Here is a 285409-nt window from a genome sequence, read left to right as displayed (position 1 = left end):
ACGAAATTCCTCATGGACCTTCTTCTCCCAGTGGGCATGAAGGTGCCTCTCTGCTGACTAAGTCAAACCTAAATCATTTTCCTATGTTTGCAACATGATCTCAGTCTCTGCCATGATTATCTCCTCCCACAAAGGGAGCCTCCCTCAGACAAAACTCTTGACACATAATTAGTGAATTAGAATTTACACCATTGAATGCCTGATTCTAATTTTTATAGTTTAGCATAATCAACTGTATTAGGGAAAAAAAGCCAAAGTTTCCCCAGACTTACAAAAGGATAGAAGGCTATGGGAACACTATGTCTGTTCTTTGTCAAATGTATAGAAAAGTCTGGGGAAAAAATGTTCTCTTCTTAAAAGCTAAAATTTCCACCCTTTACATGAAGCAGTTGAGTCAATTCCAACTCATAGCGACCCAATAGGACAGAGTAGAACTGCCCCATAGGGTTACCAAGGAACAGCTGGTGGATGCCAACTGCCCACCTCGGGGTTAGCAGCCCAATGCTTAACTACTACAACACCAAGACTTCGCCTTTTACATGAGAGGAGGCAATTTCCAATGACAAATTAACACATAAATTATTGTCTCCCCTAGTAGATTGGGACCTTCACAATTGACGACCTGGACTGTTTGGCTTAGTGGTTTACATTCATCATCTCACTTTATAACTTGTTTCTAATAAATGTTCAAGGAATTTACATTAACTAAGAACGTACCATTGAATTATTTACTCTTTTAATTACTTTGGCAAAACTACCAGGACTCTATACCTGCTCATGCACTATCCCAGACAGGGCATTGGAATATCTTTAATTTGAAACTCAAATCTTAATGTAATAATTAGAATTAAGAATGATGCATTTTATCAGTCTTTAAAATGCTAAGGAATATTTACCTCAACACCAAGAGTCAAACTACTGTAGATTTTCACAAGTACTATTTCTCTGAGCATTGAAAAGAACTAAAATTAAAAAAAAGAAAAAAGACTAACCTGAAGCCCAGCTGTCTTTGGCTGTCTCTCAATGGATCCTCAATAAATGGTTACTGGGACGGCTCCGAGGTGCAGTTTCCAAGACTTCTGAGGAAAGGTCACCCTGAGGGTGTTTCAAAAACAGGGAGTAAGAGTCCTTCCCAAAGACTCTGGATGGCCTAGTTACCCAGGATACGAGGCCACAAACCTGGAGAGAAGACCAGACGCAACTGACCAAGAGTGACAGACTCTCAAGCTTTTAGGTTGTCTCAACGTCATGTGATTCGTAAGCTCTTTAATCCAATCAATCAAATCCAATCACATTCAATGAATCCAACATAACCCAAACTCACTTGATCTAATTAAATCTTGAGGTGGGATCCCTTGAAATGTAACTCACTCAATCTAATGCAATCAGTCAATAATTCAGTTTGACTTAATCCAATCACTTTTACCTGATCTACTTAACTCAATACAATTAATTACCATGACCTAATCATCTAATTTGTTATTTTGTTGTTTAAGATTTCCAGTGTAAAAAAAAAAAAACCAAAAACCTGGAAACCGAAGCAGCTACTAGCTAGAGAAGGAATCCAAAGGAAGAAGGGAGGGAAAGTGTGAAAGGAAGTGCCCAGATATTCATTTGGGACCAAGATGGTAGAGCTGGATGTTCATGGGGACAGTGTCAGGTCTTGGCCACCAAGGTCATAGGGTCCAGGCTTCTTCCCAGACAAGTAACACTGGGCACAAAAGTACTGACCATCTGCCCTCCTCAGACCTTCAAGGACACAAGTTCTCAAGGCACGTGACCCTACACAGTCCATTCAGACCTCATGGATAGGCACCTGGCCACAGCAGGATATGCACATGAGTTGATACATGATAAGTATTCAAAGAGGAGATGGATTCAGGCTGAGCTGGAAGGGCAGAGGCCTTTGAGAGGGGACAGTGGGGTAGGGTGGGCAGGTTCTTGGGCTTTGCCAGGCTGAAGAGACAAGAAGATGGAGTCCAAGTTCAAGAGAGTTCAAATCCACCAGCTGCTCTTTGGAAACCTATGAGGCAGTTATCCAATATCCTATAGGGTCACTATGAGTCGGAACTGACTCCACTCCAATGGCTTTGATTGTTTTCTTTACTTTTTTCATTTGGTTTGGTTTGGTTTGGTTTTTTAATCCAGAGGTAATGGCTGAGTTCCAGTCTCAAGGGATCTAAAAATATCTTTAGATCCAACCCCCCATGTAATGTAAACCATTCACTCTAAGGCAATCAATCCAATCAAATTCAGTTTAAATTAATCCCATGACATTTACCTAATCTTGTTAATCTAATTCGATCACGGTAATCTAAGCATTTAATTTGTCAATTTGTTCTTTAAGATTTCCAGCTTAATATTAGCAGTTGTAGTTTTTATTAATAATTTTAAAAAAATCTTCCAAGCCCTGAACTCATGAAACTTTTACTCTAAATTTTCTAAAGCATGTCTATATTTTTCCAATTCTATACATATCCCTTGATACATTTCAGGTATATGTTTACAAATTATGAAAGACAGGCATATGATTACATTTGTTCTTGTCCAAGATTAACAACCAAAAAAACCAAACCCGTTGCCACCCAGTCCATTCCTACTCATAGCCAAAGTATACAACAGAATAGAACTGCCCCATAGAGTTTCCAAGGAGTGGCCGGTAGATTCCAACTGCTGACACTTGGATAACAGCCGAGTTATTAAAACTGCACCACCAGAGCACCTATCCAGCATTAAAAAAAAGTAGTTATTCCCTTACTGATGTGCAAAACCAACTCTGACATTTCAGAATTTACTATACGTGAAGCGCTGTTTAGGGGCAATATATTCTATCCATTAGTCTCTGGTTTTCAAATGGACAAACACTCTATGATCTCACTTATGTGAAATAAGCAAATACATGTTCCCATTGTGGTTAGGTGCTGTCAAGTCAGTTCCAACTCATAGTCGCCCCATATACAACAGAGTGGAGAAGTGCCCCATCCTGCAACATGCTCACAATTCTTGCATACTTGAGTCCATTGTGGCAAGCACTGTATCAATCCATTTCCTTGAATGTCTTTTCCCTGACCCTCCACTTTATCAAGCATCATGTCTTTTCCAGGCACTACTCCCTCCTGATGGTATGTCCAAACTATGTGAGACAAAGTCTTGAAATTCTTGCTTCTGGCTGTGCTTCTTCCAAGACAAATTTCTCGCAATTCTGTCAGTTCATGGTATATTTGATATTCAACACCAATTCAAAGGCATCAATTCTCCTTCCATCTTTCTTATTCATTCTGCAGCTTTCCCATGCATTTGAGATGATTGAAGCACCATGGCTTGGGTCAGGTGCACCTTAGTCCTCAAAGGGACATCTTTGTTTTTTAACACTTTCAAGAGGTCATTTACAGCAGATTTGTCCAATACAATGTATCACTTGAGTTCTTGTCTGCTGTTTCCATGGGGTCTGTAGTGGATGGCTCCCGTCTGTCCAGGAGGGTAACTGAATCCAACTTGATTCTGGATCCAAGTTAAATGAAATGCTTAAAAACTTCAATATTTTCTCTGTTTATCAGGATGTTGCTTATTGGTCTAGTTGAGAGGATTTCTGTTTTCTTTATGGTGAGGCGTTGTCTTAGGCTGGATTCCCTAGAGACACAAAACCAGGAAAACATAAAAATAGAGAGAGAGAGAGATTTTTAACAAGGAAATGGCTCACACGGTTGTTAGAGATTGTAATATCCCAAGTCCGTGAGGCAGGAAAGAGATTTCCTCTGACTCATGTAACACAAGGGGCTTGAGAACCCAAGATCGGCAGGCTGGAAAGCAGGGCTACTGTAGGCTTCTCCCGACTAACATAGGCTAAATCACTCAGCAGGTAGATAACCATCCATGCCTTTGCCACCTGAATTAGGTAGAAGTCTTTTTTTTTTTTGTCTTTAGTAACATACAGTCGGGGGCACCATGGGGAAGTTAAATTTTATCCTCTTCTTATAGCAATACAGAACAAAATGGAACAAGTCAGAGCTAATAAAAGCACCAGGTTTCTCCCATCTGTCATCACTAAGGAACCCCAAGAATTTGAACCTCCACACCCATCCAGCAGCAATGAATTTGAACATGGCAGTGCAAAACAGTTCTACAATCTCATTTCTTCCATGAGTCAGAGAGGGTTGCTGGGCATTTGAGCATCCACCCCCACCTACCATCAACAAAGTAGATCACAATGGACCCAGGAAAGGTGATTTCTTCTGCTTTCCCCTTTCTTGGTATAGGGTGGCACAGTGAGAATGAAGCACCAACCCACCCTGCTATAACGAGGCAGTGTGAGTCAGACTTCCACTTCATCCCTCTCTGGCGGCAGGAGCACCCAGTAGGAAACTGACCTTGTACTCACACCTAGAGGCAACAAGATGGTATGACGCTGTGCCCCATTTTCACCAGTAATCCGCCAGTACTCCTTGCAACCTAAGGCTCCAAAGTACATCACAAACCTGCTTACTTTACCCATCTGCTCTGGACCCTTAATCCTCCCCTTCACTCCTTCAGAAGCATCATGAGCAGTCCTCTCTATTCACTGTTCTCATTCTATATTGGCCACAGGCGATTCCTTGGACATAAATTCTTTCTGCTTTGACGACTTGAGAACAAAATCAGCTTCCTCAAAGAATGATTTTTCCTCCACATGAAAAGAGTTCAATCACACACATCTTTGCGTAAAAAAATGCCTTATGTTAGATAGGCCATGTGTCTATCATTTTTACAGATCTCTCCTGGTAGTCACCATTACAACAGCTAGATTATTACTTATGTCACACATTTAAACAATCTGTAATAATTTATCCACTTTAACCTTTCAATATCAGACATTTTATTTTGCAATTTACTTTTTGCCTATACTAGAAGGTAAGTTCTCTGAAGATAGAGATATTGTATCATTTCTACTTAAGCACCACAAAAAAGTCGTGGTCTGAAACATCAAAGTCCTCGACAAATAGCTGCTAACAAATTGAACATTTGATGAGCAAGTTAATAAGATACTTTAGATAACATACAAAATAAAAATAAACTGCAAAATAAAATTTGTGGTATTCACTCATGATGCAGGATTGTAGGGAAATTTCCTCCCCAGTTTCCTACAATATTCTTGACCTCACACCTTGCTTGGCAGCAGCATCTGTAACACTTGCTGAAGAACCTCTCTTGCAACCTATGCTAGGCCCATGATGCTTCTCCTACATGAATCATTTATGCCAAGGATTCCTAAACATACCTGAGTCACAAGCCCCTTAGGATCACATGATGCTATAGATATACACACATCATATACTTTGCAGCCTACATGAAGTGCTTTGTTAGCCCTCGAAAGGCATATCTCAAACAATTTATTCCTTAATAGGTTTCAAGGTTATAACAAATCCTACAGCAAAGCAAGAAAAGGAATTATTCTGAGAGGGGCAAGAACTTATGATGCAGCTCCAACCCTCTCCCTGGCCAGTTTTCATGAAAGTTTCACTTACAAAATGGAATCTACCCTTTCAAATATTTATTTCCTCAGGATGTTCTTTTTCAGGTTCATTTCATCCAGTGCAAACAGTGGGTATATGTAGAAAATGTTTGCATAATAGATATCCAAGGAGCACAGCTGTGTGATTCAACACAGGTGAGTTACTGTATTCAGCCCCAGCAGTTCTGTGGCATTCAGAAAACGAGACGCTCTCCATGTCTGCAAAGGTCTCCCATGTATTCATTCTCTCAGATACCTCTGAGTTCTTCAGGGAGAAAATATTCCCTGGAAACCAAATCTGAATGTAGAAAATGACCCATTTTCTGACCCTGAATTCTGGTAATGTTTCCACCAAGGTGCTCAAAATCCATCAGGGCTGACAAATGTGTTTCCTCTTAAAGATGAAACTTTCATTCCCTTTTAAGTGACTAGGGCAATATCAGAGGACATTTCAAGCATAAGAAATAAATGCATCATGAGTATTTAGTCACAGAACACTTATTTTTCCACGTATCCATTCATCTTTCCCATGTATGTACACGTTTAAAATTAATAAAATAGTGGACATGCATCACATTTTGTTCTCAGCCTTTCACCTTGCATCTACAATTATTTTCTGACTAACCCCAATATTTGTAACTATGTTTAGATATGCATAAAAATAAAAAGTGTCCACGAGATCAACAATGACAGCAAGAACATTAAAAGAAAAATTGCCCATTATGACTCAACACAATGTTTCCTGTTTTTTAAGATATCTACCAACATAATCCATTTTTCAAAAACTGCTAGTGTCTACGTATCTGCAAGTAGTGATCTGTTGAAGTGGTTTGCTTTGTTTTTGTGTTTTTTTACCAAATACTATATTCATGATTTCTAAAAGCATTTTACCATTCTGTATCTTTATGGTATGTATTTACAATAAATAGGCATTGGACAGAGATCTGATTTTTTAGCTCAATTGCATGCTGAAAATTCTTGTTGCGGATTTTCCTAGTATGAGCTTTCTTTATATTGCCTCAATGTTGCTGCCTGCTGATCCCAGCCTGCAGGGTACCAGTTCAAGCCAGGTCAGGTCTGGCAAATCCTTACTGCTTCTGAACCCTCTCTCCCTCCTCCTGTCTCTCAGTCCAATTCCACAATGTTGCCTTTGATGTTCAGGTTTCCTAGATTGTCATATATAACCGATACACTTGTTTTTTTCAGATCTTTGTCGTAAGTGGGACCACGGGAAGCATCTGACTACTCCACCATCTTGGACCCGTCTCTCCCAGTATGAGTTTTCTAAGGTGAACTCCAGATGAAGTCTTTTTCACTTGGACTGTAGAATTAGGATCTCATCAATGTGACATCTTTAGTGCTGACTTAGGGATGAGTGATCACTGTAGACTTTCATTCATTCATTGCACTGACAGTGTTTTGTACATGTGGGAATCCTCTCATCTCCCAAAAGTGTTGTTCCATGAGTAATGAGATTTCCATGTTTATGTCATAGAATTTTCTTTGCCGTATGAATTATCTGGTGCTCCCCAAGCAGCTTGTTACTCCTGGCAAAGCCTTCCCTGCCTTCTTTATTTTTTCAAGATTTATTCCTTCTCTGAGTTTCTTGTGTATTCCAATGCTGGAACTCCAGATGAAGATTCTTCCACAATTATTACAGAAGTAAGGTTTATCTAAATGTGAATTCTCTGGGAGGTAAAATGGAAACTTTCTGGTAAAGGCTCAACTTCTTCTATTACAAAAATAGGATGTCTATATTGTACGAGTTTTCCAGTGTGTATAAAGGTGATAGACAATGATAGATCAACCCTGTGTGAGTTCTCTTTGTATATAAACTTGGGAGCCTTGTCTAAAGCCTTCTTCACATTCACTGTATTTATAGGTTCCTCTCCAGCGTGACTTCTCACACATTCTTGAAAGCTAGCACTTTCATGCTCTACCCCATGGATCACATTTATATGGTTTCTCCCAGTATAAATGAATTCATGTTGTTGAAGGATTGAATAGTAACTATACACCCTTCCACAATGATTACAAACGTAGAGCTTCTATCCTATATGAGTTCTTTCATGTTGTCCAAGATGAAAACTTGGAATAAGTGCTTTCCTACATGGCTGACATTTATGATTTCTCTCTATTGTGAAAGTGTTTGTATAGTCACTGAAGTCTCTTCCACGGTGATTACTGACATAAAGTTTCTGTCGAGTGTGAGTTCTTTCATGTTGTTTAAAGTCACAGTATTGTCTAATAACTCTCATACATGGTTCACTTTTATCTGATTTTATTCCCATGTGAGTAATTTCATATTCTCTAATGTGAGAGCGTTGTCTAAAGACTTTCCCATATTGATGACCTTTGTATTACTTCTGGTCAATATGAATTAGCATATGTTGGCTAAATGATGAATGAAAACTGAAGGCTCTTCAACAGTCATTGCAAGTATATGGTTTCTCTCCTATGTGAGTTAAACCCGTTGAATAGGAGGAGAACAACCTCAGGCTCAGTTAGTGGGCAGAGCCTGTTTGTGAGTTAGAAACCCTAGGATAGTGCAGGTGTGAAGAGGAAGTGTAGTTTGGCTGAAGACATGAGAGATGGAGACCTGAGTCAGAGGCTGAGATCAGGTGAGAGAGCTGGCAGGTAAGTGGAGAGTCTTAAAAACAATAGTTGGATTTGAATGGGCTTCTGGAAGGAAGGACCCAGCTGAAGAAACAGAAGTTGAATGGGTTCCCGTCTGCACTCAGGCGCTCTGGCCAGAAACAGACCCTGGGATCCTGGGCTTTCTTCCCAGCCTCTCAAGATCACTGGTGGAAACCCTGCACACATTGCAAAAGTGACCTTGAATAGACTCCCTTGCCTTCATCTGTTCTCCACCCCGGAGACCACCTAGTGTGATAACTAATAACCCATACCACATTGGACCTATCAGCCATAGACTTTCCACATTCTACCTCCCAATTGACTCTCCCCATCCACCTCTGATCTGTTCCCAGATGGGTAGAATTGGATGTATCCCAAAAAGGCCACACACATAGGAACAGCTGAATGACAAAGACTTGCATACCATCCTAATATCAGGTTGAAAGGAACTACAGAGCCTACCAAGACGACTCTGTGTCCCTACCAAGACTGTCATGACCTGGGCTCCAGACCTTTGATGCTAACCAAGAAGTGGACTCTCCTTAAGCCCTTCAGAACCTCAGAATGCTGGCAACATCTAGGAAAATAGAGAACTGACATACCTACTAGCAGAAAGAATCCAGTGGAATAAGGGAGATAAAGCATGAATGGAGGGACCCAAACATTCATGTGAGATCAAGATGATAGAGCCAGATGTGGGTGGGGAAGGTGCCAGGGCCTGGCCACAAAAATTGTGGGATCCATGCTTCTTCCAAGAGATGTAACACTGGACACAAGAGTACTGACAATCTGCCTTCCTCAGAATTTCTGGGACACAAGCTGCCAAGCCATCTGACCTTACACAGTCCACTCAGATCTCACAGCTGGGCACTGGGCCACAGGGAAGAATGTACGGGAGTTGTGTGCATGCTGAAGAGTCAAAGCGGAGATAAAATCAGGCCACCTTCCAACAGAATCCCGACCCTCTCTCCCACCTGTAATCTGTCTCCAGATGGGTACAATCAATACATGTCCTACAAAAGACAGACACAGGAGGAACTCAGTGACAAAGGCTGGTCCATCGTCATAATATCAGTTTCAAGGTAACTGTAGAACCTAGCAAGCTGGTTGAGTGACCCTACCACAACTGTCATGATCTGGGTTTCTGATCTGTCATGCTTTCTTCTCAAGTGTACTAAATTCCACAGTCCTCGATGAGAGGTGACTTCAGGCTTAAAATGCATGCAATAGGGCTCTTTAGAATTGCTGGGCTGTCTCCCAGTCCCAGATTCCCCCATCATTTGCCAGTGCCCCTTTCCAAGCTCTGCCAATGGTTTCTGGGGGGATTTCCATGTAGATGGTAAACAAGCTGAGACTGAGCCTTCCTGTATAGAGCAGTCAGTTCTTCACCACCCTCACCACATGTCCGGTGATCCAAAAAGGTATATACAGGTTCCTAGGTGTAATCAACTTGAACCTGGGGGAAAGAAGCCTGCCTGGCACCCCACCCCAGGCAATACGGGGCCTGCCCTTCTGCCCATAGACAACTGAGACTATGCTGGCAATGTCTAGGGAAATTAGGAACCCAAAGCAGCTACTAGGGAAGAAGAAATTCAATGAAAGAGGGAAGTAAAGTAAAATGAAAGGGCCAAAACATTCTTATGGGACCAAAGTGGTAGAGCTTGATGTGGGTACAGACAGTGCCAGGTACTAACCAACAAGGTCTTACAATCAAGGCTTCTTCCCAGACATGTAGCACTGGGTACAACAATGCTGTCATTTCTACCACTCTCAGACCATCAAGGCCACAAGTTCACAATGCATCTAACCATACACAGTCTACTGGGGTCTCACAGATAGTCACTGTGTAGTGGGGGGATGCGGATGCGAGTTGCGTGCATGAAGAGAAGTTAAAGGGAAAATGAACTCAGACTGAGTTAAATAGGCAGAGACCATACAGAAAGGACAACAGAGTAGGGTGGGAGGTCCTTGTGTGTTGTGAGACTGAAGAGATGAGAAGATGGAGCATGAGCCAAAGACACAGAGGAGGGCACTGGCAAGTAAGCTGGGATTCCTAAGTTGAGTTGGCTGAATGTGTTTTCTGAAGTAAGTATCCAACCTAAGGAACAGGAGCTGAAGGACCTCCTATCTTAGCTCAGGCTCTCTCTGGCCAGGATCAGAACATGGAGTCCTGGCCTTTCCTCCTGGACCCACAGGAGCCAGGATGGAGGCCCTGGATGGCTTGCAAAAGGACCTCCAAGCCACTTCCTTTACTCTCATTCTGAATCCACCCCTAGAAACCATCTCAAAAGGCATCCTCCTGGTTCCTCCTCATTTGGGACTTATTTAGACACAGCCCTTCCCTGTTCTGCCTTCAAATGCCACTGCCACCCACAAATTGTGACTCTTACTTCTTTTAGGTAGAAAGGGACAATGTCACAAACAAGACAGAATGACTGAAGCACTTCATTGAGAATTGCTTTCCCGCCACCCTAAAACCAAGCAGAAGGATTTGCAGAGTTTAGCAAGCTGACAGTGGGCCCTGGGATTCAAGTTGTGATCTAACTTTCCTTCTTCATTGCTTTGTCACTAAGTGTGCTGATTTCCAGAGATCTACGCAAGATTATATGATAGAATTTGGAAAGAGCAACAACTTCTTCATTGCAAATCCCTTTTTTCACCAACATCAATAGCTACTATATATGGGGACACCACCAGGTGGAGTAAAATGGGATCAAATCGACTACATCTATGGAAAGAAATGTTGGAAAAGTTTAGTACCATCAGTCAGAAGAAGGCCAGGGGCCAGCTGTGGAACACACCATCAATTGCTCAAACGCAAGGTCAAGTTGAAACTGAAGAAAATTAGAACAAGCCCACAAGAGCCAAAGTACAACCTTGAGTATATCCCACCTGAATTTACAGATCATTTCAACATTAGAGTTGATGCATGAACACTAATGATCGAAGACTAGACAAGTTGTGGAGGGACATCATATATAAACAAAATAAGAGGTCATTAAATAGACAGGAAGGAAAGAAACAACCAAAATGAATGTAAGAAGAGACTTGGATAGTTGCTCTTCACCATCGAGCAGCTAAAGCAAAAGGAAGAAATGATGAAGTAAAAGAACTGAACAGGAGATTTCAAAGGGCGGCTGGAGAAGACAAAGGAAAGTATTATAATGACATGTGCAAAGAGCTGGAGATACAAATCCAAAAGGCAAAAACACACTCGGCATTTCTGAAGCTGAAAGAACTGAAGAAAAAATTCAAGCCTCAATTTCCAACAGTGACGAATTCCATGGGGAATATATTAAACGACCCTGGAAGTATCAGAAGAAGATGGAAGGAATACACAGTCATTATACCAAAAAGAATTGGTCGACATTCAACCACTTCATGAGGTAGCATATGATAAGGAGCCAATAATACTGAAGGAAGAAGTCCAAGCTGCACTGAAGGGATTGGTGAAAAACAAGGCTCCAGGAGTTGATGGAATATCAGGTGAAATATTTCAGCATATGGATGCTGCACTCGAAGTGTTCTCTCCTCTATGGCAACAAATTTGGAAGACAGCTACTTGGCCAGCCGACTGGAAGAGATCCATATTTATGCCTACTCCCAAGAAAGGTGATCCAACAGAACGCACAAGTTAATGAAAACTATCATTAATATCACATGCAAGCAAAATTTTGCTGAAGATCATTCCAAAGCAGCTGTGGCAGTGTATCAGCAGAAAATTGCAAGAAACTCAGGCAGGATTCAGAAGAGGACATGGAACCAGGGGTATCATTGCCAATGTCAGATGGATCCTGGCTGAAAGCAGACAATACCAGAAGGATGTTTATCTGTGTTTTATTAACTATGTAAAGGTATTTGACTGTGTGAATCATAACAAATTATGAAAAACATTGCAAAGAATTGGAACTGCAGAGCACTTAACTGTGCTCATGAGGAACATGTCCATACACCAAGAGCCAGTTTTTTACACAGAAAAATGGTAAACCGCATGCTATAATGTCAGAAAAGGTGTGGGTCAGGGTTCCATCCTTTCACCTTACCTATTCAATCTGTATGCTGAGCACATAATCCGAGAAACTGGACTATATGCAGAAGAATGGGGCATCAGGATTGGAGCAAGACTCATTAACAACCTGGGCTCTGCAGATGACACACCCTTGCTTGCTGAAAGTGAAGAGGAGTTGAAACACTTATTGATGAAGACTGAAGACCAAAGCCTTCTGTGTGGATTACATCTCAACATCAAGAAAACAAAAGTCCTCACAACTGTACCAATAAGCCCCATCATAATAAATGGAGAAAAGATTGAAGTTGTCAAGAATTTCATTTTACAATCAAGAAATCAAAAGACCCATTGCACTGGGCAAATCTGATACAAAGCAACTCTTTGAAGCGTTGAAAACCAACGATGTCACCTTGAAGACTACACTGCACCTGACCCAAACCGTGGTATTCTCAATCGCATCATATGCATGTGACAGCTGGACAATGAATAAGGAACACCGAAGAATTAATCTTTTTAAACTGTTGTGTTGGTGAAGACTATTCAATATATCATGGACTGCCACAAGAACAAAGAAATCTGTCTTGGAACAAGGACAACCAGAATGCTCCTTAGAAGCCAAGATGGCGGGACTGCTTCTTACATACTATAGACATGATGTCAGGAGAGATCAGTCCCTGGAGAAGGACATCCTGCTTGGGAAAGCACAGGGTCAGTAGAAAAGAAGGAGACCCTCAATGAGATCAATTGACATGATGGCCGCAACGATGGGCTCAAGTAGAACAATACTTGTGGGGATGGTGCAAGACTGGGCAGTGCTTTGTTCTGTGGTACATAGGGTAGCTAGGAGTTAGAACTGACTCAAAGGCATCTAACAACAACATGCAAGAGGTGGAGACCTGGTGGGGCTTCCAGATTATCTGCTTCTTTACAAACACCCTGATCCCATTCTGGGCTTGTTTCCACGTCCACCTCCCAGTAATGGCTGCCAGAGGTGAACAGAGGGGAGCCAAAGACACACACGAAGTTAAATCTCTCAGCATGATCTTCCCAATGGTGGATGAAAACTCATTGTCGAACACAGGTTCTCAGAAATTATGAGGTTATTGTTGTCTGTGTCAACATCTAAGGTCATATCCACTTGACACTTCAGCATCCTTTCGTCCACAGAATAGGTGCCAGCTGGGGTTCCAGTTCCTTGATACTGGAAACCACCTCATGCAGCTGGAAATTCTATCTGATGTCTTTCTTCCTAGTAATCAGAGGGCAGAATGGACACAATAAAATTTCCCACAAGGCTCCATCTGCAGTGAATTGAAGCAGGAAAGCAGCAGGCATTGCCACATTTCAGGTACATGGGGTTTTCAAGATAACACCAGCATATAGCACATCTGCTTGCTTTTTCCATTGTTCAGCCATGGACTCTTTCTCTCTATCAGCAGGTTCTTCTCTGGCTTCCAGTGTCTTCTAGCAACAGTCAGTTCTGGAATGATGTCCACAGACTTAGAGCTTTTATAAAGAGCCCCTCCTCCTACCTACTGACATCCGGACTCTCTTTAATTCAATCAAACATTGATTATATTCTGACAACAAGGATATTTTTACTCATACAATAGAGAAGTTCCAACAACCTAAGTAGATAATTTTATCTTGAGAGTGATTTATTTTAAATATGAAACAATTGGGAGAGTATCATCTAGACAGGATCCTGTATATTAAGTCTGTTCATCTGGATTTAGAATTGAAACATTTAAAATGAAATATTTGGCATCAATTGTAATCCTTAAGAATGGAGCTAGCTTGAAATACTTCTTGCTCACAAAAGTAAAACCTCAGCTTTAGATAAAGGAATTCAAACCATATCAGAAGGCTTTTTAGGAATTGCATTCATCACACCACAGTAATTTCTGAAAGGAATTTTTCTGCAGAGTCCAAAGATCCTGTCTTCAAAGCATATTAAAAAAAAAAAAAAAAAAAACCCAAAACCGTTCCACAATACTCCAGGTCAAGCCAGTCAAGGTCCTAGTTTTTGGTTGACTCAGCAGGTACCACCACCAGATCAACAACCCGATGTTTGTTTGGAGGCCTGGTGGCAGAGGGGATGACAGCTCAGCTGCTGATGTTTAGACAGAGAGAGGTCAAACTCTGCCTAAGCAGGATTCAGCACTTGGCTGCTAACAGACATCAGAGGCCCAACTATGTGAAAATCAGCTTCCAAAAAGATGACAGCCTTGGAAAGCCTATGGGGCAGATCTGTAGAGTCGCATCTGAATCAAAATCAACACCTTAACAAGGGGTTTGGGTTCTTTCTTTTTGTATGTACGAAAGTATGGATGTATGCAAATATGCACATGCATACATGTATACATAATGTTTATTTATCTTACTATCTCAGTAAATTTTATTTATTCTACAACCAGTTTACAATGTTCTTCCATTTTGTGAGCTTTCTTGCTTCTTGTAGATTGCGTCTTGCCTCATCAATATAACTGCCTCAAACACTGCTTCATTAACTTCGTCGATTTACATCACACAGGAAAATCCCATCAGATGACACAATGGGGGAAAATCACACACTACTGGGAATCGGCCTAGCCAAATTTTAAGGGGACACAATTCAATCCATAACAAAGTCCTTTGCCCACTTTTTAAATTGGGTTATTTGTGCTTTGGTTGCAAAAGTTCTTCTCTTTGTTTTTTTGAATTTGGATATGAGACCCTTATTAGATAGGGTTCCTGATAACTTTCTCCTCATGTGTACATTGTGTCTTTACTTTCTTCATATCTCCACATCTTTCTTATGCACCTTATCGCACAACTAGCACGTAGCTATGCTAAAGGAATGAGGTCCCAGAGAAATAAAAAAGCACTCGAGCAACAGGTGCTGCATATGGAGGGAGAAGCAAGTTATTTGCGATTCCTAAGGAAATCAAACTCCCTAAAAAGCCAGCCCCTTTTTCTTGATCAGGTTAGCAAATGTAGATAGCAACACAGTAAATTTCTATTTCTGGGCTAAGCACCCATGTAAATTCAAGTTCACCAAGTGACTCATATGAGACAAGTCAGTCCCTAAGTAGTGCTTCTCACAACTTAATCTGCACATGAATCAATTGAGAATATTGCTATTTTGATGCAGTAGGGCTGGGTTGCACCTGAAAATGCGTATTTCAAGCAAATTCTAGGTCCAAGAATAAACTGTGTGTATGGAAGTTCTTTTTACTAGCCAGTTAATCAAACAAATACATATTTACATGGGCCTTTGGGGTTTAGAGTATGTGCAAATAAAAATACCCACACAAAATGTCGTACCTGTGAACATTTTATTAACATTGAAGAAAATTTACAATACAACTTTCCAGTAAATGTAAATAACAAAAAAGATCAATAGAATATTCCCAATGCTGGTTTCCACTGAAACGTTCCCACAGATTCAAAACCTTAGCCTCAGTACAGGGCACTGCTTAAATCAGACAGAACCCACTGATGGGTTCGTTAAGTCTTTCCAAAACCTACTCATTTTCACACCACATACAATTAATTACATAGCTTCCAGTGACAGTATACTTGAATATTTACTCCCATGTTGGCTTAGTTCCTATCAAAATAACTAAATTACAACAACTACTATAGGCCTGTTGCATAAGGTCCATACTATATTCAACTTAATATGCAAAATTAAAATAGGCAGTCTCAGCATGTCTGTCTTTTGACAATACCTGAGAGTCCACCATTGCACTCCCACCACATCTGAGGATGTGATTCAACAAATACACCCTGTTCCCTGCATCTTTCCCCTCTGTGCTCATTTAGTCACAATCCATTGATGTGAGGCTTGAGGCTGAGGGTCCCTACCATAGAGGTCTCACTCCCAGTCACTCCCCTTAAAAGGAGGCCAGAAGCCTCACTAGAATCCGGGAACTGTGTCTCTCACAATTCTCAAGAACCTAAGGGCTCCTTACAAGAGGTGTAGGCTACTCAGGAGGGAGAGAGGTGGGAGATGTTCTGAACCTGGAGCTCCACTGTCCATTGTCCAGTCTTGTGAAGACAATTCTGAGTGGCTGTCGTGCAACAGAGCTAGAAAGTGGGGGTGGAAGGATAGGGCTGGTTTCGACAGTATTCAGGTGACGTCTACTGTGTGGCGGCTGGAGGTCAGTCATCCTGGTGACTTGCGGTGGCCTGTTGGGTCCAAATTCAGTTGCATTGGAGAGAGGCTGGCCAGCTCCCACATCAGGTCTCTTTCTGCTCTGTTGCACAATCTCTAGGGTTGTGAGTTTTGCTTTCTTTGTAGGATTCAAGCAATTCTGTTCAGGGGTCTGGACAGATCTTTTTCCTGGTGCCTGAATGCTGAGTGGAGAGTCCTGGCCCCTTCTACCTCTGGCAGGCTGTGGACTGGATTTTGAGATCCTATCAGGACCCTGGGCTTGTGCCTTGGGGCTGAGGACATGACCCAGGGCAAGGGTTTTTGAGGCCGGTTGGGAAACATAATAAGCACAAGCATCACATCTGTTTTCTGTTGTGTTCGCCATGATGGTAGAGTCCTGGCCAAAGTGTTTGGTTGCTGGCTGAGAAGAGCTAGTGATATCCACTTCTTCTTTAGTTTGTCCATGAGATGAGAAGAAGCTTGGATCGTGATCTTGGACAGGAGACCTTTCAGGGAAGATGGATTTCTGGTCAGGTTTCCTTACAGGTGACCAGTTTCTGAGAGAAAGGTCCAGGACAGATTGCATCTTGGTAGTGTGAACGGGCATGGGCCTGCAAGGATGCTGTGGGAGAGGACACCACAGGACATATATTAGGATTTCCTCCAAGTCAAGTGGAAAAGAAAAATCAACCAACATAAAGCCATGGAAGTTACCGAATTTTCTCTAACACTGCAAGAAATACAGGCAGTCTCTTTGTATATGAAGAGCTACCCAACCTCAGTTAGGCTCAGGGAAAATAAGCTGCAATATCAGCTAGATACATTGTTCCCATCACACTGAAAACTGTCAACTCTTGTACTATCGTGTCTTGCTTAATGACGTTGAACAAGCCCTTTCCTACAGACTTCTATGGGGTGGACATGGCTAAAGGTTTTTTGAAGGCAGATGGATGCCTAATGTGTTTTCAAGAGGTATTTGGAAATATGTAACACAACTTAAAAGATGCATATTTTCCCATGTAGGCGTCGACCTCTTGGAAGGCATCTGACTAAATCACTTATACCTATGCAGGAAATGCTCCCACTAGCATGTTTTTGGTAGGCACACAAGAAATATTACAAAAACAAAGGGAAAATGACATCCAAAATGCATACAAAAATTTGAAATTCTATTGGCCAGAACGGAATTTTAAAACCTTTTGCCACAGAAGGGGCATGGGAGTGAAGAAAAACTCGCTTACACAGAAGAGAAATAGAGCAGGGAACCTGCTTGACTCACCCTTAAGTAGTCAAAAGATTCTGTCGATTCCTTCCAATTTTGCTGCTGCTTCCCTTCGGGTCTCTTGGGAAATTTCTGGAGTAGAGTTTTTCTGTCATACTCTCCTTGCCTGATGGGAAAAAGAAAAACGTGTTAAGAGGACACACCCCAGGTTACTCTCCCAACATGAGATAAGAATTCTGGGGTCCCAGTCCGATTGTTTTGGGATGAGGGAGGTATTGAATCACTGTGATCTTTTCCAAGGCTGCCCAGTCCCTCATCTCAGATTCATCCTACAACCCATTCAGCCCCCAGGTTTTGTCCATTCTCAACCTTAAGCGAGATTCTGTTGTATTGTCCCTGCCATGTTCAAAGCTCCAAAATTTACCCCCGCCCCTCCCCTTAGTGATTATCCGGGAGTAGAATCATCTCCTGAATGTGGACACCTTCAGCATATTGAGCCCTTGGCTATTTCTCTCCAGTTACCCTGTCCTATTTCTCTCCAGTTACCCTGATGGCAGAACACACGACATAGAGATGAAAACACATCATCTCTTCCAATACACAAGGACTTTCCATGTTCCTCACCTTTGTCTTTGTTCCTTCTCTCTTTCCAAGTTGTTAAAGGGCCAAAAAGGCTGAGCCTCCTGGGGTTTCTTTGGCTCCATGTTCTCCTTCATCTTTTTTGAGCCCAAGGCTTTGGGCACTACAACTCTACTCCAGCACTTTATGGGGCACCTCTTACTTCTTGCTGTGTGCCCAAAGGCTCCGCAGTTTTTGCACTTCCTCTGTGGGTGGAGAAAGGGGTGGTTGGTGACTCAGCAGAAATAACAGGCAGATTTCCAAGCTCAATATAAGATCAGATTTTCATAGTTAGGTCTTGCTTTGAGGAGGGAGCATCTGCACATGACCCAATATGTGTAAGGAATTTCAGGAGATTATGGCCCTGCCCATGCTAGAGCAGGAGACTGGGAGGAACAACTGGGAAGTCTAAGGATGAGGAATATGAGCCAGATTTCAAGACATTGACAAACACTAGGCTGGAAAGGACACTAACTAGGGAGTAAGACTCCTCCTCAAACACTATAAATGGGCTAATTAGCCCAGTGAGAAGGTCGCAAACAGGACCAGCCTTAAATGAGAAAGAACAATTGAGTTAAGGACACAAAAGTTTACATCTTCAAACCATGTCTCTGGAATCCATTCAGTCCTTCTGGTTCCTGAGAGGTCCAAGCCTCCACTTACCCTGGGATCTTCCTGCTCTGCTTGGGGAACATTTTCTGCCACAGGTCCTCTCCATTGCCTCTTCATGGTCTGGACTTTATGATGTCTGTCAGGCTGACCCTATGTGTAATCAACTGCCATCTGCCTCAGCTCCTTCAAACTTCAGGCCAGTCTTCCTCAGAAATTGACTTGGTTTCCTGAATCACAAGATAAGGAAAACATTGTATATAGACAGAGACAAAATTCCTCATACGCCTTCATCTCCCAATCGGTACGAAGGTGCCCACTAAGTCAAATCTAGATCATTTTCCTCTGCTCGCAAAGTCATCTCACCCTCTATCACGATTACCTCCTCGCACAAAGGGAGCTGCCCTCAGATCAAACTCTTGTCACATAGTTGGTGAATTAGAATTTGTACCATTGAATGCCTGGTTCTGATTTTGATAGTTTAGCATAATCGACTGTACTAGGAAAAAAAAGCCTAAGTTTCCCCAGACTTACAAAAAACTCAAAGTTTATGGGAATGGTATGTCTATTCTTTGTAAAATTTATATAAAAGTCTGGGGAAAAAAATATTTTCTTCTTAAAAGCTAAAACTTCCACCTTTTACATGTTTCAGTCAAGTCGATTCCGACTCATAGCAACCCTACATGACAGAGTAAAACTACCCTATAGGGCTTCCGAGGAGTGGCTGGTACACTCAAACTGCCAACCTTGTGGTGAGCAGCCCAGTGCTTAACCACTGCAACACCAGGGCTTCACCTTTTACATCAGAGGAGGCAATTTCCAATGACGAATGAACACCGAAAATCATTGTCTCCCTTAGTAGATTGGGACCTTCACAGTTGATGACCTGGACTGTTTTGTTTAGTGGTTTACCTTCATTGTCTCACGTTATAACTCATTTCTGATAAATGCACAATGAATCTACATGAAATAAGAATGCACAATTTAATTCTTTAGTCTTTTAATTACTTTAGCAAAACCACCAGGACTCTACAACTACTCATGCACTATCCCACACAAGGCAGGACACTGGACTATATTTACTTTGAAGCTCAAATCTTAATGCAATAATTGAATTCAGAATGATACATTTTATCAGCCTTTAAAATGCTAAACAATGCTTACCTCCATACAAAGTGCCAAAACACTGTAGATTTTCAAAAGTACCATATCTCTGAGCATTTAAAAGAAGTTAAAATTAAAAAAAAATAAAAGATTAACCTGAAGCCCAGCTGTCTGTGGCTGTGTCAACAGATCCTCCATGGATGGATACTGGGATGGCTCCGTGGTACAGGTTCCAGGGCATGAGATTCCAAAATAAGCAATAGGATTCCTTCTCAAAGCGTCTGAATAGGCTAAATAGCCGGGAGAGGAGCTCACAAACCTGAAGAGAAGACCGGACTGGACTAAGAACAATGGACTCACAAGCTTTTATGTTGTCTCAAAGTCACGTGATTTATGTGCTCTTTAATCCAATCAATCCAATCCATCACATTCAATTAATCTAATATAACCCAATCACAGTTGATCTAATTAAATCTTTAGATTGGATCCTTTGTAATGTAATTCATTCACTCTAATGCAATCAATCAATAATTCGATTTGCTTAATCTAATCATATTTACCAATTTTAGTTAATCTAATACCACCACAGTTATCTCACCAGGTAATTTGTTAATATGTTGCTTAATATTTCCAGTTTAAAAAAAAATAAATCTGGAACCTGAAGCAGTACTAGCTGAAGAAAGAATCCAATGGAAGACAGAAGGGAAAATGTGAAAAGAAGGGCCCAGACTTCCATGTAGGACCAAGTAGGTAGAGCTGGATGTTGGCAGGGACAGTCCCTGGTCCTGGCCACCAAGGTCGTAGGGTCCAGGCTTCTTCCCAGACAAATAACACTGGGCACAAGAGTACTGACAATCTGCTTCCTCAGACTTTGGAGGACACAAGTTCTCAAGGCACTTGGCCCTACACAGTCTATTTGGATTACAGATAGACACTTGGTTACAGTGGGATATGGACATGAGTTGGGAGCATGATAAGGAGTCAAAGAGGAAATGGATTCAGGCTGAATTGGAAGGGCAGAATCCCTTGAGAGGGGCCAGTGGGGTAGGGTTGCAGATGCTTGTGCTTTGCCGGGCTGAAGAGCTGAGAAGATGGAGTCTGAGTCCAAGAAAGTTTGAATCCACCAGCTGCTCTTTGGAAACCCTATGAGGCAGTTATCCTAAGTTCCATAGAGTCACCATGAATTGGAATCGACTCCACCCCAATGGCTTTGGTTGTTTTCTTTAGTCTTCTTTTTTTAATCCAGAGGTAGTTCCTGAGTTCCAGTCTCAGATGATCTAATCAAATCTTTAGATCCGCTCCCAAAGTAATGTAAACCATTCACTCTAAGACAATCAACCCAATCGATTTCAACTTGAGTTAATCCAATCACATTTACCTAATCTAGTTAATCTAATATAATTGCAGTGATCTCATCATCTAAATTGTCAATTTGTTTTTTAAGATTCCCAGGTTAATATTTGCAGTTGTAGTTTTCATAATTAAAAAAAAATCTTCCAAGCCTTAAATGCTAGCAAACAGCCATCTAAGATACATCAATGGGTCTCAACCAACCGGGAACAAAGGAAAATGAAGAACACCAAAGACACAAGGTAATTCTGAGCCCAAGACACAGAAAGGGCTGCATAAACAAGAGACTACATCAGCCTGAGACCAGAAGAACCACATGGTGCCCGGCTACAAACAATGACTGCCCTGACAGGGAACACAACAGAGAAGGCCTGATGGGAGAGGAGACCAGTGGGATGCAGAACTCAAAATCTCATAAAAACACCAGACTTAGTGATCTGACTGAGACTACAGGGACCCCAGAGGTCATGGTCCCCAGACCTTCTGTTGGCCCAAGACAGGAACCATTCCCAAAGCCAACTCTTCAGACAGGGATTGCACTGGACTATGGGACAGAAAATCATACAGGTGAAGAGTCAGCTTCTTGGATCAAGTAGACACATGAGACTATGTGGACAGCTCCTGTCTGGAGGGGAGATGAGAGGGGAGAGAGTGTCAGAAGCTGGCCAAATGGACACGAAAATAGAGAGTGGAGGGAAGGAGTGTGCTGTCTCCTAAGGGGGAGAGCAACTAGAAGTATATAACAAGTTGTATATAAATGTTTTGTATGAGAGACTGACTTGATTTGTAAACTTTCACTTAAAGCACAATAAAAATTGTTTTTAAAAATCTTCCAAGCCCTGAAATCATGAAATTTTACCCTACATTTTCTAATGTATCTCTATATTTTTCCAATTATGTACTTAGCCCTTGATACATTTCACATACATATTTAAAAATTTTGGGAGATAGGCATACGATTACATTTATTTTCATCCAAGATTACCTACCAAAAAACCCAAATCTATTGCCGTCCAGTCCTTTCCGACTCATAGCGGTCCTATAGGACAGAATAGAACTGCCCTATAGAGTTTCCAATGAGTGGCTGGTGGATTTCAACTGCTGACATTTGGACAGCATCTGAGCTCTTAACAACAGCACCACCAGAGGTCCCATACAATATTGTTGTTGTTGTTAGGTGCCGTCGAGTCAGTTCCGACTCATAGCGACCCTATGCACAACAGAACAAAACACTGCCCAGTCCTGAGCCATCCTTGCAATCGTTGTTAAGCTTGAGCTCATTGTTGCGGCCACTGTGTCAATCCACCTCGTTGAGGGTCTTCCACTTTTCCAACGTTACCAAAACTTAACCAAACCCTGTTACCGTCAAGTTGATTCTGAATTATAGCGACCCTATTTTTATAGGACACAGTAGAACACCCCCATAGAGTTTCCAAGGATTGTCTGGAGGGTTTGAGCTGCTGACCTTTAGGGTAGCAGCCATAGCACTTAACCACCACACCACCAGGGTTTCCTTTCCAACATGAGGGAGTAATTATTTCCTTACTCATGTGCAAAATCAACTCTGATATTTCAGAATTTATTACACATGAAGGTCTGTTTAGGGGCAAAATACTCTAACCATTAGTCTCTGGTTTTCAAATGGACAAATACTATATGATCTCACCTATGTGAAATAAGCAAATACACGTTGCCATTGTCATTAGGTGCTGTCAAGTTAGTTCCAACTCATAGCCACCCTACATACTACAGAATGAAAAAGTGCCCTATCCTGCACTATGCTCACAATTGTTGCATGCTTGAGCCCATTATGGCAGCCACCGTGTCAAACCATCTCCTTGAATGTCTTTTTCCCTGACCTTCCACTTTACCAAGCATGATGTCCTTCTCCAGGGACTGGTCCCTCCTGATAATATGTCCAAACTATGGGAGACAAAGTCTCACAATTCTTGCTCCTGGCTCTACTTCTTCCAAGACAAATTTGGTCAAAATTCTGTCTCTTCATGGTATATATTTGATACATTCAACACCATAATTCAAAGGCATCAATTCTCTTTCCGTCTTCGTTATTCATTGTGCAGCTTTCCCGTGCATGTGAGGTGACTGAAGCACCATGGCTTGGGTCAAGTGCACTTTAGTCCTCAAAGTGATATCTTTGCTTTTTAACACTTTCAAGAGGTCATTTGCAGCAGATATGTCCTATGTACTGTGTCATTTGATTTCTTGACTGCTGTTTCCATGGGCGTCGATTCTGAATCCAAGTTAAATGAAATAATTAACAGCTTCAATATTTTCTCTGTTTATCATGATGTTGCTCATTGGTCCAGTTGTGAGACTTTTTTTCTTTGCGTAGATGCATTGTTTTAGGCTGATTCTCTAGAGAAGCAGAACCAGTAAAGCATATAAATACATACAGAGAGAGAGAGATTTATACCAAGGAAATGGCTCAGGTGGTTTTTAGAGATTGTAAAGTCCCAAGTCCATGAGGCAGGAAAGAGGTTTCTCCTAACTCACACAACCGCAGGAGCTTGCAAATCCAAGATCGGCAAGATGGAAAGCAGGACTGCTATAGCATTCTCCTGACTCACATAGTCTAAATCACTTAGCAGGCAGCTAATATTCTGTGTTTTTCCACCGGATGCAGGTAGAAGTCTTTTTTTTTTTTTTTTCTTGTGGTAACATAAGGTCACGGTGCATGGATGGGGAGCTGAAATTTTATCCCCTTCTTATAGCAATACAGAACAGGATGGAATAAGTCAGGGCTTAAAAGCCCAGATAGCCCCCTCCCTGTTGTCGCTGAGGAACGCCATGAAGCTGAACCTCCACACCCAACCCGCAGCAGTGAATCTGAACATGCCAGTGCAAAACAGGTGTAATAGGAATTCATGTCCACAATCTCATTTCTTCTATATGTCACGGGTGGTTGCTGGGCATCTGAGCATCCACCCCCACTTAGCATCAACAAAGTGGAGCACAATGGAAGCAGGAAAGATGATTGCGTCTTCCTTCCCCTCCCTTGGTATCAGGGTGCCACAGTGAGATTGAAGCACCAACCCACCCTGCAATAAGGATGCAGTGTGACTCAGCCTTCTACTTCACCACTCCCTGGGGTCAGGGGAACCCAGTGGGAAACTGACCTTGCACTCACACTTGGAGGCAACAAGATGCTATGACACAGTGCCCCATTTTCAACAGCAATCCACCAGCATTCCTTGTCAGCTCAGGCTCCAAAGTATATCATAAACCTGCCCACTTTTCCCATCTCCACGGGACCCTTAATCTTCACCTTGACTCCTTCAGAAGCATCATCAGCTGTCCTCTCTATTCACCATTCTCACTCGATTCTGCCCACAGGCACTTCCTAGGACATAAATTCATTCTCTTTTGAAGACTTGAGAACAAAATCAACTTCTGCTCCGAATGCATTTTCCTCCCCTTGGAAAGAGCTCAATCACACACATCTCTGCATGAAGAGATGCCTTCCATTAGATAGAACCTCTGTTTATCATTTTTACAGATCTCTCCTGCATTGACGATTACAACAGCTGGATTATTACTTATGCCATGCAAATCATCTGTAAGAATTTATCCACTTTAGTCTTTCATTATCAGACATGGTATTCTGCAATTTGTTTTTATTGCCTACACTAGAATGTAAATTATCTGAAGAGAGAGATATTGCATCATTTCTACTTAAGCACCAGAAAAAAGTCATGGTCTGAAACATCAGAGACCCTCACCAAATACCTGTTAACTAATTGAACACTTGATGAGGAAGTTAATAACATACTTTAGATGAAATACAATATAAAAATAAACACCAAATTAAAATTGTGGTATCCACTCACGGCACAAGATTGTGGGGAATTTTTCACACCTTGCTTGGAAGCAGCATCTGTGACACTGGCTGAAGCATCTGTCTTCCAACCTACACTAGATACCTGATGATTCTCCTACATGAACCATTTATCCCAAGGATGCCTAAACATTTCTGAGGCACAATCCCCTTTAGGATCAGATGATGTTATAGATATACACACATCATATATTTTGCAAGCTACTTGAAGAGCTTTACTGGCCCTGGAAAGTCATACCTCAACCACCTTATTCTTTAATAGCTCTCAATGTTATCATACATACTATAGACAAGAAAGAAAAAGGAATTATTCTGAGAGGGGCTACAACTTATTATGCAGCTCTCCCTGGCCAGCTTTCATGAAAGTTTACCTCAGAAAATGGAATCTACCCTTGCAAATAGTTATTTCTTCAAGATTTTCTTTTTCAGGATCATTATCTCCAGAACAAATAACGCGAATTTGCAGAAAATGTTTGCATAATAGATATCAAATGTGCAGTGCTTTGTGACTCAATATGTGTGAGTTAGTGTATTCACCCCCAGCAGTCCTGCGGCCTTTAGAAAATGAGTCTCTCTTCCTGTTTGCAAAGATCTCCCACCTATTCATTCTCTCAGATACCTCTGTGTTCTTGAGGGGGAAAATATTCCCTGGAAAACAAATCTGAATGTAGAAAATGACCCATTTTCTGACCCTGAATTCTCGTGATGCTTCTGCCAAGGTGCTCAAAATCCTCCAGAGCTCACAAATGTGTTTCCTATGAAAGATGAAACTTTCATTACCTGTTATGTTATGAGAACAATAACAGATGACTTTTTAAGCATAAGAAACAAATGCATCATGAGTATTTAGTCACAAAATATTTATTTTTCCATGTTTCCATTCATCTTTCCCATGTATGTACACACTGAAAACTAATAAAATTGACAACATCCATCAAATTGTGTTCTAAGTCTTTCACCTACCATCTACATTTATTTTCTGATTGACCCTGATCTTTGGAATTATGTTTAGATATGCATAAAAATAGAAAGTATTCAAGTCATCAACAATAACAACAGGAACATTAAAAGAAAAATTGCCCATTATTACTCAACACAATGTTTCCTGTTGTTTAAGATATGTACCAACGTAAATACATTTTTCAAGAACTATCAGTGTCTACATATCTGCAGCTACTCATCTGTTGAAGTGGTTCGCTTTGTTTTTGCTATTTGTTATCAAATATTATATTCCTAATTTCTAAAAGCATTTTACCATTCCGTATGTTTATGGTATGTATTTGTACCAATTAGGCATTGGACAGAGATCTGATTTCTTACCTCAATTGCATGCTAAAAATTCTTTGTTGAGGATTTTCCTACTATGAGTTTTTTTTTATATTGCCTCAATGCTGGTGCCAGCTGATCCTGACCTCCAGAGTGCCAGTTCAAGGCAGGTCAGGTGTGGCAAATCCTCACTACTTCGGAACCCTTTCTCCCTGCCTGTGCTGCCCAGTCACATTCCTGAACATTGTCTTTAATGTTCAGAGTTCCTAGACTGTCATATATAATCAATACACCAGTTTTTTTGGATCTTTGTTGTAAGAGGGACCACAGGAAACATTGATTACTCAAACATCTTGGCCCCACCTCTCCCAGTATGAATTCTCTAAGGTGAACTCCAGGTGAAGGCTTTTTGACTTTAGCTTTAGAATTAGTATTTCATCAATGGGACATCTTTAATGCTGACTTAGGGATGAGTGATCACTGTAGACGTTCATTCATGCACTCCACTGAAAGTGTTTTGTACACTTTCAGACAGATGGGAATCTTCTCATGTCCCAAACGTGTTGGTCCATGAGTAATGAGATTTGCACGTTTATTTCACGGAATTTTCTCTGCATTATGAATTATCTGGTGCTCCCCAAGCAGCTTGCTACTCCTAGCAAAGCCTTTCCTGCCTTTTTGACTTTTTCAAGATTTATTCCTCCTCTGAGTTTTATTGAGTGTTCCAGTGCTCAAAATCCAGGTGAAGATTCTTCCACGGTTATTACAGCAGTAGAATTTATCTCCGTATGAACTCTCTGGTAGATTAAAATGGAAAATTTCTGGTAAAAGCTCACCCCCATGTATCACAAAAATAGGATATCTACATCGTATGGGTTCTCTGGTCTGTATAAAGTTGAGAGCTGATGACAGATATAGTGTAACACCCCTGTTTGGCTTCTGTGTGTATATAAACTTGGCAGCTAAGTCTAAAGGCTTCTACACATTCGTTGTATTTATAAGTTACTTTCCAGCATGACTTCTCACAAGTTCTTGAAGACTAGCACTTTTACTAAATGCTTTCCCACATGCCTGACATTTATATGGTTTCTCTCCAGTATAAATGAATTCATGTTGTTGAAGGATTGAATAGTATCTACACGCCCTTCCACAATGATTACAAACATAGAGTTTCTTTCCTATGTGAGTTCTTACATGTTGTCCGAGATGAGAACTTTGAATAAATGCTTTCCCACATTGTTGACATTTATGGTGTCTCTCTATTGTGAAAGTGTTCATGTTGTTGAAGATTTGTATACTTACTGAAGTATCTAACACAGTGATTATTGACATAGGGTTTCTCCCCAGTGTGAGGTCTTTCATGTTGTCTAAGGTCACAATATTGTCTAATAGCTTTCATACATGGCTCACCTTTATATGATTTTACTCCCCTGTGAGTAATTTCCTTTTCTGTAATGTTAGAGTATTGTCTAAATACTTTCCCATATTGATGACATTTTTATTGCTTCTGGGTCAGTATGAATTAGCATACGTCGACTAAATGATGAATGCAAACTGAAGGTATTTCAACATTCATTGCAAATATATGGTTTCTCTCCCATGTGAGTTAAACCTATTGGATAGGAGGGGAACAACCTCAGGCTGAGTTAATTGGGCAGATCCCAATTGTTAAGAAACCCTGGGGTAGTGCAGGTGAGATGTGGGAGTGCTGTTTGGCTAAAGAGATGAGAGATGGAGACCTGAATCAGGGGTTGAGATCAGATGAGACAACTAGCAGGTAGTGGAGATCCTTAAAAAAAAAAAAAAGTTGGATTTGGATGCGCTTCTGGAAGGAAGGCTCCAGCCGAAGAAACAGAAGTTGAAGGAGTTTCCATCTGCACTCAGGCTTTCTGGTCAGGAACAGGCCTTGGGGTCCTGGGCTTTCTTCCCAGCCTCTCAAGATAGGTGGTGGAGTCCCTGCACACGTTGCAAAGTGACCTTGAATACATTCCCTCATCTTCATCTGTTCTCCATTCTGGAGACCACCTCGTGAGATACACCATAACCCATACCACATTGGACCTATCAGCCACAGCCTTTCCACGTTCCACCTCCCGGTTGACTCCACCCCCCCCACCTGTGATGTGTTGCCAGATGGGAAGAATTGGATGTATCCAACAAAGGCCAGAGACACAGGAACAGCTGCGTGACAAAGCCTTCCCCACCATCCTAATATCAAGTTGAAAGGAAGTACAGATCCTAGACAGCCAACTCAGTGTCCATGCCACCACTGTCATAATCTGGGTTTCTGATCTTTGATGCCAGCCAAGAGGTGGACTCTCCTTTGGCCCACTGGGACCTCAGACTTCTTAGGAAAATCAAGAACTGACATAGCTATTAGCAGAACAAATCCAGTGGAAGAAAGGAGGTAAAGCGTGAATTGAGGGACCCAAACATTCATGTGAGATCAATGTGGTAGAGCCGGATGTGGGTGAGGAAGGTACAAGGTCCTCCCCACCAAAGTCATAGCATCCACACTTCTTCCCAGACATGTAACATTGGACACAAGAATACTGACAATCTGCCTTCCTCAGACTTTCTGAGATATAAGTTCCCAAGGTATCTGACTTTACACCATCTCCGCAGATCTCACAGTTAGGCACTGAGCCACAGGGGAAAATGTATGGGAGTTGTGTGCATGATGAAGAGTCAAAGGGGAGATAAACTCGGGCCACCTCGCAATTGAATCCGCACCCCCCTCCCACCTACGATCTCTCTCTGGATGCGTAGAATCAGGACATGTTCCAAAAAAGTCATAGACACAAGACCAGTTGAGTGACAAAGGCTTGTCCATCATCATAATGTCACTTCAAAGGGAACTGCAGAACCTAGCAAGCTGACTGAGTGACCCTGCCACAACTGTCATAATCTGGGTTTCTGATCTGCATTCCTTTCTTCTCACTTGTACTAATTCCAGAGGCCTCGGTGAGAGGTGACTCCAGAGCTCAAAATGCATTCAATACAGCATGTTGATGGTAAACAAGCCAAGACGGATCCTTCCTGGATAGAGCACTCTGTTCTTAGCCACCTTCACCACATGTCAGGTGATCCAAAAAAATGTATACAGGTTCCTAGGTGTCATCAACTTGAACCTGGTGGAAAGAAGCCTGCCTTGGCTCCCATGCCAGGCAACAGGTGGCCTGCCCTTCTGTCCATTGGGACTTGAGGCTACGCTCTCAATGTCTAGGAAAATTAGGAATCCAAATCAGCTATTACAGAAGAAGTAATTCAATGGAAGAAAGGAGGTAAAGCATGAATGAATGGGCCAAAACAATCATGTGTTACCAAGGTGGGAAAGCTTGATGTAGATAGGGACAGGGCCAGGTACTGACCAACAAGGTCTTAGGGTCTAGACTTCTTCCCAGACATGTAACACTGGGCACAAGAGTACTGATATTTCTACCACCCTCACACCATGAAGGACACAAGTTTTCAAGGCATCTGACAGTACAGAGTCTACTGGAATCTCACAGATAGTCACCATGTGATAGGGGGATGTGGATGGGACTTGGATGTATAAAGAAAAGTTAAAGAGAAAACGAACTAATACTCAGTTAAATATTCAGAGACCATTCAGGGAGGACAGCAGGGTAGGGTGGTGGGTGATTGTGTGTTGTGAGACTGAAGAAATGAGAAGATGGAGTCTGAGTAAAAGACACAGGGGAGGAAACTGGCAAGGAAATTCCGATTCCTATGTTGAGTTAGCTTGGATGTGTTTCCTGAAGTAAGTATCCAGTCCAAAGAACAGGGGCTGAAGAGCCTCCTGTCTTACTTAGTTCAGGCTCTCTCTGGCCAGGATCAGGACATGGAGTCTTGCCCTTTCCTCCTGGACACACAGGAACCACGGTGGAGACCCTGGACACTTCACAAAAGGAACTCCAAGCCACATCCTCTGCCTTCATTTTGAATCCACCCCCACAGACCGTTTAAAAAGGTGTCCTCCTTGTTCCTGCCCATTTGGGACTTATTTAGACACAGCCCTTCCCGGTTCCACCTCCAAACTCTGCAGCCACCCCCCAAATCGTGACTCTTACTTCTGATAGGTAAAAAAGGACAATGTCCCAGACAGGACAGAATGACTGAAGGGCTTGAGATCTACTTTCCTCCATGTTAATACCACGTGGAAGGAGGTACAGAGTTTAGCAAGCTGACAGCAGTCCCTGGGCTCCCAGTTGTAATCCAAGTTTCCTCCTTTATTGCTTTGGCACTGTGTGCTGAATTCCAGAGATCTTTGCGAGATACTATGATAGAATTTTAAAAGACCACCGACTTCCTCATTGCACATACCTTTTACACCAACATAAATGGCAACTATATATGGGTACCTCACCAGATGGAGTAAGAAGGAATGAAATCGACTACATCTGTGGAAAAAGATGATGGAAAAGTTCAGTATCATCAGTCATAAGAAGGCCAAGGGCCAACTGTGGAACAAATCATCAATTGCTCATATGGAAGTTCAAGTTAAAACGGAGAAAATTAGAACAAGCCCATAAGAGCGAAAATATACTATTCAGCATATCCCCCCTGAATTTAGAGATCATTTCAAGAATAGATTTGATGCATTGAAGACTAATGATCGAAGACCAGACAAGTTGCGGAATGACATGAAGGACATCCTAAATGAACACAGAAAGAGGCCGTGAAATAGACAAGAGAGAAAGAAAAGACCAAAATGGATGTTTGAAAAGACTCTGAAACTTGCTCTTCAACATCAAGCAGCTAAAGCAAAAGGAAGAAATGATGAAGAAAAAGAACTGAACAGAAGATTTCAAAGGGTGGCTGGAGAAAACAAAGTAAACTACTATACTGACATGTGCAAAGAGCTGGAGATATAGAACCAAAAGGGGAGAACACACTCGGCATTTCTGAAGCTCGAAGAACTGAAGAAAAAATTCAAGCCTCAAGTTCCAACAGTAAGGAATTCTAGGGGGAAAATATTAATCAAAACAGGAAAAATCAAAACAAGATGGAAGGAATACACGGAGTCATTATACCAGAAAGAATTGGTCTATGTTCAACCACTTCCAGAGTTATCATATGATCAGGAACCCATGATACAGAAGGAAGAAGTCCAAGCTGCACTGAAGGCATTGGTGAAAAACAAGGCCCCAGGAGCTGATAGAATATCAATTGAAATGTTTCAACAAATGGATGCAGCACTGGAAATGCTGGCTCCTCTACACCAAGAAATTTGGAGGACAGCTACCTGGTCAACTGGCTGGAAGAGATCCATATTTATGCCTATACCCAAGAAAAGTGATGCAGCAGAATGAGAAAATTCTTGAAAACTATCACGTTAATCATTAATATCACATGCAAGAAACATTTTGCTGAAAATCATTCCAAAGCAGCTGCAGCCAGGTATCAACAGACAACTGCAAGAAATTCGGGCCAGATTCAAAAAAAGACATGAACCCAGGGGTATCATTACTGGTGTCAGATGGATCCTGGCTGAAAGCAGACAATACCAGCAGGATGTTTACCTGTGTTTTATTGACTATGTAAAGGCATTTGACTGTGTGAATCATAACAAATAATGGAGAGCATTGCAAAGAATGGGAATTCCAGAACACTTAATTGGGCTCATGAGGAATGTCTACATACATCAAGAGGCAGTTGTTCTGAGAGAACAAGGGGATACTGCATGGTATACAGTCAGGAAAGGTGTGCATCAGGGGTGTATACTTTCACCTTACCTGTTCAATCTGTATGCTGAGCAGAAAATCCGAGAAACCCGACTATATGAAGAAAACAGGGGCATCAGAATTGGAGGAAAACTCATTACCAACCTGCGTTATGTGGATGACAAAACCTTGCCTGCTGAAAGTGAAAAGGAGCTGAAACACTTACGGATGAAGACTGAAGACCACAGCCTTCCGTATGGATTACACCTCAACTCAAGAAAACAAAAATCCTCACAACTGTATCAATAAGCCACATTATAATAAACGGAAGAAAGATTGAAGCTGTCAAGAATTTCATTATTCTTGGACCCACAGTCAACACCCATGGAAGCAGCAGTCAAGAAATCAAAAGATGCATTGCATTCAGCAAATCCGCTGAAAGAACCTTTTTAAAGTGTTGAAAACCAAAGATTTCACCCTGAAAACTAAGGTGCACCTGACCCAAGCCATGGTAGTGTCAATCGCACCATATGCATGTGAAAGCTGGACAATGAATATGGAAGGCCTAAAATTGACTCTTTTGAATGGTGGTATGGCGAAGACTATTGAATATACGATGGACTGCCAAAAGAACAAACAAATCTGTCTTGGAAGAAGTACAGACAGAATGCTCCTTAGAAGCAAGGATGGCAAGACTGCATCTTACATAATCTGGACATGTTGTCAGGAAGGATCAGTCCCTGGAGAAGGACATCATGCTTCATAAAGTACAGGGTCAGCAGAAAAGAGGAAGGCCCTCAACCAGATGGATTGACACAATGGCTGCAACAATGGGCTAAATCATAACAATGATTGTGATGATAGTGCAACACTGGGCATTGTTTTTTTCTGTGCTACATAGCGTCACTATGAATTGGAACTGACTCAAGGGCACCTAACAACAACAACATGCAAGAGATGGAGCCTTGGTGGGGCTTACACATTATCTGGTTCTTTGCAAACACCCTGATCCCATTCTGGGCTTCTTCCCACGTCCACCTCCCAGTAATGGCAGCCAGAGGTGGATGTAGGGGAGCCAAGGACACACATAAAGTTAAATCCCTCAGCACTATCTTCCCAATTGTGTATGAAATCTCAGTATCCAATGCTCTGCTGGTCCTCAGAAATTATGAGGTTACTGTTGTCTGTGTCAACATCTAAGCTCATATCCACTTGGTACTCTGGCATCCTTTTGTCCATACGTAGAATAGGGCCCAGCTGAGGCTCCAGTTCCTTGATACTAGAAATCACCTCATGCAGGTGGAAATCCTATCTGATGTCTTTCTTCTTACTAACCGCAGGGAAGAAAGGACACAATAAACCTTCCCACGAGGCTGCATCGCAGTGTATGAAAGGAGTAAAGCAGCAGGCATATCCACATTTCAGCTACATGGGGATTTGAAGATAACCCCAGCATATAGGACATCTGCTTGCTTTTTACATTGTTCAGCCATGGACACTTTCTATCAGCAGGTTCTTCTCTGGCCTCCGGTATCTTCTACCAACAGTCAGTTCTGGAATCATGTCCACAGAATTGGAGCTTTTATAAAGAGATTCCCTCCTCCCCCCTACCAATTTACTGACTCTTTAACTCAATCAGACTTTGATTAAGTTCTGGCATAAATGAGATTTTTATTGATGTAATAGAGAAGTTACCACAACCAAAGTAGATATTTTTATCTTGAGAGTGATTTGTTTTAAATATGAAAAAATTGCTATAGTATCAACTAGACAAGATCCTGAATATTAAGTCTGTTCACCTGGATTGAGAACCGAAACATTTAAAATAAAATATTTGGTATCAGTTGTAATCCTTAAGAATGGAGCTAGTTTGAAATACTTCTTCTTCACAAAAGTAAAACCTCAGCTCTGGGAAAAGGAATTAAAACCATATCAGAAGCTTTTTTAGAAATCACATTTATCACACCACAGTCGTTTCTGAAAGGACTTTTTCTCCAGATTGTAAAGATCCTCTCTTAAAAGCATAGTCAAAAACTCCAAAACCGTTCCCGAATATCCAGGTCAAGACAGTCAAGGTCCGGGATTTTTGTTGACTCAACGGGCACGACCACCAGATTAACAACAACGTATATATTTCGAGCCCTGGTGGTACAGTGGATGAGAGCTCAGCTGCCAATATTTCGACAGAGAGAGAGATCAAGCCCTGGTTAAGCAGGGTTCAGCACTTGGCTGCTAACAGAGATCGGAGGTCCAACCATGTGGAAATCAGTTTCCAAAAAGATTGCAGCCTTGGAAATCCTATGGGGCAGCTCTATTCTGTCCTATAGAGTCACATGGAAATCAAAACTAACTCTTCAGCAGCAGGTTTCGGTATTTTTGTTTACGTATGTATGAAAGTGTGCATGAATGCAAAAATGAATGTGCATACGTGTATACATAATGTTTATTTATCTTATTATCTCAGTAAATGTTATTTATTTTACAGCCAATTTACAAAGGTGTTCCATCACAAATTTACATCACACAGGAAAATCACATCGGATGACAAAATGGTAGACAATCACACAACACTGGAAATCACAGGCTAGCCATGTTGACACACTGTAGGGGGACACAAGTCAATCCATAACAAAGACCTTGGACTGTATTTTTTAATGGGGTTGTTTGCATATTTGTGGTTAAGTTGCAAAACTTGTTTTCTTTCTTTTTGAAATTTGGATTTTGAACCCTTATTAGATGTGGCTCCTGATTCTTTTCTCCCAATCTGTACATTGTCTCTTCACTTTCTTGATATCTCCACATCTTTCTTATGTGCCTTATCGCACAACTAGTAGGTAGCTATGCTAAAGGAATGAGCTCCCGGAGAAATAAAAAAGCATTTTAGAAACAGGTGCTATACATGGAGGGAGAAGCAAGTTATTTGCTATTCCTAAGGAAATCAAACTCCCTAAAAGGCCAGCCTCTTTCTCTTGATCAGGGTCGAAAATGTAGACAGCAAAACCTTGAAGAGATAGCTTTGCCCACCATGATCCAGTGCTTCTCACACTCTGGGGAACATTTGATTCGTCTGCAGAATCTTTAACAATCCCCTTGCCCAAACCTCACGCAACACACACTCAATTTATATTTCTTGGCTAAGCACCCATGGAAATTAAAGTTCACCAAGTGACTCATATGAGACAAATCAGTCCACAAGAAGTGCTTCTCACAACGTAATCTGCACATGAATCAATTGAGAACATTGCTATTCTGATGCAGTAGGGGTGGGTTGCACCTGAAAGTCTGCATTGCTGGCAAATTCTAGGTCCAAGAATAAACCGTGGGCATGGAAGTTTTGTTTACTCTCAAGTTAATCAAATGAATAAATATTATATGGATCTTTGGTGTTTAGATTATGTGCAAATAAAAATACAGACATAAAATGTCATATTTGTGAACATTTTATTAATATTGAAGAAAATGTACACTACAGCTTTACAGCAAACGTTAAGGACAGAAGATCAATAGACTGTTCCCAATAATGGTTTCCACTTAATAAATTCCCACAGACTCAGTACAGGGCACTGCTGAAATGAGACAGATCCCACTGATGGGTTCTTTAAGTCTTTCCAAAATCTAGTCACTTTCACAGCAAATACAGTTAATCGCATAGCTTCCAGTGACATTATACTGGAATATTTACTCCCATATCGACTTAGTTCCTTACAAAATCACTAAATTACAACAACTACTACAGGTCTGTTGCATAAGGTCCATATTATATACAACTTAATATGCAAAATAAAAATGGGCAGTCTCGGCATGTCTGTCTTTTGACAACACCTGAGATTCCACCATTGCACTCGCACCACATCTGAGGATGTGATTCAACAAACACAGCCTGCTCCCTGCATCTTTCCCCTCTGTGCTCATTTAGTTACAATCAATTCATGTGAGGCTCGAGGCTGAGGGTCCCTACCATAGAGGTCTCACTCCCAGTCATTCTCCTTAAAAGGAAGCCAGAAGCCTCACTAGAATCTGGGAACTGTATCTCTCCCACTTCTCAACAACACAAGGGCTCCCTACAAGAGGTGTAGACTACTCAGGAGGGAGAGAGGGGGGAGATGTTCTGAACCTGGAGCTCCACTGTCCATTGTTCAGTCTTGTGAAGACAATTCTGAGTGGCTGTCATGGAACATGGCTAGAAAGTGCGGGTGGAAGGTTAGGGCTGTCTTCGACAGTACTGAGTTGAGGTGTACTGTGTGGAGGCTGGAGGCCTGTCATCCTGGTGACTTGGGGTGGCCCTTTGGGTCCAAATTCAGTTGTATTGGAGAGAGGCTGGCCGCCTCGGGTATTATGTGCCTTACTGTTCTGCTGCAGGATCTGGAGGGTTGTGAGTTTCACTTTCTTTGCAGGATTCAAGAAATTCTGTATGGGGGTCTGTGAAGTTCTTTTTCCTGGTGCCTGGATGCTGAGTGGAGAGTCCTGGCCCCTTCTACCTCTGGCAGGCTGTGGACTGGATTTTGAGATCCTGTCAGGTCCCTCGACTTGTGCCTGGGGGCTGAGGACATGGCCCAGGGCAACTGTTTTTGAGGCCGGCTGGGAAACATAATAAGCACAAGCATCACATCTCTTGTCCGTTGTCTTGGCCGTGACGGTAGAGTCCTGTCCAAAGTGTTTGGTTGCTGGCTGAGAAGAGCCAGTGATATCCACTTCTTGTCTTTAGTTTGTGCATGAGGTGAGAAAAAACTCAGGTCATAATCTTGGATAGGAGACCATGCAGGGAAGATGGATTTCCCATCGGGTTTCCTTACAGGTGACCAGTTTCTGAGAGAAGGGTCCAGGACAGATCCCGTCTTGGTAGTGTGAATGGGCATGGGCCTGCAAGGATGCTGTGGGAGAAGACACCACAGGATATATATTAGGATTTCCTCCAAGTCAAGTGGAAAATAAAAATCAACCAAACATAAAGGCATGGCAGTTATCAACTTCTCTCCAACAGTAGAAGAAATACAGGCAGCCTCTTTGTATATGAAAAGGTACCCAACCTCAGTTGGGCACAGAGGAAATAAACTACACTATCAACTGGATATATTGTTCCCATCACAGTGAAAACTATAACTTTTTTATATTCTTTTGCTTAATTATGTGGAACAAGCTTTTTCCTACGGGCTCCTATGGAGTGGACATGGCTAAAGGTCTTTTGAAGGCAGATTGATGGCTAATGTGTTTTCAAGAGATATTGGGAAACATGTAACACAACTTAAAAGATGAGCATTTTCCCATGTAGGAGTCTACCTCTTGGAAGGCATCTGATTAACTCACTTACACCTATGCACGGAAATGCTCCCACCAGCATGTTTTTGGTAAGCATGCAAGAAATATTACAAAAACAAAGAAGCAAAAAGAAAATGGTGCCTGAAATTTATACAAAAAATTTGGAAACCTTTGGGCCAGAATAGAATTTTAAAAGCACTTGTCACAGAAGGGACATGGGAGTGAAGAAAATCAAGCTTACACAGAAGAGAAATAGAGTGGGGAACCCCGTTGACTCACCCTCAAGTAGTCACAAGATTCTGTCGATTCCTTCCAATTTTGCTGCTGTTTCTCCTTGGGTCTCTTGGGAAATTTCTGGAGTACAGCTTTCCTCTCATGCTCTTCTTCCCTGATTGGAAAACAGAAAAAAACCTGTTAAGTGGACATGCCCCAACTTATTGTCCCAACCTAGGATTCGTATTCCAGGGGCCCAGTCCTATTCATGGTTTTGGGATGAGGGAGGTATTGAATCACTGTGATCTTTTCCAAGGCTGCCTATTCCCTCATCTCAGTTTCATCCTCCCTTCCTCATTCAGCCCCCTAGATTTTGTTCATTCTGTACTTTAAGTTAGAGTCTGCTGTTTTGTCCCTACCATGCACAAAGATCCAAGATATGCCCCACCTCCTCCCCTTAGTGATTGTCTGGTACTAGAATTATCTCCTGAATGTGGACACCTGGAGCATACTGAGCTCTTGGCTATTTCTCCCCAGTTACCCTGTCCTTCTCTTGAGATGGCTGGACACACACCATAGAGATGAAAACACATCATCTTACTTCAATACCCAAGGACTTTCCATGTTTCTCACCTTTGTCTTTGTTCCTTCTCTCGTTCCAAGTTGTTAAAGGGCCAAAGGGTCTGAGGCTCCTGGGGCTTCTTTGGCTCCAGGTTCTCCTTCTTCATCTTTTCTGAGCCCAAGGCCTGGGGTACTGCGGCCCCACTCCAGCACTTTATGGGTCACCTCTTACTTCTTGTTGTGTGCCCAAAGGCTCCACAGTTCTTACACTTCTTCTGTGGGTAGAGAAGGAGGGTGGTTGGTGACTCAGCAGAAATAACAGGCAGCTTTCAAAGGTCAAGATAATATCATATTTTAATAGTTAGGTCTTGTTTTGCTGGAGGGAACATCTGCACATGGCCCGATAAGTGTAAGGAGTTTCAGGAGATTTTTGTCCTTCTCATGTCAGAGCAGGGAACTGGGAGGAACTACTGGAGAGTCTAAGGATGAGGAATCTGAGCCATATTTCAAGAAATTGACAAACACTAGGCTGGAAAGGACACTAAATAGGGAGAAAGATTCCCTGGCAAAAACCATGAATGGGCTAATTAGCCCGGTGAGAATGTCACAAACCAGACCAGCCTTGAATGAGAAAGAACAATTGAGTTAAGAACATAGAAGGTTATATGTTCAAACTATCTCTCTGGAATCCCTGTAGCCCTTCTGGTTCCTGGGAGGTCCAAGTCTCCACTTACCCTGGGATCCTCCTCCTCTGGTTGGGGAGCCCTCTGCGCCACCGGTCCTCTCCGTTGCCTCTTCATGATCTGGGCTTTAAGGGGTCTGTGGGGCTGACGCTATGTGTAATCAACTGCCATCTGCCTCAGCTCCTTGAAGCTTCAGGCCAGTCTTCCTCAAAAATTGATTTTTGGTTTCCTGAGTCACAAGATAAGGAAAATATTTTATATAAATGGAGAGGAAATTCCTCATGGACCTTCTTCTCCCAGTGGGTATGAGGGTGCCTCTCTGCTCACTAAGTCAAACCTAAATCATTTTCCTCTGCTTGCAACGTGATCTCATTCTCTGCCATGATTACCTCCTCCCACAAAGGGAGCCTCCCTCAGACAAAACTCTTGACACATAATTAGTGAATTAGGATTTGGACCATTGAATGCCTGATTCTGATTTTTATACTTTAGCATAATCAACTGTATTAGGGAAAAAAAAGCCAAAGTTCCCCCAGACTTACAAAAGAATAGAAGGATATAGGAATACTATGTCTATTCTTTGCCAAATGTATAGAAAAGTCTGGGGGAAAAAATGTTCTCTTCTTAAAAGCTAAAATTTCCACCTTTTACATGTTGCAGTTGAGTTGATTCCAACTCATAGCGACCCTATAGGACAGAGTAGAACTGCCGCATAGGGTTGCCAAGGAACAGCTGGTGGATGCCAACTGCCAGCCTTGGGGTTAGCAGCTCAGTGCTTAACTACTGCAATACCAAGACTTTGCATTTTACATGAGAGGAGGCAATTTCCAATGACGAATGAACACATAAATTATTGTCTCTCCTAGTACATTGGGACCTTCACAGTTGATGACCTGGACTCTTTTGTTTAGTGCTTTACCTTCATTTTCTCACTTTATAACTTATTTCTAATAAATGCACAATGAACCTACATGAACTAAGAATGCACAATTTAATTATTTAGTCTTTTAATTACTTTGGCAAAACCACCAGAAATCTACAACTACTCATGCACTATCCCACACAAGTCAGGGCACTGGGCTATATTTACTTTGAAACTCAAATATTAATGTAATAATTGAATTCAGAATGATGCATTTTATCAGTCTTTTTTTTATTAACTTTTATTGAGCTTCAAGTCAACGTTTACAAATCAAGTCAGAATGTCACATATAAGTTTATATACACCTTACTCCGTACTCCCACTTGCTCTCCCCCTAATGAGTCAGCCCTTCCAGTCTCTCCTTTAGTGACAATTTTGCCACCTTCCAACTCTCTCTATCCTCCCATCCCCCCTCCAGACAGAGATGCCAACACAGTCTCAAGTGTCCCCCTGATATAATTAGCTCACTCTTCATCAGCATCTCTCTCCTACCCACTGTCCAGTCCCTTTCGTGTCTGATGAGTTGTCTTCGGGAATGGTCCCTGTCCTGGGCCAACAGAAGGTTTGGGGACCAAGACTGCCGGGATTCCTCTGGTCTCAGTCAGACCATTAAGTATGGTCTTTTTATGAGAATTTGGGGTCTGCATCCCACTGATCTCCTGCTCCCTCAGGGGTTCTCTGTTGTGCTCCCTGTCAGGGCAGTCATCGATTGTGGCCGGGCACCAACTAGTTCTTCTGGTCTCAGGATGATGTAGGTCTCTGGTTCATGTGGCCCTTTCTGTCTCTTGGGCTCTTAGTTGTCGTGTGACCTTGGTGTTCTTCATTCTCCTTTGCTCCAGGTGGGTTGAGACCAATTGATGCATCTTAGATGGCCGCTTGTTAGCATTTAAGACCCCAGACGCCACATTTCAAAGTGGGATGCAGAATGTTTTCATAATAGAATTATTTTGCCAATTGATTTAGAAGTCCCCTTAAACCATGGTCGCCAAACCCCCACCCTTGCTCCGCTGACCTTTGAAGCATTCATTTTATCCCGGAAACTTCTTTGCTTTTGGTCCAGTCCAATTGAGCTGACCTTCCATGTATTGAGTGTTGTCCTTCCCTTCACCTAAAGCAGTTCTTATCTACTAATTAATCAGTAAAAAACCCTCTCCTTCCCTCCCTCCCCTCCTCGTTACCACAAAAGTATGTGTTCTTCTCAGTTTATACTATTTCTCAAGATCTTATAATAGTGGTCTTATACAATATTTGTCCTTTTGCCTCTGACTAATTTCGCTCAGCATAATGCCTTCCAGGTTCCTCCATGTTATGAAATGTTTCACAGATTCGTCACTGTTCTTTATCGATGCGTAGTATTCCATTGTGTGAATATACCACAATTTATTTACCCATTCATCCGTTGATGGACACCTTGGTTGCTTCCAGCTTTTTGCTATTGTAAACAGAGCTGCAATAAACATGGGTGTGCATATACCTGTTTGTGTGAAGGCTCTTATTTCTCTAGGGTATATTCCGAGGAGTGGGATTTCTGGGTTGTATGGTAGTTCTATTTCTAACTGTTTAAGATAACGCCAGATAGATTTCCAAAGTGGTTGTACCATTTTACATTCCCACCGGCAGTGTATAAGAGTTCCAATCTCTCTGCAGCCTCTCCAACATTTATTATTTTGTGTTTTTTGGATTAATGCCAGCCTTGTTGGAGTGAGATGGAATCTCATCATGGTTTTAATTTGCATTTCTCTAATGGCTAATGATCGAGAGCATTTTCTCATGTATCTGTTAGCTGCCTGAATATCTTCTTTAGTGAAGTGTGTGTTCATATCCTTTGCCCACTTCTTGATTGGGTTGTTTGTCTTTTTGTGGTTGAGTTTTGACAGAATCATATAGATTTTAGAGATCAGGCGCTAGTCGGAGATGTCATAGCTGAAAATTCTTTCCCAGTCTGTAGGTGGTCTTTTTACTCTTTTGGTGAAGTCTTTAGATGAACATAGGTGTTTGATTTTTAGGAGCTCCCAGTTATCTGGTTTCTCTTCATCATTTTTGGTAATGTTTTGTATTCTGTTTATGCCTTGTATTAAGGCTCCTAAGGTTGTCCCTATTTTTTCTTCCATGATCTTTATCGTTTTAGTCTTTATGTTTAGGTCTTTGATCCACTTGAAGTTAGTTTTTGTGCTTGGTGTGAGGTATGGGTCCTGTTTCATTCTTTTGCAAATGGATATCCAGTTATGCCAGCACCATTTGTTAAAAAGACTATCTTTTCCCCAATTAACTGACACTGGGCCTTTGTCAAATATCAGCTGCTCATATGTGGATGGATTTATATCTGGGTTCTCAATTCTGTTCCACTGGTCTGTGTGTCTGTTGTTGTACCAGTACCAGGCTGTTTTGACTACTGTGGCTGTATAGTAGGTTCTGAAATCAGGTAGAGTGAGGCCTCCCACTTTCTTCTTCTTTTTCAGTAATGCTTTGCTTATCCATGGCTTCTTTCCCTTCCATATGAGGTTGGTGATTTGTTTCTCTATCACCTTAAAAAATGACATCGGAATTTGGATCGGAAGTGCATTGTATGTATAGATGGCTTTTGGTAGAATAGACATTTTTACTATGTTAAGTCTTCCTATCCATGAGCAAGGTATGTTTTTCCACTTGAGCATGTCCTTTTTAATTTCTTGTAGTAGAGCTTCGTAGTTTTCTTTGTATAGGTCTTTTACATCCTTGGTAAGATTTATTCCTAAGTATTTTATCTTCTTGGGGGCTACTGTGAATGGTATTGATTGGGTTATTTCCTCTTCGATGTTCTTTTTGTTGATGTAGAGGAATCCAAGTGATTTTTGTGTGTTTATCTTATAACCTGAGACTCTGCCAAACTCTTCTATTAGTTTCAGTAGTTTTCTGGAGGATTCCTTAGGGTTTTCTGTGTATAAGATCACGTCATCTGCAAATAGAGATAATTTGACTTCCTCCTTGCCAATCCGGATGCCCTTCATTTCTTTGTCTAGCTTAATTGCTCTGGCTAGGACTTCTAGCACAATGTTGAATAAGAGCGGTGATAAAGGGCGTCCTTGTCTGGTTCCTGTTCTCAAGGGAAATGCTTTCAGGTTCTCTCCATTTAGAGTGATGTTAGCTGTTGGCTTTGCATAAAAAAAAAAAAAAAAAAAGGTGCCCTTTATTATGTTGAGGAATTTTCCTTCAATTCCTATTTTGGTGAGAGTTTTTATCATAAATGGGTGTTGGACTTTGTCAAATGCCTTTTCTGCATCAATTGATAAGATCATGTGGTTTTTGTCTTTTGTTTTATTTACGTGGTGGATTACATTAATGGTTTTTCTAATATTAAACCAGCCTTGCATACCTGGTATAAATCCCACTTGGTTGTGGTGAATTATTTTTTTGATATGTTGTTGAACTCTATTGGCTAGGATTTTGTCGAGGATTTTTGCGTCTATGTTCATGAGGGATATAGGTCTGTAATTTTCTTTTTTTGGTAATGTCTTTACCTGGTTTTGGTATCAGGGAGATGGTGGCTTCATAAAATGAGTTAGGTAGTATTCCGTCATTTTCTATGCTTTGAAATACCTTTAGTAGTAGTGGTGTTAACTCTTCTCTGAAAGTTTGGTAGAACTCTGCAGTGAAGCCGTCCGGGCCAGGGCTTTTTTTTTGTTGGGAGTTTTTTGATTACCGTTTCAATCTCTTTTTTTGTGTGTTATGGGTCTATTTAGTTGTTCTACTTCTGAATGTGTTAGTTTAGGTAGGTAGTGTTTTTCCAGGAATTCATCCATTTCTTCTAGGTTTGCAAATTTGTTAGAGTACAATTTTTCATAATAATCTGATATGATTCTTTTAATTTCAGTTGGGTCTGTTGTGATGTGGCCCTTCTTGTTTCTTATTCGGGTTATTTGTTTCCTTTCCTGTATTTCTTTAGTCAGTCTAGCCAATGGTTTATCAATTTTGTTAATTTTTTCAAAGACCCAGCTTTTGGCTTTGTTAATTCTTTCAGTTGTTTTTCTGTTCTCTAATTCATTTAGTTCAGCTCTAATTTTTATTATTTGTTTTCTTCTGGTGCCTGATGGATTCTTTTGTTGCTCACTTTCTATTTGTTCAAGCTGTAGGCACAGTTCTCTGATTTTGGCTCTTTCTTCTTTTTGTATGTGTGCATTTTTCGATATAAATTGGCCTCTGAGCACTGCTTTTGCTGTGTCCCAGAGGTTTTGATAGGAAGTATTTTCATTCTCGTTGCATTCTATGAATTTCCTTATTCCCTCCTTGATGTCTTCTATAACCCAGTCTTTTTTCAGGAGGGTATTGTTCAGTTTCCAAGTATTTGATTTCTTTTCCCTAGTTTTTCTGTTATTGATTTCTAGTTTTATTGCCTTGTGGTCTGAGAAGATGCTTTGTAATATTTCGATGTTTTGGATTCTGCAGAGGTTTGTTTTATCACGTAATATGTGGTCCATTCTAGGGAATGTTCCATGTGTGCTAGAAAAAAAAGTGTACATTGCAGCAGTTGGGTGGAGAGTTCTGTATAAGTCAGTGAGGTCAAGTTGGTTGATTGTTGTAATTAGGTCTTCTGTGTCTCTATTGAGCTTCTTACTGGATGTCCTGTCCTTCTCCGAAAGTGGTGTGTTGAAGTCTCCTACTATAATTGTGGAGGTGTCTATCTCACTTTTCAGTTCTGTTAAAATTTGATTTATGTATCTTGCAGCCCTGTCATTGGGTGCATAAATATTTAATATGGTTATGTCTTCCTGATCAATTGTCCCTTTTATCATTATGTAGTGTCCTTCTTTATCCTTCGTGGTGGATTTAAGTCTAAAGTCTATTTTGTCAGAAATTAATATTGCTACTCCTCTTCTTTTTTGCTTATTGTTTGCTTGATATATTTTTTTCCATCCTTTGAGTTTAGTTTGTTTGTGTCTCTAAGTCTAAGGTGTGTCTCTTGTAGACAGCACATAGACGGATCGTGTTTCTTTATCCAGTCCGAGATTCTCTGTCTCTTTATCGGTACATTTAGTCCATTCACATTCAGCCTAATTATAGATAAATAAGTGTTCAGCGTTGTCATTTTGATGCCTTTTTATGTGTGTTGTTGACAGTTTCATTTTTCCACTTACTTTTTTGTGCTGAGACGTTTTTCTTAGTAAATTGTGAGATCCTCATTTTCGTAGTGTTTGACTTTATGTTTGTTCAGTCGTTACGTTTTTCTTGGCTTTTATCTTGAGTTCTGGAGTTGTTATACCTCTTTGTGGTTACCTTAATATTTACCCCTATTTTTCTAAGTAAAAACCTAACTCGTATAGTTCTATATCGCCTTGTATCACTCTCCATATGGCAGTTCTATGCCACCTGTATTCAGTCCCTCTTTTTGATTATTGTGATCTTTTACATATTGACTTCAATGATTCCCTGTTATGAGCATTTTTTTTTAATTAATCTTAATTTGTTTTTGTGATTTCCCTATTTGAGTTGATATCAGGATGTTCTGTTCTGTGACCTTGTGTGGTGCTGGTATCTGATATTATTGGTTTCCTGACCAAATAATTTCCTTTAGTATTTCTTGTAGCTTTGGTTTGGTTTTTGCAAATTCTCTAAGCTTGTGTTTATCTGTAAATATCTTAATTTCACCTTCATATTTCAGAGAGAGTTTTGCTGGATATATGATCCTTAGCTGGCAGTTTTTCTCCTTCAGTGCTCTGTATATGTCATCCCATTGCCTTCTTGCCTGCATGGTTTCTGCTGAGTAAAAAAAAAAAAGAGTAGTCTGAACTTATTCTTATTGATTCTCCCTTGAAGGAGACCTTTCTTTTCTCCCTGGCTGCTTTTAAAATTTTCTCTTTATCTTTGGTTTTGGCAAGTTTGATGATAATATGTCTTGGTGTTTTTCTTTTTGGATCAATCTTAAATGGGGTTCGATGAGCATCTTGGATAGATATCCTTTCGTCTTTCATGATGTCAGGGAAGCTTTCTGTCAGCAGATCTTCAACTATTTTCTCTGTGTTTTCTGTCCTCCCTCCCTGTTCTGGGACTCCAATCACACGCAAGTTATCCTTCTTGATAGAATCCCACAGGATTCTTAGGGTTTCTTCATTTTTTTTAATTCTTTTATGTGATTTTTTTCAGCTATGTTGGTGTTAATTCCCTGGTCCTCCAGATTTCCCACTCTGCATTCTAATTGCTCAAGTCTGCTCCTCTGACTTCCTATTGCGTTATCTAATTCTGTAATTTTATTGTTAATCTTTTGGATTTCTGCATGCTGTCTCTCTATGGATTCTTGCAACTTATTAATTTTTCCACTATGTTCTTGAATAATCTTTTTGAGTTCTTCAACTGTTTTATCAGTGTGTTCCTTGGGTTTTTCTGCAGTTTGCCTTATTTTGTTTCTGATGTCTTGAAGCATTCTGTAAATTAGTTTTTTATATTCTGTATCTGATAATTCCAGGATTGTATCTTCATTTGGGAAAGATTTTGATTCTTTTGTTTGGGGGGTTGTAGAAGCTGTCATGATCTGCTTCTTTATGTGGTTTGATATCGACTGCCCTCTCCGAGCCATCACTAAGATATAAAAAAAAAGTAGTGGTTTATTCTCTATTTGCTCACTGAGTCTTATCTTGTTTTGTTTTCTTTCAATATACATGGATGGCCTACTAGATTGTGCTGTCTTGATTGTTGTAGCCCTTGACTTACTTATGACCTATTATCAGCTGGTTTGGGCTGTTGCCAGATATATATGCCTGAGTCTATTCACTATTCTTGAGTAGAATCGGATTTTGGGTCATCATGTGTGTGCTGCACCCTAACACCTATCCACCTTGAGAAGTAGTGGTGATAGTTGTGTGCACCAGATGCTATTAGCAGCTGGGGTTCACACTCCGGGAGGGGGGCAGGATGCTGACAGGCTTCCCCCAAGTGTCAGTGAGGTAGGTGTGTCTCTATTCCTAAGGCACCTTGGTGGGAGGGCACTGCAGCTGTACCTTAGGCCACCAATGCAAGTACCTCTACAGATTGGTAGGTGTCACCCTCCTTAGACCCCTAAGGCAAGAGGTTAGGTGGTCTGGGGGGAGCTTCAGCCCTCAGTTCCCTGTTGTGGGTCAGTTAGGGCTCTGTTGAATAAGCAGAGATATCAGACCTGGGAAACTTGTTTTTCCAGTAAATCCGCTAAAAAAAAAAATGCAATCAGGTCCCTATCAGAAATGCCTTTGCATTATAATAGCCACCTTGTTCCCTATAGGGATGAAAGCCTTTGATATGGATCATATATGCTTGGCTGTAGCTGGTTCTGTGTTTTTAGTCCAATTAGGGAAGGATTTTTGGTCCCTGGGTTTTTTGTGGTTGCTTCTCTCAGGCTGGAAGAATGGGTTAGGAAAAGACCAAAAAAAAAAAAGGAAAAGAAAAGCTGCGGAGCCGGAGCCGTTCTCCCTCCGGCTCAGGAAATTCCAAAGTTGATGAAGCCTCCTGGGAAGGGGAGGGGAGGGTTCAGAAAAACAGGAGAGAGTAGCACCCCGGAATATAACCAAAGTTGCTTATCTTGCTTGGGATGACTATTTCATCTGAGATTCCCGAGGGGCGTGTCGCCCATATGTGCTGGCTGTGTAGAGATTGCCCCCGAGGGTCTGGCCCGCAGAAGCCGCTGTAACTTCCTCCGCTGCCAGTCCAAAGCCCAGCGTCAAGGTTCCCCAGCTGGGACGCTGCACTCCCGGCTCCAAAACCAGTCTCTGCCTCCCGGGGACTTCTCCTCCCACCAGCTGCATGGCCGCGCCACCTGCGAGGACCGGTTGGGCCCCCTCCCGGGGTCAGTTCAGGGGAGTAGGGCTGCACCCTGTGTTTGAGCCATCACAGGATGTTGTGTTCAGCTCCCCTGCACCCAGTCCTAAGCCCAGCGCCAAGGTTACCTGACTGGGATGCTGGCTTCGGTCTCCGAAAACAGTCACTGCTTCCCCGTAGTTGTTCGTTCTCCGACTCTGTTGCTCGGGTCAACTCTTTAAATCTGTGTTTGTTATTCAGGGTTCTTAGATTGTCATGTATGTGATCGATTCACTTGTTTTTCCGAGTCTTTGTTGCAAGAGGGATCCAAGGTAGCATCTACCTAGTCAGCCATCTTGGCCCCCTTTTATCGGTCTTTCAAATGCCAAAGAATGCTTACCTCCATACCAAGAGCCAAACCACTGTAGATTTTCACAAGTACTATATCTCTGAAATTTTTTTTTTTTATCTCTGAGCATTGAAAAGTAAAATTAAAAAAAAAAGGAAGACTAACATGAAGCTCAGTTGTCTTTGACTGTCTGTCAACAGATCCTCAATAGATGGATACTGCGACAGCTCCCTGAGGCAGCTTCCAGGACATGTGAGAAAAGGTCACTCTGAGAGTGTTTCAAAAACAGGGAGTAAGGTTCCTTCCGAAAGACTCTGGATGGGCTAGTTAGCCAGGAGACGAGGCCACAAACCTGGAGAGAAGACCAGAGGCAACTGACCAAGAATGACAGACTCGCAAGCTTTTATGTTGTCTCAATATCATGTGATTTGTAAATTCTTTAATCCAATCAATCCAATCCAATCACATTCGATTAATCCAATATAACTCAGTCTCACTTGATCTAATTAAATCTTCAGATTGGATCCCTTGTAATGCAATTCATTCAATCTAATGCAATCAGTCAATAATTCAACTTGACTTAATCCAAGCACATTTACCTGATCTACTTAATCTACTACAATTCTAGTTATCTAATCGTCTAATATGTTAATTTTGTTGTTTAAGATTTCCAGTGTAAAAAAAAAATCTAGAACCCGAAGCAGCTACTAGCTGGAGAAGGAATCCAATGGAAGAAGGGAAGAAAGTGTGAAAAGAAGGGTCCAGACATTCATGTGGGACCAGGATGGTAGAGATGGATGTTCGTGGGGACAGTGCCAGGTCCTGGCCACCAAGGTCATAGGGTCCAGGCTTCTTCCCAGGCAAGAAACACTGGGTACAAGAGTACTGACAATCTGTCCTCCTCAGAACTTTGAGGACACAAGTTCTCAAGGCATCTGACCCTACATAGTCTATTCAGATCTCATAGATAGTCACCTGGCCACAGCAGGATATGGACATGAGTTTTGTCTATGATGGGGAATCAAAGAGCAGATGGATTCAGGCTGCACTGGAAGGGCAGAGCCCCTTGAGAGGGAACAGTGGGGAAGGGTGGGGGGATGCTTGTGCTTTGCCAGGCTGAAGAGATGAGAAGATGGAGTCTGAGTCAGGGAAAGTTCGAATCCACCAGCTGCTCTTTGGAAACCCCCTGGGGCAGTTCTCCTATGTCCTATAGAGGCACTATGAGTCGGAATTGACTCCACTCCAAAGGCTTTGATTGTTTTCTTTAGTTTTTTCGTTTGGTTTGGTTTTGTTTTTTAATCCAGAGGTAATTGCTGAGTTCCAGTCTCAGGTGATCTAATCAAATCTTTAGATTTGCTCCCACATAATGTAAACCATGTGCTTAAGGTAATCAATCCAATCAAATTCAATTTGAGTTAATCCAATCACATTTAATTAGTTAATCTAATACAACCACAATAATCTAATCATCTAATTTGTCAATTTGTTGTTTAAGATTTCCAGTTTAATATTTGCAGTTTTAGTTTTTATTGATAATTTTTAAAAAATCTTTCAAACCCTGAAATCATGAAATTTTTACTCCAAAATTTCTAATGCTTGTCTATATTTTTCCAATTCTCTCTATAACTCTTGATACATTCCACATATATATTTAAAAATTATGAAAGATGAGCATATGATTACATTTGTTTTCATCCAAGCTTAACAACCAAAAAAACCAAAACCCGTTGCTGTCCAGTCCATTCCTACTCACAAGGAACCTATAGGACAGAATAGAACTGCCCCATAGCATTTGCAAGGAATGGCTGGTGGATTCCAACTGCCGACATTTGGATAGCAGCCGAGCTCTTAACAACTGCACCACCAGAGCGCCGATCCAACATTAAAAAAAAAAAAATTAGGGAGTAGTTATTTCCTTACTGATGTGCAAAACCAACCCTGACATTTCAGAATTTATTACACGTGAAGGTATGTTTAGGGGCAATATATTCTATCCATTAGTCTCCAGTTCAAATGGACAAATACTGTATGATCTCACTTATGTGAAATAAGCAAATACATGCTGCCATTGTGGTTAGGTGCTGTCAAGTCAGATCCAACTCACAGCCACCGCATATACAACAGAATGGAAAAGTGCCCCATCCTGCACCATGCTCACAATTGTTGCATGCTTGAGCCCATTGTGGCAGCCACTATGTCAATCCATCTCCTTGAACGTCTTTTTCCCTGACGTTTCACTTTACCAAGCATGATGTCCTTCTCCAGGGACTAGTCCCTCCTGATGATAAGTCCAAACTATGTGAGACAAAGTCTTGAAATCCTTGCTTCTGGCTATACTTCTTCCAAGACAAGTTTGTTAGCAATTCTGTAAGTTCATGGTATATTTGATATTCAACGTCAATTCAAAGGCATCCATTCTCCTTCAGCTTTTCTTATTCATTCTGCAGCTTTCCCATTCATGTGAGATGATTGAAGCACCATGGCTTGGGTCAAGTGTACCTTAGTCCTCAAAGTGACATCTTTGTTTTTTTACACTTTCAAGAGGTCATTTGCAGCAAATTTGTCCAGTACAATGTGTCGTTTGATTTCTTGACTGCTGTTTCCACGGGTGTTGATTCCGGATCCAAGTTAAATGAAATGCTTACAAATTCAGTATTTTCTCTTTATCATGATGTTGCTTATTGGTCTAGCTGTGAGGGTTTTTGTTTTCTTTATGTTGAGGCATTGTGTTAGGCTGGATTTTCTAGAGAAGCAAAACCAGTAAAATGTATAAATATATAGAGAGAAAAAGAAAGAGATTTATTACAAGGAAATGGCTCATGCAGTTTTTAGAGGTTGTAAAGTACCAAGTCAGTGGGACAGGAAAGAGGTTTCTCCTGACTCACGTAACTGAACGGGTTTGGAACCCAAGATCAGCAGGCTGGAAAGCAGGGCTGCTGTAGGCTTCTCCTGACTCACATAGTCTAAATCACTTAGCAGGCAGCTAATTTTCCATGGCTTTGCCACCTGAACAGGTTTTTTTTTTTTTTTTTTTTAGTAACATAGGGTCGGGGGGCTAACATAGGGTCAGGGTAGCTGAAATTTTACCCCTTCTTATAGCAATACAGAACAAGATGGAATAAGTCAGGGTTAATAAAAGCACCAGATATCTCCCTCCCTGTTGTCACGGAGGAACTCCATGAAGTTGAACCTCCACACCCACCCAGCAGCAATGAATTTGAACATGGCAGTGCAACACAGGTCTAGTAGGAATTCATGTCCACAATCTCATTTCTTCTATGTGTCGGGGAGAGGGGGTTGCTGGGCATCTGAGCATCCACCCCCACCTAGCAGCAACAAAGTGGAGCACAATGGATCCAGGAAAGGTGATTTCTTCTGCTTTCCCCTCCCTCGGTATCACGGCGGCACAGTGAGAATGAAGCACAAACCCACCCTGTTATAGTGAGGCAGTATGAGTCAGACTTCCACTTCATCCCTCCCTGGGGGCAGGGACATCCAGTAGGAAACTGACCTTGCACTCACACCTAGAGGCAACAAGATGGTATGACGCTGTGCCCCATTTTCACCGGTAATCCACCAGCACTCCTTGTCAACTCAGGCTCCAAAGTATATCAAAAACCTATCCACTTTTCCCATCTACACTGAACCATTAATCCTCTCCTTGACTCCTTCAGAAGCATCATGAGCCTTCCTCTCTATTCACTGTTCTCATTCTATACAGGCACTTCCTAGGACATAAATTCATTCTCATCTGAAGACTTGAGAACAAAATCAACTTCTGCAAAGTGATTTTTCCTCCTCATGAAAAGACTTTAATCACCCACATCTTTGCATGAAGAAATACCTTACATTAGATAAAACCTGTATCTATCATTTTTACAGATCTCTCCTGGTAGTCATGATTACAACAGCTGGATTATTACTTATGCCACACAATTAAAAAATCTGTAATAATTTATCCACTTTAGCCTTTCAATAACGGACATTTTATTTGGCAATTTAGTTTTATTGCCTATACTAGAATGTAAGTTCTCTAAAGATTGAGACATTGTATCATTTCTACTTACTCACCACAAAAAAAGTCATGGTCAGAAACATCAAAGACCCTCAACAAATGTTGCTGTTATTGTTAGGTGCCGTCGAGTCTGCTCCGACTCATAGCGACCCTATGCACAACAGAACAAAACACTGCCAGGTCCTGCACCATCCTTAGTTATTGTTATGCTTGAGCCCATTGTTGCAGCCACTGTGTCAATCCACCTCGTTGAGGGTCTTCCTCTTTCCGCTGACCCTGTACTTTGCCAATCATGATGTCCTTCTCCAGAGACTGATCCCTCCTGACAACATGTCCAAAGTATGTAAGACGCAGTCTCGCCATCACAGCTTCTAAGGAGCGTTCTGGTTGTACTTCTTCCAAGACAGATTTGTTCGTTCTTTTGGCAGTCCATGGTACATTCAATATTCTTCAGCAACACCACAACTCAAAGGCATCAATCCTTCTTCGGTCTTCCTTATTCATTGCCCACCTTTCACATGCATATGATGTGATTGAAAATATCATTGCTTGGGTCAGGCCCGCCTTGGTCTTCAAGGTGACATCTTTGCTTTTCAACACTTCAAAGAGGTCCTTTGCAGGAGATTTACCCAATGCAATGCGTCTTTTGATTTCTTGACTGCTGCTTCCATGGCTGTTGATTGTGGATCCAAGTAAAATGAAATCCTTGATAACTTCAATCTTTTCTCCGTTTATCATGATGTTGCTCATTGGTCCAGTTGTGAGGATTTTTGTTCTCTTTATGTTGAGGTACAATCCATACTGAAGGCCGTGGTCTTTGATCTTCATTAGTAAGTACTTCAAGTCCTCTTCACTTTCAGCAAGCAAGGTTGTGTCATCTGCATAACGCGGGTTGTTAATAAGTCTTCCTCCAATCCTGATGCCCCGTTCTTCTTCATATAGTCCAGCTTCTCAGATTATTTGTTCAGCATACAGATTGAATAGGTCTGGTGAAAGAATACAACCCTGACACACACCTTTCCTGACTTTAAACCAATCAGTATCCCCTTGTTCTGTCGGAATAACTGTCTGTTAATCTATGTAAAGGTTCCTCATGAGCACAATTAAGTGATCTGGAATTCCCGTTCTTTGCAATGTTATCCATAATTTGTTATGAACCACACAGTTGAATCCCTTTGCATAGTAGATAAAACACAGTTAAACATCCTTCTGGTATTCTCTGCTTTCAGCCAGGATCCATCTGACATCAGCAATGATATCCCTGGTTCCACGTCCTCTTCTGAAACCGGCCTGAATTTCTGGCTGTTCCCTGTCAATATACTGCTGCAGCCATTTTTAAATGATCTTTAGCAAAATTTTGCTTGCGTGTGATATTAATGATATTGTTCTATAATTTCCACATTGGATTGGATCACCTTTCCTGGGACTAGGCATAAATATGGATCTATTCCAGTCAGTTGGCCAGGAAGCTGTCTTCCATATTTCTTGGCATAGATGGGTGAGCACCTCCAGCACTGCATCCTTTCACTGAAACATGTCAATTGATAGTCCATGAATTCCTGGAGCCTTGTTTTTCGCCAATGCCTTCAGAGCAGCTTGGACTTCTTCCTTCAGTACCATCGGTTCCTGATCATATGCTACCTCTCGAAATGGTTGAACATTGACTAATTCTTTTTGGTATAATGATTCTGTGTATTCCTTCCATCTGTTAACAAATTGAACATTTGATGAGTAAGTTAATAAGATACTTTAGATGAAATACAATATAAAAATAAACTGCGAAACAAAATTTGTGGTATTCAGTCATGACACAGGATTGTAGGGAGCTTTTCTCCCCAGTTTCTCACAATATTCATGACCTCACACCTTGCTTGGCAGCAGCATCTGTAACACTGGCTGAAGCACCTGTCTTCCAACCTACACTAGATGCCTGATGCTTCTCCTACATGAATCATTTATGCCAAGGATTCCTAAACATTTCTGAGTCGCAATTCCCTTTAGGATCAGATGATGCTATAGATATACACCCATCATATATGTTGCAACCTACTTGAAGTGCTTTATAAGCCCTCGAAAGTCATACCTCAAAAAATTTATGCCTTAGTAGGTCTCAAAGTTATACTAAATACTATAGACAAGCAAGAAAAAGGACTTATTCTGAGAGGGGCAGAAACTTATGCAGCTCCAACCCTCTCCCTGGCCAGCTTTCATGAAAGTTTAGCTTACAAAATGGAATCTACCCTTGCAAATATTTATCTCTTCAGGATTCTCTTTTTCTGGATCATTTCATCCAGAGCAAACAGTGGGTATTTGTATAAAATGTTTGCATAATAGATATCAAAGGAGCAGGGTTTCTGATTCAATATACTTGAGTTAGTGTATTCGCCCCCAGCACTTCTGTGGCATTCAGAAAACGAGACTCTCTCCCTGTCTGCAAAGATCTCCCACCTATTCGTTCTCTCAGATACCTCTGTGTTCTTGAGGGGAAAAAATTCTCTGGAAACCAAATCTGAATTTACAAAATTACCCATTTTCTGACCCCGAATTCTGGTGATTTTTCTGCCAAGGTACTCAAAATCCTCCAGGACTCACATATGTGTTTCCTCTTAAAGATGAAACTTTCATTCCTTTTTAAGCTACAAGAGCAATATCAGATGATATTTTAAGCATAAGAAATAAATGCAACATGAGTATTCAGCCACGAACATTTATTTTTCCATGTTTCCATTCACCTTTTCCATGAATGTGCACATTTAAAACTAGTAAAATAGAGGACATGTGTCACTTTGTGTTCTAAGTATTTCACCTAACATCTAGAGTTATTTTTTGATTGACCACAATCTTTGTCATTATGTTTAGATATGCATAAAAACTGAAACCTTCTTCCAGTAAAAGTTTTCTAAGGTGAACTCCAGATGAAGGCTTTTCCACTTGGACTTTAGAATTCATATCTCATCAATGTGACATCTTTAATGCTGACTTAGGAATGAGTGACCACTGTAGACTTCATTCAGTCATTGCACTGAGAGTGTTTTGTACATGTGGGAATCCTCTCATGTCCCAAAAGTGTTGCTCCATGAGTAATGGGATTACCACGTTTATTTCATGGAATTTCTTCTGCAGCCTGAATTATCTGGTCCTCCCCAAGCAGCTTGCTACTCCTAGCAAAGCCTTTCCTGCCTTGCTACTCCTAGCAACGCCTTTCCTGCCTTCTTTACCTTTTCAAGGTTTATTCCTACACTGAGTTTCTGGAGTATTCCATTGCTGGAACTCCAGATGAAGATTCTTCCACAGTTATTACAGAAGTAGAGTTTATCTCCATGTGAATTCTCTGGGAGGTTAAAATGGAAACTTTCTGGTAAAGGCTCAACCTCATGTATTAGAAAAACATGATATCTACAACGTATGAGTTCTCTGGTGTGTATAAAGGTGAGAGACGATGACAGATATAGTGTATCTCGCCTGTGTGAGTTCTCTGTGTATATAAACTTGGGAGCTTTGTCTAAAGGCTTCTTCACATTCATTGTATTTACAGGTTCCTTTCCAGCATGACTTCTCACATGTTCTTGAAGGCTAGCAATTTTATTAAATGCTTTCCCACATGGCTGATATGTGTATGGTTTCTATCCAGTATAAATGAATTCATGTTATTGAACGATTGAACAGTTACTATAGGCCCTTCCACAGTGATTACAAACATAGCGTTTCTCTCCTATGTGAGTTCTTTCATGTTGTCTAAGATGCGAACTTTAAATAAAGGCCACGTGGGAACATGGTTGACATTTATGGTTTCTCTCTATTGTGAAATTTTTATGTTGTTGACGATTGTGTAGTCACTGAAGTATCTTCCACAGTGATTACTGACATAGGGTTTCTCTCCAGTGTGAGTTCTTTCATGATGTCTAAGGTCAGAGTATTGTCTAATAGCTTTTATACATGGCTCACTTTTACATGATTTTATTCCCGTGTGAGTAATTTCCTATTCTCTAATGTGAGAGCATTCTCTAAAGACTTTTCCATATTGATGACATATTACTTCTGGTCAGTATGGATTACCATTTATCAACTAAATGATGAATGAAAAATGAAGGCTTTTCAACATTCACTGCAAATATATGGCTTCTCTCCCATAAGAGTTAAACCTGCTGAGTAGGAGGAGAACAAACCTCAGGCTGAGTTAGCTGGGCAGAACCCATTTGTTAGTAAGAAACTCAGGGATGGTATGGGTGGAATGTGAGAGTGCAGTTTGGCTGAAGAGATGAGAGATGGAGACCTGAGTCAGAGGTTGAGATCAGGTGAGAGAGCTGGTGGGTAAGTGGAGATTCCTCTAAAAAAAAAAAAGATTCGGAGGCGGGGCCAAGATGGCGGACTTGGTAGACGCTACCTCGGATCCCTCTTGCAACAAAGACTTGGAAAAACAAGTGAATCAATCACATACATAACAATCTACAAACCCTGAACAACAAACACAGATTTAGAGACGGAGAATGAACAAATACGGGGAGGCAGCGACTGTTTTCGGAGCCTGGAGCCAGCGTCCCAGCCAGGTAACCTTGGCGCCGGGCTTAGGTCTGGGCCCAGGGGAGCTTAACACAAAATCTTCTGACGGCGCAAACAAGGGGCACAGCCCTACGCCCCTGAATTGACCCCGAGAGGGGGCCCAGCCCGTCCGCGCGGGGGCCATGGCTATGCGACTGGTGGGAGAAGTCCCCGGGAGGCAGTGACTGGTTTTGGAGCTGGGAGTGCAGCGTCCCAGCCAGAGAACCTTGGCGCCGGGCTTTTGACTGAGCGCCCTCCCGGCGCAAGCAAGGGGCGCAGCCCTACTCCCCTGAACTAACCCCGGGAGGGGGCCCAGCCGGTCCGTGGGAGCGGCGTGGCAACGCCGCTGGTGGGACGAGAAGTCCCCGGGAGGCAGCGTCTGATTTTTGAGCCGGGAGTGCAGCGTCCCAGCAGGGGAACCTTGACGCTGGGCTTTAAACTGGCAGCGGAGGATCTGACCGTGGCTTCAGCCAGCCAGACCCTTGGGGGCAATCTCCACACAGCCAGCACACATAGGCGACACGCCCCTTGGGAATCACAGATAAAATAGTCATTCCAAGCAAGATAAGTAACTTTGGCTATATTCCGAGGTACTACTTTCCTATTCCTCTGAACCCTCCCCCACCCTTCCCAGGTGGCTTTATTAACATTGGAATTTCCTGAGCCAGAGGGAGAATGGCTCCGGCTCCGCGGCTTTTCTTTTCCTTTTTTTTTTTTTTGGTCTTTTCCTAACCCATTCTTCCGGCCTGAGAGAAGCAACCACAAAAAACCCAGGGACCAAAAATCCTTCCCTAATTGGACTAAAAACACAGAACCAGCTACAGCCAAGCATATATGATCCATATCAAAGGCTTTCATCCCTATAGGGAACAAGGTGGCTATTATAATGCAAAGGCATTTCTGATAGGGACCTGATTGCATTTTTTTTTTTAGCGGATTTACTGGAAAAACAAGTTTCCCAGGTCTGATATCTCTGCTTATTCAACAGAGCCCTAACTGACCCACAACAGGGAACTGAGGGCTGAAGCTCCCCCCAGACCACCTAACCTCTTGCCTTAGGGGTCTAAGGAGGGTGACACCTACCAATCTGTAGAGGTACTTGCATTGGTGGCCTAAGGTACAGCTGCAGTGCCCTCCCACCAAGGTGCCTTAGGAATAGAGACACACCTACCTCACTGACACTTGGGGGAAGCCTGTCAGCATCCTGCCCCCCTCCCGGAGTGTGAACCCCAGCTGCTAATAGCATCTGGTGCACACAACTATCACCACTACTTCTCAAGGTGGATAGGTGTTAGGGTGCAGCACACACATGATGACCCAAAATCCGATTCTACTCAAGAATAGTGAATAGACTCAGGCATATATATCTGGCAACAGCCCAAACCAGCTGATAATAGGTCATAAGTAAGTCAAGGGCTACAACAATCAAGACAGCACAATCTAGTAGGCCATCCATGTATATTGAAAGAAAACAAAACAAGATAAGACTCAGTGAGCAAATAGAGAATAAACCACTACTTTTTTTTTATATCTTAGTGATGGCTCGGAGAGGGCAGTCGATATCAAACCACATAAAGAAGCAGATCATGACAGCTTCTACAACCCCCCAAACAAAAGAATCAAAATCTTTCCCAAATGAAGATACAATCCTGGAATTATCAGATACAGAATATAAAAAACTAATTTACAGAATGCTTCAAGACATCAGAAACAAAATAAGGCAAACTGCAGAAAAACCCAAGGAACACACTGATAAAACAGTTGAAGAACTCAAAAAGATTATTCAAGAACATAGTGGAAAAATTAATAAGTTGCAAGAATCCATAGAGAGACAGCATGCAGAAATCCAAAAGATTAACAATAAAATTACAGAATTAGATAACGCAATAGGAAGTCAGAGGAGCAGACTTGAGCAATTAGAATGCAGAGTGGGAAATCTGGAGGACCAGGGAATTAACACCAACATAGCTGAAAAAAATCACATAAAAGAATTAAAAAAAATGAAGAAACCCTAAGAATCCTGTGGGATTCTATCAAGAAGGATAACTTGCGTGTGATTGGAGTCCCAGAACAGGGAGGGAGGACAGAAAACACAGAGAAAATAGTTGAAGATCTGCTGACAGAAAGCTTCCCTGACATCATGAAAGACGAAAGGATATCTATCCAAGATGCTCATCGAACCCCATTTAAGATTGATCCAAAAAGAAAAACACCAAGACATATTATCATCAAACTTGCCAAAACCAAAGATAAAGAGAAAATTTTAAAAGCAGCCAGGGAGAAAAGAAAGGTCTCCTTCAAGGGAGAATCAATAAGAATAAGTTCAGACTACTCTTTTTTTTTTTTACTCAGCAGAAACCATGCAGGCAAGAAGGCAATGGGATGACATATACAGAGCACTGAAGGAGAAAAACTGCCAGCTAAGGATCATATATCCAGCAAAACTCTCTCTGAAATATGAAGGTGAAATTAAGATATTTACAGATAAACACAAGCTTAGAGAATTTGCAAAAACCAAACCAAAGCTACAAGAAATACTAAAGGAAATTATTTGGTCAGGAAACCAATAATATCAGATACCAGCACCACACAAGGTCACAGAACAGAACATCCTGATATCAACTCAAATAGGGAAATCACAAAAACAAATTAAGATTAATTAAAAAAAAATGCTCATAACAGGGAATCATTGAAGTCAATATGTAAAAGATCACAATAATCAAAAAGAGGGACTGAATACAGGTGGCATAGAACTGCCATATGGAGAGTGATACAAGGCGATATAGAACTATACGAGTTAGGTTTTTACTTAGAAAAATAGGGGTAAATATTAAGGTAACCACAAAGAGGTATAACAACTCCAGAACTCAAGATAAAAGCCAAGAAAAACGTAACGACTGAACAAACATAAAGTCAAACACTACGAAAATGAGGATCTCACAATTTACTAAGAAAAACGTCTCAGCACAAAAAAGTAAGTGGAAAAATGAAACTGTCAACAACACACATAAAAAGGCATCAAAATGACAACGCTGAACACTTATTTATCTATAATTAGGCTGAATGTGAATGGACTAAATGTACCGATAAAGAGACAGAGAATCTCGGACTGGATAAAGAAACACGATCCGTCTATGTGCTGTCTACAAGAGACACACCTTAGACTTAGAGACACAAACAAACTAAACTCAAAGGATGGAAAAAAATATATCAAGCAAACAATAAGCAAAAAAGAAGAGGAGTAGCAATATTAATTTCTGACAAAATAGACTTTAGACTTAAATCCACCACGAAGGATAAAGAAGGACACTACATAATGATAAAAGGGACAATTGATCAGGAAGACATAACCATATTAAATATTTATGCACCCAATGACAGGGCTGCAAGATACATAAATCAAATTTTAACAGAACTGAAAAGTGAGATAGACACCTCCACAATTATAGTAGGAGACTTCAACACACCACTTTCGGAGAAGGACAGGACATCCAGTAAGAAGCTCAATAGAGACACAGAAGACCTAATTACAACAATCAACCAACTTGACCTCACTGACTTATACAGAACTCTCCACCCAACTGCTGCAATGTACACTTTTTTTTCTAGCACACATGGAACATTCCCTAGAATGGACCACATATTACGTGATAAAACAAACCTCTGCAGAATCCAAAACATCGAAATATTACAAAGCATCTTCTCAGACCACAAGGCAATAAAACTAGAAATCAATAACAGAAAAACTAGGGAAAAGAAATCAAATACTTGGAAACTGAACAATACCCTCCTGAAAAAAGACTGGGTTATAGAAGACATCAAGGAGGGAATAAGGAAATTCATAGAATGCAACGAGAATGAAAATACTTCCTATCAAAACCTCTGGGACACAGCAAAAGCAGTGCTCAGAGGCCAATTTATATCGAAAAATGCACACATACAAAAAGAAGAAAGAGCCAAAATCAGAGAACTGTGCCTACAGCTTGAACAAATAGAAAGTGAGCAACAAAAGAATCCATCAGGCACCAGAAGAAAACAAATAATAAAAATTAGAGCTGAACTAAATGAATTAGAGAACAGAAAAACAACTGAAAGAATTAACAAAGCCAAAAGCTGGGTCTTTGAAAAAATTAACAAAATTGATAAACCATTGGCTAGACTGACTAAAGAAATACAGGAAAGGAAACAAATAACCCGAATAAGAAACAAGAAGGGCCACATCACAACAGACCCAACTGAAATTAAAAGAATCATATCAGATTATTATGAAAAATTGTACTCTAACAAATTTGCAAACCTAGAAGAAATGGATGAATTCCTGGAAAAACACTACCTACCTAAACTAACACATTCAGAAGTAGAACAACTAAATAGACCCATAACACACAAAAAAAGAGATTGAAACGGTAATCAAAAAACTCCCAACAAAAAAAAAGCCCTGGCCCGGACGGCTTCACTGCAGAGTTCTACCAAACTTTCAGAGAAGAGTTAACACCACTACTACTAAAGGTATTTCAAAGCATAGAAAATGACGGAATACTACCTAACTCATTTTATGAAGCCACCATCTCCCTGATACCAAAACCAGGTAAAGACATTACCAAAAAAAGAAAATTACAGACCTATATCCCTCATGAACATAGACGCAAAAATCCTCGACAAAATCCTAGCCAATAGAGTTCAACAACATATCAAAAAAATAATTCACCACAACCAAGTGGGATTTATACCAGGTATGCAAGGCTGGTTTAATATTAGAAAAACCATTAATGTAATCCACCACGTAAATAAAACAAAAGACAAAAACCACATGATCTTATCAATTGATGCAGAAAAGGCATTTGACAAAGTCCAACACCCATTTATGATAAAAACTCTCACCAAAATAGGAATTGAAGGAAAATTCCTCAACATAATAAAGGGCACCTTTTTTTTTTTTTTTTTATGCAAAGCCAACAGCTAACATCACTCTAAATGGAGAGAACCTGAAAGCATTTCCCTTGAGAACAGGAACCAGACAAGGACGCCCTTTATCACCGCTCTTATTCAACATTGTGCTAGAAGTCCTAGCCAGAGCAATTAAGCTAGACAAAGAAATGAAGGGCATCCGGATTGGCAAGGAGGAAGTCAAATTATCTCTATTTGCAGATGACGTGATCTTATACACAGAAAACCCTAAGGAATCCTCCAGAAAACTACTGAAACTAATAGAAGAGTTTGGCAGAGTCTCAGGTTATAAGATAAACACACAAAAATCACTTGGATTCCTCTACATCAACAAAAAGAACATCGAAGAGGAAATAACCCAATCAATACCATTCACAGTAGCCCCCAAGAAGATAAAATACTTAGGAATAAATCTTACCAAGGATGTAAAAGACCTATACAAAGAAAACTACGAAGCTCTACTACAAGAAATTAAAAAGGACATGCTCAAGTGGAAAAACATACCTTGCTCATGGATAGGAAGACTTAACATAGTAAAAATGTCTATTCTACCAAAAGCCATCTATACATACAATGCACTTCCGATCCAAATTCCGATGTCATTTTTTAAGGTGATAGAGAAACAAATCACCAACCTCATATGGAAGGGAAAGAAGCCATGGATAAGCAAAGCATTACTGAAAAAGAAGAAGAAAGTGGGAGGCCTCACTCTACCTGATTTCAGAACCTACTATACAGCCACAGTAGTCAAAACAGCCTGGTACTGGTACAACAACAGACACACAGACCAGTGGAACAGAATTGAGAACCCAGATATAAATCCATCCACATATGAGCAGCTGATATTTGACAAAGGCCCAGTGTCAGTTAATTGGGGAAAAGATAGTCTTTTTAACAAATGGTGCTGGCATAACTGGATATCCATTTGCAAAAGAATGAAACAGGACCCATACCTCACACCAAGCACAAAAACTAACTTCAAGTGGATCAAAGACCTAAACATAAAGACTAAAACGATAAAGATCATGGAAGAAAAAATAGGGACAACCTTAGGAGCCTTAATACAAGGCATAAACAGAATACAAAACATTACCAAAAATGATGAAGAGAAACCAGATAACTGGGAGCTCCTAAAAATCAAACACCTATGTTCATCTAAAGACTTCACCAAAAGAGTAAAAAGACCACCTACAGACTGGGAAAGAATTTTCAGCTATGACATCTCCGACTAGCGCCTGATCTCTAAAATCTATATGATTCTGTCAAAACTCAACCACAAAAAGACAAACAACCCAATCAAGAAGTGGGCAAAGGATATGAACACACACTTCACTAAAGAAGATATTCAGGCAGCTAACAGATACATGAGAAAATGCTCTCGATCATTAGCCATTAGAGAAATGCAAATTAAAACCATGATGAGATTCCATCTCACTCCAACAAGGCTGGCATTAATCCAAAAAACACAAAATAATAAATGTTGGAGAGGCTGCAGAGAGATTGGAACTCTTATACACTGCCGGTGGGAATGTAAAATGGTACAACCACTTTGGAAATCTATCTGGCGTTATCTTAAACAGTTAGAAATAGAACTACCATACAACCCAGAAATCCCACTCCTCGGAATATACCCTAGAGAAATAAGAGCCTTCACACAAACAGGTATATGCACACCCATGTTTATTGCAGCTCTGTTTACAATAGCAAAAAGCTGGAAGCAACCAAGGTGTCCATCAACGGATGAATGGGTAAATAAATTGTGGTATATTCACACAATGGAATACTACACATCGATAAAGAACAGTGACGAATCTGTGAAACATTTCATAACATGGAGGAACCTGGAAGGCATTATGCTGAGCGAAATTAGTCAGAGGCAAAAGGACAAATATTGTATAAGACCACTATTATAAGATCTTGAGAAATAGTATAAACTGAGAAGAACACATACTTTTGTGGTAACGAGGAGGGGAGGGAGGGAAGGAGAGGGTTTTTTACTGATTAATTAGTAGATAAGAACTGCTTTAGGTGAAGGGAAGGACAACACTCAATACATGGAAGGTCAGCTCAATTGGACTGGACCAAAAGCAAAGAAGTTTCCGGGATAAAATGAATGCTTCAAAGGTCAGCGGAGCAAGGGTGGGGGTTTGGCGACCATGGTTTAAGGGGACTTCTAAATCAATTGGCAAAATAATTCTATTATGAAAACATTCTGCATCCCACTTTGAAATGTGGCGTCTGGGGTCTTAAATGCTAACAAGCGGCCATCTAAGATGCATCAATTGGTCTCAACCCACCTGGAGCAAAGGAGAATGAAGAACACCAAGGTCACACGACAACTAAGAGCCCAAGAGACAGAAAGGGCCACATGAACCAGAGACCTACATCATCCTGAGACCAGAAGAACTAGTTGGTGCCCGGCCACAATCGATGACTGCCCTGACAGGGAGCACAACAGAGAACCCCTGAGGGAGCAGGAGATCAGTGGGATGCAGACCCCAAATTCTCATAAAAAGACCATACTTAATGGTCTGACTGAGACTAGAGGAATCCCGGTGGTCATAGTCCCCAAACCTTCTGTTGGCCCAGGACAGGAACCATCCCTGAAGACAACTCATCAGACACGAAAGGGACTGGACAGTGGGTAGGAGAGAGATGCTGATGAAGAGTGAGCTAATTATATCAGGGGGACACTTGAGACTGTGTTGGCATCTCCTGTCTGGAGGGGGGATGGGAGGATAGAGAGAGTTGGAAGCTGGCAAAAGTGTCACGAAAGGAGAGACTGGAAGGGCTGACTCATTAGGGGGAGAACAAGTGGGAGTACGGAGTAAGAAGTATATAAACTTATATATGACAGTCTGACTTGATTTGTAAACGTTGACTTGAAGCTCAATAAAAGTTAATAAAAAATAAATAAATAAAAGATTCGGATTTGATTGGGCTTCTGAAAAGGAAGGGCCCAGCCAAAGAAAAAGAAGTTAAATGGCTTCCTGTCTGCACTCAGGCTCTCTCTGGCCAGGAACAGGCCCTGGGATCCTGGGCTTTCTTCCCAGCCGCTCAAGATTGGTGGTGGAGACCCTGAACACATTGCAAAGTGACCTTGAATACAGTCCATTGCCTCCATCTGTACTCCACCCTGGAGACCACCTAGTGAGGCACACCATAACCCATACCACATTGTACGTATCAGACACAGCCTTTCCACATTCCACTTCCCAACTGACTCTTCCCATCCACCTCTGATCTGTTCCCAGATGGGTAGAATTGGATGTATCCAACAAAGGCCATAAACACAGGAATAGCTGAGTAACAAAGGCTTGCCCATCAACCTAATATCAGGTTGAAAGGAAGTGCAGAGCCTAGCAAGCAAACTCTGTGTCCACACCACCACTGTCATAATCTGGGTTTCTGATCTTTTATGCCAACCAAGAGGTAGACTCTCCTTTGGCCCATCAGGACCTCAGACTGCTGACAACATCTAGGAAAATCAAGAACTGACATAGCTACTAGCAGGAAGAATCCAATGGAAGAAGGGAGGTAAAGCGTGAATGGAGGGACCCAAACATTCATGTGGGATTAAGGTGGGTGGGGAAGGTATCATGTTCTGGACAGCAAGGTCATAGGATCCAGGCCTCTTCCCAGACATATAACACTGGGCACAAGAGTACTGACAATCTGCCTTCCTCAGACTTTCTGAGACACAAGTTCCCGAGGCATCTGACCTTACACAGTCTACTCAGATCTCACAGATGGGCACTGGGCCACATGGAAAAATGTATGGGAGTTGTGTGCATGCCGAAGAGTCAAAGGAGAGATAGACTCAGGCCACCTCCCAATTGATTCCCCACTCCCTCTCCCACCTATGATCTGTCCCTGGATCGTAGAATCAGGACATGCACCACAAAGGACACAAACGCAGGAGCAGCTGAGTAACAAAGCCTTGCCCGTCATCATAATGTCAGTTTGAAGAGAACTGCAGAACCTAGCAAGCTGGCTGAGTGACCCTGGCACAACTGTCACATTCTGGGTTTCTGATCTGTCATGCTTTCTACCCTAGTGTGCTAAATTCCAGAGGCCTCAGTGAGAGGGGATTCCAGAGCTCAAAATGCATGCAATACAGCTCTTTAGAATTGCTGGGCCATCTCACAGTCCCAGATTGCCCCATCACTTGTCGGTGCCCCTTTCCAAGCTCTGCCAATTGTTTTTCAGGGGCTTTCCATGTTGATGGTAAACAAGACGAGACTGATCCTTCCTAGATACAGCGGTCAGCTCTTAGTCACCTTCCCCCCATGTTAGATGATCCAAAAAAATGTATACAGGTTCCTAGGTGTAATCAACTTGAACCTAGGGGAAAGAAGCCTACCTAGAAGTCCATCCCAGGCAAGAGTTGGCCTTCCCTTCTGCACACTGGGACCTGAGGCTACACTAGCAATGTCTAGGAAAATTAGGAACCCAAAGCAGCTACTAGAGAAGAAGGAATTCATTGGAAGAAGGGAGGTAAAGCATGAATGGAGGGGCTGAAATATTCATGTGGGACCAAGGTGGTAGAACTGGATGTAGGTAGGGACGGTGCCAGGTACTGACCAACAATGTAGTAGGGTCTAGACTTCTTCCCAGACATGTAACACTGGGCACAGGAGTACAGATATTTCTGCCACCCTCAGACCATCAAGGACACAATTTCTCAAGACATCTGACAGTACACAGTCTACTGAGATCTCACAGATAGTCACTGTGTGATGGGGGGATGTAGTGCATGAAGAGAAGTCAAACAGAAAAATGAACTCAGACTGATCTAGTTGGGCGTAGACCATTCAGAGAGGACAGCAGGGTAGGGTAGTGGGTGCTTGTGTGTTGTGAGGCTGAAAATATTAGAAGATGGGTCTGAGTCAAAGACACAGGGGAGAGTACTGGCAAGTAAGTAGAGATTCCTAGGTCAAGTTGGCTTGAATGTGTTTCCTGAAGTAAGTGTTCAACCTAAAGAACAGGAGCTGAAGAGCCTCTTCTTTTAGCTCAGGCTCTCTTTGGCAGAATCAGGACATGGAGTCCTGGCCTTTGTTCCTGGACCCACAGGAACCACGGTGGAGACCCTGGACACGTCACTAAAGGACCTCCAAGCCACATACTGTGCCTCCATTCTGAATCAACCCCAAGAGATCATCTAAAAACGGCCCTCCAGTTCCTGTCCATTTGGGACTTATTTAGACACAGCCCTCCCCAGTTCTACCTCCAAACTCCACTCCCATCCCAAAATCGTGACTCATCTGATAGGTAGAAAGGGACAATGTCCCAAACAGGACAGAGCAGCTGGAGCACTTGAGTGAGAATTGTTTTCCCACCATCCTAATACCCAGTAGAAGGAGGTGCAGAATTTAAGCAGATAGCTGGGCTTGGGACTGCTGTTGTAATCCGAGTTTCCTTCTGCATTGCTTTGGCACTAAGCGTGCTAAATTCGAGAGATCTATGCGAGATTGCGTGGTAGAATTTTGAAAGAGCAATGGCTTCTTCATTGCAAATACCTTTTTTCACCAACATAAATGGCCACTATACACAAGAACCTTGCCAGATGGAGTAAAACAGAATCAAATCGACTACGTCTATGGAAAGAGATGATGGAAAACCTCAATATTATCAGTCAGAAGAAGACCAGGCACCAATTGTGGAACTGACCATCAATCATTCATATGCAAGTTCAAGTTGAAGCTAAAGAAAATTAGAACAAGTCCACAAGAGACAAGTACAAACTTGAGTAAATCCCACCTGAATTTAGAGATCATTTCAAGAATAGATTTGACACTTTGAACACTGATGATGGAAGACCAGACGAGTTGTGGAATGACATCAAGACATCATACATGAACTTTCCAAGAGGTCATTAAAAAAGACAGGAGAGAAAGAAAAGTCCAAAATGGATGTCAGAAGAGACTCTGGAACTTGCTCTTGAACATCGAGCAGCCAAAGCAAAAGGAAGAAATGATGAAGTAAAAGAACTGAACAGAAGATTTCAAAGGGCAGCTGGAGAAGACAAAGTAAAGTATTATAATGACACGTGCAAAGAGCTGGAGATAGAAAACCAAGAGGGAAGAACACACTTGGCATTTCTGAAGCTGAAAGAACTGAAGAAAAAATTCAAGCCTCAAGTTGCAACACTGAAGGATTCTAAGGGAAAAAAAATTAAACGACTCAGGAAGCATCAGAAGATGGAAGGAATACACAGAGTCATTATAACAAAAGAATTAGTCTACATTCAACCACTTCAAGAGGTAGTATATGATCAGGAACCAATGATACTGAAGGAAGAAGTCCAAGCTGCACTGAAGGCATTGGCGAAAAACAAGGCTCCAGGAATTGATGGAATATCAACTGAAATGTTTCAACAAAGGGATGCAGCACTGGAAGTGCTTACTCCTCTATGCCAAGAAATTTGGGGGACAGCTACCTCATCAACCAATTGTAAGAGATCCATATTTATGCCTATTCCCAAGAAAAGTGATCCAACAGAATGAGGAAATTATTGAAAACAGCCATTAATAACACATGCAAGCAAAATTTTGCTGAAGATCATTCAAAAGCAGCTGCAGCAGTACATCAACAGATAACTGCAAGAAATTCAGGCCGGATTCAGAAGAGGACGTGGAAGCAGGGATATCATTGCTGATGTCAGATGGATACTGGGTAAAAGCAGAGAATACCAAGAGGATGTTTACCTGTGTTTTATTGGCTATGCAAAGGCATTCGACTGTGTGGATCATAGCAAATTATGGATGACATTGCAAAGACTGGGAATTGCAGAACACTTAATTGTGTCTCATGAAGAAGCGGTACATACATCAAGAGGTAGTTGTTCAGTCAGAAGAAGGGGATGCTGCATGGTTTAAAATCAGGAAAAGCTGTGCATCAAGGTTATATCCTTTCACCTTACCTATTCAATCTGTATGCTGAACAAATAATCTGAGAAACTGGACTATATGAAGAAGAATGGGTAATCAGGATTGGAGGAAGAGTTTTTAACAACCTGTGTTATGCAGATGACACAACCTTGCTGGCAGAAAGTGAAGAGGAGTTGAAACACTGATGAAAACCAAAGACCGCAGCCTTCAGTACGGATTACACCTCAACATAGAGGACACAGAAATCCTCACAACTGGACCAGTAAGCAACGTCATGATAAACAGAGAAAAGATTGAAGGTGTCAAGGATTTCATTTTACTGGGATCCACAATCAAAGCCCACGGAAGCAGGAGTCAAGAAATCAAAAGACACATTGTATTGGACAAATTTGCTGCAAAGGACCTCTTTAAAGTGTTGAAAAGCAAAGATGTCACCTTGAAGGCTAAGGTGTGCCTGACCCAAGCCACGGTATTCTCAATTGCATCATATGCATGTGGAAGCTAGACAATGAATAAGGAAGACTGAAGAACTGAGTCTTTTGAATTTGGTATTGGTGAAGAATATTGAATATACCATGGACTGCCAAAAGAATGAACAAATCTGTCTTGGAAGAAGTACAACCAGAATGCCCCTTAGGAGCAAGGATGGTGAAAATGCATCTTACGTACTTTAGACATGTTGTCAGGAGGGATCAGTTCCTGGAGAAGGAACTGATTGGTAAAGTACAGGTTCAGCGGAAAAGAGGAAGACCCTCAACAAGCTGGATTGACAAAATGGCTGTAACAATGGGCTCAAGCATAACAACAATTGTGAGGATGGTGCAAGACCTAGCAGTGTTTTTGTTCTATGGTAGATAGGGTCGCTATGAGTTGGAACCAACTCAAGGGCACCTAACAACAACAACATGAGAGAAGTGGAGCCCTGCTGGCTCAATGGTTAAGAGCTCAGATGCTAACCATAAGGTCTGCAGTACGAATCCACCAGCTGCTCCTTGAAAACCCTATGGAGCAGTTTTATTATGTTCTATAGGGTTGCTATGAGTCAGATTCGACTCCACAGCAATGGGTTTAGTTTTTTGTTGTTGTTTTTAATTTTTTTTTTTTTTATGTGAGAGGTGACTGCTGAGTACAGAAGCCAAGCAACAGTGCTGTTTGGAATCACTAGCTAGGCTCTCAGATTCCACTTTTCCTGTCACTTGCCATGCCCCTTCTAGTACAGGTATCTACGGTGACAGTAAAAAAGTCACAAGAGGTGCCACCCAAGCCACAGCAGTGAGGTCTTAACCACCCTCACTCCACAGGTCAGGTGACCCAGGGAGATGGCCTCAGGTGCCCAGGTGTAATCAAGTTGGACCTGGAGGAACCCAGACCACCTGGGGGCATGACCAGGCCAGGGGGTGGTCCATCTTTCAGCACATGAAGACCTAGGCTTCTACTAGTAATGTGTGGGAATATCAGGAAACGGCAATAGCAACCATCGCAAGTGAGAATCTGATGGAAGGTGGAATGAAAAGAGCAGATATAGGCCAGGACCTTCATGTTCGACCAAGGCAGTAGAGAGGGCATACAGGTGGGAAAGCTGCCAGGAGCCAGAGAGCTAGGGTTCTAGGCTTCTTCCAGACATTGCACCTGAGTATTGACAAGCTGCCCTCCTCATTGTAGACAAAATATCTTTAACAATGGTGAATGCAATGGGTCCTTTTTCAGATATTCAAAGATTTTCACATCTGAGTTTTTTTTTTTTTTTTTTTTTGGAGGGGTGTCTGAGTTATCTAGCACTGTGTCTTAGTCTTCCAGTGCTGCCATAACAGAAATACCACAAGTGGATGGCTTTAACAAACACAAATTTTCTCAGGGTCTAGTAGGCTAGAAGTCCAAACTCAGGGTGTCAGCTCCAGGGAAGGCTTTTTCTCTCTGTCGGCTCTGGAGGAAGGTCCTTGTCATCAATCTTCCCCTGGACTAGAAACTTCATTGCACATGAACCCCCGATCCAAAGGACACACTCTGCTCTCGGCACCACTTTCTTGGTGGTATGAGGTCCCCTCTTCACCGCTGGCTTCCCTTTCCTTTTATTTCTTATAAGATAAAAGGTAGTGCAGACCACACCCCACGGGAACTCCCCTTACATTGGATCAGGGATGTGACCTTAGTAAGGGTGTTACAATCCCACTCTAGTCCTCTTTAAAATAATATTACAATCCCAAAATGGAGGACAACCACACAATACTGGGAATCATGGCCTAATGAAGTTGACATATATTTTGGGGGGGGCTCAATTCAATCCATCACACACTGCTATAAAAGAAATACCACAAGTGGGTGGCTTTAACAAACAAATTTATTCTCTCACAGTCTAGGAAGCCAGAAGTCCAAATTCAGGGTAGCAGCTCTTGGGAAAGGCTTTCTGTACCTGTCAGTTTTGGGGGAATATCCTTGTCATCAATTTTCCCCTGGTCTAGGAGCTTCTCAGCACAGGGACCCCAGCACTTCTTTTTTGGTAGCTTGAGGTCCATCTCCTCTCTGCTCATTTTTCTCTTTTATATCTCAAAAGACATTGACTCAAGATACAACTTAATCCTGTAGTTTGAGTCCTACCTCATTGACAAAGCTGTCTGTAATCCTGCCTTATTAACAGCAGAGAGGTTAGGATTTACAACACACAGAATAATCACATCAGATCGCAAAATGGTGCACAACCAGGCTATACTGGGAATCATGGCCAGGCCAAGTTGAAACACATTTTGGGGGGCACAACTAAATCCATAGCAAGGGATAACAGCCAAACGTTTATTATAGATTCTAACCTCCATAATACAATAAACTGATATTACAGAAAATAAGAAGGAAAACATTGGTAAACTGATCTGGAATTTCAGCATATATTTATGGCAAAAAATATAAACATAAAGACCAAAGAATACAACCAAAATACTCAATATATTAAGTGATTTTTCCTAATTAATCTACTTAATTTATGTTCATGATTTATGAAATATTTCATATTTTTCTGCCACAAATTTGAACTATGTGTATATCAAACAGAAAGAATGCTCTTTAAGTGTTTTTGTGGGAAACAGTTAATTGCCTTGCTCAGAATAAGCTGGAGAACTTGCACTATCCGGCCGGATTCGTTACAGGGCAGATTCTCAGGAACGCTTGAGTGTCATCACTAACTGGATTTTCAGGAGCAAAAAATGGGCATAGTGGCTCCGCAGTTGGTATTTTGGTGAATTTAAAGATATGGGATCCATTGCTAAGGTCAAAAAAAGAAATGTTTCCCATATCCCTATCCAGGAAAATTCTCACTCCGTGTAACCCAGGGTTCACACAGAGGTTAGTCAAAGGCACAGTGCTGCCTGTGAACACCTCTCGATTTCTCACACCCACAGTCCAGAAGACATATTCTGAAGACAGTTCAATGTCCACTTGCCAGTTAACTGGTTCTTGGCAAATGCCCAGATCCCATTATGGGCTTGTTCTCACATCCACGTCCCAGTAATAGCAGCCACAGGTGAACTGAGGGGAGCCTAGGACACACATGCAGTTAAACCTCTCAGCACAACCTCCCAGTTGTGTATGAAATATCACCATCGAACACTCCTCAGGTCCTCAGAAATTAGGAGGTTATTGTTGGCTGTGTCAACATCTAAGGTCATATCCACTTGGAACTTCAGCAGCCTTTCAGCCCCACATAGAATAGCTCTCAGCTGGGGCTCCAGTTCCTTGACACTGGAAATCACCGCATGCAATTGAATATTCTGTCTGATGTCTTTCTTCTTAGTAAACACAGGGCAGAAAGGACACAATAAACCCTCTTTTTTTTTTTTATTTTTTTAATGAGGCTGAATCTGCAGTGAATTGAAGCAGGAAAACAGCAGGCATATCCACATTCCAGGTACATGGGTTTTTCAAAATAACCCCAGCATATAGGACATATGCTTACTTTTTTATATTGTTCAGCCATGGACATTTTCTTGCTTCCATCAGGTTCTTCTCTGGCCTTCAGTGTTTTCCACCAGCAATCAGTTCTGGAATGGGGTCCACAGACTTGGAGCTTTTATAAAGAGCCTCACCTCCTCCCACCTACTGACATCCTGACTCTCTTTAATTCAATCAGACTTTGATTAAATTCTGACATAAATGAGGTTTTTATTGATAAAATAGAGAATTTACAACAACCAAAGCAGATAATTTTATCTTGAGAGTAATTTATTTTAAATATGAAAAAATTGCTATAGTATCATCTAGACAAGATCCTGAATATTAAGCCTGTTCACCTGGATTGAGAACTGAAACATTTAAAATAAAATATTTGGCATCAATTGTAATTCTTAAGAATGAAGCTAGTCTGAAATACTTCTTGCTCACAAAAGTAAAACCTCAGCTTTGGATAAAGAAATTAAAACCATATCAGAAGTCTTTAGAAATCACATTCATCACAACACAGTAGTTTCTGAAAGGACTTTTCCTCCATATTGTAAAGATCCTATCTTAAAAGTATAGTAAAAAAAAAAAACCCAAAACTCTTCCCCAATTCTCCAGGTCAAGCTAGTCAAGGTCTCAGTTTTTTGTTGACTCAACAGCACACCACCACCAGATCAACAACAATATGTATATTTGGAGCCCTGGTGGCACAGCGGTTGTGGTTGAGAGCTCAGCTGCTAATATTTAGATAGAGCCAGAGAGAGCAAGCTGGGTTCAGCACTTGGCTGCTAACAGAGGTCAGAGATCCAACCCTGTGGAAATAAGCTTCCAAAAAGGTTACAGCCTTGGAAAGCCTATGTGGCAGCTCTATTCTGTCCCATAGAGTCGCATGTGAATCAAAATCAACTCTTCAGCAACAAGTTTGGGTTTTTTTGTTTATGTGTGTATGAAAGTATGTATTATGCAAATATGCATATGCGTATGTATAATGTTTCTTATTATCTCAGTAAATTTTATTTATTTTACAACCAGTTTACAATGTTCTTCCATTTTGTAAGTTTTCTTGCTTGTTGTAGATTGAGTCCTGCCTCAAATCCTGCTTCATTAACATTATAGAGGTAGGATTTACAATACATAGGAAAACCACATCAGATGACAAAATGGTGGGCAATCCCACAATACTGGGAATCATGACCTAGCCACGTTGACCCGCACTGTAGGGGGACACAATTCAATTCATAACAAAACCCTTTGCCCTTATTTTTTATTGGGTTGTTTGTATATTTGTGGTTAATTTGCATAAGTTGTTTTCTTTGTTTTTAAATTTTGCATGTTAGACCCTTATTAGACATGGTTCCTGATGACTTTCTCCCAATCTGTACATTGTCTCTTCACTTTCTTGGTATCTCAACATCTTTTTTATGCACCTTATGGCTCAACTAGTAGGTAGCTTGTGCTGCAGGAATGAGGTTCTGGAGAAATAAAAAAGCAGTCTAGAAACAGGTGCTGGACATTGAGGGAGAAGTAATTTATTTGCTATTACCAAGGAAATCAAACTTCCTAAAAAGCCAGCCCCTTTTTCTTGATCATATTTGAAAATGTGGATAACAAACGCATGAAGAATTAGCTTTGCCCCCCATCCCCAGTGCTTCTCAGGCTCTGCTGTACATTTGATTCATCTGAAGAGTGTTTAACAATCCCCATGCCCAAGCCTCACACAAGACACATTAAATTTATATTTCTGGGCTAAGCACCCGTGTAAATTAAAGTTCACTGGGTGACTCATATGAGACAAATCAGTCCACAAAAAGTGCTTCTTATAATATGTACGTGAATCAATTGAGGATATTGTTATTTTGATGCAGTAGAGCTGGATTGCTCCTGAAAGTCTGTATTTCTAGCAAATTCTAGGTCCAAGAATAAAACTGTGTATAGAAACTCTCTTTACTCTCAAGTTAATCAAATCTAATAACTAAACATTTATAAGGACCTTTGATGTTTAGATTACATGTAAATAAAAATACCTACATAAAATGTCATATTTGTGACCATTTGATTAACATTGAAGAAAAATTTACAATACAACTTTACAGTAAATGTTAATAACCAAAAAGATCAATAGAATATTCTCAATAATGCTTTCCACTTAAATATTCCCATGGACTCAAAACTTCATTCTCAATACAGGGCACTGCTGGGGCTTAAAAGCCTGTGAGCAGCCATCTAGGATAGTCCACTGGTTTCACCCCTTCGGGAGCATGGAAGAATGAAGAAAACTAAAGACACAAGGGTAAGATTAGTCCAAAGGACTAATGGACCATATCTACCATGGCCTCCATCAGACCGAGTCCAGTACAACTAGATGGTGCCCAGCTACCACTACTGACTGCTCTGACAGGGATCACAATACAGTGTCCTGGACACAGCTGGAGAAAAATATAGAACAAAATTCTAACTCAGAAAGAAAGACAAGACTTGTTGGCCTGACAGAGGCTGGAGAAACCCTGAGAGTATGGTCCCCGGACACCCTTTCAGCTCAGTAATGAGGCCACTCCTGAGGTTCACCCTTCAGTCAAAGATTGAACAGGCCCATGGAACAAAACAAGACTAAAGGGGCACACCAGCCCTGAGGCAGGGACTGGAAGGTAGGAGGAAACAGGAAAGCTGGTAATAGGGAACCCAGGGTTGAGAAGGCAGAGTGTTGACATGTCGTAGGATTGTTGACCAATGCCATACAACAATGTGTGTACTGTTTGATGAGAAACTACTTTGTCCTGTAAACCTGCATCTAAAGTTCAATTAAAAAAAAAAATACAGGGCACTGCTTAAAAGAGACATATCCCACTGATGGGTTTTTTACAGTCTTTCCAAAATCTAATCACTTCCAAACCAAATACAGATTAATTGCATAGCTTCCAGTGACATTATGCTTGAATATTTACTCCCATATTGACTTAGTTTCTTATAAAGTAATTAATTACAAAAACTTCTATAGGCCTGTTTGATAAGGTCCATTTTATAAACAACTTAAATTTACAAAATTAAAATACGCGGTCTAGGCGTGTCTGTCTTCCAGCATTATCTGAGTTTCCACCATTGAACTCACACCACATCCGAGGATGTGATTCAACAAATACAGCCTGCTCCCTGCATCTCTCCGCTCTGTGATCAGTTAGTCACAACCAATTCATGTGAGGCTGGAGGCTGAGTTTCCCTACCATGGAAGTCTCACTTTCAGTCACTCTCCTTAAAATGAGGCCAGAAGCCTCACTGGGATATGGGAACTGTGTCTCTCACACTTCTCAAGAACATGAGGGCTCTGAATAGGAGGCGTCAGGGTTGTAATCTTTCACCATACTTATTCAATTGCCTCATATGCATGTGAAAGCCAGACAATGAATAAGGAAGACCAAAGAAGAATTGATGCCTTAGAATTATGGTGTTGGCAAAGAATATTGAAGATAACGTGGACTGCCAGAACAGACAAGTCTGTCTTGGAAGAAGTACAACCAGAATGTTCCTTAGAAACAAGGATGACCAGACTGTGTCTTACATGCTTTGGACATGTTGTCAGGAGGGATCAGTCCCTGGAGAAGGACATCATGCTTGGTAAAGCACAGGGTCAGCAGAAAAGATGGATTGATACAGTGGCTGCAACAATAACAATGCTCAAGCATAATAATGATTGTGAGCATGGTGCAGAACTGGGCAGTATTTTGTTCTGCCTTTTTTTTTTTTTTTAGTACATAGGGTCATGTTACTTCAAAACAAGGGTTTGAGCCACCTGCTGCAGAAGCCAATACTGAGACAGGGGTGAGATAAGCAGCAAGAGGGCTTTATTGTGCACCGGTATCAAGAGACAGAGGGAAATGGGCTCCTCCAAAATCTGTCTACCTGCTAGAGGCTGACTGGAGGGTTTTATAGGGTTTGGGTTTGAAGAATATCAGTTCCCCTGTGAAGTGGGCATAATGGCCACACTCCAGACTTGTTGACCTTCTCCGGGTATTCTTAGAGATACTCTGACACCATCCTGGTTTCAGTCACCAGATAGGCTCTTTGTTCAGGCATCTCGCTCCCAGATCTTATCTTTTGTTGTTCTACCTACCAAAGAGGAATGTAGGTTAATTTTAAACTTTATAGAATCATGGAAAAATGAGAGGGGAAAAAGAAGGAAACCACAAAATCACTGGGGTATGTAAAAGTTAACTATGCAGACATGCAGAAACAATACCACAATACCCAAGATGTTAGGCCTATACAATCTCTTCCTCATGCTGTCCCTTTCAGTTGCTATGAGTCAGAAACAACTCAACAGCACCTAACAACAACCAGGTCAGAATGTCATCTAAAGGCTTTCCTACATAGCTGACATTTATATGGTTTTTCTCTCTTGTGAGTAATTTCATATTGTTTAAGGTTAGAGCATTGCCTAAAGGCTTTCCAACTTTGATGACATTTATATTGCTTCTGGTCAGTGTGAATTAGCATATGTCAATTAAATGATGAATGAAAACTGAAAGCATTTCCACATTCATTGCAAATATAGGGTTTCTCTCCTATCTGAGTTAAACCTGTTGAGTTGGAGGGGACCAAGCCTAAGGCTGAATTGGTAGGGCAGAGCCCATTTGTGAGTAACACTGCCTGGGATAGTGTGGGTGGGTATGTGGGAGTGCTGTTTGGCTGAAGAGTTAGAGATGGAGACCTGAGTCAGAGGTAGAGATCAAGAGAAAGTGTTGGTAGGTAAGTGGAGATTCCTAAGACAAGTTGTCCTTGAATGGGCTTCTGGAAGGAAGGGTCCAGCCAAAGAATCTGGAGTTGACAGGGTTCCTTTCTGTGCTCAAGCTCTCCCTGACCAGGATGAGGCCCTGGGATCCCAGGCTTTCTTCCCACCCTTTCAAAATCGGAATGGAGACCCTGAATACATTGCAAAGGGACCTTCAACATATGTCCCTCACCTCCATCTGTACTTCACCTTGGAGACCATCGAGGTAGATACCCCATAATCCTGACCACAATGGAACTATCAGCCACATACTTTCCACATTCCACCTTCCAAATGGGTCCCCATCACCTCTCTTATCTCTGATCTGTTCTCAGGTGGGTAGAATCAGGACATAACCAAAAAAAGTCACCGACACAGGAGCAGCTGAGTGACAAAGACTTGCCCACAATCATTATGTCAGGTTGAAGGGAGGTGCAGAACCTAGCAAGCTGGCTCTGTGCCCCGCCATCACTGATGTGGTCTGGCTTTCTGATCTTCGATGCCAGCCAAAAGCTGTCCTGTCCTTCAACACATCAGGACCTGATACTCTGCTGGCAATGTCTAGTAAAATCAGGAACCCAAAGCAGCTAGTAGCAAAAGAAGGAGTCCAGTGGAAGAAGGGAGGTAAAGTGGGAATTCAGGAGCCCAGACATTCATGTGAGACCAAGGTGGTAGAGCAGTATGTAGGTGGGCACAGTGCCAGGTCCTGACTATCATGATCATAGAGTCCAGGCTTCTCCCCAGACATGTAACACTGGGCACAAGAGTACTGACAATCTGCTCTCCTCAGACCTTCAGGGAAACAAGATCTCAAGACATCTGACCCTTTATTAAGTAGCATAGGGTCAAGGGGGCTGCATGGGGAGCAAAACTTTACCCCCTTCTTATATTAGTACAGAACAAGATGGGAAAAGTCAGTGCTAATAAACGCACCAGGTTTCTCCCACTCTGTTGTCACTGCAGAACTCTGTGAAGTTCAACCTCCACACCCATCCAGCAGCAATGAATTTGAACAAGGCAGTGCAGAACAGGTCCAGTTGGAAGTCATGTCACAATCTGTTTTCTTCTATGTGTCGGGGAGGGTTTCTGGGCATCTGAGCATCCACCCCCACATAACATTAACAAAGTGGGGTAAGATGGAGCCAGGAAACATGGTTTCTTCTGCTTTCCCTCCCCTGGTGCCAGGGTGGGGCAGTGCGGAGGTAAGTACTGACCTACCCTGCTGTAATGAGGTAGTGTGAGCCAGCCTTCCACTTCACCCCTCCCTGGGGGTGGGGTAACCAAGTGGGAAAATGATCTTGCACTCACACTTGGAGGCAACAAGATGGTATGATTCTGTGCCCCATTTTCACCAGCAATCTACCAGAACTCTTTATCAGGTCAGGATTCAATATACATCCGAAACCTGCTCACTTTTCCCATCTGCGCTGGACCATTAATCCTCACCTTGACTTTTGCTTGTTCTTTGACTTCTTCAGAAGCATCATGAGCAGTCCTCTCCATTCACTGTTCTCATTCTATACTGTCCAATTCCTAGGACATAAATTCTTTCTTGTTTAAATACTTGGGAACAAAATCAGTGTTCTGCAAGGAATGTTTTTCCTCATCATACAAAGAGTTTAATCACACACATGAACATTAAAATAATAAAAGAGAAATAGCCCATTATTTCTCAGCATACTGTTTTATGTTTTGTAAGACATACACCAATGTAATAGATTTTCCAATAACTATTAGCATCTATATGTCTGCAAGTACTGATCTACTGAAATGGTTTACTTCATTTTTGCTATTTGTTGCCAAATACTAATTCATAATTTCCAAAATCATTTTAACATTCTGTATCTTTATGGTATGTCTTTAAAATAATTAGGCATTGGGCAGAGGTCTGAATTCTTGTCTTAACTGCATGCTAAAAATTCTTTGTTGAGTATTTCCCCAGTATGAGTTTTCTGATGTGAACTCCAGGTGAAGGCTTTCCCATTTTGACTTTACAGTCAGTGTCTCATGAATGTCATATTGCTGACTTAGGAATGAGTGATCGCTGTAGACTTTCATTCGTTTATTGCACTGACAGTGTTTTGTATATGTGGGAATCCTCTCATATCCCAAAAGTATTGCTCCATGAGTAATGGCATTTCCAAGTTTATTTCATGCAATTTCTTCTGCAGCATGAATTATGTGGTGCTCCCCAAGCAGCCTACTACTCCTAGCAAAGCCTTCCCTGTCTGTTTTACTTTTTCAGGGTTTATTCCTACTCTGAGTTTTCTTGTGTATTTCATTGCAGGAGCTCCAGCTGAAGGTTCTTCCACAGTTATTACAGACATACGGTTTATCTCCATGTGAATTTTCTGGTAGCTTAAAATGGGAAATTTCTGGTGAAGGCTCTACCTCATGTGTTACAAAAATAGGGTATTTTCAATCACATCATATGCATGTGAAAGCTGGACAATGAATAAGGAAGACCGAAGAAGAGTTGACACCTTCGAATTGTGGTGTTGGTGAAGAATATTGAATATACCATGGAACCCTGTCAACTCCAGATTCTTTGGCTGGACCCTTCCTTCCAGAAGCCCATTCAAGGACAACTTGTCTTAGGAATCTCCACTTACCTACCAACCCTTTCTCTTGATCTCTACCTCTGCCAAAAGAACGAACAAATCTGTCTTAGAAGAAGTACAACCAGAATGCTCCTTAGAAGCAAGGATGGCAAGACTGCGTCTTACATACTTTGGACATGTTGTCAGGAGGGATCACTCCCTGGAGAAGGACATCATGCTTGGCAGCGTACAGGGCCAGCGGAAAAGAGGAAGACCCTCAACGAGGTGGATTGACACAGTGGCTGCAACAATGAGCTCAAGCATAACAACGATTGTAAGGATGGCGCAGGACCAGGCAGCGTTTCGTTCTGTTGTACATAGGGTCACTATGAGACGGAACCAACTCGATGGCACCTAACAACAACAACAATTCCCAAAACCATTTTAACATTCTGTATCTTTATGGTATGTATTTCTAATAATTAGGCATTTCACAGAGGTCTGAATTCTTTTTTTTTTTTACATGCTAAAAATTCTTTGTTCATAAGTTTTCTGGTGTGAACTTCAGGTGAAGGCTTTTCCACTTTGACTTCAGAGTTAGTATCTCATCTATGTGGTATCTTTAATGCTGACTTAGGAATGAGTGATCACTGATGGCTTTCATTCATTCATTGCACTGAGAGTGTTTTGCTTCAAGAGTAATGGGATTTCCACGTTTATTTCGTGGACTTTTTCTGCAGCATGAATTATCTGTGCTCCCCAAGCAGCTTGCTACTCCTAGCAAAGCTTTTCCTGCCTTCTTTTGCTTTTTCAGGGTTTATTCCTACTCTGAGTTTTCTTGTGTATTCCAATGCTGGAACTCCAGATGAAGGTTCTTCCACAGTTATTACAGAAGTAGGTTTATCTCCATGTGAATTCTCTGGTAGCTTAGGATGGGAGATTTCTGGTGAAGGCTCTGCCTCATGTATTACAGAAATAGGATATCCAGATCTTGTGAGTTTCTGTGTGTATAAAGCTGAGAGCTGATGGCATACATATTGAATCTCCCTTGTGTGAGTTCTCTTGTGTATATAATTTTGGGAGCTGTGTCTGAAGACTTCTCCACATTCATTGTATTTATAGGTTTCTCTCCAGTGTGACTACTCACATGTTCTTGAAGGCTACCACTTTTACTGAATGCTTTCCTACATGGCTGACATTTATATGGTTTCTCTCTGATACAAATGAATTCATGGGTTGTTGAAGGTTTGAGTAATCACTATAAGCCCTTCCACAGTGATGACAAACATAAGGTTTCTCTCCTGTGTGAGTTCTTTCATGTTGTGTAAGATGAAAACTTTGAATAAATGCTCTCCCATGTGGCTGTCATTTATGATTTCTCTCCAGTGTGAATGTGCTCACATTGTTGAACATTTGAATAGTCACTGAAGGTTCTTCCACAGTGATTACAGACATAGCGTTTCTCTACCGTGTGAGTTCTTTCATGTAATCTAAGGTCAGAATATCATCTAAAGGCTTTCCTACATGGCTGACCTTTATAAGGTTTTTCTCCCATGTGAGTAATTTCATGTTATCTAAGGTTAGAGCATTGTCTAGAGGCTTTCCCACATTGATGACATTTATATTGCTTGTATTAGCATGAATTAGCATATGTCAACTAAATGATGAATGAAAACTGAAGGCTTTTCTACATTCATTGCAAATATAGGGTACGTCTCCAATGTGAGTCAACACACCCGTTGAGTCAAAGCTGAACTCTGAGTGAAATGTTCCCCATAATCATTGCATCGAAGGGCTCCTCTTCAGTGTGAAATATCTGCTACTGAGAAAGAGATGAGAGGCTGTTAAAGGTTTGCCCACATTCACTCACTCATTCATTCATTTACTCAGCTTTCTACATATGGATTCTGAGCTGCTCCCTCCGTGATAATCTCCAGTTAAATTGTTTCCCTATCAGTTACGTTTACATGGAGTATTGCTTTCCTGCATTCTCAGGATTTGTTTTTTTTTTTTTTTACTTTGCAGACTTTCACTACATAGCTTTCTGATTATATATTGTCTTCTTATGTTTCAAACACTATATAAAAGAGCTATGTTAAAGCAACTGTCCTTTTTTAGAAACTCAGGTTACAATTCAATTTCAGGCCGATTCTATTCCCAAATTCAAAATATTAAAAACTTTCTGCTGGGACAACTCTTATACACAACTCTATATTAACTCAGGTGATTGTCTTCAATGCCTAATTATCCCATTCCCAGGTATCTAAAGTGGTGGAACAGAGTTCATCCCACCCCACTGATGGCATTCCAATAATGTGTAATTAGATGGATCCACTCTACAGGTTTCTTTTGCACATATCATTTTGTACTTTTTAAATTCAGCCTCATGCCTTAAAAACAACTGTAAAAAGAAGAAACTGTTAGAGTAGCATTAAAGGAAAAAAAGAATGCAAAACACATGTAAGTATTTTTATATAAAACTCTTAACAGAGAAATTATGTGAAATTGAGAAATATGCCAGCAATTAGAAAGCCATTATATGACATAGAAAATTACAAAATTTTGAAATAGTAAAACAAAAGGAAAAGAAAATGAAGAATGGATGAAGGGCAGATAAAGAGAGGAAAAATTATCAAAATAGAGAGACCAAGACAAAGCATATCCTTGGAAAGTTTAACTCCAGTAATAACAAAATGATTCCTTTATCTGAAGCCAAGGAAGTCACGGCTACATGAATAGAGATTTGTATGTTCTAAGAATTACGACACTGTCTAAAAGACATTGCCACAGTGCCCTCAACTTGGTGTCAGAAAAGAACATTCACTGACAAAAATCAGCTTTTGACATTATGACATTCCTACTCCCTCACTGACCAGGCTTCTCCTCATACTGATTAAATCAGTCTAAATCAGTCTTGGAGTAAATGCAGCCCAAAAGCTCTTTAGAAGTGAGGATGAGGAGAATTCATCTCACTTACTTGAAACACGTCATCAGGAGAGACCAATCACTAGACAAGAACATCATGCTTGGTAGAGAGGATCAGCAGAAAAAAAAAAAAAAAAAAAGACCCTCAATGAGATGGATTAACCCAATGCATACAACTTGGGCTCAAACACACCCAGAATTGTGAGGATGGCAAAACACGGGGCAACATTTTGTTCTGTTATACATAAGGTGCTGTGGCCATGTATATCTATTTTCTAGCTCCCTTATTACAGCTCTCTGTCTGCTAAGTCTAGGAGTTTCTTATCACAGGGGCACTGGGTCCAAAGGACGTGCTCCACTCCTGGTTGTTCTTCTTGGTGGTAGTGAGGTTGCCTCTTCTGGCTCTGAAATTGGCTCTTTTTAAGCCTAGGGGATAACAAGACCAACCAATTCCCTTTTCAGGGTTCCATATACCTTATTTCCATGGTCGCACTCCCACAAGTGTTCCTTACACCATATTTGCATTATGAGCAGACTGTCTAATCACCTTGGTAGGCCAAAATACCTTGTTTGCTTATCCAAACCCAAGTCATTGTGTGGTTGTTACAAGACCAAGCATTGCTAAATGGGCTGTATTAAGTAATTCATTGCATTGCACCCATCATGCGGGGTATTTCCCTGCTGGTAGCACTAGCAGGAACCAGCATAGGCAGTACTGTCCTTGCTCAAAAACAGCAGATTATCTCTGCCAATCAGTATCTTTCTGCCACACTGACCGTACATTTTCCACAACTGGATAAGACTGTTTCCCTAATGCCACAGCAACTTGAGCCTCTAGCCCAAATGGTGTTAGATGATTGTCTAGCTTTAAATATCTACTAGCCAAAGAAGGGGCCACCTGCATCTCCCAGAAGCATCTAGTTGTATGTACATTAATAATTATAAGTCCAGTCCAAACTAACTTATGAAAAAAGGCCCATGATGTTAAAGTCCTCCACAATATCACACAGCTTTCCAAACAAATTCCTATTTTCCCTGAAGTATCTGACTTGTTCTCTTGGTTGGATCCCTCCACCAGGGAACAATGGTAAGGACCAGATTTCAAACTATAATGTGCATTTTCATAATAGGGTTCATTATACTGGCTTTAGGTAGTGGCTCACTTTCCTGGCTACAGCAACCAGAAGAGTGGAGTGGCTTATGCAGGACAAAATTCTCCAAATCTAAAACATGGCTGTAGAGGTAATAGGCTGGAGAAAGGGAGTGAGAAGTCCATTTCTAGCCTCAGGCTGCCTGGAGGCTGAGCTGGGAAGGCTGAGGCCCAGCCAGGAGCATGAGTCACACTTGGGTATGTCGGCAGAGGTTCAGGAGGGCAGGGGGAGGGGCATCTCTCACCCTGAGGTGGAACTTCCTGCCTCAGACCCTCCCCTGGCGAGGCCTAGTTTCTCTACATTTTCTCATAAATCACATGCATAGTGGCCCCACAAAGATCTACACTCAGCCCCCTGACCAATCAGGATTTGAACACAGGCCCTGCCCAGTGCTTGGTTCCTAGAAGGCTGCTCTGGGTTACCAACTCCTTCTAAGCGAATTGGGGCCTGGGTGGGCACCAAAAGTATCAGGTAGGGTCTGTACATCGGTGAGGTTACTGTAGTCCAGGTCTGAGGACAAGAACTGTGTCTCAGCAACAGGTTCCCTCCACAGTCAGTTCCTCCTCCTACAGAATGGTCAGTATGGCTAACCCATAGCCCTTCCCTGTTCCAGGCCACACTGTGTACAGAGAACTCTGGGAGCAGCTGGCAGTGCCCATGGTCATGATCACGTCTCTCTTGGGGTCTGTGGGCTGATGACCTCCCTGTAAACTGCTGATTCTTCCCTGCACTCCCTGCAGGCAACACTCTCCTGGATTTGAGTATGGCCAACCCAGACTCTGTCAAGTCTGACCTGTGAGAGGCCTCCCAGCACCCCTCATCATACCTAAACTGGCCATTTCATTTCCTCTTGCACTGACTTGTTCTGGCATGCCCTGTGCCTCTTTTGAATTCAGTCCCTCTGTGAGCCTCAGCTTTCCCCATCCTGGGCAGGGAGGAACCAGCCTATGTCTCGCCGCAGACAAGCATGGTCCCTAAGGCCAAGAACAAAGACAGACCTTGGGATCAAGGAAACAAAGACTTAGTCTACCGCATACTTCAAGCTGGGTCAAAGGCAGTCTTCAAAAGCAATTTAGTTTATGTGAAAAGTTTCATAAACAGTGAACACTAAGCAATGCTGTTAAAGAAAAACAGAACACAAAACAGTGTTGTTAAAGTAAAACAACACGTGACCAAATTTGCTTTTAGAGTCTCTCTTTTTCAATTAGATGAAAATGCTTAAAGTTAACTTTAAAGTAGAATTTCCCCATTAAAAAGTAATAATTCTAATTATAAATATTGGGAAAAGAAAAAAGAAGACAAAAATGACCATGATTCACACACCCGTGTGCATTGCAGCATTATTCACAAGAGCAAAAAGATGGAAACAACCTAGATGCCCATCAACAGAAGAATGGGTAAACAAACTATGGTACATGCACACAATGGAATTCTATGTATCGATAAAGAACAATGATGAATCTGTGAAACATCTCACAACGTGGATGAATCTGAAGGGCATTATGCTGAGCGAAATAAGTCAATCACAAAAGGGCAAATACTGTATGAGAACATTATTATAAAAACACAGGAAAATGTTTCCACATAGAAAGAAACAATTTTTGATGATTATGAGGGAGGGGCGGGATTGGGAGAGGTGGGGAGGGAAAAACGCTAATTAGAAAATAGATAATGGTAACTTTGGTGAAGGGTAAGACAGTACACAATACTGGGGAAGTCAGAACAACTTGATCAGGGCAAATTCATAGAAGCTTCACAGACAAACCCAAACATCCTGAGGTACTGGGCTGAGGGCTGGGGAACCTGGTCTCAGGGGACATCTATCTCAATTGGCATAACATAATCAATAAAGAAATTGTTCTACATCCAACTGTGGTGAGTAGCATCTAGGATCTTAAAAGCCTGCCAGGGGCCACCTAAGATACATCGAAAGGTCCAATCCCAGCTGAAGCAAAGGAGAATGAAGAAGATCAAAGACGCAAGGGAAAGATTAGTACAAAGGACTAACCAACCACAACTACCATAACCTCTACCAGACTGAGCCCAGAACAACTTGATGGTGCCTGGTTACCACCACTGACTGCTCCAGCAAGGATCACAATAAAGGGTCCCAGGCAGGGCAGCAGAAATATGTAGAACAAAATACAAATTCTTAGAAAAAGGAAAAAAAAACAAGCTTGCTGGTCCGACAGAGACTGGAGAAACCCCAAGACTATGGCCTCTGGATACTCTTTTAACTCAAAACTGAAGTCACTTCTGAGGTTCACCCTTCAACCAGATTAGATAGGTCTAAAGCACCAACAATAACACACTTATAGAATGCCCTTTGTAGTTCAGTTCATGCATAGGAGACTAATGGGCACATCAGCCCAAAAGCAAAGACGAGAAGGCAGGAAGGAACAGGAAAACTGAATGAATGGAAACAGGGAAACTGGGGTGGAAAAAGATTGGCAACCAATGTCACAAAACGATTTGTGTATTAGCTGTTTAATAAGAAAATAATTTGCTCTGTAAATTTTCACTTAAAGCACACACACACAAAAAGCGAAGGCATGATTTAGAAATTTATTATTCACAGCCACTACTGTTAGTACTTTAATGTCTACTTTTACAGATTTACATCTTAATAAAATATGAATATACTGAAAAAAAAGTTCATACTTCAGTAATGTGGAAATAACCCCTGTTCATATATTTGTGTTCCTTTCTGTGTGTGTTTGTGTCTAAATTTACTTATTTAAACCACTGTATATAGGCAAAAAAAAAAAATTTTTTTTTTTTTTTATATAGGCTATCAATATGTCTTTTTTTTTGCAAAATCATCTTTGGTTTAATTTATTATTTCCTTTTATTTTTTATTTATTGTAATTTCGTGTTCTATTACTTCATTAAGTTTAATGAATTATTATATTTTTTAAATTTTGTTATAAATTATTGCACTTAATTAAATTTTATTTAACTAAATTTTATTTAAAATTTTACCATCTTTAATTTTATATTTTTTATTTTATTTTGCTTTATTACATTTAATTTAATTTTCATAGGATGTAACTTAATTTTTTGGTATATAATTTTATTACATATTTTGGTGTCTGTATTTGTTTTTTTTTTAAATTTGAACGGGCTTCTGGAAGGAAAGGTCCAGCCAAAGGAACAGGAGCTGAAGGGATTCCTCTCTGCACTCAGGCTCTCTCTGGCCAGAATCAGGCCTGGGGTTCCTTGGCTTTCTTCCCAGCCTTTCAGGATCGGCAGTAGAGACCCTGGACACATTACAAAGTGACATCAAACACATGTCCCTTGTTTCTATCTGTACTACACCCTAGAAATCACCTAGATAGACACTCTCATAATCCCTAACCACACTGGACCTACCAGCCGCAGCCTCCCAATTGAGTCACCACCCCCGTCCCACCTCTGATCTGTCCCCAGATGGATACAATCAAGACATATCCCACAACAGACAGAAAGACAGGAGCAGTTGAGTGAAAACCCTTGTCCACCATCCTAAGGCCAGGTTGAAGGAGATGTAGCACAAGCCAGCTGTGTTCCCCCACCCCACTGTCATTTAATCTGGGTTTCTGATCTGCACTGCTTTCACTCAGAGTGTGCTAAATTCAAGAGGCCTTGGTGAGAGGTGGCTCCTGAGTTCAGAATCAAAGTAATAGTGCTATTTAGAATTGCTGTGTGGTCTCTCAGGCCCAGACTGCTCCAATACTTGCCAGTGCCCCTTTCTAAGCTCAACATGGTATCCAGGGGTTTCCATGGTGAGATAAATATGCCTAGGCTGTGCTTGCCTGAACACAGCAGTCAGTTCTTAGTCCCCTTCACGTCACATTATGTGACCCAGGAAGAAGTCTTCAGGTTCCCAGGTGTATTCAACTGGTAGCTGGAGGAACAGAGCCCACCTGGAAGCCCATCCCAGCCAAGGAGGTGGCCTGTCCTACAGCACCTGAAGGCCCTGCTGACAACATCTGGAAAAAACAGGAATCCGAAGCAGTGACAAGAAGAAGAGGAAATGCAATGGAAGGAGGGAGGTGAAGTATGGAAGGAGGGACTTTGACATTCAAGTGGGATCAAGGTGGTAGAGCAATAATGTGAGCTGGGATGGTGCCATGAGGAAATGAGCCTCAGGCAACCAAGACCATAATAGGTTCCATGCTTCTTCCCAGACATGTGACATGAGGCACACTAGTACTAACAAGCTGCCCTCCTCAGACCTGCAGGGCAAAATTTCTTAAGGCATCTGACCCTGCTAAATCTCCTAGGGTCTCCCCAGCAGGCACTAGGCCACAGGAGGATGTGGCCTGGAGTTAGTGCAGGAGGACAAGCCAAGGAAGAGCTGGATGGCCGAGGCAACTTGAGAAGTGCTAGGCTGGATAGGGTGGATGTGTGAGCATATGGCAGGGCAGAAAAGATGCAAAGAAGGAGACCTGAATCTGAGGCAGACACTCAGGAGATGGCACTTGTGGGTAAACGGGGATTCCTAAAACAAGTTGGCTTTGAATGGGCTTCTGGAAGGAAAAGTCTAGAGAACAGGAGCCGAAGGGGCTCCTTTCTGCACTCAGGGGCTCTCTGGCCAGGATCAGATCTTCCGGTCCTGGGTTTTACTCCCTAACCCTTAATATTAGTGGTGGTGATCCTGGACACATCACAAAGGGACCTAAAACTCACCCCCCACCCACACATCTGGACTCCACCCCTGGAGACCATCTAGATAGGTGCCCTCCTAGATCCTGCCTTTTTGCAACCTATTCAACCACAGCCCTTCCTCAGCCCCTCTGTGCACCAACCCCCCCATCCTGTCTCTTACGTGTCTCCTGATGGGTAGAATCAGATGTCCCACACAGGACAGAGATGGGGCAGTTGAGTGACAATGGCTTGCCCACCATCCTAACCACAGGTGGAAAGGAGGTGTCTTAGTTATCTAGTGCTGTTATAACAGAAATACTACAAGTAGATAGCTTTAAAAAGCAAAAAATTATTCTCTCAGTCTAAAAAAAGTCTAGGAGGCTAGAATTCCTAATTCGGGGTCCCATCTCCAGGGAAAGGCTTTCTCTCTCTGTTGGCTGTGGTAGAAGTTCCTTGTCATCAATCATCCCCTGGTTTGGGAACTTAATGCAAGGACCCAGGCCCAAAGGATGTGCTCAAGCCTGGCTCTCCTCACTTGGTGGAATGAGGTCCCTCTCCTCTCTGCTTGCTCCTCTCTTTTATTTCTGAAAAGACATTGACTCAATACACAACCTAATCCTGTAGATTGTGTCCTGCCTTATTGTGTCCTGCCTTATTTGCATAAATGCCTGTAATGCTGCCTCATTAACATCACTACATAGGATAATTATATCAGATTACAAAATGGAGGGCAACCACACAATACACCTACTTTGCGGGACACAACTCAATCCATGACAGGAGGTGAGGAGCCTAGTGGCCTGGTGTGGTGCTTCCACCCTATTGAAGTAATACCAGTTTCTAATCTACATGGGCTTTTCCAAGGGTGTGCTGAATTTGAGAGGCCTACTTTTTTTTTACCTGACAGGTGGCTCCTGAGTTCAGAATCCAAGCAGTAGACCTAGTTGGAATCACTGGGAGGCCTCTCAGGTGGCCCTTCCCTGTCACTTTCCAGCACCACTTTTCAAGTCCTACCCATGGTTTCCAGCAGGGTTCTCCATAGAGATGGTACAACAAGCTTAGGCAGTGCCATCCTGGTGACAGCGATCAGTTTTTAGTCACCCTCACCCCCCAGGTCAAGTTACACAGGAGGATGTCTTCTGGTTCCCAGGTGTAATCACCTGGGACCTGGAGGAGCCTTGGAAGCCTGTCCCAGACAAGGCATGGCCTGTCCCTATGCACACCAGAACCTGAGCCTCTGCTGGCAATATGTAGGAAAATCAGGAACCTGCAGCAGTGACTAGCAGAAGAAGGAATCGAATTGAGCAGAGAGGTAAAGCGTGGTACGAGAGGCCCAGACATTCATGAAGGACCAAGGTGGTAGAGCAAGATGTGGGTGGGGTTGGCGCCAGGTCCTAGCCACCAAGGTTGTAGGTCCAGGCATCTTCCCAGACATGTGACACTGGGCACAAGAGTACTGACAATCTGCCCTCCTCAGACCTTCAAGGATACAAGTTCTGAAGGCATCTGATGCTACACAGTCTACTCGGATCTCATAGCTCTGGGGCACAGTAGGATATGGACAGGAGCCGTGTGCGTGATGAGGAGTCAAAGGGCAGATAGACTCAGGCTGAGTCGGATGGGTGAAACCCTTGAAAGGGAGCAGCAGGATAAGGTAGATGGGTGTGTGTACTGCCAGGCTGAAAAAATGAGAAGATGGAAACCTGAGTCTGAATCTAAGACACAGGGGCCAGGCTGAAAAAATGAGAAGATGGAAACCTGAGTCTGAATCTAAGACACAGGGGAGGGCACTGGTAAGTAAATTGGAATTCTAAATCGAGTTGGCTTGAGCTGTTTCCTGAAGTAAGGGTCCAACCTAAAGAACAGGAGCTGAAGGGCCTCCTCTCCTAGCTCAGGCTCTCTAGCCGGGATCAGGCCATGGAGACATGGCCTTTCCTCCCGACCCCCACAATCCAAGGTGGAGACCCTGGACACGTCACAAAAGGACCTCCAACCCGCATCCTCTGCCCCCATTCTGAATGCACCCCTGGAGACCATCTGGAAAGGCATCGGTCTAGTTCCTGCCCTTTTGGGGTTTATTCAGCCACAGCCCTTCCCAGTTCTACCTCTAGACGTCGCTCCCGCCCCCAAATAGCCACTGTTACCTTTCTCCTAGTAGGTAGAATCTGGTGATGTCCCACGCAGGACAGAAAGACAGGAGCAGTTGAGTGAGAATGGTTCACCCATCTTAATGTCAGGTGGAAGGGTGGTGGGGAGTTTAGCAAGCTGGCAGCAGACCCCCGTCTCGCTGTTGTAATCTGGGTTTCTTTCTGCATTGCTTTAGCACGGAGTGTGCTGAATTCGAAAGACCTATGTAAGAGGTGGCAATTGAGTTCAGAAGCCAAGCAACAGTGCTGTCCAGAATCGCTGGCTGGGCTTTCAGGCCCCTCCTACCCTGTGACTTGCCACGCCCCTTTGAAGATTCTGCCCTGGTTTCCAGAAGAGGTCTTCATTGTGACGGTAAACAAGCCAAGCAGAGAGGTCTTAACCACCCTCATCTCCACAGGTCAGGTGGTACAGGAGGATGGCCTCAGGTGCCCAGTTGTAATCAAGCGGGACTTGGAGGAACTCAGCCTATCTGCGAGCACGACCAGGCCAGGAGGCCGCCCATCTTCCAGCACACGGAAACCTCGGGCTCTGCTGGCAACGTGTGAGAACGTTAGGAAACAGCAACTGGCAAAGTGGGAATCCAATGGAAGGAGAAAGGAAAAAAGCAGATACAGGCCAGGACATTCACGTTGGACCAAGGCAGTAGAGGAGGTATGCAAGTGGAAAAGCTGCCAGGAGCCAGACAAGAAGCTAGGCTTCTTCCAGACATTGACGATGGGCACCGGAGAACTGACAAGTTGCCCTCTTCATTGTAGACAGAATACCTTTAACAATGATGAATAGGATGGGTCCTTTCTCCAATATTCAAATATTTTCACATCTGAGAATTCTTTTTTTTTCCTTGAGGGGTGTCTTAGTTATCTAGAACCTCTGTAACAGGAATACTGCAAGTGGATGGCTTTAACAGATTTATACTCTCACAGTCTGGGAGGCTAGAAGTCCAGATTTGGGGCTCCAGCTCCTAGGGAAGGCTTTCACTGTCAGTTCCGGGGGAAGGTCCTTGTCCTCGATCTTCCCCTGGTCTGGAAGCTCCTCGAGATCCAAAGGACAAGCTCCACTCCCAACTCTTCCCTCTTGGCAGCATGAGGCCCCTCTCCTCTTTGCTCAATTCTCTTTTACATCTCCAAAGAGATGACTGAAGGTACAGTCTAATCCTGTGGATTGAGCCCTGCCTTATTAACATAATAGCCTCTAATCCTGCCTCCTTAACATCACAGAGGCTAGGATTTACAACATATAGGATGACCATCAGATCACAAAATTATGGACAACCATACAATCCTGGGAATCATTACCTAGCCAAGTTGATACACATTTTGGGGGAGCACAATTCAATCCATAACAAGGGATAACATCCGAAGATTTATTGAGTTGATAACCTCCATATTACACTAAGCTGACACTACAGAAAATCAGAAGGAAAACCTTTATAAATCGATCCAAAAGTTCAGGATATATTTATGGAACGGAAGTATACGCATAAAGTCCAAAGAATACAACGAAAATAATATATGAAATTATTTTTCCTTATTAGCTTCTTAATTTATGTTCATGATTCATGAAATATACCATATTTTTCTGCTATAAATTTGTACAATGTGTATATCTAACAGAAAAGTGTTAACGTTCTATAAGTGTTTCTGTAGGCAAAGGTTAATTGCCTTCCTCAGGAGAAACTGGAGGACTTGCAGTGCCCGGATTCTTTACAGGGCAGATACTCAGGAAGCCTTGGGTGTCATCACTAACTGGATTTTCAGGAGCAAAAAATGGGCGTAGTGGCTCCACAGTAGGTATTTTGGTGAATGTAAAGATATGGGATCCATTGCTGATGTCAAAAAAGGAAAAGTTTCCCATATCCATATCCAGGAAAATTCCCACGCGGTGTAACCCGGGGTTCACACAGAGGTCAGTCAAAGGCACAGTGCTGGCCGCAAACATCTCTCCACCTCTCACACCCACAGTCCAGAAGCCACCTTCTGAAGACAGTTTAATATCCACTTGCCGATTAACTGATTCCTTGCAAACGCCCAGATCCCATTCTGGGCTTGTTCCCACATCCACCTCCCAGTAGTGGCGGCCAGAGGTGAACTGAGGGGAGCCAAGAACACACATGGATTTGAATCTCTCAGCACGATCTTCCCGAATCTGTTTGAAATACCCGCATCGAACACTCCTACGGTCCTCAGAAATAATGAGGTTACTGTTGGCTGTGTCAACATCTAAGGTCATATCCACTTGGAATTTCAGCATCCTTGGGTCCACACGTAGGATAGCTCTCAGCTGGGGCTCCAGTTCCTTGATATTGGAAATCAGCTGATGCAGCTGGAAATTCTGTCTGACGTCATTCTTCTGGGTCACCACAGGGCAAAAGGGACACAATAAACCCTCCCCACCAGGCTCCGTCTGCAGTAAATTGAAGCAATGAAAGCAGCAGACAAAGCCACATTTCAGGTACGTGGGTTTTTCAAGATAACCCTGGCATGTAAGGCATATGCTTGCTTTTTTAAATTGTTCAGCCATGGCCGCTTTCCCTCTTCCAGCAGGGTCTTCTCTGGCCTCTGGTGTCTTCCACTAGCAGTCAGTTCTGGAGGGAAGTCCACGAACAAGGAGCTTTTATTAAGGCAGTCCCTCTTCCCACCTACTGACATCCTGCCTCTCTTTAATACAATCAGATTTTTATTAAATTCTGACATAAAAGGATTTTTCCTGATGAAATACAGAAGTTACCACAAGCAAAGTAGATAATTTTATCTGGAGAATGATTTATTTTAAATATGAACAAATTGCTGTAGTATCATATAGGCTAGGTACTGAATATTACATCTGTTGGTTTGGATTTCGAATGGAAACTTTTAAAATAAAATATTTGGCATCAATTTTAATACTTATGAATGGCACTAGTTTGAATGATGAAGGCCAAGGGAATATTCCCAATAATGGTTTCCAATTAAACATTCCCACAGACTTGAAACTTTAGTACAGTTTTGCTTAAAAGACACAGGGAACTGCTTAAAAGACACGGATCTCATAAATGGATTCTTTACCGGCTTTCCAAAATCCCGTCACTCTCACACCAAATACAGTGACTTTGTAGTTTAATGTTCACTTCCATGTTGACTTAGTTTCTTATAAAATTAACTAAATTATGAAAACTTCTATATGCCTGTTGGATAGTTTCCATTTTATATACAACTTAAATTCACAAAATTAAATAGGCAGTGTCTGGCCTTTATGGAGTCTGTGGAGCTGAAGCTCTGTGTAATAAACTGGTATCTCCCTCATCGCCTTAAAGCTTCAGTCCAGTATTCCCCAGACATTATTTTTGGGTTTCCTGAATCACAAGATAAGGAAAATATTTCATTTAGACAGAGGCAAAATTCCTCAAGCACCTTCTTCTCCAAGTGGGTCTGAAAGGGCCTCATTGCTCACTAAGTCAAACCCACATCATTTTCCTCTGCTCACAAAGTGATGTCATCCTCTGTCACAATTACCTACTCCTACAATGGGTCCCCACCTCACACGAGACTCTTGACCCAAATGGTGAATTAGGATTTGCACAATGCAATGCCTAGTTTTGATTTTTACCGTTTAGCACAATTAACTCTAAAAGGAAAAAGAAAGCCAATGGTTCCCTAGACTTACAAAAGATTAGAAGGCTATGGGAATGCTACGTCTAATTCTTTAGCAAACACGCATAGAAGTCTAAAATAAACTAGAGTCTCTTCTTCAAAGCTCAAATTTCTACCTTTTACATGACAGGAGGAAAATTCCGTGACAAATGAATACATAAAATTGTTGTCTCCCCTATTAGACTGGGAGCTTCACAGCTGAAGACCTGGACTGTTTTATCTGGTGGTTTACCTTAATCGTCTCACTTTATACCTCGTTTCTAATAAATGCGCAATGAATTTATGTGAACTAAGCATGAACAATTAAATTATTTAGTCTTTAAATTCCTTTGGGGAAACCAACAGAACTCTACAATGCTTCTGAACCATCCCACACAAATCAGGGCACTGGGGTATATTTAATTTGAAATTCAAATCTTAATGTAATATTTAGAATTCAGAATGATGCAGTTTATCAATCTTTAAAACATTAAAGAATCCTTACCCCCACACCTAAGTCAAACCACTATAAATTTTCACAAGTACTATTTCTCTGCGTATTTAAAAGACCTAAAAAAAAAAAACCTAACCTGAAATTCAGCTGTCTTTCTCCTTTCTGTCAATAGATGGGTACTGGGACCCCTCCTTGGTGCAGTTTCCGGGACACGTGAGGAAAGGTCACTTCGAGGGATGTTTCTTAAATAGGGAGTAAGATTCCTCCTCAAAGACTCTGAATGGGCTAAACAGCCAGGAGAGCAGGTCGGTAACAAGCCGGAGAGGAGGCCAGCCTTGAATGAGTAAGAACAATTAAGTCACAGGCTTTTATGTTGTTTCAATGTCATGTGATTGCACTCGCCCTTTAACCCCATCAATCCAATCCAATCACATTCAATTTATCCAATAAATGTAATCCAATCTCATGCAATTTAATAAATTCTTTAGATTTGATCCCATGTAAGGTAATCCGTTCAATCTAACAAAATCAATTCAATCAAATCCAATTTGACTTAAGTCAATCACATTTACCTAATCTACTTAATTTATTGCAATCACAATTATCTAATTCTCTGTTAATTTGTTGTTTAAGATCTCCAGTTTAATATTTGCAGTTGGAGTTTTCATTTATAATTTTTTATCTTCCCGTACCCAGAAATCATGAAATTTTTACTCTAAATTTTCTAATGTATGCGTGTCTGTATTTTTCCAATTTTATACTTAGCTCTTGATACATCTCATGTATATATTTAAAAACTATGAAAAACTATATGATAACATTTGTTTCCATCCAAAATTAGGGAGTAGTTATTTTCTTACTGATGTGCAAAGTGACCTCTGTCATTTCAATATTTATTCTACCCGAAGGTCTGTTTAGGGGTGATATATTCTATATGTTCGTCTCTGGTTTACAAATGGACAAATACTGTGTGATCTCACTTATATCAAACAAGCAAACACACGTTGCTGTTGTTAAGTGCCGTCAAGTTGGTTCTGACTCATAGCCACTCTATGTACAACAGAATGAAAAACTACTCCATTCTATGTGACCCTCACAGTTGTTGCATGCTCGAGCTCATTGTTGCAGCCACTGTGTTAAGCCGTCTCCTTGAACATCTTCCTCTTTTTCACTGACCCCCTACTTTACCAAGCATACTGTCCTTCTCCAGGGACTGGTCCCTCCTTATAATATGTCCAAAGTATTTGAGATTAAGTCCTGCCATCCTTGCTTCTAAGGAACATTCTAACTGTACTTCTTCCAAGACAAATGAATTCGTTCTTTCCTCTGGCAGTTCATGTATATTCAGTACCCTTTGGTAACACCGTAGTTCAAAGGCATCAATTCTTCTTCGGTCTTCCTTATGCATTGTCCAGATTTCCAAAGCATATGAGGTGAGTGAAACACCATGGCTTGGATCAGCTGTACCTCCGTCCTCAAAGTGATATCTTTGCTTGTTAATACTTTGAAGAGATCATTTGCAGATTTGTCCAATGCGATGCATCGTTTGATTTCTTGACTGCTGTTTCGTTGGGTGTTGATTCTGGAATCAAGTAAAATGAAATCCTTAACAATTTCAATCTTTTTTCCATTTATAATGATATTGGTTATTGGTCCAGCTGTGAGAACTTTTATTTTCTTGATGTTCAGGTATAAAACGTACTGAAGGCTCTGGTCTTTTATCTTCATTAGTAAGTGCCTCAAGACCTCTTCACTTTCAGCAAGCAAGGTTGTGTCATCTGCATATTGCAGATTGTCAGTGACTCATCCTTCAATCCCGATGCTGCATTCTTCTTCATATAGTTCGGCTTCTCAGATTATTTGCTCAGCATACAGATTGAATGAGTATGGTGAAAGGATACAAACCTGACGCACACAATGCTTTGCAATGTTATCCATAATTTGTTATGATCCACGTGGTCGAATGCCTTTGCATAGTCAATAAAACACAGGTAAACATCTTTCCCGTATTCTCTGTTTTCAGCCAAGATCCATCTGACATCAGCAATGGTATTGCTTGCTCCATGTCCTTTTCTGAATCCAGCTTGAATGTCTGCCTGTTACTGTTGATGTACTACTACAACCAACTTTGAATGATCTTCAGCAAAATTTCACTTGTGTGTGATATTAATGGTATTGTTCAATAATTTCTGCATTCTGTTGGATCTCCTTTCTTTGGAATGGGTACAAATATGGTTCTCTTTCAGTTGGTTGGCCAGGTAGCTGTCTTACAAATTTCTTGACACAGACAAGTGAATACCTACAGCCCTGCATGTTTGTTAAAACATCTCAATTGATATTTCATCAATTCCTGGAGTCTGGTTTTTTGCCAGTGCCATCAGTGCAGTTGGACTTCTTTCTTCGGTACCATCGGTTCTTGGTTATATGCTACCTCATATGCTACCCCATCTGTCAGTTTGTCATACTGTTGGTGGCTTTCGTGTCACTGTAATGCTGGAAACTATGCCACCAGCATTTCAAATGCCAGCAGGGTCATCCATGGGGGACAGATTTCAGCGGAGCTTCCATACTAAGACAGTCTAGGAAGAAGGACCCAGCGGTCTACTTCTGGAAAATTACCCAGGCAAAATCTTATAAATAACAAGAGGACATTAAAAAGACAGCAAAGAATGAAAAGACCAAAATCGATGCCAGAAGAGACTCTGACTTACTCTTGAAAGTAGAGTTGCTAAAGCAAAAGGAAGAAATGATGAAGTAAAAACCTACAGAGAAGATTTCAAGGGGTGGCTCAAGAAGACAAAGGAAAGTATTATAATGAAATGTACAAAGACCGGGAGTTAGAAAAATAAAGTGAAGAACAAGCTGGGCATTTCTCAAGCTGAAAGAACTGAAGAAAAAATTCAAGCCTCAAGTTGCAGCATCGAAGGATTCTATGGGGAAAACATTACACTTCATGAGAAGCTTCAAAAGAAGATGGAAGAAATACACAGTCACTGCACCAAAAGGAATTGGTCAATGTTCAACCATTTCAGGAGGTAGCATATGATCGAGAACCGATGGTACTGCAGCAAATATATAGAAACCAAAAATTATCAGTGGTTCTGTTGTACATAGGGTCATTCTGAGTAGGAACCTAATAACAACAGTGGTGGAAGGGAGGAGAAAGAGGTTTTTGCCTAGGGTCCATTGAGTTTATGTTAATGGTGGTGGAATAATTTAGAAAAGGATAGTTAGAACGGTTGGACAACATTAAGAATGTAATCAATATCACTGAATTATATACTTAGAAATTGTTGAATTCACATATATATTGTGTGTCTTTTCAACACACACACACACAAAAAAGGAAGTTCTGGGCCATGTTGGAAAACCTCTGTCTCTCTGAGAGCAGACTTGTGCTTCAGCCAAGAGGGAGTAGCCTTGCTTCTCTTAGATAACTCCCCGATGAAGCTAAAAACTTTGGATATAGCACAACAAACAAGTATAGAAAGACATTGAAAAGGAGAAAAAAGAAAGGGGACCCTCTAGGGGACTGAGGAACTACAAGGCAAAAAGTTCCCTGGTTTTCTTTATTGTCTAGTGTTTATTCCACATGGAAGCCTACAGCCTGAAACCGCCAACAGACACAGAGAGCTTATCTTGCCTGTCTTCCTGGGAATCAGCCAGTGCTCTGGTTCTACTGCACAGATAGTGTCTTAATGCCTTAACAGGCAGCTAATCTTCCATCACTTTGCCACCTGAACCAAGTGGAAGGCTAATTTTTTTTTTTTTTTTTTTTGTAAAGTAGGGTCAAGGGAGCTGCATGGGGAGCTGAAACTTTACCCCCTTCTTAAATCTATACATAACAAGATGGAACAAGTCAGGCCTAATAAATGTACCAGGCTTCTCCCACCCTGTTGTCACTGACGAACTCTATGAAGCTGAATCTCCACACCCATCTAGCAGCAATGAATTTGAACAAGGCTGTGCAAAACAGAGGTAGTCGGAAGTCATGTCTACAACCTCTTTTCTTCTATGTGTCGGGGGGGTTGCTGGGCATCTGAACATCCACCCCCACCTAGCATCAACAAACTGGAGCAAGGTGGAGCCAGGAAAGGTAGTTTCTTCTGCTTTCCCCTCCTCTGGTGTCAGGTTGGCAGTGTGGGGAGTTGAGCACTCACCCACCCTGCTGTAATGAGGCAGTGTGAGTCAGCCCTTCACTTCATCCCTCCCTGGGGACATGGAGCCCTAGTGGGAAACTAACCTTGCACTCACACTTGTAGGCAACAAGATGGTATGACACTATGCCCCACTTTCACTAGCAATCCACCAGCACTCTTTGTCAGCTCAGGCTCCAAAGTACATCGCAAACCTGGCCAACTTTCCCACCTGCACTGGATCATTAATCCTCACCTTGACTTCTGAAGTTTCATGAGCAATCCTCAGTATTTGCTGTTCTCGTTCTATACTGGCTGTCATGGACTGAACTGTGTCTCCCAAAAATATGTGTCAACTTGGTTAGGCCATGATTCCCAATATTGTGTTGTTACCCTTCATTTTGTGATTGTAATTTTATGTTAAAGGGGGTTAGGGTAGGATTGTCCCTCCCTGATCCAATGTAAAGGGAGTTTCCCAGGAGTGTGGCCTGCACCACCTTTTATGTTACAAGAGATGAAAGGGAAGCAAGCAGAGAGTGGGGACCTCATACCACCAAGAAAGCAGTGCCAGGAGCAGAACTCGTCCTTTGGACCTGGGGTTCCGGAGCAGAGAAGCTCCTAGTCCCGGAGAAGACTGATGACAAGGACCTTGCTCCAGAGGCAACAGAGAGAGAAAGCCTTTCCCTGGAGCTGACACCCTAAATTTGAACTTCTAGCCTACGAAACTGTGAGAAAATAAATTTCTCTTTGTTAAAGCCATCCACTTGTGGTATTTTTGTTATAGCAGCACTAGATGACCAAGACACTGGCCACAGGCAATTCCTAAGACATAAATTCTCTCTTGCCTGAAGACTGCAAAACAAAATCAAACTTCTGCAAGGAGTGCTTTTCCTCCTTATGGAAAGAGTTTACTCACACATATCTCTGCATAAAGAAATGTCTTACCTTAGATAGAACAGGTGTCTATTATTTTTACAGATCTCTCATGGCATTCTCAATTACAACAGCTGAATTATTAACTAGCTTACACAATTATACAATCTGAAATAACTTATCTACCTAAGCTTTTCAGTATCAGAAATTTTATTTTGCAATTTACTTTTACTGCCTATACTAGAATGTAAGTTCTCTGAAGATCAAGGCATGGTATCATATCTCATATAATCACCAAAAAAAAATCATGGTCTGAAACATCAAAGAGCCTCAATAAATACCTGTTAACTAATTGAACATTTGATGAGTAAGTTAATAAGATGATATACAATATAAAAACACATGGCAAAATAAAATTGTGGTATTCAGTCATGACACAGGATTGTGGTGAATTTTCCTGCCCAGTGTCCCACAATATTCTTGACTTCACATCTTGCATGGCAGCAGCGTCTGTAACACCGGCCGAAGTACCTGTCTTCCAGCCTACACTAGCTACATGATGCTTCTCCTACATGAATCATTTATGCCAATGATTCATAAACATTTCTGAGTCACAATCCCCTTTAGGATCAGCTATGGATACTAACACCACACGTGTTGCAGCCTACATAAAATGCTTTACACATCCTTGAAAGTCATAGTGCAACCAATTATTCCTTAATAGGCCTCAGTGTTATAATCAATACTATATGGGGCAAGAAAGAAAAAGTAATTATCCCGAGAGAGGTAAGAACTTATACAGCTCAAGGCCTCTCCCTGGCCAGCCTTCATGAAAACTTAACGTACAAAATGGGAATTCGGCCCTTGCAAATATTTCTTTTGTCAGGATTTTCTTTTTCAGGATCCTTTCATCCAGAATAAAGAGTGGGTATTTGTAGGGAATGTTTGCATAACGGATATCAAAGGAGCAGTGCTTTGTGATTCAATATACGTGAGTTAGTATATTCGCATGTCTGCAAAGATCTCCCACCTATTCATTCTCTCAGATACCTCTGTGTTCTTGAGGGGGGAAAAATTTCCTAGAAACCAAATTTAAATGTAGAAAATGACCCATTTTCTGACCCTGAATTCTGGTGATTTTCCTGCCAAGGGTACTCCAAATCCTCCAGGACTGACAAACGTTTCCTCTTAAAGATGAAACTTTAATTTCCTTTTAAGGTATGAGGACAATATCAGGTGACATTTTAATCATAAGAAATAAATGCAACGTGAATATTTAGTCACAAAATATTTTTCCTTGTTTCCATTCATCTTGACATGTATGTAAATATTTAACACTAATAAAATAGAGATCATGCATCATATTGTGTTCTATTTTTCTCCCTGGCATCCACAGGTATTTTCTGATTGACCCCAACCTTTGTAATTATGTTTAGATGTGAATAAAAATAAAGTGTCTAACTGATCAACAAAAACAGCAGAGTATTAGAGAAATAATGGCCCATTATCACCCAGCATAATGTTTCATGGTTTTGCAAGATATATACCAATGTAATAGATTTATCAATAACTATCGGTGCCTACGTACCTGCAAGTACTAATCTGCTGAAGTGGTTTGCTTCATGTTTTTTATTGGTTAACAAATATTATATTCATAATTTACAAAGCCATTTTAACATTCTGTATCTTTATGGTATGTATTTATAATAATTAGGCATTTAACAGAGGTCTGAATTCTTGTCTCAATTGCATGCTAAAAAAATTTGTCAAGTATTTTCCCAATATGAGTTTTCTGATGGGAACTCCAGGTGAAGGCTTTTCCACTTTAACTTTAGAATTAGTATGTCACCAATGTAGTATCTTTAATGCTGACTTAGGAATGAGTGCTCAATGAAGACTTTCACTCATTCATTGCACTGAGAGTGTTTTGTACATGTGAGAATACTCTCATGTCCTACAAAGATTGTCTTTCATTTATTTCATGGAATCTTTTCCACAGCATGAATTATCTGGTGCTCCCCAAGCAGTTTCCTACTCCTAGAAAGCTTTTCCTGCCTTCTTTGATTTTTCAGGGTTTCCTCTATATCCCAGTCAGTGCTGGAACTCCAACTGAAGGTTCTTCCACAGTTATAACACAAGTAGGGTTTATCTCCAGGTGAATTCTCTGGTAGCTTAAAACGGGAAATTTCTGGTGAAGGCTCTTACCTCATGTAGTACAGAAATAGAGCTTCTACTTCTTGTGAGTTCTCAGGTGTTCATAAAGCTAAGAGTTTGGTCTGATGACCATACCACATTGCTGACAGACATACTATATCTCCCCTGTGTGAGTTCTCTTGTGTCTATAAATTTGGGAGCTGTGTCTGAAGGCTTCTCCACATTCATTGTAGTTGTAAGGATTCTCTCTAATGTGACTTCTCACATTTTCTCAAAGGCTGGCACTTTTATTAAACGCTTTCCCACATGGTTGACATTTTTATGGTTTCTCTCCAGTATATATGAATTCATGTTGTTGAAGGTTTGAATAGTCACAATAGGCCTTTCCACAGTGATGACAGACGTGGGGTTTCTCTCCTGAGTTCTTTCATGTTGTCTAAGATGAGAACTTTGAATAAATGCTTTCCCACATGGCTGACATTTATGATTTCTCTTCAGCGTGAATGTGTTCATGTTTTTGAAGGTTTGAATAGTCACTGAAGGCTATTCCACAGTAATTGCAGACATAGGATTTCTCTCCTGTGTGAGTTCTTTCATGTCCTCTAAGATGAGAATATGGTCTATCGGTTTTCCTACATGGCTGACATTTATATGGGTTTTCTCCCATGTGAGTAATTTCATGTCTAAGGTTAGAGCAGAGCCCTGGTGGCATAGTGGTTAAGATCTACGGTTGCTAAGAAAAAGGTCGGCAGATCAAATTCACCAGCCACTCTTGGAAACCCTATAGGGCAGTTCTACTCTGCCCTATAGGGTCGCTATGAGTCAGAATTGACTCCACCATAAAAAGAAAAAATGGGTTTGAATTTGGGGGTTTTGAGGTTAGAGCACTGTCTAAAGGCTTTCCTACATTAATAACATTTATATTGTTTATGGCAGTATGAATTAGTTTATGTCAATTAAATTATGAATGAAAACTGAGGGCTTTTCCACATTCATTGCAAATATAGCAGTAAAGAAATCAAACAACACATTGCATTGGGCAAATCTGTTGCAACAGACCTCTTTAAATTGTTAAAAAGCAAAGATGTCACCTTGAAGACTCAGAGGTACCTGACCCAAGCCATGGTGTTTTTAATCACCTCATAGGTATGCAAAAGCTGGACAATGAATAAGCAAGACTGAAGAAAAATTGACACCTTTGAATTGTGGTGTTGGCAAAGAATACTGAATGTAACACAGACTGCCAAAAGAACAAACAAATCTGTCTTGGAAGAAGTGCAGCCAGAATGCTCCTTAGAGGCAAGGATGGTGAGACTTTGTCTCATATACTTTGGACATGTTATCAGGAGGGATCAGTCCCTGGAGAAGTACATCATGCTTGGTAAACTAGAGGGTCAGTGAAAAACAAGAAGACCCTCAACAAGATGGGTTGACATAGTGGCTGCAACCATGGGCTCAAGCAGAGCAACAATTGTGGGGATGTGCAGGATTGTGCAGGACTGGGCAGTGTTTCATTCTGTTGTACCTAGGGCCTCTATGAGTCAGAACCAGTTCCACAACACCTAAAAACAACAACTCCTATGCGATTTAAGACCTGTTGAGTCCAAGTTGGGCTCTTAGTGAAATCCTGCTCACACTCATCGCGTCGAAGAGGCTCCTCTTCAGTGTGAAATATCTGCTACTGGGAAAGAGATGAGAGGCTGTTCAATGCTTGCCCACATTCACTCATTCATTCATTTATTCAATTATCTACAAACAGATTCTAGGCTGCTCCCTCAGTGATAGTCTCCAGTCAAATTCTTCCCCTCTATTATATTCACATGGAGTGTTGCTTTCCTTCATTCAGATTTTTTTTTTTTTTTTTGCTTTGCAGATTTTCACTACATAGCTATCTGATTATATTTGAAATCTTCTTACATTTCAAACACTACTAGAAGAGCTATGTTTAAGCAACTGTCCTTTTATAGGAACTCAGGTTACAGTTTGAGTTCAGGCCAATTCCGTTCCCAAATTCAAAATATCAAAAACTTTCTGCTGGGATGGCCCTTATGCACAACTCTGTATTCACTCAGGCGACTCTCTTCAATCCCTAATTAAGCCATTTCCAGGTATCTAATGTGGAGGACCAAGGCTCATCCCAATGAAGCTTACTATTGACATGCAATTAGATGGGTCCTTCCTGCAGATATATTGTGCACATATCACTTTGTGCTTTTTAAGTTCAACTTTCAAGCCTTGAAAATAATTGTAAAAAGAAGAAATTGTTAGAGTGGCATTAAAGGAAGAAAAAAATGTTACAGAATGCAAGGCACATGTGAATTTTATATAAAGACTCAACACAGAGACATTATGTGAAATAGAGAAATATACAAGCTATTAGAAAGGTGTTATATGACAAAAATTACAAAATATTTGAAATAGTAAAATGAGAGGGAAAGAAAATGAAGGGGGGGATGCTGGTTAGATAAGAAGAGGGAAAATTATCAAAATAGAGAGATTGAGACAAAGCATATTTTTGGAAAGTTTAACTCCAATAATAACCAAATGACCCCTTTATCTGAAGCCAAGGAAGTCAAGGTTACATCAATAGAGATTTATATGTTCTAAGAATTATGACATTATCTAAGGGACATTGCCACAGTGCCCTCAATTTGGCTCTCAATTAATAGAAATCTGGTTTTGACATTATCACATTCCTACTCTCTCACTGACCAGACTTCTCATACTGACTAAATCAGTCTTGGAGGAAGTAGAGCCCAAATGCTCTTTAGAAGTGAAGATGGGAAAATTCACCTCGCTTACTTTGGACAGGTCATCAGGGGAGATCAATCGCTAGAGAAGGACATCCTGCTTGGTAAAGAAGATGGTCATGAAAAAAAGGAGACACTCTGTGAAATGGATAAACACAGTGAATGCAGCACTGGGCTCAAACATACTCAAAATTGTGAGGATGGCACAAGACCAGGCAACATTTTGGTCTGTTAAACATAAGGTTGCCATTAGTCAGAAATGACTCAAGGTAACTAATAACAACAATATATATACTTGTGGCTGTGTGTGTCTGTTTTCTAGCTCCATCGTTATAGCTCCTTCTCTGTCTTCTGGGTCTAAGAGGTTCTCATCGCAGGGATCCCAGGTCCAAAGGACGTGCTCCACTCCCAGCTTTTCTTCTTGGTGGTAGAGAGGCCGCCTCTTCTCACTCTGTGATTGGCTCTTTTTAAGCCTAGTGGGATAGCAAGACTGACCAATCCCCTTGTTGGGGTTCCATACACCTTATTTGCATTATTAGCAAACTGTTCGATTACTTTGGTGGGCCACAAATACCTTATTTGCATAGCCCTATTCAATCGTTGTATGGTTGTTACAAGACCATGCATGGCTAAATGGGCCATATCAAGTAACTCACTGCACTGCACTCATCATGCTGGGCCTTTCCCTGCTGGTAGCACTAGCAGAAAAAGTCACAGGCAGGGCCATCCTTCCTCAAAAACAGCAGATTATCTCTGACAATCAGCAGCTTTCTGCCACATTGACCATTTTCCACAACTAGATAAGACTCTTGCCCTAATGCCTCAACAAAGTGAGTTTCTAACCCAAATGGCGTTAGACAATTGTCTTAACTATCTAGCACTCCTGTAACAGAAATACCACAAATGGATGGCTTTAAAAAAAAGGAGTTTCTTCTCTCACAGTCTGGTAGGCTACAAGTCCAAACTCAAGGCATCAGCTACAGAGGGAGGCTTTCTCTATTGGCTCTGGAGGAAGGTGCTTGTCACCAATCTCCCCCTGGACTAGAAAATTCTCCACATAGGAACCCTGGGTCTAAAGGATGTGCTCTGCTCCCAGCGCTGCTTTCTTGGTGGTGCGAGGTCCCCACTCTCTGCTCATTTCTCTTTCCTTTTATCTCTTTTAAGATAAAGGGTGGTGCAGGTCACACCCCAGGGAAACTCCCTTTACATTGGATCAGGGATGTGACCTTAGTAAGGGTGTTACAATCCCACCCTAATCCTCTTTAACATAATCTAATTTTTCCTCCTTCAACCACAGGCAGAGATTAGAATTTACAACACATAGGAAAATTGCAATTACAAAATGGAGGACAACCACACAATATTGGGAATCATGGCCTAACCAAGTTGACACGTAGTTTTGGGGGACACAACTCAGTCCATGACAATGATCATCTAGCTTTAGATATCTACTAGCCAAAGAAGGGGGCACCTGCACCTCCCAGAAGCCACTAGTTGTATGCACATTAATAACTATAGTCCAGTCCAAAGTAATTTAAGAAAAAGGGCCCATGATGTTAAAGTCCTCCACAATATCACACAGCTTTTCAATCAAATTTCAATCTTCCCTGAAGTATCTGACTTGTTCTTTTGGTTGGATCCCACCACTAGGGGACAATGCTTGAGCACTGGATTTCAAAACTATAGCATTTTCATAATAGGGTTTGTCATAATGCCTTTAGGTAAGTGCTCACTTTCCTAGCTACAGCAACCAAAGAGGCGGGCTTGCTTATCCAGGACCAATGCTCCAAATCTAAAACATAAGGTAATAGACTGGAGAATGGAGGGGAAGCCCCTTTCTAGCCTCAGGTTGCCTGAAGACTGAGTTGGGAAGGCTGAGGCCCAGCCAGGAGCATGAGTCACACTTGGGTATGTCTGCAAAGGTCAGGAGGGTAGGGGGGTGGGCACCTCTCGCCCCGAGGTGGAGCTTCCTGTCCCAGGCCCTCCCTGGACGAGCTCTAGTTTCTCTACATTTTCTCTTCCAAATCAAGTGCACCGTGGCCCCACAAGGACCTGCACCCAGCACCTGGACTGATCAGGGTCAGGATTTGAACCCAAGCCCTGCCCGGGGCTGGCTTCCTAGGAGGCTGCTCTGGACCACCACCTCCTTCTGCATGAACTGGGGCCTGCATGGCCACTGAAAGTATCAGGTGGGGTCCGCACGTGGGTGAGGTTACCGTGGTCCAGGTTTGAGGCCCAGAGCTGTGCCTCAGAGACAGGTTCCCCCCTTCCCCGTAGGAGAGGGACTCCCCAGGATCAGCTACCATTCCCCGCATCAGCCGCTGCCACCTATGAAGGGGCCAGCATGGCCAGTCCATGGCCTTTCCCTGCCCAGGACACACTGTGCCCTGGGCCCTCTGGGAGCAGCCAGCAGTGCCCATGGTCATGATCCTGTCTCTCTTAGGGTCTGTGGGCTGCTGACCTGCCCGTTACCTGCTGATTCTTCCTACACTCCCTGCAGGCAACCTCCTTCCAGATTTGGGTATGGCCCACCCAGACTCTCTCAAGATGGGCCTCTGAAGACCTCCCAGCACCCCTCATTGTACATCATCTGGCTGTTTTATTTCCTCTTGCACCGACTTGTCCTGGTGTGCCCTGTGCCCCTTTTGAATTTAGCCCCTCTGTAAGCCTCCTCATGGGCAGGGAAGAGCCAGCCTCAGCCTCACCGCAGACAGGCGTGTTCCCTGAGACCAAGAACACAGACCTTGGGATCAAGGAAACAAAGATTCAGTCTACCCCAAACTGCAAGCTCAGTCAAAGGCAGAGTCTTCAAGCGCAACTGAGTTAATGTAAGAAGTCTTTAATAAACACTGAACACTAAGCAATGCTGTTAAAGAAAAACAGAACACAAAAGAATTTTTAAAGAAAAACCTGTGGCCAAATTCGCTTTTAGATTCACTCTTTTTCCAACTCGACAAAAATATGCCAAGTCAATTTTAAAATACAACTTCCTCATTAAAAAGTAATAATTCTAATTACAAACATTTGGAAAATAGAAAAAAGTCAAAAGAAGACAAAAATGTTCATAATTCAGTAACATGGAAATAACTCCTGGTCATATATTTGTGTTTCCTTTGTGTGTATGTGTTTGTGTGTGTCTAAATTTACTTATTTAAACTACTGGAAACAGACTGTCAATATGTCTTGCTTTTTAAAAAATCATCTTTATAGATGTAGAATTTACGTATATAAAAATGCATCCAGTTTAACATGCAATAGATATACATCTGTGTAGCAACCACCACAATCCAGGTACAGAATACTTCCTTTCTCCCAGAAAGTTATCTTGTACTGTCTCCCTCAGCCTCCACCCTTCCTCCCACGCACCAGCAGCTCTGCGTCTGTCACTATAGATTAGGTACATCTTTTCTACGGTTTCAGGTAAGTGGACTCATGCAGTATGCATACGTGTCTGTCTTCCATGTTTGAGAATATTTGAGTTGGTTCCAGTTTTTGCCACTATGAGTAAAACTGCTGTGTGAGCCTCTGCTTTCCTTTCTGAGTTCTAGAAGGTATATACCTCACTTTTAAAGAAACTGCCAAATAGTTTCTTAAAGTGGCTGCACCATTTTATATTCCTACCAGCAGTGATGAGGGTTCTGATTTCCCTCACTGTCACGGACTGAATTGTGTCCCCCAAAAATATCTGTCAGCTTGGCTAGGTCATGATTCCCTTGTATGATTGTCTAGCATTTTATCTTCTGATGTGATTTTCCTGTATGTTGTAAATCCTATCACTACGATGTAATAAGATGGGTTAGCAGCAATTATACTGATGAAGTCTACAAGATTAGGCAGCGTCTTAAGCCAATCTTTTGAGATATGAAACAGAGAAGCAAGCAGAGAGACATGGGGACCTCATACAACCAAGAAAGCAGCGCCGAGAGCAGGACATCCTTTGGACCTGAGGTTTCCTGCGCTGATACGCTCCCAAACCAAGGGAGGACTGATGCATCACAAGGACCTTCCTCCAGAGCTGCCAGAGGGAGAAAGCCTTCCCCTGGAGACGGTGTCCTGAATTCGGACTTCTAGCCTACTGGATTGTGAGAGAATAAACTTCTTTTTGTTAAAGCCATCCACTTATGGTATTTCTGTTATAGCAGCACCAGATGACTAAGACACTCACATCTTTATTGACACTTGGTATTATCTTTTTTTTTTTCTTTTTAGCCATTCTAGTGTGTATGTATAGTGTATAGCATTATGGTTTTAATTTTTATTCTCTGATGACTTTGTTTAATATCATTTCATGTACTTATTGGCCATTCATTTATATTCTCTTATAAAGTGTCTATTCAAGTCTTTTTTACATTTTACTTGCTAAGTCTTACTGAGTTGTAAGAATTCTTTATTTATTCTGGATACAATTTTTTGTATGTTTCTTATTGTGAAAGTAATACTTGCTCATTATTAAAAATGCAAAATACAAAGAAAATCATAATCTTACAATGTGAAGATAAATGTCAATAACATGTTTATGCTTGCTTTTGTCTCCATGTTTGGATGTGGGTGTGTAAATTTATTTATTTTTTACATTTGGATAGACTTTTAATGTGACCTGTGGGCTCAGCCTATCAGCCGTGAGCTACAATCGTGAAAGGCAGATGTACGGGTGACGCTGCTCACAGCAGAGCCCCAGGACAGAGCACCGTACCACCAACCACAACGCATGTGGAAGGATAAGTAGCATGCGGAGGGATACAACTTGAGTGGAGGGCTAAGTCTGCGGTAGAGGATAAATTGCAAATGGAGGGATAAGTCAGGTGTAGAGGAATAGATGAAGATCAAAAAAGCAACTTACAAAGATGTCCGTCAAGAAGGGCACCCAAGAGATATGAGCTGAGGGGAAGCCCCAGGGCCTGTGGAGAGAGGAGGCATCTGGGCCCTGACTCTGACCCTGCTCCTGACCATGGACCTAACCGTGCCACTGGCTCTGCTACGTACATGGCACCTGTCTTGGTCCTGGCCCAAACCCTGGCCATGACTGAGCCCTTATCCTGAACCCCAATCCCAGACCCTAAGCCCTAAACCCTAGTTGGAAAGATAACTTGAAAAATAGATATGTTAAAACTCACGACATTATTTTAAGTAATTTATTTATACCAAAGCCAGTATTTGTTATAATTTTACTTTCCTGGCTTTAACAGAAATAAACTTGTCAATAATGCAATGACACCTGTGAGAGCCGGAATTCCACAGCACTGTGTTTTTCCAGGTCTCACAAGTTTTCTGCCTTTGACGAGGTACAGTCTTACTGCTTTTCTATCGTTCTTTATTAGTGGGAAATACTTGCGTTCTCCTTCTCTGACAGGTTTCTGCCTCACACAGGTTTCAGCTTTCGAACATTTTATGTATTTTGAAAAACCAGTTCTTTACCAAGTGACAATCTTCAATAATTTTTAATTGACTTTCACCTGCTGAATGATCTTATCTCTAAAATTTTGATATTTTGTTCATCACGGATTGCTTTCACCAATATTCATATTCAAAACACAGGTATCCCCAACTTACAACGGGGTTCCATTCCAACCACTACTCTGCGGTAAACCACTTCTGACGTAAATCAAATACCTCATTTTTCCTTTAGTTTTCATTATTATTGCCTTTTGTTATCAGTATTTTATAAATCAGATCTTTTTTGTCTTTGGGGGTTAGAAAGATTACATCTGAGAATGGTAACATCAGCAAATAGCACGCTGCAACATTGTATGCAGAACGTATTACAAAGGATAACCCAAAAACCCAAACCCAGTGCCATTGAGTCGATTCCGACTCATAGCGACCCTACAGGACATAGTAGAACTGTCCCATAGAGTTTCCAAGGAGCGCCTGGCGGATTTGAACTGCTGACCTGTTGGTTAGCAGCCGTAGCACTTAACCACTACACCACCAGGGTTTCCGTTACAAAAGATAATATGTACTAAAAAAAATAAAAAGATTGTTTTAAGTGCGGTTTGGGGTAACTCAAATATGCCCTAAGTTGAGGAGTCGTGTACATTCCAAAGTATCCTTAGTCCTGACTACCGAGTTTCTTGGCACCCCTTAAATATTTCCTCGTTCGTCCTAAACTGGCCCTGCTGGGGAGGCAGGTGGATGGAACCGGCAGGTGACAGAGTCCAGGCCAAAGGAGGTCCAGCCTTCTCTGTCTCTGTGCCCCTCCACTCGCCACCTGTTTCCTCCCTCCAGATCGTCCTAATACTCAATGGACTTTTGAGTATTGAGCTCATGCTTTACTTCTTGTTGTCTCCACGGTTTCCATCAAGGTACGGGGTGGTTGGTGTACCCAACTTCAGTTTCAACTTCCAAAACCATAGCTTAGGATCACCTGACACTGAATTTCTGCGATTCGGCAGACGGCCGCGAGAGAGCGCGAGAACCGCAGGTTCTGCCCTCCGGGCACACCGAGCGTAGGAACCGCCTGGTGCTCAGCCAGGAGGGAGGGACCTGAGCGCCACCTCCAAGGCGACATCAGGAGCTTTCCTTCCCGCGGGACCCACCGCCCCAGGGAGGGATCCGCGGCCGCTTCTGACCCAAACCGGTGCCGAGTCAGCAGTGAAGAAAACACTCCCCTTCACGGCCCAGACTGCAGAAGAGGGAGAAAGCCGGGCTTCTCCCAGACACTTTCTCCAGTAGCGAGCACAGAACCGTTCTTTTTCTAGGCTGTTTCCACGTCAACTTTAAAAGGAGGCGAATTCAAAGTCACGTTGCTGTATGTTTAACTTTTTTACTGCAAATCAGAACTTATTATTTTAATTGCCTGGCTTTGAAGGAAACTAATTCATCCCTAATATTTTATATACTTCTTAAAACCCCGTTTGCTGTGAAGAGGATTCCGACTCATAGCGACCCTGTAGGACAGAGTAGAACCGCCCTATAGGGTTTCCAAGGAGCTCCTGGTGGATTCAAACTGCCGACCTTTTGGTTAGCAGGCGTAGCTCTTAACCACTAGGCCACCTCGTTTTCAAAAGAGAGTATTGCCATGTTTGACATTTTCTCCTGGCCCAGTGAAGATGTTAATTTTTAATTAACTTTAGCTTACCGAGATGTCTTTTATAGGACCCGACTGTAACTGGTGTCGGTGGATGAATGAGTGAATAAAATGCAACAAAACTGTTCTGTATGTTTCTATAATCTCAAATCCCATGAGATATAAGACACTTTCGAAAAACATACGTATAAGCACTCATAATATGAAAGGTAGAAAACTGTCTACCTTCGTGAGCCTCTCTAACATTAACTAGAAGTCATTTGAAACCGCTAAGTCATTAGAAAGTTATTTAGAAATTTTTCAATTTAGATATGGAAGCGTGTTCTTTACGTATAAAGAACGTAACAAGCTCTAAATTCACTTTGACCTGGCATAGCTGTGACACAAGAAAACATAACATCTTTATGTTTTAATTTCTAAACAATCTCCCTAATCTCTAACCTTGAAGAAAAGATGTCTCTTTCGGCTGGTCTCTAGCACTGGAGAAAAAAACATAACATACTGGTCTTTGATGTCATACTGGCCCTTGTCATGTGGCACTAAGGTGACAAATAAACATATAAGCCCTAAATTTCTGCCCACTCACTGTGAGAAGGCAGACATGGAACTGAGATTCTGTCGGTTGCCTCCAACCTTGGACACAAGCTACAAGGCCCACCGCAGAGCTCTCCTAGTGGTGAAACCTTCCTCCAGAGACCTCTCCTTAAAGGTAAAAGCCTGAAGTCTGAAGACTTGGACTCTAAACACTGAGCTAACTTTGTAAATGTCAGTTCTGATTCCCCAGTTCTAAATGAACGTTGTGAGGTTTTACTTGCACGGCTTGCCTTAGCTACCTTGCAATAAACTAAGAGTTTACTTATACGTGTCAAACCTAAGTATCTCTCTCTTATTTTCTAAGATGAAATCCTCCAAAATACAAACCTAAACTAAATTAAGTCAAACATACAATGAAGTGAAATGTTAAATAAAATAAAATATCATGTTATATTTGATATTAAATAATAAAGGAAATAAAGTAAATGATGTGAAATAGGACCTATGAGTCGGAATTGACCCGACAGCACTGGGTAGGACTAACTTAGATGAAATTGAGAATTAAGGTAAATTATATATAAAATTAAATACAATTTAACTCAACTAAATTAAATTATTTAAATATTAAATAATTTTTAAATATAATAAAATGAAAAAATTAAATTACATTAAATATTAAATAAAATTTCAAAGAACATTAAATTAAAATTAAGTTAAATATTACCTAAAAAATAACAAAATAAAGCTAAATTAATTAAATTAAATATTAATTAAGATTAATATAAATAAAATGGAATTAAATATGAAAATAACACATTAAACTACATATTAAATAAAACTAAATATTAAGTAAAATATTATATAAAATGCAATAAATATAATATTTTTTGCGAACTCAGCAGTGGGCCTTGTAGGTTATGTCCAATTTGAAGGTAACCAACAGGATCTCAGTTCCATGTCTGCCTTCTCTCATATTAAACTAAATAAAACAATTTAATTAAATTAAATAATTAAATTAATATTAATAAAATTAATTTTAGTAAGATCAAATCAATTTAAAATAATATACTAAATTGTGTATTGAATGAAAAATTAAATATTCAATTGTATCAAATATTACCAAAAACACAAAATATTATCAGAAATTAAATAAAATATCAAAAAAATAAAATACAATGTCAAAATAACATATTAAATAAAATTAATAATTTTACATTATATTCAGTATAAACTAAGACAAAATTAAAATAAGCTAAATATTAATTAAATAAGAAATAAAATAAAATTATAAATTAAGTTCAATGTAAAATAAAATATTGAAAACATCCAGGGGTCTCTCAGGACACCCAAGCTGGGCCTGAGACTTCTGAGGTGAATCAGATATGGAACAGGCTCCCAAAGAGTTCTCAATGCAGAGGGGCCAGCTAAGCAGACAATTAACCACAAGAGGTGAGCCTAGGCAGAGCCCAGAGGAGAGCTGTTAATTTCTCCTACCAAAACCAAAAACTCCCTTGCGATGGAGCCAATTCCTCCTCATAGTGACCCTATAGGACAGAGTAGAACTGGTCCACAGGATTTCCAAGGGGCACCTGGTGGATTTGAACTGCCAACCTTTTGGTTAACAGCCATAGCTCTTAACCACTATGCCACCAGGGTTTTGCTTTCTCCTGCAGGAACACGCATTTGAAATCAGTTCCTGAAGATGAGTTTCTACTGAATAGTGTGTATCAGACAGAAATCCTTAAGTCATTGTCTTACTCTTCTTCTCAACCACCAACCTGAAGCTCCTCAAGGCTAGGAGCTGTTTCCTCTTCTTCAGTGGGAGCCCCTGAGGGTGGGGACCTCTATCCTTCTTTACCTGGGATCATCCACTCTGCAAACTGCCCTTATACTTGCACATGCTGGAATGACAAGGAAACCAGGTATAAGTAAGCTTCTCTTAGTCAAGATCTTAGAGTGATAACCACTTTAGCATAGCAGAGAGGGACTGAGGTTTGAATCATCAGCTGGACAGCAGAGGAGGTAGCCTGAGCTTTATAAACACCCAAAACCCAAACCCACTGCTGTCAAGTAAATTCCAACTCATAGTGACCCTGTAGTTTCCAATGTTGCAAATCTTTATGGAAGCAGACTGCCACATCTTTCTCCTGCAGAGCTGCTGGTGAGTTTGAACTGCCAACTTTTCCGTTAGCAGCCAAGGGCTTTAACAACTGTCCCACCAGAGCTCCTTTTATAAACACCAAACCTACTGCCTTCTGGTCAATTCCAACTCATAGCAACTCCATAGGGTTGCCAAGACTGTAAATCTCAGAAGCCAACTACCACATCTTTTTCCCTTGGAGCTGCTGCTGGTTTCAAACCACCGATCTTTTGGTTAGCAGTCAAGCACTTTAACTACTGCACCGCCGGGGCTCCTTTTTATAAATACGGTACTGGCAAATTATAATGAGCAGGCAAGAGTTTTGGATTAGACTCTACTCCCACCGATATTGTGACCTCAGGTGTGTAACTGAACATGTCTGCACCTCAGTTTCCCCATCTATAAAATGGTGATCACTAAAGTACCTACCTCATTGTCTTGTTTGGACCAAGAGTGATTTCAAAATGATTTCTGCTGAATCCTGGCTGAAAGCAGAAAATACCGGAAGGATGTTTACCTGTGTTTTATTGACTACGCAAAGACATTCGACTCTGTGGCTCATAACAAATTATGGATAACATTGCAAAGAAGGGGAATTCCAGAACACTTAATTGTGCTCACAGGGAACCTGTACATAGATCAACAGGCAGTTTTTTGGACAGGACAAGAGGATGCTGAGTAGTTTAAAGTCAGGAAAGGTGTGCATCAGGATTATATCCTTTCACCATACCTATGCAATCTGTATGCTGAGCAAATAATCTGAGAAGCTGAACTATATGAAGAAGAATGGGACATCAGGATTGGAGGAAGACTCATTAACAACCTGCATTATGCAGATGACACCACCTTGCTTGCTGGAAGTGAAGAGAACTTGAAGCACTTACTGATGAAGATCAAAGACCACAGCCTTCAGTATGGATTGCACCTCAACATTAAGAAAACAAAAATCCTCACAACTGGACCAATAAGAAACATCACGATAAACAGAGAAAAGGTTGAAGTTGCCAAGGATTTCTTTTTGCTTGGATCCACAATCAACACTCCTGGAAGCAGCAGTCAAGAAATCAAAAGATCCATTGCATTGGGCAAATCTGCTATAAAGGACCTCTTGAAAGTGTGGAAAAGCAAAGATGTCACCTTGAAGACTAAAGTGGGCCTGACCCAAAACATGGCATTTTCAATCACATCATAGGCATGTGAAAGCTGAACAATGAATAAGGAAGACCGAAGAAGAATTGATGCCTTTGAGTTGTGGTGTTGGTGACGAATATTGAATACACCATGGACTGCCAAAAGAACAAATGAATCTGTCTTGGAAGAAGTACAACCAGAATGCTCCTTAGAAGCAAAGATGGCGAGACTTCCATCAGTCCCTGGAGAAGGTCATTATGCTCGGTAAAGCACAGGGTCAGTTGAAAAGAGGAAGACCCTCAAAGACATGGATTGACGCAGTGGCTGCAATGATGGGCTCAAGGCTAACAACAGTTGTGAACATGGTGCAGGACCGGGCAGTGTTTCATTCTGTGGTACACAGGGTCTCTGTGAGTCGGAATTGACCCCATGGCACCTAACAACAACCACAGAAGATGCCCAGTGTCCACTCGGTTCATCAGGAGGCAAAATGGAGGGAGAGTCATTGTCCCCCAACTGTTCCCTACCCAGGTGGAGGGACAGGCCTTCTGGATGTGTACCCCGTACTAGTAAGCCATTGCAGGGCTGTGTCATTTCTCTAGGCCAAGGATGCTTTCAGAGACATTTTCATATACTTCTCCAAGGAAGGGTATGTGGAGATGGGAGAGTGGGAGAAACTCTGCTACAGGAACCTGAAAATGAACTACAAGGCATTGGTCACTACAGGTAGCAGGAGGTGCTGGGTGCATAGAGCTGGGGATCGTACAAACAGGTCTCAGCCTCTGCACTCTTGTGACTCTCTCCTACATGCAAGGAGACCTGGAGGGAAGGTTGGTTCTCTTTTGTCCATGCTATGCTCTCCCAGCCCATCCACTGAGCCACTGCCCTTCCTTCTTCCTCCTAGCTTGTCCCTCTGAAGACAAAGATTTTTTTTCTTTCCAGGTCTCAGAGCCTCTCACCCAGCTTTCGCGTGTCACTGCATGCAGGCCATAAAAGCCCAGATGAGGATTCCAATGAGGAACAGACACCTAGGCAGCAAGGTAAGGCCAGCAGTATTTCGAGGGATCAGGGCTCAATCAATCAGCCGAAACTGGAAAGATCAAGTTGAGTTAAAGATCTGTGATTCCCATCTATGGATTTCAGGTATTTTAGGCTCATGAAAGTAATGTGTGAGGTGAAACCGAATGCCGGCTTGTCCAGGTTGACACGGAGAGAGAGCCTTCATAGATAAACCTATTCCTCAAGGTTTATCACACATCTCTATCTGGACCCAGTTAAAATCCCCAACCCTGTTAATTAAATTTTTGAATAAATATAAAAATACTTTATGTACATAAGATGAACAAGAGATGAGGTTTAAAACACTTTAAGAAACCAGTTAGGTACTAATTAACGGTACTGCAAAAACCATTTTCAAATCACCCTTGGATAATCCTTGGACTATCCACGCTCTGGTTCATGATTCTCTGTTCCTACGTGAGCATCTCCAAAGTTTGGAAACATTCACCAGGCAAAATGAATTACGATTTCTCTTCATCTTTTAGTCAAACCTCCTTGGGTGGCCTCCAGAGTGGAGCAGTAAACACCAGGCATGTATCTGGGTGTCCTATAGATGAAAACACCTTTCACGTGGAGCCATACATACTCAGGTAAGAGCAGGAGAATGTATAGAGCCCCATGACTGCTGCCAGCCTCTCCTGATCGCTCCGGCACACAGACCGACACTATCACCATCTTAATAGTAATGACAGCAATAGTAATAGCTATCACTTGTTTTATTTCCACAGTATTTGAGACTTTAAGTACTTTACATAAATAAACTCTCTTAAACCATATCATTTAATAGATAATTTAAGAACATAGGATAACAGAAAAATGAGATTTTATCTATTTTTTTTAATTTAAAGACACTGATTAGTTGACACTTCAATAGAAATATTAAAAAACAAAAAACAGTTGCCATTGAGCCTATTCTGACTCATCACAACCCCATGTGTGACAGAATAGAACGGTGCTTCATAAGGTTTTCAATTAATGTAACCTTCAGAAGTGGATTGCCAGGCCTTTCATCCAAGATGCCTCTGGGTGGATTCGGACCTCCAACCTTTCAGTTCGTATGTAGCCAAGAGCTTAATCATTTATGCCACCCAGGGACTCCAATATAAGCATAGTCTTTAATTAATGATATTGCAGAAATCATTTTCAAATCACCCTTGCCACAAACAAGCCTATATGGTATGTATTTTAGTGATCACCATTTTATGAAGAAAATGACGTGCAGACATGTTCAGTTACACACCTGAGATCACAATACCAGTGAAGGTAGAGTTTAATCCAAAACGGTTACTTGCTTATTAAAATTTGCACATATTTATGGAAACTCCATAGACACATCCTAACTTCCTAAGGGACCGAATAACTGGGCTGAGGGCTGTGGGGACCATGGTCTCGGGGAACATCTAACTCAACTGGAATAACATAGTTTATAAAGAAAATATTCTACATTCTACTTTGGCGAGTAGTGTCTGGGGTCTTAAAAGCCTGTGAGTGGCCATCTAAGATACTCCACTGGCCTCACCCCTTCGGAAGCATGGACGAATGAAGAAAACTAAAGACACGGGAAAGATTAGTCCAAAGGACTAATGGACCACATCTGCCATGGCTTCCACCAGACTGAGTCCAGTACAACTAGATGTTGCCTGGCTACCACCACTGACTGCTCTGACAGTGATCACAATAGAGAGTTCCAGACAGAGCTGGAGAAGAATGTAGAACAGAGTTCTATCTAACTCAACAAAAAAGGACCAGACTTATTGGCCTGAGACTGGAGAAACCCTGAGAGTATGGCCCCCAGACACACTTTTAGCTCAGTAATGAAGTCCCTCCTGAGGTTCACCCTTCATTCAAAGATAAGACAGGCCCATAAAACAAATGAGACCCCAAATTCTCACTAAAAGACCACACTTAATGGTATGATTGCGACTAGAGGAATCCCAGAGACAATGCTCCCCAGAACTTCTGATGGCACAGGACAGGAACCATCCCCGAAGACAAATCATCAGGCATGAAAAGGACTGGTCAGTTGGGGGGAGAGAGATGCTGATGAAGAGTGAGCTAATTAAATCAGGTGGACACGGGAGAGTGTGTAGGCAACTCTTGACTGGAGAGGGGATGGGAAAATAGAGAGAGAGGGAAGATGGCAAAATTGGCACGAAACGAGAGACTGTAAGGGCTGACTCAATAGGGGGAGAGCAAGTGGGAGAAGGGAGTAAGATGTATGTAAACCTACATGTCACAGACTGATTGGAATGGTAAATGTTCACTTGAAGCCTAATAAAAATTAAAAAAAAAAACAAATGAGACTAAAGGGGCATACCTGCCCTGGGGCAAGGACTAGAAGGCAGTAGGGGACAGGAAAGCTGGGAACCCAAGGTTGAGAAGGGAGTGTTGACATATCATGGAGTTGTTAACCGATGTCATAAAACAATATGTGTACTAACTATTTAATGAGAAACTAGCTCTAGAAACACTCATCTAAAGTACAATTTAAAAAATTGCACATATTTATAAAGCTCAGGCTGTCTCCTCCAAGGTCCAGCTGACAATTCAAACCTCAGTCCTTCTCTGCTATGCTAAAGTGGTTGTCACTCTAAGACCCTGACTAAGGGAAGGTTACTTATACCTGGTTTCCTTGTCATTCCATCACGTGCAAATATAAGGGCAGTTTATATGGCGGATTGGTCCCAGCAGAAGAAGGAGAGAAGTTCCCACCCTCAGGGCCTTCCACTTAAGAAGAGAAAGCAGCTCCCAGCCTTGAGAAGCTTCAGGGTGATGGTTGAGAAGATGAATAAGAGAGTGATTTAAGAATTTCTGTCTGATACACATTATTCAGTAGAAACTCATTCTTCTCCAACTGATTTCAAAGGCTCATTCCTATAGGAAGAAGTAACGGCTCCCTCCTCCAGGCTCTGTGCTTTGAATCCTCTGCTTAGCCACCAGCCCCTCTGCACTGAGAACTCTTGGGGAGCCTGCTTCATATCTGATTCATTTCAGAAGTCTCAGGCCCCCGAGAAACCCCTGAATGTTTTCTGAATGAGTGACTGCACATTTGCAAATTAAACTATGAGTAAGAGGGTTAAGGAATGCTGAAAATGATATCTGTGAGTTCGATACCAATTTTGGAGATGGTTGAAGAGGTGAATTTTATAGCACAGCTGTGAAAGAAAGAATAATATCATATTTATACTGTATTCAATAACTCACAAAACACTTCGATGAATATCACTGCATTTAATGTTCACTCTAACCTTAAGAATTAGGATGTATGCCCATTTATGCCTAAGGAAACTAAAAGAAAGATCAAGAGAATTAGCTAATGGTACATCCTTACTTAGCAGAATTGGTACAGGAACCAACTAATTTATTTCCAATATTCCAGTGTTTTCTAACTCCAAAGTCAAACATTCTTTTCAGGATGTGGCAATTTTCAACTTTTAGCATCACCATCTCTGTTGTCTAGAGCCATGTCTGTTCTCTTCCCAGTCACACTGCTCCATCGTTCTCATTTCCAGTGTGTTTTGTCCCCTTTGTGTTTTTCTGCATTTTATCTCCCATCAAATGTCCCCTGGTTTATCTAAGATTCCCTCTTTCTATAAGACCCACACTTTCTATCACAGTCCTTGTCAATTCTCAGCTATTCTCCCCAAGCCTTCTCCTTCCCTCACTCACACTTACACAGAAACATTTGAGAGAAAGTCAAAGAGAAAAAGCCTGAAGGCATGGGTCCTGGTCAGGGATTCACTACCCACCAGACCCTTCATCTTCCCTGAGTCCTCAGGCTCCCCAGGTGCCTCAGAGTTGTTGAAGCTCTAGTTAAGGTCACGTATGAGGCAAAGTCAAGTCCTGAAGCACTAAAAAATGCTTGTTGTCTTTTAATATATGGCTCTCACATTAAAGGGAATGCTCAGGGTGCCACGAAGTAATGAATCTAGCTTGAAGAACTTGTCAGGAACGTCAATTATGCTGAGCAGAGCTGGCTCAGAACAGGCCCAGAAGTTAGTGTTGCCTCCTGGAAAAGCAAGTACCTCTGATGAGCACTCGAGACAGAAGCCAGGTAAGAGCAAATAATTTGGGACTAGTCCCTCCAGCTCCTCTAGAAAGGTTGATGAGCATGGTCTTTGCATTAGATTTAAGCAGAGACCACAAGTGGGTTGCTATATTGAATGTAATTAACTTCAAAGTCACAGACTTGGGTTATAATCCATGCAGAAAAACTAAGCATGAGCAAATCTTCAAAATTCTCTCAGGTCCAGTTTCCTAGTCTGTAAAATAAGGATAAAAATACAGACCTCATATATTGTTTGAAAGCATTAAATTACATATAAAGGAGTTGACACATGCCGGGAGTCCCATAAATCCCTCTGTGATGTTAGGGACCAAACTTTCTGCAGTGTTTTTGCCATTGCTCAATGCCTAACACATAATATGCCCTCAACAAATATTTTCAGAATGAGCAAATGCGTGACCAACCCCTTTTAAGTAGAAAGGTTGGGAAGTTAAACCTGATAACAGCAGGAGCCAGAACCTAAAGTTGGGTTGAGCATCCGTAGTTAGCGTGTGCGGAGTCTTGGTCTCTGGACTGACAGTAATGGGGACACTAGAGTCTGTAGAAGGACCGTGATGATTTGATGAGGGGCCTCATGTTTTCTGACAAGGCAGGGACTCACACGGTACACCACACCAACTCGCCCACAAATCTTCTCCACCTTAGAGCACAGGAGAAAGGGGGTTGAAGTGAAAATGTACAGCTTCTGAGAAAGAAAGGGCCTCGTATACCAGGAGATCAGCTAGCCCCAGGATGATGACTACCTTTGTAAGTGACCCTGCTGCCCCCAGCAGAAGGCTTAGGTCCTGGTCCCAAAACAGTTCCCTTCGCTAATGACTTGGAGTCCAGAATTGAGGTCTGGGCTCTTTCTGCTCCTGTTCTCAAGGTCCAGGAATATGTTCTACCCTGCATCCTAATCCCTACTGTTCCCTCCTCCAGATTGGGAGAAGTGTCAGAATTTCTTCATCGACACTGTGAATCTCATGGGGTCCCAACATTTGTAAAGGACAGTACCACAGACAGCGGGCACCCTAATCACTTGGCCCTCACTCCGTCCTCTGGGCTGAGAACTAGACCATCCAGCATTTCCAAGGCTTGGCTCCGACTATGGAACAAGGCATTTGAGCTGCTGCTGGGCCTGCCCTTCAGTCCCTGTGAGGGCCAGGTGATAGAAGATGAGGCGGTAGACAACAGCGGCTACTCCTGGCTAGTGAGAGGCACCCACCACATAAATTAATTTAGAGTTTGGAGATGCTGCAGCTCACAGTTTTTATGGCCAATCAAAGTGGAGGTTAAGTCTGGAACTGGGTTTTGGAACATGGTTGAGGAGCACTCTCTACCGGCTGATCACTGTGAGCAGGGCTAGGGGAGAGGAATTCAGGTGACATCACAAATGAGGCTGAGATGGGAAGAGAAGGCCCCTGTGAGGAGCAGTGAGGGAGTGGGCAGCATCATGGCATACAACTTCAGGAGGGAGCGGGACCAGGCCTCGACCATCGTGGGCACTCACCGCCAGTCGTTCTCTCCCATCCAGTCAACCTCGGGTATGTGAATGGCACCCAGGACGAAAAGGAGCAGAACCTGGTGTTCTTCCAGTACCACAGGCAGATCTTCTACCAGACCTGCTATGCCGTCTGGCCTGGCTGTCAACTGCTGGTCTGGTACAGGGATGAGTGCGGCCAGGAGCTGGGAATCAAGTGGGACAACAGGGGGAAGAAAGAGTTCACTGTAGGGACAGGAGGGCGCTGGGATGCTTTTCCTGGCATATTTTCATGATCCAAACCATAAGTAGACTAGAATCCATCTAAAGTCAGTGAAATTCAAATCAGATGCTTCAGAAATGAATATGCCTTTTACTTTGGAACAATGTTTGTAACTTTTCACATATTTGTCCTGATTATATTAATACTTCAGGCACAAAATGTATAAAAGCACACAGTGCTAGAGGCAAAAACAAGTTATCAGGCACTGGCCAATCCCCACCAAGGCAGTTCTTGTGGCCCTTTTAGCTCTGTCTTCTTAACTTCCTCCGTATTTCTAAAAAATACTCATATGCTATCATTCATCCATTCATTATTTCAATTAATCGTCATGTGAGCTCCTGGTCTGTGCTATACGGGGCCCCAGGAACTGGAAAGAGACATCAAGCAAGACATCAGAATAACTGCTCTGGAGCAGGTGACAGGAAGGAGAAAGAACATCAACATACAGAATACATGCATACACGTGTATCATACCAGACAGTGAACATGCACACATCTGTATCACGCCAGGCAGTGAACATGCACACGTGTGTGTCACACCAGGCAGTGAACATGCACACGTGTGTCACACCAAACAGTGAACGTGTACACGTGTTTCACACCAGACAGTGAATATGCACACGCGTGTATCACACCAGACAGTGATTAGTGCTGTGCAGAAACTCGATCCAGGGAGAGGGTAGAGTGTGGAGGAAGGGTGGGTGCCACAAAGGGGTCAGGAGGACCTCCCTCAGAGTCCTCAGGAGAAGGTAAAGTGAGATGTGCAAATACCTGTGGGCGGAAGGCTTAGGTCGGGGGAGCCATATATGCAACTATCTGAGGGAGGAAAGAATCTGAGTGTTTGAGGATCAGCCAGGAGACCCCTGAGGAAAAAGTGGGTGAGGGGAGCAGAGGGGTCACAGTTGAGGTCAGAGAGACACACGGAAGCGTGGAAAAGTAGGGCCAGTGATTCACACTACAACATCAAGGTTCGTCCTGAGTGTGATGGAGACCACTGGGGATTTTCCGCTGGGGGATGACAAGCTCTCTGTGCTAAGACGATGCTTCGGTTAATCTTTGGAATAAAGGTGTGGTGGAGAACCCACTCAGGGCTTTCAGTGTCCAGGGAAGAGGGCTGTGGGCTAAGGTAGGAGTCAAGACGGTACGAGAAGTCGAAATGAGGTATAATTTGAAACAGGACTTCCTACCGTGTTACTGCTGGGATCAGGCTGAGTAAAATAAATCAAGTATGAACAGGAGGTGTGTGGCCTGAGAAAGGACAAGTTTTCATTTTAAAATTCTGGAAAACTGAGAGAGACGCCAGTCAGCAGAACACAGTGTCCTTTAGTCAGCAGGTCTGGGCCGGCCCTGTCTTGTTCACACCCGAGTCCCACGGCCTGATAGAGAGCCAGGCAAGTAGTCCTCGTTTAAACACATCTTTGGTCACACACACACTCTGTAACCACTGCTCCACACTGTCTTCTCACGTGGGGACCTCCAGGCCTAGGGCTTCTGACTCAGTGGATCCTTCCCCCTTCATAGGGAAGGCCTCTAGGGAGTTTTCCACCTAGGTCATCAAGAGCAGTGTCTCTCAGTAGAAAGAAATAGCACAGACACCACGTCTGAGAACTGACAGAAGATGCCTGTGAAGTGTGGGAAAGACCACTGCGGTTTCAGCTAGGTCAAGGGCAAGGCTTCCTCTGATTCCTACTTGAAGGCCCCTAGTATGGCTGAAATGTAGAGAAGGGCCTTGATATGGGTTTCTGGATTGCTGACAAAGATGTAATGAATAAAAATGGAGTGAAAAGTAGGCCTGTAAAGGAGGACTTTGCAGAGACAGATCCTGTGTTGTAAACACACTACCAGTGATTACGGAAGGTCTTTCCATGAGACAAAGCAGACGGCCAGGCAGTCTTGTCTGCTTCAACTCTGACTGAAAACTTTCTCTTCCAGCAGAACCAAAGCCAGAGGCCCATCCATGCCCCTCCTGCCCTCTGGCCTTCTCCAGTGAGAAATTCCTCAGCCTACACATGAAGCACAACCACCCCTCTCAGTTCTCCCCAGAAACACCAGAAAGAAAACATCTCCAACCAGAGGACCCCCATCCAGGGGATCAGAAGCAGCAGCACTGTGAGCAAAGCAACCTGAACTGACAAAGCAGAAGGTCAACAGACAGGAGACAGGTCCAAACCCATGTTTGAAAATATAAGGCAAGAGGTGACTTCAAGGGCCTTCTCCAGCCTACCCAAAGGGCAAATGGTGTGCTCTAGGGAGGGTAACAGAATGATGGAGACAGAGCCCAGCCCAGGCCTGAAAGTGAATCCTGAGGTACAGGGAAATTATTCCTAGGGGTAGAAAGCTCAAGAATTGCAAAATCAGGTGTGGAGAGCGTGGGTGAGGCTTTAGTGTATAGTCAGGCCTCATTATACACCAGAGAGCACACTCACGGGAGAAGCCCTATGTCTGCAGGGAGGGTAGGAGAGGCTTTGGTGATAAGTCAAGCCTCATTAAACACCAGAGGGCAACACTCAGGGGAGAAGTCCTATGTCTGCAAGGAGAGTGGGCGAGGCTTTAGCGCTAAGTCAAACCTCATTAGACCCAGGAGAAAGAAATGCAGACACGACACAACTCCACATCCCCAGCTCTGAGGGGCTTCAGAGCAAGTCTGCTGACCACTTACACTCCCCAAGAGTGTAAGGAGAGCAGAAGTAATTGAGTAAACAGATAATCCGCTTTTGTGTCAAGGGATAAGGAAGAAAAGCTTGGAGGGTCCCTGAAGTAGTCAAGGTGTCACCAACTCTTCTTTTGCAACTAATCCTCTCTAGTGGTGTCATAACCTTTTGTTGTAGTCAATGCTGCCTCCACACAGAGTTGCAGCCCAGGCCACACACCTCATTCCCTCACCAGAGAAGGCACAGAGCGCTCACACTCTCAGCCCAGATTTCCACAGAAGTTCAGCCCCTGAAAAGGTCAAGTCTAAAGACTGGTTAAATGATTGGAGAATCTAATCTGGGCCTGGGGAGAGAGATTGGGGCAGTCTGTCACTTGGAGAAGGAAGCCCCCTGGTCTCCTGGAAGGTGTGTCTTCATCTAATGGCTACTTTTTCCTGAACCACCTGGATACATAGTTCTTCAGTTCTCAGGGCTCAGCGGCCCCCCAGGACCCCTGAACTGCACTTCTCCCAGGACACCAACCCCAGGCCCATCCCCTTGGCTGTGTTCCATCTGCCCTCTCTTCAGGGCCTCAGAACCCTTGGCCCTGCCCAGACCAGGCCATCAGCCCCACCTCCACAGCCCCTCACTGCCCCTCCCCAGGGCTAAGTCTCCCTGGCGGGGCCCCAAACCAGGCCTCAACCACCCAAGCTCTTGCAGAATGAATGCCCAGCCCTCCCAGGCTATGGCCCACTCTGCCCTGAACCCCTGGGGGCACAATGGGGGGCTCGGTGTGACAGTTTTCAACTCTCTGCCTCTCAGCTCCAAATTCATCCTTGTTGCCAGCTCTGTGAAAAGGTAAAAATGGATCAAGTGTTTTTCCTTTGGCAGCTGGCGAGATGCTAAACTTGGTCAGTAGAGGGCCCCGAGGGCCGCTGCAGGAGGAGAAACATCCTTCTCTAGAGACAACGCTCCCCACACTGCACCGCCCGCACGGTTGCCAGCACAGCACAGCACAGCAGGGGTTGCCAGCACAGCACAGCACAGCAGTTCTCCTGCCTGCATCCAGGCACCCTATATCCTGAGGGTGCAGACAGGAGGGGGGCTCAACAGAATCCTCATGACACTGACTTTGCTTCTCACATCCCCCCACATCTACCCTGCAGTTGTGTGTTCATTTGTGTCCCCCCCAAAAATATGTTCAGGTCCTAACCCCCCATACACGTGAATGTGACCTTATTTGGAACAGAGTCTTTGGAGATGTAATTAATTTAAGGGTCTCAAGCTGAGATCATCTGGATTAACTGGGTGGGCCCTAAAGCCAATGACCAGTGCCCTTATAACAGAGACAGACGAAGGAGAGACACAGAGAAGAAATAAGAAAGCTATGTGAAGACAGAGGCAGATATTGGAGTGATGCAGCCGCAAGCCTGGGGCCACCAGAAGCTGGGAGAGACAATGATGGATCCTCCCCTAGAGCCTTCAGAGGGAGTGAGGTCCTGCTGACACCTTGACATCAGGCTTATAGACTCCAGAACCACGAGGGGATAAATTCTTGTTGTTTTAAGCCACCCAGTGCATGGTAATTTGTTACGACAGCCTCGAGAAATTAATATACCTTCCTTTGGGAACTGGAAGGAGCCCTGGTGGTGCAGTGGTTAAGTGCTTGGCTACTAACCAAAATGTTGGCGGTTCAAACCCATCAACCGCTTTGCTGGAGAAAACTGTGGCAATTGGCTTCCATAAAGATTTATAGCCTTGGAAACTCCCTAGAGCAGCTCTGGTCTGTCCTGTAGGGTCGCTATGAGTTGGAATTGACTCGACAGCAATGGGTTTGGTTTTTGGGAACTGGAAGGTTACTTTTTTGACTGGAAGAAAGAAAGCTTCATTTTATGAACTTTATATGCTTTGTGATGGTCTTTCTTCGCTAACTCTCTTCCTTGTTCTAATAACTAAGGATGAAAGGCAGAAGGGTCCATTCTCTTTCACCAATCCAACCAACACTATCCCTGACAGAGCTACACTTTTATTTTGAAAGAGGAAAAATAAAGCAAAATCTTAGAAACTAAATCATGGTGAAATTTTGGATGATTTGAGGGTGCCTGGCTTTCTGGTCTCTGGTTTGAGTGTAAAGCAGGTGGGATGCTCTCTGCAGATGTTATTGGCAAAGGAATAATACGGGAAGGTGGGGAGTTTTGAAGGTCTGGGAGAGAGGGTGTGACAATGTTTTTCTTGTCCAGTTTTTCGTCCTTAAAATGAGTGCCAAGAAGGTAGCAACCTAAAATTCATTCTAATTCTACCACTCTCATTCTATGATAGGAAACCCTAGGTGGTACAAATGTTTAAGGGCTCAACTATGAGCTGAAATGCTGGTGGTTTGAACCCACCCAGAGGCACCTCAGAAGAAAGGTCTGGCAATCTACTTCTGAAAGGGTCACGGCCTTAAAAGTTCTATGGAGCAGTTCTACTCTGCACACAGAGGGTCACCATGATTGGGAATCGACTTGATGGCAACTAACAGCAACAACAACACTATGACATGGAAGAACAAGAACAAACTATTCAGCTTTAAGGCATACTATGTATATAAAAAACCAAACAGCCACCCTGCAGAGTATTTAAAAGACTACAGATGACTGCCAATTCCATCGACAAGGCTAGACGACACTTCCCCAAAAATCAACCTAAAACATATCACCCACTTATTGGACATAACAAATACCTTTGAAATGAAAAGCTGAGCTCACAAGAAAAGAAAAAACTCTCCCAAGAACGAAAAATGAAGAGGGCACTGAAACCAGAGTGAGAAAAAACACAAAACTGATAAAATACAACTCCTCAGATTCAGGAAGTGCAATGAATGTCCAACAGGATAAATTAAAAAAGGAAACATAAACCAAGGCACACTTTACTGAAACTGCAAAGAGGTGAGCTTCAAAGCAGACAGAGAGAAAATACCACAAAGGGACAACAAGGCTGACTGCAGACTTCTGCAGAGCAACCAAGGGGCCAGAAAAAGTAGAATAATACATTAAAATTGCTAAGAAAATACAACCGTCTTTCTGGTATTACACAGCTATTAGAGAATCAAGACAAAATTGTACATGTAGAAACTTGAATTGGTATATGTTTGCTGTGTATATTCTCAACAAATACAACAAAATAAATAAAATTTAGAAAAAAAGAACCAAGACAAAATAAGACAGTTTCAGGCCCAGCAAATACTCACGAAACTTTATGTCTTAGAAAGAAAGAGGAAAATGATCCCAAAGGCAGGTCTAAGTTACCAGAAAGAAGGGTAAACAAAGAAACTGCTGAATAAGAGGAGAAATCTAATCAAATGTGGTCCGGGTGATTAAACAAACAAGTTACAACTAAAAAAATATTGGCCAACAAAAACATGCTGGTTTGGAAGGGGCTTATCTGTATTTAAAGTGTTCTAAAGTCCATGTTTTAGTTAGGAAAGGCCTGGAGATTCTGATGAACTTTAGAATTTAAATCCAGTATGCCTGTTGAAGCTGGAAACCCTGGTGGTGTAGTAGTTAAATTCTATGGCTACTAACCAAAAGGTCAGCAGTTCTAACCCACCAGGAGCTCCTTGGAAACTCTATGGGGCAGTTGTACTCTGTCTATAGGGTCACTATGAGTCGAAATCAGCTCGATGGCAACAGGTGTGGGTTTGTTTTTGTTTTATGCCTATTGAAATGTAAAGGTTACCTGCTAAAGGAATAAAAGTTTGAAGTAAAATAGAAAGGGAAATTTTATTTAAAAAAAAAAAATCAGTGAATCCAAAAGAAGCCACGGAAGGATAGAAAATACAGGAAAAACAGTGCGAAAGATGGAGTAATTGCAAATAAATCACCAAGCCACCATAAAGATGAATGACTAAACCAAGAGACTGAGACAGAGATTGTCTGAATCAACTAGAAGCAAATTTAGCCATGCTGTTAACAAGAGAGAAGCATCTAAAACATAAGGACATATTTAAAGGTTGAAAAGCCAAAGGATAGAGAAAGTTATCAAAAACAAATATGGCATAGCAAAAAATATTAGCCAAAACAAATTTAGTACGATAACCATCATTAAAATACACAGGTAAAATAACACGCTGAGGGCCTGCAGATCCAAGGAGGAGCTTCCTGATCTGGGAAGGCTGTGGAAACCCCTAAAGCAGGGCTGCGCCCCCAAGACTTGGGCCTGAGGCGGCTCCTCCCTGGACCCTCCAGCCCCTCAGGCCACCCTCCACATGCTGAATGGGGGCAGCGCGCTTCCTAGGCACTGCCTGGCATGATACATTCAGGGCACTTCAGCTTTATCTATGGAATTTTCTTTCCGAAGTTGTTTAAGCCAAATCTAATCAAGCCTTTGAATCAAATATCTACTTTATAGGAAACACAGGGATGGAGAAGTGAATTAAAAACACCACAAGGAAAAGAAATAGACAAACTCAGATGTGGGTCAACTGGCCTGGGCTCTTCACAGAGTCAATGTCTAAAGACAATCAGAAAGACTGCTCAGCCTGAGACAAGAGAGACAAACAACCAAGAGTGGCCTAGATCCTACTGTGGAGAAAAAAGAGACCACAAAAGACATTTGTGGCCAACAGCGTTAAATTATACATGTTTTAGCTAGAGAAAAATGTAGAAGAAAATTATAACTCACAAAAAAAGACCAGACTCACTGGTCTGATAGAGAATGAGGAAAGCCTGAGAGCATGGCCTCTGGACACCCTTTTAACTCAGTACTGAATTCACTCATGAAGTTCACCCTCCAGCCAGATTAGACAGGCCCATAAAACAAAATGAGACTATAAGAGCACACCAGCCCAGGGGCAAGGACGAGAAGGCAGGAAGGGACAGGAAAGCTGGTAATGGGGAACCCAAAGTCGAGAAGGGGAGAGTGTTGACATGTCGTGGGATTGGCAACCAATGTCACAAAACAATATGTGTGTTAATTATTGAATTATGAATTATGAATTTGCTCTGTAAACCTTCATCTAAAGTACAATAAAAAAAATTATACATGTTTTTCCTAGATATGATAATGCTACTGGATAAGTAGGAGAAAATTCCTTAGGGATTTAAGGAGGAAGCATGATATTTACAACTTTCAAATAGTTGAGCTAGAGAGAGAGTGTGTGCAGAGAGAGGTAGACAGTGGGGAGGCAGGTGGATGGGTGAGTTGAGTGGGGCAGACACATGCTAGGGTGATCCTCCCATGAGTCACACCCCATGTGATCCCTCCCCTTGAGTGGGGACAGAACCTGTAATCTGCTTGTAACCAATAGAATATGGTAAAGGTGACAAGACATCACTCCCATTATTACACCACATTGTAGAAGACTCAGTCTTAAAAGACTGGAGTTAGAGATTAGCCCACTGGCCCTGAAGAAGCCACAGATATGTGAATTTCCCACAGAGGGCCATGGAGCAGTGGACAGCAGGGCCTCTAGGAGCTGAGAGCCACCTTCAGGCAGCAAGAAAATGGGAACCACAGCCCTACAACCACAAGAAGATGAACTGTGCCAACAACCTGAGTGAGTTTGGAAGTGGAATCCCCCTAGATGAGCCTCCAGATGAGAACAGAGCCTGGCCAACATCTTGATTGCAGCCCATGAGACCCCAGTCATACCATGCTTCACCCCTGACCATAGACACTTCGAGACAACATGTGCTGTTTTAAGCCACTAAGTTTGTGGTATTTGTTACACAACAACAATAGAAAACTAATAAAGATAGAGGTGTGGATGGAAAGAGAGACAGATAAAGCAAACATGGAGCAATGTTAACACAGTGAATCTCACGGTGAGTGACCCGTGATCATTGTATGATCCCACCTTCTCTGTGTGTTTGAAATTCTTCTTAATTCAAAGGTGTGGGGATGGGGGGGACGGGACTCCTTAACTCTAAATGTGTCTCTCCTATTTACAAACCTAGCCCCCAAGTCTGCAGGCCCTTCCCAGTCAGCCCACTGCCTTCGGTTACAAACTGGTTCAGGACTTCGCACTTACTAGTCTCTCCATCCACAGTGCTCCCACCCTCCTCATCTCAGGCCCCTCTGTTGCTTCTCTAACCCTCCATAGTAGACAGTTTCGTCACACACCACCTTGCAAACTCAGCCTTCCTGAGAAGTTAGAGAGCAAACTCCTGAGGCCGTGCATGGCCATTGCAGGCACTCAGTACATACTTGAACTGTGAGTGAAACCCCCAGTAGCCCGACCCAAGACCAGGGCTTGGTGTGGGACAGTGACAGGACAGGAATCTTAGCCTCCCCTTGGCAGCTGATGGGCAGTGTCTGCATGAGAATCTAGAAAACAGGAATCAAAGAACAGCGTGCCCACATTTATGGCTCAGAAGGGTACAGGGCCTTCTCAAACAAGTTTCTCTTGAGGAAATTCAGCCTTTTGTTCTAAATCTAGTTGCTTCATTCATTCATTCACTCATTGCTTCATGCTATTTCTTCTCTTTATGGTGTCTTTTAACTTACCCTAGAGAGAAACGTGTTTGTCCCCATAGCACAGACAGGATGTTGTTGGTGGTAAGGTCCCATAGCTGATGCCTGGCCCAATCAGTCCAGGTATGGTCAGGACCAGGACACGGGCTGCCCATATGTGGCCCTACAAGTCTTCTATCAGCCCTGGGTGAGCTCAGTCGTGATCTGCTGGTTTTATTAGCAGAGTTCAGTCTGCTGGAGCCCCAAGTGGCAGGTGGGGTGTGTGGGGGCTGGAGAGGAGCCACCCCTTCCTCTGGGGGCCCCCTCTCAGGCACACTCTCTCAGAGGCCAAAATTCTCCTCTTCCACAATAAAGGCAGCTCCCATGGGGAGTGCACGGTGCTAGGCCCCACACACTCTCCCCTCTAACCCCAACCCCAGCATCCCTGAGCTCGGTAGGGATAAAGCAAGTGTCTGGATGTACTGAATCCAGAAATCATATTCAAAGTTATGCAAGGAATGGGGGGGGGGGACACAGCTTACACTCGTTTTATTTAGCTTATGTCACCCTGTATTGCTCTTTAATTTTAATTTTATTTGTTTTTATTTTTCCACGTGCAAGATGACTTTTAAAATATGGAGATTTTAGGTCTGTCCCTCTGCTGACTGTGGAGGCCGGGCAGTGGGAACGGGTTCTTTGAGCCCCAGGTCTTGGTGAGGCTGCAGAAAGGGAGAGGACAGCTCAGGCAGCAGGAGGTTTGTTGATCGACAAGCACCTGAACTCCCCACGATGTGAGACCCCAAGTTGGGATGGGGGAAACTGGGCTGCCCCCCACCAACAGCTTTACGCACATTAACGCATTTAAACCCACAAGATTATCCCAATTTCACAAGCCTGAGGCTCAGAGAGGTTCAGGTCCTGCAAGGCCATGGGCTGGGGGAGTGGGGAGGATACCTGCCAGCCCAGGGCCCAGTACATGCACCACAGACATGTATGTGGTGAACCAAATAACTTTGTAGCAATTGAGGGAGGACAGACAGACAGACCAGAGGAGGTGCTGCCAGACACCACAGTCCATGGTCTTTCCAGGAAGCAGAACTACAGTGAGGCCACTGTCCTCAGGAATGTCCCCATGACACCAGGTGGCCTTCATGATGGCTTTCTGCCACTCCACCTCCCACATTGCTGCCCACAGAGGAGGAGAGATTGATAATCCTTGGACAAACAGGACATCAGCTCTGACGGACAAGGCCAGTGCTGCCAGCTGCCTCCCGCATGTGCCTCTGTGACCACAGTGGCTCCACAGCGATGGCCGGGCCAGCCTGCCTCCTGTTCTGCCTGTCTGCAGCCCAGGTAAGGGTAGCTGCGGCATGGCTGGCAGGTGGAGGCCTCTCAACTGGACCCCAGCACACAGAGCCCCCTGCAGGCAGCCGGGTGGGGGAAGCCTCACTGGGGCCAAGCAGCACAAGAGGGCAAATTTGAAACTTGGCCAATCTTACCTCAACCTCTGGACTCTGCCCTGTCTGGCTCGACTCCAGCCCAGGCTCTGGGGGGCGCTTTTTGGAGTGAGGGGTCTGCCGCCTCTGATGCCACCTTCTAAACCCAACCCTGCCACGGCCTGACCTGCTTCAAGACGTGGCCTGGCCCACCACGGACAAGTGCGGTTAGGAAACATGTGCACGGGAAAGATGGAGTATTGTCTTGGAATTTACTGAAGAGAGTTTTAAAAATTAGTCATGGGAAGAAAAGCAAGATTCTGTTAATCTCACTCAGAGGAAGCCTTATGGCGTTTTGAAATACACAGGTAAACACTTTTTGCAAGCTGGTATACTTACGTTGTTTGTTTTTCTTTCTAATCCTACGTGGTTGTGCAGGGAAAAGAAGTTCAGAGAGTATATAAGTTAAAAACCATCCATGGTTCTGTGATCCACAGGGAACGTGTAGTAACACAGAAAGCTAGAGGCTCTGTTCATCACAAACACACTCGCACACATATGCATGCAGACACACGCACACACACATGGGTATACATTTCTCTTTAACAAAATCTAGCATATTGAGCCTCCTGTTTTGTTTTGTCACCTGCCTTTTTCCCTTTACAAAGTATCACGGCTCCTTCCTTCCAGCTCTCAGTTACATAGTACTGGGTCGTGAGGTGGCTTGTTTAACCAACCTCTGTTGTTGGACAGTGGAGTCCCTGGATGGTGCAAATGGTTTGCACTCAACTACTAATGGAAAGATTGGTTATTTAAATCTACCCAACGGTGCCATGGAAGAAAGCCCTGGCAATCTACTTCTGAAAGGTCACAGCCTTGAAAACCCTATGGAGCAATTCTGCTGTCACATGGGGTTGCCGTGAGTCAGAATCAACTCAACAACAATAGGTTTTGTTGGACATGGAGGTTGTTTCCAGAAAGCTTGAATGCCAGGTCTTGGCACAGATTTAGTTATGCAATATGTTTAATCACTCAGGGCTCAAGACAATTCTCAGATTCCCTGAACTTGGTGAAAAGGTGAGACTCCACCTCCACCCTCCCTCTTCCGAGGGAGGTGTTTGGGAAACCTTTGAGGCCATGAAGGGGGGAAAGGGGCCCAGCTATTTCATGGGGAGTGGAGGATCCACTCCTACAAGTCCTTGTCCCAAATGCACCCCCTGAGACTCCCATCTTGCTGGTTTTGTAGCTTTTTGCCCACGTGGCCCCTTCAGATGAGGCTCCTGAGAAGCCACAGGAGCTGGGGTTGATGCTGATGCCCTTGGAGGTGAGTACTGCATGTGCGTGGGCCTTGGTGGACAGTGGACGGTGGCCTGTGCAGCCCATGCCTCATGCCCTTACCTTCTGTACCTCCAGGGCACGCTCCCTGACTCCCCCCTCAGTATCAGGAGGCAGAAGAGAGACTGGGTGATCCCTCCCATCAGCTGCCCTGAGAATGAAAGAGGCCCATTTCCCAAGAACCTGGTTAAGGTACGGGAGGGGCTTCTGGGTACTTCCAGGGGCTCCAAGGAGAGGAATGTAGACCTGATGCCAGTTGTCCTCTGCCTGGCTGTTTCTGTGTTGCCTTCAGGTCAAATCCACCAAGGAGAGAGAAGTCAAGGTTTTCTACAGCATCGATGGCCCTGGGGCTGACCAGCCTCCTCGCGGTGTGTTTATTATCCAGAGGGAGACAGGATGGCTGCAGGTGACAGGGCCCCTGGACAGAGAAGAAATCTCCCACTATACTGTGAGTGTCTCGATGGCTTCAGGGGTGCTGGTGAGAGGGGCGCTGTTCAATTTTCTCGATGTCCAGGCAGCCCTTTGATTTTGGCAGTTACTTATGAAAGATTTTTTGAGCACCTGTGATGTTTATAAAAGGGCACGCCGAGTTTTTAAATAGCTCTATAATCATGGACAAGTTACCTAGCCTTGCCAAGCCTCAATCCATGTCCGTGAAAGGAGAGATGGGGGTGTGTAGTGCACAGTCTTCGGTGAGGGTGCGATGAGGTGCTGCACACAAGCTGCTGAGCGGAAAGAAAGATTGATACGAGTGCAACATCGTTACTGCTATTATTGCTTCTACCAATCAATAATGCCAATAGGTAATAATACCAGCTCTGGGGGTGCTGGCAGCACAGTTAAGGGTGTGGGGGTGAAAGTGGCAGAGCGGAGAGAACTTGCAGATCTTGTGACTCTAAGCTGGAACAGTGGCAAGATGAGGAACATTCTAGACAATCTCCAAATGTTGAATGTAGGCTCCAGAGCTGAGCAGCTGCGGTCACAGGCCTGGTGTGGTCCTCATCTGAGCTGAGCCTCAGTTTCCTCTTGTTGGAAGGACTACATGGGTTAATGCATGTGAAGTACTTAGCTGTTGTTACCAGCAATCCTCCAAGTTAGTCTGAGACTGTGGGATTGGCCTAAATAAAGCCTCAACTCTGTTGAGTGAGTCTATTCAGGGACCAGTTCCTCCCCTGGACACGGCTCAAAGCAAGTTCATTGCCAGCTCCAAAATCCACACTTGAAGGGGTGAAAGAGAAGGGATGGGGGAAAGGGGGAGGGAGGGGAAGAGGAGGCCCAGGACAGGAGGAGCAAGTGAAGCATAAATTGTACACATCAGCTCTCCTGGACCTTCCTTGGGAATTTGGCCATGTGGACACTCCCAGCTGCAAGGGAGGTTGGGAGCTAAGGGAACATGGATGAAGCGCCTTATATGGAAAAGCGGGAAGATGGGGAGAAATGGACACATACCAGCCCTGGAGTGAATATTCCCATGGTGGAGAAGCAGGGTCTTCTCAGCACCTCTGGTGGCTCTGGGATTGGAGATTGTAGGAAGTGGGTCTCTCGAGGCCCATCCGGCAGCAGTAGTGCATGATAAATTGTCCCCACCAAGGGTGGCCCACATGCTATCCTCCAGCCACAGGAAGCTGGAGGTGCCAAATGTCTCCTGAGCCCCTGCGAGGCTGATCCCTCCCCACCCACTCCCCCATCACTGTTTTGCAGCTCTTCCTCCACGCCACATCTTCCAACGGGAATGCCATTGAGGACCCAATAGAGATCGTGATCACAGTAACAGACCAGAATGACAACAGCCCCAAATTCACCCAGGAGGTCTTTGAGGGGTCTGTGATGGAAGGAGACCACCCAGGTTGTTAGAATGATGGGGGGATTAGTGACACTGGTGGTAATATCAGGGAAATATGAAAATTCTGAGAAACTAAAGCATAAATACCAGAGGGTTCTAGGGGGTGGGTAGTGGCTGAGCCACCCAGCAGGTGACAGTCTCAGCTTCAAGGTTGGGAGAGCAGCCCTGGGTCCATGTGAGGCTTTTGATTACAAGCACTGGAGACCCTCCCAGCCTTGTTCAGGTAAGTGGGGGTGGGGAGGGCCATCAGGCAGACAGGGTCACACGGAGATTGGCAAATTGGACAAAAGCAAACCGGTCCTTTGGGGCCCCAGGAGATCCTGGCCATTGGCCTGCACGCAGCTCCTATGCTGTGACTGAGAGTTTCTTGGTCTCCATAACCGGCCTTCCTCACACCCTCTGAGCCCCTTCTTCACCTCACGATTGACCCCAGAGCTGCTTCATCCTGTGGCTTCAGCTTCCATGCCTTCACATTTCCCAGTTCGCATTCCTGAAAGCAGGACTCTGGTTCCCGCTTTCGGCTCAGGGGCCACCCTGGTCCAGTCGGCTTTTGTGGGAAAGTCAGGAGGAGTATCATGCTTGCAAACCTGGCTGCTGACGGCTCTCCTCCCAGCAGCTGAAGATGGACAGTTTTTCTCTGACGCACCTGTTGGTGTGACATCATGTTCCGAATAACTAAGATCCCCGGACTCCCTACCCAACAGTTTTGGGGCAGACACTGAGGTCCCAGTTCTCTGGGGCTGAAAATAACACGACACTGAAAATTACAAGGCAAATGACACTCTGATGGGTGCTTCCTTTCTCCTAATTGATTTACTCAATAATAGTTGTAGAATGTGAGCCACTAGCTGCCGTTGATGCATTCTCCCTCTTTTCTACTCCCAGTGCCTCACCAGCCAGCAGCAACTGCCTCTGGCTGACCCACACAGGAACGTTTCAGGCTCCCTTGGTGAAGGCGCTTCGTTCTGGCAGCTGCCGACCTGCCTCTTCCCCTCCATTTGTGCTCCTAGTGGCCAGACAGGACTCCCTGGTGTGGGTGTGGGGGAGGGTGGTGACGATGGAACAGTGAAAGGCGAGATATGAATCTCCATCAATCTCCCTTCATCCCCCAACAAGGTCCCCAGCCTTTAAAACATTTTAACACGGGAGAGGGTCCTCCATAGTGTTAAAAATTAGCTATGTCTAAAGGAGCCCTAAAGATTTCTAAGAAATCAACGCTTTGGAAAGTGCTGTCATAATCAGATGAATTACTTGAACTAGAACTTGTATAACTGGCTAAGCAGCTTTATAATTCGTATAGTTGGCAGACGGATAGAAAACGCGTTCAGTTTCAGAGTTACGTGCTAATGTGCATCACCGGGTTGGCTGCTGGCTGCTGTGATAATCACTGCTCTCCATCCTTGCGGGAACTTCCGTGCTACAAGTCACAGCCACTGACGCCGACGACAACCTGAACACCAACAACGCAGCCATCGTTTACTCTATCCTCAGCCAAAAGCCCTCTTTGCCTTGTGCCAAAACGTTCACCATCAGTCGGGATACAGGGGTCATCACGGTGCTGGCTTCTGGGCTGGACCGAGAGGTCAGGGGCTGGTGGACCCCGAGGGTGGTGTGGTCAAACATACATCTGTTCCTGCTGGGAAGGCACAGCCACCAGCCAATCAGAACAGACACCTGAATAATCAGAGCAGACACAAACCCATCAGAACAAACACTGACCCATCAGAACAGATACTCAGCCAATCAGAACAGGTACTAACCAATCAGTATAGGCACTGACCAGTCACAACTGACACTGGCCAATCAGAACAGGTGCTGACCAAACAGAATAGAAGCCCAAATAGTCAGAACAGACACTGACCAATCAGACCAAGCACCGACCAATTGAAACAGACACTGGCCAATCAGAATACACACTGACCAATCAGAATAGGTGCTGACAATCAGAACACACACTGGCCAATCAGAACAGACATAGATCCATCAGAAAGGACACTGACCTATCAGCCCAGGCACCCCTTAGAGGGCTGTCCTAGAGTGCCAGGCTGACTGGAAGCACTGGGCATCTCCAGTACTAAGGTGTCTCTGAAGTAAAATAAGAAATTGCATACACATGACTCCACTTAACAGGAAAATGAGCCAGCCTGCCTCCCACGGAATCAGACAGTGTCTTCAATGAGAATAGAAAAACTCTTCCTGAGTCCCTGGGAGTGCTGCACCAGTAGCTACAGGGTCCCCAGACCCCCGAGGTCTGGTGCTGGGACTTGGATGTACCACTCAGATCCCAACCCCGGCCGACACGTCTGGTTGGGAAGAGATATCTGAATTTGCCTCTGTGGAGAATGATGAGTGAGTGGCTATCTGAGGTGGGGACAGCCACCTTTCTGTGAGTGCCTACAGGGTTTCCAGCCACTGATGATGACCGCTGTAACTGTGGGGCCCAAGATGTGCCTGCAGCCATGGACCAGTGGCCAAAACCCCCACCAATAACCCCAGTACAAGCACCTTTGTGTGCTTGGTCCACAGATCATGCCCACATACACCCTGACGGTTCAAGCAACAGACCTGCAAGGTTTTGGCCTAGCAACGATAGCCAGGGTGGTCATCACAGTCTGCACAGAGGTAAGTCCACAAGGCTCAGTGCATCCCCTGCAGCCAAAATCGCTGTGCGTTGGTAACAGGGCCATTCGTGATTCAGGACAGTGGTCCTCAACCTTGTGCCTGTCAGAACCAGCAGGGGCCTTTAACACCACTGACCAGTGCCCAGTGGGGGTAGGTGAGCTATGTCTGCAGCCAGTAGGTAACAGTACAGAGTCTGTGGGCCAACTTGGGCCAAGGGCTGAGTGTTGCTGGGTAGGGGGAGAGGAAAGGGCTCTGCCCTTGGCCAGGAGCCACTCTGGTTCCAGCTCGTTAAGAATAACCTGAGTCCCCAGGTTCACATCACAGGAATGAGCTGTTGTTTCTTACTCTGGGGACCCACAAGGGAGGGCTCGAGCGAGTTAAGGACAGAGGGGATTTTATGATAAAGAAATGGTGTCGGGAAAAACAAGGGTTCAGTGTGCTACTGAGCCTCATGAAGGAACAGCCTGGGAACCAAGGAGCCCAGGATACACTTAGCTGGCGCTCTCTCTCTCTCCTCTCTGCTTTCGGACTCTCCATAAGAAAAAAAAAAATTTTTTTTTCTTAACATACTGTTTATTGTGTCCATCCAGTTAACAAATATTTACTTAGTGACTACTCATGCCTAGGAGTCCCTGGGTGGTGCAAAGGGTGTGCTTGACTGCTAAACAAAATGCTGGAGGTTCAAGTCCACCCAAGTGGTGCCTCAAAAAAAAACCTAACCATCTACTTCCAAAAAATCAGCCACTTACAACTCTATGGAGTGCAGTACTACTCTGACGCATGGCGGGGGGAGGGGGAGCCCAGGAGTGGAAGCAGACTCAATGGCAACTTTTTTTTTTTTTTCTTGTCAGTACAGTGTTGGGAGGGGGCTGGGGAGGTAAGAGGAGGGACAGGTAACCCAACAGGGAGAGAGAAAAGCAGCCCGGAAAGCTTCATCTTGTCCCATGGAAGCCACTCACCAACCCATTTTACAGACGAGGAAACTGAGGCAGGTCACTTGGCCTGCCAGGGCCGAATCAGAATCCAACAGTTACCTGTCCCCCAGGGGCTCCTATCAAAATCTCGACCGTCCCAGGAAAGAAAAACCCAACATTAACTCTGGGCCTCCTGGCAGAGACCGACCCGTGAGCGCCACCCACTCTCATTCTGGGTCCCCCACGCTGGGTCCCCCACCCCACCCTGCGCTGCCCCAACCCCGCGTCCTGTCAGTGCGTGCCCGGCCGACCTCCCTGGGAGAGAGCGAAGGGGCGGGGTGGGGGCGGGATCGAGGTGGGAGGGTGGTCCCGCCTGGCCACGCCCCCGCCCCGCCCCGCCAGTCCTGCGACTCCGCTTCCGCCCCGAGAGGAGCCTCCTTGGCAGCCGCAGGTGTGTCCAGGTTGTGTGTCCCGCTCTCGTCGAGGGTGCCCCGGGACCCTCAGGATCCTCCGTCGGAAGGGGCGGGGCAGGGCGGGGGCTGGCTCAGGAAGGGACCTGTCGATGGCCAGGCCAGGGGACCGAGCGGAGGCCGAGGCCATGACCTCAGGAGCTGCCTCACGGTTACGGCGGCTCCAGGGGCACTTGGGCGCCTCGGAGGTGAGAGGCCAGGCTTGGGCGTTGGGGGTGCCTGTCCCCTCGACTCGTTGCGCCCGCGGTGACCCATGAAGGAACGAGTAGACTGGGAGAGCAAGGAGAGCTGCCAGGACCCTCTCGGTGCAGATGAGAGGGAAGTGGGGACCCCATGGGGGTGGTCAGGCCCAGCTTCATGGGGGTACATGGGGGACAGGCCAGTGGGTGTTAACACCATTGGAGTCGTTCTTGCCCTCTGCCCACCCCTGAAGCTGGGTGCAGTTTGGGGAGGAGAGGACTCTGCCCAGAGGATTGTTGTCCCATCAGGCCAGTGAGGACACAGGGACAGGACTCCAACTACCGGCTACCCAGGGCAGCGGCATGGAGCCCCCCAGCAGCCCACTGACCACACACGTACTGGATACCACCTCGGGGCTGCCAGCCCGGGGCCTCTCCCTCAGTCTTTCCAGGCTGGAGGGCCAAGGCCAGCAGTGGATGGAGCTGAGGAAAAGGTAGGGAGGGGCCCTCAGGCAGGACATCAATCCCAGACCACATACTTAGGGCGAGGCCTGGCAGGTAAAGGACCCAGGCAGCTGAAGGACTGACCCAGCCCAAACCCCCTTCCTGATCCCCTGCGCCTGTTCCTCACCAGAGAAGGAGGGTAGGTCTGCGCCTAGCATGTGCTATAGCTGCAACCTCCTCGATCCAGACCCGCTGGGGTGGGGGCATGGGTCTCAGCCTTCCTGATGGCCATGCCCAGCAGGACCCAGCCCCAGGAGGGGCTGGGTCAGTTAAGGGCCAAAGTGGGTCTAGAAGGCCCATTTCCACCCCATGCACAATGGTGGTGCCCCCAGAGCCCCAACAAGGGGTCATGTCACTCAGACACAAATGCTCGGATGTTGGAAACATCGCCATCTAGAAAGTGACACACAATATCTGAAGTGAAAGACACAGATTATAAAACAGTATAATAGTACAATCCATTTTATGTTAAAAAGTTTATAGACAAACGTATTCTTATGTACAGAGAAAGGTGGAAAAATATATACCAAATATAAAATGATTATTGCTGTTGGAGTAGGTCAGGTTCTTTTTTGCTACTCTGTGTTCTGCCTTTTCTAATATTAAACCAGGTGGCACAGCGGTGTCCCTGAGCTCCCCCAGGAACCCAGGCCCAGGGCCGTCTGCAGCTGAGGCAGGCTGGGACCAGTGGGAGTGCAGACCCCAGGAAGAGCCGGGCAAGAGCTCCTTGTCCAGTCCCCTCTGTCCTCTCCGCAGCTACACCAACACAGAGGGCCGCTGCCCTGGGCTCCTGGAGCCAGGCCAGATGAAGGGAGGCACCTACAAGCTGTTCTTTGACACCGAGGGCTACTGGAAGCAGGGGCAGGAGAGCTTCTACCCCTACGTGGAGGTGAGGGAGGTGGCCCAGCCAGCCACCATCCACACATGGGCAGATTGGTGCCACCCCCCACTCTCCTGGGTGTGGGGATGGGTGCAGTCACCTGCTTTGAGGTCCTAGAAGGATCTGTGGACCTGTGGCTTCATTAGGCTTTATGAGGTCACGCCTGTACCCGGCCTGCCCCTGGGTCAGGCTTTGGGGGGGCCAGGCTAGTGTGACTCAGCCATTTGTAGGCTGAGGTTGTCATCTGAGCCACCTCTCCCTTCACTGGAAGCCACCCTCAAAGCATCAACCTTTTTCAAGTCATCTTTTGAGTCATAGACCCCATAGGACCCCTTTCTTCCTAGAAGACCTGCCCCCCTCAGCTCAGTTCTGCTAGGCATTGGGGCCGTGCTGGGCCTCATTCCCTCAGGGGTCTCTACTTCCTCTCAGGTGGTCTTCACCGTCACCAATGAGACGCAGAGGTTCCACGTGCCCCTGCTCCTGAGTCCATGGTCCTACACCACCTACCGTGGGAGCTAGGGGCTGCATGACGAGGGGCTGCCACAGAGTAGGTCCCCACTTCCTGTAGAAGGTTCTGAGCTGCCTGCTTCCCCCCAACACCCGCAAGGTTTCAGCAGGTGTCAATAAAGTCAGGCTGGCAACTCCAGCTATCCTTCCCGTTGGGCTGATGGGTAGGGTTAGGGGAGGGCAGAGCATGGGGGCATGAGGGAGGAGGCTACGGGGGGTGGGGTGAGGCTGGGTGGGCCCTGGTCCTGCTTCTTCACAAAGGCCAGACAAGGAGACATGCAGACCAAGGGGAAAACTTTCATTTGCCAACAATAAAATCTAAAAACCAAAAATGAACCCTCAGTGTATGGGGGGGATGCCCACACAGGGGCCCTGGACTGCTATGTGGGGGTGGCCACCAGCCCAGCAGGGCCCTGGCCCAGCATCTGCCCAATGATGGCTGTCTCCAGGGGCCTGAAGCCCACGTTGTCCAGGGGGATCCCGAAGGCCAGGAGCTTCGCCTCATAGGTGCGCAGGAGGTCGTTGTGCGCCTGTGGAAAGGACAGCGTCAGGGCCAGTCCTCACCCAGACCTGGCTGACTTATCACTGCTGGTGGAGGCAGGGGCATGGGCTATGCTGGGGCGGACCAGAGAAGGCCAGCACCACGGAGCATGGCCTTCATGGGAGTTTTAAAAAGCCAAGCTCAGGAGCCCTGGTCATGGGCCAAATTGCAGCCAGGGTCCCAAGAGCCAGGACATGGCACTACCGAGACATCCCCCCAACACTAGGGTTGGATCCTGCTCTCTGGGGATCCCTGTGCATCACCCAGACCTGAACCCCGACAGTTGGCTGGCGGGGTGTCCCCTACGATGGGCGATGGGGGAAGTACAGAGCAGCTGAGCTGTTACTCTTCTGGGCAGAGACCTGAGGGCTCTGGAGTACCAGGGGTCAAGCCCAGGCCTCTCAGGAGTGAGGAACAGATGATGGGGTAGAGGCACCAGCATCGGGGGTCTGCCCCAAAATCGTGGCAGGAGTCTGTGCCCATGTGATTTTGGTGGGAAAGGGGCTTGGAGCTCTACCAGACCCACAAAGGAGCCTATCACCCAAGAAGGGTCCGTCCCTATTCAAAGTCTCCGCAAACCCAGCCCCAGCTGATGTAGACAGAAAGCCAGAAACTCTGACTGAAATAAGATGCCTAGAAACAACTTACCACAACACAGCTCCCTCAGAGTCGAGGGCATGTGGCCTGGCAGTGGAGTTATGGGGAGCCACATCCGCCCTGGGGTATGGCAGCTGGGCCCCTTCTCCACAGGACTTCCCTGTGCCTCCATCCCAGTCCCCAAAGGGTGCCCACAAAGGCAGACACAGACCCAGGATGGGTGGCAGGTCAAGGACAGGGGCCAGTAGGGGGCGAACTCAGGCTAAGCCTCAACTGGCATAGGCAGGGGCAGGAAGGGCAATGATGTCTCAGACCCGAGGAAGGATTCGGGGTTGCAGCGGGGGAGCTCTGTGGATGATGATTCCATCCCTGGCAGGGTCGGGAGCTGGACAGGCTGCCCTCAGAGCCACATCCTCATCCTCACAGGGGCTGCTCTCCAGGGACCTTCTGAGCTTAGGACACCACCCGGATGTGCTGGGCCCTGGGAGTAGGGATGTGTACCTTGCAGACACGGGCCAGCTCATACTGAAGGTCCTTGATGGTGCTGTTTTTCGATTCCAGCATGTCCTGAGGGGAGAGCAGACAGGATGCTGGCCTCTGTGTCCACAGTTAGACACAGCAGAGCCAGACATGCATGGGGGCGGGGGACAGTGTGCACCAGATGCCATTTACATGGTCAGATGTTTGAACTATGTGAATGTATCACCTATTCGAATTTCTAATTAAAGGGGAAAAATAGTCTGTGTAACTTTTAAGCACTCTGCTAGTGCTGGGTCTGAGCCTACAGGCCTAGGGGAGAGGCATGTCACCACCCTGAGGGGCCCCCTGCCCTGCCCTGTCCTGCCCAGGCACCACCCTGCCTCTCCAGCTGCCCCATCTGACCACCTCACAGGGATTCTAGGTCCAGCGTGGCTCAACCCACCACGAGGTGCCCGATGCCCCTTCTGCAAACAGCACAATGACACAAGAAGGGAAAGACCCATCAAACCAAAACAGTAGTAAGTTAAAAGAATAAAAACCCAGGAAAACGTGAGGTCAATACTTAGCTGCTCTCTGGAGAAGGAAGAAAGGACAAAGAGAAGAAGGGTAACTTGGCATGAATAAATATTAAAACTTTCTGTGGTGAAAAACCACACGGCCCATGCAGACAGCTCACGGGCAGTGGGAAGAGTCTCCCCAAAGTGCAGATATGCATCCCTCAACCCAACAGGCCGGGTTCTCAGAGCATCTTTCAGACATAAATCAGAGGAGGCGGGTACAAGGCCACTCAGGCAGCTCTTCCGGGACAGTAAAGGTTGGGAAGAAACCAAATGGGGGTCCACCTACACTGCTGTGTCCCGTACGGAGTCTCCAGGGCACAGGAAGTGAGATGTACTCCTCAGACACAAAACCCCCTGGGAGGGACGCGAAGGGCCATGACTGTGGGGACGGGGACCCGGGTGGGAGGGGGCTCTTCACCGCCCATCTGTTAAACGTGTTGATTTTTTAACTGAGTATACATATTATCTACTCAAAAAAGTTTAAGAAACCTTAAAAATTAAAAAGCAAACAAATTGGGAACAAACAAGGCCAAGGACTCTATAGAGACCAAACGTGCGTAACACAGGTGTGGGCCGGAACCTATGTAAGCCGCCCTGCCTTCCATTCCTGCTACCTCTTTACCCTTCCCGTGTCTTTAATGTACTTTAATAGGTTCACGCCGTTTTAACCTTTTTTTTTTTTTTTGAAAATCCAGACAAGCCTCTCATTTTAATGATCACACTTGCTCTCTCAAGAATAATGTTTAATACAGTCATTGCTTTGTAATCAAGTAAAATTGCTGAGGAGTCCGTTTTGTGTTTGGGAAGTGCTGGCGGACAGCGGGGGCTCACCTCAAGCTTCCGGGACACGATGGTCAGGGCCGCGGGGTCCAGGTTGGAGGTGGCCAGGACCTCGTTGAGCTGCGCCTCTTTTTGCTCCACGGCAGTGCTCAATGCCTTAAGCTTCCGCTCCAGGACCAGGTTCTTGAAGCCCGTCTTCTGCTGCACCTCCTGGATGGCCGCCGTGAACTTCTGGTAGAGCTGGTCCCGCTCCTGCTGCACCTGCAGAGGGCCGGCAGTCACTGGAGCAGACTCCTCTTCAGCTGAGCTGCCCACAGAGGGAAGAGACAGGAGGGCAGCCACACTGTTTGCAAGGTGGGGGCCTCAGAGACACCACCTCCTCCCAGCCCCTAGAACCCTCCAAACTGCAGGTCCAGGGCACTGCCAGCAAGTACACCTGTGTGACATTTTTCTCATCTCTTAACTTTTTTGCTTATTAAATACTCACTGTACAAAATTAAAACTTTGTAGAGGTGCATAAAGTAAGACATGAGCACCCCTTCACCCCACTTCCCATCATGAACATCTGGAGTGACTCCTTCCAGAATGTTCTCTCCTAACTCAAATCCACAAACTTTGCCAACTTCCCCAACAGGTCCCTCAGAAGAGCTCACTGGGAGGAGCCAAAGGGAGCCCTCCAGGACAGAAGTGACCCTCTTCTCCTAAAAGCTGCAAAACCTCCACCACCAAAGCCAGTCTCCTCACCTACACCTCCTGAAGCCATCACAGGGGCCAGAGCCTGGGGAGAGCCCCCTCCTCTCCCGGGCTAGCACCCCATGCCTCCTCATCCACCCTTCCCACCCTACACCCCCCACCCACCTACACCCCCCACCTTGACGAACCGCTGCTCCAGCACCTCATGCTCCCACTGCAGGTCTTTCAACTCTTTCTCCGTGACCTTCAGGCGAGCTTTTGTGCACTGGAGAGAAGGGGGAGAGAAATTATTAAATTACTCAGGGTTCACAGGCTCCCGGGAGGCAACGAGGCCCAAAATCATTGCTAGAAACAATCAGCTCAAAGGCGTAGTGCCTGAGCCTGGGAACCCAGCTCCCTGCCATCCAGGGCTCATCTCCCCAGAGGCCCACCTGCCATGTCCTCACTCCCTTTCCTCTGCCTCATGGGGTGGACGCCCACCATCAAGATCTGCTTGTCACGCTCATAGTGTGTCAGCTTCCTCTGCATCTCACTCATCTCCTCCCGCGCCCGCTGCAGTGGCTCTGCCAGGCGCTTGTTCTGCGTGGTCACCTCCATCATTTCCTTCTCCAGGTGGTCCTCCTTCTTCCGCATGTCCTCCATCTGCTCCTGTGGGCAGAAGGCAGGGGGGCTGCACCTTCAGGGGGGCCAGCCTTCATGCGCTGAGGGCCTAGACCCCTTCCATTTTATCGAATCCAGCACTTACGCATGGTTTTAATTTATTCTGAATTTTCCAGGAGTGTAGCTTCCACATAAATTGAGACTATACTTCGTTCAGGGTTCTGCAAGAGCCACTCTCCATGCTGGGAAACCCACTGCAGTGGCTCCAGGGTAACCAGTGACACACCTGGTGTTGGGCTATGGTGCCTCCAGACGTGGACACAGTACAGCTGCTGGCTGCAGCCCCTAGTGTGGCCTGCCTGGGTATTTCCATACCAAAACGGATATTATTTTATGACTTCTACACCCCAGCCGGCAGCATCCTGATTGATTCTAATCACAGGTGTAGATATCACCTATGATTTCCAATGGAGGCTAGTTGAGGGCACCAAGAAATGCTCCTATGGGGGTTGGCCAGGCACACCTTGAGTGAGTTGATGAGGGCCAGGTTGTTGAGGGTGATGTCATTGTAGTAGTTCTTGATGTCGGTGAAGGCCTCCTCATGCCGCTCCATCAGCGTGTGAATCTGCCCACTCTTCCTCTCCTCCACCTCGTGGATCTCCGTCTTTCTCCGCAGGTCCATCTCGTCCCTCAGCATCTTCATCTTCTTATCATACTTGGCCTCAATTTCTAAAAGGCAGCATGCACACAGCAGCTTAGCAGAGGAAGCCCTGTGGGCCCTGGAAACAGGGCTCAGGACCCCCACCCACAGCCAGAGCAAGGAGGCGCAGGCACACATTGCCAGCTCACCCAAGTGGGCACTAACCAGGCCTGTGTGGCCATCAGCTAGACCCCTGGGCTTTGTCAGCAGGCCAGACAGAATCCTGAAACTAGGGCCTTCTCAGGCGGGGAGCCACGGAGAAGACTATTCTGAGAATGCTGCCTGTGAGACTGAGTAATTGCCACCTGCTGCCGAGTCCAAGGTTAGCCAGGAAGGAGGAGCCAGGCCTACCCCACTGGGACCCGGGCTTTCCCAACCTGGCGTATTTGTCCTGAGTTAATGGCTCTGGATGTACACTGTTTTCTGATGGAGACAGGGTCTTTAGCACCATAACACAAGAGCCCAATGTGTGTGGAGAACTGACCTCGAACTTGCCTCTCAAAGTCACTGCGCATCTTGGTGATCTCCTCGGTGTGTTTCTGCAAAGACGGGAACAGAATATTACTGACATCCAGACACAGAAGGCCTAGCCTTTTGGGCTGACCCCAGTCCTTGCTGGTTCACAAAATTGGGCTCCGTGAGCCCTGTGCTGCTTCTCGGGTGAGTGTGTGCTGGGCCATCACAGACATGCCAGAGACATGGTCTTGGTGACCTCTGTGTCAGCCTCAGCTAAGGCACCCTGAGCTGGCGGGAACCCTGACAGACATTCCAGCACCTGCAAGCATGCCTCAGCTGATGCTTATAAATAATTCTTATAAAAGACTTAAATTCTTTTCTAGAGCAGTATTTTACCCAAAGGCACATTCTGGCCATGTGGCAGGCAGGTCCAGGCCTTGGGCCAGGCAGCCTGAGAACGGCTGTCAAGAGGACCAGTCGCTCCCTGGGCTAGGGCCATGGGGCCAATGCTGAGCTGCACGCTCTGAAGTGTTACTGAGTTTTTCCAGATTAGGGCAACACGGGGCTGCTTCCTGGTCCAGCAGCTGGGGAGAACCTTTGAAAACCAGTGTCAGACATGTTCCTCCTCTACCCAGACCCCCAAAGGTTGCCCAGCCCTCACCATGGTGTCTCCCCAGCCTCCTCCCACCTTTAACACCAGTATGTTCTGACCTCCTGGCCTCAGGGCTGGTCTCCCCAGCCTGGTCTACCCTACCTCCCTCCGTTTTGCCCAAATGTCACCTTCTCCACAAGGCAGCCCTGACCCCTTCTTGCCTTCCTATAGCGCTCACCCCCGTGACCTGCTGTACACATGTGACTGTTTATTTATCTTCTATTTTCTGTGCTGTCTCCCCACACACTGGCAATTGTCAGCTCTGTCCATTCTGTCCCCATAACCAGGACAGGCTCAGGGCCTGGACCCTGCATGTCCAAGCCTTGGCTGTGTTGGTTCCCATGACACATGAAGAGAGGGTTATGGAAGATACCTGAGCGGGCCTTCCCCTCGGGAAGTCATGTCAGTGCTCGGGTCAGACAGAATTCTGCTTCTGGACCCTAAATGAGTTCGTCTAGCTGCATGGCATTTTAAAAAATACTTCAATTAACTGCCAAAAAGTAGTCCTGACACCCAAGCATGTGTTCCCAGCTGTCCCGTACCTACCAGCCGCAAGCTCTTCACCACCACCTCATTGGCCAGCTCCTGCTCCTTGAGCTCCACCTTCAGTGCCCGCATGTCCTTACGCAGTGCACCCTCCTGCGTGCGGTGCTCCTTCTGAGCCAGCTTCATGACCACGGTGCCCTCCGCCTTCATCTCCGTCAGGTTGTTCTGGTGCTCATACAGCAGGTGCTTCACCTTCTGCTTGTAGACCTACAGGGCAGGGGAGCACCATCTGCACACCTGCATGACCCTGCACACCTCTGTACACACCTTCATGTACCTGTACACCTGCACACACCTTAATATGCCTGCCTGCACATCTGCATATACCTGTACAATCCTGCATGCCCCTACACACACCTACATGCCTCTGTGTATGCCTGTACACACCTGCACACAGGGACACACCTGCATACAGGCACATGCCTGCACACACACCCACACACATCTGTGCACTGTGACTGGGCCAGAGCACACCTGTGGCACGGAGGAGGACACAGAGGCTGGCAGGTGAAGCGCAGCCCCAGCTCCTGCAAATATTAGTGGCAGAGCCAGACTGCGAACACTCAGGACCTGTAGGGGCCTCTCCTGCCAGCAGACAGAAGAAGCTCTACGAAGCTTCTCCCTCTCAACTTCTTATTAAAACACCTTCAGACACCCAGTGTGAAGGACACCAAGAGGGGCTGCAAGGAGGAGGAGGACTCACTACCACCACAGGCCCAGCTCCTATGCTCTGGGGGACACGGCAGTGGGATGCCTACCTTGATCTCCACTTGGTGCCGCTCCTCTGCCTCCTCCATCTCCCGGTCCTTGTTGCGCAGCTCAGCTTTCTTCTCCTCCAGCTGCCGCCGTGTGATCTCCCAGAATGTATGGATCTTGTCCCGCTCCAGCTGGAAGTAGTTGCGCTCCTCACGCTCCCGATCCAGCTCCTCCCGGATACGGTTGATATGCTCCTCCACCTGGGGCAACACAGGGGGCCAAGGAGGCCCAGGGTGGGGTCTCCACCACAGCAAAGAAACTCCAAAGGAAGTGGGATGGGCCACTTTCACCCCAAAATAAAACCAAAACCAAAAAACCAAACCCATTGCTGTCAAGTCTATTCCAACTCATAGCAACCCTATAGGACAGAGTAGAACTGCCCCATAGAGTTTCCAAGAAATACCTGGTAGATTCAAACTGCCAGCCTTTTGGTTGGCTAAAAGTAAGAACATTAAGATGTAATGCTAGGAAGGAGAATGAAGAACACCAAAGACACAAGGTAATTATGAGCCCAAGAGACAGAAAGGACCACATAAACCAGAAGCTATATCAGCCTGAGACCAGAAGAACTAGATGGTGCCCAGCTACAACCAATGACTGCCCTGACAGGGAACACAACACAGAACCCCTGATGTAGCAGAAGAGCAGTGGGATGCAGACCTCAAATTCTCATAAAAAGACAAGACTTAATGGTATGACTGAGACTAGAAGGACTCCAGAAGTCATGGTCCCCAGACCTTCTGTTAGCCCAAGATAGGAACCATTCCTTCCCAAAGCCAACTCTTCAGACAGGGATTAGACTGGACTATGAGATAGAAAATGATACTGGTGAAGAGTGAGCTTCTTGGATCAAGTAGACACATGAGACTACGTGGGCAGCTCCTGTCTGGAGGGGAGATGAGAGGGCAGAGGTGGTCAGAGGCTGGCTGAATAGACACGAAAATAGAGAGTGGAGAGAAGGAGTGTGCTGTCTCATTAGGGGGAGAGCAACTAGGAGTACATAGCAAGGCGTATATAAATTTTTGTATTAGAGTCTGACTTGATTTGTAAACTTTCACTTAAAACACAATAAAAAATTTTTTAAAAAATGTAATGCTAGGAAGACCCAGGGATACACTCTGTAAGTGGCAAAATTCTCTTTTATTTAGCAAACACTCATAAATCAATTATATCCTTTTGTTCATTCATGAAACTTTATACTAAAGAAATCTCTCAAAAGAAACAGAAGAGCTTTCTGCTCAAAGATACTAGCCACGTGGTTGCAGAAAGTGAGAAGAGAGTAATAACCGAAGAGAGGGGACTGTGCCCCTGGCGGATGGATTAATACACAATATCTAGCCTGAGTGATGGTGCTTGCTGGCAGACAGACTCACCACAGCACGTTCTCTAGTATGTTTGGAAGAGACCGAAAGTTGAAAACTGAGATCCAGAACTTTGAATCCTAATTAAAGAAGGGAAGGAGAAGGAACTCTCATAGAGAGGGAGAGAAAATGGTAAGCAAAGGCCAAAGGCTGTACCCGCCTAAGAGTTCTTGCAGAAAGTACTGCAAGCAACACCAAAAGCTGGGGAAACGGAGAAAGTTAACACTCTTGAAAATTCCAATACATCGACTTCATTCTGGCAAAAAATCTAGACACACAAAGAACAGAGAAACAATGGCCCATCTAAATAAACATGACAAAAGGAGTGATAACCAAATAATTTTTAAAAAAAGGAAGAATATAACATTAAATATAGTTAAAGAACTAAGGAAAAACAAAGAGCTAAAAGAAATAAGGAAAACAATGCAAGAACAAAATGAGGACCTAAAAAAGAGATACTGCAACTGAAAGGGACAATGACTGAAATGAGAAACACAACAGAAGGACTTAACAATAGCTCTCATCAGGCAGAAGAAAGATTCAGTAAGTTAGAGGGTAAGATAGTTAAAATTACAGACGCTGAAAAGCAACAAGAACAGAGGCTCAAGAAAGCTGAGCACAGTTTAATGGAATTACGAGACACCAATAAGAGACCTAATAAACATATCATGGGAATTCCAGAAGGATATGAGAGGAAAAAAGAGACAGAAAGAATATTTAAAGAAATAATGACAGGAAATTTTCCCAGTCTAACAAAGGATGTGAATCTATAAATCCAAGAAGCTCAAAGGACTTCAAGCAGGATAAACCCAAAGAGACCTACACCGAGATACATCATAGTGAGGTTCTCAGAAAAAAAGGCTCCAGGAATTGATGGAATACCAACTGAGATGTTTCAAGAAACAGATGCAACACTGGAAGTGCTCGCTCATCTATGCCAAAATTTTTGGAAGACAGCTACCTAGCCAACTGACTGGAAGAGGTCCATATCTGTGTCCATTCCAAAGAAAGGTGATCCAACAGAATGATGAAATTATCGAACAGCATTATTAATATCACACGCGAGTAAAACTTGGCTGAAGATCATTCAAAATCAGTTACAGCAGTACCTTGATGTCAGATGGATCTTGGCTAAAAGCAGAGAATACCCGAAAGATGTTTACCTGTGTTTTATTGACTATGCAAAGGCATCTGACTGTGTGGATCATAACAAATTATGGATAGCATTGCAAAGAATGAGAATTCCACAACACTCAATTGTGTTCATGAGGAGCCTGTACATAGACCAAGAGACAGTCATTTGAACAGAACAAGGAGTTTCTGAGTGGTTTAAAATCAGGGAAAGTGTGCATCAGGGTTGTATCTTTTTACCACACTTGTTCAGTCTGTGTACTGAGCAAATAGTCCAAGAAGCTGGACTATATGAAGAAGAACATGGCATCAAGGACTGGAGGAAGACTCATTAACAACCTGTGATATGCAGATGACACAACCTTCCTTGCTGAAAATGAAGAGAACTTGAAGTACTTACTGATAAAGATCAAAGACTACAGCCTTCAGTATGGATAACACCTCAACACAGAGAAAACAAAACTTCTCATAACTGGATCAATGAGCAACATCGTGATAAATGGAGAAAAGATTGAAGTTGCCAAGGATTTCATTTTACTTGGATCCACAATCAATGCCCATGGAAGTAGCATTCAAGAAATCAAACAACGTATTGCATTGGGCAAATCTACTGCAAAAGACCTCTTTAAAGTGTTAAAAAGCAAAGATGTCACTTTAAGAACTAAGGTGCACCTGGCCCAAGCCATGGTATTTTCAATCACCTCATGTGCATGCAGAAGCTGGACAGTGAATAAGGAAGACCAAAGAATTGATGATGCCCTTGAATTACAGTGTTGATGAATATTGAATGTACCACGGACTGCCAGAAGAACAAACAAATCTGTCTTAGAATAGGTACAGCCAGAATGCTCCTTAGAAGCGAGGAGGGGGTGACTTCATCTCAAGTACTTTGGACATGTTATCAGGAGGGACCAGTACCTGGAGAATAACATTATGCTTGGTAAAGTAGAGGGTCAGCAAAAAAGAAGAAGACCCTCAATGAGATGGATTGACACAGTGTCTGAAACAATGGGCTCAAGCATAATAACGATTGTGAGGATGGTGTAGGACCAGGCAGTGTTTCATTCTGTTTTACAGAGGATCACTATAAGTCAGAACCAACTCGACAGCACCTAACAACAACAACATCATATATGACAACAAAAACAGAAGCCATAAAATCCAGAATAGATAAATGGGACCTCAAAAAAATTAAATACTTGTGTACATCAAAGGAATTTATCAACTAAGTGAAAAGACAACCTAGAGTCGGTGAAATTTTTCAGGAACCATATATCTGATAGGGGTCTAATACCCAAAATATATAAAATATTTCTACAACTTAAAAACAAAAAGATAAAGAACCCAATAAAAAAAATAGGCAACAAGCACATGAAAAGATGCTCACCGTCCTTAGCCATTAAAAAAAAAAAATAGCCATTAGGGAGATGCAAATCAAAACTGCGATGAGATATCACTTCATATCAAAAAACCAAAACAACAAGTGTTGGCGAGGTCCTGTTGAAACTGAAACCCTCATTCATTGCTGTTGGGAATGCAAAGTGCTACTGCCGTTGCGGAAAAGAGTTTGGCAGGTCCTCAAAAAGTTGAACATAGAACTACCATATAATCCAGCAATCCCAATCCTAAGGATATGCCCAGAAGAAGTGAAGGCAGGAATGTAAACAGAAGTCTGTATACCCATGTTCATTGCAGCACTTTTCAAAACAGCCAAAATGTGGAAACAACCAAAATGCCCACCAGCAGATGAACGGATAAACACAATGAGGTATATACATACAATGGAATATTACTCAGCCATAAAGAGAAATGAAGTCCATGACGTGGGTGAACATTGAAAACAACAGGCTGAGGGAAATAAATCAGTTGCAAACAGACAAATACTGAATGATCTCACTTATATGAAACAAGCAAATATATAGAAACCAAAGATCACTCCTTGTTACCAAGGAGGAGGAAAGGGGGTGCTTTTGTTTGGGGAGCATTGAGTTTATGGTAATGGTGGCAGAATGTTGTGGCTGAGGATGGCAATAATGGTGGCACAACATGAAAAAATGTAATCAACGTCATCGAGTTGTAAATGTGGAAGTTGTGTTGGTGGAGGTTTTGGAATGGATGTTTTTACCACAATTAAAAAAGAAGGAATAAATAAAGAGGGCCAAAAGATATACACATACATATGCCAAACCAGTAGACCCCTAATATTCAAGAAGGTTTTGTCCACAGCCCATTGCAAATCTGCAAACATGTTTAAAATTTTTTCTTAAAAAGTACAGAGGCGAAGGTGGGGCCAAGATGGCTGACTAGGTAGACGCTATCTCGGATCCCTCTTGCAACAAAGACTCAGAAAAACAAGTGAATCGATCACATACATGACAATCTATGAACTCTGACCATCAAACACAGATCTAAAGACTTGACCTGAGTGACAGGGGAGTGAAAAGCTGCACCCTGAAGCAGCGACTGCCTCTGGAACCAGCGTCCCGCTCCACAGTCGAGCCCTCGCAGTCCCGGGTGCCAAGTGGCGGGGCTGATTGCAGCTTGCTGAGGCGGGCAGGCACGGGACACAGCCCTAACCCCTAGCCCCCTGAGGTAACCTCGTTAGAGACTCAGCCAGTGCAAGAAGGCTACACACTGACTCACTAACTGCTAAGGACAGAACGAGCAACCACGGGGAAGGAGCGACTGTTTTCGGAGCCTGGAGCCAGCATCTCAGTCAGAAAACCTTGGCGCTGGGTTTTGGACTGGGCGCAGGGGAGCTGAGCATGGCATCCTGAGACGGCACAAACATGGGGCGCAGCCCTAGCCCCTTGAAGTGACCTCGGGGGAAGCCCAGCCAGCGCATGCAGGCAGCGCAGTGACGCGGCTGACAGAAGGAGAAGTCACCGGGAGGCAGCGACTGGTTTTGGAGCCTGGAGTGCGGCGTCCCAGCCAGGGAACCTTGGCCCTGGGCTTTGGACTGGGAGCAGAGGAGCTGACGACAGCTTCTGAGACAGCACAAGCACGGGAGGAACTCGGGCCTGACCCTCAGGGGCAATCTCAGGGCAATCTCAACCCAGCCAGCGCACACAGCCTACACACCCCTCGGGAATCTCAGATAAAACAGTCGTCACCAAGCAAGATAAGTAACTTTGTCTATATTGCTAGTTGCCACTCTCTCCTATCTATCTGATCCCTCCCCTCCCTGCCCCAGTAGGAGGCTTCCTTAACATTGGAATTTCCTGGGCCAGGGAGTGAAGTACTCTGCTTTTTTTTTTTTTTTTCTTTTCCTAACCCATTCTCCTGGCCTGAGAGAAGCAGCTACTAAAAACCCTGCTATGAAGAATCCTTCCCTGACTTCCCTAAATTGGAATAAAAATACAGAACCAGCTCCAGCCAAGCATATGAGATGCACAGTCTTTGGCTTTCATCCCTACAGGGAACAAGGTGGCTATTATATTGCGAGGGCAATTCTGATAAAGATCTGACTGTAATTGTTTTAGCGATCACTGGAAAGACAAGTTTTCCAGGTCTGATAGCTCTACCAATAAACAGAGCCCTCACTGATCCACAAGGGGGAACTGAAGGCTGAAGCTCCACCCAAACCACCTAGCCACCTGCCAAAGGGGTCTGAGGATACTGACACCTACCAATCCTTAGGGGTACATGAATTGGGTGCCTAAGGTACAGCTGCAGAGCCCCCCCACCAAAGTGCTTTAGGAATAGAGACACGCCTACCTCACTGGCACATGGGGGAAGGCTGTCAGCATCCTGCCCCCCCTGGAGTGCGACCCCCTGCTGCTACTAGAATCTGGTGCACACAACTATCACCACTACTCCTCTAAGTTAATAGGTGACAGTCTACACCACACACTTGGTGACCCAAAATCAGAACTCTTAAGCTGATTCTATTCAAGAATAGTGAATGGACTCTTAGGCTTATATATCTGGTAACAGCCCAAACCAGCTGGTAATAGGACAAAAGTGATTCAAATGCTACAACAATCAAGACAGCACAATCTACTAGCCAATCTGCGTATATTGAAAGAAAACAAAACAAGATAAGGCTCAGTGAGCAAATAAAAAATAAATCATTACAATATCTTATAGATGGCTCGGAGACAGCAGTCTATATCAAACCACATAAAGAAGCAGACCATGATTGCTTCTACAATTCCCCAAATTAAAGAATCAAAATCTTTCCCAAATGAAGATACAATCCTGGAATTGCCAGATGCAGAATATAAAAAACCAATATACAGAACACTTCAAGATATCAGGGATGACCTCTGAAATGAAATAAGGCAATCTACAGAAAAAGCCCAGGAACACACTGATAAAGTGGTTGAAGAAATCAAAAAAATTATTTAAGAACATAGCAGAAAAATTAATAAGCTGCAAGAATCCACAGAGAGACAGCATTCAGAAATCCAAAAGATTAACAGTAAAATTACAGAATTAGACAACTCAAAAGGAAGTCAGAGAAGCAGAATCGAGCAATTGGAATACAAAGTGGGGGAGTTGGAGGATAAGGCAATTAACACCAATATAGTTGAAGAAAAATCAGATAAAAGAATTTTAAAAAATGAAGAAACCCTAAGAATCATGTGGGATTCTATCAAGAAGAATAACTTGAGTGTGATTGGAGTTCCAGAACAGGGAGGGATAACAGAAAATACAGAGAGAATAGTTGAAGATCTCTTGGCAAAAAACTTCCCTGGCATCATGAAAGACGAACGGATATCTATCCAAGATGCTCATTGAACCCCATATAAGATTGATCCAAAAAGAAAATCACCAAGGCATATTATCATCAAACTTGCCAAAACCAAAGATAAAGAGAAAATTTTAAAAGCAGCCAAGGATAAAAGAAAAGTCTCCTACAAAGGAGAATCAATAAATTCAGACTACTCAGCAGAAACCATGCAGACAAGAAGGCAATGGGATGACATACATAGAGCACTGAAGGAGAAAAACTGCCAGCCAAGGATCATATATCTAGCAAAACTCTCTCTCAATTATGAAGGTGAAATTAAAACATTCACAGATAAACACAAGCTTAGAGAATTTGCAAAAACCAAACCAAAGCTACAAGAATTACTACAGGAAATTGGTCAGAAAATCAATAATAGCAGACACCAACACAACCCACAAGGTCACAGAACAGAACATCCTGATATCAACTCAAATAGGGAAATCACAAAAACAAATTAAGATTAATTTTAAAAAGAAAAATATGCTCAAAACAGGGAATCATTGCAGTCATTATGTAAAAGATCACAATAATCAAAAAGAGGGACTAAATACAGGAGGCATAGATCTTCCATATGGAGAGGAAAACAGGGCGATACAGGACAATGCAAGTTAGGTTTTTACTTAGAAAAATAGGGGTAAATATTAAGGTAACCACAAAGAGGTCTAAAAATTCCATAATTCAAAATAAAAACCAAGAAAAACATAACGACTCAGCAAACATAAATTCAACTACCATGAAAATGAGGAACACACAATTTACAGACAAAAAAGTCTCAGCACAAACAAGTGGAAAAACGAAACTGTCAACAACACACACAAAATGACAGCACTAAACTCATACTTATCTATAATTATGCTGAATGTAAATGGACTGAATGCACCAATAAAGAGACAAGAGAGTCTCAGACTGGATAAAGAAACAGGATCCGTCTATATGCTGCCTACGAGAGACACACCTTAGACTTAGAGACACAAACAAACTAAAACTCAAAGGATGGAAAAAAATATACCAAGCAAACAACAATCAAAAAAGGGCAGAAGTGGCAATATTAATTTCTGACAAAATAGACTTTAAAGTTAAATCCACCACAAAGGATAAAGAAGGATACTACATAATGATTAAAGGCACAATTGACCAGGAAGATATAACCATATTAAATATTTATGCACCCAATGACAGGGCTGCAAGATACATAAAACAAACTTTAACAGAACTGAAAAGTGAGATAGACACCTCCACAATTATAGCAGGAGACTTCAACACACCACTTTCGGAGAAGGACAGGACTTCCAGTAAGAAGCTCAATAGAGACACGGAAGGCCTAATTGCTACAATCAACCAACTTGACCTCACAGACTTATACAGAACACTCCACCCAACAACTGCAAAGTATACTTTTTTTTCTAGTGCGCATGGAACATTCTCTAGAATAGATGACATATTAGGTCATAAAATAAACCTTTGCAGAACCCAAAACATCAAAATATTACAAAGCATCTTCTCAGACAACAAGGCCATAAAAGTAGAAATCAATAACAGAAAAATCAGGGAAAAGAAATCACATACTTGGAAACTGAATAATACCCTCCTGAAAAAAGACTGGGTTATAGAAGACATTAAGGAGGGAATAAAGAAATTCATAGAACGCAATGAGAATGAAAACACTTCCTATCAAAACCTCTGGGACACAGCAAAAGCAGTGCTCAGAGGTCAGTTTATATCGATAAATGCACACATACAAAAAGAAGAAAGAGCCAAAATCAGAGAACTGTCCCTACAACTTGAACAAATAGAAAGTGAGCAACAAAAGAATCCATCAGGCACCAGAAGAAAACAAATAATAAAAATTAGAGCTGAACTAAATGAATTAGAGAACAGAAAAACAATTGAAAGAATTAACAAAGCCAAAAGCTGGTTCTTTGAAAAAATTAACAAAATTGATAAACCATTGGCCAGGCTGACTAAAGAAATACAGGAAAGGAAACCAATAACCCCAATAAGAAATGAGATGGGCCATATCACAACAGACCCAACTGAAATTAAAAGAATCATATCAGCTTATTTGGAAAAATTGTACTCTAACAAATTTGCAAACCTAGAAGAAATGGATGAATTCCTGGAAAAACACTACCTACCTAAATGAACACAATCAGAAGTAGAACAACTAAACAGACCCATAACAAAAAAAAGAGATTGAAAAGGTAATCAAAAAACTCCCAACAAAAAAAGCCCTGGCCCGGACGGCTTCACTGCAGAGTTCTACCAAACTTTCAGAGAAGAGTTAACACTACTACTAAAGGTATTTCAAAGCATAGAAAATGATGGAATACTACCTAACTCATTCTACGAAGCCAGCATATCCCTGATACCAAAACCAGGAAAAGACACCACAAAAAAAGAAAATTACAGACCTATATCCCTCATGAACATAGACGCAAAAATCCTCGACAAAATTCTAGCCAATAGAATTCAACAACATATCAAAAAACTAATCCACCACGACCAAGTGGGATTTATACCAGGTATGCAAGGCTGGTTTAATATTAGAAAAACCATTAATGTAATCCACCATATAAATAAAACAAAAGACAAAAACCATATGATCTTATCAATTGATGCAGAAAAGGCATTTGACAAAGTCCAACACCCATTTATGATAAAAACTCTCACCAAAATAGGAATTGAAGGAAAATTCCTCAACGTACTAAAGGGCATCTATACGGCAGCGGGTAGCGGTATATATACAAAGCCAACAGCCAACATCATTCTAAATGGAGAGAGCCTGAAAGCATTTCCCTTGAGAACGGGAACCAGACAAGGATGCCCTTTATCACCGCTCTTATTCAACATTGTGCTAGAGGTCCTAGCCAGAGCAATTAGGCTAGACAAAGAAATAAAGGGCATCTGGATTGGCAAGGAAGAAGTAAAATTATCTGTATTTGCAGATGACATGATCTTATACACAGAAAACCCTGAGGAATCCTCCAGAAAACTACTGAAACTAATAGAAAAGTCCGGCAGAGTTTCAGGTTACAACATAAACATACAAAAATCACTTGGATTCCTCTACATCAACAAAAAGAACATCGAAGAGGAAATCACCAAATCAATACTATTCACAGTAGCCCCCAAGAAGATAAAATACTTAGGAATAAATCTTACCAAAGATGTAAAAGACCTATATAAAGAAAACTACAAAGTACTACTGCAAGAAACTAATAGAGACCTACATAAGTGGAAAAACATACCTTGCTCATGGATAGGAAGACTTAACATAGTAAAAATGTCTATTCTACCAAAAGCCATCTATATATACAATGCATTTCCGATCCAAATTCCAATGACATTTTTTAATGTGATGGAGAAACAAATCACCAACTTCATATGGAAGGGAAAGAAACCCCGGATAAGTAAAGCCTTACTGAAAAAGAAGAAGAAAGTGTGAGGCCTCACTCTACCTGATTTTAGAACCTATTATACAGCCACAGTAGTGAAAACAGCCTGGTACTGGTACAACAACAGGCACCTAGACCAATGGAACAGAATTGAGAACCCAGATATAAATCCATCCACATATGAGCAGCTGATATTTGACAAAGGCCCAGTGTCAGTTAATTGGGGAAAAGATAGTCTTTTTAACAAATGCTGCTGACGTAACTGGATATCCATTTGCAAAAAAATGAAACAGGACCCATACCTCATACCATGCACAAAAACTAACTCCAAGTGGATCAAAGACCTAAACATAAAGACAAAAACGATAAAGATCATGGAAGAAAAAATAGGGGCAACGTTAGAAGCCCTAATACAAGGCATAAACAGAATACAAAACATTACTAAAAATGACGAAGAGAAACCAGATAACTGGGAGCTCCTAAAAATCAAACACCTATGCTCATCTAAGACTTCATCAAAAGAGTAAAAAGACCGCCTACAGATTGGGAAAAAATTTTCAGCTATGACATCTCTGACCAGCGCCTGATCTCTAAAATCTATATGATTCTGTTAAAATTCAACCACAAAAACACAAACAACCCAATTAAAAATTGGACAAAGGATATGAACACGCACTTCACTAAAGAAGATATTCAGGCAGCTAACAGATACATGAGAAAATGCTCTCGATCATGAGCCATTAGAGAAATGCAAATTAAAACTACAATGAGATTCCATTTCACTCCAACAAGGCTGGCATTAATCCAAAAAACACAAAATAATAAATGTTGGAGAGGCTTTAGAGAGATTGGAACTCTTATACACTGCTGGTAGGAATGTAAAATGGTACAACCACTTGGGAAATCTATCTGGCATTTCCTTAAAAAGTTAGAAATAGAACTACCATACAACCCAGAAATCCCACTCCTCAGAATATATCCTAGAGAAATAAGAGCCTTTACACAAACAGATATATGCACACCCATGTTTACTGCAGCACTGTTTACAATAGCAAAAAGCTGGAAGCAACCAAGGTGTCCATCAACAGATAATGGATAAATAAATTATGGTATATTCACACAATGGAATACCACGCATCGATAAAGAACAGTGATGAATCTGTGAAACATTTCATAACATGGAGGAACCTGGAAGGCATTATGCTGAGTGAAATTAGTCAGAGGCAAAAGGACAAATATTGTATAAGATCACTATTATAAGATCTTGAGAAATAGTTTAAACTGAGAAGAACACATTCTTTTGTGGTTACGAGGTGGGGAGGGAGGGAGGGTGGGAGAGGGTTATTTGCTGATTAGATAGTAGATAGTAACTACTTTAGGTGAAGGGAAGGACAATACTCAATACAGGGAAGGTCAGCTCAACTGGACTGGACCAAAAGCAAAGAGGTTTCCTGGATAAACTGAATGTTTCCAAGGTCAGCGGAGCAAGGGCGAGGGTTTGGGAACTATGGCTTCAGGGGACATCTAAGTCAATCGGCAAAATAAATTCTATTAAGAAAACATTCTGCATCCCACTTTGAAGTGTGGCATCTGGGGTCTTAAATGCTAACAAGCGGCCATCTAAGATGCATCAATGGGTCTCAACCTACCTGGATCAAAGGAGAATGAAGAACACCAAGGACACAAGGCGATTATGAGCCCAAGAGATAGAAAGGGCCACATGAACTAGAGACTTACATCATCCTGAGACCAGAAGAACTAGATGGTGCTAGGCCACAACCGATAACTGCCCTGACAGGGAGCACAACAGAGAACCCCTGAGGGAGCAGGAGAACAGTGGGATGCAGGCCCCAAATTCTCATAAAAAGACCAGACTTAATGGTCTGACTGAGACTAGAAGAATCCCGGCGGTCATGGTCCCCAAACCTTCTGTTGGCCCAGGATAGGAACCATTCCTGAAGACAACTCATCAGACATGGAATGAACTGGACAACAGGTTGGAGAGAGATGCTGATGAAGAGTGAGCTACTTGTATCAGGTGGACCCTTGAGACTGTGTTGGCATCTCCTGTCTGGAAGGGAGATGGGAGGGTACAGGGGGCTAGAAACTGGCAAAACGGTCACAAAAGGAGAGACTGGAAGGAGGGAGCGGGCTGACTCATTAGGGGGAGAGTAAATGGGAGTATGTAGTAAGGTGTATATAAGTTTATATGTGAGAGACTGACTTGATTTGTAAACTTTCACTTAAAGCACAATAAAAATTATTATTTTTTTTAAATGGCAAAAAAAAAAAAAGTACAGAGGCTCCTGCTTTCTGACGATTCCATTCCCTTCCGATTAGCTATCTTCTGAGTGCAGCCTCAAGCTACTGATGCTAAAGGTTTTTCTCTCTCAATCACTCCATTCCTCAGGAAGAAACCATATTTTTCACTTCAAAAGAAAAGAGAAAACCACCAATCAAGGAGGAGCAACTGGCAGAGGTAAGGGAACTGGGGAGGCGTGGCATCCGGCACTGCCTCCTGGTAAAATGGTAGGTGTCTTCCTGCCGTGTACCTCCGGGGCCACTCAGTCTATACCAGGTTCCCACCTGTTCTGATTGGCTTACATGGCATTAGGTTTTGCCATCGCTCAGTATTTCAATTTCTCATAAATATCCAGATTCTTCTCTTGAAAAAATCAGAGGTCAGAGGCCCTGGAGTCCATGCCACAGAGTGGCTGTCTAGTGAGCAAGCAGCAGTTGCCCCACAGTGGGGCTCTAGCCCCAGGTCACCCCCAGATTGCTGCCTGGATCCTGGGGGCTTCTGGGGCTTCCAAGAGTACAAGGTGCAGCTCTGCCAGGGGAGCTGCCCTGCCCTGTCTAAAGTCTAGAGAGTAAACAGGACAGGAAGCCATTTGCCACTGGGTAATGAGACATTTTCAGTCCATTCTTCACCCAGCACCCAGATGGCCTTCCCAGAACACAGGCCTGACCCACCACCCCCTGCTTAAATGTCACCTAAAATAAAGCCATTCTTCATCATAACTCCAAGGCCTCCACAGCCCTGCCCCCTTAACAACAAGGCCTCTCTCAGTCTCCTGTGTATTCATGTTTTGTCTTAAAACTATAAAAAGAAAGCAGCTTACTAACATTACCATCAAGCCAATACAGCCTCTCTCGGTTCCTGCGTCAGATGCCCCTGGCCCTGCTAGACCGAGGCAGATACCAGGTGGCATCTCCTTGGCTTTCAAGGTTTTGCCACTTGTGTGGTTATCAGGAACCTGTAATAATGCAATTATCAAGTTCCCAACACCAACAGAATGGACAAGTGATGTAAAATAATTCCTACAAAAAAACTGTAGTTTAGAAGACAGATCCTCTCCCCCCCAAAATGTACGCACAAGCAACAGCAAAGGCAGCCAGTCGGCTCCTTGTCTTTGGAGCTTGTCAAAACAATGATGACCTAATTAATCAGATGGAGGTGATGTGATTTTCAGTAAATCTGTTCTTTTAAAGACATCCTATTTGCTATAGTGTTTAACAGTGAACAAGACAATTTTTTCTTTTTTATTTGCTATAGTGTTTAACAGTGAACAAGACAAAGGAGGATGTTGTGTGTATCTATGCTGTAGTAACAGCTCTGTAAAAGCCAGGTGCATCAAAGAATAGGCCTGAAGGAGACAGAGAATTAAAAATAGAAATAGCTGTTAGATCAGAAATACTACTCCTTCCAAAACCCACCACCCTATAAAAATGTTCTCTTCTGTGGCTCTGTTGTATTTGAGAAATTTGGAGCTGACTGGAAGGATGGAAACAAGGAGCATGATCTGGTATGGAGAGAAGTACAAGGGGGTGAGGGTGGATGCGGGGAGGGCAGGATGGAAAGAAGATGGCCAGGAGGACAGAATGAACAGAGGGGAGGGTGGAGGCAGCTGCAGGCGGGGACAGCGGTCAAGTAGGGGTTGGCTGGCCTGGGCTGAGGTGGCTGGGCTGGCCCTCTCACCTGCTCCTTGTTCATGTCTTCCGGAGCGAGCCCGTCGACAATCGGAGTGCCTTTGGCTTTGCCTTTCTTTCCTTTCTTTTTAGGCGCCTGTTAGTTAAAGAAAGGAGCTGTGGTGACACAGTGGTTAAACGCTCAGCTGCTACCTGAAAGGTCGGTGGTTGGAATCCACCAGCTGCTCCAAGGGAGAAAGATGTGGAAATTTGCTTCCGTAAAAATTATAGCCGTGGAAACCCTATGGGGCAGTTTTACTCTGTCCTATAGAGTCGCTATGAGTGGGAAGAGACTCAGAGACAGTAGGTGTGGTTTTGGTTTTGTGGTTAAACAAGGGACGAAGGAGTAAATAAACCATCTAAGGGCTCCCACTTGTTGGCCAGCTCCAAGACCCTCCCGGGGGCCTTTCTGGGAGAAAGAAGCACCTCAATGGAATCTCTGTCCCAACAGGAGGGCCCTGAAGTTCCATCCTTAATGCCACACACCCCACTGGGTCCTTCGGAGAAGCACTAGGGGAGGACTTCCTTTTCACGGGATATTTTTTCCAGCTGAAAGGAGGGGCAACCCCTCCTGAACTCACCCACTCCTTGGCATAAGACAAAGACCTCTTTGCCTTTGGACAAAATTTATCTTTGGTTGCAAAATTTACTTGGAGTCAAAATGGAAGACCCCCAAAAGCACAGTCAAACACTACCACATTTGTTACAAGCTTGGTGACCACCATGGAAAAACCTCCAAAAAACCAATTCATGGGTGTAGGAAGCAGGGCTTCTGCAGCAAGGATCACAGAATGACATCAATTTGAGGCTTCCTTTCTTCCAAATACAAAACTCCTTCAAAGAACCCAGGTCAAGAGAGCTTCTGAACTGCTGTGTAAACAGGTCACCAGACCCAACTGCTCATGGTGAGAGAGAACCTCTGACCCTACTCATTCTCCATATCTGACTTTACAAATCTTTATCCTTAGCCCTTTGCTACTCCCAACTCCCTGAAGCCCATGCTTCCATGTGTGGGTATCTATGTAACTTTCTTAGAATTGCAAAAAAATGTCAAGCGGAAATTTTAGAAACACAGAGAAGCAAAAAAAAAAAAAAAAAATCGCCCGTAGTTCCACAAGCTAATGTTAATAAACCAAAAAACCCAGGGCCGTCGAGTCGATTCCGACTCACAGCGACCCTATAGGATAGAGTAGAACTGCCCCGTAGAGTTTCCAAGGAGCGCCTGGCGGATTCGAACTGCCGACCAATGATAATAAGCGGAAGTATTTTGCTGATGGTCTCTTCACAATCTACTCTCCAACGATCCAACCATGGAAGCCCCAGGCTCCACCTTCCCACCACCACCCCTTTTACTGCTCTTTCTAACCCTCTCTCTGAAAGATCTATTCCAAGAAGTCGACCCCATTTGAGTCTACCCCTTGGTGAGCCCCTGGCTCTCCCTCCCGGGACCGGCGGTCCTAGGATACTGCTGACCAGCCTGTCCTTCCTGGGGTCCCTGGGTGGCCCCCTGGGGGGGCCCCCGTGAGATGAGACTCTAGGCCCCAAGCCCTTCACTCCAGGCAGGAAATCCCCTCAGGCTCAGGGTCTCTCGTACGGGTACTTTGCACACCGGGCCCTCGGGCTCCAGGGCTGAGCAGCCCTGTGAGCACAGCATCCTGGACAGCTCATGGCTCTAGGTTGGGCGCAAGGTCTAAGACCCCCGAGCTCACACCCCCGGTCCGGGATCCCAGCGAGCGCAGTTCCAGCGCCCCAGAGCTCAGATCCCGGCTTGGGGTCCCAGTGCGCCCAGGCCCCCGGTCCGCACCCCGGCCCCCCTCACCATGGCTCTGCCGGACCGGCCTCGGCGCGGCCCCCACACTAACTCTCAGGGCCGGTGAAGATGCGCCTGTCTCCCAGCAACGCTCGGCGCTCCCGCGCCAAGTCTCAGGGATCCTCGCGAGATTTCGCCTGAGGCGGCGGGCCTGGCAACGACGGGAGAGCGTCCCTAGCAACGCCCGCGGGGAGGGAGTTCCAAGTCGCGGAAGCCGGGGCAGGCCGGGCCACAGCCCCGCGTCACCGATCGCCTGATCTCCCCAACAGCCCTAAACGCGTGTTGTCGCCGAACTGGGACGAGGAATTCCAGGCCCCCGACTCCGGTCTGCAGCGGGTTGGGGATCCTGACCCAGGCCCGGGAGGTCTCTGCTTAGTTGTCCCCTTCCTGGGCTACCAACTAAAATCTGAAAACTAAGGAAACAGCTTGTTACCTAACAGGAAATATAATTTACGTCTTCTGTTTACTGCCTGTCTCCTCTACTGTAACTTAAGCTCTTCGCTACTGTAATTTAAGCTCCATGACGGGAGGGGGCTCTGTTGCCTTCACTCTGTGCTCCAGGCTCTTAATAAAGATGTGTTGGATGAAGGAGTGAGTGAGTGAACGAATGAGCCTACACGGACAAGGTTCTGGATCATTGTCCAAATCAAATTGAAATTTGGGTTTGAGACTCTGCCCCCTGGGACTCACCCCACTCTGGCCACCTTTGAAGGGTCCTCCCGCTTACTACCCAGGTGAAGGTTGAAAATAGTTGGATTTCCACAAATCCTGGGGGGGGGGGCGGTGGGAAATATATATATATAGGAAACCCTGATGGCGTAGTGGTTAAGTGCTACAGCTGTTAATCAAGAGCTTGGCAGTTCAAATCCGCCAGGCGCTCCTTGGAAACTCTACGGGGGCAGTTCTACTCTGTCCTATAGGGTTGCTATGAGTCGGAATCGACTCGACGGTAGTGGGTGGTATATATATACATACATATATATATATATATACATACATACATATATATATATATACATACATACATATATATATATATATATATAAAAGCCACGGTGTTTTCAATCACCTCATATGCATTCGAAAGCTGAGGAAGACTGAAGAAGAATTGATGCCTTTGAATTGTGGTGTTTGCAAAGCATATTGAACATACCATGAACTGTCAAAAGGACAAACAAATCTGTCCTGGAAGAACTACAACCAGAAAGCTCCTTAGAAGCAAGGATGGTGAGACTATGTCTCACATACTTTGGACATGTTATCAGGAGGAACCAGTCCCTGGGGAAGGACACCATGCTTGATAAAGCAGAGCATCAGTGATAAAGAGGAAGACACTCAACAAGATGGACTGACACAGTGGCTGCAACAATGGGCTCAACCGTAACAATTGTGAGGGTGGTGAAAGCCCAGGCAGTGTTTCATTCTGTTGTATATGAGGTCGTTATGAGTCGGAACCGACTCAACAGTACCTAACAACATAGATAAAGGAAAAATGTTCAGCTTAGCTCCAAAGCTTTGAAATCAACAGTCTACTTGACACCTGCCCCTATTGCTAAGTGACAGCATGTCCACCCTTAACAGAAATGCACTGCTGTGCTGGAGACCTCAGCTGTGGCCTCTCTGTTCTCATGGAGAAGAAATCCCTCAGAGGCTTCCAGATAGGCACTGCTGAAAAGAGAGAGCTCAGTAAAACAAACGCTAGTCATTTTATGATTTCCAAAGTGAATTTCCAATTCCCCACCCCCCCCCCGCCCCACCATGCTATTACCTAGACATGAGGATCCAAGTCACCTGAAAGACTGAGGATTTGTCATAAGCAAGCGCCCATCTTTACACATCATTTGTCCTTTTTTCTCTGCTCTCAACTTTAGCAACTTCTTGAATAGTGGTTTTGCGATGGGTCTTGTTTTCCTATAGAGAAGATTCTGGAATCTTCTACCCCTGGAGAGTTGTGTAGAGGGCAGAATGTGGGTAATGACAGAGGACTCAGGTGGGCTCAGGTCTTCCCATCCAGCTCAGAAAGGAATGATGCCTCCGTAGCCGGGTCTGCTCAGTCCTCGGGAACCCTGCAGCAGCCTAGCTTCTGAGGCCACTGTGATAAGCTTGAGGGGCTTCCTGTTTGCCCACCAGACCCTTATTGTTCTTGGAGAGGAGCATCCAGTTGGAAGGACGGAGCCATGATTTATTTATAGCCTATCCCTAAGCCTTTGTGATGTCTGACCAGTCACCAGCCCCATGCTGGACTCCACTGGCAAGATGGGCCTCCTCCTTCAGAGGCAGGGGCCTCCCAGAGGGAGTCTGGCAGGCGAGACAGTGCAGCTGGGTAGCACAGTGGGACAATTATTATTGTTTAACACTTTGTCTAAGATCCAATATGCTAGGTACATCACGTTGATTGGCCTTAGAAGTCTAGCTGTGAGTACTGAATTAAATAAATGCATTAACAATAATTCCTTCCACAGAAGGGCAAGAAGAGGAGGGTTAGCTCAGGATAGCCAAGACAGGGTTTTCATCTGTCAGAAACCGACTGAGCAGTATGTTCTCTCTTCATATAAGTATGGATTGCAGAGATGAATCGTGTGGGTGCCCAGCTGCCATGCTCCTGGCTCCCAACAGGGACCTCAGTTTTTCATATTGGATTCGAGTTCAGATTTTTAGAAAAGAGCTCTTTCTTCATATTGTATGGCTTAAAATATTTTGTTCAGTATCAAGCTGTGTAGCTCAGAAACCCAGATAAATGGCATCTGCATTTCCTGCAAAAACCCCAGAGCAAACATTAATCCACAAACTGACTGGCCATTTCGCCCAAAAAGTTTGACCCACTTGGTCAAACTGCCTGAATGTGTGTTTGAAAATGTTCTCGATGAAAAATTAAAAGTAAATGCTGGCCTCCAGAGTCAGATTGTCTGCCACTTACCATCTGGAGGGGCCTCTGGCAAGACCCCTCTGTATCAGTTTATTCACCTCTCAGGTGGGAGTACTTATTAAGTAATAGTTACAGTTACTAGGACTGCACAAGTTGCCCCAAAATGTAATGACTTAGTACAATGGATTGCTTGTGAATTTGCAATTTGGTCAGGACTCAGTGGGAACGGCTTACCTTGGCTCTGCTCATCACCCATAGAGGCGGTTCAAAGGCAGGGTCTGGAATCAACTTTCTGCCTGTTGCTGCGACTTTAGCTAGGCTGAAGCCAGAACACACACAGGAGGTCTCCACGTGTGCGCTGGGGCTTCCTCACAACATGGTGGCTGGGTTCTGCAGTGAGCGCTCTAAGAGAGAGCCAGTAGAAAATGAATCCTTTTTATTACCCAGCCTTGGAAATTACATGATAATATCACTCTGCCACATTCTGTTGATTGGAGCAGTCACAAGCCCGTCCAAGTTCAAGCAGAAGGAATATAGATGGGGGAGTCTTGAGGGGGTGGAAGGTTCTGGAAGACCAGAAATACTGCTGTAGCCATTTTGGGAAAATACCATCTGCCATCCCAACTGACTGGGAGTGGCCTGTGCTCCCACACTGTCCCTACTTCCCAGAGCAGCCCTTGCCTTGCTTCTTTCCCCATTGCCCATCCTGTAGTTCAGCGCTGTCTTTTTGTGAATCCAGGTTCTCAGCCTCACGAAGCATCAAACTGCAGGTGTTCCTGTGGGTAATGAGGTCATTTTAGAGGGTTGCAAGCAGCAGTTTCATTTTAGTTTTGTTTGTGTGTGTGTGAACTAAAAAATGGAAGCTATTTACTGCCTCATTGATGTTGAGACCCTAAGGCTAGGGATCAAGGACCTTCAGTGTCCCACATTCTTGGCTGAAGACATCCATCACAGCAGGTTTGGCCCCTCCTGGGGTGAATTTCCAGCTATCTGGGACTGTTGAAGTCTGCCTGTGGAGGCAAGACAAATACTCACCTCCCTCCTCTGTGAGCCTTTTCCATTTCCGGCTGGAGACAAGCTCTTCCTCCTCGATGTTCTTCTTGGGTTTAGTTTGTTGTTGTAGAAGTGCAGAGCATGTGTTCTGGGCTCAGAATCCAGCTTGATTTTGGAGCGTCTGGCTGTGCTGCCTCAGCAAGTACAGCTTCTGCTCCTGGAAAACTGGCTTAATGGAAAGTACGCCCTTCCTAGAATCACTGAGGGAACTAACAGAGCCTGCCTGCTAAAAACCTGAACCGTTGCCGTTGAGTCAATTCCGACTCATAGCGACCCTACGGGACAGAGTAGAACTACCCCATAGGGTTTCCAAGGAACGGCCGTTGGATTTGAACTGCCGACCTTTTGGTTAGCAGGGGCTGGAGCGGGATCTCTGCGGCCTTGGAGGGAGTACTACATTTAGCCCCCTCCGCTTGCCCACCCTCTCCCTTCCTGCCTCAGGGAGTCCTCCCTATCCCCAACCTCTTACCCCGGCATACCCACACCGCCCCCACCCCAAAACCCACCTCTTGTAGCCCCTCTCCCAGTCTTTCTTAAGGTATTTCTCACAACCTGCTGGTACCTGAGCACTAGTTCACGGTCTTTCTGCTCCACAGGCCACTGGCCCGAGGGTCTTACGGTTGCTTTGGCCTCCCCTTGTAGCTCCCCCAGAGCCTTAACTTGGGGGCGAACAAGAAAAGGAAGCAGGCGTCTCTGCTGAACCAGTGCACCAGAGTGACAGCCATCGGGGCAGGGTGGGAGCGCGGCGAGTCAGCAGGGGAGGGAGGATCCGCAGAATTGGCTGGGTCCGCGGAGAGGGGGAGTCTTCGCGGGGGGGGGTGGATTTCGCAGAGGAGCATCATGGCGGGGGGGTTCTGCAGGAGAGGGAAGTCTCCAGGGGAATGGTGTCCGCGAAGGGGCATGATTCGCCGAGAAGTAGGGATCGGACAGGAAGCGGGATTCGTGGGGAAGAGGGGGTCCGTGGGGAAGTAGGGATCCGTGGGGGACCAGGTCCGCAGGTGTGCGGGGGTCCGCGGGGGTGGGGCGTCCGCGGCAGAGGCGGGGTCCGCGGAGGAGGGCGGTGGTGCAAGGGTCCGGGGGCCGGCAGGGGGCGCACGCGGGTCGGGGCGGGGCCGCACCTGTCCCGGAGGGCTGGGGATGGGCCGGGGGGGCCGGAGCCCCGGGAGCAGCTGCGCCCCGCCCCGCGGGCTCCTCCGCCGCCGCGTTCCCCCTCCCGCCGCCCCGATGCGCTGCGCCGGGAGCCCGGGCCGAGCGCGAGCCGCCGCCTCCTCTGCAGGGGCGCCCGGGCCGGGTGACGCCGCCACCCGCGCCCCGCCCCGGCCCCGCTGGCCGCATGGAGCCCCCGGAGGGCGCCAGCCCGCGAGGTGAGTGAGCCCCAGGACCCCTCGTAGGGCCCCCAGCTGTGCCTTCCGCGCCAAGAGCCGCAGCCCCACCCCCGGGCCATCCATCGGCCGTACGGGGGCCGCAGGGACCTGTCCGCAGCTCCGAGCCGGCAGCGCCAGGCCCGATTGTCTCCACCGGAGGGAGGGGCTCGGTGTGGGCGCCGGCTATCCACGGAGGACTCTTCCGGGGAACGACCCCCGCAGCCCTCGCGCTGGGTCTGGGGTCGCCCAGACTCGGTCCCCGCAGGTCAGGTCCCCCCAACCTCCCCCCGACCCCCAGCAGCCAAGCCTGCCGCGCCCCTCTCGGGTGCCCAGAGTTTTATCCCGACCCCACCCCCGCTAAACGCAGGTCAGGTCCGGGAGGGTGGGGGTGGGGCGGCGGCTCGCCGGGGTTTTGGGTCTGGGACCGCGAGGCGAGGGGGCGACGCTGTCCGCTGGGCCGCGCCTCCGCTTTGTTTGCAGCGGCTGGGAGGCAGGGGGCGAGGCCGGACCCGGATTCTGCGGGGAGCTGGGGGCCGCAATGGAGGACTCCGGCCTTCGGGGGTGCCCAGCTCCAAGGAGGCCCGGGGTGCACGTCTGGGAGGGCGGGTGTGCACAGCGCCCTTCCTCACACCCCTGTCAGCTGTTAGACTGGTGGGTGAGACCCTACCGCAGGGCTTGCCCATGCACCTCTGTCCCAGGCAAGGTGGTAGCTGGTGACAAGAGGAAAACTCTAGAAAAACCCCGTCTTCACGCGGGTAGCCTTTTCTGGATGGTTTTTGCGGTGCCCATGGCCTAGCAACTTGGACCTCAACTGCCCAGCTCCTCCACCGCTGGCCAGGCCCCATCCCTGAGCCAGCAGGTACTAGGGGACAGAGCAGCCCACCACTCCCGGGGCACATGCGGGCCTGCTGGTCCCCCACTGGCCCCCAGCCACACACTGCAGCTTTGTGGAAGTGTCAGGAGCAGAGGTCCACCCTGCACTGGGTATCTGGCCTTGGGTGTCTGGCCTGGGGCGCTGTTAGCCTGGAGAACAGCAGATACAGCAGGGACAGCTGTTGGGGCCTTGTCGACCTCCCTCTGAGTACCTCCAGACACACCCGGGGCTCAGTGGACTTGGGTTTCTTTGCTTTGTCATTTGTGAGGGGACCCAGGCCTCCCAGAAGCCACCCTGTGGAGATGCAGAGGGGGTGCTCTGGAGAGCAAGGGCTTAGGGAGCATAGAGATGTCAAAGCAAACCCCCTCCCCCCACCCCACCTAGCCGTAGGGCATGGGAGCCAGAGTGAGAGAAAGACCAGGCATTTGGGAGAGGAGCAGGGAGAAGTCAGGGACTACCAAGAGGCCCTGGTTCTGAGTCAGGCCCCCCCGACTGGGGGCTGGGTACCCTGCAGGGAGAGGCCCTGTCCTCAGAGGGCTTCCACTCCTAGTATCCTTCCGTCACTGGGTTTCGTGAGGTCATGTGTGGGTGCTAGCACCTGGGTAAAGATAACCTGAGGTCTCACTTTTGAACTCTTTCTTTGAAGGGTGTTGAGCGTAAATACACAGAAACAAGCCAGAGGCATAATGAAGCCCCGAGGGCCACTCCTCATCCCCACTCCCTGGCCCAACCACTGCCAACCTCACTTCCAAATCTAAACATATTATCTCACCCTTAAATATTTCAGAAATTATCTCTCAGAGGTAAGGACCTCATAACATCATTTTCACACCTAAAAAAATTAACAATAATTTCTTAGCATCATGCTATATCCTAACTAGGATCTTGCTGTTTTATCTGCTGTCTGTGAAGCAGTTTCTGATCTGATTCAGAAGGGGAGGCCCAGATGAAATTAGGGAGCGGGGTGTAGAAAGTCACACCTAACAGGAGGGGGTAGAATGTGAACATCAGAGGTGGGGAGGGTCCTCTATTTAAGGACCCCAACTGGTGTCTTTGAAAAATTAGGGCCCTACCTAACCCCCACATGAAATCTATCCAAGGTGCCTTGGGGAGAGTGAGTGAGGGGCCTGGGCCGTGCCCTCAGGCAGCTGAGAGTCTAGACTGGCTGCCCACACGGCATCCTTGGAACACTGGGTGTATGGGGGGGGTGCTGCTCACAGGGATAAAGGTGCCGGGGAAGCAGGGTATAGGTGCACCCACCTCTGCAACCATCTGTCCCTCTCCACAGCCACTCTGTTTTTTATGGTATTTGCTCATTCATTCACTTCATTCATTCATCATTCATGCCTGGTGCATTTGTTCCCTGAACATGTGTCTGCCTCCTCACTGCTCTGGGCAGGCCTTGGCACAAATATACTGGAAAATAGGCCAGCCGATTGGCACAGCTCAGCCCAGTGGACCTGCAGCTCTCCTGCCAGCAGCCCGGGGGAAAGGCGGCACCACGGCACCTCAACTCATATCTGTATTCAGGCGCTGGCATCCATGTCCACCCATAGGTCAGGGGCTGTGCTGGGGCTGAGAACCAGGGCATTGTCAACCAGGGCACCACCGAAACCCTGGGCCCCACGCTGCAGCTTGGGTGGCCCAGGAAGGAGCTCACAGCCATGGCCATGCCAAAGGAGGTAACCACACCGCCACTCACCTTATACCTGTGACTTCACCCCCTGTGCTCCCTGCCCTAGGAGGAGCTGTGCTCTCACTTATGGAGAGCCCCTTCCTCTTCCTACAGGCACCTGTCAAGAGGGCTTGGGAATCAGGAAGGCTTGGGCAATTCCTGACGCAGCCACTTATTAACTGCCCCAGACCCTGTCCACCCACCTACTGTGGGCCAGGACCTAGTCTGAACCTGGGAGTACAGTGAGGAACAAGGCAGCTAGCAATCTACTGTGAAATTGTGTGCTCTGCCTGACTCTCCAGCCAAGAGCAACCTTTGCCTGTTGGTTTGTTTCCACTAACGTATGATTCATAAACCAAACAATTCACCCCTTTAAAGTGTACAATTCAGTGGCATTTAGTACATTCACAAAGTTGTGTAACCACAACCTCTAGTTTCAGAACATTTTCATCACCCCAAAAAGAAACCCCATATCTATTAGCAGTCACTCCCCATCCTCCCCTCCCCCCAGCCCCTGGAAACCTACTTTCTGTCTCTATGGATTTGCCTGTTCTGACATTTCATATAAGTGGAATCATGCAGTATGTGGCTTATTTCACTCAGCGTAATGTTTTCAAGTTTCGTCTATGATGTAGCATGTATGAGAACTTCATTCCTTTTTATGCCTGGATAATATTCCGTTGTATGGATGGACCACATTTTGTTGATCCATTTACCAAGTCGGTGGTCATTTGGGTTGCTTCCACTTTTTGACTATTATGAATAATGCTACTATGAAATGCGTGTACATTTTTGTGTGGACGTGTGTTTTCATTTCTCTTGAGTATACACCTATGGATGGCATTGCTGGATTGTATGGCAGTTCTGTATTTACGTTTTTAAGGAACTGCCAAACTGTATTCCCAGAAGCTGACCATTTTCCATGGCAAGACCACCCTTGCCCCTTCCTGGGGCCCAGGACGTGCCATCTGCCCCTCACATGTGGACTCTTAGCTCCCTATTTCAACCATACGCTTCCAGCAAAAGTCTGTTGTCTTTGACAGTAAGGTGGCATCTCCCAATCCCTCATCTGCCCCCATAGTGCCAGGCCAGGGCACCAATACCTGCAGAGTGCAGCCAGACCACAGCCAGCGGGCATCCCCGTGGCCCTCCTCAGCCCAGGATTTGTAAAGCATAGCCCCTTGTTCAGTCTGGGCAGGACAGGGCAGGTGCCATGTCGAAGAACTCTGTTTTGCCATGTTGCGTGTTTCCCCACCTGTACCCCCTCAGGGCTGTGGGTATGGGTGCCCACCGGGCAGTGGCTGTGTCTTCGAGGCTCTGCTCGGTCCTGGACCTGGCAGGCCTGTGGCCAAGCCTTGCTGGCCACCTCAAAGAGGCTTCCTTCTCTCCCCATGGGCAGTTTGACCCTCGGGTGGCTGTGCAAGGCCCCGGGGCTGATGAGGAGCCCCCACCCCGCCTGTTAGGTCATTGTTCACCTGGCTCCACAGGGTTGGCATCATGCCTCTGATTCCCTCTGGGCAGGAAGGTGTCCTTGCTGGTGGGTGTAATTCTACTCTCCGACCACTGCTCGAAACCTCACCCCAAATGCCGGCAGAAAAGTGGAAACAGAATACCCTGCCCTCCCACCTACCCCCACCCAGCCTGCTGCCTGGCCTGGGACAAACCGTGACACAGCCACCCTGGATGGGGGCAGGCCATCCACCGCATAAGAACCCACCCTCAACAGGGGCCCCCAGGGAGAGCTGACACCCCAGCTTCACAGGGGGAGGGGTATGTTGGTTCAAGGACCCTCCAGACCACAGGCTCCACTAGTGCTCAGGCGGACGGCATTGTCTTGGGCGGCAGCTGTCTCTAGGCCCCCTCAGCAGCTTTCGGCACTGAAGGCCAGGCTACTAAAATTACCCCCACTGTCTGGGGCACCAGTTCTTACACACACATATCACACACTCTCGTACCCTGTGGAGAGGTCACATGTGCCTGTCCCAACCTCCTGGCGTCAAAGGCCCTGTGGTGGGGCTGGGAGGGGTGGGATGGAGGGTCCTCACAGCAGAGAAAGCAGAGTCCTGCCCTCTGCCTGGCCTGCCCAATTGGGAGGCTAGCCAGGACCCACTGATTCTTCACCCCTTTTTCTGAACACCTGCTCAGGTGTGGGGGACAGGGTAATGCTAACAGGCCAGGGAAGGCCCTGGTGAGGTACATCTGAGCCTGTGGGAATGGTCCAGGGAGCAGGGACAGCCATGGCAGAGGGGCCACTGGAGTCCTGGAAGCTGGAGGTGATGGGGTGTGGACCAGTGCAGTGGCAGCCAAGGTGTGAGAAGTGGAGGAAGAAGCAACAGGATTTGTGGGTGGAGGGATGTGGCTGTGAGGAAAACAGGGTCCAAGGTGACCAAAGGGTGTGTGGAGTTGACGTTCCTAGTGGGGGCTGGGGCAGGGCAGGCTGGGTGGGCCCTGGACCCTCAAATGTGGAGCCTGATGGAGGCTTAGGTGGAGGAGGGCTTCCTGCCTCTTGCCTGACAGAAAGTGTGTATAGTTAAGTTGAAAAACAGTGATTTTTTTTTTTTAATTCACCCAATAGTTAATCCTAGTGGGTGGCAGAGGGCAGTGACAGGGCCCTGCTGCTTTCTACCTCTTTTGTTCATAACTTTCTCTACAAGGATTAAGTGTTATTTTGAATTCAAATGCAACAATAAAGGCTTTTAAGAGGAAAAGTAAGTTTGCAGGAGGAGGGGGCTTTTCACCCTCAAGGAAAAGCAGGGCTATTCTGGATTAAAGGAGGCCAGAGATACCCACAGCTAGTCCTGATGGGCAGTGCTGATCTCCAGCTCTCAATGTCCCCTCCTTGTCCACAGCAAGGCTACCGCCTGACCAGGAGGGCAGCCTCCTGCCTCCTTGTCTGGGGTCCTGACACAAGCCCATGTGCTGACCACCCTTAAGCACTGCCCAGAACCATCAAAAGAGCCAAGGTCTAAAGTCCTTCCCCTGCCTCTTGGATGGAGTGTGAACACTAGTGTCCCTCCGAGGTAACACCCTGTATCTTTGATTTCAGAGCTTCTTAAGGAGGTTGCGATGCCCCAAGCTGCCCTGGGTGTCCCAGCCCACAGCACAGGGGGTGGCTGCCACACGCCTGTGGCTGAGGAGGAGGTGGGCGTCCCCATACCAGCACCGGGGCTCCTGCAGGTCACGGAGCGAAGGCGTAAGTATGGCCGACCTGCCCAGCATGTCCCTGGGGTCCCTGTGAGCTCACCTGGGACCTGAATCCACTTCCTACCCAAACGCCCCCTCCTAGGGTATGGCGGGGCAGAAGCAGTTGGATTTGAGAGGGGGCGAGGACCAGGTCCCTCTGGGCCTCAGTTGCACCATCTGCGAAGCGGGGGCCCCAGATGCTGTTTAATCTTGAGTGCTGGGAGCACATACCCAGCCAATGGTCCTACCAGGAAGAAGGGTGACCACACTGACACCCCCTGCTCCCCCCGCCCAGAGCCCCTAAGCAGTGTCTCCTCTCTGGAGGTGCACTTTGACCTCCTGGACCTCACGGAGCTGACGGACATGTCGGACCAGGAGCTGGCGGAGGTCTTCGCCGACTCAGACGACGAGAACCTTGCCAACGACTCCCCGGCAGGTGGGGTCCATGGGGTGTCGGGGAGCTGTGGGAGTGTCGCAGCTGTGGGGCTGTTGATGGGGCTGTGGGGGTGTCAGGAAGCCATGGGGTGTTGGGGGCCCATGGGGGTGTCAGGGAGCCGTGGGATATCAGGAGACCATGAGGTGTCAGAGGGCTGTGGGGGTGTCCGGGGTGCGTAGGGTGTTGGGTGTTGACAGCTAGGCCAGCTGAGAAACCCTGGGGACCAGAAATGGTGGCTCTGGTCACTGTTCCTGAATACTGCTCCCTCCCCCCAAATCCCTTTTTTTTTTAATTTTATCTCAAATGTGTATTTTAGTGCCTGTCACCATATCATTCGTTTTTGCAGTCCACACATCGATGGGGACCAACTTTAAGGAATGTCCCACCGTCACACCACCCTCCCTAGTTCTTTTCTTAAAAAGCTATAAAGGCATTTCCACCAGCCTCAAGCAGCTGGGCTGTGTGTCAGCTGCATGTGTCCTGGCCAGAGGAAATGGGGAGCTCAGGCCACAGCCCCCACTCTCAGCCCCCTCCCCCAGCCCCCAACTCAGCAGAGCCTGTGCCCTGGGAAAGGGACTGAACACATTCAAACAGGTCTCTCACATGCACACACATAAATACACATGTACACAGGTCTCTCTCACACACACTGCCAGCTCAGTGAGGGCCCTGCCAGCTACACTAAACCCTGCTCCCCACGTCCCCACCAGGCCTGCACCCATTGCCCCGGGCCGGCTGCCTCCGCTCTCCATCCTGGACCCGCGCGAAGGCTGAACAGAACCGTGAGAAGCCACCCCTCGGCGACACAGAGCGGCCAGCTGCCACCACCACTGGCACTTTCCTTACCGTGGACAGGCCCAAGAAGGACTAGGCCACCCTGCCTGCCCTGAGGTTTGATGGCCCTGAGGAAACCCCAGCCAGGCAGAAGACGCGGACTCTGGCTCCTGTGCCCTCCCCCTCAGCCCAGCTGGTCCCCTGGTCTCCAAAGCACAAGCCCAGCCCAGTGGCCTTACTCAGTTCCGACCTGGGCCTTGGTTCTGCCAGCGTGCACCCATGGCTCAGTCCTCAGCCCCCAACTCTGGAGAAACCTCCATTCAGTGGCACAGAATGACCAGGGAGGAGAATGGACAGTGGGGCTGGGGCAAAGTGGCTGTCAACTGGCCAGCCTTCTGGAAAGTTCTGTTTGCAGGACAGAACTCTCATCTGTTTCCCGAGTGGGCAGCGGTGAGGGCCTGAGTGGGGAGAGCCTCTCAGAGACTCCCGAGGGGGTCCCAGGTCTCTGACTTACTAAGACACATTGTGTCCAACCACATGCTGGGCCATCCTGCTGTCTAGGAAGCTTCCCAGGAAGGTCACCAAGTCCCTGTCTGCCCCCTCCCCTCCCTGGACCACCTCTACGACCTGCCCAGAAGGCTAAGAGCCAGGCTGTCTCCAGAGCCAGGCTGTCTCCACATAGCTCAGAACACCAAATAATGCCACAACTGCCTCAGAGCCGTGGCCCCCACTCTGACGGCTGGGTGGGGAGAAGGGGCTGGCAGGTCACCTCCCACATCCGGCCCGTGATGGGGGGACACATGCTTTGCTGGCTGCACACCGCCCACCTGTCACACGCACACACGTGCATGCACACAGTAGGTCTGTCCTTAGCCAGCATCCTGGCCTCGGGAGGGCCAACAGGGCCCCACCCTGATCGAGGGCCCAGTTGCATTGTGTTACGTGCTAAGGGTCACAGACCAGACTCCTGGTTAAAGGACAGGTAAAATAAGTGTGGGCTTGCTTTCTGTCCCCACCAATCTGCCCTACCCGCCCCCATCTAAATGGCTTCAAACGAGGGCGGTGGCTCTCCGGGAGATGCCCTGATGCTGCCTGCCCACTATGCCCTGGGGAGTCCAGATCAGTCATCCGCAGTCCGCAGCTACAGCAGCTTCACACCCTCCAGAAGGCACAACCACCTCGTTCCTTCCCTGCAGCCGCGATCGGCTTTTTCTTTCCTTAGAGGTGACGGTGGGTGCAGCTGTCAGAAAGGCCAAGGAGGTTGCCCTCCCGGCCCCTGGCAGGGCTTGGTGATGTGACCACCCCACCCATGGTCACCCCCTCCCCACTTCCATCATTCCTGCCGCAGCTTCTGCCATCACTCACTCACGCGGGATTAAAGCATCAACCTGTCTGTGGCGCCCGTTTCCTCCTGACACCACAGGGTACGTGGCGGGGGAGGAGGGAAGGCGTTCTGACCAGCAGGGGAGTGGGCCATCGGCTCAGCGCCTCGCCTCCTCAGGCCCTTCTCTGACTGCAGAAGCCCTGGGGAACACCGCACTCAGGCTAACCTGATCCAGGTCACATTTTGGGGACAAGCGTCCTGGATTTCAAGTCCCTAGGTGCAGTGATGACACAAGTCCTGCCCCACACAAGCCTGGCCAGTCATTTCCTGGTGCAATCCCCTGCCCAACACAGGCCAAGTCCCCAGGAGCCAAGAGGAGAGGCCTAGACCTACCCCAAGAGAAAAGTCCTGAGCACGTGGTGCCGAGCCAGTTCTGGAAGGGCCAGAGCTTTACCACTCAGCTGCATTACAGCCACCTCACCTCACAGATAGGTAGGAAGGCGCTGACCTGGAACCACAGAGCACAGGGTAAAGGCCAGCTGCCCTGGTCCCATTTCTGAAGGGGCCTCATCCGTCTGGCCCTGAGGGTCACGTGGCACCTGGGCAGATGGACCCACAGCCACGCTGCCATTCGGAAGGCAGTTCCCAGCTTCACCGCGACTCTGGGAAGGGGAGACAGGCACAAGTGAATGCAGAGCCAGCACGGCTGCTTAGCTCCAGAGAGCAACCTGTGATACACACACGTGCACAGAATGGGACGATGATGCCACAGCTGACACAGGGCCAAGGAGGGGCCAGAGTGGTGCGCAACCCCAGGCCACACAGCCCCCAAGAGCTGATGTTGGCTGGCCTCCTTTCTTCTCTGGCACTGTGCTGCCCCCTCTGGCAGAGACGCGTGGCCTCATGCAAGGACATGTGACAGGGAGGCTGAGGGGAGAGGCAAGTGTCACTCTCTTGGCAGCACCCTAGTATAGGCTGGCAGTGTGGCCAGGGGGCACTCCATGTAGGCTAAACCAAGGTGCTCTTGGGGATGAGAACTGTGGGGTCTGTACCCAGAAGAGCTGTTCCCATGCCTGAACCCCAAGGGCATGACCTCCTCCCTCCGCCTACCCCCTCGCTGGGGAGACTCCCAAGCATGTGAGGTAGCCTTGCTCTGTGACACTGGGCTGGAATCCCTTGCTGCCCCCTTCCTATGGGCCAGCAAGCTAAGCAGACATGTGTTGAGTGAAGTGCGTCACCAATCTCCATGGGAGCAAGTGGCCCCTTGCTTGGGTACCTGCTCCCAGAAACATACCCAGGTTCCAGACCTGCCTAAAAGGGGCCCAGCGTGCACACAGGGTAGGAGATCCTCTCGCCCCATCAAAGGGAACCCTGGGGACAGACCGCCAGCCAATAACATACATTTTATAAACTGTGGATGTTGAAATTGTCCCAAGTTGGAAACTATAATTTTGAGGCTCTGAGGCAAATGTGACAATTTGGCAAAATAAGGCAACATTCCCAGTGTCTGATCTTGGGACCCTCAGAGGAGCCTGAGAGCAAGGACAGGGCCAGCAGATGGAGAATGTGAGAGTGTGTGAGAGGGTGAGCAGCACAGGTGAGCTGGGTGAGTGGTGGGTGTGAGTAGAGTAGCCCCCCTGCACCCCCATATCTCAGCCCCTGGCCTGAGGATGCCCCATAGCACAGCCAGGGCCCATGGCTGTCTGCGCAACCGGGCACCACCCATCAAAGGCAGTTGTGAAGCACTAACCTCTCCCAGCGTGCAGGGGCACCTCATCTAACAGGAGTACCTGCAGGCAGTCTCCCCATCACCTGCAGACAGCAGCTCCCAGCACACTCCAACTGCAAGGCCTATGCCTCGGCACTACAGAAAGACTAGGGCACATTAGCCCAATAGACCATTCAGGAGGCCAGTGATGGGGAGCTGGACACGTGGGACAGGGCTGCCTGACCCTTACTGAGCAGATGGACCCTGCCCCTCACAGTTGTGCATTCTCTGGGGCGGTGGCCAGAGGCCGAGGGCTCTGGCTCAGCCCTGGCCCCTATTCTAACAGAAAGGAATTACAAGGAACAAGTGCATACTGACACTTCCTGCTCAAGAAGGCGCCCCTCCCTGAGAAGGGCCAGGTTCTCCTGAGGCACTCACACCACCCTCACACTCAGGATGGTGCCACCATAGGCCCAGGTGGGCATGTGGAGGGGAGCAGGCCCCAAGTGGCTGGACTGACTGCCGTCCTTCCCACGGCACGCTGTCTATGTGTCTGCTTCTCTGAGCAAATGGCTACTTCAAATCTGCTACTTTCCCTCATGGCTGGTTTCTCTTCCCTTTTTCAATTACACCACCTCGCTAAACCCTGAATGTTTCTACTGGCCTAAAGACTGCTCTCCGCAGGGCAATTCTATCACGTCCCTACACACTCTTCTCCGTGAAGTATTCCTGAGCAGGAAGTCCTATCCCACCTAAAGTCGTTCATGTGGATGGCTAGGGCCCCATGACGCGTCCTCCCACAGGCCAGGACACTCGACTCCCACCAAGCCCTCCCCCAGCCACACCCCTCTTGGGACAGATCAGGAACTCAAAGCCCCCTCATTCTGGGCTCTGGTCCCCATCGAGGGTACCTTTCAGGAATGGGGATCCTCGTAGGTTGAGTACCTCATCGGACACACTATATGCAGTTACCATGGGTTTAATTTGTTTCGGTGGCTACAGCCTGTGAGGCTGTTTGAAGGCGCGACAGAGACACAAGGGTTATGCGGGGCTCTCCTGCACCTGGCCCTCCATATGGCCCTCTGTCCGCTCCTGGTTCCAGCCCTTCAGCCCCTCGGGGAGGGATGTGTCTTCCTCCAGGCTGCCGGTGCCTTCCACAAACTCCTCGTAGGTGGACTTCTCTGCAAAGGGCCGGGGGCCCAGCAGCTCGATCATGTCAGCCTTCTCCAGGACCTCCTTCTCCAGGAGCCGCTGCCCCACCTGGAACCACATGTGTCAGGCTGCCCCCTTACCCCTCCCGACAGCCCATGGACCTAGCCCTAACTCAAGGAGTCCCACAAGGGTGGGCATGGTGGGCTGACCTGACCCACTGCCTATGACCCGTGACCTGACCTGTGATCTGTCCCACAACCTGACCACTACCCCAACTCATGACCTATCTGTGACCTATGACCTGTGCTGTGCCCTGACCCACAGCCTGGCTGTGAACCGACCATGGGCTGGTGTTGGTGTCAGCCCACTTGCCTTCTCCACTTGCTCTCGGCAGCGTGTCAGCAGCTCCAGGGTTCGTGCATGGGCAGCGCTGATGAGGTGCCGCACCTCCTCATCGATGAGCTGGGCTGTAGCCTCGCTGTATGGCTTCTCCACCAGCGCCTCGCCCTGCCGTGGGAGGTCAAAGGACACCTGGCCCAGCTTCTCGCTCATCCCAAACTGGACAATCTGGAAGCACCAGAGAGCCGGCTGAGCCTGTGGCCCGGACCATGTGCCTGTGATGCCCGCCCACACAGTGACACCTCCACCTGAGAGGAGGCCCACATCCCACACCTGAAACAATGCTCACATTTGTGATGATGCTTGCCTGCACCTGTGACGCCACCCATGAAGCCCCCCACCTGTGATATTGCCTGATTGCATATGTGACACCATCTATGACGCAGCCCACACCTGTTATAATGCCTGCTAGCGCCTTTGATGCCTGCCTGTGCCTGTGGTGCCCATACCTGTGATGGCACCCACAGCTGTGATGCCCCACCCCCACCTGTGATGGCACATTCACGATGCCCACACGTGACGATGCCCACATCTGTGACACCCACGCCTGTGATGACACTCGCACCCATGATGCCCACACCTATGACAATGCCCACATCTGACACCCACACCCATGATGACACACCCATGATAATGCCCACACCTGTGATGCCTGCCCTCAGCTGATACTTGCCCTCACCTGTGATGATGTCCACACCGGTGATGACACCTGTACCTGTGAAACCTGCCATCACCTATGACAATGCCACCTGCATCTGAGATGCCTGCCCTCACCTGTAATAATGCCGCCTGTGATGATGCCTGCCTTCACCTGTGATGCCTGCTTGTGACGATGGCCACACCTATGCCCGCCCTCAGCTGTGATATCTGCCCTCACCTGTGATGACATCCACACCTGTGATGACACCTGTACCTGTGAAACCTGCCATCACCTATGACGATGCCACCTGTGATGACACCTGCATCTGAGATGGCTGCCCTCACCTGTAATGATGCCCACGCCTGTGATGACACCTGCCTTCACCTGTGACGATGCCCACACCTGTAATGCCTGCCCTCACCTGTTACCATCCATGCCCGCACCTGTGATGATGCCCACCCACACCTGTGATGACAAGCATCTACACCTGTGACACTAACCCATATGTGATGCCCGCTCACCCAGACTTGAGACACCCACACCTGTGATGCCTGCACCTGTGACGCCCGCCTTCATCTGTGATGCTCACCCACACCTGTGATGCCCACCCGCACCTGTGATGAAACACACCCACACCTGTGATGGCACCCACCCACATCTGTGATGACACACACCCACACCCACACCTACGATGATGCACGCCCACACCTGCAATGACGCCTACACCTGTGATGCCTTCCCTCACCCATGACACCCACACTTGTGAGGATGCCACCCCCATCTGCGATGGCACCCACCCACACCTATGATGATGCTCGCCCACACTGGTTGACGCCCATACCTGAGATGACGCCTGAATCTGTGATGCCTGCCCTTACCTGTGACGACACCCACACTTGTGAGGATGCCAGCCACATCTGTGATGACACCCGCCCACACCTGTGATGAAACTCACCCACATCTGTGATGGTGCTCACCCACACCTGGATGACACCCACACCTGGATGACACCCACACCTGAGATGACACCTGCACCTGTGATGCCTGCCCTTGCCTGTGATGACATCCACCCACACCTGATGATACCTGCCCACGCCTGACGATGCCCACCCGCACCTGTGCATAGGCGCTCTGCGTGACTTTCCTCAGGTCATCCTGGGCACCTGTGGTGATCCGCCCGAAGAACAGCTGCTCAGCAACCCTGCCCCCCAGCATCATGCACATGCGGTCGAAGAGCTGCTCCCGTGTGTACAGGTACTGCTCCCGGGGCAGGTACTGGGCGTACCCAAGTCCCTTTCCCCGAGGGATGATCGACACCTGCAAGACACAGCACCCAGCATCCCACAGCAGCCGTCACTCCCTCCTGGGGACCCTCCTACGGACGCTGGGGTGTCTCAAATGACCTCACCCCTGCCCAGCTCCTTCCTTCTCACTGATGTCACAGGATGGGTAAGCAGGAGAGAAAAACCCTACGCTGGGTCCACCCTGAGGAAGGGACCCCTGGCAGAGTGCCAGTCCCTCAGGTCGACATGAGATCATCTCCACCTGCCCAGGGAGGCAAGGGGACAAGAGGGGAGGGGCACCCAGGGAGTTGAGGAGTCGGGGACCAGCGATGTGAGTGAGGCCCAGGAAGGTAAAGGAGTACAGGCTGAGGCCAGGGATGTGGAAGAAACCAGGGACACCGAGGTTGTGGGGGGTCCAGGGAAGCTGAGGGATGGGGAGGCCAGGGAGGCCGAGTGTGGGGGTAGCAGGGAGCCGGGAGGGACAAAGGGGGTACCCCAAGAAAGCCGAGGGGTGTGCGGGTGCCAGGGATGTAGGGGGGCCCGGGGAAGCCAAGGGACATAGGGCCGGTGGCTGCACATGCTCTGGGGAGGGGACTGACCTTGAGCAGGGGGTCCGCGTGCTCTAAGAACCAGCCCACCACGGCATGCCCAGCCTCATGGTAGGCTACAGTTGTCTTCTCACTGGGCTGTAGGACCTGAGTCTTCTTCTCCAGACCTGGAAACAGGTCCCAGGTAAGGCAGAGGTGGGCTGAGGGGCTAGGGGTGTCGGGACAGAGGAGGCCCCCAGCCCGCCACACTTGCTCCCACATCCCACCAAGATCCCACACAGTCGTAGATTCAAGGCCCCTGATTTTAGCCAAGCATGAACAGGTTATGTGGCCTCGGAGGGTACCTGACAGGTTCCTGCTATTTCAGAGGATGACGCCAGGAACTGGGCCGGGAGGGCAGTGGAGGGAGGGGGCTGGGGTGGGCGAGGATGGGAGGGAGAAGAGGGGATGAGGATGAGAAGGGGAATGTGGGGTACAGTGAGAAAGATGGAGAGGCAAGGAGGAAGAGGGTGAGAACAATGTCCTCCTGATAACCTGACCCACAAGCAAGTCGCAGCACTGTGGGGCCTCGAGCTCCTCAGCTTAGAGCTACCAGGACAGCAGACACCTTCTGAGTGTCTGGTGTGGGGTGCTCATGGATGTTTTGTGTGCTTTTCTGTATGTTTATGATTCAATAAAAGCTTTTAAACAAACCACCCCAGAGTTGGCCACCCCAGCCTGGCTGCACTTACACGCACTAACCTCCACCCCGGGACAATATTGTGGGGTGTGGTGTCCTGGTGTGGCCTTTGGAGACCCCTAGTCCCCAGACAGACCCTACACAGGCCTTGACTGTTAGCAGCAGTTCTGCCCCAGGAAGCTGCCCACACCCCGCACCCTCTTCCTCTACCTACAAGGCCTCTTTAGGGGAGAATCTCCCCTCCCTTCAGCAGCCAGGCCTCCAGCCTGGCTCTAATCTGCTCCCCAAACCCTCCAACACCCTGGAAATCCCATCTGTTTGAGTTTCTCACTGCAGCTCCCAGAGAAGAACACCGTGGCAGATCAAGTCTCAGACTGTGGTTTGGGAACTGGATAAGGATCCTGTGAACAGGAAGAGAGGCTGGGCTCCCCATCCCCCAGGCCCAGGTGGCCCCTCCTGTCTGGCACTCACCTCCAAGGACCCTTTCAATGGCCTGCTCAAAGTGCTTCTCTCGCACAGAGGGGCTCAGGTGGCGGGCGGCAATCAGGGCCGCCTCGTTGCAAACATTGGAGATGTCAGCACCTGACCCAGGAGACAACAGTCAATGGTCAGCCCTGACCTCTGGGTCCCTTCACCACAGAAAAGCCCCCAGTAGAGAGCAGGCTGAGACCTCAGCAGAGCAGAAGATGGGAACTGTCCCTCAGTCTTCACTTTTAGCTGGGCTTTCTTTTAAACAACTTCACTGAAGAATAACTTACATGCCACAAACCTCCCCGACTCCTTAAGAACACAGTTCGGTGGCATTAGGTACCCCTAGGGTTCAGACCGCCCTGGAAAGGAAGCTAGATCTTGGATTTTAAATAAAGAGAAAAAAAAAAGGAAGGGTAGTTGGGAGCTCAAGCCAAAGACCGAAAAATGCAACAAGAATCTGCACTCAGTGAAAACTCATTAAGTCTAAAGAGCTTTAAAAGTTCAAAAGGGTATGGTTAGCTTTGGAGTGAAAAACAATCACCTGAGATCTTCTACGCTTCCTGAGAGAATCAAAGTTATAAAGACAAGGAAGACATGTACCAGGACCACACTGCCCACCAGTCAGCCGGCCAGCACACACAAAACATGGTCCCTGCCACGTGGAGTCTGCCCACACTCACCTGTGAACCCTGGGCTAAGCGCGGCCAGTTTCCTCGCCAGAGCCTCCTTACTGAGGCTTTCATCCAGTTTCAGGGGACGCAGGTGGACCTTGAAGATGGAGCACCTGCCTTTGATGTCTGGGGGTCCTGAAAGAGAAGGCATGAGTGCAGAGGGCTGCATCAGCATCACGGACGGCAGAGGACATGCCAGTTCACCGCTCCCTGGTCCTCCAACAGGGCCTTCCGCAGCATGGCACAGTCTCTGTGGGCACGGCCTGGTGCTCCGGGCACCACCTGGCCAGAGCCAGGGAGCACAAGCAGGAGTAAGCCAGAGCTCAGGTACGTTCAGCTCTGCAATGCATGACACCACCTTCCTAAAGGTGCGACCTCTGGGCAGGATTTAATTTGCGTTCCCAAGGCCATACCACCTGACCACAAGAAACACGTCAACTATCCTGGGGAGCCAGGCGGGGGTCAACGTGGGATTAACATTTTCTAACAAGCAGATGAGGGAGTGCAGGTCAGGGCAATGAAGATGCAACCACCAGGGTAGAGGCTAAGGGACCAATCTTTCTCTTCTAAGATATCTTTAAAGTTTTCATAACACTGCACACAAAAAAAAAAAAACTGGAGAAATAAACCTGTTACATTATTCCCACTCACATATACAAGAGTTGGCATCCCGAAAGCCAGCCACATGTTAGTCCCAAAGTGGACCCTCAGGGCAGTAACTAAGGGACCCAAGCACCTCCACCTTCCAGAATGTTATGTTCGTCACTCGGGAGCCTTCTCAAAATCCGTTCCAACTACACAGTTAATGACCCAGCCACACTTTCAACCCAAAGGGACAACGGTAATACAAAAACTAAAGTCCAAAGAGCAGGCCATAGTTACCGATGTAAATCTGCCGGTCGAAGCGGCCCGGCCGCATCAGGGCTGGGTCAAGGATGTCCGGGCGGTTGGTGCCTGCAAGCACCACGACATTGGTGGTAGAGTTGAACCCTGGACACAGAGAAGCAGGTGAAGCCTGATGAGGCCTCAGGCCAGCTGTGGTGTCTCTGCAGGGCAGCGCCACATTCCTAGTCACTTCTCGACCTCAGAGCAGCACCCCACTGTGGACATGTCCTGTGTACCTGTCCAACTGCCCCCCACACACACTTATCCCAACACCTTTCTGCTGCCCCTCCTACACAACTGTCTCACTGCTCCCCCACACATCTGTTCCCACATACCTGTCTTGCTGCTCTCCCATACATGTGTCCTGAACACCTATCCTGCACACCTGTCCCACTGCCTCTCCTGTACACCTGCTCTGCATACTTGTCCTGTTGCTCTTCCTGTGCACCTGTCCTATACACCTGTCCCTCTGCCCCTCCTTTACACCTGTCCTATACACGTATCTCACGGCCCCTCCCACACACCTGTTCTGCATACCGGTACCGTGTACCTATACCTGTCTGTTCAGAGCCACCCCACCCTTGGTTGGCCCCTGCAGTGGCTCCAGGTCTCCTTCTGCTCTCCCCAGACCCAGTGCCATAAGGTGGGTACCATTTGCCATCTCTTCCGGTGGGGAAGATGGAGGTTGGGGTAGATAAGGCAGCTGTCTCGCCTGCTGGAGCAGACGCACCCACCTAGAGCTGGCTCTGGAGTGGCACCACCATGTACCATCCACCCCACCACGACTGAGGACTCACAGCACCCCACTCACCAACAGCTAACAGAGGACCCCCAGCTGGCACTGAATGGGGGCTGACACACCCATCCTAACTGACACTAGTTCCTGCTGTACCCAACACCACACGCCCCAAGGGCCGGGGAGAGCCCTCCGCTGTGAAGCACTTCATTTGGCTAAGCACAGTCATACTGCAACGCCTTCTCCTTCATGTTCCAGAACCATCTGGGACTCTCCCCCAGGTAGCTTCCAGGCCGAGCCCACAGCCGAGCCCACAGCCAAACCCACTCACCATCCATCTCCACAAGCATCTGGTTCAGCGTGTTCTCCTGTTCACTCTGGCCCCCGAAGTGCCCGCGACCACGCTTCCTGCCAATCGCGTCGATCTCATCAATGAACAATATACAAGGAGCATTTTTTCGGGCCATTGCAAACATGTCACGAACCTGTAACAGGGAGCCACAGAAAGAGCCCATCTCACCCGTGTGCAGACAGGAACACAGTGTCCCCTTCAGTCCAAATCCTGGCCTCTGGAGTCTGACCTGGAATCACAACTGTTCTGATTTAACAGACGATTTTAGAGCCAGACAGGGGCCCACCAGCCCTGCCCACTGACTCGCTTCCTTATTTACTCACAGCACACCCTGCACTCCGCGCAAGGCTCCCACAGGGTCCCTCTGGCTGCAGTTGAGAAGCCACACGCCGTGACCATCGGCCGCCGGCCTCCGTCCACCTACCCTTGCTGGGCCAACGCCGACAAACATCTCCAGGAACTCGGACCCGTTCACAGTGATGAAGGGCACACTGGCCTCCCCTGCAGTAGCTTTGGCCAGGAGGGTCTTCCCGGTGCCGGGGGGGCCTGTGAGCATGGCTCCCTGGAACGAGATGCTGGAGCGTCTATCTCCACTTATGTTTGCTAAGAATTTGTTTTCTTAAACAGGTCACTTCTAGGCTTTACTGACATAGCTGAGGCTTTTTTTTAAGTCTTTTCTACTTATAAAACTAACGCACGTTCATGGTAAAAAGTTTGGACGCTACAAATTTAATACAGGACGTGAAATCCCCATTAAGCAGAGCACGAGATTTCCGTGGGAAAACTCCCAGGGCAGCACTGTTGGGCCCAAGTGCATGAATGCTTATTTGAATCACCACTCTGTCAGACTCTTCAAATGGTGACACCAGCTTATACCCCAGCCAAGAGTCCCCCTCTAAACCAGTGGCACAGTGCTCGCTGGGCCTGGGCCTTAAGGCTCAGCAGGTGGAAATGCCTCACCATCACTCTGATTCTCACTCTCCTAACACCTGCCTCGCCTATGTCCCTGCAAAACACCTCAACTCTCATTGGGCGGATTACCATTATGCCTGAAAATTCAAAGATTTCCAAAAGGAGCGGGCTTGTATTTCTCCATTCCTGATCATTATCTGAGCCTCTCAAGGGATACCTTAAAGTTTTTTTTAATCTTTAAAAACAAAAACAGACACAAGACAGCATTCACATACTGGAGGGCGAAGGCACCAGACCCCATGCCCCCCGAAGAGAGCCCGCATAGTGCCCCTTCTTCCCTGACACCTTTCAGTCCACCATGTGGGTGGTCTTCGCACCACAGTTTATGACACAAAGGCACATGCACACAGAGCTCTTGGCTCAGGAGCCAACCTGCTAGCCAAGAATGTTCTGGAAGGCAGGAGGGTAAACAATGACATGCTGAGGGTATTCCCAGGTACAGGATCCACGTGCCACAAGAAGTGCTCACTGTCACAGTGGGTCTCAGAGGAACACATTATTGCATAATCACGTGAGCAATTCTGAAGCATCACCATCCTTCACACCGCTCTCTGCAGCACAACATGGACTCATAGAGCCCCCTCTGAACCCACCACGCCCATCCAGGTGGGACGCTTCTTGGCACCCAACTGCTTCACCACCCACATTTCCCATTAAAATACAAGCACCTGAGAGAAATTCTGAAAGCCACACATACACAGCCCTTCCACCCCAAGCACTAACAGGGTGACAGCTGTGCTCTCTGCTGGTCAAAGGTGACAGTCTCAGACCTTCATCACCCTTCCTGGCTTCCCAGCCTTCAACATTCTGCAACATGTAGACAGAACTGTCATCCCAGGCTCAGTCACCCAGGTCTACAGAGGTGGAAGGTTTCTGTTGTTCAGATAAAGCTGCCTAGTGCCCCAGCCTGCGGAGGCCCGGGGAAGACACAGCCACACAAGGCTGGTGTCCAAACGCTATCTGCACCAGGCTTCCCAGCCAAACTCAAATGAAAGGACTGGCCTCTAAATAAAGGAGCATACATGTATGCTTTAAGTTAAAAGTAAAAACACTTCAGGTGGGCACATATTATCCCTTACAATTCCACAGTCTCACAGGCTTTTAAATTAACACACTGTGTGGTCCCAAGTAAGTCAGGTAAGAGATTTTTACTGTTGTACTCTGCAAGTTCTGTGTGCATTCTCTACTGTGATAAATAAAATACAAAATTATGTAAAGAAACCAAGCTGTTAAATACTGGTCAGTGCTGTACCACAGAGGCAATGTGGCACTTTCTGGGATCAGTACCTTGGGAATTTTGGCTCCTAAGTCCTGATACTGCTTGGGGTTCTTCAGAAAATTTACAAACTCCATAATTTCCAACTTGGCCTCTTCACACCCGGCCACATCAGCAAACTTTACATCCACGTTATTCTTCAAGATCTTGGCTGTCGTCTCTCCCATGCTGAAGAGGCCTCCTCCTCGCCCACTGCGTCCGGTCCCCATTGGACCCCTCCGCACGGCATACAGGAGGATCCCAACCAGGAGCAAGGTGGGCACCAGGCTTCGCAAGAAAGAGCTAGAAACCCAAAAATACCAATGTCACTTCTACTCAGGGGACAGCGAGCCAAAAATATCACCTTCAGGTCATTTGAGGGTAGGCTGCTCTAGGACTTTATTTTGCTACACAAAAGGAAGCGGTTTCTTTTAAGAAATGTTTCCAAGTCCATACACAGAATCTGGCTTTCCCAATGGAAAGGCCCTCACCTGTTTGCCCCAATTTAACCCTGATTTAGCCCCAGCTGGTTTGGTGGGCAGCCTGACCTCCCTGCCAGCCATGAGCCCACAGAATAGACTGCAGCCTCCACAGCCAAGCATTTTCACAACAGAGAGCCTTGCTCTTCTCTCTACTTTGTACTGAGTTTCCTCCTGTTTTACTTATCTCCTATCATTTCTCTTAGAAACAGAAACACAGGCAAACTGGGAGCATGTGGAAGGCTGCCCACGCCCTCTAAAGGGAGGCTGAAGCCTCTCACTCTTCCAGCTCTCAACATCACTTTTACTGCCAGAACAAATACTGGATCCCCCAAAGTCAGGCCTACATAAATCCAGTATTCCTGCAAATTCCAAGTAAGTACAAAACCCAAGTCAGCAGTAAACAGCCACCAGACAGCACTGGAAACAGAGTGCCCCACCAGAACTCTGTGCGTTCACACCCAGCCCCACTCTAGACTGTCCACAAGGAGAGAAGTGACCCCAAACCACTGCGCTCCCAAGCCTACACCCACTTCCCACTAGAGATGGCTCTGAAATATCCCCTCCCGCATTCAGTCAGTGAGGAGGAGGCAGTGAGAATACAGGGCTGTAACGTCCCCAAGATGCCAACATAGGAGCAGGGCACAGCACAGTCAGCCTGACCTCCAGCCTGTGGAGCCCTGGGACATGTAAAAGTTAATATGACTCCCATTAAGTCACGTAAGAGACATGCTATGCGATGGGAATTCAGCGAGCAACACGGCCTGAAGCCAGCAAAGCGTGACCTAACAGGATGGCATCACACAACACCCAGTGCCAAGATGGACCATGGGGAGCTTGACGAAGCCACAGGTGCCCTCACCCCCAAATGAATCAGAACTTCAGAGGTGGGGGGCACCTGTATTTTCAAGGTGTTCCAGGGCATCTGTCCCACAGGCAGGCCTTGGAAATTCTGGCTACAACGATACTGGCACCCAATACTGTTTGTCTGATCTTCCCACCCAGCACTATTCTAAGGCTGCCTAGCTAAATGCTCCCCGACGTATCTGTCAGTTTGTCATACTGTGGGCTCTTACATATTGCTATGATGCCGGAAGCTATGCCACCAGTATTCAGATACCAGCAGGGTCACCCATAGAGGACAGGTTTCAGCTGAGCTTCCAGACTAAGACAGACTAGGAAGAAGGACCTGACAGTCTACTTCTGAAAACCATTAGCCAATGAAAACCTTATGAATAGCAGTGGAACACTGTCTGATATAGTGCTGGAAGATGAGCCCCCCAGATAGAAGGCACTCAAAAGACAACTGAGGAAGACCTGCCTCTTCAAAGTAGAGTTGACTTTAATGATGTGGATGGAGTAAAGCTTTTGGGACCTTCATTTGCTGATGTGGCACGACTCAAAATGAGAAGAAACAGCTGCAAATATCCATTAATAATGAGAACCTGGAATGTACGAAGTATGAAACTAGGAAAATTGGAAGTCGTCAAAAACGAAATGGAATGCATAAACATTGAAATCCTAGGCATAAGTGAGCTCACGTGGACTGGTATTGGCCATTTTGAATCAGACAATCACATAGCCTACTATGCCAAGAATGAAAACTTGAAGAGGAATGGTGTTGCATTCATCGTCAAAAAGAACATATCAAGATCTATCCTGAAATACAACACTGTCAATGATAGGAAAATACCCATACACCTACAAGGGAGACCACTTAATATGATTATTATTCAAACTTACGCACCAACCACTAAGGCCAAAGATGAAGAAATTGAAGATTTTTACCAACTTCTGCCGTCTGAAATTGATCAAACATGCAATCAGGATGCATTGATAATTACTGGTGGTTGGAATGCGAAAGTTGGAAACAAAGAAGGAAGACATGTAGTTGGAAAATATGGCCTTGGTGATAGAAACAATGCCGGAGATCGAATGACAGAATTTTGCGAGACCAACGCCTTCTCCACTGCAAATACCTTTTTTCACCAACATAAATGGCAGCTTTACATAAGAACCTTGCCAGATGGAAGACACAGGAATCAAATTGACTACGTCTGTGGAAGGAGATGATGGAAAAGCTCAATATCATCAGTCAGAACAAGGCCAGGGGCCAACTTTAAAACAGACCATCAATTGCTCATGAGCAAGTTCAAGTTGAAACTGAAGAAAATGAGCAAGTCCATGAGAGCCAAAATACAACCTTGAGTATATCCCACCTGAACTTAGGGACCATCTCAAGAACAGATTTGATGCGTTGAACACTAATGACCAAAGACCAGACGAGTTGTGGAATGACATCAAGGACATCATACATGAACAAAGCAAGAGGTCATTGCAAAGACAGGAAAGAAAGAAAAAACCAAGATGGATGTCAGAGGAGACCCTGAAACTTGCCCTCAAACATTAAGCAGGTAAAGCGAAAGGAAGAAATGATGAAGTAAAAGAACTGAACAGATGATTTCAAAGGGTGGCTCGAGATGACGAAGTATTATAACGACATGCACAGAGAGCTGGATATAGAAAACCAAAAGGGAAGAACACCCTCAGCGTTTCTCAAGCTAAAAGAACTGAAGAAAAAATTCAAGCCTCAAGTTGCAATAGTAAAGGATTCTACGGGGAAAATATTAAACAACACAAGAAGCATTAAAAGAAGATTAAAGGAACATACAGAGTCATTATACCAAAAAGAATTAGTCAATGTTCAACCCTTTCAACGGGTAGCATATGATCAGGAACCCATAGTACTGAAGGAAGAAGTCCAAGCTACACTGAAGGCATTGGCAAAAAACAAGGCTCCAGGGATTAACGGAATATCAATTGAGAACGTTTCAACTAACGGATGCAGTGCTAGAAGTGCTCACTCATCTATGACAAGAAATTTGGAAGACAGCTACTGGGCCAACCAACTGGAAGGGATCCATGTTTATGCCTATTCCCAAGAAAAGTGATCCTACTGAATGTGGAAATTATCAAACGGTATCATTAATTATCACACGAAAGCAAGATTTTGCTGAAGATCACTCAAAAGCAGCTGCAGCAGTATATTAATGGGGAGCTGCCAGAAATTCAGGCCGGTTTCAGAAGAGGACGTGGAACCAGGATAATCATTGCTGATGTCAGATGGATCTTGGCTGAAAGCAGAGAATACCAGAAGGGTGTTTACCCGTGTTTTATTCTCTATGCAAAGGCATTCATAACAAATTATGGATAACGTTGCAAAGAATGGGAATTCCAGAACACTTAATTGTGCTCATAAGGAACCTGTACATAGATCAAGAGGCAGTTTTTTGGACAGAACAAGGGGATACTAAGTGGTTTGAAGTCAGGAAAGGTGTGTGTCAGGGTTGTGTCCTTTCACCATACCTATTCAATCTGTAAATCTGTATGCTGAGCAAAAAATCTGAGAGGCTGGACTATATGAAGAAGAATGGGGTATAAGGATTGGAGAAAGACTCATTAACAACCTGTGATATGCAGATGACACAACCTTGCTTGCTGAAAGTGAAGAAGACTTGAAGAGCTTACTGATGAAGATCAAAGACCACTGCCTTCAGTACGGATTACACCTCAACATAAAGAAAACAAAAATCCTCACAACTGGACCAATAAGCAACATTGTGATAAACTGAGAAAAGGCTTAAGTTGTCAAGGATTTCATTTTACTTGGATCCACAATCAACACCCATGGAAGCAACAATTAAGAAATCAAGACACATTGCACTGGGCAAATCTGCTGCAAAGGACCTCTTTCAAGTGTTGAAAAGCAAACATGTCACCTTGAAGAATAAGGTACACCTGACCCATGCCATGGTATTTTCAATTGCATCATATGCATGTGAAAGCTGGACAATGAATGAGGACCAAAGAAGAACTGATGCCTTTAAATTATGGTGTTGGTGAAGAACACTGAATATACCATAAACTGTGAAAAGAACTAACAAATCTGTCTTGGAAAATGTACAACCAGAATGTTCCTCAGAGGCAAGGATGGAGAGACTGTATCTTACATACTTTGGACATGCTGTCAGGAAGGATCAGTTCCTGGAGAAGGATATCATTCTTGGTAAAGTACAGGGTCAGCAGAAAAGAGGAAGACCCTCAACAAGATGGACTAACACAGTGGCTGCAACAAGGGACAGTGTTTCGTTCTGTGGTACACAGGGTCGCTATGAGTTGAAACCGACTCGATGGCACCTAACGACAACAGTAAAACTAAATATTTCCCTGCTTCAATTCTCTCCTCAATAAAAATAGAGCTAAGACATTTGTTTTTTACCACAGATGCTGTAAACACTAGCAAATGGCTGTAATGCGTTTGAAAGCAGTACGTTCAACATGGTACATCCTGAATTCGCCAGACATGACTTACCCATCACTCTCAGTGGTGTAGACCACTGCTGCTTGGTTGGCGGGCTCAATCCCCAGCTCCCACTGTGCGGACTCCAGGTTTCGCTCAAATGTGTCAACGCTGCCGATGTTGAACCACACTAACTTCTGCTGAGAAGAGATACAGAACAGAACAGGCCAATAAGAAGTGCCCACAGCCCCCTGCCTCATCTGCAAAGTCCACCTCCAGCAGAGCCTCGGCCCAGCCTGACCTGCACAGCACTGATGAGCCCCCGAGCCCCCTCCCACTCCAGCCACCAGAGCTGAGGGCACCAGGTTCTGGGATCAAAGTACAAAATGCTACAACAACTGCTGGGGTTTGCCCCTGACTTCTTGCTCCCATCTCTCTTTTATCCTGAACCGTGGTCACAATCTTACAAGGGACTACTTGCAAGACTTTGTTACCTATCCGCATCAGAAACATTAACGGAGGTTGCCAGTCATGAAACTAGGAGGGCATTTTACTAAAAAAAGAGCAGAAAACTACACTTTACATCAAAAGAAAAAAGTGCCCCCTGGAAAGCTCACCTCTGCCGACATCCCAGGGGCAGGAATAACACGCACATATTGTTTGTTCACGACTTCCAGTCGGTCTACCTAGAAAGAGTACAACCCAGAACACCTGAGGCGACAAGCAGACCATTCAACAGCAGCCTCTGAGCCTGGGCCACCGACTCCCCACAGCAAGACGCAGGCATTTACGCCGACTACTGAGACCCAGTGTGTGGCAGTGCCCAACCCTGCTCTTGTTCTTCTGCTAACTTGGATGTTCTAACCCTGCACCACGACTCTGTTTCTACTTTAATAAACAGGAATTGATTCAAAAAGAGGAATTAAAATGCAGTACATCTAAGCACCAAATTTCTACACCAACTTTAGAATCCAAAGGAATACGAATAAAAAGTCTTACGCAGATGAGAGTCCCGGATGCGGAGCAGATAGGAACGTCACCTACCAGCTGCAGCCACCACAAGAAAAGGGTACAAGAACAAAATGCCCGTGATGGCCACGTCATGCCTAAGCCAGTGCTCAGCACACCATGACCCGCTGGACAGGACATGAAGAAAAAGCAGCCCAGGGGTTTGTGCCATTTTATGAAGTGTAGTGAGGGAATCGATAGCTGTTCCATTTAAACTAAAAGCAGGTGCAGGGTTACGTGACTAGCGTGAACATTACCTTCATACCCAGATCACAGCAATGGGGGTTCGACCGAAAACGAACCCCTGGCACTCACGATCAGCCCTGACACGTGTGGTATTAAGCATTTAAAGCAAGTGAATGGCTCAACTTCTTTTCTATCACACACACAATCCCAAATAGTAAGGCATGGGCAGTTCCTAGGCTAGCAGGGAAGGAACATGAGGAGTCCTGACAGTCCCCCTGCGATGTCTTGCCATTGGGACACACAGCCCAGGCTTTGTCTGATGCAGCAACTGCCCCGTGTGTGTCCTTCTGAACACAGCCGTGTGAAAGAACAGAGAATAAACAGTGTCATCTGTGAGTTCGAGGCTGAGGGCACTAAATGCCAACGGTGGTTGGTACGGGATAGTGAGGTTAGGGGTGCTTTTATTCCCTTCTTCATGCTTGTATTTATTTTTCAGGTTTTGGATTTGTCATCAGAGGCCTCAGTCACAGAGCCTGGTGGGAGAATGACTTTCCTAAGGACATCGCCGAATACAAAGAAGCTTGGATCCTAACAGGCCATCCTTAGCCAGCACATCTTTGTGCAGCCACCAAGGAACTGTGGGGTGTGAGCAGCACTCCCTCAACCCCCGAAGGACAGACAAGGGCCTGTGCCGCACCACACACTCCTCTGTAGAGCCCCACGACGTCCAGGCAGCTCGGGGGCAGAGGCACACAAAGGGAGAGAAAAGCTCTCAGTCAGATATGGGATTGAACTTTGGAGACAAGTGGACGAACAGGGCAGTTTTAGAAGACAAAGGTAACATACAGATGGACTCAGGCCAAGATGGTATGAAGGGCGCCTCCACCCAGCAAGAAAGTGGATGCCTCGCCGCGTACTGGGAAAGTTACTGGAAAACAAAACTGCATCTTGTCTAACCCTGGGGACTGCCATCCAGCAGCCACGTGGGAACACACCCTCACGGCACTCTCTTCCCATGTGTACAGATGGTAAATTTCCCTCACCAGACCCCGGGCCAAATAAAACTGTACAAAGTGCTTCCAGCTGATTTCTTTTCCAGGATCTCGAAAATAGAAGTAGAAAAATCCCGTGGCAAGGCCGGCCCCCAAAACAGCCAGGCTGCGGAAGTCCTTGTCATCCCAGGGTAGCTCGCCCTGTGGAGGAAAGAGAACACGTTATACTGCGGATGAGGGAGGCCTCGGGCCCCAAGTGCAGTGAAAATGGCCATTTCTTTTTTCAGTTTTTTCACAGAAGCTGCCCCTGACACTCCGCATGGCCTCTGTGTGCTGAGGGAAAGACTGCTGGTACAACATGGAAAACATACCACAGCTGAGCTTGCGGGCAGAAGTCCCCCAAGACCCCAGCTTCAGAGCGACTGCTCTCTACACTGGGATCCTCTGTGATCTGGAGCTTTTAAAACTCCAATGTAAATCTCAACACATTTTAATAAATTAAATTCATTTCTTTGAACCTCTGAAGTAGCTCATCAGCTTCCTCCAAAACAGAGACCTCATGTAAGCCCCTCCCTGCAGCAACCACGTCTCTTGGGGAAAGAGCACACTGTGAGTCGTCCCAAGGCATAAACAGACCTACCTTCTGCATACGCCTCCACCAGTCAGTGTCATCCTGTCGGCCTCCTCTCTTGCTGCTATCTCCCCCAGGCCCAGCACCCTTAGGTTCACCAGTTTCTAGGAGAAAACAGTTTGCTTTCAGATAATAATCACATATAACCTCCAAAGAGAGGATTCAGGGAACAGTAAAACACTTTACAATGTAATTCTAAAAACAATGGTGTCTTCTGGAAATCGGGAGCAGGAAGAGAAGGAGCAACAGGCTGGGGAGAAGGCAAGGGTCAGAGTTGAAGGTGACCTTGTCTTGTCCTGAAGGGTGAAAGGAAGCCCTACAGCACCATCCCTTGGTCGGGGCAAAGGTCAGAGTGCTGGATGAAGACTATAAACGGGCCAGTACAAACCCCTGACATCTCTGGAAGAGGAAGAAAAACAACACAATTTTTAAATCTCTATGAAATCACCAGTGAGTTGTGGTGCTTGCGCCCCAGGAATGATGCAGGCAGGCGGGTTTCTAAACAAGGGGCACGGTGGACCCTTCTACTGAAATACCACATATTTATCCTATGCTTCCTGCTCCTGAATGCTGTGTTCGCATAACTTGCCTTTTAGGGAAAATGATATTGTTGAGAACGAGCTTCAGATGCATCCAAAGTTCCTTAAATTTCACCCCGGCTGCCTTCAGACTTAAGCTTTAATAGCAATCTTTTTTGGCTAAGGGTCATCTTGCAGTGCCAGTAATTGAGGGAAAAAGAAAGAAAACTGAAGCTGCTGACTGGCTGGGATTTCTGGGAAGTCCCCCTTCTCAAAGGGCGCAGAAGAACACTATCACTAGGGCAGAGCCTCCACTCCTCTACGCTTTCAACCTGCAGGTGAGATTGCTGGATCTCCTTAAACTCCCCCGGCAACCCCACTTCTGTTCAGATGGAACATGAGAATTGGGGTCTGTCATTCAGGTCAGGCCTGTCTGCCCCTACACCTCTAAGTGCAATCTCCAGGGTCAGACCACTTAAACAATCCTAAAAACCTGGCCACATCCACGGGAAAAGTTAAAAAAAAAAAAAAAAAAAAACTCTTCTCCCACCATAACCAGTGACTATGCTTCTGATAAAAATCTCCAAAATAACAATGAGGGGGAAAATATGAAAAAAAAAAAAAAAAAGCCAATTATCGCTACCATGGTAGTCAGCCAGATGTTAGCCTTGTCAGACCTAGGAAACTAACCCAAAACTTAGAGAAAATCCAGTCCCCCAGATGAGGGAAAGCAGGACAGGCAGGGGGCCCGAGGCAGCGACTACTCCTCAGGCCAGGGCCCACCCACAGCCTCCTTCTTGCACTATGCACCCCCAGGAGGAACTGAAGGGGGAAGCGAACGTCACACAAACCAGCCACCTGCCACCACCTCCCACGGAGATCAACCCTAAACCCAATGAATGCTTTACGAACATTCAAGTGTAGACTCCAGTCTGATACGCCAGGCTGGCCTCTTTACCTTTTTTTGGAGCTGTTGGCTTTTCTGAGTCTGTGCTTCTTCCGCTCCTCTTAAAGTATTTCTCAAGCCCTTAGGGACAAAACGGTGAGGTTCCAGTACTTAAAGGCAAAGACCACACTCTAAACAACCAAATGTCCACAGGGGTAAGAGAGATACCAGCTCTACCCCCAGTCTTCCTGCCCAACGCTGGATGGCAGCAGAGCTGGGCAGCACCAGTCTCCCACACGCAGGGGCTTCACCTGCCCATGCCTGCTCTGCAGGGCTCCAGACGGACTACGTGACTACGTGCTCCGAGATGACTAGTCTGCACAGCATCACCACTCTGCCTCCAAACAGGAGCACAGTGCCCTCAGAGACAAAAGCTGTTCCCACGCCTTTGAGAAGCTCCACGCGGCAACTTCACTGAGATATCAGAACTGTGAGACGTGGAAAGGTACTGCAGAGCCCAGAGCAGGGAGGCCTGTGTGCGACCCAACGAGGACTCCAAAAGGAGGCACCTCATATGGGGCCTTCAGGAGGACACATCATCGAGGGAGCCCCACTGCTCCTGCAGCCTCATGCTGCTCAGTGAGGGGAAAGGGCAGGTACCTTTGGGTGGTTTTGACCACAGCCACTGGGAGAATGATGCCAGTCTCACCCGGAGAGCCAACTGCTGGCAGCAGGTCCCCTGGAGGCCCTGAAATAGCAAAGCGGTTTAGCACCTTAATGTGGTGTTTTCTCACCTGGAGACACAGGCTTCAGGGGGCAGGATGCAGAGTGAGGTATGTGCTTTCGGCCTTTCTCTATCTGCTTAAAAATATGATCCAAACAGGATAAAGAGAAATTAAATTCCTAGCAGACGCATGTAAGGAATTTTCATAGTTACAGCCCATGAATAGCAAAAAAAATCTATCCATTTTTTACCGGAGGCACTTTTGTTCACTGAAAACATTACAGACTAAAAACAAACATGATTACAGGACTGAAATCACAGAAAGTTAAAAAACTGAGAACTATTATGGTTTGCCTTTGATCAACCAAGACAGGAATGTTCCCATCAGACCTGTGTTTTCTTTGGTCCACGCCAGTTCTTACCATAGCTGCCAACAACAGGTCACTTAACATTAGCTAAAGACAGGACTGTGAGCAATTTAGATGCTTTGCTATTATAGCTCAAAGGCTGTTATAACAAATATTACTGCAATAAAAACGATCATACCAAAATAAAGCAAAATCTAAGGACACCCCATGTCATAGATTGAATTGTGTCCCCCAGACAATGTGTACCAACTTGGTTAGGCCGTGATTCCCAGTATTGTGTGGTTGTACGCCATTATGTGATTGTAATCTTATGTTAAAAGGATTAGGGTGGGATTGTAACACCACCCTTACTCAGGTCACGTCCCTGATCCAGTGTAAAGGGAGTTTCCCTGGGGTGGGGCCTGTGCCACCTTTTACCTCTCAAGAGATAAAAGGAAAGAGAAACAGGTAGAGAGTTGGGGACCTCATACAACCAAGAAAGCAGCACTGGGAAAAGAGTGCACCCTTTGGACACCAGGTCCCTGCACCTGAGAAGCTCCTCGGCCAGGCGAAGTTTGAGGACAAGGAATCTTCCTCCAGAGCCAACAGGGAGAGAAAGCCTTCCCCTGGAGCCGACACCCTGAATCTGGACTTTAAGCCTACTTTACCATGAGGAAATAAATTTATCCTTGTTAACACCATCCACCTGTGGTATTTCTGTTATAGCAGCACTAAATGACCAAGACACTCCATAATCCATGATTTGGGGCAGTACTGACTACACTCAACAAAATCCTGACAAAACCAAAGAATCTGGACCATTCCCAATACCTTATTATGAGACTGAACCCACAGATTGTACAAGCTTTTTCCACGGTGAGGCGAGCCCCTTGGGCTAGCCACAATAAACACCTTCCCCAACCTATATCTTGCTAATAAAATTATTCAAATGTCCCTCTCAAAAGTCACTGTTGGCTAAAAAAGTAAGGTAAGGTATGAGAACAATAATAAAATGAGGAACACTGGCCCCAAAGCAGACATGAGGATGAAATCGTGAAGGTGTGATGGGGGTGTTGCGGGGCGGGGGGGGGCGGTCCAGAGGAAATCCAGACAAAGGAGAAGAGAAGGCAGTGGTTGCTGGGCATTAGGTGGTACCCCAGGGCAGACCCTGAGAAAGTGGGTAGCATCACCCCACTGCAAGCATAGGAAAGCGGAAGTTCAGAGCAAAGGAGTGCCCGGCATAAAACCACTGGCAGATGCTTAATGGGGTCCTGGTGTGGAACGTTCCAGGGATTCTCGAGGAACACCCCAAAGAGCAAGCAGCGTTGGTGGCTCCATACAGATATTAAGTTGCTTCAAGCCCTAGAAGTACAAAGTACCACTTTTCTGGCTCCAAAGCTCTGTAAAAAAGATGCTCATTGATAAAGCATACACTGCCTTTGTTTTGATTCTGGATTTAGTACTTTGCTAACATGGTTAGGGGACACGCTACCCAGCAGGAAAGGAACAGCCTGGCCCTGAACATCAGGTCAGATAGCTCTACTCTTAAATTTAAAAGCCCAGACATCTATTCAAGTGGCCAACAAACATATGAAAAGATGGTCAATGTCACTAGCCATTGTTGTTAGGTGCCACTGAGGCAATCCTGACTCCTAGTGACCACAGAACTGCCCCATAGAGTTTCCTAGGCTGTAATCTTTAAGGGAGCAGAGAGCCAGGTCTTTTCTCCTGCAGAGTCGCTGGGTGGATTTGAATCGCTGATCTTTGGTTAGTAACCGAGCACTTAACTGTTCCATCAACAGGACTGCTTCATTAACCATTTGTTGTTGTGTCATCATGTGGCAACAGAACTGCTCCCATAGGGTTTCCTAGGCTATGATCTTTACGGGAGCAGATTGTCAGGTCTTTTCTCCCACAGAGCCGTTGGGTGGGTTCAAACCACCCATTTTTCGGTTAGAAGCCTAACACTTAACCATTGTGCCACCAGGGCTCCTTTCATCAACCATTAATCCACTGTAGTCAAGTCAATTTTGACTCATAGTGACCCCACAGGACAGAGTAGAACTGCCCTGTAGAGTTTCCAAGGCTGTAAATGTTTACAGAAGCAGGCTGCCACATCTTTCTCCTGCAGAGCAGCTGGTGGGTTCAAACTACCGACCTTTAGGGCTAGCAGCCAAACACTTTAACCACTGTGCCACCAGAGTTCCTCGCATTAACCATTAGGGAGACGCAAATCAAAACCACGGTATCACCTCACCCCCATTAGAATGACAATGACAAAAAAACAAAAAAATGGAAAACAACAGGTGTTGGTGAGGTTGCGGAGAAACTGAAACCCCCATTCACTCATACAACCCACTGACACTGGGTCTATTCCAACTCATTCCAACCCTATACGACAGAGTAGAACTGCCCCACAGGGTTTCCAAGGAGCACCTGGTAGATTCGAAAGGCCGACCTTTTGGTTAGCTGCTGAACTCTTAACCACTATGCCTCCAGGGTTTCCATCATCCACTGATAATGGGAATGTAAAAAGGTACACAGCCAGTGTGGAAACCAGTGCGGTGGTTCCTCAAAAAGATGAACACCCAACTACCATTACGAGACAGCAATCCCAGTCCTAGGTATACACCCAGAAGTGAAAGCAAGAAACCTGTACACTGATGTTCACTGCAGCACTTTTCACAATAGCCAAAAGGTAGAAACAACCAAAATGTCCGTCAATAAAAGAATGGATAAACAAAATGCAGTATATACATACAATGGAATATTACTCAGCCACAGAGAGAATGAAGACGTGATGTATACCACAGTATGGATGAACTTTAAAAACATTATGCTTTGCGAAATAAATGTCACCAAACTACAAATATTGTATCTCATTTACATGAAATAGGCAAGTATACAGAAACCAAAGATTATTAATGGTTACCAGAGGTGGGAAGCAGGGGGAAAGGGTGTTTTTGTTGCAAAGGCACTGAGTTTACGTTAATGGTTGAATAATGTGGCATAACATGAAAAATGAAAACAGTCCCTGCTCTTCACTTTCTAGTTCCCTTGCTCTGCTTCACATTCCTTCACAGCTGTAGAACCGCCTCACATGCTACATGCTTGCTTTTTTATTGCCTCCCCTCCCACCTTTTACATGGCATGTAAACTCCACAAGGTCAGAGACAGTACAAGCAGTTCACTGGATAAAAAATGACAACATGGAAGCCTCCAAAACATCAGCGTCCCTGGAAGATGGCTGGCTGCTGGGGTACTTACACCTTTTAACTATAACACAGATTGCTACTGCCCGCTCAGCCAGCAAGCCACCAAGCGCCCTTTCCTGTTCTGTTCACCATATCTCCAGGCTAGCAGATGCTCAACATAAATTTGTCTAATTAATGAGAGAAGGATGAATGACTGAGCCTGGGGTGGAACTCAAAGATAACCCAACTTTCTCCCTTCGTAAACAAAGACACTGCAGTCCCTGAAGTTCAGTGAGTCAGGACCCACTAGTGCTACACCAGCCTGAGCTACACACAGTACATGGCTGAATTTCAACACATGTTAACAAGGGCAACCCTCTGCCCATGGAGAAAGGGCACTGCTTCCAGATATTGCTGGGAGCAACTTAAAACTAACTTAAATCTGTCTTTACTGCCTTCCAAAACAAATAGAAATTAAAGGAAAAAGTTTATTCCCGAAGACAGGACAGAAAATAAACACATGGGACCCTTCCTATTTTAGTGCTGCCTGAAGATCATGGTATTTTCCTGGAAACAAACTTAACCGTTCCGCATTAGACCAATTTAAAAAAGAAAAAAATCAATGTGATCACTGCCTACCGGTAAGTAGGAATAAAAAGCAACCTTAAAACAAAGAATAATTCCATAGTGTCTCACCTAAAGGAAGGAGTATAACATAGTTGTTACGACTGAGGCACTGGAACTGGACCGACCTGAATTGCAAGACCACCTTTGGTCTTGCTTCATCTTCCATAGAGTTACTGGCAGTACCTGCCTGCGGGACCGGTGCAGGACTTAAATTAAAAAAAAAAAAAAAATGAGATAGCCCATGTAAAACCCGCAGCACATAAGCGCTCGAGCAGTGTGTTACATTATTAAAGAAGTGGAGTCGGCATCAACCGATGCTCATGGAATAAAGAAAGCCTAACAATTTACAAACTCTCACGTCCATTAACACATCTGCTTCATAAACAACCTGGACAGTTATATATCAGAGGTTTTATCACTGCTGAGCACCCGAGAAAACCGGAGCTCGCAGTTCGGAGTGAGTTGCCCGAAATGACCTGGTTGGTTGGTGGTGAAGCGGGACTCAAAACGCAAATCGCTCAACGTCTGGTTATTTGGAGGATATGGGAGCACTTGTTCAGTTTCTGAGGGACGTGGACAATGTGCCGGGAACCCGGGAAAGAGCGGTAATTTGGATGGAAAGAGTCGCGGGAGGGGCTCGGAAAACTAAAGGGCGCGAGAGGGGCCAGGCAGCGGGAGATTGAGGCCAAAGAGACAACCAGCCTCAGCCACCTGCTTTCGGCCACCGCCGCTGAGGCGTGGCCACTCAGACCCGGAAGGTGGCTGCTCCCCGGCTCCCCGCGCCGGCCGGCGCATAGCAATGGCGTCACCGCCGCGTAGAGCGCAGCCAGTGCCCGCCCCCGCCCGGAACCGGCAAACAGCGCCCCCTACTCACCCGCCAGGCGGTGCCGAGGGCCCTCACGCCTGTCCCTACTGTTCTGCCGCCGCGTAGGCCACCACCGCATCGCCACAGCACTGCCAGCGGCCCGACCACTGCTCGACTGCTGGCCGCCGCCACCAGCCGGTGCGACATTCCCCTCCCCCGCGTTCGCGCCGCTCTCGCGCACGCACGCGCGGCGCCAAAGAGGTCATAGTCACCAAAGACCTTTGCGCCTGCGCCGGGGTCACAGGCGCCGGCTCGGGGACCTCTCTTTAGGTGTCTACTTCACCGCTTGACACGCTAAGGGTGTAAACACGAGCTCTGCTTTACCCTACGCAGACATCTGAGCGCAGAAGACCTGGTGACTGACTCTGACTGGGTTCTAAACGGATACCCAGCTCCTTTAGACTTTTTAAAAGTCGAGTATATCCAAGGACACCTACTTCCGGGGTCCTCCATAGGAGCGGCTCACAAAAGTGAGCACTTTCTGCGCTCCCCCCGAGCTGGCGGCCCCTGCTAGCGGAGTTGCTGCGCCGCTGGACTGGACGGTTGCTGCGGTATACCCGAGGAGCAAAGGAACTGGCTCAGTATAGGTTATACCACATTACTCCCCTTGACGGATTGCTTTTTAGTGCTCTGGAGCCACAGAAATCCGTGGTTTTGATGGTCCTGCAGCTGTGCTGTCCGAGAATTTGGACCCCAGAGGCCCACGGTGCTGCCTCTCCCTGGGCAGTGTAGCTAGGCAGGCCCGTGGTGCCCCCTCCCACGTCTGCAGGGACATCGGCCTACGCCTCCTTGATTTTCTTCTCAGATTCTGCCAGAGTGGCCAAAGGCCTTCTTACGCCCGAGACTGCTGTAGTTGTATTACATTTTGGAGGTCAAGATGCCTGGGAAAAGGTCTCTAAATCCAACTGTCATCCCAAGTGCCAAAAGGGAACGGAAGGCAATTACCCTTGACATCAAATTAGAAGTGTTAAGACGATTTGAAGTGGGTGAGAAGCTCAGCCAGATCGCAAAGGCCTTAGGCCTCGCTGTCTCCACGGTGGCGACCATCCGTGATAATAAAGAAAAAATTAAAGCAAGTTCACAAATAGCTACACCTTTGAGAGCCTCTCGGCTGACTCGCCACCGGAGTGCAGTGATGGAGAACATGGAGCGGTTGTTGAGCGTGTGGCTCGAAGACCAGAGCCAGCGGAATGTGCCCCTGAGTGTCTCCATCATTCAGGAGAAGGCTAAGAGCTTGTTTGATGACTTACAGCGTGAACAGGGTGAAAGCTCTCAAGCAGAAAAGTTTAATGCAAGTAAAGGGTGGTTTGCGAGGTTCAAGGAGCGCCATTGTTTACCCCACTTCAAGATGAACAGCACTCCTCTCAGCAGCAATGTGGATGCGTATCCAGAAGTGTTGAAAAGCATCATCGAAGAAGGTGAGTACACCCCCCAGCAAGTTTTTAACGTAGATGAGACCGGGCTTTATTGGAAGAGGATGCCGGAAGGAACGTTTATTTCTGTGGAGGAGAAAGCTGAGCCAGGGTTTAAATCATCGAAAGATCGCTTGATGCTTCTTCTTGGTGGCAACGCAGCTGGGGACTTCAAGTTGAAACCCCTGCTGGTATACCACTTGGAAAACCCTGCAGCTCTGAAGGGGTACTCGAAGCCCAACTTGCCTGTGATTTGGCGCTCAAACAAAAAGGCTTGGGCCACCAGGGGCATCTTCCATGAATGGTTCACGTACTTCTTTTGTCCTGCAGTTGAAAAATACTGTGCTCAAAATAATCTCACCACCAAAGCATTGCTCATCCTAGACAGCGCACCATGCCACCCAGTGAACCTGAGTGATCTGTCTGATAACGTAAGAGTAGAGTACCTTCATGACAGTACAGCTGATGCAGTCCAGCCCATGGGTCAAGGTGTGGCCTCCGCCTTTAAAGCTCATTACCTGAAAAGGACTTTTGAACACATCCTGGAAGCAACCGGCGGGGAGGATAAGGCTACAATCAGGGAGTTTTGGAGGAACTATGACATTATGGATGCTGTGGACAACATTGCAGTAGCTTGGGAGGAGCTCAAACCAGCAACAATGAACAATGTATGGAAGAAGATTTGGCCTGAGTGTGTTCGCTTCCAGAGTTTTTCCCAAACAGATAGCATTGCATGGCTTCAGCAAAACATTGTGACCCTTGCCAAGAATATGGCCTTTGAAGAGGTTATAAATGCTGACGTGGGCCAGTTGCTGCGGTCCCACGAAGAAGATCTCTCAAATGAGGAGCTGATGCAGCTGGAGCAGGAACGGAAAGCAGGAGAGGAAGAGAGTGAAGATGATCCCGCTGCCCTGCGGCAGTTGACCACAGAAGCTTTGTCGGTGGCCTTCTCACATTTTGAGGCTGGCTTGCAGATCCTCACCAGTAACAGCCCTCACGATGAGTGGAAATTGAAAGTTTCAAGAGCAATCAATGATGCAATAAACTGCTACAGAGAATTGTACAATGAGAAAAAGCGACGATCAAAGCAGCTGTCTTAGGTCATTTTTCAGTGTGTGTATCCAAAAGTTAACCAAGGTAAAGCCAGAAGCAGCACGCTGACCTCAACAGATGAGGCCCAGGCAAGTCTTTCTGCTTCCAGAAACCCTGTTTCTGGTATTTTTCATGTTGACACTTGAAAGTGTTAAATTTTATCATTAAAATTTCATTTAAATGTGTGTTTTAAAAAGATTGCATGCAAGAATAACCAGGAAAACATTTTTAAAAGGCTACAAGGGAGGGACTGACCCTGGTGGACATTAAAACATGGTCTGAAGCCCCTGTCATAATAGCAGGTGGTTCTGGTGTGTGAACAGTCAGACCTGTGGAACAGAATAGGGAGTCCAGAAATCAACCCAAGACTGTATGATAAAGGTGACATCTCAAACCACTGGGCAAAGATGAATTTTTTTTATCTTGGTGCACAGCTGGGTAGCCATTTGGAAAAAGATAAAATGACAACCATACCTCACAGCATCCTCCAAATGGATCAGGGTTCTACAGGTAAAAAGTGGGAACCATACAAGTGCTGGAAAACATGGGTGATTCCTCCTTAACCTGGGTATCAGGAAAGGCTTTCCAACTATGACTTAAAATCTAGATGCAATAAAAAAGAAAAGATTATCAATTTGGCTGTATAAAAATGTAAAAAGTAATAAAACTTTTCCATGGAAAGAAAACACAAGGTCAAAAGACAATTGATAAATTGGGAGAAAATGATTTGCGACATGTATCACAGATACCAGGCTAGTATTCCCAATGTGTAAAAAAACTCTTAAGGATGGAGAGAAAAAAAGACTAAAAACCAAAATAGAAAAATGGGCGGGAAACAATGCATAAATAAGGTTCTTAAATGTATGAAAAGATGTTCAATCTCGCTTAAAATCAGAAAAATTCAAATTGAAAAGACATACCATTTCTCACCAGATTAGCTGATAACAAAGTATGACAGCACCTTCTGTTGGTAAAGCTGTGGGTTAACATTGCCTCTTATACATTGCTGATGGGGTGCAAATTGGTACAACCGTTTGGAGGAGTATTTGACACTTTAATTAAAAAAGATATCTTTTGACTCAGCAATCCCACTCTTAGGATTGTGCCCTGACGATACAACTCTAACAAAAAATAACATGTACACGAGGTTACTCAGTGCAGCATTGTTTGTAATGGCAAAAAATAGGAAACAACTAAATAGTGGTTTCATGAAGGAATGGTAATTCTACACACTAGAGTATAAGGCAGCTCTAAATAATAGTAGTAATGATAATAGGAAGAGGAAGAACTCTATGGACTGACATGGAGTTGTTTCCAAGTTATACTGTTAAGTGAAAAAAGCAATATGCAAAAGGTGTAGTATGCTACTTTTTGTGGAAAATAAAGGCAAAATAAGAAAATATATGTGTATCTTATTCATTTGTACAAAATGAAGCACAGAAAGGAGAAATCAGAGACTAATAAGATTGGTTGCAGGGGGAAAGGATGACACTTCTCTGAGTATACCTTTTGTAAAGTTCTGATTTTTGGAACCGTGTTAATATGTCAAACATAAAAAGTAAAATACACAAGGATGGGAGGAAAAACCATAAAATGGACATTACCTGAACCATATTTCAAATAAATAACCACAAAGAAAGGTGATAAATACTAAACCAAGTACACTGGGAACACTATATTTTGACTAAGAATCTCTGGTGGTGTGGTGGTTAAATGCTCAGCTACTAACTGAAAGGTCGGAGGTATGAATCCACCAGCCACTATGCGGGAGAAAGATATAGCAGTCTGCTTCCATAAAAGATTTATGACCTTGGAAACCCTATAGAGCAGTTCTACTCTGTCCTACAGGGCCACTGTCATGGATTGAATTTTGTCCCCCCAAAATATGTGTCAACTTGTCTAGGCTGTGATTTCCAGTATAGTGTGGTTGTCTTCCATTTTGTGATCTACTGTAATTATCCTACGTGTTGTAAATACTAGCCCCTGTGATGTTAATGAGACAGGACACAATCTACAGGAATAGGTTGTATTTCTTGAGTCAACCTCTTTTGAGATATAAAAGAAGCAAGCAGAGAGGAGAGAGACCTTCTACCACCAAGAAAGAAGAGCCAGGAGTGGGTGGGTCCTTTGAACCTGAGACCCCTGTGCTGAGAAACTCCTAGACTCAGGAAAAGATTGGTGGCAAGGACCTTTACCCAGAGCAGACAAAGAAAGCCTTACCCTGGAGCTGGTGCCCTGAATTCAGACTTACAGCCTCATAAACTATGAGAGAATAAATTTCTCTCACAGAAAGCCTTCCACTTGTATTTCTGTTAAAGCTGCCCAAGATAACACGGTAGCTATGAGTCAGAATCCACTCAGTGGCAGTGGGTTTGGCCTTGGTTATATTTTGACTATATACCCTCAAGCTAAAGACTTAAAAAAAAAAAAAAAAAAAAAAACTGGAAACAAATACTGAGCTCTGGTTAGTAGGCTGCTTTTTCACAGAGGCATAGCTCAGCAGTTCTGAAATTTCATGTGTTGTAAGATTGAGCAAATAAGTAAATAATTGTGAAAAGTGGAGCCAGTTTTCTCACTGTCAAGGAAGGGAATTACAAATATGAAAAAGAAAACGACAAAATGAACCCTGTGGTCTTGGTTTTAAATTAGATATCAGTGCAATCGCATGTTTTTTTATGTAGTTATGATGCCCTGGTGGTGCGGTGGTTAAGAGCTCAGCTGCTAACCAAAAGGTTGGCAGTTCGAATTCACCAGCTGCTCCTTGGAAACCCTATGGAGCAGTTCTACTCTGTCCTCCTGTAGGGTCACTATGAGTAGTAATCAACCTGACGGCAACTGGTTTTGTTTGTTTGTTTTTTGGTTTATGGCACAGTGGTTAATGCTTGGCTGCTGACTAAAAGGTCAGCAGTCCGAACCCACCAGCCACTCTGCAGGAGAAAGATGTGGCAGCCTGCTTCCCTAAAGATTTATAGCTTTGGAAACCATATGGGGCAGCTCTACTGTACAGTGGCTATGAGTCATAATCAACTCAATGACAATGGGTTTGTTTGTTTTTCAAAGATATAGTTGTGTGGGGTGATATTTCCTAGCTCTGGCTGTTGAAAGGACCAAGAAGCAGTGACACCCCAGTAGCAATGAGCACACCCAACACCAGATCTTGGTTATTAACACCATTCTCCACAAAAAGGAATCAGGGCTCCTTGGAGAAAGGGCTGATTGCAGGGCTGGGACTGGGAAAGCTGATGAAGCCAGGATGCTTTGCTATGCCTGAGTAAGAGAGTGCTTAAAGAATGAGAGAAGCAGGTCAAAAGGCCACGGCAGACAGGTCACAGGGACTCCCCCAGCCAAGATCTGGGACATCTCAAGCCTCAAATATAGCAAAGGGTAATAACCCACTGAATAAAGTAAGAACTCATGAGTCCATAAAGAAATAAATGGGGGAAAAGGGAACGCTCTTCCATAAAATAGAACTAAAAAAAATGTAGAAGGAATGGTGAAATTAGAAAATCATAATTGAGTTAGGCATAAATCATCAATGGATGCCAAAGCTGGGGGGTGGAATTTTGAGGAGTAGTTGAATTATTTAGGAGTGTTGTAAGACCTCCCTTTGATTTTATATTGGAAACCCTGGTGGCATAGTGGTTAAGTGCTACGGCTGCTAACCAAAGGGTCGGCAGTTCAAATCTGCCAGGCGCTCCTTGGAAACTCTATGGGGCAGTTCTACTCTGTCCTAAAGGGTCACTATGAGTTGGAATCGATGGCACTGGGTTTTTTTTGTTTTTGTTTTTTTTGCTGGGTAACTGAATATTTACGTGGACTTAAAGTATCTCCCCACAAGATGCCTGTGAACTACCAGGGATTCGTGAGTCAGAATCAACTAAATAGCAGGTTTTATATAGTAATTTTATAGTGGAGAAGCCTGGCAGACACCATCTTACTCAAGTGACCAAAGGTGACATCTCCATGGAACAAATTGACATCGTGTGCCTCCTGCTATCATGCACTGAGAAGGACTCAGCATCACCTCTGTGCTATTCCTGTCAAGGGGCCAAAGCCTAAATCTAACACGCAACAAACCCAAATGGAGGGGCATTCTTCAAAATAATTGGCCTTTATTGTCAAGAATATCCATGTCATGCATTCTTCCAGATTAAAGGAGACTAAAGAGATGACAACTGAATGCCTTGTGTGGTCTAGGTTTCTTGTTTTGTTTTGGGGAGTAGGGGGAGGGTGGAGGAGAGGTTAGTTATAAAGGATGTTAATAAGACAGCTGGAGAAATCTGAGTAAGGCTTATTGCAAGTTTTATAGTCTTGTATCAATGTTAACCTCCTGATTTTGATAATTCACTGAGGCCATGTAAGATAATGCCCTTATTTTTAGGGACTGTTACAAGTATTTAGAGGCGAAGGGGCATCATTTGTGCAGCTTACTGTCAAATAGTTTAGAAAAAATGTCTGTGTGCATGTGGAGAGTGAATAAAGCAAATGCAGCAAAATGTTAACATTTAGGTAATCGGAGAAATGGGTAAACGGGAATTTTTGCAACTTTTCTTTAAATCTGTCAAGATAAGGTTAAAAAAAAAAAATATTCCATAACCTGAGAGGAAAAAAAAGCTCACACTCTCCCTCTGCTATCCAAGGCACAGCACCAGCTATTCTTAGTCTGCAGTTGAAGGCCGTGCACTCAGGCTCAAGCTCACGAACACCCTGCCTTCGTGTCCACCTTTTTCCCGTGTGTGCCCTGAGAGAGGAATAGCCTCTGCCCCCAAGTCCCCTTCAGGCATCATGTGCCTAATCCTTGGGGTGCAACTGAGTATGGGTAATGTATGAAGACACCTTCTAAAGCTTGCTGATGTTTTCCGGGTCACAGCCTGAGATCCTGCTCAAAACCACAGATGGTCTCCCCGCTGGGAAATGTGTGGAGTTTTGACTCTAATTTGAGAGGAGTGTTTATGGCTCCCCGAAGTTCATCCATTGTTGTTGTTGTTGTTTTTAGGTGCCATTGAGTTGGCTCCGACTCATAGTGGCCGTATGTACAACAGAATGAAAGACTGCCTGGTCCTGCACCATCCTCACAATCATTGCTACATTTGATCCCACTGTTGCAGCCATCGTATCAATCCATCTTGTTGAGGGTCTTCCTCTTTTTCACTGACCCTCTGCTTTACCACGCATAATGTCCTTTTCCAGGGACTGGTCTCCTCTGATAACATGTCTGTCATGAATTGAATCGTGTCCCCCAAAAAGTATGCATATCAATTTGGCTAGGCCACGATTTCCAGTATTGTGTGATTGTTCACCACTTTGTCATCTGAGGTGATTTTCCTATGTGTTATAAATCCTACCTCTGTGATGTTAATGAGGTGGAATAGGCAGCAGTTATGTTAATGAGGAAGAACTCAATCTACAAGATTGGATTGTGTCTTCAGCCAATCTCTTTTGAAATATAAAAGAAGTGAGTGGAGAGAAGGACGGATCTCATACCACCAAGAAAGCAGTGCTGGGAGCAGAGTGTATCCTTTGGACCAAAGGTTCCCATGCTGAGAAGCTCCCAGACCAAGGGAAGATCGATGAAAAGGACCTTCCTCCAGAGCCAACAGAGAAAGACTTCCCCTGGAGCTGATGCCCTAAATTTTGACTTAAAGCCTACTAGACTGTGAGAAAATAAATTTCTCTTTATTAAAGCCATCCACTTGTGGTACTTGTATTACAGCAGGACTAGATGACTAAGACAATGTCCCATGTACATAAGGCAAAGTCTCGCCATCAGCACTTCCAGGGACCATTCTGGCTGTACTTCTTCTGTTAATAACCCTACTCAAAGAGTGATGGAGATGGAGTTCAAGGAGCCCTGAGTTGAGGTGAGAGCCGTTGGTGGGTCTGGCTTATGAGGATAAGAGAGACCCCCCAGAAGCTGGGCTGGGCCAGGCCTGCTGAACCCAGTCTGATTTGCATGATCAGCCAGCTTCTCGTTGGTTATTGAGACAATCCTACTTCAAGGATACCAGGAAGAGGCACAGCTTCTACTTACTGCACATTTATTAAATGCTCCCAGAGCCCTAACAACCCCGCAAGGGATGCCACTTCATTCTATAGAAGGAAGGGAGGTTGGGAGAAATCACATAACTTCTGCAGGGTGATATGTTGCGTCTGACACCAACCAACCTGCACGCTTCTCCCCATTGATGCAGAACTCTTACTCCATCCCAACCAGACAATCTCCCACCTCCTGCATGCAGTACCCTACTCTGATCCAATACACACACACACACACACACACACACACACAGTTTCCGAACAGGTGTTTAATGACCAGGGACAGGGTGCTGGGACAGCTAGGTGCTCTCCAGCCAGGCCTGGCCCACACATGGAACCCGCATGACCTGTGAAGATCCCAGGTGCTGGTGGGCAGCCTTGTTCATTGCTGGTTTCTTCCCACCTCACTATGGACTCATTCAAAGACCCCACGCACCATTCTGTTTAAAGACTTTGTCAACAGGAAGGCCCAGGAGGGGAAGAAGTGTGCTGGGGGAGGAGTACAGTGAGGAGATCAAAAATAAAGATGCCAACCCCATCCAACAAATGCCAGCATACCGACATTTTCTGTGGACACAGTTACTACAAACTAGAACAATGTGACATGGACTACACATGAACTCAAGGATGGCAGGAATGTGACACAGCAGAGAGAAATGAGATAGGAATGTGCAGATTTGGGCACGGGGAGAGGGCATGGAGCCTGTGACCCCACACACTCTAAAAGTGGGCAGGGAGCAGGACAGGCTGCCATGGCATGGCTCTCCCATGAAGGACCCCTATGCTGGCCTCTCTACCTCACCCAAGACAGCTCAGTGTGACTCTCCTGGTTTCCAGGTATCAGTCTAGGGCGTTGCATGATGCTAATCGTGCAGGCGAGACATGACCGCCACTGGTTCTTGCCCTTTCCTGGCCATGCAGAGGATGGTGACGCTGCTGTTACTCTCCACTTGCATGGCCCACTGAGCTGACAGTCCTGTTGCCAAGGTGCCCCCTCTAGCTTCCCAGTCCAGGTGGGGGACCTCCAAGAAGCCATATCCCTGCCCTCCTCCTACCACCTGAGTGCCTGCCATGCACCAACAGCCAAGTCCAGGGCGAGGAGGGACAGCAGCAAAGGGCAGGTACGGGCAGCCCTGCTCCCTGGAGGCCCCCAAAAGTCCTCTTGGCTGTGCCTGGGACACTGGGTCTGTAAAGTACGATGCTCTCTGGAAACACCCTGAGCAATGCGGTTCCCACCAGGGTGAAAAGGGGTTGTGAGGTGCACCCTGAGAGGCAGCCTTCATCACAGGGAGCGGGACCTCCACGCCCCATCTTCCCCCAGAGGCCCCTCCAGTCGATGCTCCCAGGCCTCTCACCACCTGCTCCCAGCCTCAGACCCCCAAATGAAAGACCCTGCTGGCCAGCTCGAAGCATCCAGAGCCTTCACAGGCACTGTGGCGGCAGGATGAGCTCCTTCCTCGGTGGCAAATTGGTCCCAAGAAATGCCACAGGGGCTGGCTGTAACCCACTGTCTTCCCTAACCTGCAGCACCACACCTGCAGCCACAACACCCCTCATTTGGACCCCCGCTGCCCAGTTCAGAGCACGGGGAAGAGTCATGACCAGTCCGTATGCAGAGAAAGGCTCAGAGGCCCCTTCTCTCCCTGTTGGACAGAGCCCCTGGACTCCCTCCAGCCTGAGAGGGACCTGAGGGAGGAAGGTCCATGGGAACAGCCTCAGTCAGGGCCCACCAGAAGCCCTTGACGAGACGAGGGGCTGGGGTGAGGGACAGTAAGGAAGGAGCCTCTGGGTAGAACCCAAACTGCCCCCTGCGGAAAAAAACTTAGGCCCCACCCAGGTCTGTGCAACCAGCATCTGTGGCCTCAGTGGTTGCTCCCAGAGATCCCCCTGGGGTATTGGCCTAGCCCAGCTCTGGGCTGGCAGCCTTGACCCAGAGGGCATGTAGGGCTCTGCATTATGGGGAGGTGAGAAGCCCTCCACACTCTCCTTCCCACTGGACCCTCTGAGACCTGGTAAGTTCCTGGATGATGGTCCTCATGGGTGTGGCTCGCCCTCTGGCCCAGCAGGTGGGGGTCCAGGGGTCTGCAGGGCTAGATCCAGGGTCTCCAGGGCAGAATAACACCTGGGATTTGGTGCTGGCCCCACCCCCCACCACCCCCACACCCTAGACATCCACATCCAGGCCAGGCTCCTGGAACAGTGACCGCTTCCGCAGGGTCAGGCGGGCACACTTTGGGCACGTGGTCGAGTTGTCATAATAGCAGTCCCTGGGGAGGAAGACAGGGTCAGCGGGTCCTCTGTCTTTGGGAAAGGGGACTCTGGGCTCTGCACGTACATGGTATGACTGAGACCCTGGCCACCTAAAGTTCCACCATCCTTCTCCAGACAGGGAAACTGAGGCTCAGGATCATCACCCAGGCATGTCTGACCATGAGTCTTGTGTATGGTGGACATGTGCCCAGAGTGCATGGGTGTTTTCCAAGGGTCCATCACTGGTCCTGCAACCATGCCCTGCCCAGGTCCCACGGCCAAAGAGGGCCGAGCCCTCAGTCACTTTCTGTGACCACCTGCTCTTACCACCACCACACAGGCTACCACACGGCTCCCAAACAGAGCATGAGGCACCCAGGCACTGCAGAGAATGCACAGGGGATCATGGGACAGTGTGAATTTTGAAGGGGACACATGTGACATTTGACAAACACGGTGTGAACTACTAGCTAAGGAAGTCCAGTTTCAAGGGTGGATTTTGCTGCCTTCCTTTCTATGATGTCAGAGCTGGGATTTTGGCAGTTGCTACAATAAACAGCAAGTACCACACAAAAGGAGCCCTGATGATGCAATGATTAAAGCATTCAGCTACTACCTGAAAGATCGGTGGTTCGAATCCACCAGTCGCTCCATGGGAAAAAGACGTGGCAGTCTGCTTCTGTAAAGATTTATAGCCTTGGAAACCCTATGGGGAAGTTCTACTCTGTCCTATAGGGTCACTATGAGCTGGAATCAACTCAGCAGCAGTGAGTTTGGTTTTAATTTTTAACCACTCAAAAACTGGTAGGACAGGACATGAGGCAGTGTCCAATCCGACCCCAGGTTTGAGAAGGTGCATGTGTCCCACCAGCACATGCCTATTAGTAAGTAACGGTGCTTATTTAAGAATGAAATAAGTTATTTTTCTTCTAATTTATGTGTGTTATTTTTTCAAACAGCCACTAAGTCTTTAGAAGATAAATACTGATTAAGTTCTTTGAACTGAAACACTTAATAAATGAAAGCATTAGGTGTTTCCTTTGGCCCAGGAGGCTTTGAAAAAATGTCTGAGCCAGTAAGGGTTCCCAAACAAGAAAGTTTGGGATCCTCTGGACTATGCTAAACCTGAGAGACAAACATCAACCCTGGTGGAGAAGGCAGGTAACAGCGTGAACACGTACGGGCCAAGCTGGGGCTCAGGGGCTCATCCAGAATGGGTCTGGGCTGTGGCAACTCCCCCTGCCCCCCACAAAGCCCCACAGCTCTCTACTGAGTCTTTAATTTACGCACAGACATCAAGGTCCAACCTTGACTCCGCACCTCTGTATCAAGGCGAAGAGCTTGGGAAGTCAGGAAGTTGAGGCTCCCTTCCTCCCTCCCAGTGGGAGGTGAGGCTCTGGGAAGGTGAGGAAACCCCTGAAGGGGTTGACCCTGCACCCACCTGTGGAAGACGGCAGAGCAGTCTGTGCACACAGACGTGTGGCTGTCAAACGGGAACAGCACGTCGCCTTCTCTGCAGAGCTCACACACAAAGCCCTTGGCCTGGCACCGCTGGAGGGGGGGTTTCTGGGTAAATGCCAGCTCTGGGCCCACAGCTGCCCCCCACCTCCCTCAGGGCCGATGGACCCACGACCCCACGGAGGGGCCCACCTCACAGTCCAGCTTGATGTGCTTGGCGAAGAGAGTGTGGATCTCCGTCAGTGAGCAGCTGAGGCGGCCCACGTGCACGTCCACCAGGTCCTGGACTGAGTACATCTCGTCGTTCTCCACAAAATGCTGCCGGTCCTGGAGCTGTCAAGGCCCAGAGCAATGAGGCCAGCATCACAAGGCCACCCACACACACCCATGCCTGGCCACCCCACCGCCAGGGTCCAGGGGTGTTCACGGAAGCTTCAGGTGGGGTCTTACCAGGGCAGCCCCTGAATAGAATCCAGGAGTCCAGGGAGCCCAAGGGGTGGGAAGGGGCAGGGCCAAGCTCCCCAATCAGTGTGAGGACCCCACCACCCATCACTACCCATACAGGCTGCTCCGGCCACTCTGGCCACCTTGATGCTCCAGACATGCCTCCCTGCCTGGGGTCCTGCAGGGCTGTCCCCTCCACCTATGCCTGGTTCCTCCAGCCCCCACCCATGCCTCCTTCCTCCTTTGTCCACTGCTCCCTAGGGCCTAGGACAGTGTTTGCATACAACAGGCACTGTATTTGTAAATATTTCTCAGATGCATAAATAGGTGGCCTTGAAAAGGCTGATCTGTGGCCACCCCTGCTCAAGATGGCTGTGACCCCCACCACCACCACAGATTCACGTAAGGACCAAATAGAAGATAGCTATTCACCTCAGGTTATCTCTGTGGGTAGAATACCTGCCCAGGTTACCTGGGACAGAGTTTGGGAAGTCCTTTGTCCTCATGGCTGCTCTCTTGGTATCCCCCCACCCCCCTGGCCTCCCTGCTAGCCCCTCAGCCACCTGACCTGCAGGAGCAGGCGCGACTCCATGGCCTCCTTGCAGGTGATGAAGTATGGCTTCATGAGCAGGATGTCCTGACGCAGCTTCTGCAGCAAGAAGGCCATGGGCACCCTTAGCCAGGACACTGGGTGCAAGGGACAGGGGGAGGTACATGCAGGCCCCCAGGACAGCCCAGCTACACTCTGAGGGCTCCAGCCAAACGCAAAGTTGAATCACAGCTGCCAGGTGGGACAGGACTTCAAGGTGCATTTAACCCTCCTGTACGTAAGCTAACCCACATAGCCCCACAAGTCCTTCAGCTACACTCCTATCCCAGGAGCCAGCAGCCTCAGGGACAGCACAGGACAGACTTCCTGGCCCACCCCATTCCCTCCCCAGCCCTGTGGCCTTGGCAACTTCTCTCACTCTGTCTCAGTTTTCACTTCTTACCACCTCCCCAAGATATTGTGGCCTGCCTGGCTGGTGCACCAGCCTGGTCCTGCTCCTGCTCCCCCACCACTCATTAACACAGTGGCTCCCTAGCCTGTGCCTGGTCTGTACAGGTATCATCATGATGATGTTGGCTATATACCAGAATTGGAAAACTTAGCATAAGAAAAACAAGTAAAATATCCCAATAATTTTGTATATTGATTGCATGCTGAAATAATCTTTTGGGTATAGTGTTAAAATACATTGTCAAAATTAATCGTGCCTGTTTCTCTTCACTACTTTCATGTGGATACTAGATAATTTAAATCGCCCACAGGGTTCCCGCGTTCCTCCTGGTCCTGCTCTAGGGCATGGAAGCCAAGGTCCTATCAGACCAAGCCCAGCTGGCCATCTGCTGCTCAGAATCTCCCAGCTCCCTCTCACCTGGAGGAGACAGGACCCTGCCATGGCCTCCAGGACCCTCAGACGCAGCTCTCCTCCATGAGTTCCCTACATTCGCCCTCCCCCTCCACTGTCACCTGCACCCTCACCAGCCCCCCATCACTGCCCCCTCACACCCTCACTACTGTCATGTCCCCTCACCCGGATCTCCACCAGCTCCTCCACATAGTTGAACAGCAGAGGGTTGATCTCCCGGAGCCGCAGGACTGGCCTTGATACCATCAGGGCCAGGTAGCGCATGCTGCAGCGGGACACCTGGGGGGGCAGAGTGGCACTACTTGTGCTGGTCACCCCCCCAGGCAGGGCGCCCTCCTGCTACCACCCACTCCTCCCCAGGGTCAGCCCTCTGCCCCCCAGGCCTGCTCAGCAGGCTAACCCCCCAGGACCACGCCCCATCTCCCCTGTCCCATCAGGCTGGCACAGCCCAACCTTCCGCGGCTCAAAGTCCCAGTTGTGGATGACTCGCGCAGGGATGACGGCCAGGTCATTCCAGTGGCAGTGACTGCAGTAGTACTGGCCGGTGTAGTCACACTGCCGGGCCTCACTGGGCACACCCCCTGTGGAAGGCAGCATTAGGGCTGAGGAAGGGCATCCATGGCATCCACCCTGTCAGTCCTGCTGCACCGCCACGGACTCCCCACTGGGTTCACTGTCCTGCATGTTGTGCCCACAGGTAACCTTCGCCCTCCAGACCTGACTTCCTGCATTTTCCTGGGCCTCAGTTTTGTCATAAGTAAAATGGGATAATAACAGGGCTCCTGTCACAGGACTGGTGGGGGGCACACGCATCAAGGTCAATAAATCTTGGAAGATGGTCAGCTGGGGCAGTGCCTGGCTGTTATGGGATTTCTCCCCATCCCCTCTCCAGGAAGGCTGAGTGGAGGATGTCACCCACACACTCATGTTGGCCCAGCCCTGCCTGGGCAGTCAGAAGTGCCTGAACTTCAGTTTCCTTGAACCTAACACAAAAGATGCTGATAACAACCCTTTGGGTAGACCTGAGGATAAACAGCAGGGACCACCCCCCAGGGCCTGGCTGTTAGTTCTCTGATTTACTGGGCAGCTGCGCCTCTCACACTGGCCCCTGATGCACCCCCAGCCCACCCAGGGGCTCACGCAGGGAGATGGGTGCTCGGCACTCGGCACAGCGGTAGTCCTGGCTGTCCAGCCCTGTCTCAGGACAGATGTTCAGCTCATACTCGGCTTGGTGGCTGACTTTGGAGCGGACGCAGGGCTTGGAGATGAGGTTCAGACACTTGCTGTGACAGCGGTAATAACACCCTGGGGGGGCAACCACACACAGCTCTGAGAAATTGTGGGGGGTTGGGAGGACAGCCTGTGGCTCAGGCTCACCTTCAGTTGCCAGGACCCCCATGCCAGGTGGAGGCTGGGCCAGCCAGGGTGGGCTTCACTCCAATGCCCAGATCAGCCCAGTGGCTGCTCCCAGCCCTGCTACAGGTTGCAGAACTTAAGATCCTCCCATCTCCCAGTCCCCAGTGCCTTGTGCTGAAGGGCCACGCAGACCTCACCCCTCAACTCCAGACACCCAGGGCCTACTTGCCATTTCACTTGACACCCTTAGATGGGCATTAAACCCAAGCTGCTCAAAACAGAAGTCCTGACCTTCCTTCCCAAACCCGCCCCCCACCCCATAGTCTCCCTATCTCCACCCTTCCATGGCTCAGGCTAAAGCTCTTGAGGTCACCCTTGACCCCTCTCCTATGTCTTACAGCTAGAGCTAGGCAGCCTGTCTCACAACCCTTGCCCACCCTGGACACAGGACTATCTTCATCCTCTGGGTGACTACAATCAATTGTCCTTCATACATCTCCCTCTTTCACCTTTGCCCTCCCCCCTTCAGTCCATGCTCAACTCAGCAGCCAGGGTGACCCTGTTTAAACCTCAGTCTGCCCAACACCCACCCGTGGCCCCCACTGCACTCAGAAAAAAAGTCCCAGCCACCTCTGAGCCCACCTCTCCCACACTCCCCATCAGATGCTGTGGTCCAGCCATAATACTCTCTGCTCCTCCTTTAAGTACTGAGCACACATCTACCACAGGACCTTTGCACACACGACCCCCTCTGCCAGAACATTTCTCCCCAAATATACTCCAGTTTTTACTTAAATGTCACACGATACCTTTTAATTCCACCCTATTTAAAGTTATACCTCACCCCAGATACATACTATTCCCTTTCCGTTCCCTTCATTGTTTTATGACTGTCTAACACCATATCGTTTAAGTGTTTGACTTGTCCTCCAGGACAGCACTATCCAAGAAACTTTCCACAAAGATGGAAATATTCTAGATCTGCACCATCCAGCATGGTAGCCAGGAGTATCCTGTGGCCACTGGGCTCTTATAAACAGTGTAACTGAGGAACTATATATAAAAAAAAATACTATATACATATATATATGTTTTATTGTGCTTTAGGTGAAAGTTTATAGCTCAAGTTAGTTTCTCATACAAAAATTTATACACACATTGTTATGCAACCCCAGTTGCTCTCCCTGTATATGCCACCACACTCCTCCTTTCCACCCCAAATTTCCCATGTCCATTCAACCAGATGTTGTCCCTTTCTGCCTTCTCATCTTGCCTCCGGACAGGAGCTGCCCATTTAGCCTCGTGTATCTACTGGGACTAAGAAGCACACTCTTCAGGAGTATCATTTTATGTCTTACAGTCCAGTCAAGAATACAGTCTAATTCTTGTCTGATGAGTTGGTTTCGGGAATGGTTTTAGTTCTCAGTTAACAGAGTGTCTGGGGTCCATGTCTTCTGGGGTTCCTCCAGTCTCAGTCAGACCGTTAAGTCTGGTCTTTTTACTAGAATTTGAGTTCTGCACCCCACTTTTCTCCTGCTCCATCAAGGACTCTCTGTTGTACACCCTGTCAGGGTGGTCTTTGAAGTAGCTGCACGCCATCTAGTTCTTCTGGTCTCAGGCTATGGAGCCTCTGGCTTATGTGGCCCTTTTTGTTTCTTGGGCTAATATTTTCCTTGTGTCTTTGATGTTCTTCATTCTCCTCTGCTCTAGGTGGGTTGGGGCCAATTGATGCATCTTAGATGGCTGCTCCCTAGCTTTTAAGACCCCAGATGCCACTCACCAAAGTGAGATGCAGAACGTTTTCTTAATAAACTTTATTATGCCAAATGCCATAGTTGTCCCCTGAAACTATGGTGCCCAGACCTCTGCCCCTGCTACTCTGTCCCTTGAAGTGTTTGGTTATATTCATAAAATTTCTTAGCTTTTGATTTAGTCCAGTTGTGCTGACTTCCCCTGTATTGCGTGTTGTCCTTCTGAGGAACTATATTTTAAATATTTATTTTAAAATAATTAATTATTTATTTATTTTAATTAATTGAAATTTAAATTTGAATAGCCACATGTGGGTAGTGGCCATCATACTGGACAGTGAGCTCTAGACTGTGAGCACCGTAGGGCTCAGTCTCCTTTGTTCACTGTGGTACTCCCAGCACCATGCAGGGGCTCAGTAAACGTTGATTAAACTCTAGAACATTATCTGCACAGAGCAGATAGGGAGTGGAGCTGGGGTTCTCTGCCCTGTCCTGAGGATCCAGCTCACGTGCCCAGCAGGAGGAGGTCTGGGTCACCAGCTCACCTGTGCAGGTATACCAGGTCTGGATGAGCCCCCAAATGATGGTGTTACACTTGTCACAGGTCTGCTTGACACTTTTGCTCTTCTCCTTGTAGAAGCGGTGTTCTAGGAGGACTCGAATGTTGGGCTCATCCTCGTTGGGGTCCTGTGGGGAGACCAGGGTGGGGCCACAGATGAGTCCAGCTACCATTTATAACATACATTGTTTGTTGTCTCTGATGTCTCATCCACCCTTTCCCTTTATCAGTAGAAGACCCCAGTACTCAGCCAGCACAGCCACCGAGAATACAGATCACCCTTCCCAGTATCCCTTGCAGTGAGGTGCTGCCTTGGGACTGCAATGGGGCCAAGGGCACATGAGCAGGGATGACATGGCCCTCTCGCCCTTCCCCTTTTCTGCTGGCTGGGGTGCACACCAAGAAGGTGTGGAGTGGGGCCATCTTGAATTCCTCCAGGGATAAGCAGAGTCAACAAGATACAAGGATCCAGCAGGGTCCCTACACTGTTACCTATCATAAGGAACCTGGACCACCTACCAGGTTTTTACATAAGGGAAGTTTTTAAGCCACTGTACTCTGGGTGTCTTTGTTACCACTGTCTTACCTATTCCTAATGAATATTCCATCTTCTAAATTCCCAGGGAACTGTACCAGTGCAGGGGCAGCAGCAGCCAAGTCAAAGAGCACATGTCTCAAAGCCCGTTTTGAGACATCTGCAGTTTTCAGCCTCCAGGATCCAGCCCCTCTTCTGCTGGCACCTTCAGGAAACCACCCATCCCACTCTGGGCCAGGTTGGTTAGAGGTGAGATTGACCCCACCTTTTTGGTCCAGTGGGTGCCCGGGTGGTGCAGTGGTTAAATGCTCAGCTGCTAACTGTAAAGGTCAGGAGTTTGAACCTACCAGCTGCTCCACATGAGAAAGGTGTGGCAGTCTGTTTCCATAAAGACTGGCAGCCTTGGAAGCCCTGTGGGACAGTCCTACTCTGTCCTATAGTGTAGCTATGAGTCAGAATGTACTCGATGGCAACAGATTTGGGTTTTTTGTTTTTTGGTTTTTTTTGGTTTTTGGTCCAGTAGTGGGCATATGACCCAGGCCTGGCCAATGAGTCATTGTGATTGTGAGGGGTGGACGCATGACCCAAGACTGGCCAATCAGTCCCCAGGATTGGTTCAGGGGTAGGCACGTGACCCAGGAATGGCCAGTAAAAATCAGGCCTGAGACTCAAGACTCGCTTGAACCACTAGAATGAAAGCATCAATTCGCACGGGGACTGCCAAGCATCTAGGGTGATAGACACAGCTCCTGGGGTACCTCTGCCACCCCTGGAGAGAGAGTCTGCCTGAGAGTGGACCAAATACTACTGTTATCTTTTTGGTTTAAGTTAATGTAAGGTTGGGTTTCTGTCCTTTGTAACCAATAGAGTCTAGAGTAATTGAGAGAGAAATTCCTGAAACATGGGGTGAGGGGCCCATCTTTTACGCTCCTTCTTTGGTGACCCCCTCAGAGCCTATAGAGAGTCTGGGTCCCTGTGAGGGGCCAGGGCTGCTGGGCCACCTGTGGGAGGGGAGGCAGCCAGCACCCACCTTCAGCTCCTGGAGCTTCAGCCGCAAGTGAATGAGTCGTACCACAGCATCCTTCTGCTTCTCTGACTGCTCGGGCAGCTCCAGGATCACCTGTTTGCACTCCTCAATGGCCTGACGCAGTTGCTGCACGTCGGAGGCCAGGAACAGGCCCTGCTGGGCAGGGAGAGGCTCAGGCACCTGCTGAGGCCAGGTACAGGCCCTACCAGGCAGGGAGACACTCAAATGCCTGCTGAGGCAGGCCCATCTTCATAGACTGTCAGACCAGGAGGGGACCTTGGACCCTCATCCAGATGAAGAAACTGAGGCAGGGTGGGGGAAGGGCTGGCTCAAGTCACAGGTGAGTTAGTAGCCAGGGTGGGATTCACTCCTGGCCCCATGTCTGGCCTCTATTCACAGGCTCTGAAGATCTAATTCATGATGCTTTTCAAAAGACAACATCCTTCTCTTAGAAATCTGATCACTTTTCTGGCTATACATTTTAATTTCTTCTCCTGAAAGGCTTCCTTCTAGAGGGAGGCTAGCTTCCTTGCCAAGCTCAGGGCAGCAGAAGGCACCCCCCGACCCCAGCCCCAGCCCCTCTGACTGCCCTTCCCACACAGCGACCCAGGAGACCAGGGCCAGCCAGGCCCCTAGGCCAGGACACTCTGCTGTCCCTGGCTAGGAAAGGGGTTCGCCTGACCTCAGGATCTCCTGCAGGCATGGAACTCTGGGAACTCAGGGAAAAAGGAGGTGGTGCCTCCCATTAGGGCACAGTCTGTGCTCAAAGGAAGTGCTCAAAAATGTTGCTTAAAAGATGCAAAACACGTATATGAAACATATGTCTACATGGGCAAAGCTTAAGGGCCACATGAAAAATGAAAAGCAAGTTAGTGTTGGGGGCTTCTAGGTGACTTTTTGTTTTAAGTTGCATTTTAGTGTTACTATACTGTTTATCTCAAGCAAAAGTTGGACAGGGTTTGCACAAAACTAAAAGGTTTTCACACTTTTTTAACCATTAGAGTCCTTCATGTCTTTCATAAAAAGGCTTGCATGGAACCCCAGTCTAGAATGCACGAAAGCGACTGTGAGTGGCAAGGGTGGTGGGAGGTGGGTAGGGCTTCCCTCTCTCCCCCTGCCCCCACCTTGCATGTGCCTACAAGACCCCCTAGGAGCCCACGCTCTGCATGTGTTTCTCAAGTGCCTGGAGCTTAGGGAGAGGTGCGGCCCCAGGTCCCTACCCCAGTCCAACTATCCCACCTGCCCTGAGCCTAGGCCACCTCCATGGTCCTCAAAGAAGTTCTGGGGGTTGGAGTCAGGGGTGTCATGGGCTCAGGTTCAAGGGGCAGGGTCCCTGGCCTGACTTGAGGTGGGGGCTGCTGAGGCTAAGGATGGTGGCTTGGAAGGGTGGGAACGGCAGCCACCAACTCATGGGACCCAGGCACCGGCAAGCATGTGACAAGAAAACATGTCCTCTGGTGCCTTGGGGCTCACCCGCCCCTGCTCCCCTCCCAGACCCCCACACCTTACCACGGGCCGGGAGAAGTGGTCCTCGGACAAGCCAAGATCCATCACGCATTCAGTGCAGCGGAGTTCTGGTTCTGCAGGGGGTAGCTCTGGAGGGACCTCTGTGCGCAGCAGTGAGGGGCAGGGCAGGGGCAGGAGGGAGATTAGCAGACCTCCTCTGGTCCCTCCGCCCCTCCTTCCCCAGGGCGGCACCAGGTCAGGGCCAAGGCGGTGGGGTTGGAAGGGCCCTAGGCGCCGGAAGGCCCCACAGCGCACTGCGGGGCACACACGTGTTCCTGCCCCTCCTGCGCACCTGCCCCTATGGCCTCTCCAAAGAAACCTGTATTCCTTGTGAAATTAGGAAAGAGCTGTTCAAAGAATGATGTAGAACTAGTTGATATCAGGAAAAGAGGCCCACATGGCAGCTTTATGGAACTGTTCCAATGTCAAGGCTGATGCTGTGTACATAAATATATGTAGACTGAAAACAGGTGGCTGGATGACTACACAACAAAACTACTGAACCCTGTGTGGACTCCAGGCCTCTCTTCAGGGCTGGTCCCAGCATCCTCCTGACCTTATCGGCAGGCCCCAGGCTCACAGTCCTCCACCTGCTAACTCTCAACCAAGTGTTTATGGGCACCTACTGTGTGCCAGGCCCTGGGATACAGCTGTGGCAAGACAGACACAGTTTCTGCCCTCAGGAGTGTTAATTCTGGAGGAAGACAAAATAAGGAAGTGCTCCAGAATGGATGGAAAAGGTAGAAAAGGAAGCAGCGGAAGGTGCTGACGGACAGGGAAGGCTTCCTCTCCACAGAGGTTGAGGAAGAGAGGGGGCAGCCCCTCAGGTACCTGGGGAGAGTTCCAGGCAGTGCAAAGGCCCTGGGGTGAGTGTGCCTAAGGTGGGGGCTGTGGGTCTGAGACAGAGTGAGAGGGGAGAGCGTGGGAGACAAAGGTTACAAGGGGCCTGTCAGGACGTCAGACAGGGAGGGACCATGGCGGGGAGATTTGAGCAAGAACTGACGTGATGTAACTTCATTTTGAAAGGACCTTGCTGACTGTGCAGGAGCAGGGGTGGTAATCAGGCCCGGCACCCCCCTCCACCTGCATTACTGCAGTCTCTGCCAACAATCCCCTGCAACGACAGAGCTGTGTGGGGTCATTCCACGTGAAGAAAGCAGGGAGTGGGCGAATTGGGATAGGTGGGGCCCAATCCCCTGGGGAGCCCCTGCCCCAGTGCAGTCCTTGGCCCAGCACAGTACCCCTACAGTGCAGTGCCCACCCCAGCACTCACCTTCAGCATTGAGGTCCAGGGCCTCCTCCCCAGGCCCCTGTTCATGCCGTTGCTCGCTGAGCTGCTTGTTGAAGGGGTTGAGGTGGGCCTGCCGAAACCGGGCCAGCTTCTCGTCATATTCCATAGCATCCCACCTGTGGAGCAGACAGAGTGAGCATTCAGCTCAGGCTCGTTGCCTCCCTAGCCCCCTCTGAGTTCTGGGATTTCAGAGGCAAGACCCTGCTCCTCTCCCTGAGGGGAGGTGTCTAGGCATGGCAACCCCATACCTCTGCCTTGATCCTCAGCCCTCCCCAGGCTAATTCAGCCTCTGCCACCCAGGTTCACCCCAGGGGAAGAGCCCGTAGTGATGGGGTCCAACCCACTCCTAATGGAGAGAGTCGTGACTTATCAAGGGTGCCAACCAGATCATGGTAGCCCAGGCTCTGGCCTCCAACGCAGGGTCCTTTGGCCCTGGAATGTAGTGGGGCACCAGAGGGTCCTCACAGGGGCCACAGCTCCCACACGTCTCACTCAGCCCCAGCCCACCCATACCCTCCTGTGTCTGCCACCCAGGCCATGACTCAAGCCAGACCACAGACACTGGGGGGAAACCAATGAGGGCCCAGCTGTGCCTGCGAGACAATCCTCTCAGGCACCGCTGGGCACCCGGAAAGGTCAGTGGTGGCCGTGAAGGGTGCAGTGTGGGCACTCGGGAGCCAGAACCCACGCTGCTCTGCCACTTGCTGGGTGACCTCGGGGGGCCGGGCCTCCCTGCAACTGGTGGCGGGTGGGGGGGGCAGGTCTCGGTAGCATTAACTGCCTGGCAGGAGCATCCTCATCATGGACTCTGGCCATGCTTGCACCTCCCAGATTGGGTTCAAGTCCTGCAGACACTCTGAGTGCCCCTGGTTAGCTGCACGGCCTGGCACCTGGGAACCCGAGGTAGAGGCAGGCAGTGTCTGGCCCACCACTGGCAGAGGCAAGGCCATAAGTGCTCCTTCCCTCTTCTTCCAGCTTAGCAGATTACACTCTGGTGGGACAGTCTTTCCTGGGGCAGAGATGTAGCCTGCAATGGATCCCCTGACTTAACCAGCCAGGCCATGACCCTAACCTCTGTTGCCCGTTTCCTCCTCCGTAAATGGGGACAGTGATTGACCCTGCCTCAGAGGGTCCAGGTGAGCTTGAGACCTCTCAGTAAGGTAGGTTATTGCTGACAAAGTTGGAGATGTTTTTAAAGCCATGTAGTAAGTTTACAATTATTGTTATGCTCTCGCTATACTTGTTTAGTCTGAAACAATTCATGGCTATAAATGATGGCCCTATGATTCCTCCCCTGCTCCTGCCTCTACTCTCTAAAAAGAGAAGTCCCAGGTGAAGGGGGAGCTGGGCCACCTGAGACCTGTCCTTCCTGTTCTACCTCTGTAATGGGAGGTAGGTTGGGTGGCTGAGTTCCTGTTGGCTGGCTGCCCCCTTGGTCAAAGAGGAGACATAGACATCCCTCCTCTCTGCTTACTACCAGATGACTTTGGCCAGGTCGCACAAGGAGCTTGAGCCAGAGGCAGCTACCCAATGCCCCTGTGCCTCCCCTAGATTGGCAGGGGCCAGAGGGATCTACAAAACTCCCAGAGTGGAGGAGAGGTTGTGCTGTCTCAATACCTACTCATTCTGATTCCTGAGTAGGGAGCCCTGATCATTAGCTTGGCAGACAACGACCCAGCCTCCTTTGCAGCTATATGTGGCCATGCAACTATGTTCTGGCCAATGGGATGTGAACAGAAGGATCAAATGAGACTTCTAGGAATTGTACTTAAAGGGGGCCCTTCTTCAGCCCTTCTTCCTTCATGCTGGCTGAGACGTAGCTATAATGGTTGGAGCTGTAGCAGCCACCTTGGGCTATCATGGAAGTTACGGATGAGGATGGCAGAACAAGGTAGAAGGAGTTTTCACATGAGCCCTGAACTGCCCACCCCCAGGCTTCATTCAAGTGAGACAGAAATAAACTTCTAAGATACAACTATTGGTCTCTTCCAGTCTAAAGCAAAAAAAAAAAAAAAAAAACCTATTGCTATTGAGTGGATTCCAACTCACAGTGACCCATAGGACGGAGTAGAACTGCCCCATAGGGTTTCTAAGCAGAGGCTGGTGGATTTGAACTACCGACCTTTTGGTTAACAGATGTAGCACTTAATCACTGTGCTGCCAGGGCTCCTCTGGGGCGAAGGAGAGTGAAAACAACACAAAAAAGACTCAAGGGAGCAATTAGTCCAAAGGACTAATGGACGACGTGAATTACAGCCTACACAACCTTGAGACCAGAAGAACTAGATGGTGCCCAGCTACCACTACCAGCCATTCTGACAGGAATTACAACAGAGAGTCTGGAACAGAGTGGGGAAAAAACGTGGAACAAAAGTTCAAATTCATGAAAAAGACTAGACTTAACTGGTCTGACAGAGTGGCAGAATCTCCAAGACTATGGCCCTAAGACACCCTTCCGACCTGGAAATGCAGCCATTCGCAGAGATCACCTTCCAGCCAAACAATAGACAAACCCATAAAATAAACAATAATACCTGAGAGGAATGTGTTCCTTAGAACAGTCAATTACAACAGATAAAAAGAGCAATATTTGCCCAAAAGCAAAGATGAGAAGATGGGAAGGGGTAGAAAATCAGGATGAAAGGAAACAGGGAACCCAGGGCAGAAATGGGGAGAGTGCTAACACATTGTAGGGAAGGAAGCCAAGGCCATGAAACACTTTATGTACAAACTATTGAATGGGAATCTGATTTGGCCTATTAAATTTCACCTAATGCACAATAACTTGACGGCAATGGTTTTAATGAAAAAAAAAAAAAGACAAAATAAGCTTTTATCTGTTTAAACCACTGTTACCAGGGGGAGATGGGGAGTTCTGTCTCTTGCAGCCAGAACAAATCCTAACCGATTAGCCCCAATAGCCTCATAGTAATAAGCTGGATTGGTCTAATTCAAATCCTAGCTCTGTCATTTCCTAGCTATATCACCTTGGTCAAATGCCTAAACCTTTCCTGCTTCCGATTTCTCACATCTCAAACGGGAATAACAATTTGTTGTTGTGTGCCATCAAGTTGTTCTGACTCATAGCAACCCTGTAGGACAGAGCAGAACTGCCCCATAAGGTTTCCTAGACTATAATCTTTATGTGAGCAGATTGCCAGGTCTTTTTTCCCGTGGAGCCACTGGTGGGTTCAAACTGCTGACCAGCAGCCAAGCACTTAGCCACTCTGCCACCAGGACTGCTTGGGGATAACAATGCCAAAACCAAACCAAGTGCCATCAGTCGATTCCAACTCGTACCCACTAAATAGGGTTATTGTGAAGATGAAATTAATTAATACGAAATGCTGGGCACACTGATCAGCACATAATAAAAAAAAAAAATTTTAAGCACCCCGTAAATATTGGCTACAGCTTTCTATTACATTGATAATATTATTTTGTAGAATCAGCAGCCCTGAAGTGAATTCTGGCTCTCCAGATATGATCCACCCCATTTTCTCATCCATAAATCAGGACAAACATCTGCCACCTGGGGGGGAGGGTGTTGGTGAGTCAACACCTGCCTGTATCAGGTGGCCTGAGCTGCTGCTGAGTAAAGCCTCACTCTTATCACACTGTGGCCTGGCTGACCTGATGCACTGGATAAGAGTGCCCACCCCCAGGGGCTTCTTCCTGCTAGATGGTTCCTGGGGACCTAGGAAACATCCCAGGATTTTCAAATATGGCCAAAGGAGCTCAAAGCTAGACTTGCCAGGTGACAGTGTCACCTGGGGTGGTGTGAGGCAGAAACACCTCCATCCCTCCCAGTAGCTCAAGGGAACAGGAGCAAGCCCCAGGCTATGCTACAAGCTCCTCTATGGCCAGTGTGGGCCCCAGACCTGGCAGAGAGGTAATGGACAAATGAATGAAGGAGTGAGTACATGACCTCATTCAGCGTCTTTTCTCTCCTGCCAAGTGGGAGACTCGTATTTCCCCCTGGGACTGCTAAGGGTGGGAGAGATGGTTTCACAGCACATAGGGCAGGGTAGGGGGAGGCAGTGTGTGGGGCTGACTTTGACCACAGAGTTCCTGCCACCCCCACCAGGGTCACCCCAGAGAGCTCTGTGCCCAGAAGTCTCCAGACTTGGCCTCAGAGAGGAAAGAAGCAACCATGAACCCACTCCCTGCTCACCTCCTATAGAGCCCACCAGTCCTGACTCCCTCCATTCAGCTCATAAGGTGTTGGAGAGAGGACTTGGTGATCAAAAGAAACTCCAGGTGCTGAAGACAGCTAGGCTGAAGCCCTGGGTGGGCCAACGATGCCCCCAGCCGGTCTCCTACATCCTGCCCACAGCAGGGCCACCCAGAAGTCCTGCTGTCAGCCCTGCAGCTGCAGGGGAAGGCCCCAGGAGCCACCCCAGTGGGGGATAGCAGGAGAAAAGTCCATCCTTCCTGCTCATACCTGGAACGAGGCCTTCTGCTGGGGCCCAATGGGGCTCAGGGACCAGGGTCGCTGTCGCTTTAAGGGCTATTTACCACCGAAGCCTGAAGTCCAGGTTTCACAGTCACTGCCTGAGTCAGGGCCCAGCCTGCCCGGAACAGTCCCTCCCTCCACCTCCGCCCACAACAACCTGCATCTGCTCCGGCCGTCCTCTTGTCTCCCGTTTTTCGAAGGGGCAGTTCTCTCCTGACTACAGCCCAGTTCATAGATGAGGAAACTGAGGTTCAGAGTGGGCCAGCGTCCACCGAGGGTCGCACAGCCACAGGAGTTCTGGCACCTCGCGGAGCCCACACAGCCCGTGATGACAGCGGAAGAGGTGACAATGTCACCTGGGGTGGGGTGGGGTGGGGCAGAGTGATGTTGGGGTGCTAAGTCCTGCCCGACGGAAGCTGTGGGCGCAGCTGAGGTCACCCACGCCCCCGCCCCCCGCGCCCGGATGAGGAGCAATCCGGGGCGACCCGGGGTCTGAATCCTACCGCAGGCGGGTCACTCACCCCTCGGCGTCCGCCTCGGGAAATGGGGCGTCCAGCCCCGGGCGGCCGGCCGGCCAAGTGAGCCCCTGTGAGCCGAGCCCCGCGCCCCGGCCCCCCTCTCCTGGCCCCCCTCCCCCGGCCCCGCTCACCGAACCGCCGCCCCGCTCGCTACATTGTAACCCGCAGCCGCCCTCGCTACTTTGTGTCCGGCTCCACGGCCCGCTGCTGCCGCCTGCGGCCGGGAGGCTCATGACACGCCGGCACGGTCCCAGGTCCGCGCGCCCGGCTTCCACGGCCCCCTCCCGGCAATGCGAAGATACTTCATCCCCGCTGTTCAAAGGGGCTGTGAATCGGAATCAGCTGGAGGGCTACGGGTCTGTTTTTTTTGTTTGTTCTTTTGGGGGGAGGGGCTGCATTTTCGAGATTTCACGTAATCAGAAAAGCCCTGGTTTAAAATCAAGGCGACAACGCTGAAGAAAAAAAAAAGGAAGTATTTCATTTTTTCAAAAAAACCCAGTGGATGGGAGGAAAAGGAAGCAGAAAGGAACGGCTGCAACTGCGTGTGCTCAGCGCTTCCACCCGCACGACCCTGTGTGGTCTTCACAGCCACCAGGAAGGGAAGCGCTGTCACTCACCACATTTTACAGATGAGTAAACTGAGGTACAGCGAGGTTACCAGCTGGTCAGTGCAGAAGCAGAGGGTGGGACTTTGGGGCTGATACGTATTGTCTACAAACTCGAAGGAGCAGGCTGCCCCGCCCCAGAGCAGCGATTAGCATCTTTACCCAGCGTGTCTGGCACCCACTGGAGAACCCAAGGACACACCAAGGCCGACAAGGAGCAGCAGATGGAGTGTGGGGCCTCCTTGAACCCTGGGACTCAGTTTCCCCTCCGTCCCAGCGTGGCCCTGTCCCCCGTCAGCTGCGCATGCCCTGTGCCTCGGTTTTCTCATCCATAAGCTCCTCGTCTTGGGGTAGCTGGCCTCGCACCTTCCCTGTTGGGACCTAGGGAGCTGGGCTGGAGGCACGCAGCCCTTCAGGGCGGGGCCTGAAGGCGGAACAGCCAATGAGATGGCTGGGCCCGAAACGCTGTCCAATAGGACCCTCCACACGGAGTGTTGCCAGGCCAACCAGAGCTCCTCTGGGAAGTGTAAGCCAGGTCGTCTGGAACCACACTTCTCCTACGCGGTCGGTTTGGGGCTGGCCATCTTGTGGCTCATGCCTCCCCATTTTGACAGTGAGGTTAGATTTTCTGTCAGTGACGCCCAGCACTGATCTATTTGTTTCTTGCTGAAGGTCACCTGGATGCATCTCTTCTTTGCAATTTAAGGACACTGATTATTCCCACACCAAATCCCCCCCCCCCACACACACACCGCGGCCAGAAAGGATGGGTGGGCCTCATGTCCTTCCTTCACCTCCCCCACACGCCAGTGACTGAAAGCCTAAGCACCTGGACTGAGTGCGCATCCACCTCTTATCAGTGAGTGACCTGGGGCCTCAGTTTCCCATTGGAAGCTCTCCTGGGTTACTGTGCTGCTTCCCGAGATAATGGCCATGAAAGCGCTTTGTCCGTGTGCAAGTGATTGAAATGGCAGTTCGAAACTCTTCCCTCGCAGCTCAGCCAAGACCAGAAGAAGCCCACGTGCCCTCTTTCACCGCAGCTGCAGGCAGGTTCTGAACTCCAGGACCAATCAGAGCCTCCAGGAGAAGGCAGGAGCCTGAGCTCGGGTGCAGCCCCCAAGGGGTCTGTTTTGGTTACCCAACACCTTGTGGGGGAAAATAAGAACCACTTTATTATCCTCACTAATTCTGTGGGTCAGAAATTCAGACACAGCCAGCATGGCTTCTCTCTGCTCCATATTGTTTGGGGCCGGGGGTGGGGGAGTAGGGATCTCCACTCACAAGCCGGTTCCTGGACACCACTCAGGCTTCCACATGCTGGGTGGAGCGGGCACAGAGCAGATGCTGAAAGCGGCAGCTGCTTGTGTCCCCTTCATAAGTCAGGGTGCCCACCAAAAAAAAAAAAAAAAAAAAATTGCCCTGGAGTAGATTCTGACTTATAGTGACCCTATAGGACAGAGTAGAACTGCCCCATAGGGTTTCCAAGAAGCAGCTGGTGGATTTGAACTGCTGACCTTTTGGTTAGCAGCCATAGCTATTAACCATTTCACCACCAGGGTGCCCAGGACAGCCTGAATGAGGACTGGGATCCTAGACACTGGCCCCTTAGAGGGTTCAGTCCCTGTGAGAAGCCAGAGTCAGCTGATACCACTATCTTCCTCCTCCTGATCAACCCCCTGGGTTGGGGAGGGGGGCAGAGAGAGGCAAGTAGAGAGGAATCCAGGCTCTAGATGGTTACGGTCCTGTGGGAGGGCCACAGGGAGGGACCACAGGGGGCACCTCCAGCCAGCATGTCATTGGCTGAGGCCCATGCCTGGTCCTGAGGTCACTATCACTAACTGGCTGGAAACACCCTTTTTTTTTTTTTGAGGAGTGCTCAAGGACCCTCCTAGTTTGAGCTTCAGGTCTAACGTCAGCCTCTGTCTTCTAATGTTCAACACACGCATTATTCAAGAAACCCTGGAGGGGACATTTTTGTCAGACTCCTCCATGGGAGACCAGAGAGTGAGCATGGGGCAGTCCCTCAGGTCACCCAGAAGCCATTCCAAGAGGCATCCTGAGGATGTGCTGTTAAGAGTGGGCTTGGGCTCAGGCCCTTCCTCTTCAGGATCCCCACTTCCAGGAGCTCCTTCAGGCTCCAAACACAGGCCTACCTAAGCCACCAGCCTGGGAGGCAAAGCCCCTCTGCCTTGCCCCTGTCTGGGCCTCCCTGGCAGCCCCTCCTCACCCTCTGGGCCCAACTTCCCAAAATAAAAAGAAAGCTCCGGGACCAGACAAGGGTATCTGACAGCAATAAATTTATTAAGTATCCAAAAAAATAAAAATCAACACAAACCAGTAAAAAAAACAACACAAACCATAGATGTCAGGCCTGGAGCCACAATAAAACAAAGAGACACTGGAGCAGCACAGAAATAGAGGTCAGAGGATAGAGCTGGGGGCTTGTGGGGCAGGGGCAGCGTGAATACTGAGTGACAAGAACTCAGGGACCCCAGGCAAAGCGGCTGGCAGCTGGGGGGGGGTGGAGCTGAGGGCTGTGCCGGGGATCAGGGGCCCTGGGGACAGACATTGCTGCCCCATCCCTACCGCCCCCCAGCTCCAGCTGGAGGCCTTCACTTGGGACCCTGGGCCTCCGACTCCTCCTCATCATCCTCATACATCTCGCCCTCCTCCTCAGCCGTGGCATCCTGGTACTGCTGGTACTCAGACACCAGGTCGTTCATGTTGCTCTCGGCTTCAGTGAACTCCATCTCATCCATGCCCTCGCCTGTGTACCAGTGCAGGAAGGCCTTGCGCCGAAACATGGCAGTAAACTGCTCTGAGATGCGCTTGAATAGCTCCTGGATGGCCGTGCTGTTGCCGATGAAGGTGGAGGACATCTTGAGGCCACGGGGCGGAATGTCGCACACAGCCACCTTGACGTTGTTGGGGATCCACTCTACAAAGTAGCTGCTGTTCTTGCTCTGGATGGCCAGCATCTGCTCGTCCACCTCCTTCATGGACATGCGCCCACGGAAGACGGTGGCCACAGTGAGGTAGCGGCCATGGCGCGGGTCACAGGCTGCCATCATGTTTTTCGCATCGAACATCTGCTGAGTGAGCTCGGGCACTGTCAGGGCCCTGTACTGCTGGCTGCCCCGGGCTGTGAGTGGGGCAAAGCCAGGCATGAAGAAGTGCAGGCGGGGGAAGGGCACCATGTTGACGGCCAGCTTTCGCAGGTCTGCATTGAGCTGCCCGGGAAAGCGGAGGGAGGTGGTGACGCCGCTCATGGTGGCTGACACGAGGTGGTTGAGGTCGCCATAGGTGGGCGTGGCCAGCTTGAGGGTGCGGAAGCAGATGTCGTAGAGGGCTTCATTGTCGATGCAGTAGGTCTCGTCGGTGTTTTCCACCAGCTGGTGGATGGATAGAGTGGCGTTGTAGGGCTCCACTACGGTGTCAGACACCTTGGGTGAGGGCACCACGCTGAAGGTGTTCATGATGCGATCAGGGTATTCCTCTCGAACCTTGCTAATGAGTAGCGTGCCCATGCCCGACCCAGTGCCGCCACCCAGTGAGTGGGTCAGCTGGAAGCCCTGCAGGCAGTCGCAGTTCTCACACTCCTTCCGCACGACATCCAGGACTGAGTCCACCAGCTCTGCACCCTCTGTGTAGTGACCTTTGGCCCAGTTGTTGCCAGCTCCACTCTGACCTGTGGGGGCAGACAAGGAGGAAAGGGACCCAGGTCAGGGCTCTCAGGCCAGACCTGTGAGAGCCATTGTGGGAGCTGAGGACCTCTCCTCCCACTTCTGTGAAGTGGGGGTGTCCCCGCTGGGCACACCTCAGATACCCTGCCTGGCTTCCACCATGCCAACAGTGCTGAGTGTTGGGACCACACCTGCTGGGCAGCCGGTGGTAAGTAATCTGGGGAGGGAACTGGGAGCTGGGGTTCTGGCCCCAACTGACACTGGGAAGGGTTTTGGGTAAGTCACTTCTGTTCATTGCCTCCCCCTACCTGACCTCCCTTTCTGGGAAATTTAAACCATAACCCCAGAGTCTCTTGCAGCTAGCTTGTTCTGGATGTGAATTCACGTCCACCAGTTAGATGGCCAGAGGCCATCTTCTGTTGCTATGAATGTCCCGCGTCCAGCTGCCAGGCTCGCTGGCACTCAGGCAGGTGCCATGGGTGAGGACAGCATCCTGTACCCTCAGCTCAGGTGTACAGGGCCCTGACTTCTTTCACCCAGCTCTCCATGTTGCTGTAGGCTCTTACTTCTCTGTGTCACACCCTGTTCTGCATGAAATCCTTTAAGTGGTTCTGTTCCTGCAGGGAACCCTGACTTTCATTCACCCTGAGAACCCCGGTGCTGAACCAACTTGGCCCTTCTGATGCATGACCCATCCCCCCATGGTAGATCGGGTTCGCCTGCGATGGGGTTGACAACAGAGGTTGGAGCAGGGCAGAGGGACTTACCAAAGATGAAGTTGTCGGGCCTGAAGAGGTGCCCAAAGGCTCCAGAACGGACGCTGTCCATGGTGCCAGGCTCCAGGTCCACCAGAATGGCCCGAGGCACGTATTTGTGAGCTAGGGAGATGGTAGTTATGGAGTTACAGAGGGCCTCTTATGCCTTCACTCTCCAAATCTCATCCCGCCCTATGGCCTCTGCTCTGACCCTTGGCCTTCAGTGTCAAATATGGACTCAGAAGCCTGGGGCCAAGCCCTATGCCTAGATCTACCATGTAACAATGGGGATCACAGTCAACACAGTCAACAGGAGAGTCCGAATCAGTCAGACAGCCCAGGAAGCAGGGTTAGTATCTAATTAGCTCCCCATTGAAGACACTAAATAGCCCTGTGAGCCCTTCAATGACCCTGCCTGGCCCTCCACTGCCCATGCTGCCCTGTCCAACTATGGCCAGGCACCTGTCCAGAGGTCCTTCAGTCCCTTTGGTCTCCTCTGACCTGTGACTTGTCTGTTCTGTGACTCTGGCTGTTGACCCTCAGGTTTCACTGTCGGCCTCAAAAGGGCAGCGATGCTATGGCCTAGCCATCAGTGTCCCCTCCCCACCCAGGGTGGAGGACAGGCTGCCATCAGGGTGCCCCTCCCCCCCAGGCCAGTCAGGGCGGGATTCTCACAGGAGGCCTCATTGTAGTAGACGCTGATCCGTTCCAGCTGCAGGTCTGAGTCCCCCACATAGTTGCCACTGGGATCGATGCCGTGCTCATCGCTGATGACTTCCCAGAACTGTAGGAGAGGATATGAGTGAGGGGCCTGGGCCTCCACTCGTCCACAAGCTTATGACTGTGGAGGACAGCCTGTCCTTCATGCTCCTGCACCCACCTGGGCTGTTTATCATCACTTCCTCTTTTCAGAGGCACTGAAGGCAGAGAGTTGCCTACAGCAAGTGATGAAGCAGGGTCAGAGCCTGGAGTCTGGGCCCACATTCTTGGCCAGAGCAAATCATGTCGGGGCCTCCCTGAGAGTGCCCAGCTCTTTCTTGGTCAATGAGGACCTCAGAGGCCCAGGGAGCCAATCTCACGATTTTCCCCAGTCTGGTCTGCAGAGAAACCATGGAGCCCCAAGTGAGGATTGGGCTAACCTGAGGTCTCCCAGCCTGTCTGTGGCCTGGTCCTGACCCCTCAGGCTCACTCTCGCCTCAACCTGTGGCCACCACCTTCCTGCTGTGGGCAGAAGCTCCTGGGCACTTCTCAAATCTGCTCTCCCAACTTCCGCTGAGTGAGACAGCAGAGAGCAGAGCATGGGCCAGGAGCTGAGCCCCACCCCTTTGCAGCTCTGTGACCTTGGGTGAGTCACAGGGACTCTGCCTCACCTGTAACATGGGCCTGATGGTGAAAACAGGATGGTAAGAAAAATGTGTTAATCTTTGCAAAGCATTTGAATAGTGTCTGGCATGGTATATTATTAGCCCAGTGTGCACACATAGAGGCCTGCAGGGGTCTCCACCACCCCAGAGACCTTTTCTGATGACTGGTCATGGAGCAGGGGGCCTCACTTGTCACACACTGTGACTTCTGAGGTTGCCTGACCTCTCCCCATTCTCCTCCCCTTTACTCCTTAGGGTTGGAGTGACTTTCCGATGAGGTAATGGGTGTGAAGGCCCTGAAACACAAAAGGCCTCTACATGTGAGTCACATGCTTGTGAAATGATTGCTCAGTGAGAAAAGCAGGTTACAAAATAGCATGCATGTGCTTATTTTTATGTAAGGATGTCTCTGGCAGATGCACAAAACCCACTCAGAGCAGCTTCCCCTGGGGATGTGGTCCCGGATGGAACAGAGAGACTTCTTTTCACTGTATACCCTTTGGTGCTGCTGGAATTCCCTAACATGTGTACACATTAACTTTGCAAGAAAATTTTTAGTTAAAATTTTTTCTAAGTATAAATACTGTAATTATTATAAAATGCACACAGATGAATGCTTGGCAATTCATTATCAGAGACTGTTCAGAGGTCCACACTCAGCAGGGGGAGGGGAGCGCTCCTTCCCCTGGGTGCATTTTTGTCATTGCTAAGTTTTCTTCTTTTTGCATTAAGCATATGTTAGTTTTCTAATTAAGAGAAATGAAAACACAGACATGTCACTGAGGCATTTGTGACCTAGTCTGAGCTCTTTAGCCTGCTCCTTGGCTAGAGGCTGTGTCAGAGAAGCAGTAGGTCTCCATGGCCCCCACAGCCCTGAAGCACCCCAAACCTCTGGCTTCAGGGACACCCACAGCCACAAGCCCCTGTTGGCTCATAAAGGAGGTGTGTGTGAGGCCAGGAGAGAGTGGCCCTGCCGCCATGCCATTAACACACCCACAGAAAGTTCTCTACAGTGTGGACCTTGGTTTTCTCAGTTGTAAAATGGACATGACAACAGTACTTACATCAAGTGGTTAGTACAAGGCGTGGCATGGGAAAGCATTTAGCAATTTTGGCTTCCTTGTGTTAAAGGACCTTCAATACTATTTAAAATTTCAAAGTCACACGTGTGAGCAATTTAAATTAACAATTAAAAATAGTTTTTTAAAAAAATCAATGTACCTTGGAATACTGTGGAGCAGTTGGAAAGGATGCGGTAGATCATTACTAACATGACTACACCTTCACTGCAGATCCTGTACTGAAAAAGCTAATTGCACAATGATGTGTAGAGCAACAGTAAACTCATGAAACGACGTACATTTCCCTATAAAGACATGTATATGGGCATGCATGGGAAGGGCACGGAATGAGGCAGAGCCAACTGAGCCCCAGTCCTGCTGGAGAAGAACCTGGAGTGAGGGAGTGGATAAAGGGGAACTTCAGCCTTATCTGCAATGTCTCAACTTTTTACCTTTTAGAAGAGAATATATTAATAATTGTGCAGTTAAAATTAATAAAGGTTTTAAGTAATTTAAAACAAGAGTAGTTATATTAGTAGAATATATTATAGAATATATCGTGTAATAAATAATAATTGCTTTGTATTTAATTCATAAAATTGATTTTATCATTATCACCACTACAAATGAGAAACTGTCCAAGATGACGCGGCGCCCGAAGGGCTGTAGGCCAGGCCCCTATTTCAGATCTCGCAGTAGGGCTGTTGAGCAGGCCGCCACCTCGGGTTGCGGGCCGCCCCTTCCGTCGGGACCCCACCCTGCCTCCTCCGGTAGTAGGCGGCCCTTCCGGGCGCCCCGGTGGCCGCTGTCCACGGTGCTGACCCGTTGCCGCGCCCGAATTCAATTGACTCAGAGCGAGGGCTGGGGGAGAGAGAGGGAAGCGGCGACCCCCAAACAGCAGGCTGGGAGGCTCGAGGCAGGTAGAGGCCCCCTGAGCCTCCTCCCTGGCTCCGCCACGACCCATTTAGGCAGAGCTGGGGTTGCCGCGGAACCTTCGCGCGACGCAAAAGGGAGGGGGAAACAGAAAATGCCTCCTCCCATGGGGTTGCCGCGGAACCTTCGCGCGACGCAAAAGGGAGGGGGAAACAGAAAATGCCTCCTCCCATTGGCTGTCAGGGCAGGGCCCCGCCCTGGAGGCCCCGCCCAGCAGCCGCGAGGGAGGGAGCCCCGGAGGACAGCGGGCAAACGGCGGTGCGCAGACAAAGAGGGCTCTGGAAGGAGAGTGGGGTCGGCGGCACCAGGCCCCCCGGAAAGGGGTCCCAGCGGGCAGCAAGAGGAAGCGGGAACCACGGGGTAGGGCGAGGGGTCCCCAGATTCATTGGCCCTGGTGGGCGGGTGGGAAGGTTCCGCCCAACCCTCGCCTTCACGTTGCTCAACCTGACTTATCCACACAGTCCTAGACTCAAATGCCTGCCTCTCCCCTACACGCTGTGTGATCTCATAATGGGGTAATACCCATCCCAACTAGCACAGTGCCCAACTCACAGTAAAAGATAATTGTTATAAATTTATTAATATCATCTTGTTATCACTCAAGAGAAGCTTGCTCCCTCCTGGCCCCACCCGCCCTGACCTCTCCTCATCCTGGCCCCCGGCCAGATCCCCCAACATTCATGCTGCATCAGGTGCCACCAAGGGCAAGTGGGCAGGAAAATGGCTCCCTGCTCACCACTACCAGCTGCAGAGGTTATGGGCCTGGAAAAGTTAGTTCTTTCCATGGCTCCCATGTGTCCACACCAGGGCCTCCTCACCATCCCTGAGTGGATGGCACACCCAAGAAATTTTCTGTCCCCAGAGGCAGATGCTGAGTTCTGGGCAGCCAAGTGGGAGGATGGAAGGGCCAGATTTACTCAGCCCCTTCCCCACTCTGGGCTGTGAACACTTTCTTCATTTGGCCTGTGGGACTTTCTGGGGAGGAAAGGCTGGAGGGAACCCCACCAAACTGTGAAACACTGGTTACTTCAAAGGGTAGCAGTGAACAAGGGAGAAGCATAACTATTTTTTCCCAAAATGTACCTCTCTATTGTTTGCATTGTTAAAAGGGATATTAATTTAACAAACATAAATTAACAAAAAAACAAAAGGAATAAAAAGCAAGAGGAAAAGCCAAGGGCCACACTGCTGAGAAACAGAAACAAACCAAGGAGACTGTCCAGTGCTGTGGTGGCTGCCCCACCTCGCCCTGAGTCCATTAGCCTCAAAGGAGCTGGTGTGGCGCTGGCTTCTAGCCCCAGCTCCGCCTTGCCTGGTGGCCTCGTGGCCCTGTCCAAGCCATGGAAGGAGGGGGGAGATGTAACTGGATCATCCCTACCCCAGCCCCTGGACCACCTGCCCTTTCTGATCCCTCCCCAGTGACCCCTGGCCCTCCTAGGAGCAGATGTTCAAGGCAGGCCTAGCCCCTGTGACCATGCTAATGAGCCCTCGGCCCCTGAGACCTGGCCAGGGCAGCTGTCTTCAGCTGCCTCAGGAGTCTTGATTTGATTTGAGGCTCCCTTCCTCCACCTCCCCTCCCTCTGCCCTCCTCCTTGGGCAGGCACAGCTGTCCCCTCCGTGATTAGGGAGTCTCCCCACTGCCAACCCCCCATCAGAGGCACCTCCACCCTAGAGCGAACTTGCAATTTACAGTCAGCAGAGTCGTTGCCCCCCCATTAGCTTTTTGTTCTGCCTGGTTTCCATGGCAACGGCCTCCAGAGAGAGCTTGCCTTGGCCCCTTCCTCTCCAGGACTTTTCTCCTCCCACCCCCTCTTTCAGGGAGCTACTCAGCACCATCCTGGAGCTGGGAGTTCGGTCCCACCCGGTATTGTTCCCAGGGAAGCCCCAGGTGGCAGGAGGCCCCACCAGCCCAGACGCCTCTGCAGAGCCTGCAGTGACACTGTCTTGCTCCTGCTGTGTGACCTTGGGCAAGGGACAATCCTCTGGACTTGGGATTGTGACTTGCCTCATGGGTTTGGTTGGGGACTATGAAGTCACCTCCTTAGGCTCCCTCAGGGTCGACCTCCAACACCCCTTCCTGCCTCAGTCCCCTCATCTGGGAGATGGGCCAACAGTGGAGGGGGATGATGAAGCTCCTACAGCTTGGGCTTTGTTCCCAGGTCCAGAACTCCGGGAAGCTCCAGGTGGGCGCGGTCGCCTCTCCTCCCCTCCCCCTCCCTTTGCCCAGGCGGAGCTGAGCTCTGGGGAGAGCCGAGTGCCGCGCCAAGGTCACCCCGTGATCTGGCCCAACCCCCCCAACAAAGGAATAAGGTAAGGCCAGGACACTGAGAGGCTCAGAGTGAGGATGGGAGCATGGGGGCGGCTGTGGCTTTTTTTGAGGATAACCTGCTCCTCCAGTAGGGGGAGGAGGGGATCATTATGGCTTTTGGGGCAGCCCCACCCAAACCTGCCCAACTCCTCCATCTCGCTGAAGGCTGGGTTTGGGTCTCAAAGAACAGGGCCACGCCCAAGCAGAGGGGCCAGGGTCGCCTGCCCCATGCCCCAGCAGCACTGCCGCACCCAATGAACAGCTCAGGGGTGGATGGAGCTGAGGCTTTTTAGCCGCCGACAAGCGCTCTGCCCGGACAGGCCCGAGGTAACCTGGGCAGGGGCGGAAGAAGCGGGGGTGAGGAGGCGCAGGGCGGGGATCCCAGCGTCCTGGTCGCCCGGCATCCGGGCGAGCTCATCCCTTTGTTCCCGGCTTCGCAGTCGGGGTGCGGCTCGGGGTACCGCCCGCAGTGAGCGTCGCCCCCTCGGGCCGACTCCGGCGGGGTTATGGGTAGGGGAGGGTTGCGCAGCCTCACCTTGGCCCCAATCTGGTTGCCGCACTGGCCGGCCTGGATGTGCACGATCTCCCTCATCTCGGCGCTGGCGGCTGCAGAACTGCACCGACCCGGTTAGCTGCGGAGGCCCGGTGGCGCCCGGCCGCGCGCTCTTATACACCGGGCCCCGCCCGTCCGCCCTCTCGCGTCAGCGCCACGCGGCCAATCGGGAACCTCCGCGGACTGCGGCATCGGCTCCGCAGCATCAGCACCGCGCATCCGCCGGTCTCCGCGCACAATGCGGCGGGCGCGGCACCTCCTCGGCCGCCCCGAGTAGCTGGGCCGGACCGGGCCCGGCCCTTGGGATTTGGGCTGAGTGCCCGGAGGGAGGGGCGGCTCCCCGACCAGCTGGCCACGGGGGCTGTGGGCTCCAGGGAAGACAATAGAAGTCTCCTGGCCCTCGGACCCCGTCACAGCTTGGAGGCAGGACAAGAGCCAAGAGCTGTTCGTATTTGCTCTCCCCACCCCCCCCCCAGGCAGCCCCACCCCGCGGCTTTGTAAGGGAGGTCTTTCTTCTCTCTACTCCGATTGGGGACCAACCCCCTGTCCGTGTCACGGCTGAGGAGACAAGGTACTCGGAGTTTTCCGGATCCCTTCGGGAGGGGACTGGTCCTAAATCCTCTGAGAAGCAAGCAAGCCGCGAGGCGGGGATGGACGGCTGTGGGTACCCAGGGGCACGGGTCACTGTCTGTTCGGCGAAGGATACCCGCCTCCTCTCCCCAAGGGACCTGCAGAGGATCAAATGAGCCTTGGTCTGAGGATGGTTTGCAGCACCGCTCCATACCCCAGCACAGTGCCTGGCCATACCCGGGCGCAGTGAGTGTCCGTGCCTGGATTTATCATAAGGTCGCACAAGGCCTGTGAATGTGCCAGCGAGGGGCTGAGCTGGGGGGGGGGGTGGTGGTGGTGTCTGACTCACTTCTCTGATGTCACCTGTACCCAGGGGGCTCACGCTTGGGGCTCTCGGTAAAAGCGAGGCCAACCCAGGCTTCCGACATGGGGGGGGGGCCGCTGGAGGTAAGGGTCGGGCCAGCTGGGTACCAAATCTATAGGCAGACTGTATGTGCATGGGGTGGGGGCCTTAGGAAACAGCTGGGAAGGAGGGACCACGGCCGGTTTTCTGAAAGGAGAGAGCAGAGCGAAACAGGAAAGCGATACACATACATACCACACAGAAAGAGAGACACATACACAAACACACATACAGATTCACACACACAGTCACACACATAAACACACTACTGGCTGAGTATTCTCCTGGGATCAGGCTTCACAGTGAAATCACCTTATTGTAAGTCCTTCTGATACCTCAGTAACAAAGCCTTTCAGGAAGAGTCTCAGCCCCATGATGATTCCCAAACAAGCCACACCATGTCATGCCCTCTGTCCATTTTGTGGACATGAGTGTCTCTGGGTGGGTGTGGCTGTGTGTCCGCCCCAAACTCTTCTCTCTCAAGAAAATCAGCTCAGTGTGGCAAGTCTAGAAATTAGCTCTTTTGTTCTCAAGAGATGCCTTCTCCTCGACAATGTGTCCAGGAGGTGGCTTTTTGTGGTTGGTTCCCAGTGCCTAGAGCCCTCCCTGTCCCCGTCAGGGGGTCTTGGAGAGCATTTGGCTTTTCCCTGGAGCTTGCCGCTGCCTCCTTGTCTGAGCAGGAGGACGCTCTGCAGCGTCAGGAATCCTGCCTCCCTGCTGGTGGCACCAGGCCAGACCAACACCCATCTGTCCCCAGAGTGTTCTGATGCTGGCTCAAGCCTGACTCATTGTCCCATCACCCAGCAAAGGGTAATGCTGCCGGGAAGCAGCTCTCAGCCCCAAGGCTGGCAGTCGGGACAGGCTGGGTGGGGCTGGGCTCTGGCAGTGAGGAGGGGGGGAGGTGGTGGCTGACTCTGTTTACTGAGCCTCCCTGAGCTCTTACCAGGAATGAAGTCAATGGTTGTTGGGCAGCATGGCCATGAGGAGACTGGTGGGCCCTAGAGTGAGGAGGGGTGGGTGCAGACTGCAGATGCCGGCTGCCCTTGGGCTTGCAAACCCCTTGAACCCTTGCAGCCTCCGGGGGAGCCCAATGCCTCGGCCTATCATAGTCATCGAGGCCTTGCCTCAAATGTCCTTCAGCCAGGGCCATCCCGCAAGTGGTCACCTTCACAGCAGAGCTGGAGGGGCTGCAGAGGAGGTTGGAACTGGCGGCCTGCTTTGTGTCCTGTGGGCAGTTTGTGTCCACAGAGAGAGAGCAGAGACATGAGAGTCAGAGTGGGCAACTTGCGGTCTCCACGCTCCCCTCTTTCAGGGCCCTCCCAGTGGACACTCGGGTCCTCAGGCTTCAGTTTTATCACCACAGCTGACCTTGGTGGTCTCTGGGACTCACTACTCCTCCCTCAGCCCTCCATCCTGGCTCCCTCTTCCCTCCCCACTCCTTTCCTCCAAGCTTCTAGGAGGCGGTGGAATGAAGGCGTGGATGAGGCTGTCAGAGCACGGCTTTATTACCAGATCTCTCCCAGCCAAGTGAATGGCTATCAAGTGCCAGGCACTGGCTGTCAGGCTGTCTGCCCTAGGAGGGCATTGCGCCCTAGCTCTCTGATCACAACAAGCCCTAGAACTGGCCCTCAGGAGGGATCACTGCCCCCTCACCCGAGACAGAACTCACTTCTCCACGAGGTGGCCACTTCGTGGCACATGGCTCTGCTGGTCACAGTCCTCCTGATGCCAGCGGTGGGCACCCCTTGAGGGCTTCTTGCCACTCTTCCTACCATGAGGTCACATCCCAGCCGACAGGGACAGTTGTCCGAAGGCCCAGGAGTCAGCAGCAGAGGTGGGGTAGTGCAGCTATGGAGTGGGCAGGAGCCATGGTCCTTCCTCCAGCTTCTTTCATCCCCACTGCCTCCTTGGAAAAGTCCTGCTTAGAGCTTCCTGCTGTTCTTCCTCCTGGTCCTGGAGGGCCCGTGATGCAACACCTTTGGAGACCACCTAGTCCATCCTCTTTGACAAAAGGGAGAAGGGCAGGCCCAGCCAGGGCCGCAGGATGCCCTCTGCCACCCGCCCACCTGCCCTACCAGGAGCACAGCAGCACCTCTTTGAGTGTCTTGCGGAGCTCCTGGCTACGAAAGGCATAGATGAGAGGGTCCACGATGGAGTTGCAGATGATGAGGGTGAGAAAGAGTTTGAAGTTTTTGAAGACGCAGCTGCAGGTGGGATGCTGGGGGCAGAGGACGATGAGTGTGAGGTGCAGGAAGAAGGGGCCCCAGCAGAGAAAGAAGGAGCCCAGCAGGATGGAGAGTGTGGCGGCACCCTTGAGGCCGAGGCCCTGGTGGACTGGGCGCCAACGCTTGTGCAGCCGGGCGATGCTGCGGGCGTGGAGGCAGGCCCGGGCCAGCATGTGCATATACAGCACCGCCATGAGCACCACCAGGGCCAGGAAGAAGCTGACAAGGCAGAGCAGCACGGCTGTGCAGTCATAGTAGGCAATGAAGAGGGTGCTGCAGACCACACTGGCTGCCCAGATGGTGGCAATGGCCCAGCGTGCCCGGGGCAGTGTCACAATGCTGTGGTAGCGAAGCGCATAGAAGATGGTGATGTAGCGGTCCACTGCAATGGCGCCCAGGAAGCAGAGGCTGGACACCATGGAGCCGCAGATGAACACGTCGATGGCATTGTCCAGCTGCTGCACTACACCTGCCCATGCAGCCAGCACGCCTGCCTCCAGCAGCAGCATGACAGCTGTCTCCAGCACGTTGCTCACACTCACCAGCAGGTCGGACACGGCCAGGCAGCAGATGAAGTAGTACATGGGCGAGTGCAGGTTGCGGTTCTTGGCAATGGCAGCCACCACCAGCATATTCTCCACCAGGCTCACCAGCCCCAGTGAGAAGAAGAGCTCATCCGGGATGGATACCTCCAAGCACCAGGGGCCTGTCTGGTTGCCAGCCAGTCCCGAGTGGGGTGTTGTGGGGGGTGTGGCATTGAGGGAGCCTCGCAGCCTCCCTTGGGCTCCCTGCAAGGGCATAGCCCCCCGCGAGCTGGAACAGGGTCACAGAGGTGTCCAATGGGGGCCTCCAATTCCAGCCTGGTCCCCACTCTCCAGCACTCTGGTCAGTGCATTGTGGCCACAGGAGCTTGTGGGCCCTCACGCTTACCACCTTCCCGGCCAGCCAGAGGCTGGCCCACACATGGCCCTGGTGTCTGGGCTCCCTGAGCCCGGAGCACACTCCGTACTCTGTGGCCTCAGTCCTCTGCGTCCTCAGCCCACCTTCTCACCTCTGCCGTCGTGGCGAGGCTGCTTAGGGGGGCACATCCACGAAGCTCCCTCCTCCTGGTCCTCGTCATCCACCTTCGTGGTTGTGCAACTCTGCAGCTGCTGCAACCTCCTACCTTCTAGGACCGGGGCAGGGTGAGGTACAAGAAAGAATAGGGCCTTTCTCCGGCCTCTTCAAAGGAGTGTGTAGGCCCCACCCCAAGGGTAACCACATGACAGCTGTACCCAGAGCACAGAGGGAGGCGCCCAGCACCCTGCCCTCGCTCCTCTGTCCTATTTCTCCTGCGAGCCTGGCCTCCCCAGCCAAGAGCCCCGTGTCTGCTCACGAGGTGCCTTCCTGACAGTACACCCCCATCTGCAAAACTTCCAACCCTCTCCCCAGACCCCTCTCAAACATCACTGATGCCTGCCTGACACCGAGCTCCTGAGGTTCAAGGTAGATCTAGGGGCCAGACTAGGGAGAATGTTCCGTAATTAAATCTCAGAAAAGAGTGGGCAGGGTGAGAAGTGTGGGTGTGGGGACTCCGGCCTCGGCAGAGGGTGCTGTGTTACAGGTGAGCCCTGGGAGGGAGAGCAGCAGCAAACCTTCCCTTAGCTGCAGCTCTGGGCCTGAGGCTAGCCAGGTCCTGGGGAGCTAAAGAGTGGAGGTGCTCCATGACATCCACCAGGATCCTCTAGCCACATAGCCATATCCACTGCAGGGTGGCTGCAGCCCTCTCCCATGACACCCCCATTTCCTTTGTGAAAGACCACAGGCCCCCAAGCCATGCACCACATCAAGGGCAGACTCCCTGTCTCCAGCTTGGAGTGCGAGCAGCTGTGCATGGTCAACTGCAAGCCATTCACTGCGGTCAGGACACGAGGTCGGGGTGATGGTGGGGGGCTCCCAGCGCACTCTTGTTGAAGTCTGCCATTTGTGGGTGGGAACAGAACCATCCATCCCAGTTACAGACGGAGAATACAGGCAGAGGGGAAGGCAGTGGCTTGTTCAAAGTCAGGCCTGAGCCAGCAGTTGGGGACAGAACCAGGGCCAGGCTGAGGGAGCTGAGAATATGTGTATCTGTGACATTCCTATTAAAACCTCCCCCCACCACATACACACACCCACCTGACCAAAGTCAACCCCAGAACATCCAGAACCCCCCCCCCCCACTCACAGGCCATGCCCCTGCGTGGATACCTTAATATCCCTTCACCCTTTTTGCTTATTAAGACTTTCAAGTACAACATACATACAAGTGCACAGACTGTGATTATGCAGCTTGCCAGATGCCCAGCCTGCATGTACCCCTGCTGTTAACTCCCCTGCCACCATAAACAGAATGTTGCTCCCAGGCCCCTTCCTGCCCCAGTGAGCTGCTACCCTGACCTCCATCAATTTTGCCTGTTTTTGAACTTTGTATAAATGAAATCATATGGGTTGCGCTTTTTCGGGGAGGGGGGCCTGGCTTCTTTTCCCCACACTGCTGCCCATCGTGAGCATCCCTTCCACTCTACTACAAGGGCTCTAGTGGATCCTGTTACATGAGGTGCAGCATGGACATGCTTGCATGTTCCCCTGATGACACCTGAGAGTGGAATTGTGGGGTCAGAGGGAGATCTTCAGCTTTAGATTTGGCCAAGCCATTCTTCAAGCTGGTGGCAGTGGTTTTCATGTTACTGGTGGGCAAGTGAGCCCTGCTCCCCCATCAACCCTCAAGGCTCAGAGAAAACCATGCATACATCTCTCAGCCCTGTCACCGGCCACACCTACCTCCCAGCTTTTCCTCCCTTTCTCCTAGTGAGAAGCACCAGAGGGAGTGGGTCCCAGGGCATGATAACAGCAGAGCCACAGCTGGGCAGGTGGTCTCAGTGTGTGAGCATGATGTGGTGCTGACATCACTGACCCTGAAGGCCCCTGGGCTGTCCCTGACCACATGGGATCCTAGGACCCCCTACCCACAGCAGATGGTCCCCATGGCCCTTGGGGAGGAAGTGGGTCCTCCAGGCCAAGCAGGCCCTGACCCTGGCTTTCCAGCCTCAGGCAGCTTTGGAGGCCTGTTCTGTGTCACTACTTCAGGGTGCGTTTCTAACTCTGTGAATGAGGCCTTTGAGGAGGATGCTGTTAACTGCCACCCCGCCTCCACCCCGAGACTTCAAAAGCCTGAGACAAAGGCGTGAGAACTGGACAACCTTTGGCAGAAGGCAGCCGCAGCCCTCTTCGTGGCATCAGAAGTGGAGTGACCTGCCCCAGGGCTCCCATCTCAGCCCTTGGGTGCCCCAGCTGGTGGCAGCATGGGTGGGAGACAACAGGTGCAGCTGAACTGGGAACGACAACGTTCTGATTAGCTTCTGATTGCCCTGGACAACTTGTGTCTCCATTCTGCTCTCTCCTGGGAGAGGGGATTGAGAAGCTGGAGGCACCTCATGGTCAGGAGAGTGAGGGGAGCGGCGTTAATTTAACCCAAGAGCCTGTGCCCCTGGCCATCACTGCTCCCTCATACTGCCACCACCTGAATCATTTTTCCACCCTGTGGGTCACCTACCACCCTCCCAGACAACGAGACTGAGCCTGTCTGAAGCTCCACGCCAAGGGTAGGAGCATGGGAGGAGGGCCTGGATATGGGCCTCTTGCGCGCACAGCTGTCCAATCCAGCAACCTTTGTCTTGACTCCAGGAATGTTGAATTCTCTGGGAGCACAGGAGGTAGGTGGCTGTCTGGGCCCCCAAGGTAAGGTCTCATGGGTGGGTTGGTCACACCAACCGGCTCCACCTTCGCTGAGTGGTCTGGCTTGGGGGGGGGGCCGCCTCACCCCAACACATGGAGGCAAGCCATTGGTGTTCTGGGGATGGAGCAGGGCTGTGGAACCTCCTGAGAAAAACCTCTTCCCCCCGAGTAGGAAGGAGATGCCCCCAACACGGTTGGTTGGGAGGGCACAGCCAGCCTGAGGCCTGGGCAGCAGTGACACTGCTGCACTCAGAACACCCAGAGAGCAGACACCCCAGTCATACTCATGTGGCGCTCCTTCTCCCCTGCCAACCAAGGGTGAACCCATTCCTCATAGCCCAGTGGCATTCTGGCTAAGGGTCCCACGGCCTTGGTGCTGACCACTGGCCCCCAACCCAGTGGAGAGTGGCTGACATGGTAGTCTCACAGGCCTCAGTGAGTCACACCAAGGACTGCAAATGCTGTTCTGAATTTCTGGGGCCCCAGGCCGACTCAGTGGCCTTCCCAATAGGAGGCACCGCCTGGAGAGCACTTTCCACTGCCAACTCAGGCCTCACTTAGGGCCCCAGGGCCAAGGTGCCCAAATGCCCTGCCCTGAGCGCAGGGGCAGTGGCCACAGCTCCGAGATCATGAGCGCCTCCTTTGTAGCCCCCTCCCCTGGTTTCAGGAGGAGTGAAAGGTTGGGGCTGAGGGAACAAGACTCTGGGATCCACTCAGCTCAGGACTGCCTAGTGCCCTGGATCCTTCCAGAAAGTGAACAGGCCCCGCATCGAGGCCGGAGGTGTTGGCCACCCTATTTGGCTGCAGTCCCCCCAGGGGTGCAGGTTCCTGGCTGACATCCCCCTGCCTTGGTGCTGAGCTGAATGCCCCTTTACCCCGGGATCAAGTTCCCCTGACCTGTGTCCTGCTCTGAGCTCCCTTCAACACTAGGCACGGCCCTGACATTTTCCAATAAAAAGGTTTTGTCAGATTCTGTGTCTGTGCTGACAGTGGGCAGGCCTGGGACACTAGAGCCCAAGTGACCCAGAGCTGGCTACCCAGCATCTGACCTGGAGCATCCCCCTGCTGAGGCCCTGGGTCTTGCAGGCGCCTCCCTGTTCAGGGCTGGCCTGTTTCAGATTGATGGGGGCGGCGCTCTGGCAAATACCAGGTAACGTGCAGAGGCTCCTGGTCCTGTGTAGGCAGATGTGCTGGAAACTCAGTGGGACCTTTACTGCTACCTTGTATCCCCAAACCTGGAGTACACAGCAGTAGTGGGAGTAGACCGAGGGAGTTATGGGAGGGCCCCAGTCTGGGCCCAGCACTGTGCGCATTTGAGTTCATTCTGGAGCTGACTGTGAGCGCTGACTACAGTCACTAGGTGGCAGGTGCTTGTGCGCCTCTGGATAAGGACCAGCCCTGCATCTGTGTGACCAGCCTTGTGTCCTAGGATACTACCTAGGTGGTGGTGCTGACCCTAGGAAAGAACAGCGCCACAGGACAGAGCATGAATACCGACATTTATAGGTGCAGGAGACCACTAACATTTACAGGTGCAGGAGACCAGCGACATTTATGGGGTCAAGAAACCACCAATATTCATGGGGGCAGGAGACCACCGGCATTCACGGGGGGCAGGAAACTACAAACGTTCAGGGAGGGGGGTGCGGGAGATAACTGACATTCATGTGGGCAGGAGACCACTGACATTTATGGGGATGAGAGACCATTGACATTTATGGGGACAGGAGAGGCAGCACTTCCACTTCAAGGACTGGTTGATCCAGCTAAAGAGAAATCACAATTGCAAGGTGTGGGGAAGTGGCTCCGTGTGCTCAGTCCCACTCCCCCTCCCCCTCCTCTTCGCTCTCATCATCCCCGTCGCTCTGGCCTTCACTCTGGCCCTCAGGGTTCTCCTGGTTCTCAGGATTCTCCCGGTCTCGGCGAGGCAGGTCTAGGTCATTGAACTGGAAGTTAGCCATCATTTCACGCACGGCCATCATCAGTCTATTCAGGCCCTGGACGCGGTCTAGGCCATCAGCTATACCTCCTTCTTCATCCAGCCGTTCTTCTTGCAGCCTGTCCTCCTGTGGCAACAACAGCCTCAGTGGGCCACCTGAAGGGGCCCACGTTCCAGGTAAGTGACCTCCCCACCCCAGCACTGGTCTCCAGGGCCCGTGGAGGAGGGAAAGCCCTTAAAGTTGGGCACATGTGTTGGGTTGCCCAACCTGAGCCCAGGCAAGGGGACTGACCCCAGTGGCCATGTGCTGTCTTCCCACCAGGCAGGGCACCCCCACAGGCGGGCCAGGCCCCAGGGCTCCCCTGTCCCAGTCTGACTTCCAACAGTGACTCCACATACCCGTGCTGGCATGCGCTGCCTGAATGCCATTAGCAAGAGAAACCAGAGAGGGGGTGGAGTGAGGCACAGGACCTACCTCCGTGGTGTAATTTGGCAACAAGGACCGGAAGAAGAGCGCCACTGTGTTTGCTTGGCCAACAGGAGTTTGCCTAGAAAATAAAGTCAGGAAAGATCAGAAGTGAAACTGAACCAACACCTTTTGAGATACCAGCCCAGCTCATGATGTCCCCGTTCACTGCCTCCTGTCCCCTCTTCTCCTTTCCCCCCAGCAGGAGTAGAAAATGCAGCCCTAAGCAACAGGTGGAGAAAATTGGCCAGCTGAGCTGCGGCCCTGGCTTCCCAGAGAGGAACACCAGGACTATGGGGTGGATAGTGAAGACTCCTGGTCAGCTCAATGTTGGGGTATGGGCACCAAGTGTAACAAGGGAAAGAATGGTTCAGATGCTATCAGGAAAGGGAATCCAGAGTTGGAGGTTGGCCCTTTAGAACCTGGCTCACTTGTAACACCCTGCAAAATCAACCTTGGGCCAAGTGGACAGCGGAGGCCACCACAGCTGAGCTGGGCATCTGCCACAGCACAGCTGGCCTCGTTTTTAAGAAAAGCTGTACCTGCAATATTTTCTTTACCACTTAAAGACTAGTCACATAAAAATGAAAATTCTAGATTATGTATTAAGTGGTGACCTCTGCTAGTGAAGTGAGATATTGCTACCTAGCTCTACCAGACACTTTAAAACCACCAGTTGCTGTGGATTCCAACTCATGGTGACCCCATGTGTGTCAGAGTAGAATTGCGCTCCACAGAGTTTTCAGTGACTGATTTTTTAGAAGTAGCCTGCCAGGCGTTTCTTCTGTGGACTCAAACTTCCAAACTTTCTGTTTGTAACAGCATGTTAACTGTCTGCACCACCCAGGGACTCTACTAGACACTTTGTTGTTGTTGTGTGCCGTTCAGTCAATTCTGACTCATAAAGACCCTATATGACAGAACAGAACTGGCCCACAGGGTTTCCCAGGGTATAAGCTTTACAGGAACAGATCGCCAGGTCTTTTCTCCCATGAAGCCACTGGTAGGTTCAAACTGCTGACCTTTCGGTTAGCAGCTGAACACTTAACCACTGTGCCACCAGAGCTCCTTAGACACTTTAGTAATCTATACGTAAGGAACTCCAGGGATGGTGAAAACCTATGGTCTGTGAAAGAGTGGGGAAAACAGAATAAAGCTCTAAGTCAGCAACGTACTATGATTCCTTAGCACTACAATATCCAGCATGTCATGAATCATGTCATCTTTTTTTTTTTAAACCCATTAACCTTAACAATTTTCACCTTAAACTAGTAAAGAATTTAACTTGGAACTACTGCCCCATGAATACTCAACCATGGTTTTATAATACGATCTTGTGGGGTGGAAAAATGGACCTCACTCAACAAAATGTGTTCTACCTAGGTCTGGAAAGCACAGGATGTCAGGAACTCCATTAAACGGGAAAATTTATAACTCTTCCTTTGAGATCTACCACTTTGTGGGTGATGGGCCCCAGGTAAGGCAATTATTCAGCATTAAAGGCCAGAAGGAAGGAAACAAAATACCTTTCAGTGGCCCAAATTCTGAAAGCTATCCACATATACCCGGTGGTCTGTTTTGTCAGGCCTGGCTGGGCTTTCACTTCATTGTGTACCCCACTGCCCTGCTCTCTGGCTTAGTCACATGGGTCTCTTTCAGTTCTCTGAACACACCTTATGCCCTGTTCCTTGCACAAAGCTTTTGTACATACTGGCTCTTCTACTTGAAACCAGCAACCTTCCTACCCTCTTCTTGGCTAAGGCATCTTTTTCTTTTACATCTCAGAGACATACCACTTTTTCCTTCTACAGTTTCCTAATAAAATTCTGATTTTAATTGCTGGATTCTATAATTAATGTCTGTTTTCCCCGGTGCACTAAGCTCCAGGATGTAAGAGGAGGTGTCTATATGTGCTTCCCATTGTATCCCCACACTTGCTGCCAGAGCCTAACAAGAACTCAGATAGAAGTGAAAGAACATGGCCTGCAAAAGCTGACCCGTGACTCCAAATAACATGATTCTTGTTCCCTTCTTCTGGAGGTGGGGAAAATCCTCTTAAAACATCTACATCTGATCTTCTTGGTCTGTGTCTGGAAGAGGCAGTGAGTCCCAGGGAGCACCGAAGCACTGACCTTGGAGCTGTAGTTACAACAAATCAAATATGTACCTCTCAGGTCTGACGTAAGAGTAGATGGTGTCCGTAGGAGGCAGAGGGTCAAATCCCATCACAGACTGTGTAGTCACATCCTTCAGAAACGGACACAGACAGACATGCTATACAGTGATGCTAGGTGCCCCCTGGCATTTCCCCAGCAGTCTTTCCCCCAGGTTCTAGGTTGGACTGGACTGAACTGCAGGGAGATGGTTGCGGAATCTGACAGAACGGCTCTGGATGCACAACTGTGCTTGCTATATCACAGAAGTTTGGGTGAGTGGATAGGGACAGCCGTTCTTTGACGCAGACACCATGCTCTGTCCTGCTCAGTGGGTTGTGAGGACAAAAAAATAAAAAAAGCAACCCAAACTCATTGCTGTTAATTTAATTCCAACTTGTAGTGACCCTATAAGTTAGAGAAAACCTGTCCCACAGGGTGTCCGAGGCTGTAATCTTTATGGAAGCAGACTGCCACATCTTTCTTCCGTGGAGCAACTGGTGGATTCGAACTGCTAATCTTTCAGTTAGCAGCCGAGAGCTTAACCTCTGCGCCACCAGGGTTCCTTGGGTTTTGAGGATACCCACGGAGAAATAATAAAACCATGGAGTCACCCACTCATGTGCTACGATGTTCACGTGGTTTATCAGGACTGTGGGGACCTGTACAAGGCTGGGCCACCACCTTCAGCTCCCACTCCAGGCCTGAACCCTTATGAATGGTGAGCCTGCAGCTCTCCTCCCTGCGGCCTAAGGTCTATCATGTGACCGGAGCAGACAACCCATCTCACTGGGGTCAGTAGAGGCAGTGGTACTGGAGGTTGCAAGGATCAGTGAGCAGCCTAAGTTTCAGCAGAACACCCCAAGATCCCCTCAATCTCAAACCTGCTTTTCCCATCTCTATCTTATCCCTTTATGACAATATGAGATTCTCTTTATTTTCAAATAGCAACAGCTAATATTGTTATAACATATGTACTACATGCATGTGATGGAGCACTCAGCAGAAGATTTCCTTGTGCTACAGGAAAGGCTTGCACAGGCCGTCTCCCTGCCACCACATGATTTGTTTGACCTGAGGTAAAAGGACCAAATGATTCACAAAGGCTACATGGTGTGACTGGTGATCTCAGGCAGATCCAGGAGGCCAGCCTCATGCTCTGAGCCTGTGAGGATTTAGAAAGCTGTGGGGACAGCTCTACCTCTACAGTGCTGAGCATCTGAACTTTGGCTACAAGGAGGAGCTGTCAGTGCAGTGCCCTGGCCCAGAGGTCATGGGGACACACTCCCAGACATGACTACTCCTAGCTGTGCAGATGAGAGAAGGGACACATATGACCAGCTCACACAAAGCCCATTTTCTGCCCTCCCTTACCGGGGGCAGGGTAGCGACAGCCTCCTTGACCTCGGAGAGGACCACGTGGCGGTGGATGTTCCTGGGTGCACGCTGGTAGAGCACCCTCCGCCTGCAGCCAAGGAAAGAGCAACGGTCAGCAAAGAAAGTGGCAGCTACTGTGCAGGACACCAGTGACACCCCACCCTGGAAGAAGCCCCAGGAAAAGGAGAACCACGCTTTCCCCAGTCTCAAGGGGAGGTAGCACAACCCCCTGGGCCTGAGTTCAGAGCACAGACTCTGGTAGAAAGTCCCAACTTTGTGACCTGTGACTCAGTTTCCTCGTCCACAAAATGGGATGAGTCATGCCCCAAGCTGGTTGTGAGTGTGCCACGATGGCTGAGAGCCCTGCATGAAGAGCACCGCACTGTGACGCAGCTGCACACACAGGGTGCCTCCTCCATGCTACACCCTGTTCTAGAAAGAACGCAACCCGCCTGTGACGACAGCCTTGGCAACAAGAAGTACTGGCTGATGGAGAAAAGAAGGGGGAGCGGGGACCCTGCGTCGTCCCGGCCAACACCACCCACTCAGCATTGTGCACAAGCTTCTAGCAGCTTAGGGTGGGAATACCCTCCACCTTAAAGCACACGTATCCGTTTACACTGCACCGCTGTGCCTGGCCCCCCCCCATGGGACCACGGTACAGTGGACAAGATGGGGGCGTCCAGGGCTCAGCGCCGGCAGGGACGGGCAGGCGCCAAATGTATCCCAGACCGGGAGCTTCAGAATCCCCACACGCGCCTCTGCCTACCACAGAAAAGGATGCTCCCGGAGGCCCTTTTGAGTGGCGACATCGTCACGCCCCACGATGCACACACAGACGCCCACAAGGGCATCTGCAGACACGCTCACCCCTCAGTCCCTCCAGAGCCCCCGGTGGGCTCTTCCCCCTCGCATCCCAGTCTCCCAGACCCGCCCGCCCGCCCGCACCCACCTGCTCTCACAGGCGCCCACAGCGGGGTCCCCGGAGTCCACTGCTTGCACCACCTCGTGGACATTTTCCTCCAGCCAGCTCATGATGGCGGGTTCTTTCCAAAGGAAGTGCGACCTCCCGAGGTACAGGCTCACCAGCTGACTCAAAGCAGGCGACTGACTGCGGAGAGCAGAGCAGGTCTTTGAGCAGGTTACGCGCACTAGGGGTCTGCACCTCAGTGCCCGCCCTGGGCAGCCCCGCCCCTGAAGCCGACCAGAGGGCACGCCCCGGAACTGACACAGGCCCCGCCCCCGGAAGCAGCCCCCGCCCGCGGATTGTCTCACTGCAAGAAGCCCGGGCGGCAACAGAGCCAGGCGGGGGGCTAGGGTGTGAGGGGCAACAGCGTGGCTGGCGGGTGCCAACAGGCTGCAAGGCGGGAAGGGGCTATGGGGAGGCGGCAAGGAGGGCGACAGGCTGTGAGGCGGGTGGGGGCGAGGGTATGCCGGGCGGGGGTGACAGGTTGGAAGACGGGATGGCTACACGGGTAGTGGACGGCCGGGGGTGGGGGTGGGGTGCGTGGCAACAGGGGATGGGGTGCAGGGAGGCGGGCGCAGCGACGTCAGCCCGGGGACGCACACTTCGGAGCGGGGCCCCTGCTGCGGAGAGCCTGGAGTGTGCGCTGCGTGGGTGGAGCCACCTGCCACCTGACGTATAAACGGTGGGGAGCATGCCTGTTCTGGGATGCAGCGCTCAAGCCGCTGCCCCATCGGGTTTTTATGTGATCTGCGAATTTTATGCGACATTGTATTTCAAAAGTATACAATAAAATTACGTATGAAAATGTTTAGGAAATAAATGGCATCTTTTTGGGTGTATTTACGATAAAAGTTATCAGGCATTGGGAAGATAAATGTTGGTATTTTCTTCGGTGTGCGTTTCTTCTTTATTTTTTGTGAGATACTTATAGAAACGTGTAGATACGAATAGAAACATAGAAAATACAGTTTTAAATACAATAAACCCTCTCCCAGGCCCTGTGGGGTGCTAGGCCTCCCCCACACAGCCAGGAGGCACCCTGGGCTTTTGATTCCCACCTGCCTGCAGGCTCTTTTATTAGCAGAGGTAGAGGTGGAAGGCCACAGTGGTGGTGTGAGTCCCGCAGTTTAGGTGACTAAATCCCTTCTCAGTCGGAAGACAACCCTGGCTCCTCACAAGGTCATGACCTTTAGCCTCCGGGATGGCCGTCCCTGGGAAGCAGTGCAGTGCCTGGTGCTCACACCTGCTACCCCAACAGTGTATCATGGGGAAGGGCCCCACTGCCAGACGAGTCCTGAAGTACCATGGTGCCCCAAGAGTAAGAGTTCCCAGGAAAAGTGGAAGCACGCCCAGGCCTGCCCCTGGGGCTGCCTTCTGTCCTCTACCTGATCTGGGCGTTGGGTCCAAAGAAGTGGTGGTTGGCGACGGCGGTATCAGGCCGCACGCTGCAATACTCCAGCAATGGCATGAGGACTGCAGAGGAAGCAGAGTGGCAGCGTGCTGTAACAGCTCCTCATCTCCCAGCCACATAGAGAACTCTTCCATCAACCTCGACCCCCTCACACAGACAGGAAGCAGCCCAGGATCAATAGGGGACTCTAGTGAGTTGGGGGGAGGAGGCCGCACCCCGAGGGCCTCATTATTTTTTTTTTTTTTGTATCCCCACTGCTGCTTTCCAAGGTCTCAAGTGGGATCTCCTTACGCCAGGTCCCAAGGGCCCCTGCCTTTAAAGGGTGCATGGATATCTGTCCTTCTGCCTCCCATTCCCTGGCCTGCAGTGGGGTTTCCCTGGTCCTACATCCCAGGAACATGCCGCAGACATATGGGGCAGGTCCTGTGTGGCGCCCTCCAGGGCAGAGCTGTCCAGTGGCTGTGGCTTCCTGACAACTGTGCCCCCACACGACTTCCCAGGAATGCTCAAAAGATCTCTGGCCACTCAGCCTTCAGCACACAGTAGGGTGAACCACAGGGGCACTTCCTGATGGCAAATGAGACCCCCTTTGTGTCAGACATAGCACAGCTCTGCCGTGCAGCCCCACATGGTCTATGGAGGCAAAGACCAGGACAGCGCACCCAACTGGGGAGGAGATGGCTGCTCAGAGAGGCTTTGCTCTTTGTTGGAGCCAGACACTGCCCTCTCTTCCGTACATTCCCATCAGGCTGGGGCAGTGCCCCCCAACTTCACACATGTGCCTCCTCTGGCCCTGGACAGGCCCCAGGACATCCCAGCAGAGTCCACGCACACACAACAGGTGGGTCAGGGCTGACCCCACTTGCTGTCCCCATGATGACAGCACCAGGACCCTGGTAAGAAAGTGGTAGGTTCTCTCCAACACTACGGTTCTCATTTTGCTTGGGCTCAGGCCCTTCAGAAATTGACTAAACACTGCTGAGGGTCAACCCAGGCCAATGATACCAAGGCATGGCCGACAAGTGGCCAACCATTCTGCAGCACTCACCCGTGAGGCCCCAGAGAAGCAATCCTGTCCCTGAGCATACAGACTCAATGGGTACACCTGTCCTGTGAGGACAGGGACCCATGCACCTGGTCCCACCTTCCTGCCCCCACCATGGCTCCCCTCCCCCACCTTCTATGCTGCCCACTAAGCTCATTCCTGTCTTCCTTCTCTTCAGGTAACATGTTTTTCTCAAGCAAGTTGTCATACTGAAGACACCCTAAAACCCCAAAACAACTCTGGGGCAAAGTCAGCACTAACATCTGTGCTCAAGAGGGAACTCTGCTGTCCTCTGCCCACAGGGGGCCATGGCACTGTCCGCAGCAGGGAAGCAAGGGTGCAGGCGCCTCTGGTGCATGCGCAGCCACCCCACCCCCAGGCCCCAGGAGTGCGCAGCACCCACCTCCAGGGAACATGATGAGCGCCTGCCGGATCAGGACCGAGGCCTTCTCCCTGGCAGCGCTGCGCTCACTCTGAGGGTGGTCGGCTTGCTGACTCAACAGGAAGTACGCCAATGGCACAGAGAAGGCAAAATTTGGGAGCTGGGACAGGTTCCGATGAGCCTATAGGAAGGAGAAATGAAGTACAGATAAAGATCTAACGCATGTGGGATTTGAAGATGCACCAATGTGGCCAAGGGAGGGTGTGCTCTCCTAGGCGCCTCAGTTCCAGGAACCGCTTCTACTCTGGCATTTCAGAACATATGTTCATCATACACACATACAAAGCACTACATTTTTTCCTACTAGAAGAGGATTGTGTTCTACGTGGGGTCTCGTAACCTCAGGAACTGTCATGAATGTCCCCTTGCAGGTCCCTCTGGGAGCCTTTGAGTTCCTGTAAACTAGACCCCACAGGGGAGAGTCCTTGCCCAACTATGCCAAATGGCACATGATTCAAAATGTTCTAGATGTTTATTTCTCAGTTATACAGGTAAGACACAAATGTGTGACGTGAACGTTCAAGTACAGGAAGAGAGAGCAGAGGGGTTGTCTCCCCAGCCGACCCAGCTGGAGGGTCATTAGAGTCCGCTGACCTTCCAGGCCAGCGCTGTCCAGCAGAGACACAACACGGCTATGTTAAAATAAGGTGAAATTAATGTTAATACTTTTCACTTATCTAAAAAATATTCACATTCACTTATCTAAAAAATATACCGAAAACATTACTATTTCAACACATAATCAATACAAATAGTCACTGAGATATTTCACATTCCTTTTCCCGCTAAGTCTTCAGTCTGATGTGCACTGTGCTCATGGAGCACCTGTCGGTCCGGCCCATGTGCACAGACAACCCATGCGGCTCCAGGCCACTCCCTGCCCCTGCACACATGAACCGGGCACCGCGAGTGTGCACATGCAAATCAAGCACTATGTGTGAGCATGCACGTGTCCGTGTTTCTGTCTCAGATCTCTGACATGCAGTTTAGCAGACACAGCAGTCACCCACACGCAGGACTCAGACCCCTGACACGGTGGGATCTGGGTACCCACCTTGACAAGCAGGGCCTTCTCAGTTCCCCATCACGACAGCTCTGCTGTCTGCACAGACACACACACGCTTTAGGGGTTCAGTGCTGGCAGGCTGATCCTGCACACAGGGGCTCCAGGGCTGTGGTGGCCAAGAGCTCCCCTAGCTGCCTGGCTGCTCCTGGCCATGATGTGCTCACTGACCATTCAGGGAGACTGGGAGGTCAGCTACATCTCAAATTGTCTCAATTATAGTTGAGAGACAAAAAGGGCAGCGAGCCCTGGGATCGGCCTTGCCCCTTTTCATAGCACGTCTCCTCTTGTGTGCAGTGCACTGAGCCAAGGGAACACAAGGGAGGTGCAGACCTGCCCCAGGGATGGGGGTGCTGTGGCCGCCACACCTACCTCCCAATCCTGGAAGAGGCAGATCAGGTAGTCGTAGCTGCGAGCCCGCAGCGCCAGGTGGTCCACCAGCAGCAGCATGCACAGGGGGTCCTCGTCCGGCTCCAGGCTTTGGGGCAGAGGAAGGTGTCACGGCGTGGGTGTGCGGGGCGGGGCACGCGCAGGGCGGACACTCACCTCAGGATGAGCTTGCAGTACTCCAGGGCCGTGCGCGGGCAGCCCCTCTTCTCTAGGAAGATCATCTGCTTGTACAGCGCCAAGTAGAAGCTCCTAGACCCAAGGCAGTTACAACTCCATCAGAGGGCTGGCTACATGCAGACAGTGTGCACAGCCACCTACAACCTCAGCTCCGTGGTTTTGTGGCATTTCCTATGTGGCCTCATCATGGCACAGGCTGGTGAGTGTTACTCGTACGTCTGGAGGGAAGGTAGGGGGCCTACTGCTGCTTATAGTGATGTCTGTATCTACGTACTTAAAACCTCTATTCCCATTTGTTATTCAAAAACTCCTTCCTCTCGTTCTTTATGATTTATCATTTAAAGGAAGAGTTAAAAGCTCCTACTGTAATTATGGTTCCAATCTGTCCTCAAACATCAGTACTTGTCAGCAGCACAACTGGTCATAGGTCTGTGACTTCATCGTCTTGGGGAACTGTTACTTTTTCAACAGCTCACCATCCCTTTAACGCCTGGACGTGATGTGCTAACATGAATATTTACCAACTTGTCTCAAAGAACTAAAAATGTAGTTGGGAAGCACTAGTTAACTGAGACAAAACACAAATAAATCTGGCAGAGAAAATTCAAATCCAATGCATGGTGCTGGTGACAGGTGCCACTGAGGGAGAAGGCGCCACTGAAGGAGGAGGCACGTGGCGGGGGAAGCTGTGCAGGTGCAGGAGACAACCAAGGACAGGGCTCAGACAGAGGAAACAGAGCAGACTGCAAGTGTGGGAGATGCTGGGACCGAGGGCAGTTGGCACTGCCGGTGCCTGAGGATGGCTGAGGTGAGGCTGATGGCGCAGCAGTGGATGTGAGGATCAATGCTACGGGGTGGCGCGGGGGGCAGGATGAGGATTTTTGATGCTGTTGCACCCAACCTTGATGTGGCAGATAAGGAACAGCAGCGTGAGCACTCACTGAGTTGACCAGTGCGACCTGACCTGCCTTAGGCATTCACAGCACTTGCTGCCTCATTTATGTTCCTCGCACCCAAACACACGGAAATACAGGTAGAAGCTGCATCATGGGATGCAGCTTGCTAGGCCTCCCGCCTAACACAAGGCAATTCCAGGCCAACCCTAACGCCCTCCCTCGAGCCTGCCCTCCTGCCCAGGCACCGTTGCTGGACAGTGCTCTCTCTGCCACTCGTCGTAGGGACGATAACTTGGTTGCGAATCCCAGTGCACCCCAGCCAGGCGCTCACCTGTTCTCAGGTCTGCGGTAATCCAGCCGGCAGGTTCCGCTGGTGAGGCTGAACAGGGGGTGGAATGCGCACTCCATGCTGTACAGTGCCCTCTCTGTGGACACAGAACCACCAGTCACTGCAGTGTCCCTGAGCCATGTGTCCTCACCCAGCTCTGATGACACATGACAAGTCCAGAAGGAGGCAGGTGTGAAGCTGGGTTTCAATGACCCCGCAGCCCTGCCATGGCCACGGAGGGTGTGGCTTTGACTCCTAGGCAGCATCAACTGAGAATCGATGAACACGAGACAAAACATGGTAAAACCGTGAGGTGTGGCTGAGGCAATATCAGAACACCGAGTGTCCGCCGAGGAGAAGACATGTGACCGCAGACATGTACATGAGTGCTCACTGCTGCACCGTTTCCAAACCAGCGTACACCCACAGATGATGGGTAGCCACAATGTGATCCACCCACACAATGGAATGTTAGTCAGAAAGAGAAATGACGTCCTAAAGCACACTATGACATAGATGAACCTTGAAAACGTGACACTCAGTGACAAAAGACAGGCACAAAAGGACAGATATTATATGGTCTCACTTATGTAAAACATCTAGAATATGTGAATGTATAAGATGGAAAGAAGATTAACGGTTGCCAGGGGCTAGAGTGGGAAAATGACTACTAATGTGTGAGGTTTCATCGTGGTCACGGTTGTACAACGCTGGGAATACACTGGGAACACTGAATTGTATACTTTAATCATTATATCTCAATGGAGTTATTTAAAAAGTATCCTGGCAAACACATTTGTGTCCCCCATCGTTGTACAAAAAAAATAAAAATAGCATTTGTGCCTTTAGCTCCCAAGATAACCCTACAAGTGAGGGACCAGGCAGGACAGGCCGGCCCTGGGCATGCTTACCTATGAGGTCTCGGGCCATCTCCTGGTCATCCTGGAGCCGGCAGGCATCACTGAGCTGCAAGAGCGAGTCGACATGGTAGGGACTCGTCTGGAGCAGGACCTGCCAGAAGGGAGAAAGCTGGTGGAGCCCCAAGACATGACGCCCAGGGAAGCAGCCCTGACCATCTGCACAGCCCTGCCTTCAGGCATTTAGACTCAGAGGCAGCACCAGGGCACTCCATGCCAGCTATCAATATTAACTGGGCTGTTCATCCCATGTCAAACAGGAACTCAGATTTCAATATTCCCAGGCAGCTACAGGGGGCCTGGTGCCGTCCAGCCCCTCCCACATCCAAGGGAAAGGAGCTGAAACAGCAACCTGTTTCCTACACAGAAGGACAGTGTACGATAGTGACAACTCTGTCCCAGACAATGGCCCATGACACAGAGGTAAAGTGCAGTGGCCTAGGTTCCCCCAACACATACCTCACCGAGGCACAGGCCAAGCCACAGGGGCAGGCCTGCAGTGGGCCAGCATGGCGGGGTAGAAGCGTGGGCCTACATACCACGATGTTGTTGGGCTCCATGGACTCCACAGCCGCCAGGAATTTGTGCTGCACCTGCTGGTACTCTTCACTGTGCTCAAACATAAACGAGGAGAGCCCTTTCTTCGTCTCCAGCAGGCGCATCGAGAGACCTGGGGGCGAGTGCGGGGTCAGGTGAGCCTGGAACACATCTCCCAGTGTGCGACTGCCTGATGCAGCTCATCTGTGAGCCTCCTGGATCTGGACTGCAGCATCTTCTGGTGCAGAAAGTGGCAGTCCGCACCGAGAACGCTGGGAGCAGCATCCTGTCTGCTCTTACTCCTGAGAAAACATCTTCTCCCAGAGGCTAGTACAGCTAAGAGCACAGAGAGGGCACGCATGCCCCAAGAGCCAGCCTGCCTGAAGGGCCTGGACATCCACAGCCCCCTGTAGCCGTCTAGTCAGGCTGACACTCAGTTCAAGGCTGCTGGAGGGCCTGAGGTGCCTCCTCTCTCCCCTCACAGCCCACTCAGGGGCTCAGGATCCAGTCTCTTCTAAAACTCCCAGCCCCTCCATGATCATGCTTGTGGTCCCAGACCGCATTCAGCTTATACCCTCCAGACTATCCCATGAGAAGCTGATAAGCTCCATCTCATAGGCGCTCAGGAGGGGTTTGTCTGGGAGGACAAGAGCACTACACAGGCTCAAGGCTACCTTGTAACACATAGGCCTCCCCGCTTCTGGGCACATTCTTGCCGATGACAGCCGGCACCTCTCCCAGACAAGGGCAGGGGGGTAGGCAGGGATGGGGGAGTGCAGGGGTGGTGGGGTATGGTAACACTGACAGCAGTAGGCCCCACACCGTCACCACCAGCATGTCCCCCTACTCTCTCCCACGTAGTGTCCCTGCCCTATCCTCCTGCCCCCCCCATAGCCTGTGTTCACCCCTTCCCATGGCCCTCGGACCCCTGCAATCAGGCACTAGAGTGGAGGTCAGTGTTCCAGATGGTTTTCCATGCCACGCACACTGGCATCCAACTCACAAGGTGCTCTCTGCACCTGCCCGTGCCTGTCTGCACCTCTGCTGTTCCTTAATGCTCATTACTTCGTGAAAAAATATAAAGCATGACACTTTAAAAATTAACTTGATTGTTTCCTACAGAACAGAAACCCAAATGTAGAAAAAGACTGGCATTACAACAAACACACAAGGACCACGTCTGGAGTAGCTCTGCCCCCAGACCATCTGGCACTCCCGCCTCAAACCAGCAAGAATCACAAAACCACACCCAGAATCCCAGCCAGCACTGGTGTCACATGACCTGGGCCCACAGCCCTCACCTGGTTTGGAGTACCGGGGCCAAGTGCTCTTGGGGGTCGTCAGCCACATGGACTTAGGGTACACACGCTGTCTCTGCCGAGGCCTGAGGGAGACATGTGCCAGTGTCACCTTCTGAGGTACCTGCAGCAGCCAGGGAGGCAGGACCGAGGGGCAGGGGTGGCGGGAGACCCTGCACAGGCCTACACCGCACAAAGGCGGAGCACAGGCACGCAACTGGAGACAGAGGGCAGCCACTGCCAGGTGGAGCTAGAAGAGAGTTCTAAAGAGCCAAATCACGGGAAAAAGAGAAAAGGAAAAAGAAATTCAACAAGTACATCAAGAAGACAGGACAGGCAGAAAGGCAAGAAAAATGAAAACCTACAAAAAAGGTGACTACGTGAGCCGAGCCCACCAAGTGCCCATGACCTCATGGCCATGGTGGGAGGCATGTCCAAACAGAGGGGTGAGTTTGACCAGACAGAGGCCACTGCAGGTATGTCTCCTCTCTTGAGACCCACGAATACAACAATAGGCTTTGAGAAGGGGTAAACCTGACAAGGACAAGGACTGGAGGCCTCAGCACACCAGGTCACCAGCACGTTTCTGGGCCACAGGGGACGAATGGGCACTTACGGGTGGAAGGGCCTCGCCAAGGAAGGGTTTGTGTGGTCGGCGATGCCACGCCTCTGGAGCTGAGTGATGGGCTCACGCATGTTTATTATTATTCTCTATACTTTCTGATAATCTGAACTATTTCATTAAAAAAGAACAAGAAGGAGTAAGAAGATGGGCTATGTTAGGCCCAGGATACAAAGGCACCATTTTCGTTTCTCAACAAGGAATCAGGAAGGCAGGAGAAAAACACACCATTGTACCTGAAAATCATGGTCAGAATATGCAGACCATTAAAAGGAGGAGTGATTTTAGCTTACTGTGTATAGGGGAACAAGCAGACGCTCAGAGCCGTCCGTGCCTTGGCCTGGCTGCATTATGCTGCACATACGAAACACACAGGGCACAGAGAACACAGATGCCGCCATGAGATGTGGCGGGAGCAGGGTGGGGACGTGGGGCAAAGGCGGGACAGGCATCTCAACCTGGGAAGAGTCAGGTACAGCAGTAGAAACACTGCCTGAGGCCCCTGAAGGGGAGGCGTTGGCTGCATCAGCTCAATTCCATCTGTACAGCAGAAAGTCAATGAGGAAAGTCCAAACATGAGAACCCAAGACAGAGTGGGTCACCCTTCTTTAGAGTTTGAGATAACCACAGAAGACGAGGCACAGAAACCTCACAAGCTGTGGCCTCAGCAGCAGAATAAGGAAGTGGGGAGGGAGGAAGCAGGGAATGGCGGCTTTTCAACGGAAGCCCTTTGGGAGGACTTAAATCTTTGAAGAAATAAATATAATAAGTGTAATAATGATATCAAAACAATTAGTAATTATAATTTGCACAGAAATAAGACCAGGCAAAAAATATAAAGAGATACGCAAAGAGAGACCCAACAGATGTTACAGAGAGGAACTAGTGTGGCACGAGTAGAGTATTTATTCATCCAAGACGGCAAGGGACAGAGAGGAATATGTTAAAATAAAAACATTTTTCATTAGTATTCCAAAAAGAAGACACGAAAGTTAGAAATCCTTGTGTCATGAATTCACACCCAAAATGTAAAGCAAAAATCGTTAGAAATACAAGGCAAGTATGAACAAATAACATGAAAAAATGGTCAATCTTACCAATAAAGAACCAAAAGTCACAACGGCGAGACAATTTCTGTCTATGTATTATGACCGGGTTTAGACCTATGGCATCACAACTGTGGACAGGATGAAGCGACGCCTGTCCTGTGAGTGGGATGAGTCGGCACTGTTTTGCAGGGCAGTGCAGGAGCACGTAGCAAATACAAGACTGGCACACCGGCTTGTAGGAGACTTCACCAGAAGGTGCTGCACAGACGCAGGGGCTCTGCAACACTGTTTGTAACAGTGGAAAAACCTGGAAACAACCTCACACCCATCAACTGGTCACAGGTAGAAACAGTGCTTCAAACTCTGACACACAAAGCCAGGGCTACAGGCTCTCAGGACTGGCTCCTGTCACATAAGACAACTGTGCCGTGTGCACAGACAGGCTCCTGGGAGATGCACAAACCATCCAGTGGTTATCTTTGGAGGGGGGCAGGGGGGCGAGTCAAGGAGGTTATTTCTGAATTGCTCTTTTTAAAAGGAGCACGTACTTGTATAATCAGAAAAAAAAAAGTACTTCAAAACTCAAAGCTTTTGCAAGATGCTTCTCAAGTCAGAGCTGGGACTCCCCTCTCAACAGTAAATCCAAGAAAGGGGCCCTCAGGCTCATCATCACCCTGCAGTTCACCCCACTTTCCCCTGAGACACGGCCTCTTCACCACAGTCAGCGTTCACCCCATGCCGTTCAATGGCTAGGAACTATGACACTAACAAAGATAAGACCTGTCTCAGAACCCAGACTTCATGTTAGTTTTGCTGCTGTTTTAGAAGAAAAAATGAATCCGGCTAAGATCTAAGGGCTAAAAGCTCAAATTTGAAAGATTTTTAGAATCTCTCTAAAAATATAACACGTCCACCAGAGAAGGTTGTGTGAGGGCTCAAGGAATAAGGCCACGCCCAACTGCCTCACCTGACTTTCAAGGCCCAATTCCAGGGCTTCGCCTTCTCACTATGGCTTCAAATGTTCTCCCCAGAGTGCCTCTACAGCCAAATACAGACATATAGTAACAGTTGGCTCCAGGCCACTCCTTTCCTTGTCTTTAACCACTAAAAAGGTAAGACAGTTTTGGAAACACAGCTCTGCACAGAGCTTACCTTTGCTCCCCAAGGATCGCCCGAGCACCAAAGTACCTCTTCAGTTCTGTGTCTGGATTCAAGTGTCTAGAGAATTGAACATTTTAGAAAGAAAAATGACATGAAGTTCTACAAAGATTCTGGGAATTTTAAAAAGTCACATAAAATCCAGCAGTGAGACAACCTCCAGGTCCACTTTCTTAAGCCCTATGCAGTTGGGGGCAGCACTGCAGGGCACAAACGGAGCCCACCACCACCACCGTGGGAGTCTGCACTCAGTGTCACCCTGCTTGTCTGCACCACTTGGGGACATGAGGGCAGACCACCACCCACATACGGCAAACATCTGTTTTCGAGGCTACGTCAGGCAGCATAAACGCCCGGAGACCAGATCACTATGTCTTAATTGACTCTGGGTGCCCTTACAAAAAAAAAATACTGCCAGCAAACTTCTGTAGTAGGGACACTAGTACACCAGTTGCCGTGGACCTGACTCCAACTCTTGGCAACCCATGTGTATCAGAGTAGAACTGTGCCCCATAGGGTTTTCAATGTTGATTTTTCGGAAGCAAATTGCCAGGACTTTCTTCTGAGCAGTATCTAGGTGGACCTGAACCTCTAACCTTTCAGTTAGCAGCTAAGTATTAACCATTTGTATCACCCAGGGACTCTGTAGTGGGAACGGGATTTCATTACGCTTCTACAAGACCAAGAGATGACTTTTAAGATATAAAGTAAAGCTGAAGCTCCTTGAATCATGGGTGATTTTCTTTCTTCTTGTTTTTATTTTCTACATGTTTAATAATATACCCATAATTACTTTTAAATATACAATAGCAAATCCCCCCCCCCCTTTTTAAAATAAATAACATTTTCCTGGTCACAGAGAAGCCATGGGGAGGCCACCAAGGAGTCTGGCTGTTGGGGAGGCCACAGAGGGGGCATCTGGCTGCGAGGAGGCCTCAGAGGAGGAGTCTAGCTGTGGAGAAGCCTCAGAGGGGGCATATGGCCTCAGGGAGGCCACAGAGGAGGGATCTGGCCTTACCTGTGCTCCACGTGGAGCACATGCTTCCTGGAGCTCAGGGGGGGCGGGCCAGGCCGGGCCAACCCACCTCTGTCTTCAATTCTCTCTAAGATGCGGTCAATATCTTCCAGCCCATTTTCCTAAAAACCCCAAAACAAACTATTAATCACTACACTGACTTTATTTTGAATGTTATAACAATAATAAAATCATTTATTTTCAAAAAGAGCAAATATTACATTTATTATCTAAAAAACAATATAATTCAGAAACTGTACCCCACATAATATTTAGAACAAAAATGAAATTTTTAAGAAGCAGAAGCTCAGAAAAGACAGAATCGCAGAGCCAGAGGATATCACAGATAGTTGAATCCCGTTTTCTAGGAGAACACAGTCCTCAGGTAAATGGAGCTGAGGTGTGAGACTGAGATGAAACATCAGTAAAACTACACTCTCTGTAGGACAAGCGGGGTCAGAGCTGGGACCGAGGGGAATGATGGGAATACACTTTCTGACGGCAGAAACCTCCTGACGTGGTTCTCACCCTCGCCATCACCATCTAGCTAGCCTAGAACAAGGTCAAGGCTGTGAGGAGAAGTGTAACTAGGAATATCTCGCCCATCAGGAGAATACAGTTTCCATGGGGGCTGGGAAATGAAAAATGAGAGTGGGGCTCTAGACCTCCAGGGAGCTAAGTGAATAAAACAAGTAAAACTTGATAAAGAGTTTTTCGTTTTCTTTTTCCCTGACCTCTGAATTAGCTAAACTCCCAATGGAAAGGAATGAAAATAGCAAGTAGCAATGAACAGCTCTCAACACACAGCAGAAAAGAATGGCGACAGACCAGCCAGGCTGACACACATACCAAAGTCTCTCCTGTCGTGCTCTTCTTGCTCTTCTGCTTCTTTTTCTTCTTTCGGAGTTTGCCGGTTGAATTAGACTAGTAAAATCAAACCAAACCAAACCAAACTCATTGCTGTTGAGTCGATTCCGACTCACAGACTAGTAAAATAAAAACACTTTTATCAACGGAAAGTGACAGTGAGATCTTACAAACTACCAACAGCAACGGCTGCAGAGGGAGTGAAGACTTGATGCTCCCCTGTCCCCTAATTGTCACCAAAGTCACCTGCTTCTCTCAGATCTTGCTTGGCTTACAAGAAGCACCTTACAACGTCTCTGCAACTCCAGCCTGGTCCCCACCTCTCCCAGTCTGTGGTCAGTGCGGCTTTTCTCCCACACCCCCTCTCAATGCTCAGGCTTCCACAATACATACATGGGGCCCTGAACCACGAGCCTTCTCTATGCTCCAGTCCCCCTGGGGATGGGGGTCCTGGTGTGCCCTGCAGTCCTCACAACACCAGTCCCTGACTCTGCAGGGCCCCAGCCTCTGTGGGCCCCCACACCCCAGCCTTTGCAGTTTCCTAACCCCTGCCAGATCCCCTGTACCTGCCAGTATCCCTCTTCCTGTGGGTCCCTTCTGCAAGACCCCCTCCCTCTACCTCTGAGAGCCCCCCTCCCCTGTGGGTGCCCTGCCTCCTATGGGTCACCCTCTCTCCCTGTGGGCCCCCCTCCCCTGCGGCTCTCCTCTTGCCCTGTGGGCCCCCCGCCTCCAGAGCTCTTCAGCTGGCCCACTCCAGCGCAACGCGAAGACTCTTCCTCAAGAGCCCCCGTGAGCCTGAGCCTCAGTCAGGCACTTCTCTGCACACCCCAAGTTGGACTCCCTGACACTGTACTGGCCAGAGCTGTGGACAGAAGTATGGGATCCATGTCCACCATGCCCACTTGGTCAGAGGATTCTGGAGGGCTGAGGCCGGCCCAGCACTAGCAGACCCCCAGTTGGCAGATGTTCCTTTTAGGGCCCCATGGGAAGACTCCTCCTTCACAGTCTTCTGTGATGTGACTGCAAAGCTGTTTGCAGCTCCAAATGCCCAGCCTCCTACCCCCAGGGTAGGACAAAACATTTCATGGGGTCTTCGTACCTCTCCCCTTAAGCTGGCAGTCATGTTAGAGTCGAGTGCTGGATCCCACACTCATCTAAGAGACACTCCTCAAACCTCAGGTCTCACACCAGTGCCAGAGCCACAGTCCCCCAACCGAGGCCCAGACTCATGGCAAAAAGACAATATGCCACGCAGTTGCTCATGTGCATGTAATGATGCACGTGTGTACCGGTTCACACATGTGCTGGTACATGCTGCTGAGGGAGGCTGGCTCTCAAGTGTAGAGCAGGGACATGTGTCTAGGGACCCTGCACATGGTACCCACTCATCAGGGTTCTCAAAGAAATTTTTGAGTAACTGGGCAATGACACAAACTCAGGCAATTACCCCTCCAGGATAGTAAGCACACGGATGCAGCGGGTGGCTGGGTGAACTTGGGGCCCCTAAGTCAATCACACGGCCCCATACCTGCTCAGAGGCTGCTGCCCTGTCAACCCCTTCTCCATCCGTCTTGGTCTCTGTGTTTCCATGTTTAGCTCTCCCTTTGTTCCCTGAAACCACGGTGTCTGAGGGCACGCAGTCTGACTTGTCCCCATTCACCATGGGCTCCTCCTCGAGTTCTTCAGTGTTTATCTGTGAGAGATGTGAGGGAGACAGTGGCATTGCCTGCATGCTACACTCACGCTTAAACAGTGGTGCTCAGATGCAGGTGACGGAACACAAGCAGACAGGCAGGCACACTTAAGGCTGATTTGAGGTGGCGGATGGGAAGAACAGAAAGAACACTCGATGTCTGTGTCCACACAGCAGTGATACCCACAGGCAAACCTGAGTCTAACACAACTCTGTCATGCTCTTTTGAACAAGTCCTGGCTCAGGGTTCCTTCTGCAAATGAGCCTAAAGTGCCGGGACACCGGGCTGCCATCTGAGCTGTCTTCCCTGAGCATTACAATTCATTCCCCTTCTTTGAGCATCACGTAGCCCTAGGTGAGGATTTTAAAAACAACAAATGTTCAGTCAATGCATTCGTATTCTTTCCTCCTCCTGCCCGCTCAAGCCTCTGCTTATCAGTGGGAGCAGACAGGACAAGAACCTGGGAGAAAACACACTTAAGCCCCAAATGATCTCAGGGGCAAGGATTGTCTCGCTGACTTTTTTTTCCTGATAATAAAGGTAATATATAAAAACAACCACAATTCACACAGTGAGGCCTCCTACAGGGTGAGAAGAATGAGCCCAGCAGCACGCACACGATGGATGAAACTTAGGAGCACAATGTTGAATGAAAAAAGTCCCTAGAAAAAAATTTTTTTCCTTTGTGAGCCCCTTTTGGAAACTTAAGGTATTTTGAGAAATGCAGATTCCTAAGAAGCTCTAAGGTACACTAAACTGCAACTGAGGGAAGTTCTGACTCCGCACACGGGGAGCTCGCCGCCGGTACTTGATGACACGCCCAGCGCTGTTTCTTTAATGACAAGAGGAGCGTGGCTGACGTTGCCTTCCATACGGGCCTAAACCTACATCAAATGCCTGTCAGTCATCCTTAAATAAATCTTTGCTAACCAAAAGCTGTTGCTTCCTTCAGTTTCAAGATCTCAGACGAGAGGCATTCTAAGAGGCTGGACAGATTAAGTTCTTGTCCACCACACATATGTTCACTGGCACCCCACAGACAAGGCTCAGAACACTTAACTGAATACTAAGCAGAAATTTTATAAAATTTGGGGGAAAGATCTGACTTTTTGGTAAAAACTGGGGTATAGTTTACATACTGTAAAATCAACGTACAGTTCAATGGGTTCTAGCAATTGCATACAAGAGTGTAACCCACAAGATATAAAACATTTCCATCACCCTAGAAATATACGCCTTGTGCCATTCCCAACTAACACCCACCTCTGCCCTGGCAAACACTATAGAGATTTTCCTCACCTGATTAGTTTTGCCTGTTCTAGAGCTTCACACCAACAGGCTCATACTGCATGTTCTTTTTGTGTCTGGCTCCATTCTCACAGTGTAATGGTTTAGAGGTTTATCTCATGGTTGCCTTATCAGTATGTTGTTATTCCCTGCCGCTGAAGCAATTCTGACTCACAGAGACCCCATGTGTGCAGAGCAGAACTGCTCCATAGGGTTTTCAAGGCTGTGACCTTTCAGAGGCAGATGGCCAGGCTTGTCTTCCAAGGTGCCTGAGTGGGTTCAGACCACCAACCTTTCAGCTAGTATTCGAGCACTTAATCAATTGCTCACCGAGGGACGTATCACTAGTTAGTTCCTTGCTATTGGTTAGTAGTATTTTCTGGTATGGTTATACCATATTTATTCATTGTCCTGTTGAAGACATTTGTTTCCAGTTTTTGGCTGTTATGAATAAAGCTGCTGTGCATTTTTATGTACAAGTCTTTTTGGATAAAAATCTAGAAGTGGAATTACTGGATCATGGGGTAGGTGGAAACCCTGGTGGCACAGTGGTTAAGTGCTACAGCTGCTAGCCAAAAGGTCAGCAGTTTGGATCCACAGGGCGCTCCTTGGGAACTCTATGGGGCAGTTCTACTCTGTCTTATAGGGTCGCTAAGAGTCAGAATCGACTCGATGGCAGCAGGTTTGGTGTTTTTTTTTGGGGGGGGGATATGTTGAACTTTATGGTAAATTGCCAGACCAATTTTCCAAGTGGTTGTACCATTGCACGCTTCACCCAGCAACATACGAGAGTTCTGCTTGTTCTACATTCTCACCAGCATTTAGCATTGTCAGTATTTTTAATTTTGGCCAGATTCTAGCGGGTGTGCAGTAATACTGCATTACAATTTATATATATCCTCTGACTAACAATATTGAGTACATTTTCATGTGCTTACTAGCCATTCATAGTCATACTGACCATTCTTTTGTAAAGTGCCTGTTTAAGTCTTACACTCATTTTTAAACTGGGCTGATTCCTTCTTGAGTTGTAAGATGTGTTCATATATCCTGGATACGAGTCCTCTGTCACTTAAGTTTTGTGATTACTTTCTCCCAGTCTATGGCTTACCTATTCATTTTCCTAATGACATCTTTTGATGAGCAGAAAAATGTTTAAGTTTAGAAGAAGTTCATTTTATCAATCTGTTCTTATGGTTAGTGCTCTCTGGATCCAACCAAAGGAATCTTTTCCTGCCATAAAGTCACAGAAACACACTGTTTTCTTCTAGAAGCATTACAATTTTAGTGTGTAAACCTGTGATTTATCTTGAATAAATCTGTATGGGGGGCTGGGTTGAAGTTAATTTTATTTTTCCATAATATAAAGTCATTTCAGCATCGTCTGTTACAGAGATTTTAGTTTCCCAACAAATTGCTTTTGATAAATCCATCAATTGTATTAAGTCTATTTCTGAATTCTCTATGCTGTTGTGGTGGCCTACTTGTCTATATTTACGCCAATGCCACACTATCATGATTACCGGATCTTGATACTACATCTTGAAATGAGGTGAAGTAGCTCTCCAACTTTGTTATTCTTTTTCAAGGCAGTTATAGCTATTCTGGCACCGCTGGTGTAGTGACATCATGTGAGATTCCCATTCTTGCGACCTGGGTTCGTTTCCCAGGCTGCGCACTCCTCTTTTGTGGAAACCCTGATGGTGTAGTAAAGTGCTACGGCTGCTAACTGAAAGGTCAGCAGTTCGAATCCACCAGGCGCTCCTTGGAAACCCTATGGGGCAGTTCTACTCTGTCCTATAGGGTTGTTCTGAGTTGGAATTGACTCAACGGCAATGGGTATGGCTACTCTGAGCCTTGGTGGCACAGTGGGTTAAGTGTTCAGCTGCTAACTGAAACCCACCAGCCATCCCAAAGAAGAAAGGTGTGGTAGTCTGCTTATGTAATGATTTACAACCTCAGAAACACTATGGAGCAGTTCTACTCTGTCCTAGAGGGTTGATACGATTTAGAATCAACTGAAAGACTAAGGTTTTGGGTTTTTTTGTTTCTTTAGTACAGTTATTCTCCATATAAATTTTATAATCAGCTTGTTCATAAAGCCTGCTGGAAATGAGATTAATATTGCACTTAATCCAAAGATCAATTTGGGGATAGACAGCATCCTAGGAATACTGAGTGTCCTAACCCATGAATGGGAATCCCTGCATGGTATAACTGCTTAACACACTCACTGCTAACTGAAAGGCTGGTGATTTAAGACCACCCAGAGGCTCCTTGGAAAAAATGCCTCATTATCTACTTCCCCCAAAAAAAACCGGTTCCTGAAAACCCTGAGAAGTACAGCTCTACTCTCATACATATGGGGTCATCACCATGAGTCAGAATTGACTTGATGACATTTTTTTTTTTAATCCATGAACATTGTATACATATCTCTCCATTTATCTTGGTCTTCTTTAACTTCTCTCAGCAATGTTTTGTACTTTTCAGCATAGAGATCTTACATGTCTCTCATTAAACTTATCCCTAGGTATTTTGTTTTTGATGCTATGTAATCAGAATTTTTAAAGTTCACTTCCAGCTTGTCCATTGCTAATATATATACAAATTTTTACACACTGACTTCGTATTCTGCAACCTTGCTAAATTCACCAATTAGTTCTAGTTCTTTTTTTGTATATTCCTGAAGATTTTCTATGCATGTGATCTTATACTCTGTGAATAAGGACAGTCTTATTTCTTCCTTCTCAAACTGGGTGTCTTTTATTTCTTTTCTTGTCACACTGACTAAAATCCCTTTTTCTTTTAAAGAAATTTAAAAATTAGAAAACATATTGTATATTTATCCTTTCGGTTACCATTCCTGGCACTCTTCATTTCTTCATATAGATCCATGTTTCCATACAGCATAATTTTCCTTCAGACTGAAGTATTTCCTTTAACATTTCTTTCAGTGCAGATCTTCTGGAAATGAATTTTCTCATGCTTCAAAACATCTTTGTACGAAAATATCTTTATTTCACATTTATTTTTGAAAAATATTTTCACTGGATATAGAATGCTGGGTTAACAGGTTTTTTTTTTTTTTTTTTCCTTTCAGCACTTTAAAGATGTCATTCCACTGTCTTCTGGCTCGTGTTGTATCTGATAAAGTCAATGATTATTCTTACCACTGCGTCTCTGTAGGTAATGTGTCTCTTTTCTCCAGCTGTTTGTATGATTTTCTCTGTACCACTGGTTTTCAGCAATGCGATTATGACTTACCTTGCTGTGGTTTTGTTTGTTGTCCCACTTAGGTTTTTGAACTTCTTGGATCTGTGGGACTTTATTTTACATTAAATGTGGAAGTTTTCTGTCATTGTTTCACCAAGTATTTTTCTATTCCAATTTCTCTCCTCTTGCTTTGCTACTCCAATTACAGATATGTTAGACTGACTGGCACTGTCCTCCAAGGGTACTGAGACAATTAACTTTTCTCCATTTTTTTCCCCCTCTCTGGATAGTTTAGTTTCTTTGCCCTAACTTCAAAATCACTTATCTTTTCTTATCTAGTGTCTAATACGTTATTAAGACCATCACGTGAATTACCCATTTCAGATACTGTATTTTTCAGTTCTAGAATCACCTTGTTTTATAGTTTCCATTTCCCTACTGCAAGTCCCTGTTTGTTCCCTCATTATATTCATAATTTTCTTTAAACCCTTGAATATATTTATAATGCTATCTTAATTTTTTTGTCTAATTTCACCACCTCTGTTATTTCTGGGCCTGTTTCTACTGATTTACTTTCTCCTGGTTATGTGTCACATTTTCCTGCTTTTTTGCATATCTGGTAATTTTTTACTGTGTGCTAGACATCATGAAATGGCATGCTGTTGAAAGATTGGATTTTGTTGTCTTCCTTAATGGAATGTTGAATTTTGCCTGGGGATGTAGTTAATTTACTTGTATATCAGCATGCTCCCCAAAAATCTTACTTTTAAGCTTTGTTAAGGCAGGCCTAAAGTATTTATTAAAGGGTTATTTGGAAATCCTGGTGGTGTAGTGGTTAAGAGCTATGGCTGTTGACCAAAAGGTTGGCAGTTTGAATCCACCAGGCACTCCTTGGAAACCCTATGGGGCAGTTCTACTCTGTCTTATAGGGTTGTTATGAGCTGGAATCAACTCAACAACATTGGGTTTGGGTTTTTGCTTTTAGCCCTACTTCTAAAGAATAACCTTTCTGGACCCTCTACTGAACACTCAGGTTTTTCAGTGAGGTTTCTCAACCCTTGCTGGTCAGAATGAAAAGTCTTCCCCACCCTCTGGCTGGAAGCAGAAATCTCTTATTTTATTTTTACTCATCTATTACTCAGTTTATTTAAAGATTATTTTTGGCTCTATAAAAGTATGCCTTTCAGTTCAGGAACCCCATGGTCACCATTAAGAATGCTGTATAAAGAAAACAGTTATTTACCCACTGGAAGACAAGAGCCATTAGAACTTTGCATTACTGGAAGAAGTGCTTCTACAGATGGCAGTCAATAATGACAAAGCCCCATTTATTTATCTGCAGGCAGAAACTGGCAGACATCTGGGAATACTATAGGCTTTTTTTCACTGTTTAAATAATTTCACAATTTGAATACAGATCCACAGTTCTTTCCTTGCTTACAGACAGCATTAATGATGCCAACCTTGCAAAAATAATTCCACAGACTTGAGGACAAAAGAAACAATAAGTGATTTCAACCTGAAAAATCTTAGAAAATTATGGTAATCTTTTACCAAACTTGCCCTTGACCAGCAAAAAGCTATAAAAATTCTAATCCCATCTATTATCAAATGATTTTGTGAATGAGGGGGTTTTGCTCGTGCTGCCATCAAAACAATGGGTCAAAATCAACCGGCTATCATATAAAGGTGACACATATGTTGACAAATAAAAAAATCATTACATAATTTCAAGTCCTTATTCCAACCAAACAATAGTAGCCTGATCACTGAAATGTTCTGAAAGAATATTAAGGTCTGTTTTTAACTGCACAATTTAGATTTCAATTATTTTCAGGGAACAGGCATTATATTTTGCACAAAAACAGAGACACAACGCACATAATTCTTTGTAAAAGATTAATCTTCCTCACTTTCAGGGAAATTTTTTCAATGCAATAAAATAAATTCTGATAATTTTTAAGTATGTTTATGTGGCTTTATTTAATCAGATTGTCAAAGTGGTCCTTGACTCCTAAAATATTAAGAAGTTCTATTCTATGGCATCATTTTTAATGGCAGCACAGAATGTTATGGGGCACAAATGTACCATAATTTAACCAATCTTTTATTGTTGGGCATGTAGGTCAGTTTCAAAGTTTCATTATAAACAATACTATAATTAATCTTTATAGCTTATTAAGAGTTCACTGTTTTGCATCTGAACGCTAACAAACATGTCCAGTGTATTGTTGCAGAATTTAAGACATAAGGGCAAAATACATATACATATACACTGCCTGAATTAAAACTGATGTGTGTTATTAAATATCTTGAACTCCATCATGATATGCAACTACTCATCCACCTGAGTTGTTAAGCTCTCAACACTAACAACACATGCCAGAGAGGTTTCTGATCAACCTTGGGACTCTTGGTCCATCCTCAACTAACAAACCACATTTTTTTTCTAAACACACACTAACACAAATATAACATATCATACAGATTAAGGATTTAAATTTTAAAAATTAAAGCATTAAAAGAAAACAGAGGAAAAAATTTTATGTAAGGTAGAAAAGGTCTTTCTAAATGTAGTGCTGAAAATAAGCACCATGAAGAGAAAGATGGACATGTCTGACACGGTGAAAATCAGCTAAGGAATCTTTTGCCATACGTTGATATGTATTACCATATAAGAAGCCTTTACAAATCAATATGAAAAAGATAAGAATCCTCTAAAATAAAAGTAAAGGACATGAAAAGGCAATTCACAAAGAGGAAAAAGGTCAATAAATACATGGACAGGTGACCCATTTCACTAACAAAGAAATGCAAAATGAAATAGAGATATACATTGGCAAATATTAAAAAAGACTGATAATGTCAAATTCTGCAGTGTATGACACTTTCATACACTGCTGTGTAACCTCTCTGCAAGAACAGTAAGCATCCAAAGTTAAACGTGTACACTCCCTAACCCAGCAATTCCACTTCTAGAAGTCAACCCTAAGGAAATAAAACAAGTATATAAGGATATAAAAAACAAAATGCTAACTACAGAACATTCGAGAATAGCAAAAAAGTTAAATAAGTTATGCTCATCCACAATGAAACAATATGAAATAGTTAAAAGGATTAAGTTGATAAGCATTAATTGATATGGTAAAAATATATTTTTAACACTTTAAAATATTATTCACTGAAAAGGCCACATCAGAGACTACATCAGCCTGAGACCAGAACTAGATGGTGCCCGGCTACAATCAATGGCTTCCCTGACAGGGAACACAACAGCGAACCCTTGAGGGAACAGGAGAGCAGTGGGATGCAGACCTCAAATTCTCCTAAAAAGACCAGACTTAATGGTCTGATTGAGACTAGAAGGACCCCAGAGGTCATGGTCCCCAGACTTTCTGTTAGCCCAAGACAGGAACCATTCCCAAAGCCAACTCTTCAGACAGGGATTGGATTGGACTATAGGATAGAAAGTGACAGTGGTGAGGAGTGAGCTTCTTGGATCAAGTAGACACATGAGACTATGTGGGCACCTCCTGTCTGGAGCGGAGATGAGAAGGCAGAGGGGGTCAGAAGCTGGCTGAATGGACACGAAAATAGAGGGTGGAGAGAAGGAGTGTGCTGTCTCTTTAGGGGGACGGCAACTAGGAATATACAGCAAGCTGTATATAAATTTTTGTATAAGAGACTGACTTAAAACACAACAAAAATTTTTAAAAATATATTATTCATCTAAGCTTAAGATAGTATTCATGTGCTTTAAAACGCATAAAAGTCTGCTTAGAGGTAAAAATAGCCAATTATTAGAAATGGTTATCTAGTGGGAGAACGTTGAAATGGGGCTGACTTTTTCTTGCCTCACTTCCACATGGTTAGAACATTTACAATAAAATACATACTACTTTATTCAGTGCTTTTACAGCTTTATTGGATATATTTGACACAAAGTATATAATCTGATATGTTTTCAAACTGACAATTTGATAAGTTTTGGCACCCCTGAAACCATCACTAAATCAATGAACATCCATCATCTCCCTCATGCCCTGGAAATACTAATAATAAAAATACCATTTCCACTTATGTGAAGAAAAAAATCATGCCTATATAGGTTTGTGTGAGTTTAATGACAGACTTCTTAATGTTAAGTATTCTTCCAATGTACTAAAAACAGTGTGGTGTGTGGCAATTAAACTGTTACCTGAGTTAATATTTTAATACCCACCCACTGCCATCGAGTCGATTCCGACTCATAGCAACCCTATAGAACAGAGTAGAACTGCCCCATAGAGTTTCCAAGGAGCGCCTGGTGGATTTGAACTGCCGACCTCTTGGTTAGCAGCTGTAGCACTTAACCACTACGCCACCAGGGTTTCCGAATATTTTAATAAGCTGCTGTTTACTCAGAATACTTACTGGGAAAAAATATTCACAATATATATACGTGACAAAAGACACATATCTAAAATATATACAGAACTTTTATGAAACAATAACAAGAAGACAAACAATCCCATTTTTAAAATTGGCCTAAAAATCTGAACACTTCACAAAAGAAGATATACCAATGGCCAATAAGTACACGAAAAGATGTTCAATATCACTGTTCTTCAGGAAGTGCAAATTAAAACCAAATTATTATACCAGTGCACATCCACTGGATGGGTAAAAGTAAAGAGACTGGCAACACCAAGTGCTGCCGCGGACCTGGGGCAACTCAAACTCTCACGCTGCTTGTAGGGCCGTAAAATGCTACAACCACTTTGGAGAAACGTTTTGCAATCTTTTACTCAGTTAAAATAGATCCACCTTATGATCCAGGTATTCTGTGCCTAGGTGTTCAACCAAGAGAAATGAAAATACATGCCCACAAAAGAGACTTGTACACAAATGCTCACAGCAGCTTTATTTAAATAGACCAAAACTGGAAACGACCCAAATGTCCATCAAAAAGTGAACAAATAGTGGCATATTCATACAATATACCATAATACTAACTACTCAACAATGTTAAACACAACTTATAACAAGCCCTTACAGATCAATATGAAAAAAAATAAAAATTCTCCTAAAAAAGGTAAATGATACGAAAAAGTAATTCACAAAGAGAAAAAAAAAAACCATGCATACCCACCACATGAACAAATCTCAAGAACATTATGTTGACCAGAAAAGCCAGACAAAATGAGTACATCCTGTATGATTCAATTTACTCTAGAAAAAAAAAAAAAAAAATACTAGGAAAGGAAGAAGTAATATACACTGACAGAGAGTGGGTGAGTGGCTGCCTGGGGACAGGGTGGGAGGGAATGACTGCAAAGGGGCACGGGGAGCTGGATGGGAATGTTCTCTATCTTGGTGGTGGCAGTTACATAGGTATACACGTTTGTCAATTTCCTGAGGAAGAGAGGCCTGGCAATCTGCCTCCATAAAGATTATAACCAAGAAAACCTTCTGGACCAGCTCTACTCTGTAACACATGAGATAACCATGATTTAGAATCAACTCGACTGCAATGGTTTTTTTTTTTGTTGTTGTTTACCATCTGATAAAAGGTCCGTGAAAATGGCCAACTTTCAGCACAAACTGATTTTGGCCTTTTAACAACTGGGGTGAGAATGAAGACTTGAGCACTCTGAGAGAAGTCAGAAAAATTAGCAGCAAATTTAAGGATAAATGATGCGACGCCTGGATTTGCTTTGAAATAATCCATGGGGAGAAGTGGGTAAAAGAATGGACGAAACGCGACTGGCCATGTGTTGCTAACTGTGGATGCTGGGTGATGGATACATGTGGGTTCCTTATACCAGTCTCCGTTTCTGTGTATGCCTGAAATTTTTCATAATAAAAAGATTTAAAGAAATGACAAGAAAAAGGGATACTTCCAGTCTGAAAATCAGAAGAGGTGGGTGGAGAGCAACGAATCTGGACACAACAGAGTGAGACCTTACCTTCAATAGAAAGGCCATGAATCTCAAAACCCAATGTCCCAAAACCACAGTCCACACTCCCCACTGTGTACACCGGGCCCTTAACTTTCCAGACTGCATAAAGCTGGGGCCACTGCCGAGACCAGGAGAGAGCTGAGAGGAGGCTGGTGTCTCCATGATCCTCACGCCCTCAGCTGCCCCTTCAATCACCTGAACACCACCATCAAGCCCCTGAGAGCGTGGGTGAGAACCAGGCATGCGCCCTGCTGCTTGGGGCTCACAGACAGGCAGCAATCAGCACACCGAGGCTGGCACCAAGGAGACAGTCATTCATATTCACTGAGTTCTTTCTCTGCACCAGGATTTGTTGTGGGGGCTCAGCACTGAGCAAGACTCGGACACCCTGGGCGAGGGAGGAGCGTTGTGAGGATTAAAGGAGGATGTCTGTGCAGACCCAGCAAGCACTGGTGCACAGGCTACAATCATGCCCACTGCCCAAACCAAAGGACCCGAGGAAGCCCGGCCACCGCCAACCCCTTTACGTCATGACCCCGCCCACCCACTGCAGCAGGAGTGCAACTTCACGGAGCCCCCTAACGTCATAACCCCACCCACTCCACTGCAGTACAAACTCACCTTCACGCCCCGCCCACCGTCGCACTGCGGCCCATACTCAACGTCGCTCTGCCCCTGCCTCGCCCCGCCCCCTGACGTCATGACCCCATCCACTACACTGCTATCCAAACACATCTTTGCCTTACCCACCGCCGCACTGCACTGCGGCCCAAACCCAACTTCACCTCCCCCTTGACGCCATTACCCACCCCATCTTCCACTACAGCCCCGACCCAACGCGTCCCTCTGTATGACGTCACGGCCCCGCCCACCCCCGGCCGAACGCATACCCAACTTTACCAATGCCCAGCTCCGCCCCACGACGTAAAGACCGAGCTCGCACAGGCCCTGCCCTATGGAGGTCCGCCGCGCCCACGCCCCCACCCCCACCCACCGGGCCTGCAGCAGGCCGCTTGACTCCTCACCAGCTCGAATCGGTTGTTGACACGGACGCTCTCCTTCCCTGGGCCCCGGTGGCGGCGGCCAGCCGGCCCCCGTTTTGGCCCCTCTTCTTCTGCGTCATCATCTTCCCGGAGGACAAACTGCAGGGCGCCGGGCCCAAGAGGCTCCTGGCCGCGCTGTTTTCCCCTCAGCCTCCGGAGGGCCCGGCGCGACATGAGGCCCAACGGCTGCTGACGTCTGGAGAGAAGGGAGAGCAGCAGAGAGAGCTGCAGCGCGCCTGCGCACTTGCGGCCCGCTGGCGCAAGGCTGTCGTGTCGCGTCTGCGCGCTGCAGCTCCCAGAGCTGCTTACGTCACTGGCGGCGTCAGAGGTGCCGGCGCTGGACGAGCTCTCGCGAGAGTCGGGCGCCCCTCTCGGGGCCGTGACCTCAGGTCTGCGTGATGGTTTGTCTGGTGTTCCGTAGGGGCCCGCGACGGATGATGGCTGTGATGGGGGCGAGGGACCCTTGACGTAAACCTTGGTTTTCAGAGGTCATGGGGCCGGGGTAAGGGAGACGGTCGCACAGGTGGGCGGTTCGTTGGTGACACGTGCGGGAGGAGTGGAGTGTCCTCAGTCCCCCACCCCCGCACTCCTTGTTCCAACTCTTACTCCATGCTGCAAAACGGGACAGCTCGCTCTTTGCTAGGAAAAAAAAAAACCAAGCCCATTGCAGGCCAGTAGATTCTGACTCATGGTGACCTGCATGTGACAGAGTAGAGCTGCTCCATAGAATTTTCTTGGCTATAATCTTTACAGCGGATAATCAGGCTTTCTTCTGCATTGCTGCTGGGTGGGTTCAAACCGCCTACCTTTAGGTTAGTAACCAAACCAGAAACCCAGTGCAGTCGAGCCAATTCCGACTCATAGCGACCTTAGAGGACAGAGTAGAACTGCCCCGTAGAGTTTTCAAGGAGCACCTGGCAGATTCGAACTGCCGATCATTTGGTTAGCAGTCGTAGCACTTAACCGCTAAGCTACCAGCGTTTCCTTTAGGTTAGTAGCCAAGTGTAAAATGTTGGCACCACCGGAACCCTTTTACTAGGAGGAAGAAAAACAACCACGTTGCCATCAAGTTGATTCAGATTCATAGCGACCCTATAGGACGGGGTAGAACTGCCCCATAGATTCGAACTTCTGACCTTTTGGTTAACAGACGTAGCTCTTAACCACTATGCCACCAGGATTTCCTATTAGAAATAACCACACTTAAACCTAGGAACTCTTCAAGATCAGATTTCTGGACCTCATTCAAGATCAGAGGACTTCCAATCTTAGGGGCAGGTCCTGGGAGTTTGCTTTTTGTTATCTTTGGGGTGTGTGTGTGTGTGAGAGATGTTAATGAGGCAGGATTGGTGCAGGGGTGTATCTTGAGTCAATTTCTTTTGAAATATAAAA

General features: G+C 46.8%; 12 protein-coding genes across 20 annotated transcripts; 5 read left to right on the top strand and 7 right to left on the bottom strand.

Annotated features, from left to right (window-relative positions):
• Positions 1–16102: 16102 nt before the first annotated feature.
• Positions 16103–18198, bottom strand: LOC126064572 (putative protein FAM90A5P). Its single transcript, XM_049863780.1, has 3 exons — positions 18119–18198; positions 17552–17660; positions 16103–16894 (listed from the first exon to the last, which is right to left on the bottom strand). Exons 1-3 carry the CDS (start codon positions 18196–18198, stop codon positions 16103–16105), a joined length of 981 nt encoding a protein of 326 aa, XP_049719737.1.
• A 73609-nt stretch (positions 18199–91807) lies between these two features.
• LOC126064571 (ret finger protein-like 4A-like protein 1) lies at positions 91808–92674 on the bottom strand. Its single transcript, XM_049863779.1, has one exon. The coding sequence runs from the start codon at positions 92672–92674 to the stop codon at positions 91808–91810; it is 867 nt and encodes a 288-aa protein (XP_049719736.1).
• A 27246-nt stretch (positions 92675–119920) lies between these two features.
• PRDM7 (PR/SET domain 7) lies at positions 119921–130062 on the top strand. Its single transcript, XM_049863778.1, is given in 6 exon segments — positions 119921–120074; positions 120732–120833; positions 121005–121034; positions 121037–121282; positions 121600–121793; positions 129877–130062. Coding segments are annotated over 6 exon segments (912 nt in total).
• A 2036-nt stretch (positions 130063–132098) lies between these two features.
• On the top strand, positions 132099–136303 carry LOC126064722 (cadherin-1-like). Its single transcript, XM_049863940.1, has 5 exons — positions 132099–132243; positions 133573–133650; positions 133740–133853; positions 133954–134109; positions 135363–136303. The coding sequence occupies exons 1-5, from the start codon at positions 132166–132168 to the stop codon at positions 135513–135515; spliced, it is 579 nt and encodes a 192-aa protein (XP_049719897.1). The 5' UTR covers positions 132099–132165; the 3' UTR covers positions 135516–136303.
• A 3741-nt stretch (positions 136304–140044) lies between these two features.
• Positions 140045–141592, top strand: LOC126064724 (5-hydroxyisourate hydrolase-like). The gene is made up of 3 exons (XM_049863942.1): positions 140045–140183; positions 140950–141082; positions 141503–141592. The coding sequence occupies exons 1-3, from the start codon at positions 140053–140055 to the stop codon at positions 141590–141592; spliced, it is 354 nt and encodes a 117-aa protein (XP_049719899.1). The 5' UTR covers positions 140045–140052.
• A 154-nt stretch (positions 141593–141746) lies between these two features.
• GAS8 (growth arrest specific 8) lies at positions 141747–165450 on the bottom strand. Of its 2 annotated transcripts, none has more exons than XM_049863938.1 (11): positions 165352–165450; positions 163543–163629; positions 148944–149141; positions 148186–148392; positions 147016–147070; positions 146355–146560; positions 145712–145879; positions 145410–145496; positions 144590–144799; positions 143220–143285; positions 141747–142110 (listed from the first exon to the last, which is right to left on the bottom strand). In XM_049863938.1, exons 1-11 carry the CDS (start codon positions 165352–165354, stop codon positions 141961–141963), a joined length of 1437 nt encoding a protein of 478 aa, XP_049719895.1. In that variant the 5' UTR covers positions 165355–165450; the 3' UTR covers positions 141747–141960. The 2 variants fall into 2 exon arrangements, with proteins under 2 accessions (XP_049719895.1, XP_049719896.1); XM_049863939.1 differs by having other exon boundaries at positions 145434–145496.
• A 4945-nt stretch (positions 165451–170395) lies between these two features.
• DBNDD1 (dysbindin domain containing 1) lies at positions 170396–181494 on the top strand. Its single transcript, XM_049863941.1, has 4 exons — positions 170396–170625; positions 176221–176367; positions 176653–176793; positions 177504–181494. Exons 1-4 carry the CDS (start codon positions 170595–170597, stop codon positions 177662–177664), a joined length of 480 nt encoding a protein of 159 aa, XP_049719898.1. The 5' UTR covers positions 170396–170594; the 3' UTR covers positions 177665–181494.
• Positions 181495–181554: 60 nt separating this feature from the next.
• LOC126064718 (AFG3-like protein 1) lies at positions 181555–205586 on the bottom strand. Of its 2 annotated transcripts, none has more exons than XM_049863928.1 (17): positions 205409–205586; positions 200303–200390; positions 199715–199783; positions 198248–198342; positions 197659–197808; positions 196039–196107; positions 195494–195621; positions 190675–190945; positions 188840–188977; positions 188395–188548; positions 187325–187432; positions 186452–186577; positions 185772–185882; positions 184673–184788; positions 183907–184107; positions 182124–182318; positions 181555–181859 (listed from the first exon to the last, which is right to left on the bottom strand). In XM_049863928.1, the coding sequence occupies exons 1-17, from the start codon at positions 205544–205546 to the stop codon at positions 181641–181643; spliced, it is 2376 nt and encodes a 791-aa protein (XP_049719885.1). In that variant the 5' UTR covers positions 205547–205586; the 3' UTR covers positions 181555–181640. The 2 variants fall into 2 exon arrangements, with proteins under 2 accessions (XP_049719885.1, XP_049719886.1); XM_049863929.1 differs by having other exon boundaries at positions 181556–181859; positions 195494–195618; positions 205409–205585.
• A 690-nt stretch (positions 205587–206276) lies between these two features.
• LOC126064569 (tigger transposable element-derived protein 1-like) lies at positions 206277–207567 on the top strand. The gene is made up of 2 exons (XM_049863777.1): positions 206277–207479; positions 207535–207567. The coding sequence occupies exons 1-2, from the start codon at positions 206277–206279 to the stop codon at positions 207565–207567; spliced, it is 1236 nt and encodes a 411-aa protein (XP_049719734.1).
• A 4439-nt stretch (positions 207568–212006) lies between these two features.
• Positions 212007–232729, bottom strand: DEF8 (differentially expressed in FDCP 8 homolog). Of its 7 annotated transcripts, none has more exons than XM_049863933.1 (12): positions 232634–232729; positions 227511–227644; positions 226241–226338; positions 224735–224887; positions 223156–223297; positions 220644–220808; positions 219957–220084; positions 219669–219782; positions 218660–218740; positions 217840–217980; positions 217631–217740; positions 212007–216206 (listed from the first exon to the last, which is right to left on the bottom strand). In XM_049863933.1, the coding sequence occupies exons 2-12, from the start codon at positions 227632–227634 to the stop codon at positions 216104–216106; spliced, it is 1359 nt and encodes a 452-aa protein (XP_049719890.1). In that variant the 5' UTR covers positions 227635–227644; positions 232634–232729; the 3' UTR covers positions 212007–216103. The 7 variants fall into 7 exon arrangements, with proteins under 7 accessions (XP_049719890.1, XP_049719892.1, XP_049719891.1 ...); XM_049863935.1 differs by lacking the exon at positions 232634–232729 and adding an exon at positions 232506–232591; XM_049863934.1 differs by lacking the exon at positions 232634–232729 and adding an exon at positions 232142–232351.
• Positions 232730–235387: 2658 nt separating this feature from the next.
• Positions 235388–247762, bottom strand: TUBB3 (tubulin beta 3 class III). The gene is made up of 9 exons (XM_049863776.1): positions 246813–247762; positions 246407–246505; positions 244717–244884; positions 244305–244492; positions 243939–244180; positions 243747–243836; positions 238221–238329; positions 237558–237668; positions 235388–236795 (listed from the first exon to the last, which is right to left on the bottom strand). Exons 1-9 carry the CDS (start codon positions 247760–247762, stop codon positions 235720–235722), a joined length of 3033 nt encoding a protein of 1010 aa, XP_049719733.1. The 3' UTR covers positions 235388–235719.
• A 4438-nt stretch (positions 247763–252200) lies between these two features.
• TCF25 (transcription factor 25) lies at positions 252201–284295 on the bottom strand. Its single transcript, XM_049863970.1, has 18 exons — positions 284000–284295; positions 272364–272528; positions 270818–270892; positions 269972–270090; positions 268948–269013; positions 266128–266210; positions 264829–264959; positions 264284–264383; positions 263376–263469; positions 262128–262220; positions 261954–262059; positions 260480–260639; positions 259006–259093; positions 257606–257764; positions 256651–256741; positions 255291–255370; positions 253133–253205; positions 252201–252784 (listed from the first exon to the last, which is right to left on the bottom strand). Exons 1-18 carry the CDS (start codon positions 284189–284191, stop codon positions 252533–252535), a joined length of 2127 nt encoding a protein of 708 aa, XP_049719927.1. The 5' UTR covers positions 284192–284295; the 3' UTR covers positions 252201–252532.
• Between the last annotated feature and the right edge of the window lie 1114 nt (positions 284296–285409).

Source organism: Elephas maximus, chromosome 21 (assembly GCF_024166365.1).
Source record: "Elephas maximus indicus isolate mEleMax1 chromosome 21, mEleMax1 primary haplotype, whole genome shotgun sequence".
NCBI classification, from domain to species: Eukaryota; Metazoa; Chordata; class Mammalia; order Proboscidea; family Elephantidae; genus Elephas; species Elephas maximus.
The sequence above is the reverse complement of the archived record's forward strand: the minus strand, read 5'-3'. Positions and strand labels throughout refer to the sequence as shown.

What these genes read in the sequence shown, in the direction of transcription:
- DBNDD1 (XM_049863941.1), top strand. Translation starts at nt 170,595, where the DNA reads ATGGAGCCCCCGGAGGGCGCCAGCCCGCGAG. An exon ending in GGAGGGCGCCAGCCCGCGAG is followed by an intron (nt 170,626 to 176,220) that starts GTGAGTGAGCCC and finishes CTTTGATTTCAG; the next exon opens with AGCTTCTTAAGGAGGTTGCG. An exon ending in TGCCAACGACTCCCCGGCAG is followed by an intron (nt 176,794 to 177,503) that starts GTGGGGTCCATG and finishes CGTCCCCACCAG; the next exon opens with GCCTGCACCCATTGCCCCGG.
- GAS8 (XM_049863938.1), bottom strand. An exon ending in AAGACATGAACAAGGAGCAG is followed by an intron (nt 149,142 to 163,542) that starts GTGAGAGGGCCA and finishes GTGTTGCCCCAG; the next exon opens with GTGGAGGAGCATATCAACCG. An exon ending in CTTTGAGAGGCAAGTTCGAG is followed by an intron (nt 146,561 to 147,015) that starts GTCAGTTCTCCA and finishes GCTGCCTTTTAG; the next exon opens with AAATTGAGGCCAAGTATGAT.
- TUBB3 (XM_049863776.1), bottom strand. Translation starts at nt 247,762, where the DNA reads ATGCCCTTGCAGGGAGCCCAAGGGAGGCTGCGAGGCTCCCTCAATGCC. An exon ending in GAGGTGCTGCTGTGCTCCTG is followed by an intron (nt 246,506 to 246,812) that starts GTAGGGCAGGTG and finishes ACCTCATGGTAG; the next exon opens with GAAGAGTGGCAAGAAGCCCT. An exon ending in CGATGCCGCAGTCCGCGGAG is followed by an intron (nt 243,837 to 243,938) that starts GTTCCCGATTGG and finishes CGCAGCTAACCG; the next exon opens with GGTCGGTGCAGTTCTGCAGC.
- LOC126064569 (XM_049863777.1), top strand. Translation starts at nt 206,277, where the DNA reads ATGCCTGGGAAAAGGTCTCTAAATCCAACTGTCATCCCAAGTGCCAAA. An exon ending in AACCAGCAACAATGAACAAT is followed by an intron (nt 207,480 to 207,534) that starts GTATGGAAGAAG and finishes TTTCCCAAACAG; the next exon opens with ATAGCATTGCATGGCTTCAG.
- LOC126064718 (XM_049863928.1), bottom strand. Translation starts at nt 205,546, where the DNA reads ATGTCGCACCGGCTGGTGGCGGCGGCCAGCAGTCGAGCAGTGGTCGGG. An exon ending in TACACCACTGAGAGTGATGG is followed by an intron (nt 190,946 to 195,493) that starts GTAAGTCATGTC and finishes TTGGGTTTCTAG; the next exon opens with CTCTTTCTTGCGAAGCCTGG. An exon ending in GCCGAGAGCAAGTGGAGAAG is followed by an intron (nt 181,860 to 182,123) that starts GCAAGTGGGCTG and finishes ATGTGGTTCCAG; the next exon opens with GTGGGGCAGCGGCTCCTGGA.
- LOC126064722 (XM_049863940.1), top strand. Translation starts at nt 132,166, where the DNA reads ATGTGCCTCTGTGACCACAGTGGCTCCACAGCGATGGCCGGGCCAGCC. An exon ending in TGATGCTGATGCCCTTGGAG is followed by an intron (nt 133,651 to 133,739) that starts GTGAGTACTGCA and finishes CTGTACCTCCAG; the next exon opens with GGCACGCTCCCTGACTCCCC. An exon ending in AAGAAATCTCCCACTATACT is followed by an intron (nt 134,110 to 135,362) that starts GTGAGTGTCTCG and finishes ACTGTTTTGCAG; the next exon opens with CTCTTCCTCCACGCCACATC.
- LOC126064724 (XM_049863942.1), top strand. Translation starts at nt 140,053, where the DNA reads ATGGAGCCCCCCAGCAGCCCACTGACCACACACGTACTGGATACCACC. An exon ending in TGGATGGAGCTGAGGAAAAG is followed by an intron (nt 140,184 to 140,949) that starts GTAGGGAGGGGC and finishes TCCTCTCCGCAG; the next exon opens with CTACACCAACACAGAGGGCC. An exon ending in GCTTCTACCCCTACGTGGAG is followed by an intron (nt 141,083 to 141,502) that starts GTGAGGGAGGTG and finishes ACTTCCTCTCAG; the next exon opens with GTGGTCTTCACCGTCACCAA.
- LOC126064571 (XM_049863779.1), bottom strand. Translation starts at nt 92,674, where the DNA reads ATGGCTGAACAATTTAAAAAAGCAAGCATATGCCTTACATGCCAGGGT.
- TCF25 (XM_049863970.1), bottom strand. Translation starts at nt 284,191, where the DNA reads ATGTCGCGCCGGGCCCTCCGGAGGCTGAGGGGAAAACAGCGCGGCCAG. An exon ending in GGGCAGCAGCCTCTGAGCAG is followed by an intron (nt 270,893 to 272,363) that starts GTATGGGGCCGT and finishes TGATTTTACTAG; the next exon opens with TCTAATTCAACCGGCAAACT. An exon ending in TACCGCAGACCTGAGAACAG is followed by an intron (nt 262,221 to 263,375) that starts GTGAGCGCCTGG and finishes CCTTGGGTCTAG; the next exon opens with GAGCTTCTACTTGGCGCTGT.
- LOC126064572 (XM_049863780.1), bottom strand. Translation starts at nt 18,198, where the DNA reads ATGGAGCCAAAGAAACCCCAGGAGGCTCAGCCTTTTTGGCCCTTTAAC. An exon ending in GAGAAGGAACAAAGACAAAG is followed by an intron (nt 17,661 to 18,118) that starts GTGAGGAACATG and finishes TTTTCCCATCAG; the next exon opens with GCAAGGAGAGTATGACAGAA. An exon ending in AATCTTTTGACTACTTAAGG is followed by an intron (nt 16,895 to 17,551) that starts GTGAGTCAAGCA and finishes CCTCTCCCACAG; the next exon opens with CATCCTTGCAGGCCCATGCC.
- DEF8 (XM_049863930.1), bottom strand. Translation starts at nt 229,232, where the DNA reads ATGGCCACATATAGCTGCAAAGGAGGCTGGGTCGTTGTCTGCCAAGCT. An exon ending in CTACTCAGGAATCAGAATGA is followed by an intron (nt 227,645 to 229,149) that starts GTAGGTATTGAG and finishes TCTGCTCCACAG; the next exon opens with GTGGGATGCTATGGAATATG. An exon ending in CCGAGCACCCATCTCCCTGC is followed by an intron (nt 220,085 to 220,643) that starts GTGAGCCCCTGG and finishes TGCCTTCCACAG; the next exon opens with GGGGTGTGCCCAGTGAGGCC.